The sequence below is a fragment of the Brachyhypopomus gauderio genome, chromosome 3 (assembly GCF_052324685.1).
Source record: "Brachyhypopomus gauderio isolate BG-103 chromosome 3, BGAUD_0.2, whole genome shotgun sequence".
Lineage (NCBI taxonomy): Eukaryota > Metazoa > Chordata > Actinopteri > Gymnotiformes > Hypopomidae > Brachyhypopomus > Brachyhypopomus gauderio.
This window is the reverse complement of record NC_135213.1, coordinates 6334636-6590248: the sequence shown is the minus strand read 5'-3', so window position 1 is coordinate 6590248 and position 255613 is coordinate 6334636. Positions and strand designations below refer to the sequence as shown.

General features: G+C 42.4%; 15 protein-coding genes and 1 long non-coding RNA gene across 32 annotated transcripts; 11 read left to right on the top strand and 5 right to left on the bottom strand.

Moving 5' to 3' along the window:
- Positions 1–13119: 13119 nt before the first annotated feature.
- LOC143510113 (uncharacterized) lies at positions 13120–24342 on the top strand. Of its 3 annotated transcripts, none has more exons than XR_013129910.1 (4): positions 13120–13352; positions 16608–16667; positions 19386–22899; positions 22993–24342. XR_013129910.1 is itself a non-coding variant. In XM_076999140.1 (3 exons), the coding sequence occupies exon 3, from the start codon at positions 19481–19483 to the stop codon at positions 20681–20683; it is 1203 nt and encodes a 400-aa protein (XP_076855255.1). In that variant the 5' UTR covers positions 13120–13352; positions 16608–16667; positions 19386–19480; the 3' UTR covers positions 20684–24342. The 3 variants fall into 3 exon arrangements, 1 of the variants encoding a protein (XP_076855255.1); XR_013129909.1 differs by having other exon boundaries at positions 19386–22889; positions 22993–24341; XM_076999140.1 differs by having other exon boundaries at positions 19386–24342.
- A 4925-nt stretch (positions 24343–29267) lies between these two features.
- htra4 (HtrA serine peptidase 4) lies at positions 29268–37841 on the top strand. Its single transcript, XM_076999139.1, has 9 exons — positions 29268–30024; positions 31015–31114; positions 31540–31744; positions 32811–33005; positions 34228–34260; positions 35114–35228; positions 35344–35401; positions 35960–36055; positions 36770–37841. The coding sequence occupies exons 1-9, from the start codon at positions 29604–29606 to the stop codon at positions 36933–36935; spliced, it is 1389 nt and encodes a 462-aa protein (XP_076855254.1). The 5' UTR covers positions 29268–29603; the 3' UTR covers positions 36936–37841.
- A 713-nt stretch (positions 37842–38554) lies between these two features.
- Positions 38555–40973, bottom strand: tm2d2 (TM2 domain containing 2). The gene is made up of 4 exons (XM_076999144.1): positions 40317–40973; positions 40123–40210; positions 39742–39863; positions 38555–39193 (listed from the first exon to the last, which is right to left on the bottom strand). Exons 1-4 carry the CDS (start codon positions 40667–40669, stop codon positions 38980–38982), a joined length of 777 nt encoding a protein of 258 aa, XP_076855259.1. The 5' UTR covers positions 40670–40973; the 3' UTR covers positions 38555–38979.
- Positions 40974–41161: 188 nt separating this feature from the next.
- On the bottom strand, positions 41162–45951 carry tbx3b (T-box transcription factor 3b). The gene is made up of 7 exons (XM_076999135.1): positions 45339–45951; positions 44813–45080; positions 44307–44453; positions 43745–43821; positions 43526–43653; positions 42803–43320; positions 41162–42612 (listed from the first exon to the last, which is right to left on the bottom strand). The coding sequence occupies exons 1-7, from the start codon at positions 45635–45637 to the stop codon at positions 42361–42363; spliced, it is 1689 nt and encodes a 562-aa protein (XP_076855250.1). The 5' UTR covers positions 45638–45951; the 3' UTR covers positions 41162–42360.
- Positions 42862–43849, top strand: LOC143510119 (uncharacterized). Its single transcript, XR_013129911.1, has 3 exons — positions 42862–42966; positions 43189–43297; positions 43500–43849. It is a non-coding gene; the product is annotated as an uncharacterized LOC143510119 (long non-coding RNA).
- An 11990-nt stretch (positions 45952–57941) lies between the features above and the next one.
- On the top strand, positions 57942–64423 carry lman2lb (lectin, mannose-binding 2-like b). The gene is made up of 9 exons (XM_076999141.1): positions 57942–58144; positions 58832–59165; positions 59880–59998; positions 60174–60291; positions 60440–60522; positions 60952–61113; positions 61596–61710; positions 61815–61931; positions 62076–64423. Exons 2-9 carry the CDS (start codon positions 58961–58963, stop codon positions 62216–62218), a joined length of 1062 nt encoding a protein of 353 aa, XP_076855256.1. The 5' UTR covers positions 57942–58144; positions 58832–58960; the 3' UTR covers positions 62219–64423.
- Positions 64424–69992: 5569 nt separating this feature from the next.
- LOC143510117 (leukocyte surface antigen CD53) lies at positions 69993–74078 on the top strand. Its single transcript, XM_076999145.1, has 8 exons — positions 69993–70146; positions 70934–71011; positions 71282–71470; positions 71714–71788; positions 72486–72590; positions 72691–72807; positions 72926–73009; positions 73260–74078. Exons 2-8 carry the CDS (start codon positions 70955–70957, stop codon positions 73326–73328), a joined length of 696 nt encoding a protein of 231 aa, XP_076855260.1. The 5' UTR covers positions 69993–70146; positions 70934–70954; the 3' UTR covers positions 73329–74078.
- An 8197-nt stretch (positions 74079–82275) lies between these two features.
- LOC143510115 (uncharacterized) lies at positions 82276–84124 on the top strand. Its single transcript, XM_076999143.1, has 3 exons — positions 82276–82411; positions 82746–83690; positions 83860–84124. Exons 2-3 carry the CDS (start codon positions 82747–82749, stop codon positions 83948–83950), a joined length of 1035 nt encoding a protein of 344 aa, XP_076855258.1. The 5' UTR covers positions 82276–82411; position 82746; the 3' UTR covers positions 83951–84124.
- araf (A-Raf proto-oncogene, serine/threonine kinase) lies at positions 84039–94982 on the bottom strand. Of its 2 annotated transcripts, XR_013129901.1 has the most exons (17): positions 94877–94982; positions 93024–93255; positions 92603–92706; positions 91995–92097; positions 91660–91814; positions 91433–91534; positions 91157–91307; positions 90738–90765; positions 90295–90422; positions 89984–90183; positions 89672–89848; positions 89111–89157; positions 88614–88732; positions 88194–88325; positions 87937–88071; positions 85171–87752; positions 84039–85090 (listed from the first exon to the last, which is right to left on the bottom strand). XR_013129901.1 is itself a non-coding variant. In XM_076999132.1 (16 exons), exons 2-16 carry the CDS (start codon positions 93129–93131, stop codon positions 87612–87614), a joined length of 1830 nt encoding a protein of 609 aa, XP_076855247.1. In that variant the 5' UTR covers positions 93132–93255; positions 94877–94982; the 3' UTR covers positions 84039–87611. The 2 variants fall into 2 exon arrangements, 1 of the variants encoding a protein (XP_076855247.1); XM_076999132.1 differs by having other exon boundaries at positions 84039–87752.
- A 5544-nt stretch (positions 94983–100526) lies between these two features.
- Positions 100527–106453, top strand: usp30 (ubiquitin specific peptidase 30). 3 transcript variants are annotated; one of them, XM_076999136.1, is made up of 13 exons: positions 100527–100660; positions 101465–101574; positions 101657–101839; positions 101945–102048; positions 102401–102499; positions 102704–102749; positions 103171–103265; positions 103418–103477; positions 103612–103698; positions 103816–103896; positions 104411–104636; positions 104777–104894; positions 104987–106453. In XM_076999136.1, exons 1-13 carry the CDS (start codon positions 100590–100592, stop codon positions 105240–105242), a joined length of 1536 nt encoding a protein of 511 aa, XP_076855251.1. In that variant the 5' UTR covers positions 100527–100589; the 3' UTR covers positions 105243–106453. The 3 variants fall into 3 exon arrangements, with proteins under 3 accessions (XP_076855251.1, XP_076855253.1, XP_076855252.1); XM_076999138.1 differs by having other exon boundaries at positions 100630–100768; XM_076999137.1 differs by lacking the exon at positions 100527–100660 and adding an exon at positions 100777–100886.
- Positions 106454–106556: 103 nt separating this feature from the next.
- On the top strand, positions 106557–110513 carry pxmp2 (peroxisomal membrane protein 2). The gene is made up of 5 exons (XM_076999146.1): positions 106557–106754; positions 108209–108328; positions 108477–108639; positions 109254–109373; positions 109467–110513. The coding sequence occupies exons 1-5, from the start codon at positions 106645–106647 to the stop codon at positions 109533–109535; spliced, it is 582 nt and encodes a 193-aa protein (XP_076855261.1). The 5' UTR covers positions 106557–106644; the 3' UTR covers positions 109536–110513.
- A 2420-nt stretch (positions 110514–112933) lies between these two features.
- On the top strand, positions 112934–122630 carry LOC143510106 (uncharacterized). 2 transcript variants are annotated; one of them, XM_076999130.1, is made up of 4 exons: positions 112934–113212; positions 116526–116633; positions 117364–117422; positions 119375–122630. In XM_076999130.1, exon 4 carries the CDS (start codon positions 119466–119468, stop codon positions 121395–121397), a length of 1932 nt encoding a protein of 643 aa, XP_076855245.1. In that variant the 5' UTR covers positions 112934–113212; positions 116526–116633; positions 117364–117422; positions 119375–119465; the 3' UTR covers positions 121398–122630. The 2 variants fall into 2 exon arrangements, with proteins under 2 accessions (XP_076855245.1, XP_076855246.1); XM_076999131.1 differs by having other exon boundaries at positions 118032–122630.
- A 12242-nt stretch (positions 122631–134872) lies between these two features.
- LOC143510108 (uncharacterized) lies at positions 134873–156571 on the top strand. 8 transcript variants are annotated; one of them, XR_013129907.1, is made up of 7 exons: positions 134878–135180; positions 146843–147112; positions 154533–154557; positions 154953–155137; positions 155248–155343; positions 155630–155722; positions 156041–156571. XR_013129907.1 is itself a non-coding variant. In XM_076999134.1 (2 exons), the coding sequence occupies exon 2, from the start codon at positions 146845–146847 to the stop codon at positions 148588–148590; it is 1746 nt and encodes a 581-aa protein (XP_076855249.1). In that variant the 5' UTR covers positions 134873–135180; positions 146843–146844; the 3' UTR covers positions 148591–152090. The 8 variants fall into 8 exon arrangements, 1 of the variants encoding a protein (XP_076855249.1); XR_013129902.1 differs by having other exon boundaries at positions 154533–155137; positions 156041–156570; XR_013129904.1 differs by lacking the exons at positions 134878–135180; positions 146843–147112 and adding exons at positions 153126–153679; positions 153904–154012 and having other exon boundaries at positions 154533–155137; positions 156041–156569.
- A 16868-nt stretch (positions 156572–173439) lies between these two features.
- Positions 173440–179251, bottom strand: LOC143509610 (uncharacterized). Its single transcript, XM_076998465.1, has 3 exons — positions 179170–179251; positions 177484–177762; positions 173440–177302 (listed from the first exon to the last, which is right to left on the bottom strand). Exons 1-3 carry the CDS (start codon positions 179249–179251, stop codon positions 176890–176892), a joined length of 774 nt encoding a protein of 257 aa, XP_076854580.1. The 3' UTR covers positions 173440–176889.
- A 25712-nt stretch (positions 179252–204963) lies between these two features.
- Positions 204964–223110, top strand: LOC143510105 (uncharacterized). 4 transcript variants are annotated; one of them, XM_076999127.1, is made up of 4 exons: positions 204964–205264; positions 212853–212904; positions 214030–214101; positions 214475–223110. In XM_076999127.1, the coding sequence occupies exon 4, from the start codon at positions 214570–214572 to the stop codon at positions 216763–216765; it is 2196 nt and encodes a 731-aa protein (XP_076855242.1). In that variant the 5' UTR covers positions 204964–205264; positions 212853–212904; positions 214030–214101; positions 214475–214569; the 3' UTR covers positions 216766–223110. The 4 variants fall into 4 exon arrangements, with proteins under 4 accessions (XP_076855242.1, XP_076855241.1, XP_076855244.1 ...); XM_076999129.1 differs by lacking the exon at positions 204964–205264 and adding an exon at positions 205807–206136; XM_076999126.1 differs by lacking the exon at positions 214030–214101.
- Positions 223111–249987: 26877 nt separating this feature from the next.
- isg15 (ISG15 ubiquitin like modifier) lies at positions 249988–251106 on the bottom strand. The gene is made up of 2 exons (XM_076999125.1): positions 250960–251106; positions 249988–250792 (listed from the first exon to the last, which is right to left on the bottom strand). Exon 2 carries the CDS (start codon positions 250770–250772, stop codon positions 250299–250301), a length of 474 nt encoding a protein of 157 aa, XP_076855240.1. The 5' UTR covers positions 250773–250792; positions 250960–251106; the 3' UTR covers positions 249988–250298.
- Between the last annotated feature and the right edge of the window lie 4507 nt (positions 251107–255613).

Sequence of the window (255613 nt, the reverse complement as noted above, 5' to 3'; positions counted from 1 at the left end):
GAGCACATGCCAGAGGGTCAGAAGCCTCAGGTTTTAGCCAAACCAGGCGTGCTGGCATGAGGTTTTCCTTGTCCTGGAAGAAGACCCCATGCATGTATTGCTTGATGTTTGCATCAAGTAGATAGTAAGATAAAGGCCGAAACCTATGCATCTATCTATCTATATGCTTACCTCCTGTCCAGATGTCACTTATAACGAATGAGGACATGCCAAAGGGTCAGAAGCCTCAGGTTTTGGCCAAACCAGGCGTGCTGGCGTGAGGTTTTCCTCATCCTGGAAGGAGACCCCATGCATGTATTGCTTGATGTTTGCAACAAATAGATAGTAATATAAAGGCAGAAACTTATGTATCTATCTATCTATCTATCTATCTATCTATCTATCTATCTATCTATCTATCTTCCAAACTACCAACCTAACTTCCTACCTACCCCCTATATATCTGCCAACAAACCTACCTACCACTTATTTATCTGCTTACCTCCTGTCCAGATGTGGCTTATAACGAACGAGGACATGCCAAAGAGTCAGAAGCCTCAGGCATTGGCCAAACCAGGTATTCTGTCGTGAGGTTTTCCGTGACCTGGATGGAGACCACATGCATGTATTGCTTGATGTTTGCATCAAGTACATAGGAAGATAAAGGCAGAAACTTATGCAGCTGGGCTTTTATAGAGCCAGTTCGGTGACATCACCACATGCTTTGTGATGTCTCACTCACTCACTCACATCCATCCATCCATCCATCCATCCATCCATCCATCCATCTATCTATCTATCTATCTATCTATCTATCTATCTATCTATCTATTTATCCATCTATCTATCTATCTATCTATCTATCTATCTATCTATCTATCTATCTATCTATCTATCTATCTATCTATCTATCTATATATATGCTTACCTCCTGTCCAGATGTCACTTATAACGAATGAGGACATGCCAAAGGGTCAGAAGCCTTAGGTTTTGGCCAAACCAGGCGTGCTGGCGTGAGGTTTTCCTTGTCCTGGAAGAAGACCCCATGCATGTATTGCTTGATGTTTGCATCAAGTAGATAGTAAGATAAAGGCCGAAACCTATGCATCTATCTATCTATCTATCTATCTATCTATCTATCTATCTATATATATATATATATATATATATATATATATATATATATATATATATATATATATATATATATATATATATATATATATATGCTTACCTCCTGTCCAGATGTCACTTATAACGAATGAGGACATGCCAAAGGGTCAGAAGCCTCAGGTTTTGGCCAAACCAGGTGTGCTGGCGTGAGGTTTTCCTTGTCCTGGAAGGAGACCCCATGCATGTATTGCTTGATGTTTGCATCAAGTAGATAGTAAGATAAAGGCCGAAACCTATGCATCTATCTATCTATCTGCTTACCTCCTGTCCAGATGTCACTTATAACGAATGAGGACATGCCAAAGGGTCTATCTATCTATCTATCTATCTATCTATCTATCTATCTATCTATCTATCTATCTATCCATCTATCTATCTATCTGCTTACCTCCTGTCCAGATGTCACTTATAACGAATGAGGACATGCCAAAGGGTCAGAAACCTCAGGTTTTGGCCAAACCAGGCGTGCTGGCGTGAGGTTTTCCTCGTCCTGGAAGGAGACCCCATGCATGTATTGTTTGATGTTTGCATCAAGTAATAGTAAGATAAAGGCAGAAACATATGCATCTATCGATCTAAATGCTTAACTCCTGTCCAAATGTCACTTATAACGAATGAGGACATGCCAAAGGGTCAGAAGCCTCAGGTTTTGGCCAAACCAGGCGTGCTGGTGTGAGGTTTTCCTTGTCCTGGAAGAAGACCCCATGCATGTATTGCTTGATGTTTGCATCAAGTAGATAGTAAGATAAAGGCCGAAACGTATGCATCTATCTATCTATCTGCTTACCTCCTGTCCAGATGTCACTTATAACGAATGAGGACATGCCAAAGGGTCTATCTATCTATCTATCTATCTATCTATCTATCTATCTATCTATCTATCTATCTGCTTACCTCCTGTCCAGATGTCACTTATAACGAATGAGGACATGCCAAAGGGTCAGAAGCCTCAGGTTTTGGCCAAACCAGGCGTGCTGGCGTGAGGTTTTCCTCATCCTGGAAGGAGACCCCATGCATGTATTGCTTGATGTTTGCAACAAATAGATAGTAAGATAAAGGCAGAAACTTATGCATCTATCTATCTATCTATCTATCTATCTATCTATCTATCTATCTATCTATCTATCTATCTATCTATCTATCTATCTATCTATCTTTCTATCTGCTTACCTTCTGTCCAGATGTCACTTATAACGAATGAGGACATGCCAAAGGGTCAGAAACCTCAGGTTTTGGCAGAAACGTATGCATCTGTCGATCTAAATGCTTAACTCCTGTCCAGATGTCACTTATAACGATTGAGCACATGCCAGAGGGTCAGAAGCCTCAGGTTTTGGCCAAACCAGGCGTGCTGGCGTGAAGTTTTCCTCATCCTGGAAGGAGACCCCATGCATGTATTGCTTGATGTTTGCAACAAATAGATAGTAAGATAAAGGCAGAAACTTATGCATCTATCTATCTATCTATCTATCTATCTATCTATCTATCTATCTATCTATCTATCTATCTATCTATCTATATATATGCTTACCTCCTGTCCAGATGTCACTTATAACGAATGAGGACATGCCAAAGGGTCAGAAGCCTCAGGCATTGGCCAAACCAGGTGTGCTGTCGTGAGGTTTTCCGTGACCTGGATGGAGACCACATGCATGTATTGCTTGATGTTTGCATCAAGTACATAGGAAGATAAAGGCAGAAACTTATGCAGCTGGGCTTTTATAAAGAGCCAGTTCGGTGACATCACCACATGCTTTGTGATGTCTCACTCACTCACTCACATCCATCCATCCATCCATCCATCCATCCATCCATCCATCCATCTATCTATCTATCTATCTATCTATCTATCTATCTATCTATCTATCTATCTATCTAACTTCCTACCTACCCCCAGGAAGTTCCTATCTACCCCTGCAAACCATAGAGGATCACGCCAAGCACCACATCGAACTACTTGCAAATAAAGAGAAGAAGAAAATTCAGAAGCAGAACGACGTCCAACAAGAGGCTATGCTGACCATGGTCCCTTCATAGTGGAAGTGGATGCTGACCATGGTCCCTTCATAGTGGAAGTGGATGCTTCAAATGTTCTGGTAGGCACTATACTATCGCAACGGCTGAAAAAGTACAGCTCATTAAGACCAATAGCCTTCTATTCTATGAAGCTAACCGCAGCTGAGCGCAACTACGGTGTGGGAGACCGTGAGCTGCTGGTAATGCGCGAGGCATTCACTGAGTGGCGTCACTGGCTCAAGGGAGCAAAATACCCTTTGTGGTGATAACAGACCACAAGAACCTCGAGTATATTAAAACCACCAAACACATGAATGCTCGTCAGGCCCGATAGTGACTGTTCTTCTCTAGATTCCAGTTTCAGGTGACGTACCAGCCGGGGGAGAAGAACCTACGCGCTGACGCGCTATCCTGGTCTTTTCCTGGCAGCACAGAATCCACCAGTGACCCTCCTGAGTAGTAGAATTTGAGATTAACCCTATTCTGCAGAAGCGCCCCCTAGTGGGCCCGCCGGCGCAGAGTGATTTCGCAGAGTGATTGCAGCAGCGAATTCTCATCTGAGCTGTCCCCCGCACCGCAGGTACGTGCCCCCCGCACAACGCTCTGCCCTTATGAACTGAACACACACGTCTGTGGGAACTGGACATCCCGGAGCCTCCAAAACAGTTCAGCTGCTAGGAGCCAGATATTGGTGGCCAGGACTGCACCGCGACGTGTTGAAACACTAGCCTCCTCTGTACCCCTGGAACATCTCCTCCTCAGATCAACCCATCATAGAGGAGTGGTGCAAAAGGAGCGAGAGGGTGTGGGAGAACACCCATCGGTGCCTGCGGGAGGCCATCAGACGTTTTAAATGCAAGACGGACCGCAGGAGGAGCGAGGATGGGTTCCGGCCTCCCAGGTGCTGGACCCCTCCCTTATTGCCGCCTTCCACAGGAAACACCCGGATCGTCCTGCTCCGAGAAGGCCAGGGAGACCCCGTGGTAGTCGGTGGGAGAGGCCCTGGGGGGGGGGGGGGGGGGGGGGTTCTCAGCTCACACTCCCTCACAGCACACGCCCCCGAGCACCAAACCACTCCCTCAGTCCCAATCACTGTTCCTTAGCACCTGTTCCTTGTTATGTTGTGTACCTTTTTAAACCCGCAGTTTGCTCTGTCCAGTGCTGCACATTACCCTGATTCGCTGCTCAGCGCTGGACCTGCTCACTACCTCGTGTGCTATTGGGACCCGAGACGCTTAGCTGTACTTTAAAGAGATGGTTTGATATCAATAAGTTATCATTGAATCTAATTAAAACAAAGTTTCTGATATTTGGTAACCGGCAAATCAGGAAGGAATGAAACAAAACTTAGGATAGATGATGTTGAAATTGAAAGAGTGTATGAAAATACATTTTTGGGTGGGATAACTGATCATTAATTATGTTGGAAACCACACATAAATAATGTAAAAACTAAAATGTCCAGAACTATTCCAATACTGTATAAAACCAAACATATTTTAAATCAAAATTCACTATTTATACTGTTCTTTCATAGTTCCATACATGACCTATTGTGTGGAGGTATGGGGAAACACATATAAAACTAATACACGTCCAATTTTCATGCTACAGAAAAAGTAATACGAATTATCAACCAAGCAGAATTTTATAAATCAACCAACAAATTACATGGTCTGAAATTTAATGATTTAGGCGACTTACACATTGCACAGAAAATGTATAGCCTATGGTACAAAACAATTCACTTACTAATTGTATTTAGAGGCTATTTGAAATAAGAGACAATTAATATGAGTATTTGAGTATATATGAGTAAAAATAAGTATGTTTAAAAAAACCAAGCAGAATTTTATGAATCAACCAACAAAGTACATGGTCTGAAATTTAATGATTTAGGCGACTTACACATTGCACAGAAAATATATAGCCTATGGTACAAAACAATTCACTTCCTAACTGTATTCAGAGGCTATTTGAAATTAGAGACAATTAATATGAGTATTTGAGTATATATGAGTAAAAATAAGTATGTTTAAAAAAATATGAGCAAGGACTAATATAAAAATAGGTGTGTATCAGTCAGGGGGTTAACTATGTGGAATAGTGCAGCAAGAAATTGAAAATGTGTAGTTCACTAAGCAAATTTTAATGTACTAGAGTAAGGTAGTGAACTCCTATAAACCTGAACAGTGATTATATATGGAATGTGTGTGTTTTGTTTGTTTGTTTTATTTATTTCTTGACTTTGCTTTGGCATACAGAATGTGAAATAATATAAAAGGGTAGGCAAAATGAGATAAAGCTTCAGTCTATACCTTATCTGTTTAAATTTATTTTGCTGACATTTTTATTAACAGCAAACTGTTGTGTTTTTCTGTTTATATATTTATTCTTTTTGTTTATGTTGTATAACCGAAATAAACTTCTAATTCAATTCTTATTCAATTCACATCGGATTTAGGTAAATATACGTGTTTAAACAGTCTTACCAGGAATGAACTTGTGCCATCTCTGGTCACTATTGTAGTGGACGCAGATGTTTCCACACGGGAATATGACTGATCATCAGATTAGTTGTACGAACCAAATATGAAGTGGGACTGTGTACCACAACTGCAGCCATAGCTAACTAGCTAACTTTGCAGTCTGAAAAGAAACGATAAAATACACTTTCACAACAAACAATTGCTACATCGTAAAAACAACTAACGATACATTTCGAATATTTCTTAGGGCACGAAAATGTCAGTGCGAAAAAATTACTAAATAAATTGTTCGGCTTGATTGGTGAGTTTAATGAAGCTGGATATCCTGATCGCTAATAAACTACTAGTTACCTAATTTAACGACAGCTACATTGACAAGTTACTATCAAAATGTGTAGATAATACAGATATACATGTGTACATATTAATATTGGTTACCTTGTTTGTTTTGAGTGAATGATATTGTTAGATACGTTATAGCGCCACCTAACTAGCGAACTTATCTCGCTAAATCAGGCCACACCACTAGCGTCCATTCTGTTTACAGTAACCAAAGTGTTACCCCGGCAACCACCTCAAGGTCACTGGGCAATACTCACGCGGAATCACTACGTAATCCATTGTTTGTCGCGTGAGAGACGTTCCAGAACCACCCTGGCCGATAACTGAAAACCCGCGAAGTAGAAACTGTACATTTATTCATACATAAATAAATAATAATAATACATAAATTCACAAGTATTCATACACTATATTAAGGCTAAACCCTCCCCAAGTTTTATGCTACATAAACCTTTCTCATTTCCTTAATAACCATTCCCACACTGTTGTGCCTGTAGGGTTTCACCCATTGATCTATATTACTGGATTGGACATCGCCTGTTGCCGCTATAGCTAGCGATGCGCCGCCCTCTGAGCCATTACTATGCATTGAGTCATGTCAGCAAAGCAGTGTAGTTCCTATGTGGGATGTGCATCCATCTGTCACAAAAACAGTCCTAGCGCCCTTATTTCTTATCCGATTTTGATACAATATGGCTTAAATTAAAGGTGAGAATATTGCCGATGTTGTGATATGTAAAACTTCGTATTATCCCAAGAGATAAATTTATAAGCAGTCTGGAAATTTTTCAATTTAGGTAAAATTTTAACAAAACCCTGCATAAAGCCCTTTTCTTTCACCTGGCTAAAACTAAATAACACATGTATGTCATGTTTTTGATATTCAATCATAATTATGGTAAAAAGTTGTAAATAAATAACTTTGATAAGTTTTAATTATGATCACAATTCTGATATTGAAAGTCAAATTTATGAGTTTATCTCTTTATTTGTCAACTCTCCCCGTTACAGCTGTAGTTTTCATAAATTCTTTAAGTGCAATACCTCTTATATATGTTCAAGTATAATATGAGATGGCGTTAGTGTGGAGGAGCATCTTTGAGTACTACATGGCTAAATGTGGGTGTAATTAATTATGAAATTATGATAGAGAAAATAATGAGTTTGAATCTGAAATTTATGACAATTTGTCAGATTTTTTTACCTTCAAGTAGCAGAAAAGAGCTTACACAATTCAGTTTCCCACAAATACATAGATAATTTGATATGACACAAAATATAAAATTTTCAAAATCATTTATTGCAGCCACTTCTCATTGGCTACAGAATTTCATCAACTTTAATAAAATATTTATTATTATTAATATAGTCTGGAAGGTTGAAAATCTGTGGCACTGCTCCTTCTCTAACATGTGACCTCTTCAGTGTACGGTTGATATCAGTGGGCAGTGAGCACTGCATATCCCTGCTGTAGATGACGGTCCTCTCAGACGTCCACACTTTCTGACCCACAATTTGTATAGCTCAGAATTTCTTTGTTTGTTGGGAAATCTGTGTAGAAAAATTGCATTTATAAAAAAAAAACCTGTATTAACCTGGGGTGAGTTTCCAAAAACGTTCTTAGCGCTAAGTACTTCGTAACCTTGTTCTTACGTACGAGGTTAAAAAGTACTTAGCGCTAAGAAGGTTTTGAGAAATTGTTTTAGTTTGTTTTACTATAGTTATAGTTTGTGTGAGAGAGTATCTATGGGACATAATGCCAACTGGACTGAACATCGGTCCCAGTAAAACAAATTTAGACATAATTTTTATGAACATCGTATTTACAACATTATCCTAACATGATAACAATATTAATAACAATACATTGTAATTTGCTGGAACAGAAAAGAGGGTTTTTAAGAGGGTTTACTCGACATAGCTTTATCAAAATCAAGCTAGCATGGACAGTCAACATCCCTCATCTCTGCTATTTTTTTTTTATAAAAATTTTTACTGACCTGTGAAATGTGATACCCTTTGATCTTGTGATATTGTTGTCGTAGTTTTGACAATTTATTGCAAAACATTGAGTCCCTCTTTGGTTTTCCTTGCGTGACTGTCTGGTAGATCTAATTTTTATGTCCATCAATTGATGCTCTTCAATGCACGACTCAATGCATAGTAATGGCACCTGTGCGGCGCATGTTAAGTCACGTGATGTCCAATCCAGTAATATAGATTAATGGTGCAATTGATGGACATGCACAATTGCACAATGGTGCAATTGATGGATAAAATTATTAAAAGAAAAAAGAATTAAAGAAGATAAAATAAAAGGCAATAAAACTGGAATCAGAGACAATAAATAAGAAAATAAGAATAAGTAAAATATAAATAAAATAATTAAAATAGGCTGCGTTTACGGTACCTACACTAACCAAAAGCCAGTTCAAATAAATAAGTTTTTACCTTGGATTTAAAAACATCTCACGTTGTAGCTCTTCTAGTATCTTCAGACAGCTGGTTCCATTTAGAAACTGCATAATAGCTAAATGCTGCCTCTCCTTGCTTAGTTCTTACCGTTGGCAAGACTAACTGATTAGTTAGTGACCTAAGATTTCTGCCTGGCTCATAGCTCTGCATCATGTCAGATAGATACACTGGTCCTACACCATTTAGTGATTTATAGACCAGTAATAACACCTTGAAGTCTATTCTGTATTGTACTGGTAACCAGTGTATCAACTTAAGAATGGGGGTGATGTGGTCACATCTTTTGCTCCTAGTGAGAACACTAGCAGCTGCATTTTGAATCAGCTGTAGCTGTTTGATTGCCTTTTTGGAAGTCCTATTAGGAGGCCATTACAGTAATCAACCCTGTTAGAGACAAAAGCATGAATGAGTTTCTCAAGATCTACTTTTGTCCAGAATTATCTGATCTTATTGATATTCTTAAGAGGATAAAATGCTGACTTAGTTACTGATTTCATGTGATTTCTAAAACTGAGATCAGAATCTATTAATACGCCTAGGATATGTAATGGGTGCGAGAGAATTGAGGATGCGAAGACGAGGTGTGTTCACAAAGCTACGTTTATTAGGCTTGATGCAGGACACGCTCGCGGCGTGTTGAAACAACAGTTAACACAACAGATTTCACATTAAAGACAAGCACCAAACGATACAAACACACACACTACATACACGTAGCCTAACCAGCACCATGTTATTGGCATTATTTTTTCCACGTGGAGTCATGGTGCAGGAGATGTCTGGTCGTGTCTCCACATGTCTGGACGGACCACATGTCTGGACAGACCGTCCTCATCTGGATATATATTTGACTCATGGGGGACGTGGCATAGTTTGTGTCTTGTGCCACTCTCCCTGGAAGATGTTGAGGAGACTGTCAGAGATGGCTCTCGCCTCCCACCGCAAACTTTGACACAAAGACTGTGTGCCAGGCTACTGGATCCCCCCTCCTTCTCTGAGTGAATCACGCCTCTCTCTGCTTGACTGTCTGTGCTTGTATGTGCTATGGGTATTTTTTACATGCACACAGACTGTTGTCCTGTTCGTGAGAATAATCTGTGGTCATATTTTTTTGTCTCCTCCTGGTCTTATCTCTCTATGTTTCTCCCCCATTCTGTGAAGGCGGCGCGCTATGTCGCTGCGGCCGCTCTGGGTTCTCAGTGCTTTAACACTGGGCCCAGGGAAACAGCATTTCATCTTGTACAATGTATGACAAATTCTTTCTGATTCTAAAAATACACTGTTTAGCCTACTATATGTAGACATACATTGTTTACTGTATGCACACAGTAAATCTACATGACAAAGTCTTTTACTGAATGTCAATGGTAGGGTCATGACCTTCTGTGTTACTTCTTATAGCTTTAATCATCTAGAATCAAGAAGTACATGAAGATGTTCCAAACAGTGAATGATTGATGTACATCTTTGTCCTGTTACAACACACTGTCTTACTGGAGTAAACACTACATGTGTGAACACGTCACCATGTCCTGATCCCCTCTTGATTTTCTGATCAGAGTATAGAGCAGCGTAGTTGACCGAGTTGATCCTGCACCTGTAACAGGTAAGAGGAAATAATGCATATTAGTCACACTAAAACAAGTAAAAGAGGAAGTAAATAAGATATTAATTATGTAGACAATTATATATTTTTATTATAATCTTGACAGTAATTTGGATCTGATTTATATCATGTTTCAGTGTAACGGGTCAGACGTGGGTAGAGGGCGGACACAAGTGCTGAGAGAGAACTCGGGAACGAAGCATGACAAAACTGAAACAACACTCAAATGAACACTGGGCGGAACGGGGGATAAAATAAAGACACAAACTAAGGCTGTAGGTTTTTAGCCATTTAAACAACAATTGTTGTACAGTTTCTCTGAACGCGATTTAAGTGTTCAGGTTTCTTTATTTTGAGAGCAGAGAGAACGATAGCAGCAACAACAGTAGAATAGCATTCTTGGTAAAACTGTCCATACACAAAACCATCAGAAGGTGGGAGCATATACAAGGGAACAGAGTACTAACTATTACAACATGTCCCTTTTTAAGTGGTGCTTTAGAGCTCTTCAAACACTTCCAATATGAGCATACAACATATATGCATCCCTTTGAGGGATGCATCTGTCTCGATAATCTCCTGTTAGGCATAGTCATAGTCACATGCAACTTCCTCTGCACTCAGATCAGCGTCTGCTACTTGAACTGCATTAGCAGTTTTTACTGATTTTTTAAGCCTACACACTTTTTTAAAGTGACCCGTTTTTTTTGCAGAAATTGCATTTAACATCTTGAGCTGGACATTTATCATGAACATGAATCTGTCCACCACACCATCTGCATTCCCTGTTTGAGTCACCTGTTGAACTCTTGAACTCACGGTGAGCAGAACGGGGATCAGTCACTGGCTGCGTTTCGGTGAAACGTTGCATTGTTGCATCCACAGACTTTTTACTGTGACTGTTTTTTCTTTAGTGATTAGATTTCGTTTGCATTTGACATTAGTGCAGCCATGAATTAATTTATCCACAATAAGGAAAATCAGAGCCTTCGGGAAAGTCAGCCTGTTTGTGTAGCTCAAGAATGCGACTGTAAAATGCGATAGTATTCTCAACAGTGGTCTGTTTTGCATTGTAAATGTCCTCTCTTGCCTCGCGAAAGTGTGTGTCGAGTGTGTGAGGATTCCATCAAGGCAGTTTAACAGCTCATCTACCGTGGTAACTTTACATTCAGGGTCTTCGGCTTGCTTGGCTTCAACAAGCCATTCAACTTGCGCACCAGCCCATATAAATACACGATTTAGCTTTATCATGTTCCTCGTGGAAGGGGCCATTAACACTTTGTTCGACTTCTTTGCACCACAAACGGTATTGAGTATAAGCATCTCTAGAGTTCCAGTCGACTTGCGCCTGAGGTTTGTAATGCTGTGCCATGCTTTGCTCATTCAGAGATATCTAGCTGGATATTTGGCTTGAAGATACGATAGAGTCTATACATACCCCTTCGAGAAGCACTACACACAAGTTTCCATCAAGTTCTCTCCTCGTACTTGCTGCGTAGCACTGCAATGTCCAAATCTCGGGGTCACCATGTTTCTTTTATTTCTTTTGAGAGACAGAACGAGCAACAACAGTATAACTGCATTCTGAGTAAAACTGCATCAATGCACAAAACCATCAGAAGGTGGCAGCATATACAAGGGAACAGAGAACTATTACAAAATTAAGTAGGGGAATTTATTAATTAAGTTCTTTAAATGTAGCTAGCTAACTACATTTAAATAGCTTCACTACTTAAATCCCGTTCAACATAATGATAAACTGTATAGCACAACTGTTGTTTATGAATCCCTGCATAAAATAATTAATCCAGAAACACTTCCGTTGTGTTGTGGCTGGTGTTGCAGTGTTTCTGAAATGTTGTGCACACGTTGTCATTTTGATGAATTTGCTTTGCGTATTTGTAGCGCGTTTTTCATTGGCATCGCGATGGGCTTTCAGGGCCACCGTACTGGGAGGGAGACATGAGGGGTTTAAAAGGAGGACCTGAACCCAGGTGTTAATAACGGAATACAGGGATCGGAAAAACAGAGAAGGGTATTACTGCAGGCTGGAAAACCTCCAAATGGGAGTGGCATAACTCCAAATGGGCGTGGCATAACTCCAAATGGGAGGGACAACTCTCTAGAAGGCAGGGCGGAACTCGGAGAACTTTGAGAAGTTTGGTGGGTTTTCCGGGACATAGGAATGTGTAAACATGCTGTATTAACGAAACCACAGTTATCCTGATGATACAATAAAACTATTGTTCACTTTTATATTGAGTTAATTCAACACATAGCCCTGCTTTACAGATCGCGATGTCCATTTTACTTACTAAACGCGTCTAATAGTTCGTGGGTTATATCCTGGTTTAATCCGCATCGTAATCAGTACTCTGTTTAGATTTCACGTTAACTGTTTACATGTTTAGTTTTCGACTAAACTTTAAATTTAATTCCTCATCAAATCCGTCAGCACCGCCGGCGGTGGGGGCCGTCTTCGGGAGGAAGGCAGAATACTAATTTTAAATTCATTTTAATTAATTCAGCTCGTGATCAATGGGTATGCATCAGAAACCAATGATTTATATCATTTATGGACATTAGTCAACAAACGCATTGTCATCAACTTTTTGTATAACAAAAACATTTTATTGAGAAATGGTTCTTTATGCCACCCTACCTCTTTCTTCATTGTGCAGACTAGAGACGGTTGTGCCATGCAAGGAGGGACCTATTCTGCAAGGCTGTGTAGTCATTCCCTCTGGAATGTTCTCTCCCATCTCTTTTCATAAATGAACATTTATGGTTTGCATTTAATTTGAATGCAAGGTCCCATTAAGTTTTTGGTTTTACACAAGAACGAACAATTACTATGTGCATGTAGGCATTCTGCATTTGCTGTGCATAACACTATTACTTACATTTAAAATCAAACATTTCATAGCATCAAGAAAATAGGTACACCATTTAAATGTATTTATATTTAATAGTATTGTACGGTTCGCTAAAGCAAAAACATAGGTTTTTTTCTAAATGCTATCCTGATTTAAGTAACTAACTATAGCACAAAAAAATGAACAACTGATCTAAGAGAAGGCCACGCCCATTTGGAGTTAAGGTCGACCTGTTTGGAGTTTAGTCCCTCCTATTTGGAGCTGATCCAACCTGCAGGAATACGTACTTGGACATTACAGACCACAGGTTTCCTTATTCTCAATATCAGCATCGGGCGTTTAGTGGAGTTGCGCCTATTGTCTCCTGTTTGGAAGTGTTGGACTACTGGTTGACCTGTAAGTACTTAACTTAGTAATACGTACGACTAACACCTTTTAACCAAATCTTAACCAGACTATTTTGTTAGTTCCGTTACCTCACGGTTGAATCTCGTGTCTTGACTAAGTTAATGGAAAATTCAATGTGTTAAAGAGTTTTTATAATGGATGATCTAGCGCTAACTAACCCAGCCAGATAACGTAGCTACTTATTTGCTACTATACGAATATAATTATATTTGGTTATTTTGTTTAGTAGCTCAGTGGTTCATGTTACAAAGATAAAAGCTTATATGCTGGTTATATTGTACGGTTTTATTACAGTTGATTTAAAGTACGATTTATTTGATTTTATGCTGTTATAGTGGATGTATTGTAATGTTACATTTGATTTAGTTTGGTTATTCATTGAAGTATTTTTACGTTTAGCAGGGTTCCCACGGGTCCTTGGCCCTGGAAAGTTTTTGAAAACAGGCATAAAAGACAGCCGTCCTTGAATATTTTAGGGGGTTTGAAATTTCACATGTATGAAGACCGCAGTCAATGAATAATAGGGCACAGTTGGTAGGAAGTGTTGTGATTTTGGGTTTATTTTTGCTTAGCAATAGCATTAGCTACAATATACTTTGCTTATTCTTTAAACATAATATAGGAACTAAAATGTAACTACTGCTTTTAGACGTGTCCGAGTTATGAACTCCAAAAAGGGACGTTGCGAAACCATACTGTGGAAAGGGTAAGATTGCAAAAGCAGAAGGTAGAGGCCTGGTTATGCTGACGCTGGGGAAGTATGGATTTACAGCATCCTCATGTATGGCGACCTCTCGCTGAACTGACAGTCCATAGACAGGAACCATATGTCCATCTGTAAGAAATGTTGAGGTTACAGAAATGAAAGAAAAGTATTGTATGCTTGAAGAACAATACCATGTAAGGTATAGAAGAGCTGTGAGTTGGAGGGGTGGAGAAAACAGTATATAATGACTGCTTGTAACCATACTTATTTGAGAATTCTCTGATGCACAGGTAGTGTTCGTGTCTCTGAGATTCTCCCAGAGATATCTCTGTTTTAATAAAGGCCTTTTTGATATTGCTATAATTTTGGTATGGTTGTTCCTGCTATTTCCTTCCCATCAAACGAACACGCTGGGCTAAAATGGTTGATAGAAGTTTAAAGCCCACAACAGAAGTCAATATTTAGAAAAGATTGCTATGAAAAAGATTGTCATGATGTTTTAAATTTCTCATCCTTTTGTTGAAAAATATGATCTGATATGATAGTAGTTGTAAAGATTTTAAGAAAGTCTGCAAAGTGATTCCTTTAGCATTGATTCAATAAATCAAAAATGTAATTTCATATTCAGAGTTGACTGTTTCGATGTCCATGTTAAAAGTGAATGACTGTAACTTTGTTGACTTCAAGTGTAATAACAAGATTATCACTGATGGTATGAGACAAAATATATAATAGAGATTCTTTCAAGAAACATCCTAATACAAATCATAAAACCACAATGGCTTGTCAAATGGCCCATTTCTTTCTTTTGATACCATTTTATTTTATGCAGAAAATTTAAGTTCAGATTTCTCTGATGCCATAAATGTAGTCGTACTTTTAGCAAAATACCACATTCACTACAGTAAGTGGAGTGGTTAAAATTCTTCTTTTCTCTTTATGAATGAAGTAAATTCATATTACTCTTCATTAAGTAGATAAAAACACTTGGAAAATGCAAGAATCATCTCACACCAGATTTCTCTAGAAATCTATAGTCCTAATCTCATTATATGGATTTGCTCCTGTGTTTTATGTATGTACTGTATGTGTGTATTCATACGTGTATTATTATTATTTTTCTACTGTCAACGTGTCATTGTTTTGCCAGCACAAGTTCATTTAAAATTACATTGATTTTACTTTGCAAAAGTTTGGTCATTCTCCTGTAGAGAAATTTGTTTGTTCAGCACTGAAAGCTAGTGTTTCCTGTGTGTAGTTAACGTATGTGTAGCCGCTTTACGTGAATGTCACCTCCTCACAGGTGGATTGCTAAATTGCCAGTCATGTTGAGTGTGAGTGAAGTTTTCATTGAATCAGTACTTAATGTCATGTACATAAAATGTCAGGATGCATGGTTTGAAATGACTTTCAGTCTTTTGAATTTGCATTGTATTAACATCGTTTTTTGATAACATATTCAGGGGTAACAGTAGGTAAATGCTGCCAGGTGCAGTCCTTGAATTTGAGGAAGTTGGTCCTGGAAAGTCATTTAAAGGTCCTTGAATTTGATGTTGACCAAGGTGTGGGAACCCTGGTTTAGGTGAAATCATATAGATGGATATATACAGGTGTACTTTTCCTAAGCACAGTAACATTTGGGAGAAGCTTTGACGCCCCCTCAGGAACTCCTTTAGAAAACGTTTACTGTGTATTGTCTCCCCACTCCCGCATTGAAATGTAATTTATGCCCTTGATTTCTGACTAATTTCCCATTGTTAATATTAATCGGTTTCTCTTTTTGTAAGTATTCATTGCGCGATAGAAAATGATCTCTAAAGGAATCTAGTCTTGTGTAGCACTCCTAAACCAGGTGTTGGTGATTTTTTTTTGTAAATAGTTACCCTGCAAGATCCCATGTCTTTTTCAAATCAGTATTCTTACCATTTATCTATGTTTCAGAGCAAACAAAATAAATGATGGGAATAACATGTATTATTTGAAGCTTGCATGTTAAGCATGTTAATGTTGTCACCCTGAGTTCATGTAGTCTTGGTAAAGGTCGTAGTGATCTGTGGGATCAGCATTTGAGTTTTCAACCCATCTGTCATATTCTCCAGTTGTTTATACATTGTTATTTATCAGTGACAGCCAATATGAGATCAAATATACATTTTACTAAAACATTATGTTGGTGTTTAGGGGAAGCTATGCTTTAGTTCAGGCATGTCCAAAATCCGGACCAGGGGACAATATACCACCTGCCAGTACAGTATAAATTGCCCTTGTACAAAAAAAGCTATTTTATATTTCACCAGAAGATGGCAGCAGATCTTGCCTATACTGTATACTCGAACATTTTTTACAGCTTTTACAGATACACTGTAAAAATGACATGGCATTTAATAAGAAATGGCACAGAGATCTATGTTGAGGAACAGTTCGAATAAAGTAGATGTGTTAGATCTACACCATGTGTGCATGTTTTACTTTTTATATTATTTTTAATAAATGTGAAGTGTGGAAATGTAAAATGATTTTATTCTAATCATTTTCAGCCCAACATAAATGCTGAAGAAGTTGTCTTAACAGTGAGACATTTGAGATCTTCTGAAGAGGTGAGTTATATTTTAAACCTTAACGATGGGGTTAGAGACTGAAAAGTCAGTCGTAAAGGAGTTTTTGTCGTTAAGCGTGACCCTAGATACGCTTTGATTGTAAATACAGTATAGAAAAAACTAATAATGTTCTCGTGCGTGTGCACAGTGTGAGAAAGAGCGATCGCGTTGCCGAGATGAGCTGCGGTGGAGGCTGCGCTGCCTCAACTTATCGTACACAATACTCCACTACACTCCACTGTGCTGCTACTGCTCCTCCGCGCACCGCACGAAAAAAAAAAAAAAGTCGGTCGTAACTCCGTTTGTAAGTTGCGTTTTTCATTTGAAAAATGCTTTAGTTGCATACAAACACAACGTGATTATCAAATGAAAACCGCGACTTAAAAATACAAAATGCGATAGTTGTAAATTCATATGTGACTTTCAAGCAAATGCACAGCAACTTTCTAATACATCACACTACACGTACAAATACATATGTACTAAAATGTCCTTTGTGAATCGTGACTTTTTGCACACTTTTAGCAGTGTGACGGGCAGGGAGTGCGAACAAAAAAGGAAGCGATCACGCCAAGTCTCGGGGAAAAAGGATGGTTTAATTGAAAGTGCACAAACCAAAAACCCGTGACATAGTTCCAAATGAAGGATATAATGACCAGCGGTCAACTGGTACAAAGACAAGACATATATAGGCAAACAAACGACCCTCAGGTGAGACGGCCAGCCGCTGTGGACGGAGGCGACCGGTAGGGGGCCGCCTCACCGTGACAGACCCCCCCACCAAGCCGCACTCCCCTCCACTGGGTGTGTGGCACACAGCGGCTGCACACAAAACATGAAGGGGCAGGAAGGCAGGGACACACCTCCAGCTGTCCGGGAGCTGAAACACAAAACATAGAACATTAATTAGCTCACCTCACTGGGTGGGACCCTGGACCGACTGGGCCATTAACAACACAAAACCACGCCCCGGTCGGTCACAGGGCCCTCACGCCCTAACCGGCCTTAGCCGGTGAGCCCCACAGGTGTGAGGACGAGGAGCTACGGCTCCTTTCTCGTCCCTAGTGTATGTGTGTGTGTGCAGGTTACCTCCCTGAGGCGTGGCTACTTCACCTCTTGGACCTACCTCCCCCAGAGCTGACCCCCGCCTTCTGCTAGGGGTCACCCCAGCCTCCTGGGGAGCCAACCCCTCCCGGGGCCCCTCATCGCAAGGTGGACTCCTCCACCCAACCCAAGAGTGCCAGAGACCGAGGCCCAGAGCACCCCCCGTCGCGGGCTGGGGAGCAGCCCCAAGGGCCTCCTGGTCACCCCGGGCTGGAGGGAGGATCTCCATCTTCAGCAGGAGCTTCTCAGACCGGAGCCCCATGGTCCCCAAACATCCGGGGGGCCCAGCCCACTAGGGAGGGGCTCTTTATGACCGGGCTCCGGTCACCCCACAACATAAGGGGGCTCCTGCCAGGTGGAGACCCCCACAAGGTCCAGGAACACCATGACACCGCCAGGGGGAAGCACCTGCACAGAAAACACACACATAAACACACACACACCCAACCACACACCAACATAAAACACAAACGCGCCCCACCAACGCCCTCCGTGCCATACCCCGTGGCACGGGACCACAGCTGGTTCCCCCCAAACACACATTTAAGGGGAGGAGCATGCGTGGAATTACAAGCAACGTCACATGCACGCGAGGACAAAACACACACGCAAATACTAAACAAACAGAAATTAGTGCGACAACAGCAAACAAACGAGACCAATACATACGTGCTCTACATGTAAACGATGGTGACATGCCGCTCAGAGTCGCAGTCGCTCCCCACATAAAACACACGAGGAGCGAGGCGACGGTGACGAGCTGCGACCACGTCACACACACAAAACACTTAACATATAACAAACGAGCACGCACACAGATCCTCAAGTCCGTTCACCTGGACACACTCATGACACACAACAAGAGAGTTTTCCCAGGCAGACACCCTGGTCCTCGCCGTGCCACACACAAAACAAAAGCATGGCGGAACTCTCCCAACAAACAACGGACATCAAGAGCTTTCCCAGGGCAGACTGCCCTGGTTCTCGCCGTGCCACACACACAAAACACAAAAGCACGGCGGAGCTCTTCACACAAAACACCACGCAGACAAACACTTACCACGAGACATGACCACGAACGAAGGAGAAAGTAAAGGAGACTGGCGGCTTCCGAAAGTGGCTGGTCATTCTGTGACGGGCAGGGAGTGCGAACTAAAAAGGAAGCGATCACGCCAAGTCTCAGGGAAAAAGGATGGTTTAATAGAAAGTGCGCAAACCAAAAACCCGTGACATAGTTCCAAATGAAGGATATAATGACCAGCGGTCAACTGGTACAAAGACAAGACATATATAGGCAAACAAACGACCCTGTGTTGCATTTTGTTGCTTCAGATTCTCTCTCCTCTCCTTACACAGGCTGTTTAGATTAATATACTTTAGAAATGTGTGTATTGTGTACAATTAGGCAAAAGAGGCTGTGTCCCAACTACACCACATTTTCAGTAATTGCTGGCATTGTCTTTTGCCAGGAAACATTTTAGGTCAAATGAAAACTTTTTGCTTTAACCCATGCTTTAGAATGAATGTCTTTAGCATTATGCAGAGCCCAAACGGTTCTTTGTCATGACTGTCATCTTCATCTCACAATGAATTTGCAATGTCTTTTTCCTCTAGGAAATAATGATGTCCACTTTCCTAAACACGTAAACTTTACCTACATAAACAAATCGATCTGCGAGGAGTATTTCAGACTGCTGAAATCAGTAAACATGGAAAAGGAGAAAAGCTACAACTGCTTAGAGTGTGGAAAGAGTTTTACTAAACACAGTCATCTTCAGCAACACCAGCGCATTCACACAGGAGAGAAGCCATATCACTGCTCAGAGTGTGGGAAGAGTTTTACTAAACACAGTCATCTCCAGCAACACCAGCGCATTCACACAGGAGAGAAGCCATATCACTGCTCAGAGTGTGGGAAGAGTTTTACTACACAGAGAAGTCTTCAACTGCACCAGCACATTCACACAGGAGAGAAGCCATATCACTGCTCAGAGTGTGGGAAGAGTTTTACTACACAGAGAAGTCTTCAACTGCACCAGCGCATTCACACAGGAGAGAAGCCATATCACTGCTCAGAGTGTGGAAAGAGTTTTACTAGACAGAGTCATCTTCAACGGCACCAGCGCATTCACACAGGAGAGAAGCCATATCACTGCTCAGAGTGTGGGAAGAGTTTTACTAGACAGAGTCATCTTCAACGGCACCAGCACATTCACACAGGAGAGAAGCCATATCACTGCTCAGAGTGTGGGAAGAGTTTTACTGAACAGAGTAGTCTCAAAAACCACCAGCGCATTCACACAGGAGAGAAGCCATATCACTGCTCAGAGTGTGGAAAGAGTTTTACTGAACAGAGTAGTCTCAAAAACCACCAGCGCATTCACACAGGAGACAAGCCATATCACTGCTCGGAGTGTGGGAAGAGTTTTACTGAACAGAGTAATCTTCGACGGCACCAGCGCATTCACACAGGAGAGAAGCCATATCACTGCTCAGAGTGTGGGCAGACTTTTTCTCATTGGAGTGGTCTTCAACGGCACCAGCACATTCACACAGGAGAGAAGCCATATCCTTGCTCAGAGTGTGGGAAGAGTTTTACTGAACAGAGTAATCTTCAAGTGCACCAGCGCATTCACACAGGAGAGAAGCCATATCACTGCTCGGAGTGTGGGAAGAGTTTTACTCAACAGAGTAATGTTCTAGTGCACCAGCGCAGTCACACAGGAGAGAAGCCATATCACTGCTCGGAGTGTGGGAAGAGTTTTACTCAACAGAGTAATCTTCTAGTACACCAGTGCATTCACACAGCTGAGAAGCCATATGACTGCTTAGAGTGTGGGAAGAGCTTTACTCAACAACGTAGTCTCAAAAAACACCAGCGAAATCATACAGGAGAGAAGCCATATCACTGACTTCCAATACACAACAGACTGCACAAGACCACAAAAGATCACCATAATTTTTACTTTCGCAATAAGTTTCACTATAATATGCACCATCACCTTACAATAACCCACAAAGACTGAACACCAACTATTAAATACCAGAACGAAATTACAAATGAGACACAGCTGAAGGGGAAGTAACACGGGGCGTGACTGAACAGACTAAAAAGTGATACATGACTGACAGGGAGGCGGGGCTAGACATGACACCCTCCTTAAAATCTCAGCATCACCTCTATTCTGTGACCTACAGAAAACATGGACTATACTTGCTTGCAAACATACAAGTTACTGTGTGTTTTGGATTCCTATAAAAATATTAAGCCTGATATTTCAATGTGTTTCAATAATTGTATTAGTTTTTAATATGTGATTAAAGCTGATGTGAAATGTACATAAATGTTTTAACTGGGACTCCATGGAAACCATGGTGGTGTTTTTGACTCTTTTGAAAGTCTGTAAATGCTCTAGAGACAGATTAAAAGCAGACCTTTTAGTGTTTTTTGTCTTTAGTTTGTTACACTTACATCATGCTTGAATGTCTTGAACATATAACAATCGAAACATTACTTGGTAGCAACTAATACACTAAAATTAAACACCACTTTGCATTTATACAGTATGAATTACACTGTATTGTGATTGCCTTATGATACTTGTCAGTCCTGCCTCCCTCCTGTCGGTCATGTCTTCTGTTTGTCTTTTATTTTGAAATTTCCTAGTTGTGTCTGTCTTCACTCCCCTGCCCCCTCGTTATTGCTTTCTGCTGTGTCTTGTTGAGTCCCTTGGTTGGTTAGTGTATTTAAGTCTTGTGTTTAGTCTCTTGTGTTGTCGGTTATTGTAAGTACCTCTTGTTTGTATGCGATTTGGTATCTTGGTCTTTTGTGTCTGTAATACCAGTCTGTATGTACTCCTTATATTTTGTATTCCCTATTAGATGTACTTTGTGTGACTTTGTTTTCTCTAGTGATTTTGCCTGTTGATGTCTTTGCTTTTATTTAGCCTTGTCCACCTAGCTATTTCTGTTAGTGTTGTTTGGTTCATAAGTTAGGTGTTTGATTATTCTTGGTGTATGTTTTGTGCTTTGTGTATTTGTATTAGTTTTGTCATTAAATTCATTGTTCAGTGCGCACTTGCGTTCAGCCCACTCTCCTAGTTGTTACAGAATAACCGACCTACAATGAACGCAGCGGACAGTGGAGTGAGGCATGTTGCTTGCTTGCCTCCTCCCAAAGATGATGAGGACTTTCAGGTACAGCTGGACTATTTTCAGTCACGTTTCATTTTGGACACTGCAGGTAAACCTGTTGCGATGCCCTCTTTAACTGACTCCCCAGACATGTACGATGGAGAGGAGCGTAATGCTGATGCCTTTGTTCTACAATGTAGCCTGTATTTTCAGTTCTTGACATGCCCTATGCCAACGGAAAAGGCTTTGGTGCTCTTTGAGGGCAAGACTACAGGGAAAGGCGCTTCAGTGGGCAAACCTCATCCTTGCGCACCGGACGGAGGAAGCCTGGACTGTGGAGGGGTTTTTCAAACTCTTACAGGCTAGGTTCTCCGGTGTTGCCCCCCAGCCCTACAGCATGTCTGAGACTGTAGGTGCTACTACACCTCTTCCTGGAGTGGTCTTCGCCACCAGTATGGTGGATTCTCCTAAAACTTTTTTGGGGGGGTGCTATGAGTCTATGCGTCGTTTTGTGTGCTTTATGTATTTGTATTAGTTTTGCCATTAATTTGTTCAGTCCGCACTTGCGTTCAGCCCTCTCTCCTAGTTGTTACAATTCTTCCCCTGGCTATATCTCCAATAGCCTACATTTGACTTTGATTCATTCAAAGGAATTGGTCAAATGTTGGAGTACAGATCAGCACACCAGGACGATGTACTTTACACTGCATTCCAAATTATTATGCAAATAATATTTTCCCTGATTTTTCTAAATGGTTGGTGCAAATGACCCAGTATAATAAGTCACCGCCTGTGTATTAATTGAATTTTATTGAACATCTTTATTTTTAAAGAATATACTGAGGTTTGGTCACCCCTCATGAGTTTCTCTCCTTTTATGCCCATAGCAGCCAATGGCACAGTTATTTTTTGCAGCATGAGATGGTGCATCGTCATGCATGAAGATGATTTTGCTCCGGAAGGCATGGTTCTTTTTGTACCAAGGTAGAAAGTGGTCAGTCAGAAACTCTATATACTTTTGCCGAGGTCATTTTCACACCTTCAGGGACCCTAAAGTAGCTTACCAGATCTCTACCCATCATTCCAGCCCAAACATGACTCCACCACCTACTTGCTGACGTCGCAGCCTTGTTGGGACCTGGTGGCTGCCAACAACCAGCTAACCTCACCCAAGGAAGAGGCAGGTCTTGTAATTAGTGAGATTTATTGAAAAGGTAAAACTGAAATAAATCCAAATACACCAGGTAAGTATAAATAATGTCAGGTACGTATCAAACAATAAGGTAAGTATTACAAAATATCTACACAGATAGGTAGGCCAGGTACATAACTAAATGCTACAATTAGCTTAGCTACAGTGCTAATTATGTCTATGGTAATTTACACAAAGGAATTGCTAACATTAGCTGAATCATGCATCATTACTAGTACAATAGCTGCTTTACAGTTTCCACATGAAATGTTCAACTAAACTATTTATTTACTGATTAACTTCTTCCTTTTACAGGTCAATCAACATAAATTTACTTACTGGCAATGCCACACCAAAAGAGAAAGATAACATTTCAGAGGAGCTGAGCTGATGAATATCCTTCACCTTGAACAACTAAAAGAAAATGGCTATACCCCTGAACAGGTGACATCATACCACAATCTTGAGAAATTGCTGTGTCAAAATAAAGTCCCCTTTTCTAAATGTATTCCCCATGGCATCACAGTGGCCATCCACTACTCTATCCATCTGGACCATCCAGGGTTGCATGACACTCATCAGTAAACAAAACTGTTTGGAAATTAGTCTTCATGTATGTCTGGGTCCACTGCAACCGTTTCTGCTTGTGAGCACTGGTTAGGGGGCCAATAGTAGGTTTACGCACCACAAGCCTTTGAAGGATCCTACACCTTGAGGTTTGCAGGACTCCAGAGGCACCAGCAGCTTCAAATACCTGTTTGCTGGTTTGTAATGGCATTTCAGCAGCTGCTCTCCTAATCCGATGAACTTGCCTGGCAGAAACCTTCCTCATTCTGCCTTTATCTGCACAAACCGTCTGTGAATCAGCCACAAATCTCATCACAGTGCTGTGATCACGCTTACGTTTTCATGAAACATCTAATGTTTTCATACCTTGCATTGCACTATTTGATGCTTTTCGGCAGCAGACAGATCTTTTTTTCTTTCCCATGTTGCCTGAAACCTGTGGCCTGCTTAATAATGCTCCAGGGGGATTGGAGCGGGCCCAAGTTTAATGGTCACGGTTTGCTACTGGGTTATGTACATGTGTTTTTATTTAGATTTTTTTTTTTTTTTTTTAAAGAGAAAAATATACCATCTAAAATGGTATTAAAAAACATCTTATGATTTACTTCAATTCTTCCAATATCCTGAGCAAAACTCCCAAAATGAAAACATTTTTGGTCAGAATTTCCAGTGTTCTGAACTGTTTTCTGCAATCATCTATTGGTCTGTGTAGTAGACTGGTGGAAAAATAAACAAGATGTTGAAGTTTATGATTATGTTCATTGATTCATTCATCATTCAAACTTAAATTAATATTTCTCATGTTAAATACTGAAATGCGATAAAAATGCGATTAATTTCGATTAATTAATTACAAAGCTTCCGATTAATTCGATTAATTTTTTTTTCACGTCCCACCCCTAATATATATTTATATATATATATTTTTAGGCCCTCTAAGAGGGCGTAGATGGCCCTGACGGTTCCCCACTGATACATATGTATACATATATACACAGTACAAGCCGCAAGTTTGGACACACCTTCTCATTCAATGTGTTTTCCTTATTTTTTATTTCCATGACTATTTACATTGTAGATTCTCACCGAAGGCATTAAAACTATGAATGAACACCATTTGCTCTGATTACTGCTTTGCACACTCTTGGGATTCTCTAAATGAGCTTCAAGAGGTATTCACCAGAAATGGTTTTCAGGTTTGCCTTATCAGAGTTAATTAGTAGAAACAACCAATGCAAGTTTGCAACTTCTGGCCTGTGCTGTATGTGTGTGTGCTGTTTGCACTAACTGTTTTGAGAAATGCACTGGTTGTGATGCCAATGTAAATCATGATGTGATAAATGTATCAAACTTTAATAGTTCCAGAAAATAGTGCAGTAGAATTACAAGGTAATATAAGGGAACTTCAAACGCAGAATGCGTCTCTTAAACCTCTATTTCTGAAATGTAATCAGGGGAACAGTCTGAGTAAGAATGAGCTCCAGTTTAAACTGAGGGATAGCATTTTGTATAGAGTAAAGGGTGAGGTGGAGCAGTTGGTGGTACATGCCTGAGACAAATAGTGCTTAAAATGGCACATTCTGAGCCATGGGCAGGCCACTTAGGACAGGCTAAGACAATGTCTAGAATTGCAAGCTGTTTTGTTTTTTTTTTTGGCCTAGGGTACATCTGGATGTAGCAGAGTGGTGTAGAACTGAAATGTAGAAATGTCCTGAGTGTCAGTTATCAGCTCCTTAACAGAAAGCGGATAGGGTTCCTATGATTAACATGCCCATCATAGAGGAACCATTTACACGCATAGGGGGGTATGACCACCCCATACCATCCTCAGACCGATGGGCTCGTTGAGGGCTTTAATAAAACACTTAAAAGCATGCTCAAGAAGTTTGTTTCAGAGACTGGTGCAGATTGGGACCAGTGGCTGCCATCCCTAAATCCTAAAAGTAATTTTCTGATGTCATAAGCCACATTACTTAATGTGAAGTTTATACTAGTTCAGTTAAATACTAGGAGTGAAAGAGTAGCTTTGAGATGTTTTCTGTTATTAACCTGCATGAAGACTCCAACAACAGTGATGAAGTGGACGAAGCTTACATGCTTCCCCCACCAAGCACCCAGCACGAGGGCAGAGAGCTGAGTGAAGATGTGGAGGAAGAGAGTGAAGACTCAGAGGATGAGAGTGACTGGATTCCTCGCCAGCACCACCTACCCAGACAGCAGCTCCAGTATCACAAACTCTCCTGATGAGGAGGAACAAGTGAGACTCTTAGGGCGTACTCACACTAGGCACGGTTTGCTCGTTCCGTGCTGGGGCCCGGTTATCCCCCCTCCCCACTCCCCCTCTGGCCTGCACTCACACTGGCTTCATCAACCCGGCCCGAGCACGCTTACGTCATCACAACGGGACATTATTTGGAAAAAAAGCGCGCTCGCACAACACTATGGAGTTCACGATTCTCTTTTTATTGTATTTTTGGAGTTGTTTTGGGAGTGCAGAAACACGGTGCAAGCACAGATTTATCGATAATTTAACACAACGATTGTCTGCTAATCGCTTTGCCGCCATGACTGTTTAAACGTGAGCGTCGCATCACTGACGTCGTGTTTGAGTTCCAGCGAAATGAGCCAATTAGACGAAGCACCAAGCGGGCCCGGGCACGGTTCGCTTCTAGTGTGAGCGCTATCCGTGCCCGGGCCCGCTTGGTGCTTCGTCTTGGTGCTTCGTCCGAGTCCACATGAATCGTGCCCTGGCCCACCTCTTCAAGCGGGCCCGAGCACGGTTAACTGATCCGGGCCTGGGCACGGTTGGAGCGATCACACTAGCCAAACGAACCGTGCTTCGGCAGGGAACCGTGCCCGGGCCCGGATCACAGACCCTAGTGTGAGTACGCCCTTAGTTGACATTCACAACACCCAGGTGTCACGACCCAGGTGACACGACCCAAGCGACGGCCAAGGTCCCCCCAGCCCCTCGACTACATGGTGCCAGAACACGGCAAGGACCACCCTCTGATTGGCATGACCGCTTGGAAGACCGACAGGTGGGGTTTCAGATTTGGGATAACAGGAGACACGAGCACGCCTGGATGGTATCCGATTTATGATACACCACCATCTACAGATGCCTCCTGGCATGGTTCTGCAACGTGGCAGATCAGGGGGGCTCAGCACAGCACCAGGCCTAGAAGCAGACTCATGAAGAAGGCCAAACTTACAGTTCTAGCTCTGCTCCTGCTATGAGACAGAGCAGCGATGCTGAACAGAGCACACTATTGCCAATGTGCAGTTCCTGGATATGCGGCAGTTGAAACACAGACTGTATTTTATAGATGTCATAAAGATGATTTCCTGATAAATTCAACATTACCAGGCTGATCAGAGGGAGAAATGCAGATGGGTTTATATTTGTAATCCAGTTTTTATCCATGTGAAGCACAGTGAGATTAAAAAGGTTCTGGAAGAATCCTCCTGAGATGGAAGTGAGCTTGTTCTGGGCGAGATTTAATTCCTGTAAGGCAGTCAAATCTCTAAACGCTCCATCCTCAACTTCCTTGATCAGATTGTTAGAAACGTTTAAGGTTTGAAGGTTATAAAGGTGTATAAAGTCATTCATCTTGTCATTCACGTTGTAGGAAATGTCTATCACTCTTGCTGTTTGTGGTACGTGTTCAGGCACAACACACATGCCTCTTTTGTAACAGAGCACCTTCATTGTTGGAGATCTTAAAGAGTCTTTGACAATGCAGTCTTTCAGGGAATATCCATTTATCACACTGACAAATGCACAGCTAGACAACACACAGATGACGACTGTGGATTCCGATAAAATAAATTTTGCATTTGTTAAATTCACCATATTGATCAGGTTTATGGTAATTCTAATGTAAATATACTTCTTGTGATAAAGGTCTGTGTAATCAACAAATACTGGTCAGCAGAGCTCGTCAGTGTTTCTTTGACGTCCTAAAAAGTATATATGGGAAAGTCCATTTCACTGGGGTCTTATTTCACAAGTATACAAGTTTACAAGTGTTACGTATTGTGATGTGGGTATAGAGGCAGCAGGTTGCAACTCTTTGCACATTTTATTCTGACATTGTGCATTGAATTAGCTTTTTTCATGAAAATTATCCAATCTCCTTGCCTGCCGAAGAACTCAGAGTTAAGCATTATCTGAAGATCAACGCAAGAGTAAGAGCTTACTTTAAAATCATATTTGTCTAATTATATGTCTTTCTGCTGGGTCCACCTACTCCTGATGTCATGCTGTTGTGCTGTTTTGAGTCAGTTCCCCTTCTGATTGATGCCTTGGATTCTAGATGTTCATTTCTCAGTTATTATTGTTGATGCCCCCCGTCTTGGTTCCTCATAAGGTTTCATCCTCATGCTCTTATAGTTTTCATTTGACAACGTCACTTATTGGCTTGTTCACTAGGGGCTTGGACCCGGAACGGTCTACACAGTTGCTTTGTGACAACGGCTGTTGTAAAATGCACAGAACAATATAAATATATTTGTCTTGACTTAGCTTGTATGGACATTTGTGTATTTTTTATTCTATATGCTTGCAGAAATATTTTGGGCAATGTAGCATCTTGAAGTATATTTTTGCACAGAGCAGGTCTTAATGAGGAAGTCACACTGATGGGTGTGAAGAGGATGATTAGAGACAGCAAGATGCAATGAACAGATCTAAAAACTGCACTGGCAGTACAACTGAGCAAAGCAGCAGTCATACTCAGAACATCTTCTGAACACAATAGTGAATCAGTCGTACTCAGGGCATCTGTGACGACGTGTATATGACAGGAAGCAGACGAACGCAGACTGATGTTAACCACTGAGGTTTATTAGAGAAATACACAATCCAATCTCAGCGTTGATACAGTCCAGAGAGGCAATACTTTGCGGGGAGTGTGGGGGTTCGGCATAGATTAAATACGTGACGTAATAAGAAAAAGGTGTATGTCAAATACTCCGGGGAGGAGGAACAAGTGAGGTGATGCTGTGCATTCTGGGGGCTGTAGTCTCCACCTGCATGGCAGCATCTTCTGAACACAAAGCGAAGCAGGTGTACTCGGGACATCTTCTGAACACAGTAACAGTGAACAACTGTTCAACAGTTGTTCTCTTGTCAGTTCTATGGACTATTCAAACTATTGAAAACTAATGAACTATTGAAAAATATGGCAACATCCCAAAATATACTTAACTTCACAACCAAATCATCCATTTTCATCCAATGAACTAGACACTTTTCCAGACCTTCTAAGTCTCCATGGATTCCTGAACAATATATTAAAACTAACACTTGATGGTGTATATTAACACCAATGGTTCTTAATGGTTCTCTAAATGAACACTAACAGAGTGTCAATGGTTCATTCATATTTATATATATTCATTCATTCATTCATATATATATATATATATATATATATATATATATATATATATATATATATATATATATATATATATATATATATATATATATATATAATGGCACCTGCTCCTCCATGTTTCTTGTTATATTTGTGCCTCTTTTCAAACCTTCATCTTTTCTACAGACTGAACCCTGAGGTGGATACCTGTACGTTTAGGCTCCTCCTTATACGACCTGCGTCTATACCGTGAACATTAAAGAGAGCTGCACTTCAAGAACCTTCACACCTTCCGCTTCACCTCAAGAACCCAGGAGATTAGCGGGCTACCGAACAAAAGTTAATCTGCTTCCTTGGGCTACAATGCGATGTTCCATGTGCTCAATCCGAATATTTAGCAGCGTACCCACATCTTTGGCAGCTGGTAAAGAGGCACCTGATTATTTTCACTTCAAAGATATTACTTACTGCATCTGATATGTTTCAGGTTTAGCTACGTGGTGCATGCTTAATTGAGGTCGTTTATAATAATCTACGTTGGCTAATCTGTAGATTATGTGCAAATTAGTGGTTTGCCTGCTCGTGATCGTGCTGGTTCAGGCACGTCACCTTCGACAGAGACGAACTTCGTGCCCCGATGTGTGCGACCTCTCCCGCTGTCTGTCCAGCTTGGGATCGTGTTATTTCGGTGTCGTCAGGGACGAGTGTAACTGCTGCGCCGTGTGCGCGGCCGGTGAGGGGGACTTTTGCGGGGAGGACGGACACGGGGTGTGCGGCGAGGGCATGGCATGCACACGCGCGGCGGGAACGTCTGGCAGCGCGCGCGGCACATGCGCGTGCACCTCGGCGGAGGAGGCGTGCGGCAGCGATGGAAGAACTTATCCCAGCATCTGCCGTCTGAAGGCGGAGAACAAACGGGCCGAACTAAGCGACACACCCGCAGTTATCCTGATCCAGAAAGGCCCGTGTAATTCTGGTAAGCGTGTGTACATGCAAAAATAACAATAATGCGACTTTGGTGACTTTTCCCAAAAACGTAAGCCTGTAAAATTATTATTAGCTCTGCAATAACTTTGGAAATTTTTATGACATAGTAAATCATACGAAAATATGCTCAGCAACTGTCAGACCGGATTGTTTCTATGGAAGTCATTAATGAGTTAATTAATGTTCTTGGGATTATAAGGTTTTTTCCCGCCCTAATATGACTCCAGAATGTAAGTGTAAGTCACGTGAGCATGATATATGGCCTCAAGTCATGCGGTATCGCCGGTTTTCTCTTCACGTCACCAGTTCTCACTGGAGAATTCACTGATATGAGTCATGACATGACGCTGCCTGTGAGCTAAGCATGTAACTCTCGACCCATTCGTCTGCTCTTGACCTGCTTCTCCTCTGATCTCCTCCTCTGATTTCTACCTTTGATGGATGGGGACTCATCCATCAAACACCTCCAGTACTGCGTATCTACCACAGACCAAGACTCAAAGAGAGATTGCCGCCTGCAGTACCCTCAAGTGCAGCGCTAAGCATCCGAACGGTGTGGGGGCAAACCAGTGGCGGGGCAAGTGCCCCAGGCCTTTAAGCCGTGGTGGATGGCTTTGGGTGCACACGTTGCACATGAACAATACAGTGCAACCCCCAACCACCCGTGAACAAGTCCAGCAAGATGGTGTACTTGGATTTTTAATGTTTATCATCTCAACTTCATGTATTGACCTTGAAAAAAAAAATTTTTTTGGGGTGTTTTAGTGAAACAGGCCACAGTAGTTCCCTACTAGAACAATATGGCATCTTCACATTCTTTGTTAAAAAATTAGGTCAGACTGGTGCGATTATCGATTTATTACTGGTATACAATAAATACAGACTAAAAGAAAAGAATAACAGCTAAAAATTGGGCCTGTTTCCCTGTTAGTGTCCCTGAATCGCTTTGTTCTGACGCACGCTGCGTATCCTGCGACAGGTTCCAGGAACCCCAGCAGCATGCGCTACAAATTCAACTTCATAGCAGACGTGGTGGACAAGATCGCCCCGGCGGTCGTGCACCTGGAGCTGTTTAAACGGTGAGGACCAATCACGGTGCCCGATCTAACACGGTGGAGGAAGACCAGCGAACCCAACACAGTGGGCGCGTTGTCCCAAAAACAGCATAGCAGTGTTTCCCTTTGAACACTCTCGCCGTTGGTGGATCCCAATACCATCTGGGCGGTCCAATCTGTCCAATATTGTGGATCCCAGCCAGTCTTGGTAATCCAGTCTCTCCCAATATGCTTGTTCCCAGTACAGTCTTTACCAACACACTGAGTTAAATCTTAGTGAAGAGCTTCATTAATTGTATGAAAAACTCTTAAAAAGACAGTAAAATATTCAAATACATTTTCAGTGTAATTATTGAACGTTTCCCAGTGAAACTAACATGAAAAATCATGGTTCTGCATCATGATGTAAACTGATTCAGAGTTGTGGAAACACTGCATGTACTGAACAGGCATCCACACAGCGGTCAGGAAGTGGCGGTGTCCAGTGGCTCTGGGTTCATCGTGTCCGAGGATGGCTGGATAGTCACCAACGCCCACGTGCTGTCCAACAAACAGCGCATCAAGGTGGAGCTCAAGAGCGGGACCCATTACGACGCCACCATCCGAGATGTGGACCAGAAGCTAGACATGGCCCTAATCAAGATAGACTCAGAGGTGAGCTGGTCCAGCCACTCCAAAGACTACAAAGACTGACGTCTTGCTGCTTTCTCCCAGACGTCTGTACACTGTAGTGAGGAACGGTCATGTTCATGGGCGCTCTGAGACTAGCCGCATATTGCAGTGTTGACTGCTGAGGGTGAATTTTGCAGTCAACACTGCAAAACACATTTGGTTAATTTCACCATTTGTACTTGTCTCAATTTCTAGTTGTGGTGGTTAATCATGACTGAGCTCACTTGTCCTATTACACTGAACTGGCTATTATACTTTCCTCCAAATCCCAACCTTTCGTATTAGAAGGGAAAATGCAGACCTGATCTGAGATCAGTCCCACACAGCACCTCCAATAACAATAGTAGCAACAGAGCAGTGCAGTGGCATACACCATTGGTCAGCGGTTTCTCAGACTCCTCCCCTTGACAAACTGGGGCAAGTGGCTGCCAGCGGTGACAGCGAGAGCCCCCCAGCAGGGGAAGGAAGGCAGCACAGAGCATCGCGTCATGCCCCAGGGAGGGCAGGTCATAAAGAGAGTGGCGTTCTACCCATGAGGCAGGGGCAGGCACGGGCAGGTTCCCATTCGGGCCGCATACAGCCTGAACTCAAAACCTCTCTGCCGGATGCATGACGGCTACATGGCTACATGCGTAATGGCTAAAGATGGCTGGTGGTTTATGAGGGGATAATATTTCCTGGTTTTGTATCCCTGTAAAAGTAGTAGAAGTGTGCTGTTGTTAAATAATCGACTAGTCTCTTTTTTGTCACGCCTTTTTTTTGTCTACTGTCTCTCAGCTGCCAATAGTCCAATGTGTCAGTCTGTGGTATGTTACAAGTGCATACATTCCTGGTATGTGTAGCATACCTGTCAAATACAACTGATTCTGTTCCTGATTTTGAAACTGCCCCCTCCCACACACACTCAGACATGTCTTCCCATTCCTCTCTCCATAACCCCCCCCCTCAAATTGCCTGCCTTCTCAACCCTCTCTTTGTCTGTCTGTCTGTCCGTCTGTATGTTTCTCTCTCTCTCTCTCTCTCTTTATGTCTCTCTTTCTGGTGGCAGGACCCTCTTCCTGTGCTTTTGTTGGGCCACTCCTCTGACCTGCGTCCAGGTGAGTTTGTGGTTGCTGTGGGCAGCCCCTTCTCCCTGCAGAACACCGTCACCACGGGCATCATCAGCACGACCCAGCGCGGAGGTCGCCAGCTCGGACTGCACAACTCAGACATGGAGTACATCCAGACGGATGCCATCATCAATGTGAGTGCCCAAAATGGTTTTGGCAAAACTCTTCCCTACAACCGCGCTTTCCCACCAATGAAGCATGTTCTGATTGGCTTTGAACAGACCAATCACAAGGCACCAGCAGACCTGATTTAACATTGGCTTCAACATAAAAGCCATTACTAGTGACTGACACATAGAAAATTCAATGACACTCTGCAGTGCTACCAAAACAATGCTAATATTTAACCAAACGATGCTAACATTCCACCACACAATGCTAACAGGACTAACAATTTGGAGTGCTATCATAAACCCATGCTAGCCCTCAAATCAAATCAAATCAAAGTTTATTTGTATAGCGCTTTTCACACCACACGTTGTCACAAAGCGCTTTTCAGGATTTACAAGGTTAACAATACTATGGGTCCAGAACCCTAATGAGCAAGCCAGAGGCAACAGTGGCGAGGAAAAACTCCCTATGATGGTGGGGAATAGGAAGAAACCTTGGGAGAACCAAGACTCAAAAGGGAACCCATCCTCCATTGGGCGGCCCGTTAACACACAAATTACACAAAATGCAGACAAATACACAAGTCACACACAAATCACACAATCAAACTAAGTAAAAGGTAAAAATGAAAGTTCTGGGTTTTGATATTGTCACTGAAAATGTCTGTTGATGAACACCAGGCTTTCATTCCGTGTCGGAGAGATGATGCAGGTATTGTAGGCTCCGACTGCAGCGTTACTCCCCAGGTGAACCTTAATTTATGCCGGCATAATTTAGCCCTCCTTTCCTGTTACATAGTGTCACAAACTGCTCCCCTGGCAGTTCATAACAAACGAGTGGTGTCAGCTGATACTTTGATTTACTTTTACATTAATCTATTGGAGCGTGGTTTTACGAACCAGAAACACACCATACACACATGTAATAGGCTTGGCAGTCCTTGGTACATTTAAAGTCAGAGTTAATCCATGAAGTGACCAATTAAATCCAAGACCCGCCTCCTACATCACAGAGCACAATATACTAGACAACCCATAGGGTCATCATAGTATACTAGACAACCCATAGTCATCACAATATACAAACAACCAGACACATAGGTGTAAAGTATAGGGGTATCCAGGGCACAGAAGCAGGCAGTCCAGTTGATCAAGATGCAGGGAAAGCCCTGAAGCTCCTGCACTCTTTTTTTCCCTTGTGCATCTTCCAAAGAGCATTAATTCAATGTCAATGTCTTTCTTGCAGTACGGCAACTCAGGAGGGCCACTTGTAAACTTGGTAAGATCCTCCATCTTGCCTCCTAAAATTTTCCATTAACTAACTTCCGTTTCCATTGCCTACACTCTCTCTGTCTCTCTCTCTCAGTCTCTCTCTCTTTCTCTCTCTCTCTGTCTCTCTCTCAGTCTCTCTCTCTGTATGTTCTGTCAATAAAAAGCTACTATATCTATGACTACTGTATGTATAAATATTTATATTGAACCTCCTGTCTGGACTATGAAAAAGATTATTAAGGTATTGAATGATAAACACATCAAGGCCAAAGGTAGAACTTTTACTTTATGGGTTTCATGATATGATCTTAAATCCAACACACTCTCCTTGAAACAGAACAGACCAGATGCTAATTGGCTGTGGCAAGCTATTAACGGCATCAAAATGTGACATAACGTCTTTCCACCAGTCTTGGCTTTATGACGGATGTTCTTCATTTTGAAGTGACGAAACACTCATTGTTTAGCTCAGAAGTGCTAATGCTTAATTAGCTATGCTACTCTTATTAAACTTAAATGTCTACAGTTGGGCTACGTCCAGTGTCATAGGTGGAGTGTGAGCAGGAATCATTGGTGGGGACACCAATCATTAGAATGAAGGACACGTCCCTCCGTCAACCCCAAACTACACCTATTGAGACATTCCAAAGCACATGCCTTCACACGTCATTAAAGGCACTGCTGACATAAAGTGTTCATGTAACACTTATTACAATGGACAGAACTTTCCAGAACCTACATCACCCTGTGTAATCTCTGTTAGACATGCTGAAAGACTGTGACCTAGGAAATGCACCCTGCTCTTCAGTGCCCTGTGATCATTTCATTCGACTCTTACACAGCCTGGTTTGTGTTTTAAGGACGGGGATGTCATCGGCATTAACACCTTGAAGGTTACAGCGGGAATATCGTTTGCGATTCCTTCAGACCGGATAAGGCAGTTCCTGGCCGACTCCTATGAGAGGCAGAGAAAAGGTTTGTCCCGCCTTCTGCTTGCATTCAAAAACTTCCCCTCATTGCATAGAAAAGATTATATGTAAATGTATATACCCTGAATATTAAAATTTGTTTTCTTGTGATTGGCCGGCAGGAAAAATGCAAACCAAAAAAAAATATATAGGAGTAAGGATGTTTCAGCTGACGCCATCGTAAGTTTTATATGTGTGTTTGTTTTGTGACATTGCGCAAGACATTTTAACACATGAACACGCCGGTTGCCACTGTGATATTACTTTGCTAAATGTTAAATAGCTGTGGGTATTTATATTTCATTGTAGCATTTTTGCACACTAAAACACATGGTCTCTTTGGTCTTCTATTGTGCTAGACAGTTTTACAAATACTTTTAAAAATACATACAGAAAATCCTGAGACTGCTGAAGTAAACGTGTATGCTGTAAGTTATATGCCGTTTAATTTGTTTGCCAGTAGGTGGCACTGCAGTGCACATTTAGTACAGTCAAAGATTCATGTGAACAGAATCGAACTGTTAAGCATGAGACTGTCAGTGAAATGCCTCGTCTCTCATAAGTCTAGAGCAAATAATGATACCAAGATGTGCAACCAGAGTAAACACATTAAGTCTCTGATGCAAACCTTCACTGGCAAATTCATAGTTTTGACACTACACCACCGTACGTTGATACCACGCTCAGCACACTCGTGACCCCGTGTTCGTACATCCTGCTGTTTTTCTCCTCTCGCAGGTTGATCAGGGAGCTGAGGGAGAGGGAGAGCGATTTCCCAGACGTGAGTGGGGGCGTGTACGTGTACGAGGTGATCCCTGGAACCGCGGCTTCCAGGTAGGAGCGTAGCCTGAGGTCGGGCCTACACCCACACACACCCGCACACAGATTTATGTCCTGCCGCGTGCCCTTGGGCTCCTTTGTCGTGTCTCCCTCCACTCTCAAACATTCCTCCATGGGCGTCTCCTGTAAAGGTCACCTCTCACCTCCCATTGGACAGACTACTTGCGATTAGTTAGGCGGAACTGAACGCAGCGCGCACTCTTGTGTTACGCGTGTATCATTCATGTGTCACGCATGTAGAAGAGTCACGATCTAGTGTCAATCAGACACAGGAGAGATGCTTTAAATATGTAAGAGCTGTCAAGGGTGTTCAATTCAGGCCAAAATGCAAGATTTTTCTATAGGAACACTTGTGCCGCGGTGTCTGATCACTGCTGTGGAACACATGTACCACAGTGTCTGATCACTACTGTGGAACACACGTACCACAGTGTCTGATCACTGCTGTGGAACACATGTACCACAGTGTCTGATCACTGCTGTGGAACACACGTACCACAGTGTCTGATCACTGCTGTGGAACACATGTACCACAGTGTCTGATCACTGCTGTGGAACACACGTACCACAGTGTCTGATCACCGCTGTGGAACACATGTACCACAGTGTCTGATCACCGCTGTGGAACACACGTACCACAGTGTCTGATCACCGCTGTGGAACATGTGAGCCGCAGCAGTTCAAGCCCCGTCTGTTCATCCTCCTCAGTGCTGGCCTGAGGGCTAACGACGTGATCATCAACATCGACGGGCAGCCCGTCCAGACCGCGGACGACGTGAGCCATGCTGTGCAGTCCTCCACGTCGCTCTCCGTGACCGTACGGCGCGCCGATGCAGACGTGACGCTGACCGTCGTCCCCGCCGATCTAGAGTGACGGGACGCACCTGTGCTCCGCCTACTTTCTGTATTAGAAACGGCTGTCTTGCAACTCCACACACACAATCCACTTATGGTGCATTTCCACACGAGCCTGCTTGGCGCAGTACGGTTCGATTCGCGACGGTTTATGAGTGTTTCCATTAGTACCAGTTAGCCGATACCTTCAGGTACTTTTTTCGTACCTACTCGCTCGAGGTTCTAACCGTTCCAAAGCGGAAAACTTCGGTGACGTGGAGGAACGGCATGACACTGATTGGCCAGGGAGTGTCGTCATAGGATGCGTCACAAGAGAGCGACTCCTCTGCTCTCCAAGGTACACGAGTCCTTCCATCGCCATCTCGTCCATTGTTGTACGGTGTTGTGGTCGCATACAAATGATGTCATGACACTACAACCCGCGCGCCAACAGCAACTCCACCCACATTGTGGTGGTCCACCATTGTAATGGAAATACAACATGACCGTACTGCTCCGTTGCGAATCGATCCGTATCGAACCGTACCGCGCCAAGCAGGCCCGTGTGGAAATGCGCCATAAGAGACAATAAAAGCTATGGGGGCCTTTTCTAATGGTACAGTTAAAGACTGCAGATGGCTTCTGCTATGGTCACCACCACACGCTCTCATCACATGACCACAGCAGACACCTGGTAGTGAATGTGTTCACATTACAATTCACATTATTCAATTCAGATTTTTTGCTCAAATCACATTTGCCCATCTTGACAGTTTGTCCATTAATAAGTGGCTGGATGATTAAGAGGTGCTTGGAAACAGATGGGCCACAGTCTTACAGCTGTACACCTAAACAGTTCATTATATATTTATATGGGTGTTATGTGTATATTATAAAGTATCTACAACTGTTTTGTTTTGGGAGTAATGCACCCCTGTGCAGTATGTAAGGCCTTCTATACCATATTCCTTCACAAAATTGTATATAATTTATAAGTTCAAAAGAATTTCTAACATATATCTAATTATAATTTATGCATAATAAAAGAATATATAAGAACAGTATTTATGTTTTGCTATTATAGGTTGTGTGTCCAGTTTGGATAATCTTTCAAATAATGAATATTTGGATGTGTGTGAAGCTGGTAAGTTTCTGCCTCTGGGCCGTGTTAGGAAATACTTAATCAGCTGAGTATGATTACTCATACTTGGTGCAGTCCTAACAGACTTACTACACACAAAGGTATTTAAACACTGCTCAAGTGTGATGTTTGTTCCGGTTTTAGCATGGACATAATTTTGATTTCATAGGTGGGGGACACAAATGGGGGGGGGGGGGGTCCTAGCGCTTAATTTTTCTGCATGGTCCTAGCACTTAATTCGTCGCTATTTAAATATTTGTTTTTTAACCGTAAAAAACTGCACGGGACCAAAACCGGCTTTTGAAAAAGTGGGGGGGGACATGGATTTGTCACTTTTTAAATATTTGGTTTTAACCGTAAAAACTGGGGAGGGGGGACCAAAACCGGCTTTTGAAAAAGTGGGGGGACATAGACATAGCAGCATAGCCAGAATATCCATTGGAAACATGTCCCCACAAAACTGATTCAAATAACAGCTGTATTGTCCAACACCCCCACCCGAAAAGGGAAAGAAATGCTGATTTTAACAAGTTTATTTATTACTTGTGGGCTTTTGTGCCAGCACTTAATCACATAATTTATTTACAACAGGAATATCCTCTTTACACTGTACAAAACAGAACAAAACCAATAACTTACACAATGCCTGTAACAGATTTAGCACATGCAGAAGGCTCTTAGGCAACACAATTTGTCAACACACTACAGAGTCACTGTAAAAAAGCCCAGGACATGCTGAACCAACATTCTCCAACTAACACCAACAATGTGGATTCCAGAATCAGAATCTCCTCCCATTCAAACCACCATTTTGTTTGGGTTGAGTTCCATTTCTAATGTTCTAGAATGTTCCAGAAAGCTCTACTGCCAGCAGCACTAGGTTTGTGCGTGTTGGAGAATGCTACGGCGCGTCCGGACGCAGCTGGGTCCGGCTGCCTGCCGCTCAGTACACGGTGCACCAGTTGCTTCCGTCGCTAGGCGCCAGGCCGCCGGTGATGAGCAGGATCAGGTCCACGAACCACCAGATGCCCAGACCGCCCAGTGTGAGCAGCTTCCCGACCGCCGTGCCCGTGTGGCCCAGACAGAAGCGGTCCACTCCGAAACAGCCCAGGAAGAAGGAGTACAGTAGTGTGGTTATGAAGTAGTGGCCCGTGTACCTGCCATGGGAAAGACCAGGATCACCATCCTTTATTTCAAAGATCATTAGCAGGAGATGACCAGAGTTCTGCACATAAATATATATCTTTGCGTTATACATTCAAATACAAACTTGGGTTTTGTTATACATTAAAGCATTACTGTGTGTTTTGTGTTATATATTAGAATATAACCTTGTGTTTACGTTGAAATACAACTTTGCGTTTCTTTAACTCTGGTAAAGGGTAAATCTATGTCACTGATATACGTTTATGTTTGACTCCTGCACCAAGAAAAATGTAATGTATATTTGGCAGTTGGTGAATAAAGCATCTAAAACATCTGAGTTATATCTGGGTTCAGAGCTTTTACAAGCACCACTCCCAGCGCTTGTAATTTCACAAAAACGTGGTAATAGTCTGCCCTCTAGTGGATGTTATGAAAATGCAACAAAAAAGCCAAAACATTTTTTAAGTTCTTTAAATGCACCTGAATTAATTATGTCGTTTTGAAAAAACTTTATCAAAAGCACAGAAGGGCTGGACGTGCAGAATTGTGCTCTACTTACTTAATGCAGGGCTCGCGCCCTCTAAGGAACTCGCGCGTGCCTGCACATTCGATACCTTCCAAGGCGGAGCACAGCACTTGGGTGTGGTTGACGTCTTTGTACGCCTGACCCTGATTTCCAATCTTGTTAAAGATAAAAAATAAAAACCAAAGAACACGAAAGAAAAAAAATATTGTGCTGGTTAATTTCCAGTGGAAACTGCTGGTGGTTAAGACTAAAATACACAGTTCTGCGGGGCACCTGGTGGAAATCTCAGAACGGGGTCCAGGTTTAGGGGCTTAGAGGTTTAGGGGTTTGGAGGTTTGTGTGGCTATCTCCCCCGTTATGAATGAAAACACGTCCTAACAGGTCTTTAAGACACACACACAACCCAATACTTGCCTTCACACACCCATAGCCCAGCTCCTGGTACGCCGTCAAGTTTCCGTCATGATCCACGGGATCGTGACAGTATATAAACTCCTCGGGCCTAAACAAAAATTGCACGTTGAAGGGTTAAGAAGAAGAAATGACACATCCCCGTTTGGATACCACGACACCCGTTTGGTGCCCATGACGGCTGCTGGGCCACTTACAGGTAGCGGCACAGGACGACTGGAGACGGGGGGCTGTATTCATACTGCTCCGTGTGGTTTGGCTGATCGGTGGGTGTGAAATTATCCGTCGTGTTTTCTTCTGCTTGTTTGGGGTAGTTGGCCGTGGAGGAGACGGCGCCGCCGGTGGTGCTGGTTGGTGTTGTAGCTGCTGCTGTGGTTGTTGTTGTTGTTGTTGTTGTTGTTGTTGTTGTTGCCGTGGTAGTTACTCTGTTTCCGGGTGTCTCGGTTGAGTTTTGGGAGTTGATCCCATGCAGACACTGCAAAAGCAACATGGTCACGAGCAGTAAGAATTGTCCACACAGTAAAATGTAGCTCACGGAGATGTGCGACATGGTGTTGTCCAGTAGTTGTGGTCGAGTGTAAAAATGTCCCCTACATGGACACTAGACCGCGCGCGACGTCGACCTAGTTAGCCTAGCTTCTCAATACCCAACAGTTACCTACAAAACAAACGAGCTATCAAGAGGACTGACGCCCTGTTGTCGACAGATTCCTAGTGCTGACAGTGTGTCATCATATTATTTAGACGCTCGCCTCTCATTCCGTCCAAAACAAACATAAACGTTGACAGCTAAACTGACGCGCTTGCACATTACCGAGACGCCAGTGCGGCGCATATTGATGACGACACGCAGGCGTCGCGGTTCGACTGCACGAGGAGGCGTATTCGTGCACAGCGCTGATCTCCAAATGATCAGATTGTACCACGCACACCGCCTCATCTGTGCCACATACCTGTTAACGCTTTACAAATGATGTAGTCTGTGCCTTCGCTTGCCAATTGAACATATACTTTCCCCCAAAAAAGACATTTAGACCGTAGCTATTTTAATTTTAGTTTTTATTCATTTGTTTGCTTGTTGTTTTAATCATTGTTCATAGACACCATCTCGCTGAGCAGTGTCCAGTAGTTGGCCTCAGTGCTAAATGTTATTCCAGGCAGTGTGGTATAGACGTTAAAGAAAAACGTTCAAGAGAAACAAAAAATCTCGCACACTGGCCAAGTGCATCTGAGAATATACAAGAACGCTGAGTTACACAATAACGTCAACACAAAAGTGACACCTCTTATGACCTCTTTGGTTGGTCTAATGAGAGTTTTTAGACCTCATATCAAATGAATTACAGTATCAGTTAATTTAATTAGAGCTAACAATACAAAATAATAAAATTGGTAGTATGTGGTAAAATTAAAAAGATGTAAAAAATAAATAAAAATGAAAACAGTAATAACTTCCTTTAAAATGTTCACGTTTATGTGGGATAAATTCAGAAAGAACATTATTATTATCATTAGGCCTAATAATAGGCTTCACTGTCATCGTTCTCATCATAATCATCATCATAATATGTGGGTGCAAAGAAACAGTTCGTTGTTTTTCTCTAAAATACGTTTACGATTATGTCCCTTCGGTTTTTATATACTGACCGGTTATTAAACGTTCTTAAATTAATATAACATAAAACACAATAGCACAACTTCAAAATAAGCTTTGAAACTCTGGGTAGGCCTAGTATTAACCAAAATGTCCCGTATGTGCACAGCACTGTCACTGACCAGACTAAACCTGTGGATATTGTCTCAGACCCATTAGATGTATTTTCAAACACAAAACTCATCATTATTATATATTGTGACACGATAATTGTTAACGATTAATTAATTAATGTTAATGAATTTTAGCATTTGTTCATGTGCATACTATTTTACAGTATACAAAGCGATACGTTTTATTGGGCAAGAAACGCTTGAGATGCACAACTGTATACAGTACATATGATTTCTAACAGGAAAAAGCCCAAAAATAGCTTAATTAACCTTAACTGACATTGTATTGCGCTTCCTAATTTCCGTAGTCGACGGCTGAATGGTCGATCATCAAATTAAACTCTTTTCTTTTTTCGTTATCTGAGGTAATACGGATACAATATAAGCCTATTGCTGCAAACAATAGATTTTTCATTTTCATTTTATACCATGCATGGTTGTAGTGCCTCTGTAGATTTCGCTGCTCGTGGGAAGTTAGGTCGGAGATGTCTCTTTAGAGTCGAGGACAAGCGACACTGGGACTGCCACAACTCTGCTACCCTTCGCATCCACCTCAAGTTTAGAGTCATTTGGGTCCGTCCATGCGGAGCGTCTGTCCAGCAGCCTGACCGGGACGGTGTAAGGTCTGCAGCGGGTCGGACAGCTCACAGCAGGTCGGTGGGTCGGCGTAGAAGAGGCAGCGGCTATCATATAGTTGTACGGAAGGAACTGCGAGATGATCAGGCCCTGTGAAAAGCATATAATTTAGTTTTTAAAAATAAAATACAAAATACCAGAAAAAATAATAAAACGTGAGAAGTTCTGATAGAAGAGCTGATACATTTCTCCCCTGTCCACGTTTTAACTCAAACACAATGAACCTGAATGACAGGATTTCTTAAGCAAGAACAACCCAGGAAGGTTGGAGATGACGAACCTGGGCGGTCGGTCCGTGCTGTTGAAAATGCACCGGAAACTCTACCGGTCCCATGAATTCTCGGTGTGAAGCCGCGACGGCACCGGAGTCACCGGCACCGACATGTTCTCTGTCGGCCGGCAGGTTTCTCGACCAGGGACCGATCGGTCCAGTAGTCATGAACGGTACACTTCCCACAAAGTTGAAGTGACTTTGGCTTGGCATAAAACATGCCGGTCCTCTTAGGTTACTCATAAACGGATGTCCTGCAAAGCTGGACGTATCTAAGTGGACGTCGTGCAAAGTTGTTCTGAAAATGTCTGGATCCAGGACGCTGTTATACAAATTTAGGAAACTGTTCTGAATGTCTGTGGCCTTTGATGGGTTTTCCGTTTTGTCCCCGTTAGTGGCGTCGCCCTGGCACCGCTCCTCGGGTTCCTGCTCTCGGCTGGTGGTGGAGATGTCTCTGGGGTCGGCCTCCGACTGATGGGTCCACCTCTTCACTTCACCGTCGCTGTCAGTGTCACTCTCACACGGATCTATAGTGATACACGCCTGTCAATGTTTTCGTTTAGACTATTTTTTGGCTTACATTGTAGTGTTAATTACATATAACCTATTAACATATTGTCAATAATAACATAATTAGCCCATTTAAAAGTCTATTAATAATAAGGAGTATTGGTCTAAGACTTTATTAAATTCTATACGTTTTTAGAAAGCTCATCCTAAATTTGACGTAACCTTTTGGCGTGGATGTTGCTACCGTGGGCACTTGAAGAAAGTCACCGGGAGGGTCCCGTGAGTCGTCCGAGGAACCGCAGTCTGTTTTCTGCTCCGCGTCTTTAACCTTGAGTTGCAACACTGGCTTCCTAATAAACAGTTTCACATCAGACCATCATTTACGTGCGTTTTATAAATGTGGGACAACATCATAAATGCCACAACTGTCCGCTTTCTCACCTTTTTTCTCTCCTTCCGTTTCCCGTGTCACGGAACCCTTTTGCAAACGGATTATTATCAATTTTTAGTTGCGTGATCTGTAAATGTAAGGGATTGTGTATTGAAGGAAATCTCATGCACGGAATAAGTCTATTTATTGAAACAGAATTTTTCATGTCACTCAATCATTAAGAGCCTAAAGATTAAATTAAAGTAATGAAGTGAATGGACTACCACTGTGATCTTATTTACGTGATCGTGGCACTTTCAGAGCCCAAAATATGTTCTGTTAATACCAATTAACAGTGAGAGGGGTGAATAAAAATGCGGGATGTATACCTGCAAATAGCGCACACAGAATAAACGTGAAAAGGTCAAGATAGACCACAGCTAGATTACATCCTTCTTAATATAGGCTAAAGTTTATAAAAGCAAGTATTTTATGGTGAATGTAATTCAGTTTATGAACTCTCTCGGTGTGTGTGTGTGTGTGTGTGTGTGTGTGTGTGTGTGTGTGTGTGTGTGTGTGTGTGTGTATATAAACGGAGAGAAAAAGCCATCATCACCATGGCCATCAAAAAACCTTATCGTTTTGGTAAGCTGTCACGGCGATGAACTCGGTCTCGGGAAACACGCAGGTCTTGAACGTACTGTAGGGGAGTTTGACTACGTCGTTGGCTCGAACGACGTGGAACCTCGGTTGATATTTATGCATAGAGTTCAAAATTGTCTAGAAAAACATGAAGAAGAAAGATCGGTTTTAAAATTAGACATAAAAATCTAAAATTAAATGTTTTTACAATAATATATTTAATTTATCTGCCTCAAAAGTTATAAAAAATATTACAAGGATATTAATAATAATATTAATAGTTCTTATCAATTTACAAAGTGATGAGCTCATTTCAGCTCATTAATCTGAATCAATCGCTACAATATTTATTAGTGAGGCCAATGAAGGCGTTTACCGCTATAGGTAGAATATTAACATTAGATAGGCCACGTTCAGAAGACAAAACCACACAGGTCTGATCATTTTACAGCAATGTGCTGGTCGTAAAGAAGCAGTAGGCAATTTAAGCTACTCACAAATCCGTGTTTGTCAGATATGTTGTTTGTCAATTTCAGTTTATGAAAGTTGACAATCTTGGACATCCACTGCTCCCCGGTTGCGGGGCTGTCCGGATGGATATACATCCGTTTTGGCATCTCGGGATCCGCTTTGCCCGCCACCATCCAGCGTGAGTTGTGGAACTTGTATCTGCAGTTGTCGGCCGCCACGATGTCCATCAGCAGAATGTACCTCGACTTCTTATCGAAACCGGTGCAACGCACCTTGAAGGGTGGAAACATGCGCCTCGAAGAACCAATAACAGGTTTTCATGAGACATGCACTGGGCTTATAAGCTGGAAATACTTGTCACTTTAAAACCCACGCAAGTCAAACAAGGCACGTGGCGTACTGTAGCGGTCGTGCGCCAAAGACGCACATTGGATCAGATAAACACGCCCTAAAACCACCCTCTCCCCCAACGGACACGTTCTGGAAAAGTTTCACTACCAGCTTAAAACAACATGCCATGCCTACGGAGAACTTTGGGATGTCTCAAATTACCTCCCTGATTTGGTGATCACCATTTCGGTGCCTATTTTGTGGAACTGGCCCCACAGCTCCGTGCTTTCCAAGTGAACCACGGGGTCGTCTTCAAACTCGTGGTGCTCTGCGGTGTCCCTGGGCTGGGGATGAGAGGACGGGACCTTCCGTCCCCTCGAGGACATCTCCGTGCTGCTCTCAAGCTGCTCCAGAATGGGCTTCCCGCATCCGACAACCGGTAAAAACGGTGGGCGGTGTCCCAGCATTGCACCGATAGAGAAGTCCGAGGGTTGGACCGGTAAAAACGGGTGAAAAGACATTTTCAACTTTAGAACAGCAAAATCCCGGTTCCAACAACCCAACTATCAGCTCCGATGGTTGTTTTGATGCCTATTCCATTAACGTCTGGTCTTCCCTCAGGGTTATGAGGTTTTGGCGTTGTTTTGCGTTGTTGTCTTCATCATGACTACACTTCTTTAGCAATAAAATCGCGAGTGAGAGAGAGAAACGGCTGCCTGTGTCTGTAAACTTCTATTCCGTGAGCTGCAAGAGTTAAGCACAACACAAAAGATCAAACATCACTTTGTGTCGTGGCAGAAAGGAGCGCCGAAGGTTTCGAACTGTCACCTGTGCCTCTTCGGACATTACGTGGTGCGCGTCCAACTGGAGTTTAAACGGCGCTAAGGCAGGACTTTCTGATTGGCTGGGGGTACGTCTTTAAACCAATCGTATTTCATCAGGGCGTGGTTAGTGAACATTAGCGCGTTTAGTGAATTGAGTGACAGAGGAGAGCTGTGAAGCCTCCTGCTTTAAAGAATAGTGCACAGCGCGCAGCATCAATGGTGCGCATGCAGAGTAAACTAATACCTGCATAGAAGACCCTTTCTCTCTTCTATAGGCATTTTTTTGCTTTGTAAATTACTTTGTCGATTTGTAATGTATGAGGAACTACAGTTTTGCACACATTGGTTACAAAAATAATGAAAAACATGTCAAATTTAAGCCTCTGGTTTTTTTTCCATGTTCATCGACTGAGCTGCAGCATCGAGTGTGTCTGACACACACAGTACATAAAACATAAAACAATGTTGCTCCTACTGCTATTTAGGGAAATAACATCAGGTTCCTCCTCCTCCAACCCTCCCCCAAGACAACCCCCAATCAATCAGTGCCCAGGCATTTAACTACTGGATACCACAACCACGAACATAACCCCCAGTCATAAACACTTGCTGGCGGGGAGCAGTGCCTGAAGCTCTCCTATACACCTTGCCTCCCACAGCCCACTTCACTGATCAAGATCTTCAAATGCTTGGGAATCTGCACGTGGATAAGAATGCATGATCTGAGCTCAACTCTGGTCTCATGTCTGTGCCGTTACAATACGAGAGCCATGGCTTTACTGAGCGCGTGGTGTGGTGTATCTCTGTACAGTGCCATGCAGGGACTGTGTTCTTTTCCACATTTCTTCATTTTTTTTTTATGTATGAATATCATGCTCCATCTGGTAGGACTGTAGGAGAACTTCAAGCTGATGGAGCTCACACACCAAAGGCTGCAAAGAGACCTCGAAGCACACAAAAACGATGCCCACAGAGGGCTTTTAGTGTGACGTAAAAACATTCCCCAGGCCTCTGGGCTGACCTCAGTCCAGTTTTACGCGTATGAAAACTGCACAGGCCAGAAACTGCAGGAACTGGCCTGGGATCAGCTGGGGTGCAGATCCGTGATGGGTGGGTGTGGTGGGCGGAGGCTGAGCTAAGCCCGCAAGCTCCCGGGCTGGGATTAGAACGTGTCGGGTTGCGGCACATTACAGCCCTGGAGCTTGGCAGTGGAGATGGAGGACGGGGTGGGGGACGTGGAGGGGGATGTTGGGGCTGCTTTTTGACTGAGAGCAGCAGGTTCAGGGCACAAAACCCCTTGGCCTGCCCCTGAGATCCCGCCCCTGAGATCCCGCCCCTGAGATCCAGCTCTGCTCCCACACCAGTCACCTCATTCCATTTCAACCCCCCCCCCCCCCTTCAGCCCCCTCCCTCTCCCATGTACAACCTGGCCAAACGCCATGGTAACTGTTGGCAGGGAACGCTGTGGGGCAACCTTTGATCTTTTGCTTTGACAGCAGTGGGCAGGGCCGGGTTAGTTATGGGAGTTTGGGGAATCCCAAACCGGTCACCTCTCGTTTGGGGTCTGTCACCTCGTCATCTCCACACACCACAGAGCTTCAACAATGACACTTATGAAAGATCAGAGGGTCAGCATCGCCTTTTTCTCACTGCTTTTGTGTGTGTGTGTGTGGGTGGGTGTGTGTGTGTGTTTATGGGTGTGTGGGTGTGTGTATGTGGGTGTGTGCATGTGGGTGTGTGGGTGGGTGTGTATGTGGGTGTGTATGTGTGTAAATGGGTATATGGGTGTGTGTGTATATCAGTGTGTGGGTGGGTGTTTGTGGGTATGTCTGTGGGGGGGGTGGGGTCTGTGTGGGTGTGGGTGTTGTATTAAGTGTGAAATGCCTAGTAGCTGATCATTGCGATATCCAAGAGCAGCCTCAGCAGAAAGCGTGTTTAGTTACCCAGCATGCATCACCTCCAGTGCTAGCATGCCCTCGTTTCAGGACAGCTCTGACCTGTCAACCAGAGCTTGTTGTATAAACTCCTTTGATAAGAGATGTACACGCATGCCAATTTCACTTCTTGGACCAAACGCTCCATCAAATGGGACCAGTGCACACAAGATCAAACACTCTTGGGAGAGTTGTGGGGGAAGGCACCAGCCAGTGTGTGTCTCCCATTCGTACCTTTAAACAGTAAAACAGTTATGTACAGTCTTATAGTTAAAACCATAAGGATGTTCAGCAGTGAGCTGATCAGTCATACCATTTGCCACATTTCTGCCATAGATGACAATGTGTGATATTCATGATGTTCACCACCGTCATCACCGACTACGAAATGTCAGTGTTGAACTCAGCAGTGACGCCCACCAGTCGTAACATTCTCGTGAACTTACGTGTCTTCCTTCTGGACACAATGAGCAGTGAATTTCCGATTACTAGACGTCAATATCTACAGATCCATTAACACACTGACGGCCCTCGACATGCAGCACGTGGTAGTGTGTGGTCATCAGTGCAGTGCACAGAAGGACAGCTCTAATCCTCCATCTGTATGACACAGCTGTTTGTAATAAAGCATCCAGAGTGTCCACAGCACCAGAGGAACCCTGTCATGTCATGACACATGCTTGAAACAGAGCTGCTCTATCAACCTCAAAGAATTTACAGACAACACAAAATATGTTCTTCATGCAACTTCAGTCTCAATTGTCTGTACATTCTCTGCATTGAGATTCAGTGAACCAAGCATTCATCACTACAGCTAGTGAATGAGGTGATAGACTCAGATACTTTCCACACAGTGCTGTGACAAAGGCTTTAAGTTGCCCTAATCGTTATAATTGGTCAAACGTTTTATTTCAGGCTAACATCCACCACAGCCCACAGAAGGAACGTCCCATCACCTCATCCACAGTCTTCTCCAAAGCCCCTGTCCAAAGTTACTCAGCCTTTACTCAAGGGTTACTCAAGGGATTCTATGTGCTGCATGCCAGGGAGAACTGCCCCCTTGTAGAAAAGGTTTCTGATTGGTTAATACAGCTGGGCAGTGTTGAAACCTTTAGCTGCTCAATAGGGCCCAGAGTCACAAAGACCATTTTTTAGCTAGCAGGATGTAAAAAAAAAAAAGTGTCAGTATGTTTTTTTCAAGTCACGTACAGCAACTTTAAACCTGTACATCAGACAGGTTTTGAGATTAAAGCATTACAAGAAAGGTTACGTCTCCAGATCAGCATTACAAAAAAACGTACATTTCTAGATAAGAATAGAATGTATTGTAAGTTCTGCGCTTTGCGTAATTCAGTAGTGTCTAGATCACAGTGAGAAGTGCTGCATTGAGAATACTGCACTGTGAATAAGACATTAATCTTGAGGTATTGCTGTGCTGAGAAGCCAGATCTAGAAAAGCACAGAGTATAAGCCTTTAGCTGCACATTCTCTCAGACACCTCCAGTGTGTATTTAGAGGGACTGTGATGAAGAGTCGGCCGCTCACAGGGCTGTGCGAGTCATCCTGTGTGGACTGAGGAGGTGAGAAGAATGCAGTTAAACAGCAGACCTCAGATGGAAATAGAGAAAGAGAGAGAGCAACAGAGGGAGAGAGGGAGGGAGAGAGAATGTTGTCATATTATAACTGTTGTGTTGTGTAGAGAGTAGTCTGGGTGTAGTGAGAAGTCTGGGTGTATTGAGAGGTTCAGGTGTAGTGAGAAGTCCAGGTGTATTGAGAGGTTCATGTGTAGTAAGAGGTCCGGGTGTAGTGAGAGGTCCAGGTGTAGTGCCCACACATGCAGTACCATCACTTTAGAGCACAGGCAATATGGACGTAGAAGAAGCATGTATTGGAGATGACCTTCAAATCACCAGATCTGGTATGTGAGAACAGCAAGACGTCTGTGAACAGGGTCCAGTATGACAGCAGAGTGAGAGATCCGTTAACTGGATCCAGTAAGACAGAACAGTAAGAGTTCCGTTAATGGTCCAATTATGTACTTGGAACGGCATGTTGCTAAAACAGTGAAGACCATGCAGAATAATACACCATCCAAATAGGAATCTTGTGGGAAACACACAATCTCCGCACTTGGACTGAGGAACAACTAACTAAACTAGGTCCGATCATTTCAAACAACTGAATTGTATGTCCTTCTATATTCCTGCTGTGTGTGTGTGTGTGTGTGTGTGTGTGTGTGTGTGTGTGTGTGAGAGAGAGAGAGAGAGAGAGAGAAGAGAAAGAGATTTCATATGCTAATAACCGTGTTATTGTCACATTAATATGTGGTGACATGTTGGGCAAGCACAAATTGGTTTTTTATGAAAGCTTTTAGACCAAGGTGAAAACTATGTCTGCAAAAGCAATAAAGATAAAAGCTCTTTACAGAAGGATACCGCTACACCTTAACATAGTCGACCTTCACACTGAACCAAAACGAATGTTTTTCTAAAGCCAGGCAATTAACAAATTATTGGTACATTATGTTGAGCACTGAAAAAAACATCATGCATTTTTTTGGCTGAAGGTGAGAATAAAACACAGATTTCTGTCGAGACGTCTTAGTGGACCTCGCAACACACTCCACATTGTTCAGCTTCAGCCCTTCGGCATAAAGGAATGCTGGGTAATGTTGGGGCAGCTGTGCTTGAAGGACCAGTAGAGTCTCTTGTTTTTCTTTTGCTGGGGGCCAAACACTGAACGACTCAAAAACACGCATGCATGAAGTTGCATGAAACGTCCTAGCTGTTGTCCTTCAGAGAAGTGCGGTAGTGTGTGTATCAAACGCTCGTACGCCGCTCTTCTGAGGTGATGACATGGTGGCTGGAAGAAATGGTAGTGTTTCCATCCAGGTGCTTCAACAGGAGGCAGAGAAAAGAGGAGTAGGAAGATCCAGCAACCATTTAATATTCAATCAGCCAGCAACAGGCGCTTGGAGTCTCTGGACCTTCCACCTGTAGAACTTACGGTTATTTAAAACTATAAGCTGATGGTTCGGGAAGTGCGGTAGGATAATTATGAAAGATGTTCATTCACAGTCTTGCTTGAATTAAGTTTGGATGGGTGGTTAGGTGGATGGATGGATGGATGGATGGATGGATGGATGGATGGATGGACAGGTGGATGTTCTTCCAATGTGAGAACAACCAGAAACACAGATTAAAACATTGTTATATGTAAACAAGACTACATATAAAGCAGATTAAATCCAGTTTTTTTTTTTAATTATCAAATAATGATCATAAATTGCACAGGCACAACGGTCAGTAAGTACTGATCTTTGTGAGCGGCTGAGGTAGTCTTGTAATACACCAGTTCCATCTCTAGGTGGCACTGATCGTCAGGTCTCCTCTCCTTCCGACAAGACAATATTAGGCAACACACCATGAACATGAAGCGTCTCTTTCAGTCAGGCAGAGAGGCCACACAGCTCTCGTATGACGAACCACTCATGCTGAACAGCCTGTGCGTCTTCTCCCAGGGACGAGGGGCCCCTCAGGAGCCAGTGGGGTGCACGGAAGGGGCCGAGGCCAGAACGGATGAGGTGCAGGGAGGCAATTGGAGGTTGGATGAGAGATTCACACGCAGACATGAGAAATTCCAGATGGTTTCTCCAGCTCTTAGGTGCACCCATTAAGAGCTGAACAAGACCAGAGGACCTTCAGCCAAGCATTTCTCATCAGTGCGGATAACACTGAGGAATGTATGCACACACACACACACGTGTACACAAATGTGTCAAACGAGCATGACTGAAGAATACGATTAATGCATTGCCGCAATAGAATAAACAATAATAATGTCAGACATGCTTTGCTAACATTTTGTGAAAATTAAATGCTATATACGAAAACAATGTTTAGTTAGACATAAAGATATTTAGATAAATTACTACCACGCATTGATAAACGCAGAGGACGGACTGCAAAGAACACTGCAAATGTTTTACAGACAGTCTAGTTATGAATCAGTGGTGTTCCACTCTGTAATATCCTTCATTTCCTTAAGTGACATGCAAAGCAATGTCATTTACAGTAACACAATAGTCACACAGAGGGATCAGTAATGACATCAAAGTGTAGTTTTAACATAGTTTCTGTGCTAAAGAATGCACACTTCCAAGTAACATTTATGAGGATGTTCTGAACACACACACACACACACACACACACACACACACAGCCATTAGTTTGTTTTGGAGGTTTGTAGTTTGCTTGGGCAGCTTCAGCATGCTGTGTATAAAAACAGCAAATAAACTACTGAATATCCTCTCGATCTTAGATTCATAACTTATACACTTCACTTATTGATTATGTATGTGACCTGATAGATTTATTGAACTGCCTGTTTACAGCCGGGGAAATGAAGTTATCCTTCCGGACCTGCAAAGCAGTGAAATGCTACAAGCCCACAGAATTAAAGAGATGAAGATGTCGAAAACCTGTGATGGCGCCACTACTGTGACGGTAGTGTGATCTTCATGATCTTCAGAATTTTTACTGAAGAAAAAAAATGACTCCATTGATCTGGCTGGACTGAACGCTTTGTGGAAGGACGTCTCTGGTTAACGAGAGACATCCAGTCCAGAAAAAAGCGCCAAGACCCCCACAAAGTGATGGTTTTACTGCACTGCGAAATCAATGGAGACTTATCAATAACAAGAGGTGTAAATCACTCGAAGAAGGAGAACAGAAATAGAAAAAACCGGGAAGGAGAGATGGGAAACGGAGAGACACGCGGCACCTCTAAATCAATATTCACACATTAGAACTATTAGGTTATTGAGGGGAGGGAGACATATTGAACACTGATGCTCTGTAGAGGCGTGTCTTTGTGGTTGGGGGGGTTTCACTCTAAAGGCCCGAAGCACTCTACTCCTCATCTACAACAATCTCAGAAGTCTCACATTCTCACATATTGTCGCATTTAAAGACTGGCGCGTTGACTGTAAATATTCAGTAGGCCAACATTCATTGCTGATAGAATGTGATGAACCTGTGGTCTCTTCCTCCATGACATATTGTGAATAATACTTAAATAAATAAGTAGACTGATAAACCCAGACCAGTCATAACAGCCTTGTTAGAGAGGGGAAGTCTCCTAGCTAAGTATATATCTCCTTGAAACATTTAATTCTCAGAATTAACGGCTAATAAACTTCATGAAAGACTTAAAGGATTGAATGAGTGCTTTGTTATGAGAGCACAGATACACTGAAAGGTTCTGCAAACATAAGTCTGATTCGTATTTTAAAAACTCAGTGCTGTGGTGGTACAGTAGAACCTATGGGTGAACTCAACTCCAGTGTGTGTGCAAGTGTGTTCACGCGTGCACACACACATAATTTAAAATTAACCTATTGTTCTTACAATAGAAACATAATACAAACAATAGGTTTCCAGCATTACATGCATAAATCCTAAATACAACAAACCAATATATGGTTATGAATATACAACTGAATTCTTTTTTCTTATTCAAACATGCCTTAATACGTGTGAAATATGAAAGCTGAAAATGTCTCAGAAGGTTTGAGAAACGAGGGTACCTTAGATGAAATGGTCACGATAGATGAAATGTATCACCACTGATCGCAAAACAGATTACAAACTGGTTTGATTGTCATAAGTAACAAGTTTTAGCAAACACGCAATGAAGGTCATTCAGATCTAAGCCTATTGATACCGATGTACTGTAGAGCACCTGAGATTAGAAATCTCAGAAACCTACTTCCCATTAGACTGATCGACACTAACAAGTCCTTTGTTCCTTTTGAGTGGATATATTGCAAATATGCATATATTGTATCCTGTGTGTACAAAGTGTACACCACTGAATTTATAGTTAAACCTATACATCATAAAATCAGCACGATCAATGTGTCTGTTTAATCCCTTAGAATGTTAGTGCAGAATGAGAATGTGAAGCATCATACAGTGATGCACTGTGAGATCAAATGACACTTATGTAAGCCCACAAAGTAACTAAAGACCCATCTCATTTAAAAGAAAGCCTCTTTTATTTACTGTGTGTGTGTGTGTGTATGTGTGTGTGTGTTCATACACTCATTACCTAGATTCACGTGAAAGACTTGAAGGCGAACTGGTGCAGCTTTTAATCACAGCTTTACAGAGTCTGGCAGGCCTTCACTAATCTACCAGAGTAGGTTTTCACTGCACTGAAACGTCAATAGCCTCTTTTTCAACACTGGGAGTTGTTGGGATTAGATGGTGAAAAGTGTGCTCTGTCCCCTGGGTCTAGTTTAGCTTCACTGTGACTTTCCCAAACTACAAGGCCTGCCTTCCCAACTCTCATCATTCACAAATATTAAGATGCTGTCAGTCAAGAGACACAGCGATGGAAATTCTTCTAATCTATTAATTACTGCTCACTGTGAGATTTCATCTCTTCTACAAAGAGCAGGTGGGAATATCATCACACCACAGACTACTGCGCCAATAATATTTCTGTAAAATCTTATGTGGTCATTGTGTTTGATCCAACACCACCAATGAAAAAAATATTCTCATGGAATTCCAGTGAATTCCAGTGTGCACATGAAGACAGTGAGACAGGGGGAGTGTGAGACAGGAGGAGTGTGAGACAGGTCATCAGTGCAGTGCATTCTCAGTCCTTATGCCTCGATGATGGCTCCTGATATTAAAGTCCTCATACATTTCAGCAGCAGGGTCAAACTGTACTGACATCACTGCTGGTGGAATGCTGCCAGGGTCCCTTTCAAAATCAGTTCCCCACCTATTCACACAGCCCCAATGGTTATGGCATGAAAGTCAATACTCCATCTCTTACTCGGATGACTCCGGACTCCAGAAGTCGCCAGCGATTAGCCGCGCTGCACTCGGAGCGGCGCCCACAGCCAGGGTAGAATAAACAAATCAGCTCTAATGTGAACGAGTCACATTGATCAGGGGGAGCTGGAAAAACGGAGGAGATGACGGTGGCTGTAGGGTCCAGGCTCCAGGCTGCAGGGGATAAATCAGAGCTCGGTCAGAGGCCAGAGAGGGCCGCTCCTCCTCACCCCTCCACACACCTCCACACCCCTCCTCGTAGACAGTGCCTCCACATACCTTCACACCCCTCCTCGTCCACAGCACCTCCACACACCACCACACATCTTCTTGTAGACAGCCCCTTCACACCCCTCCTCGTAAACAGCACCTCCACACATCTCCTCGTAGACAGCACCTCCACACACATTCTTGTAGACAGCACGCCACACACCACCACACATCTCCTCGTAGACAGCACCTCCACACCCCTCCTCGTAGACAGCACCTCCACACCCCTCCTCGTAGACAGCACGCCACACAGCTCCACACATCTCCTCGTAGACAGCACGCCACACAGCTCCACACATCTCCTCGTAGACAGCACGCCACACAGCTCCACACATCTCCTCGTAGACAGCACCTCCACACACATTCTTGTAGACAGCACGCCACACACCACCACACCCCTCCTCGTAGACAGCACCTCCACACCCCTCCTCGTAGACAGCACGCCACATAGCTCCACACATCTCCTCGTAGACAGCACGCCACACAGCTCCACACATCTCCTCGTAGATAGCACGCCACACAGCTCCACACATCTCCTTGTAGACAGCACCTCCACACACATTCTTGTAGACAGCACCTCCACACACATTCTTGTAGACAGCACGCAACACACCACCACATATCTCCTCGTAGACAGCACCTCCACACACATCTCCTCGTAGACAGCACCTCCACACACATCTCCTCGTAGACAGCACCTCCACACACCTCCACATAGACAGCACACCACACAGGATGAGTGAGGTTGGAGATCAGGACATCATACTGTTACTATGCTGAGTTATGCTCACTCATCAGTAACACTGTGAATAATAAAAAGGAATAATAAGAAAAAAGAAGTTCATAGTACTAATAGAATGTTTAAAATATAATCCGTTTTCTTTTAATTATTGTATGCTTCTCAAATAATGTCCTCATATATAATCAACTAAACAGCAGTTATGATTAAAATTTGTATTCATTGTGTGGATGGTAGATGCAAAAATCACAATAAGCACACAAGAATAAATAATAAAGACAAGCTGAAGACACGCGAATACTAAACCAGTAGAGATAGTACGAGAAAGCAACCCGCGTGTTGACAGTTAATAATTACACTTAAGTGTTCACCGCTGGTGTGAATCGTTGATTTACGGGGCTTGAAGAAGAGACTCTCGGAGGAGCCCGGGCCAAGTAATTCGCTTTTCAATTAAGTAGAAACGCTCATTTTTTTTCTCTTTCCGTTCCGTCAGCGCAAACTCAGCGGCGGAAGAAAAGGAAAACAGAGGTCGCGCGCCATCATTTATTCCCATCGCTCTTGATCCCTGTATTTATGTCCGAAGGTGTTCTTAATGTCCGCCGTTTGTACTGGGACTCGAGAAGTTTATTGCCACTGTAAGATCCTGTTGATCACGGGCGGCTTGACCCGCCAAGAAAAGCATTAACGTCTCTTCATTATCAAATTACTTACAGGTGCACGGGTGATTGATAGACTAGCGCGCGCTTTATCACGGCGCAGGATTTTACTCGCTACTGGGAAACCTTGTTCTCAAATTATTACTTTACTGGACTCGTTTTTCTTTACTATTTGAAAAGATTTTCATCTGTTAAAAGTGCGCTATATGCACCAACAGGACGAAGCTCGCATTAATTAAAATTGTTGCTGAAATGTTTTGCCTTCAAGAAACCTAAAAGTAAAATGACATAATATATTACACAAATATATTATATATAATATATATTACACAAATATATTATACAGGCAGGTCAACCCAGAGCCGTATAGAGAGTATCTCTCTATAGGGCTCTGGGTCAACCAAGCAGCTGCGCGCGCGCGGAGCTCTAGGTGTCTCGTGGTTTAATGAGGTGAATGTTGATATCAGAGAGCCACACAACTAAATCTAAATCAGAACCTCTTGAGTTTCTAGAACTTTACCCCATGAGTGGATTAAAGTTCATGGACATTTTTTCAAATTCACCCATCTTATTTAGACTATCAAGCATTAATTAGGCTACATTTCAAACGGAACATTTCAGTTTCAGATTTCATTGAAATACAAAGCTTAGTGATAACGTTTCCAGATCTGTTAATCCGTCGATTTCATTGCGACCCTGGATTGACAGATTCCCAATTTTGAGTGTTTTTGAGTGTAACTAATGCAACCTAATGTGCAACTTTTGCAATCCTAACAGACTATATTAGGGAAATTTCTTAAGATTGCAACTTTAAGGTTTTAGACAGACACCTTATGGTAACCATAGCTAAATACATTTTCAGTATTTTTCCAATAACATTAAGACTGAAGACTCAGTGTATCAGGTGTGTGTGTGTGTGTGTGTGTGTGTGTGAGAGAGAGAGAGGAGTTATTTCAATTTTAATAGGGAACTCGAGCCTTAAATATGAAGACGGCAAACATTCCGTAACCACTACAATGAAACTTCTCATAGCCCAAAACTGCCACAGAGTGGATCTATGATTCGTACAGTGTACAGTTCTTACATACATAACCATTAAGAAAGAATCGCCAAATACTGATCCCCGGTTTTCACTCTGTAAGTATATGAAGGTCGTATGACTCTGTGGGGTCTGTGGTAATAATTTTTCACCTGTTCATTGACAGGCAGACAGAAACAGCAGAAAATATGTTAAAATGATAGATCGTGACTCAACAGCACCCTCTACAGTATACAGTGCACATTACAGAGTGAGTGAGGATTTTTCACTAACAATAAAAAAAACTTTCTGAAACGAATTTTACCTAGAAGTAAAGCAAACAGCTACTCGTTGCCAATACATCTATGTTTAAATATGAAAGCCACAATTTCATCCTGCTTCCGTACACCTTTTGTGAGGGAGCAACCCCTATCTCTGAATCCATATAGAAAGCTGGGTGTCGTGGGAAAGTGGGCAGTCACCGTTACCGTTACGGAGGCTCGTCGAGGTCATCTAATATCCGCTCTAACGACCAGCACAACAAAGTTCGTGGGACATAACGGAAAACGGTTACTTGTAATTTGGAAACGTGTAGTTGCGAGCACCAGCATAGCGGCACATTATTTTAGGAGTTATGTGTAATTGTGTATAGAATTACTGCATGAATATATAGGTTTGCAGAGCGGATGTATCACCGCTACAGCGACAATCCACTGGCAATGCAGGAAACTAAGACAAAGTAAGAGATATGATATGATGAGTACAGATATGAGCACATAGTAGCCTAATCTATATATAGTTATTAGGACATAAATGACAGCGTGATATTAGATTGACCCTCTGTATCTCTAAGAAGATTGGTAGGCGTGGTGTCCCAATGACACCATAATAATATAATATAATATAATAATATATCATAATAATATCAATAATCTATGTATCAGTACTTTATTTAGCCTATGTAGGCCTTTAATAAGAGCTTCATCTCTACTCGCCGTATAATAAGTCGAACTAATCCATGAAAAGTAGTAGCTTGTAGGTTCCCACAGCAGATATAAAGTGGACTATATGCAATGAAAGGAGAATGGCCTTAAATATAATTTGAAGTGTGAGCACAAAAACTGTAATAAATGAATGTTTAAAAACGTACAGAATAGTGTAAGATTAAACGGATCTAGTAGGTACAAGATTTAACTAAATCTGAAATACGTGGTTGTTGAATAACTGGTTTCTTCATTACAATAGGTAAACTGCTTGAAGTGATAAGACTGAATTTGAAAATTGAAACTTTTTTACTGGATCGCTTTATTTTAAAAGCTTTAAAATTAATCTGGAAGTCAAAATACAAATGTGCTTTTTATTTGAAATCTGACATGGTGGCTTTTAAAAAGCTTCATTAGTTTATTGGTCCAACATCCATCCCCAGGTACTGGTGGACAACCGTAATTGGCTGGAAATATGATTGACAGCACCAAGGGCAAATAATTAAAGTCCTAGAGCGGAAATGCCCCAATGAGAAACGTGGGAGGAGCTACACAGAAGCAGGAGGAGAAACATGGCGGCTACTATGAACAAGTTGAACAAACATAACGTTATTTTTCAACTAATTAAGAGTTTATCGCATTATTTTTTAAAGAATGCCAGGTTACATTTTCTACTAGTTCTGCTCCTGACGCTGGCCGACCGGAGTGGTGGAAATGACGAATATCAGATGGATGAGTTTCTCAAGAGGGAATACTCGTTGACCAAGCCGTACCAAGGTGGGTATGAGTGGGCTGACGGCCGCCGGCTCGGTACCGGCGGCCCGGGTCGGACCAACCGGAAACTTTGCCACCCGCAGCAGCGTGTTGTAGCCCAGGGAACAGCTACCGTGACTCGGCGGAACCACCGGGTGCTCCTGCATTAGACTGAAATCATTTTGTTTCTCGGCGTTTCAAGTTTGGGTTGGACCGCTGGTGTTGGCTGGTATTGTGTTGAAAGGGTGTGAGCCGGTTTCGCAACTGCTTAGTAGGGATGGGCAGGTTAGACAACGGTCATGTTAGTTAGGTCGTGTTTGGTTTTGGGTCTATAACTATGGGACTTACTCCGTTTATTCACAAAACCCGAGCTCACCAGTTCATGAAGGCCACAGACGAGAACAAGAATCATCTTGTTCACCTCAGAAGTTACTAAAAGTCTTATAAATCACGAAAAGAGTGATTAAGATAGTAACGTAACTATAGTGCTTATGTTTTGACTAGTAACTGACGTTTCAGATAAGTGATTTGTAACCGGTAACACGCAGAGGAAATATGATTTCGCATTGTAGGAAGCGTGGCTAGTTACCTGCGTCCTACAATTCACGCCCACACAAAAATACCTGGCTTATCTAGTCTTCTCCAGAACGGGTGATTCAAATCTCTTGAATTATCTCCACTATTTTGTTGTATTTTTATTTTGCAAAGACTAAGGTGTTTCCTCTGCTTTGTGTGCAGGTCTGGGATTCTCCACCTCCTCTCACTGGGACTTGGTGGGCACTGCTATGATCACACCTGAGCATGTGCGCTTAACCCCGGACCTGCAGAGCCGACTGGGTGCAGTGTGGAGTCGCATAGTGGGTCTTTCTCTCCCTTCGTTTATTATTTCTGCTTGTTGTTGTTATTATTAAGCCACACATGAATTGGCCGTTGTCATCCCTTTCAGTCTAATTGTACCTGGCCATTTAGACAGTTGCACTATGTTTCTACAAATCTGGGTTCCTGGTTCACTGTGTGTGTACATGCATGCAGCCTTGTTATATCAGGGACTGGGAGGTCAGAGTGGAGTTTAAGATCCATGGGCAAGGTAAGAAGAACCTGAATGGAGATGGGATGGCTGTCTGGATCACCAGAGAACGCATGCAAACAGGTACACAAGCGTTAACCCTCTCCTCCCCAGAGCTCCAGAACCTCTTCTGCCAAACCGCACCAATGGTCAAAGAGATTGAAACACAAGTTCTTAGCGAGCCTTAGTAGCATTTTGATTGTTTGTCTGTATTGTTTGTGTTTTGTTTTAGGCCCAGTGTTTGGGAATAAGAATCACTTCACTGGTCTCGGCATATTTGTAGACACGTATCCCAATGAAGACAAACACCACGAGGTATCTGGCACGCTGTCCTGAGCCTTGATCTGCAGAACGCTGAGTACTGTTGGTTAATGTGCATAGACTCTCCTCTCACTCACGTGCCCACGCAGTCAGGAAGTTGCCCTCTAGTGGCTCAAATTCATTTTCAGATTTTATAATTACTGGTAGAAAATTTGTCATAAAAATGTTAAATCTAGGTGCAGATTTTTCACCCTTCCTTTACTTAGCAGTTATGTAATGACAAGCTAGATAACGAGTTACATAAGCTGATAAGTTAACATGTATCAAGCTCTTGTCTCAGACTTAAGTTATGAAATCTGCTTCTGCGGGTCATCTGGACCCTCACAAATCAAATGTGTTGCTTTAGATTAGATTTAGATCATGTTGTGAATTCATCCTATACTTTGTGTGTGTGTGTGTGTGTGTGTGTGTGTGTGAGAGTAGAGAGTATTTCCCTATATCTCGGCGATGGTGGGGAACGGCTCGGTTGCTTATGATCATGATCAGGATGGAAGGAACATGGACCTGGGTGGTTGTGCAGTCTCCGTGCGCAACGTCGAGTTTGACACGTTCATCCTGGTCCGCTACATGAAGAACACATTAACGGTAATCAAACACAAACCGAGAACACGAGATCTAACTCACCCAACCCACCGCCCCTAAACCTGAACAGTCACAGAAAAATTCTAATAACCCCGCGGTCAGAAATTCCTTGCCTTCCACAGCATCTGTTGAATCTGCCCTCCATACACCAGCCAATCAGACATCTGTAATCAGATTTTGAGGGAAGGGCATAATGTAAAGTAAATGGATTTGTAGTGATTCATAGAGGGGCGACAATGTGAGGTTTGTCAACTCTGTTTGCATATGGGGGATTCCACAGACTGTAGTTACACTGCTCTTTCTAAAAGTGAGTTTACATAGAAATCAGTCATACTCCAGCAAAGTCACAATCCCTACACCTATACACTAGTCTCGTACTGAGCTCTGTTTCTGCTTAAGCTTGGCGAGAGGCTAAATAAACCTGGTCCTGGATCAGTAAGAAAGGGGTGTGCCCTGACCCTCACTGCTTGTGGCTCTGCCTTCAGATCATGACGGACGTGGAAGGGAAGCAGGAGTGGAAGGAGTGTCTGGACGTGCCCGGCGTGCACCTGCCCCAGGGCTACTACTTCGGAGTGTCGTCCATCACTGGAGACCTGTCAGGTTTGAAAACGGAGCCCGTTTCTCTCGAGTTTGGTCAACCACGAGGCGACTGCTCCAGACGGCTGACTTTTGTACCAATTGTTGTTTTCGGCAATGTCTCGCAGACAATCACGACCTGATCTCCTTTAAGCTGTACGAGCTGACCGTGGAGCGCACCCCAGAGGAGTTGGAGAACGAGCAGGAGGTGACCATCCCCAGCGTGGACTACCGCGAGCTCCCCGGTAAACGCCACCTGCCTCGTTAGCCTCCACAACCCCGTGCCCCAGCCCTCTCCTCCGAGACCAGAGACGGCTTTGCTTCACCCCGTTACCAGGTTTTCCATGTTCACCGAGGGTTTCCTCTCTGTCTCTCTCTGCCCGTTCCAGTGGAAGTGACGGACGAGGGCATGAGCACTTTTACCCTCCTCTTCCTCTTCCTGTTCTCTGTTGGCGGCCTCGTCATCTTCATCGTGGCAGTGCTCCTCATCTTCCAGCGGTGGAAGGAACGCAGCAGGAAACGCTTCTACTGAGAGAGAAAGGGGGGGGGGGAGTGATGGGGTGGATGGGTGGGGTGGGGGGGGTGTAGTGAGAGACTTGTTTTCAGTCGTTAGGAGGTCAAGTCCTCTCTGCTGCGGCTGACTGAAGGTTCCTCTGGAGTCCAGACTAGTGACACCACAGATGACACCAGCCGTCACTCCCATTCTTGAGTTCTTCAGCTCTCCGTCGGAAGAGAGAGATTGTGTTGGTGTGTGTGTGTGCGTTTGTTGGTGTGTGTGTGTGTGCGTTTGTTGGTGTGTGTGTGTGTGCGTTTGTTGGTGTGTGTGCGTTTGTTGGTGTGTGTGCGTTTGTTGGTGTGTGTGCGTTTGTTGGTGTGTGTGCGTTTGTTGGTGTGTGCGCAGACAGTGGAAGCAGCACTTTGCCTTTCCCCACCCGTCCTCGTTAGCTGAGACGCACGGCCAGAACGCTGTCTTTGCGCTGTTGCCATGACGCACGGCCAGCTTTTTCGCTGTTGCCGTGTGCTGTCACACACAGTGCTGCTTTCTGCCAAAATGTGGGTGTCCCTGTTGAAACTTGAGTTTGTTGTGCTGGACGGGATGAACAGTATTAATAGACTCAGCAGTGCTCACCTCTGCTGGTATCTACATCTTCTTTCACTGGAATACATGTTTTCATATCATTTACTAATCATTTGCCTTTTAAAGAACATGTCAGTTTAATTACGAATACTGGAAAAATCAGTGATATTGGAGATACAGGGCTGGATGAACGTTAACCATTGTCAGGTTTGCGGCCAATAGGATGCCATGCTGGAACGGCTCAAGTGCTCTGCCCAATCAGGATTGTGTGGGTGTATCCAACTGCAGTGACTGACAGCAGCATTGCTATGGCGATGAGCAATGTGGGCGGTGCAGACATGAGTTTTCTACTGGACAGTTCCATAATGGCTCACTGCTAAAGAAAAAGAAAAAAAGTAGGGATGCTAAAATCTCTCCATTGTAAATGTGTGCAGGACACCATGGCTAACTGTGGAAAGAGGGTGAAAGGTAAAGGAATAAAGTTGGTAGTCCATTTTAGGTAGAATGCAGTGACGAAATAGTGTTGCTAAACACAAAGGTCCTTTGGGGGAGAAAATAGTGTTTTTTTGGTTTTTTTTTCTGTAAGTGCACTGAATTATGGGTAACGCATTGGTTTCACGTGTCCCGATATCACCTTTTATTTATTAATTTTTTACATGATTAAGTGCTTGAAAATGACCAATCATGGAAATGCTAGACATCGTGATTTTTGCTGGATGATCTTTGTTCTGCCTTTTGCCTGACGATTTCCTGTCCAGAAGTTTGGTGGTGGTCAGCCGCCTCACTGCTGCCCACGGGTCTGGGAGGGATGCAGGTGCTGTGAGGTTTGGAGAAGGTTGCATAAACGAACAAACTCGTCAGCATTTTTACACACACACACACACACACACACACACACACACACACACACACACACACACACACACGTTTACCTTCATGGCCTTATTGCGATGCTCTACCTGCGCAAGTCACACAAAATCAAACCTGTGTTTGTATTTTTTTTCCTCTGTTTTCTTTTAGAAGAGACAGTGTGGTAGTACTGATGGGGCATGTGCCTCGTGGCTTGGTCTGAATCTGCTGGTTTGGATTTCTGAAAAGTGTCCCTGACATCGGTTATAGATTAAACTGCTGAGATTAGGGATTACGTGAACACATTAATCAATCCGGGAGCGGACCTGCGCCTCCGCTGCATTGTGAAGTCTGCACTAGTCTCTGAAATCTCCAGAAATTATTGGTTAGTTGTTTTGCTGATTGCTGCTGATGTGAGTGAGTTTTTTAGTTTTTCTACAAAGTCGCACAGCGCCTGTCTAACCCGGCTCTGCTGAAACGGCTTGAGAGCATTTATAACCAAATACTACTGTAGGTGTGTAGCTTCAGGTAGCATTTGATTCAGATCAGATCTTGAAATGTGAACAGGCCTTAAATCACTACTGAACACGGGTAGTGTTCACACCTGGTTCAGTCTCAATCCAAGTGTAGATTGTTTGTCAGGTGTGTTTTGTCTATTTTAAGTACCTTGTAAATACAAGAACAGATTTTATGAACTTACTGTTATCAAGTCAGTGCTGTTGGAAGCCGTTTGATCAAAACTGAGAGGAAAATGTAAGGCTGTTCTTTTAAAAACATCAACCATATAAATAAAAGTTTAATTTTATTCAATGAACTAAAATGTGTGGCTTATTGACAACACTATCACAATCCCTCTGATTTCACCGGTGTGATGACGAGAAGAAAAGATTCATAAAAATATACAGTCATAGTGATCCAAAGCAGGTAATTTCCCAAAAGCAGGATATTAAGCTTCAGCCTTAACTGGATGCAAAACCAGCACTTGTGGATACTTCTGGAACACAGATGACCCTACTCTCTTGAAGAACCATATACAGTTTGGTTAAACTTTACAAAGAGAGCCACCTTTTGTGCCCTTTGCTTGGCTATTGATCACAGTGATAGGAGGACAGAGAAAAACTTTGGAGTGGTGTGTTGATGTCCCAAGACTGATCAAATTCTCTGGATCACATTTCAAAAGCCAGTGTGCTTTCATGTTAAGCTATTAGATCAATGCAACCACTGTATTACACTTTTATGTAAGTGTTAAAACTTTTTACAATTTTTAAAATACTTTATACAATTTATGTAAGTATTTACTTGGCGATCCTGTTTGACACATCCCTACTTCACTCACTGTTCATGTGCAGGAGTTCTAGCTGTGTGGAGTATTTGCTATTCTGAAAGTATCTGAAATGTGTGAGGAACCTCGTCACAAGCTCCAGAGTGCAGTGCAGTCATCTTAGAATTCAGAAGATTGCCCTTCCCTGGGCTGTGGCTCATGATGTCATTCCTGGGATCATTATTACGTCTTTGTCTGCCCAGATATGGAAAGTGGTATATATACCATTTGCTTGTGTGTGTGTGGTTGGCCTCCAGAGTTCTTGAAATCCCCAGTTCTCCTTCTGTTCAACTTCCATCACCATGCCACAACCATCCAGGGAAAACCCCAGTTTGGAAAAGTCATCAGTTACACCCCCACCACTATTTTGTTTTTAGAAAGACACTTAACAGAGAGAACATGCAAAGAGGTTCATGAAGTTTGTGAAGACTGAGGTTCATGAAGAAAGAAATTTGTTATGTTTAAATATGTAAAGGTCTCCATTTATGTTCAGTATTTCTGGACTTTTGGGCTGTGAGCTTCATAAAGACTGAGGTTCATGAAGTTTATATCTCTCTGGATCTCGAAAAACACTCCATGGCCATGGACGCTGTTGCACCAGTAGAGACTATGGAAACTTACATCAAACAGGAAGCTCTCCAGAGAAACACCATGACAGGGTAAAAGTTGAGAAAAGAGAGTGCAGGAATACTGAGAATAAATGGAGACATTTACATCTTTAAATTAGGGGTGGGACGCGATTAAAAAAATTAATCGAATTAATCGGAAGCTTTGTAATTAATTAATCGAAATTAATCGCATTTTAATCGCATTTCAGTATTTAACATGAGAAATATTAATTTAAGTTTGAATGATGAATGAATCAATGAACATAATCATAAACTAAACTAAAAAACTATAAACTAAACATCTTGTTTATTTTTCCACCAGTCTACTACACAGACCAATATATGTGTAGTGTGCAGAAAACAGTTCAGAACATTGGAAATTCTGATCAAAAATGTTGTTTAATTTTGGGAGTTTTGCTCAGGATATTGGAAGAGTTGAAGTAAATCAGAAGATGTTTTTTAATAGCATTTTAGCAATTTCTTTAATTTCCCAGGCTTCTGCCACAGGCATCTCCATAGTGCCTAGAAGTGGTCTTCTGCATGCTCAAAGCAAATGACTGGATCTTCATCATCTATAGATTCATCATCTATATGAGCTGTCACACCAAGATAATTCTTGTTGCTAACAGAGGTCCAGTGATCCCCAGTCAGAGCCACATTTGTGGCGCTCTTCACAATAACCTGTTTTACTTCCTATTCCTCATCATACAGCTGCTGGATTTTCTTCGACATTGTCTTTCTGGGGTGAGTTTCCCAAAACGTTCTTAGCGCCAAGTACTTCGTTACCTCATTCTTACGTACGAGGTTAAGAAGTACTTGGCGCTAAGAACGTTTTAGGAAACTCACCCCTGGACGGTAGTTCGTAACTTGCATCAGTTGACGCAATTCGCAGCGCTTCTAGTAAGTCTTTATCTTCGACCACAGGGAGCGGACAACACAAATAATGTGACGCGTCATGTATAAACGTGTGCGGAGTCGCGCGCTACGGCCACTCGCGAAAGTTTAATCCAGTCTTAATGGTCCAATGAAGGTAATTTAAAAACCAGGACATTTCCTCACAGGATGTGAATTACGGACGTTTGGTCACCCTATCGTATTAGGAATACATTTAGCAGCTAAGTTATCTTTACTGACTTGCGCATTAAGCTGGGCGTACACTGCGATTTTTGGCCCATTTTCAGCCGATTTTTCACTCGTTTCGGCTCAATCGCGTGTCGTGCATCGTATAGTTTACACAGGTATACGAGGAGCGATTCACAACTCCCGATCAGAAATCGCAGCGTCGCAAGAATATCAAACGTGTGAAATTCAAATCGCTCCTCGTGAGAGTATCGCACTGTTGAAGCAGCTCCACGAGCCGACTCTCCCTGCGATTTAGTCGTACAGTTTGAGCTGGAGCTGAGTACACGATTTAAAATATCGCACAGTGTACGCCCAGCTTTAGCCGCAACATGTTTTGCGTTGAGGTGGTAACGAAGGGTGGAAGTGCTCCTGTGATAAGCGAACTCCTTCCTACATAAAGTGTAAATAACACTATTTTTGTTTGTAGCCTACTTCCATCTGGTCCATATAATCTGTATGTCTGGAACTCGTTCACTGAGAAACATTCCACGGTGCAAAAGTGTCTCGTCCGTTAAATGCGTTAAAATGCGTTAATTTTTTTAGTGCGTTAATTTTCCTGTAATTAATTAATCGAAATTAACGCGTTAAAGTCCCACCACTACTTTAAATACAACACTTATAAATGAAGACTTCCTTTTTCCAAAATGACTCAATGGCTGCCTCTAAAAAGAACACTGAATAAATCTGTATTTAACTCCTACTGACATGTCTCATGTCTGGCTTTTATACATTAAAAACTCCAGCTGGGTGAACTACTGTAACATCTTCTACCTCAACTTCCCCGTCAAAAACACTGACCAGCCAGCAGTAAAGCACAACGCACTACTGCATATCTCACATTTTTACACTGGTTTCCACTTTGCTACAGAACAGATTGTTACTACTAGTCTTTAAATCACAGGACATCCCTGCTATATATTCCTGACAGTAATATTTACAGGTCAGCTAGAAGAGTCCAGAGTACAAACTAAACGTGAATTAGCAGTGTTTAGCTTGTATGCTACACAACTGCTAATAACTTCCAGAAAACATATAGCTGAATGTGATTAAATTCAGAAGAATTTCTGTTGTCTTGTGCCTATAACTGAGCATGAAGACATTTTTGTGTGTCCAGCTGTCAGTTAAATACTGTGGCTCTGTGCAGGTAATTTCTTTCTCTGGTCACACCTGATATCATTTGATCAACACAGGGTTAGTTGAACTTGGTGTGTGAACCATGTGTAACTAATAAAACCATGCAAATGTGGATGTTTTAAAAAGGCTTGCAGAACACTTTGTAACAGCTTGCGTTGTCAGGTAAGAGATTATCTCTGCGATGTCGCCGCTTGTATATTTTTGGAAGTGAACGTATTGTGCAAGAGATGAGGAAACATCCTCACAAGGTCATGCTGTCTGCTGTGCGTGTGTGCATGTGTGTGTGTGTGTGTGTGTGTGTGTGTGTGTGTGTGTGTGTGTGTGTGTGTGTGTGTGTGTGTGTGCATTCTGAATTGGGGAAGCAAGTGGTGCCCTCAAAAACTTTCCCCAACAGCAAAGCAAACTCTGTGGCTTTGATCTGCCAGTCATTTGTCCATTATGAACCTCTGATAACGCTTTCCTAATGCAGCTTTTCTCTGTGTATTACTTAACTTTAAAGTGAAGGCCGGGACAAGAAACACTAACAGAAATGCTGTCAGAATTCCTAGAACATTAATTTATGGTTTACAACACAGAGATGAACTTCCAAACGTCTTAACATTCTTTACATGGCACACATAGTCTGTGTTTATAGTGTAGGAATGGCACAGATGTATAGTGGTACTAGTGTAGAATTGGCCCAGATGTTTAGTCTGTGTTTATAGTGTAAAACTGGCCCAAATGTTTAGTCTTATGTTTATAGTGGTACTAGTGTAGAATTGGCCCAAATGTTTAGTCTGTGTTTATAGTGTAGAATTGGCCCAGATATATAGTGGTACTAGTGTAGAATTTGCCCAGATGTTTCATCTGTGTTTATAGTGTAGAATTGGCCCAAATGTTTAGTCTGTGTTTATAGTGTAGAATTGGCCCAGATGTTTACATCTGCTACATTTACATCCCCCACAGCCCTTTGTTTGTCTCAGGATGGTTTCAGTTCTTCAGTTTCAGGTTTCTCCCCCTGCCTGTCTATCTGCCCATACTTTGCATCTAGAGTTAAACTGATACACATGAAGAAAGGAGAAGTCAGACTCATACATCTGATCTGTGTTTTAAGTTCGTATCACTTATTCACAGAGAAATCCTTGCAGGAAGTGATATAATTGTTTAAAGAAATTCTTGCTCTACTAATTAATATTTCATGCCTGTTTTTCTGTCTCACACTGTTAATTGGGAAAGTGGACTCTCATAACCTCCATTGCATAACCACCCGATCTGCTCCACCCGATCTGCTCCATCACTCCAACCTTCTCTCCAGCTATGCCCGTGGAATAGCAGGCTGCGGTCCAGACCCTTCGAGGATGGGCTAACTCAAACAACAACCACGCCAACCCCCCAGTCTGTAGAATCAAACCATTCTAACATATGTCTGTTTACTCTGTTACTATACCTAAAGGAAGTGGGACCAAAAACACCTCATTCTGTTCAGCAATGGCGAGAGATGACTGACGCATTCAAAATGAGGTGTGGCAAAGAAAACCCCTAAACTGTTAGGTGGCTTGACCTTTAGCTGTACCCACACAGTAGTCTTATCTATAATTCTATGAAAGTGGTAGAATTACAGATACACTTCCGAAGTAATTAGCAAATACTGTTGTCTTAATTAGAAATAACTAGAAAAATTTATATTTACACTTAAACCAGGCCTAATTCAAAATCTGTTCTCACTATTTGAGTACCACATAATGTCTGTTTCACACTCCTTTTCTGGTACACAGTGGGTGTCAAACCAGCAGCAAACACACTCACGAATACCCCCCCCCCCCTCCAGTGCAACAGCCCTGTGGTGTGTGTGGCTGACACAGCTGACATGGTAATGTATGCACAGCGAGCACGTCACAATTTCTGTCGTTGCTTCTATTGGAAGGAACTCTAAATTTACCGCCCTTAATCTGGTACAGTAGACCGTGCTTTTGTGGTGGACTGACACTGCATACATTTTTTTCTTTTAGTTTTTCCATAGTCCCTCATCTGTCTGTTTTTTTGTCTTCCTCCAAAAATTGTGTGTCATATGCTGCCTGGAGGGGGTGTTGTTGGTGGTTTGTCCTCTTTCACTGACCAGAGATCAGCTGTATTTTTCAGTTGTGATGCATGCAATTCAAATTCGGTTAACAGGGACCTGACCCCAGACCTGTGCAAAAATAGCCATAAAAAGCGGAAGTAGAGCGTAAGTGATGCATGCACTTAAACAATTGCGCAAAGCACAGTGAGTGTGTTGACTGAGCCCATCTTACATCCTGGGTCAGAGGGTCTTCTGGGATTCCTGCCTCATACTGGATTGAAAATTAAGCATATTGGATTATCCCAATAAGGTAAATAAATACCTGAACTGATAGTCTAATTTATTGTTTTTAAAACTCCCAATTGGTCTGAATGTTTATCATCTATTAATAAGGTAGAAATAGGATCTACATTTGAAAGTCAAGCTGTATATATCTGAGATGTTTTAGATGTCACTTAAGTAGTTTAAGAGTTTGTGGTGGGAGAGACGTGTATCTCTGTACATGCTGTGGAACATGAGGCAGATGTGGTAGAACAGAACAGATCCTGGTAGCATAAGTGTGTCTGAATTTGACAGCTTCGACATTACAGAAAGAACAAATCTTAAAAATGAAGTTCAGTAATACTGGGAGGGTTTGAAATGCCCAAAATGGCTTCAGTGAATGTGAACAGGTAGTCTAGCCTTGGTTCATACTGCACATAGCGGATGTCTTTCAATTGAAAAGCAACTGAGGGGGAAAAAGTGATTAAGTTCGTGGATTTATAAAACTAACGCCCAAGGTGTTTCAAGGCGTTTTCCAAGACTTAATTTCACTGTTAATTTCAAAACTAAAACATGAATGCGGCTTCCACCCCATTACACTTAGCTCGCTTCTCGGAACGAGCACAGGAAGTGTGTCATGCGGTTCTGCTGAACATCAGGGGTATGTGAAGACATGACTACTGCCCTGCCACCAGGCCAGCCCCAGCAGGGAAGAAAGAGGAAGTCATGTCTGTGTCTTAAATATTCTGCTCTTAGTCAGCAGCCTGGGTTTCGGAAAGCCCGTCCGTTCAACGTGTCTTGTACGGTTGGTGCTAACGCGGACGATAACCTTGCAGGGCTGAACTACAGGAGGAAGGATGTCGTGCCTCAAGTGCCTGAAATACACAATGTGTGTGGTGAACTTCATCTTCTTTGTACGTATCCAGAATCTCTCTAACACGCACAGACCACAAAATATCTGTAACAATCCTCTATAGTTGTAAGTATCGTGTATCATATCAAAATGTAAAAATGTAATGCTTATTCAACTTCACCTCATGACGTGAGCCTGCAGAAATCTGTATTGGGGTACAGGAAGTTTACCAGGGGTTTGCGGGGGCTGTTGGTTAAGTAACGGCAGGTGTGGGGTACAGGGTGTCTACCTTGTGGCGGTTTTCAATTAAGTAACTGCCATGTTCTTCTAGATCTGTGGCACTGCCATCTTTGGCTTCGGGATCTACCTTAGCATGACGTCCAGGTACGCCTCCTTGATCCCCAGTTTGAAGTCCATGACCTTCGCCAACAGCCTCTTCATCATTGGCATCTTTGTCACCTGCGTGTCCTTCCTGGGGTTCCTGGGGGCCCTCAAAGAAAACCGCTGCCTGCTGATTTCCGTAAGTCCTACGTCCAACATCTCACTCCTCATACTCCACCATGGGGGCCACAAGCACAGACCCTCCGAGACCATAAATGCAGCTTGAAGAACGAGATGTCATCATGGTCTGAGGTTTAACGACGCGCAGGCGTCAGACGTGTCTCTTAGCCTTTGCCTAACCTCAAAATCGACAGTGACCCATCCGCTGTAAAGGAGCAGTGTCTGGGAAAGGCATACTGATATGTGACTTGGTCGTTTTCAGTTCTTCACGTTGCTTTTCCTGTTGATGATGGCTGAGCTGGTGGTAGCTTGCCTCCTCCTGATGTATGAGAGAGAGGTAAGGGACCCACGATAGGATGACAGTCCTACAAAACCAATTCAAAGTCAACCAATGAAATCATGTAAAACAAAAAAAATATATGAATCATCATAAATAATCTTAAAATAGCTAAAGTGTGCTTGATGTATGAAATTAAACTGTAGAATGAGTCTTGTGCCACCAGGATTTAATAGTGAATTATAGTGATTTGTAGTGAATTTTATTTCAATTCAATCAAAGTGAATTTGTAGGTAAGATTTTATCATTGCTGAAGCAAGAATGCAACGCTTCATATTTAGATCATTAAATTCAGATTACGCCTCATCTGAGAACTTGATTATACTCCCGCAGCCCAAAATGTTGGAATTCAATTAGGAAAACTGATTACAGATCATTCATCCGTCTTTGCAGAGTGGCCCACAATTATAGTTAATGATGCAGAAGCAAGGTTTTAAGATATAACAAATAAATGAATCTGTGAATGATTTGGATATGTCAGAAAGCTAATCAAATTTTAAGTGCTTGAAACGAAATCTTATAACTGAATTAAAAAGTTAAAACCTTATATGCAAATTGGGAATATGCCTTCCAGATTCGCGAATTAAATTATTTGTTTAATTATGAAATTAAATCATTCATAATGCAAAATGTGGCGGCACGGTTATTCCCCACGGTTATGTGCCGGATGTAGGAATGTGTTACCCTCATCTTACAGATGAACACGTACGTTGAGAAGGAACTTAAAGCCAGTGTGGACACCGCACGGTACAAAACCTCTAACAGTACAGACTTGCAGGAATGGGACGCCATCCAGCGCACAGTACGTTGAGTGATCACTGCATCATATTCCCAGAAATCTAATCCAAAAAAACGAACATAATGACATGCACTCGAGTATAATCCGTTTTTCTCTGTTGCAGTTTGAGTGCTGTGGTGTGAATAGCTCAAATGACTGGAACGGTAGAGTGCCGGACTCGTGTTGTAAATCATCATCATCACCCTGCAAAATAGAAGAGCCCACATCTTACTGGAAAGATGTACGGCAGCATCCACATTCACATTCCCCTCACCCAGCACCAGTTTCACCAACAGTTTTCAAATAAAGCACCGGGTCGGAATCATTTTAAACACACATAAACCCGCATGTGTTCCCAGGGTTGCTATGATAAACTGAAGACGTGGTTTGACAGTAATCTCCTCAGCACCGGGATAGGCGTCATCTGTGTGTGCAGCATTGAGGTATGTTGACAGAGACATATGGTTACTGAGGTTTGGGTCTTTTGGGAAAAAGCAAATAGACATTACATCATATATGACGGTATATTATAAGCTATCATGAAAGCCGTGGACAACGCACTGTAAGCACTTCTGACACTTCTGACTGCTTTTATTTAGCTGTGCGTTTATCTCACTACTGATTTGGGATCATATGGGGGGGGGGGGGGGTCTTATGGCTTTGGTTCTGGCTCACGCGTCTCTCCTGCTTTAGGTGTTGGGCATGTGCTTCTCAATGACGCTCTTCTGTCACATCAGCAAGTCAGGACTGGGCTACAAGTGACGCGGCCGACGCGACTGACGCGGCCGCCCAGCGCGCGTCAGGAACACCCTTCTTACTTCTTCACTGAAACTATGATTTCCCAACGTTAAACGTGACGAGGTTAAGCGTGTCTTTTCTGGGACAATTTCTGTGTAAATTCGTTTGTCGACAGATAAGATATATTAATAATTAGTGCCTGTGCACGTATAAATGGGTCTGTTGTGTTCACGAGATCTGTTGCATTTGTATATTAAGCTTCAGTTTTACATCGTCTTAATTATAATGCCAGTGTAAATACACATTATATGTGCGGCTATTTCCACGTGAGATTATGTAGTTAATTGTGGAGTAGGGCAGGGTTAGGTTCCGGCGTGTCATCCTGACTGCATCAGTTAAGTGAACTTCCGATTTGAGCTGTAATTATTGAAGTTCATGAATGCACGTTTCATCACTGCTGTGTCATACACGGTTACTGACACTCGGTTCTCTGACGTACAGTAGTGATGATTTTGTTTAATTCCTCAACATATATGCTGTTGTTTTCGGACTAAAATAGAATTTTTGCTCATGTAATTCTGGCCAGCCGGGCTGGTAACTCATATAATATATTCTCATATTTTCATTGACATAGCTCATGTAAAGATAATTCTAATTCTGCTTAACAATATTGTGCTTATTTTTGTGTCCACATTTATATGACCATGAACTCCTGTACATAAATTAATAAATGCTGATTTGCTTATTCCAAAAATAAAGTAAACATGTAGCTCAGCTGTGTCAGGTCCTTACATCACTGTCTTGTCAGCATGTGAATACCTGCAACAAATAAACCAGAGTGAAGAAACTCAAGAACAGGTCTTCACCGAGACTCGAAAGGGAGAGCGGTATTTGACTAACCACTTCTTCTATTGTTTGATATAGAGAACTAGACCAGGGGGCATTTCCACCAAGCGAACTTATGAAAGCGGCGCTTATTTGAGTGAGCCTCGCTTGAGTTAGACAAACAGTAGCGATGTCAAACTCGAAACGCGGAAACGAACTGAATCGATTCATTTGAATCACGGTGTTCCGAAACACATTTTTATGACAAAAAAATTATTTAGGGACACAATATGCTATGGGAAAATATTTCATGTCATTTTTAGGAAAACACATTACTTCTGTTTCTGTTAAGAAAAGGTTGTGGATTTAGGCCCTGGTTGCCCACTAGATGTCACTGTGGCGTGTGATGATTCAAACGTCTCATAAGATCGAATCATTTTCTGAATCAATTGGTTCATTTGATTCGATCTCCCAAAAGCCCCATCACTACCAAACAGTTCACTTCCGTCTAGTTCCGGTCATGCGCGTGCATGCAGTATTTTTAAACAGTCACTAATCGATATTCGAAAAGGCAAGAAAAATGTTGAAAGAGCTGAAGGAGCGAACAGCTTTTTTTGTCTCCAGCTGAACAGGAGCTACTTATACATCTGTACAATGAATATAAAGACATTATTACGAAGAAAGGCAATACATCCAGTATTACTAAAGCCAGAGACGCTGCCTGGCAGAATATTGCAGACAGATTACATGCATGAGCATATAATTTAATCCATGCACTGGCATTCTTAAAGTGTGACAGTAAATTAATAATATTAGTAATTTTCTGATTTGGAACCAACATGAGCGGAGTGAAGAGAACGTGGCAGCAGGTCATACTCCAGAATGGTAAGTGCAGTTCCAGTTGATTAGTCTAATGTGCAGGAAAATATAAAACACTATAATAAATATAAATAATTGAATAAAATATTTTAGCAACCAGAAAGAAAACTGCTACTGCTGCTGCTGGGCCTCCTGTAGCAGCCCTCACTCCTGCAGAAGACCTTGCTTTAGAGCAAAACAGCGGACGCCCCATCATTGTGGGAATCAAAGAAGGAACATCATCTGATCCTGTCTGTCCTCATGATACACAGCCTCATGTTAAAGGCAGGTTCAGTTGTTTCTCAGATTTTACATTTTTGTTCTTACAGGCTACATCGTAGTATTATTATATACTTGATGACTAAAATTTTACAGTGGTGGGGGGTGTGCTGACTCTTTTGGACCCTCCTGTATTTGACAATGATGTGAGTACCATAAACCAGCCTATTTCTTATAGCTGAACCCTGAGGACCGTTAACATTTACGTGTCTTAATTTGTTGTTTGCAGGGGGAGATTGCTGGACCATCCAGGATGGTACAGGAGGATGAGGACACAGTGTCTGCCTGTTCAGAAAGACCAGCTGTAAGGCGTGTATGTCTGAGTATCTGTCTCATGATTTGTGTTTAAAGGAAATGGAAGAACAGAGAGAAGACCCTCAGACATCCACGTCCAGAGCTCACACCTCTGCAAGAGAACAAAAGTGAGTAGTAGTTATTGTCAGGGCTAGCTCCAGGGTCGCTCCACCTGCCACCACTGGGGGGAGACCACGAGCCAGCTCCTGCAGTGAGCGGTGATGAGCAGCAGTTGTCTGTTCCCCTATTTAGGAGCGTTGCACTTCATCACTGCTGAATTGTTTGTAGCCCTTGCTATGAGTATACAGTCTTTCTCATCGGTAACATGTTGTATTTGTTGTATTTGGTGTCTCGCCACCACGTCCGTATCTCCGTTTGGAGCGGTTTCTCTGTATCTGATCTTTCGAGTGTTGTTACTCCTGCGCCACTCACTGGCCTTCCTCAAGTTTTCCTTTACTGTGTTTTCTCTGTCTGGGTTTCAGTTATTTTGGGAAGGTTTTTACCTTATTCACCCCTCGAGTCAGAAAGACAGCTACTTCCCCCGGCGTCCTTGGTTACATTTACATTTATGGCATTTGGCAGACGCCCTTATCCAGAGTGACTTACATTTTTATATCTCATTTTTATACAAGTGAGCAATTGAGGGTTAAGGGCCTTGCACAGGGGCACCTCAGTCATAGCCTCAGGTCTGGAAATTGAACCCACGACCCTCCTGTCACAAGACCAGTTCCCTAACCACCAGGCCATGACTGCCCATGTTAGTTAGTTTCTTCATTGAAGTTATTTGTTTTATCGCATAGTTTTTTTTTTCGCGAGTTATGTTCTCCCTGTTTTTCTTTGTACAGTGTACGGTGTTTTTCTTTTCACTCTTTCCCTGCATCGTTTTGGTGGAGGTTTTACTTTCCCATTTCTTTTGTGCTTTTGCTAGTGGGTTCGTCCAGTTTGTTAATTTTTCTCGATTGGTTGAAACCGAAAATTACATTCTCCAAACTCTTAAGATCATTTTGCACAACTGTCTTACAGATCAGCCCAACAAATGAGTTGTCTTGTAAAAGTGTATCTAAACCCTAAACCCCTTTTTCATTTAAAGAGTCAGTGCCACCAAAATAGTAAAGATTGGCATGCAAATGCGTTGGCCCATTTCTCAAAACAGACTAGACATCCTTTATCAAAATAACCTGGATGGTTCAGCACAACACCATGGTTTGCCTTCAGAAGCCCATATCCTTTCCAGAACAATTCATCCATGTGTCAAACCTCAATTCCCTTCTTGTATGAATAGTTAGTGCTACCAAAATGCATTGTCCATTTGGCATTGTGTGAGCACTTCAAGTCAAAATGGTTAGATGTGTTGTCACTATGGCAAAGGACTAACAGAATACAATGGTGTATAAAACTTAAAAAAAAGGATTTTACAAAGGTTACAGAGGTGGGACCAAGTCAGTGTTTTGCAAGTCTCAAGTAAGTCCAAGTCTTTATCCTCAAGTCCCGAGTCAAGTCTCAAGCAAAGACAGTCAACTCAAGTCAAGTCTCGAGTCAAGACAGGCAACAGTCAAGTCAAGTCCCAAGTCTGAAACTTGGAATTTCAAGTCCTTTCGAGTCTTTTTTTTTTTTTACCAATGTTGCAGGTATATTTTAAATGTAAATAATAGACATGTGTTCTTTTTTAAATCTGTATTCTCCGTGTGGAAAAGCAGAGGACCGGTCTGCGTCAGAAGGACGGAAATGAAATTAATGGGGCGCACTTTATAAATATTAATATGCGTTTTAAAATTTAGATTTGGGGTAAAAAAAATCAAGTCTTTGCAAGTAAACAGGTTCAAGTCCAATTCAAGTCCCAAGTTATTGGTGTAAAAGTCCAAGTCAAGTCTAAGTCTCTGAATATTAATTCAAGTCAAAAGTCTTAATATTGATGACTCGAGTCTGACTCGAGTCCAAGTCATGCGACTCGAGTCCCCACCTCTGTTAATCACACATCAAACTAATAACGCCAAGGAAGTTTAACCCATTTTTATTCACACAAAAATGAACTTGCTAACAATACTGTAGTGTAAAAAGAAAATGTAAACATAATGCCCATTCTATAATACAAGTCCTGTAAATAAAGTGGGGGTGGTTTCACTTCACTAGTCACTCTCCTCACCCTCCCTCACCCACCATCCTCAACCCTCTGGCCATCCACATGCTGCTCTCTGTCTGGCCATAGATTTTTATCTACCTCACAACATATAATCTCCTTTGCAATGCAGCGAGGGTAAAAACAGCGTGCATGTCATATCCACCCCCCTACACTGATTCCCTGTAATGATTCACATGCAGCATCCATTACATGGAGCAGGGATCTCTGGTCTTGTGGATGATGGTCATACACTCTCCATCTCCAAGTGTGGAAAAAAACCTTTGATGGGATTGAGGAAAGCAGAGTAAGGGGGTAGGAACACCATCAGCATTCTTGGAGGGGTAGCAAACCAAGCCCTGATGAGTGGGCTATGGTGGAAATTCACATTGTCCCATACAATGACGTGGTGTGGTAGGTGAGGCCCTACAAGACCTTTCTCATTTTTAGGGATCAAATCAATATAAAGGCAATCCAGGAAAAAGAGGAGCTTCTCTGTATTGTATGGGCCAAGACTGGGGATGTGGGTGGCCACACCATTCTCAGAAATGGCAGCACACACAGTCAGATTGCCCCCTCGCTGGCCTGGGACATCCACTGTGGGCCGTTGGCCAATAACATTACGGCCATGTCTTCGTCCCTTGGTGAGGTTGAAGCCAGCTTCATCCACAAAAACAAAGATGTGAGCAGTCTCATTTGCATCCAATGCCATAATTTGCTACAATATAGTGCAAAAATAAAACCATCCTGTCAGTCCTGTCAGCTGTAACCGACAATTCCATAAGAATGTTCCATGTTCTCCACAACTTCAGTATACTACTAAAAACCTGGGGTACATGTAGCCTTTGTAATAGGTTTATTCAAAGGTCTTGCAGAGGGTATTGGGTAGATATATAAGATAAGTAAACTCGGGAAGCACTAATTGCACTTTCTTTTCTTATCATATGCTATATTCTTCAAAATGATGTCTATAATGATAATTTGGTGACACTTTCTATGAATCCTGTATTTATAATGCTCTGTAATTGCATTTATAAAGCTCTGTGACATATTTATAAAGCCTTATAAGGCTTATCATAAGCCTTTGCAACTGTGATCCACAGTGATACAAATTTTCATAATTTTACGCATTATTTTTAATATGAGTTTGTTAGTGTATATGACAGCTAAAGAAAACTCATTTTCCAAATTCACAACAGCCTTGATCATTTCAGTCAGTTTGATGGCCTAATGGTGCATATACAAGGAATCTTGCAGAGTAATTATTTTGCACACATATTTGCATGTGTGACACACCAAAGTGGATAAGAGACTAAATGAACTCTCAAAAATGTGGTACTGACCATTATCAGTGACTACCAGCACCAAATAAAGGTGCAATGTTTCACATGAAATAACATTACAATTTCTGTTTTCCCACATTCATTATTTGGCCATATCTTTGACAAGATGCACATTAAATAGACATGCATGTATGTTTTGTATGCAGAAATGCAATGAACATAAGCAGAAATCGTTCAGGGTGCTTGTGGGCAGTATATCTTAATTAAATGTATGTAAACATACTTACATTCTCTTCACTGAACTTGACAGAACTTTGGCTTTAAAAGCTGCTTGAATCGTAAAGATGTTGCAGGATGTTTCCAAAAATACATCCGACTTGACTTTAGCTCATCAGAATGGAGTGCTTGATGGACTTTCTGCTGAGAGGTTGTATGCAGAGTATTAGACATACACACCATCAAAACTGTTTTGTATTTTCCATATTTGCTTAGTGAGCTGGACTTGCCTTTATTTCCTCAGTGTTAGTGAGACCCTCCATTCCATCTTTATGCAGAATCATAAGAGTCCTACCAAGAATAAGAGTCATACATTCATAAAAGCCTCAAATGGGAGGCAGAGACATTTTAACTGGAAACAAGAGAAACCCAAACCAAAGTAACCACATACCCGTCAACATTCAGTGGCACTTTTTCTGTAGCCACACATAAAAGGACCCCAGGTAGCCTGGCCACTCACGCCAGCACCGTCTGTGTGTAGCCATTCTTTGCAGGATTCACACTGTACCCTGTTGATATGTGTTACCTCAAGATAGAACATATTATAAAAGCCCAAAATCTACAGCCAGTATTCCTATAGAGAAGAATATGTTTTATAAAGTACCAAACCTCCTGTCCCCAGACTCTGGAAAACACAGACGTTTATATCAGCTGCCATACACTCATGTTGTCATGTTAATGTTGTCATGTTAAACTCCCTGTTAATATAACACATGCCAACAATGCAATAACATGCTGTTACATAATCTTAAATGTGTCAACATTCTGATGTGTGTCATTTAGATGTGAAGTTTTCAGTTTGCCTTTGTATTTCTATACTTTATCAGCTAATCCCAGTCACGCTGTGTGTTTTTTCTCTAACCTGGATTTGGAAATTTGTGATTTGAATACATGCCCTCGATGTTGCTACATGCCTTTGTTTTGAACACCATTTATGATGACAGTAATGGTCTCTCCCCTCATTAAAGTAGATGTTAAACTCATGTACTTGCATTCCACCTACAGCTCGCCTGTTACAGTTCTGTATTAAAAATACTGCCATGTACCTTCACCATCACATCACAACTTAAGGTGGTTGCATGATGTCGATGGAGATATTGTAGCTGAGAAACACTGTGTCTCTTGTCTTCTCTTTTATCCCCCGCACTTCCATTTCAGCTATCTATACAAAAAAACAAAGTGAAAATGTATAGAGGAAAAAAAGCAACACTTGTTTACTTACTGTGCATACAAAAACACCAGTTTTGAGAATCTCTTTTGAGCCACTGTTGTGGATACTGAATGCTCCATTCAGCAAGGTTCAAAGTCTCAAACTGAATCTCAGTCATTATCAAAAAAGAAAGTCTATTTTTCAGATGCAAAGACTGAATACACTTACCATCACCAAAGAGGCATATTCTTCCATTTATACCAACAGCTGCTTTCCCCTTAGACAGACAGACCATTTTTTCAAAGAAGGTTTTGTTCACACGCTGATTGTGCAGGTGAAATACCAGTTGTAGCATGAACATGTAACACATGTTCTTCAGCAGGTAGAGGAAATACAGGGAATTGGCAAGTTCTTTGTTCAGCTGTTCTGCCACTGAGGAATTGAGGAATCCTGTCAGTTCTGGAAGTATTTTGAAGTACTTTGGAGTATTTCTTCTGGTCTCTTCTGGTTCCTTTGGTGGAATCGGTCATAGAAGAATAATCGGCAGGATATTCCTGTAATGGGATGTGGACCCTCATGGCCTTTGCCCACTGCTGCACTCTGTACAGCCCCCCAGTTGGTTTATTCGTTTTATAGAAGGCTTTCCTGATTGTATTGTGAAGAATTGTTGTTTCCAAGTGATCTTCCATCATTGACAGGAACCGCCCAATTGCTGTACTGTTCTAATTTAGGAAAATAGGAAAGGCTTTTAAAAAAATATATAATAAATGAATTTGCATATACAACATTCAATAGTAATAAATGAAGAAAGTACATACTAGTATGGCGTGGTATGACATTAAAGGCACCATATACCTTTATTGCTGTGGTAAGCACTGAACACAGTGGTATAGTCAGCAGGGATTTGTGGTACCCTGTTAAATTTTCCTGAAATCGAACTTGCCTTTGACATATTGGGCAGCATTTCACAGCTACTGTGACTGAAAAAAAATATTAGATTTTTTCTACAAAAAAATTAAATTTAGGTTTTACCCGATTTTAAATTTACAACATTTAGCAGATGTCCAATGTGTGTTATTCCCTACTGATATAGAAGGGGAAACCTACATCTTCTGATTTTGTAGAGCCCACACAGAGGCATTTGTGGTTATCACTGTAGGACCAGACAGGTCAGGTGTTCTAATTAGCGTTAATGGAAAACAGCCGATTAGTATTCGGGTGATTGCGACCTCTGGTGGCGGACTAGGGTGGTGACCTCATGTCTGCACTTTAACAGATTTGATAAAAATAAACACATTTTATTTAGACAAAAATATGTATATTTTGTCGTTATTCAGCCTGATCGTGTAACAGGTTATCCCGGCCAAAGTGTATGTAAATTCACTGTTGTGTCGGCGTTTTGTTCTGCGTCTCTACGTAGTGGAATTGAGCCGCTACGAATATTACGAATAACACTTTGTGAATGTTGTAGGACGATGTGCAAGTGTCTGGATTCAGTTCGTGAATGTCGCGGGACAGTAGCGTGGCACTTGGCGAGCAGCGCGCGGCAGCAGCTCGAGACAGTGGTCGAGCGTCGCGCGGCACTACCAGCTGTACAGCCGGCACACGCAAAACACGACCTAATGGTGATTCCCTGCTCCTTAGGGAAAAGGACTCGACAGAACACGAGTTTTATGTCGACATTATTTAACCCCTGCCCTTGAGAGAAAGCAATATACTTCTAACAGTAACAGAGTTCCACACAGTCCTGAAGCATATTTTAAAATGCCATAGTCGACTATGTTACGTCACAGTATGTGTATATGAAGTCACCGAACCGCACGTATGAAAAGCCCCAGTTGCCTATGCCGTTATCGTTGATTGATAAAGTCAGTGATTGATCTAGTCAGTTAACGGTGCCTGTGCAAATTCGATAAAAAAGACTACGGACAAACAACACAATCTGTACACTTCAAAATACAGACTGCATACCTCTAAGGGATATCCAATTTCTTCATTGGATAATTACAGTTCTCCGATATCAAAGGTAAGCCTAAAATTTTATACCAGGAATAAAAGCAAGGGAATTGATACTTTATGCTGGTTTATTCATTTAAAGAAAGGATCCATGATAGATTAATAAATGTTTTTAAATATATTTATTTTACTAGCCTAGATTAACATATAATTTTTAGATTAAGATATTTAGTGGAATATTGATTCTTATAAATTACATTATGTACTTTTGTGATATTTAAAATCTGTCTATCTTGCATCTTTGTTGTTAAGATTAAGAGAATGGTAAGACAAGTTTAGAGAGATAAACTGGTGTGCATTTATAAACTATTGAAACTCATGTAGATTTGTGTTCTATTTCCCAGTATGTCATCCATCAGCATAATGAGAAATGGCAAAACTACAAAGAACTTCAGTGAAGTGAGGAATGCCACAACACTACCCAGCATCCATCTGGGAGAAAAGGCACATCCTCAACAGGGAGGTGGAAACAGCCACCACTTCCCTGTTATTGCTGAAATCTCACAGGGGAAGAAAAGGGAACCTGAAGTCTCTCCAAACTTGAGAAAGTTTAGCAGGTGTGCTAAACTATTTACCATAGCTGGACAACGTGGTGGCAAGACGACAGGCATATGCCTTGATGCAGGCCAGCGTTGCAGTCAGACTAGGTTCCCTTCTCTGGTTGGAGAGCCAGGCTGCAAGAGCAGTAACAGGAGTGTGAAGGTTGCTCACACTCTAGCAGCTCCAGCCATCTCAGGGCCAGCCGCCATCCACACTAAGGTGTCCTCCAGCCCCAATCCTGGTACAACCCACCAGCATGTCAGGAAGGTCCCTGTAAAGGTGGAGGATAAGGCCAGCGAGGTGTGGAATGAGGAGATATGCCCCAGCTCCTCACTGTACTCCACACCTGAAAAGAGTGAGGTCTGCTACAAAGGGCTGGAGGGCCTCGCCTCAGCGTCCCTGCGCAGCACAAAGCTGGAGGCATCCCAGCGTTGCCGTGATCTGGGCTGTCAGAAGTCGCTGCTCACCAGGAGAGCGGTGTTACACAAGGCAGAGAGCAGAGCCGCCTGCTCGTCTCTGCCTCGCCCGTCCCAGGTGCCTCAGCTCAGCCAGGACCGTGCGTCTCTGGACTGCCAGGCTGATGCCAACACCCACAGGCAGGGCAAAGGCCAGGTTGGCAAGGCAGGCTTGAAGGGACCAGGAGACAAAGGCGTGCCTAAAAGACTTGAAGGAGGACACAGCGTGAAGCTCATCCCTCTGGATGTGTCAAGCCCTCTTCAGTCTGTCTCCTTTATGCCACGCAAGTCCAGGTACAATCACTGCACTCTTTAGCAGAAATACATTGTATAGTGTATATATTTTATACAGTATATTATATACTATATCATATTGCTTCAAGTAAAGCTGTGTTCAGACAATGTCTGGTAAATATGAAAAGAAAAATGACACCTGAAACTATTTGGTTTGTAATTGTAACAGGATCCAGAAGGGACGAGTCATTATTGGATCACGTTATGCTCTACCCGGCAGCTTGTCAACAACTGCATGTATACAGCAGTGGAGGTTCTAGACCATGTCCTCCCAATTACCGAACCCAGAGAGCCACGTGTCTGCAGTCAACCACACACCAGTCTGACACCAACAAAACCTCACACTCGTCATAATTCCACTGTTTTATTTTAAGAATAAAAGACCTGTCTCCTCCATATTTTAAGACCAAATAAAAATAAAAACCCTAAAAAAATACTAAGATTTCTTTTACATTTTTTAAAATAAGTTTGTTCTTTTTGAAGCCATCACACAAAAATAGAAACAAGAACAATTAAAAGTAAATCTTAAAAAAAAGAACTGTACACAGCAGAATACCTTTATTGCAAACAAACTCCCCTCAAACCTCAACTATACACACAAAAATTATTGCAGTTCACCTAAAATATGCAAAACTAATTTAACTAAGTGATCATTCGTCGTGTGTTCTGCCCCCCCTCCAGCAGGGCCCTTCAGCAGGAACTCCAGGGCCACTGAACCGTTGCTTTTACGATGCCCCTTCCAGGAAATTCATGAAGGTTCATGTGCCCTCAACTGAGCATCTGAGCAAGCAAAGAAATGTGGATTGTGATGCAATTTCAACATACTGACTATACAAAAAAAAAAAAAAAAAAAAAAAAAAAAAAACAAACCTCCTCCAATCGGAGGTAGAAACAACCCTGTATATGAAGCAGATGCACCATGACGCCTTTGATCTCCATCCTGTATGCGAGGACTGAAATGCTGCCCCTGACCAATGCTTTATGGAGCCTTTAACATAAGAAAGGCCAGAATCATCCGTTTCTATGAAGCTCTTGGGACATGCAGGGGTGGACCAGTCGTGCGGATGTAGTTTGGGCTGCGTCTTGCGTTTTGCGTCCACCAACCCCCCCCCCACCACGCTGTTGCTGAGTAACCGCACCCACTCCCTCCTACCAAATCGAGGCCGACCGACGTTCAGAAGGCATCGCAATGGCGTCGATGACCGAGCGTTTTAGTGATGTGTTCTTTTAGGTGTGCCCACTCTGTACACAGCACACACCCAGCGCCATGGTAATAATTCCCTCACATCAGTCGATCCACAGCATGTGGATATCAGATAATGAACGTTTGTTGGAATCCTGTTGCTACTGGGCCTAACAGAAGTACCTAGTACCTTCTTCCTACCCAAGAACAGCAGAGACTACACACACACACACACATGCACACACACACACACACACACACACACACACACACACACACACACACACACACACACACACACACACACACACACACACACAAACATACCCCCCAAGGCCCGTCTGTAACAACAGGATAAAGGTGTTCGCCCTCACATTCAGAACACACTCTCATTTCCAAATCTATCACTTATAGTATAAACAATAAATAGTCAAGGAATATGACACAACCACCCAGACCTCTCTGCTGTACACCCTTAAGCTCCCTGCAGACTCTCGCAAAGCCTCCATCTTTCACTAGGTGGCGCCATAATGCCAGAACACTGCTACTACACCAAGGAAAAAGATCCGTGAGGATCTCAACATACCACGAATGGAGACTAAACGATGACAATAACTCACATTCACAACTATAGAATGAAGGAAATCTACCAACGAACAGAGAAGCACGTTTCAGAAACGGCTTTTTATACAGATATTAAAAATGAAACTAGTATTTAAACACGTATAACTCTGAAGCTAAGCATATTCCACCCACTCAAACGACAACTCAATCAGGAAGGAGTACTACAGAGTAAAGGGTAACCAGCCCCTTTGAAATACAAAAGACTCTGCTAAGTGACAACCAAAGTTTATCTCGAAAAAGCTGTCAGTTGCTATAAGTACTTTATAATTTTATATAATATATACACACACACACTCTAAACATCCATTAAATGGAAAGTGAATCTGTAGGTCTGAAGGCCTTAATTATTGATGCTAAAGTGGGTGATGTTGCAGGAGGACACAGAGGGCTGCAGGAGTCTGAAGCGTTCCTTTACTCTGACGGTCTTGTGCTCCGTGATGATATTCTTCACACAGCTCTGACGACACACACCTACACGTGCTCGTCCCGCAACACAGCTCGTGCAGTTTTCTGGCGTTCTTTCTCCTTCTGCTTATATGGCGCCACCTTGTGGTGGAAAGAAAAATCAGCCAAAAGTGCGACTGTTCTACAGGGGGATTTATTATAGAGTGACACAGCGCCTCTCACTTGTGTGTCTCAGGTCTGACCAATCACGGGGCTCTTTCCTGCCACGCGGACCATGGGCTCTGCGTTTTGATTGTGTGTCTCAGGTCTGACCAATCACAGGGCTTTTTCCTGCCGCGCGGACTATGTGCATGTTGCAGACAAGCTGTAGCAGGCACAGTGGATCCTATTTGGGAACTCTGGTTTCTGAAGCAATAGCAAAACACACACCCACAGTCTAGCCTCGCAAGCCTCCTTTGAGAGATCAGGAACCTCAGTGCTAAAATTTAGATTTACAGATCTAGAACAGTCTCAGTGATCTAGGGTATCCAGAGAGATCGCAGTCAACCAACAGACCCGCAGAGTCCAGACCGTAGAAACAGCAGCCTCCAAGCATTATTCAGCACAACCGTCTGGGCTCCTGATCCACCGCCCCCACCCCAGACAGCCGGCTATGCTACGAAAGCTGGTAGCAGTCCTGAACAGGGCGTTATCCTTCACTGGAAGAACAGACGTCTCACAGCAAAGGCAACAATCAATCTACGAGGAATTAAGCCGACGTGCTTCTCCACCACGTTTACCCCTGAAGAAACGCAACATCTAAACGGAAAACCCTCAGAATGGGGGGAAAACAATGGACAAGAAGCAATGCTACATGCTTCACTAAGGAGCGGTGCTCAGTTGCGATGTACAGGACAAGATGACACCAACATACAAAAACCGCTGCACAGGACAGCCAACCCACAGGGATGCTCCAAATCACCCACACCTCCATGGTTCTGGGGCACTAGGGAGGGCCAGGTTTGATCAAGATACAGCAAGGAATTACCATGAACATTTTTTTCGCCTATTTCCAAGGAATTATAATAAAGGAAACGAGGGATCAATCTGTTTTTGGGGCAGGTGGAAAAGAAAGTTCAGACAGGACGTTGCAAAGCCAGACGGCCCTAATATGCCTGTTCCCGATGTGGTGCGGGCCGGACCGAAATTCTGTAGTGTTCGCAGGAGGCGCCCAAGGTTGCTCATGTGTGCGCGCGTGATCAACGGTGCGACGTGGAAGGAGAAGCCGATGACGTCTGCCGAGCTTTAAGGTTTACGCGTAACCATGAAAATGGTGTGATTGTATCACTGAAGAACAAAGTATGTTCTCGCATTCCGCAGTCGTTGAGTGCGCTAGCAAAATGATCATTGTGAGGATGAACCACACACACAGTTCACAGTTCTGACTTTACTATGAGGGAAGGGCGGCACCGCTGACGGGTCCGTCCAGGTGATGAGATGTCCTGGAGAATTCCAGGGCTATGAGGTCCATGAGGATGCAGGCGTGTGCCAGTGGATATATGGAATGCGTCGCTGAAACGTGTGCGTGTATGCGTGTGTGTAGTGACTTCTGAGGTCTCCGGGTTGATGGGAATGTGCTGGAGGAATCAGGAACTGCGCAGAGTCCCAGGGGTGGAAGGTATAGGCCCGGCAGAAGCTTCCGGAAGTGTCTGGGGGGGTGTATGCGGCGATCACAGGGGCAGGAAGCGCGTGGTGTGGAGAAGCAGGGGGTTGAGGTCCTCGGCGTGGACGGCACGGTGCAGGGACGGCTCCGACGCACTCCGCTCGATCTTGGGGAGCAAGTCCTGCACCTGCTCGATGCTTACCAGGATCTGGAGGACACACACACACACACACACGTTACATACAATATGCTAACAAACTCTGTAGAGTGTAGTTTATTAAATCTGAAAGCTGTGACCATGTTGACAGCACATTAAGAGGGCCCGCGTGACCCTCACTTCAGCCCGCGTGACCCTCCCTCATCGTCCCCGGGGAGCTCACGCCCATCCTCACCTGGGGGAAGAGGGGCCGCTCGTCCCGCTTGAACTTGAGACAGTCCACGATCAGCCTCTTCATGGACTTGGGGCAGATACTGTACAGCTTACTGAGGTCTGGAGACAGGTAGCCTCGGCCCACCATGAAAATGATCTGAAGGTCGAAATGAATGAATGAATAAATGTAACAGTAATCAGAAGAGTTGGAATTAAAAAAGGGTGGAAAAAAAGGGTGAAGAGCCATAATCAAAAAGCATGTGTGTGTGTGTGTCTGACCTGGTCGCGATTGTTGATGTTGGAGTAAGGCAGTGTCCCGGACATGAGCTCGAAAAGCACGACTCCGTAGCCGTAAACGTCGGACTGGAAGGTGTAAGGGTTGGCATCTTGCATGCGAATCACCTCCGGCGCCTCCACACACACACACACACACACACACACACACACACACACACACACACACAGCAGAACATTTTTAACACACACACAGGAGAGGGACGCTTACAATCTACTTCTCAGTTTTTCCCTAATTTCACAGGCTCACTGCTGCCCCCTAGTGGTAAAAAAGCAGATGATCAGCAGAGAGATGCATGCACCACACCAGCCTGATGCTTCTCTGCTAGCTTCTCTGGAGACCACGGTTGAGTCACTCTGCGCTTTCTCTCTGCTGTCTAGGGTGGAGTGGGTGTAGGAGCTCACCATCCACAGGATGGAGCCACTGGGCTGCTCCACCTGCTGCGATCCGCTCCAGCGCGACTTCACCGTGGCCAGGCCGAAGTCGCCGATCTTCACCGTCCAGCCCTCGTGGAGGAAGATGTCTGACCAACGCTAAAGGACACTAGGAGTGAGGTGGGGAAGGTGGCGAGGACAGGCCGACAGGGCGGGGCTTAATTACAGCAAGACGATGTAGAGTGAGGGCGTGGCTTAACTGTGCCTCACTTTGCAAACCCAGTCAGTCCCGGGCTATTCAGGTGAAGGTACCAATACCCCAGCACACAAACGTCCAATAGAAGGCGTTCACGCAAGAATATTTAGTTTAATATTCTATATACATACTTCATTTGGTGATGGTAAAGCTAAATAATACAGCCTTCCTTTTGAACTGCGTGTTGATAGCATTCTGGCCAATCGCAACATTTTTTAAGTGTTACATTTTTTGTCCTTATTGGGCAGCCGAAGTTTGATTATAAGGATACTATTGGATTTCAGGTCCCGGTGAATGATGTTTTTGGCATGAAGGTAGCTGTGGAGAGAGAAACAAACCCAGGTCATGTTCCTGAACTGATTATGTTGGTGGTGCTGGAGGTGTAGGCTGTGTTGGGGGACACGGGTGGTGTTGTTGGAGCAGAGGTTATATTACAAAACTGTTACTCTGTCTTTTAATAGCTATCTAAGGTTAAACAGAGCCTTAGACAACCTTAGACAGAACCCAATGTTATACATTAGCTTAATTATGGGTAATTTGATGTTCTAGTATGTTCTTACAGTGCATTATTCATTAAGAAGAGCATATTAATAAGAAAGATCTACAGGTACCGTACAGTAAAGTAACAGGCCTAATTTAACAATGCTGATACCCACGGAAGCAGGAATGGCCTGTTACAACAGAATACTCCACGTATCTTCATGAGGAAAATACTGGGGTGCAGGTGCTGTCAGACGGAGTTAAGCAATGTTGGGTACGTGGGCTGTATTGGGCGGTGGTGTTGTGCTGGGTGGTGTTGGACTGTGTTTGGCGGTGTGGGGGCGGTGCGTACTCCATGCCCTGGGCGGTCTGGCGAGCCACGTCGATGCGGCGCATGGTGTCAAACTTGGTCTCGGTGACGTGCAGGTGGCGGTACAGGCTGCTGCCCTCACACCACTGCGTGATGATGGCGAAGTTTGGCTTCGTCATGAAGCCCATGAAGAGCAGGATGTTGACGTGACGCGTCTTCCTGTACGGCAAGGGAGGAGGGGGACACGAGAGAGGGCGAGCATGACGGAGACGGCATGGAAGAGACAACAGCGACGTTACAGACACCAAACCTGCGGCGGGTCCGGGCCTCCTGGCCGCTAGGGGGCGCACTCACCGCAGCACCTGCATCTCGTTGCGGAAGGCCTGCAGCTGCTCGGGCGTGGGCTCCGTCACCTTCAGGATCTTGATGGCCACGTCGCCGTGCCACTTGCCCTTGTAGACGGTGCCGAAAGACCCGGAGCCGATACGCTTCTGCATGTTGACCTCGCGCCAGTGCACCTCCCAGTAGTAGCTGGAGTCCCGGTAACCGCGGTGCTGGGGGACACGGGGTCAAGGGTCAGCAGGACCACACACACACACACACACACACAGGGCCTTTACTTCTCAGTGCTAGATTTGGGCCCGAGGGGAAAGGAAGCTACGCACCACCCTCTTTTTGTCGTCAGAGCTGGATGGTTTGCGCTCTTTATGGTCCGAAGGCGATTTGGGGGGTTTTCGACCCGGAGAGCCCAGGTGGGGGGGGCTGGTGGAGGGCTTGGGGGAGGGTTCAGGCCCTGGGGGAAACACAACTGCCAATCACATGACGCCAACAAACTCACACGCCAGGGCAAGGGGTTTTGGGAGAAATTAACTCGGAACCACGAGTTACAAGTCAAATCAAATTATTCAAATAATTATAAAATACAATCAAATAATAATTCAGTGTCCAGCAAGAAATTGTAAAGTTCATCTTTTCATCTGTGAAGCCTGAACAGAAATGTAACTCGAGATGTGGTGTGTACAAAAAACGATGCATGTTCTCATGGTGTAATAGCTGGGCACGTGAGGTCAGAGGTCACCTTCTTGGCCAGTGCAAATAATGAACTCACCCATCGTGTTGTTGATTTTTAATGCTTCCTAAATGGGAGGAGGGAAAAAAAGAAAGAATGAATAAAAAGATGGAGGAAATCAAAAGATGGCAGATGGACGATTTCACAGCCTCTGAAGAGCAGCCATCCAAACCGTCAGGCGTGTTCATGCCAGGCGTTGTTCTGGCTGAGTTTTAAAGCTACTATCAGAACATTTTACTTCTAAAACCTACCACCAGGGGGCTCATTTTACGCCGAGCCCCATTGCGTTCTGCTCTAGACAATGGCCTATTCTGAACCCATTCTGCCTATAGTTTCCATCATTGTACCCTAAATTTGATTGGGTCTACTGATTGTAGCTTTAAGCTCCGGACGTGTTTGGATGGATGCGGCGGGTCGGTGTGGTGCGTCTGCGGCCACACGTCTGCTGGGCGTCTGACCTCGATGATCCCGGCAGCGCCCGGACCCAGCGTGCTGACCATGTGCACGTTGGGCGTGGAGGTGGAGCGGTGCCTCTGCAGGGACTGCCCGTCTGCTCCCGGCATGGGGAAATGGAAGGCTGATGGAGGGGGCAGCAGCCCGGTCAGCATCCTGAACACACACACATTTGCGTACAGTGATCAGTGCGCTCAGGACGCATATTGACAGGCTTCCGTATTTCGGTTTAGGGAAATGCTGAAATGTTAAGTAGTAGCTAATCTAAGAAGCATGCGTACCCTGGAGGCTCAGGGGTTATGGGTAGTTCGTCTTGTATGGAGTTGGCGATAGGCATCACTACAGTGGGTATTTGGGGATAGTCTTCTGTAGTGGGTACACACCTGAGAAATGGAAACAGACACGCGCACACACTTTAGCACATTAAAACACACATTAGTACATCAGCAACGCCCCACGTACCACCTCAGATTGGGGGGGGTCATCACCCAGACAACAGGCTACGCACCGTTTGGTCATTGTGTCCATGTCCACACACACCGTGGGTACTTTACTGCTGCAGTGCTGGTGGAACTTGTAGCCGCACGTCTGACACCGGAAGCCGTTGAACAAGAACTTGTGACAGAAGTCGCAGTACGCTAACTTGAAGAAGGTTTTACGAACCTAGAAGGATTTTAAAACAGAAGGAATCACGGTTGACATTTTCCTCAATTTAACCGATCTACACTGCAGAACTGCAGGTGACAGGGAGCTCAGTAATGTAAACATAACGTAATTACAGTTCTCACGATAAGGGGCTTTAGGGTGTGGCCAGCAAGGCCCTGGCAGAGGGGCGGTACTTACGAAGTTGTGCATGGTTAGGGGGACGTCATCCAACACCTCCACCAGAAGCTCCTCCCCCACGAGCGGTGTGATGTCAGTGTTCCATTCTGTGAACCTCTTTCGGCTGAGAACAACAACACCAACCATGCGTAAAACAAAACACCATTCCGTCACAGCATTTTATTAAAGGAACTGTTAGCATTATAGACAACACCACTGGTGTAGTGTTTATTTACACACTGCAGACCAAGACGTGCATACGGCGTGATTTTAGTTGGGTCATTGTTCCATACGTGTTAAAACAGCTCTGGAGCAAAACAGAGGGCATTCCAATTGCAAGCAGGGCGTTGTAAGTGGGAGGCGGGACAGAGGCAGAGGGATGGACAGAGGCGGGTGATTGGGCGGAGGGATGGACAGAGGCGGGTGATTGGGCGGAGGGATGGACAGAGGCGGGTGATTGGGCGGAGGGATGGACAGAGGCGGGTGATTGGGCGGAGGGATGGACAGAGGCAGGTGATTGGGCGGAGGGATGGACAGAGGCGGGTGATTGGGCGGAGGGATGGACAGAGGCGGGTGATTGGGCGGTGGGATGGACAGAGGCGGGTAATTGGGCGGAGGGATGGACTCACCCTTCCAGCAGGCGGAAGACTGCGCAGCACTCCTGGCTCAGGCCACGCACCTTCAGGGCCTTGTCCAGGCTGTCGTGGACCGTCTGCCCCGGCCGCACGTTCACCTGGACGGACACACACACACACACACACACACACACACACACGGTCAAAAGTCGTAACAGACCAGAGCCTGTAACCTTCCTAAAGTAGCACTGAAGTGCAAATGCTAATACAAACACAATCCATTTGCTTCATCTGTTTAGATCAATTTTATGAATCAGCCATAAGAAACAAGCCACTTAAGAGGTTTAAATAGCCTATCGACCATCTTGTTAGGGTTAGGGTTGGTAATCTCAGGTAATACCAAGAGATTATAGACTGCTGACGTAGCACATCGGGACCGGTGCCTGACTAAACATGCCCCCCCCCCCCCACTCACCACCGTGCGCTGCTTGTTGGGGAGGTAGACGCGTATAGTGCCCCCACCTCGGGGCACATCCTCCGGGCTGTTTTCCCCCGACGACGAGCAGGAGGACATGGACGACATTGCGTCTCCACGTCAACGGGAAAGGGCGGGGGCGGGGGGGATGGGAGGCGGAGCTCCGAATGTCAGTCAGCCGCAAGAGAGCGAATCAACCTGTGCACAGCAGAGTGGCGCCCTCACCTGGAGTCTGTGGGCAAACGTACAGCCCTTTAAATTAAATGGACATTGAGGTTGAGGACATGTATGAATCCAAAATGTTTATTGGCTAAGACACACACACAGAGCCCTTTCACTATTTTTGTGAAATCCTTTGTTCTAATACTCAATGGGAAGTCCTAAAATCACATCCTGTATGGAATCAAACACCCCACACCACAGCAGGCCTGATTCCTGCCGGTCTCTGAGACTACACGAGCAGCACGCCAGACGGCAGTCTGCCCATTTCCGACGAAGATTTCTACACCAAGTCCGGGAAGGCTGCCGTTTTGAGAGTGAACTGCACAAATGTTGCCAATCTCAAATTGTGTGAGTCATGCGAGTGCTTTCACAGCCCTGAGAGGCGGAGGACTCCTTCCTCCAAACCCACTGGACACCACCACACCTATGTGGAAACCCAAAATGGGGAAGCATCCCTGCAAAAACAGCATCCCTGCATTGCCCAACACTCCCACAATGTGTGCCCATCCCCACAATATGCACCCTCATTACCGCTACCTGTGGTAGTGCTACCAGAAACAAGTATTTCAAGTTTAACATCGTGTGGCCTTTTGCTGAAGTAAGACATTCTTGGCAACCACACACGATATATATAAGCACTGCTCCGAAACTAATGCAGTCTTTCCTAGTGGTTTGCAAAAGATGAATCAGCAGACTACACAACGCGCGCACACACAAGCTCTCTCTCTCTCTTTCTCGCTCTCTCTTGCAGAAGTGTCAAGATTATTTTCTGTTATACAACCAATCCGTTATGGCAATATTCAACACAGCAATATCAATACTTTTAGCACCAGTTTACTAATCTATCCAGGCTGGCTGCGTTTCTCACCACTGTCTGGGCATGTTTAAATACGTATTATTTATTTAATACTTCTGCACCGTCGCCGGATAAAACAGACCCTGTAGCTTGTTTAGTACCTGGTAGTAACCCGGTACCTGCAGAGCCCCCGCGTGCACTGCCAGGTAGACAGGTGTGCGCAGGAACCGTGATTACCTTCGCACGCGCGGCTCCCCAACGTCCTCTTCTCGCGCAGCAAGGACAAGAGACGCGAGACCCCCGTCAAATTCACCACAGCATCCACGTTAATTCAACCGCAGCCGCCGTTCGCCGACATGCGCCCGTCAACACGACGGGCTGGCCCGCCACACAGCTACGTGGTGCTCGCCAGCCCGCTGAAGTGGACCTGACTGAACCTTCAGCTAACCAGCTAGCACCACGCTAACACCAGCACGGGCCAAACACTCCACAACCCCCGCGGCGCCGGGATATTCCTCCCCACGGAGCGACGTTGGGCACGGCACACAGCCACACACCGACCGCGATTATTCGCGTTTGAATACTGTTGTTTTCATTAAGCCAAACGGGCACAAGGCAGCTGACCTGCTAAATTATCTGAGCTAACTCGGTAGCATCGCTCATGTTAGCAACCCTGTCTACTTTTACAAAAGTACAAACGTCCATCTCAGTCCACAAAACTCTCGATACGTTTTACCCGTCGAAACGCCGTTTTATAGAGAACGCGTCTATGAATTGTGTTAACGTAACGGAGAAAGTTATACTTTTCTATTTTGTTTCTGAAGTAAATACTCACCTGGAGCAGCCATCTTGAATTCTCTCAATCTGAAGTCGGATCAGCAAAGATTTCAGGGAAAGCGGAACACCTACATCTGTGCGCTGATTGGTCTATTTTCACAAACCTGTCTTGTGATTGGTTAATACCGTTGTTACATTGTTACAGCGCTTCACGCAGCAGCGTGTGACGCCCAGGGGACTACTGTTATTCGAGGATTAAAGAAGCCACGACAGTGTAGCACATACTACTACACGATATTACGTTGTTATTATCAAGTCATTAAATCACGTATAGTTATATATACATATATACATACATACATACATACATACACATAGCAGTGTGTGTGTATATATATATCTCAAAAAAAATAAAGGGAACACTCAAATAACACATCCTAGATCTGAATGAATGAAATATTCTCATTGAATACTTTGTTCTGTACAAAGTTGAATGTGCTGACAACAAAATCACACAAAAATCAATGGAAATCAAATTTATTAACCAATGGAGGCCTGGATTTGGAGCCACACACAAAATTAAAGTGGAAAAACACACTACAGGCTGATCCAACTTTGATGTAATGTCCTTAAAACAAGTCAAAATGAGGCTCAGTATTGTGTGTGGCCTCCACGTGCCTGTATGACCTCCCTACAACGCCTGGGCATGCTCCTGATGAGGTGGCGGATGGTCTCCTGAGCGATCTCCTCCAAGACCTGGACTAAAGCATCCGCCAACTCCTGGACAGTCTGTGGTGCAATGTGATTTTGGTGGATGGAGCGAGACATGATGTCCCAGATGTGCTCAATCGGATTCAGGTCTGGGGAACGGGCGGGCCAGTCCATAGCTTCAAAGCCTTCATCTTGCAGGAACTGCTGACAATCCAGCCACATGAAGTCTAGCATTGTCCTGCATTTGGAGGAACCCAGGGCCAACCGCCCCAGCATATGGTCTCACAAGGGGTCTGAGGATCTCATCTCGGTACCTAATGGCAGTCAGGCTACCTCTGGTGAGCACATGGAGGGCTGTGCGGCCCTCCAAAGAAATGCCACCCCACACCATTACTGACCCACTGCCAAACCGGTCATGCTGAAGGATGTTGCAGGCAGCAGATCGCTCTCCACGGCGTCTCCAGACTCTGTCACGTCTTTCACATGTGCTCAGTGTGAACCTGCTTTCATCTGTGAAGAGCACAAGGCGCCAGTGGCGAATTTGCCAATCCTGGTGTTCTCTGGCAATTGCCAAGCGTACTGCATGGTGTTGGGCTGTGAGCACAACCCCCATCTGTGGACATCGGGCCCTCATACCATCCTCATGGAGTCGGTTTCTAACCGTTTGTGCAGACACATGCACATTTGTGGCCTGCTGGAGGTCATTTTGCAGGGCTCTGGCAGTGCTCCTCCTTTTCCTTCTTGCACAAAGGCGGAGGTAGCGGTCCTGCTGCTGGGTTGTTGACCTCCTACGGCCTACTCCACGTCTCCTGGTGTACTGGCCTGTCTCCTTGTAGCGCCTCCAGCCTCTGGACACTACGCTGACAGGCACAGCAAACCTTCTTGCCACAGCTCGCATTGATGTGCCATCCTGGATGAGCTGCACTACCTGAGCCACTTGTGTGGGTTGTAGAGTCCGTCTCATGCTACCACAAGTGTGAAAGGACCACCAACATTCAAAAGTGACCAAAACATCAGCCAGAAAGCATAGGTACTGGGAAGTGGTCTGTGGTCCCCACCTGCAGAACCACTCCTTTATAGGGGGGGGGGGGGGGTCTTGCTAATTGCCTCTTATTTCTACCTGTTGTCTATTCCATTTGCACAACAGCAGGTGAAATTGATTCACAATAAGTGTTGCTTCCTAACTGAACATGTTGGTTTCACAGAAGTGTGGTTGACTTGGAGTTATATTGTGTTGTTTAAGTGTTCCCTTTATTTTTTTGAGCAGTGTATATATATATATATAAACTTTGTGTACTTTACTACAATTTCTTTCTCTCGCTGTCTCTCTCTCTCTCTCTGTCTCTCTCTCTCTCTCTCTCTCTCTCTATATATATATATATATATATATATATATATATATATATATGGATATATGCCAAGGACTACTGAACCATTCTGGTGGACCATGTGAATCCAATGGTTCAAACATTGTATCCTGAAGGCGGTGCCATGTATCAGGATGACAATGCACCAATACACACAGCAAGATTGGTGAAAGATTGGTTTGATGAACATGAAAGTGAAGTTGAACATTTCACATGGCCTGCACTGTCACCAGATCTAAATATTATTGAGCCACTTTGGGGTGTTTTGGAGGAGCGAGTCAGGAAACGTTTTCCTCCAAAAGTATCCACTCACCCATCCAAATCATCAGAGTCAGATGTTCCAATCACTTCTGGCTACAGGTGTATAAAATTAAGCACCTAGGCATTCATACTGTTTTACATACATTTGTGAAAGAAAGGGTCGCTCACAGGAGCTCATTGAATTCCAGTGTTGAATTGTGATAGGATGTCACCTGTGCAACAAATCCAGTCCTGAAATTTCCTTGCTCCTAAATATTCCAGTCAACTGTCAGCTGTATTATGACAAAATGGAAGTGTTTGGAAACGACAGCAAATCAGACACAAAGTGGTAGGACACGTAAACTGATGGAGCGGGGTCAGCGGATGCTGAAGTGCATAGTGCAAAGAGGTTGGCAACTTTCTGCAGTCAATCACTACAGGCATCAAAACTTCATGTGGCCTTCAGGTCAGCTCAAGAACAGTGTGGAGAGCTTCATGAAATGTGTTGCAGCTGCATCCAAGCCGTTCATCACCAAGTGCAATGCGAAGCATCGGATGCAGTGGTGTAAAACACATTGCCACTGGAGCAGTGGATGCATGTTCTCTGGAGTAACAAGTTGCATTTCTCCATCTGGTAATCTGATGGACGAATCTGGGTTTGGCTGTTGCCAGGACAACGGTACTTGTCTGACTGCATTGTGTCAAGTATAAAGTTTGGTTCAATCAGAATTTACCCATTTGTGGGGTGAGAACACACACACACACACACACACACACACACACACACACTAGTGATCTCTAAGAGGCTGTGAAACAGTTGGGGTTCAATATCAATATGCACTATTATTCTGCTGGAAGTAAACATCAGACCACAGATGGCCAACACATAGGATTTGATATGACATAAGAACACAATTAAACAACTAAACAAACATTGGAATAGGACTAATGAAAAAACAACAACAGGGCTGTAGACACACAATGATCAGCAAAGACAAACTAATACACCCAAGCTAACAAGAGGACTAAATGAAGCACACTGACTCCTCGTTGCTGAACTCTGCCAGTTGAGAGAGGTTGGAGCAATATCTGGTATGTACCACTTGCTTCTGAGTTGTGGCCTGGGGCAGTCATGGCCTGGGTGTTAGGGAACTGGTCTTGTGACCGGAGGGTCGTGGGTTCGATTCCCAGACCTGAGGCCATGACTGAGGTGCCCTTGAGCAAGGCACCTAACCCCAACTGCTCCCCAGGTGCCAGGCTAGGGCTGCCCACCGCTCTGGGCATGTGTGATCCAGAACTCCCTAGTAATCACTAGTGTGTGTGTGTGTGTTCTAACTGCACAGATGGGTTAAAAGTGGAGGACAAATTGCGATTGCGGTGTAAAAATCACAATTGACAAAATATGGCACATTTACATCTTGCCCCAGCAGATCAATGGGATTGAGGTCTGGACTTTGACTGGGCCAATCCAGCATGTTAGTCTTTTTTGGTAGTTTGGCTGGAATGCTGTGGGTTGTTGTCTTGTTGCATAAATTGTTTCCATCCCAGCTTCAACTCCCTGACTGATGTGACACGTTGAGAGGAGTGAGATTTAATAAAGGGCATTCCATATTCAAACTAGCAGAGGTCCAATCAGAGAGGGAGTCCGAACATGGTCAAGATGCAAAGACATACTAAGACACAAAAGAACAAACCATAACAAAACACTGATTAATATAAAATATATATTACAAAACACACTAATAAACATGGTGGAAATAGAAAATATTTAAACAATGATCAGCACAGACTAGACAAAACACAGGACTTATACTAGACAAAACACAGATTACACAAAAAACACCTGAACACACCAACGAGGGGCGGGGTTACAAAACACAAGGAGGGAGTAAGACTGACAGATTGCATATGGCTACATAAGCAAAACAGACTTGACAGGTGGGGATGGGGTTAGACATGACAAATGATGGAAGGAGATTCTTATGAAGAATTTGTTGATAGGCCTGAGAATTTATGGTTCTCTGAATAATATGGAGATGTCCAGATCCAGAGGCAGAAAGCAGGTCCAGGCCTTCACATTTTCACCACCATGCTTCACTGTTGGGAGGAGGTTCTTGAATATATGTACTTTATTGATCCCGAAGGAAATTAATTAATTAATCTTCTTTTTATATGCAGTGTTGACTTTTCTCCAAACATGGCACCTGTGATTGTAGCCAAATAATTCAAATTTGGACTCATCTCTGTCCAGAGAATGGACTTCCAGGAAGCCAAGTGCTCCAAGTTCTCTCTGGCAAAGTTTGAGCAGGCAACTTTGTTTTTTCTTGATAGCTGATGCTTCCTTCTAGCAACTCTCCCATTAATGCCATGTCTGTTGATATTGCACCTGATTGTAGACACGTACATTTATTCCAGATGCTGCCAGAGAGGTCTGGAGGTGATGTGTGGGGTTGGCCTTTATTTGAACTATTATATTTCTGGTGCTTCTTGGTGTAAGGTCTGATGGCTGTCCAATTCTCAGCAGAAATGCAATTATGCTGGGTGCCATCCATTTGTAAATGCTTTGTCTTACAGTGGATGGAAGGAGCAGGAATCTTTTGGAGATGGGGTTGTAGTTTTCTCCAGACTGATGGGCTGTCACCACCTTCTTCTTCAGGTCTTCATATGTCTCCTTTCCCTTCGACATTATACTCCCTTTTAATCAGTGTGGCTCAATTCTTTCCCCAAGGGTGTCTCATTTGATTGGTCTGATTAATTACTTGAACACTCAAATGTGTTTTATCTTTACCTAATTAACTTTACCAGTGCAGCTGTGGTATGTTTACTTTTTAAATTCTATGTTCATGTAACATGCTGGCAACTCACACATTTCCCTCAACACTTTATATATATATAATTTGCTATTGACAAAAATCCCCCCCCCACCCCATCACCACAAAATATTGTGTTTGTAACACATTTTATGTCATAATAAATATTGATTGTGGATCTTGTAAGATTGTTTAATATCTATTTATACAAAATTTACAGCGTAGCTATATCTCCATAGAAACATCATTACGCGGCATGACGCCTCCTCTGAGCAGCACAGTCAGAAGAAAAACATGAACACGAGGATTCAAAATTGAGGATTAGTTTTTTCAGACGTCTGCTATCCTGCACCGTTTAGTTTGTAGTTTACGTTGAGGCCAAAATATGGTTACGAATAAAAATATAGTTATGAATTAAAAGAAATATTAAACACCAGTAATCAGTGTTTTTTTTTTTGTCTGACCAAAAAAAGTGTGTTTTTGTGCGACCCGTCGTGGTGTCTGCTGTGCAACACTGTATTTCATGATTTATCACATCAGTCTATGGTTTTCGATGACGTCATCGCCGCGGTCCCTCGGTCACTAATGTCCGACGGAAGACAACCGGGCGGCGTTTGGTTCCGTTTAAAGAGGTTCATGAAACATGCCTTGGCGAAGACAGGAGGCCCCAGATAAGCTTTTCCGAGAGTGTCTCCGCACGGCGCCTTCTGTCAGGTTGGTACCCGTGAATGTCGCGCATGGCACCGAATGCGGCTGTGTTTTTGGACGCTCGTTAGCACGACGCACTCGTGAGAGGTCCGTGTGGATGAAGAGCAGGTGAAGGTACGCGAGTGTTGTCAGCTGGGCTAACGGGCTGTTCGCTAACACCGCTCACTTCGGGTTCTGGGTGGCTCGGACCCATAACTGGGTTTGTGGAGCTAACTCAAATGTTCCTCCTTGGGTCAGTTAATTAGAGAAATGATGGTTGATCTTTGATTAGTTTTAATATTTCAGCTGCTGGAGACTATTGTTAGCCGGCTAGCTGTCTGTTCATAGTGTTTTGTGTAATATTGTTATGGTTTACTATCGGGACAACAGCAAGCTGCATAATGTTGCTGGCAGTTGTAGTTAGCTAGTTGGCCAGCTAGCTGTCTATGTAATATTATGTGTGTAATTAGCTATCTAGGTAATATGATGTGTCTAATTAGCTGTCTAGCCATTTTGAAAATGTAACATGTGAGATTTGCATAGGGTTAGGTTGGCTTGAACCTGTCTTGATTTGGCTGTTCTGACAGGAAGAAAAGTTAAAATTGCCACAGCTGTCTCCTCGCAAGATTTAAGCAATGCTGTTTGACATTCACTTTATATACCTAAGCACGTAGGTAGTTATCAAGATTAGAAGGTATTAGATTAGAAGGTTATCAAGATTAGAGTTTGTGTATATCTCTTTTAGTTTAACAACAGAATAGATTACACAGTTGACCAGATTTGCAGTTTACGACAGCAATTACTGTGAGATAATCTTTGTTTGTGTGGTAGGAATAAAATGCTGAAGAACTGGGGCGTGATTGGCGGCATCGCCGCTGCCATGGCAGCGGGAGTCTACGTGCTCTGGGGTCCAATCACAGACAGGAAGAAGAAGAGGAGAGGTAAAGAGCTCGGCTATGGTCCCCACGTGGGGTTCTGTGTCACGACATAAGTAGGCTAACTGTTTTGTGGCATCCTCTTTAGGCATGGTGCCTGGTCTCCTGAACTTGGGCAACACATGCTTTATGAACTCGCTGTTGCAAGGCCTAGCGTCTTGTCCGTCCTTCATTAAATGGCTGGAGGACTTTACGAATCAGAGCGGCGTTAGCACGGCTAAGCCAGGGATGGACAGACACTTATCTAAAACGCTGCTGGAGCTGCTTAAAGGTACAGCGTGTCTGTCATACTGTCTGCAAGCATCTTGCTGTTCTCTCTTTCTCTCTGGCTGTTGAAGTTCACACGTTTTTGCTCATCTTGCCCACACGGCGTCAGGGCTGTCCAGTCACGAGCCCGTGGAAGACGACGTGCTGGACGCAGGGTGTCTGTTAGAAGCTCTTCGGCTGTACAGATGGCACATCAGTTCTTTTGAGGAGCAGGTGAGTTGGGTTTTCTTCCACAGAAACAGCACTGCACAGACGTGCTGTGATGTGCCTTATGTACATGTTATTGTACATTTTGTAGCCTGCTCTTGGTAAAGTTTTTCCTGCAACCCACCACTTAGTACACAGAATGTCTCAGATAGAGGTCCCACATCGCTTGATATCCCACATGATATTTTGTTATGCATGTGTGCATCGAAATTGCTTTTGGCTCATTCGCGATGTTTATTTTTCTCCAGTGTGATTGAGGTTTGCATGATGGAACATGTGCAGGATGAGTCACGGTGTCTGTGCATGTGACTGAGAGAGTGATGTTTTCATTTATTTTGTATGTAATTCCACTTGTCAGGACGCTCATGAGCTGTTCCACGTCCTCACGTCCTCCCTTGAGGAGGAGCGTGACCGGCAGCCCAGAATCACTCATCTGTTTGACATGGAAACGCTGGAGGTAAAACAACAACAACACCACCACCACACACACACATAATCGCCTTGCTGTATGGTCCCACCAAGGCCTGGCTTTATGCATCTATATGTATGACTTTGTGAAGATAAACAAGTTTGTTGCAACATTACAGTCCTTGGTCTCTTTCAGCAGTACTAATGTCTGGCAGTAATGGGCTGTGCTCCTTTCTGCTTCTTTCATTTGCAGAAGACTGTGGAGAGCAGTGATAAAACCCTTAGCTGCAGGAGTCGAGGTGAGAGCTGCCCTGCTCCGTACCCATGAGTTCTGCACCGCATGCATCTGCGTTAGGTCTTTTTCTCAGCCGACATCTTGATTAAAGGCACAGATCAACATACAGACGCTAACCTAGCTAACAGCAGATGGAGTCTAGCACGCCACAATGCTATTAGCATTTAGCATACTAATCCATGCCTTTAGGTTTTTTGCTGTTTGCATTTAGCATGCTAAAGCATGCCTTTAGGTCTTCTGTTATTACTGTTTAGCATGCTATACCATATCTTTTGCTCTTCTGCCGTTAGCATTTAGCATGCTAAACCAAGCCTTTTTCTTTTCTGCTGTTAGCGTTTAGCATGCTAAACCAAACCTTTTGCTCTCATGCTGTTAGCGTTTAGCATGCTAAACCAAGCCTTTAATTCTGACGCGGCGTTGTCCAGGGCCACTGCACCCCGTGCCCAGCCTGTGGAGAACGCAGCACCCTTTCCACGGACGCCTGACCAGCTACATGGCCTGCAAACGCTGCGAGCGACAGGTAACGTATCGGGTGAATGTTGGTGCAGGGCGCTAGCACTGAGGGGAGGGAGACACCCTGTTGAGGTGGTGCAGAAGTCTCTGTTGACTGAAGCGTTTTTGGTTTTATGAAGCTGCATGCTCATTGCAGGACCTTTATTTCTTTCTTTGTAGAGTCCCGTACGGTACGACTCTTTTGACAGCCTCTCACTGTCCATTCCAGCTGTTCAGTGGGTAAGCAAAACAGTAGGACAGCCACAGTTTTGTAGATTGATCTTCCTGTAAAGTCTTGATGTACGTAGAGATCATACACAAGCAAATTAGCATGACCCTGTCGTCTCCAATGACAATGGCCGTTTGTCCTGTAGGGTCGGCCGGTCACTCTGGATCACTGCCTTCAGCACTTCATCTCCTCTGAGACCATCAAAGAGGTGGAGTGTGAAAACTGCACCAAGGTAGAACTATGGATCTAGGATCATATTACTAACCACATTGCATTTGGTTTGCTGTGAAGAATGTGAAGACATGTATTTAGACATGAAACATCTCTCGTTGTGTGTGTGTGGACACAGAAGCAGACCAGGGACCTGGTGAATGGTCAGCTGCTTGAGAGCCAGAGGACAACTTTCATTAAACAGCTGAAACTTGGGAAGGTGGGCGTGGCCTCTGATTCTGTCTGCACACATCAGATGGGTGTAGTAGGATGGTTCTCCACCATACCAGCATACCAGCTGGCTTACAAGAGATTCAGAGCTCTTGTTTCAGTGCAGTTGCTGTAGACACCAAGTCATACCTTGACTTAGTAAGTTACCTAGATCTGTCCACCTTTTAAAGATCATTGTTGCTTTGATCACTTGTGTGTGTCATATTTGTGGTGCAAAATTATGGAATTCAATCCCTCTATATCTCCGTACATGTACATCAATGGATGTTTTTAAGAGGCACTTAAGAACACATATTTTTGAAATTGCTTTTATGAATTTGTCATTTTAATTTGTTACTTAATTTTATATCTATTTTACTTGAATGTTTTATGTTTTTAAATGGTTTCTTATCTTATTGTAAAGTATCCTTGAGTATCCTGAAAGGCGCTTATAAATAAAAATATATTATTATTATTATATTTGACATCTTTGTTTCTGGGGTGTGTGTGGTGTTCCACTCTAGCTTCCCCAGTGTCTTTGCATCCACCTGCAGAGACTGACCTGGTCCACAGAGGGCGCTCCAATAAAGAGGCAGGAACACGTTCAGTTCTCCGAGTACCTAACCATGGACCGCTACAAGCACCACAGTGTTTCTCAGAGCCTACAGAAGCCTGCCAGGGCCATTAAACCCAGCTGCACTGATTCAGCAGGCGAACCACATGATGGTCAGACCATCTCTAATGGCATCGGTGAGGTGTCAGGAGTCGCCAGGAGTTTGATTTAATTTTGCCGGCATCTCGTACTTTCTATAAGTTGTCACATTAATTTGTGTAAAGCCATGTCTTACATTGTCTTAATGAATGTCAACATTTTCTCTTTTGATTTGTAGATCCAGATCACCGCCTCCACCACCACAACAACAACACGCCCATTACAAACGGGGCCTTGTCTACCTTCATCCAGTCCCCAGGACTCCGTCCTGAGCTCCACCTTGCCTACAACTGCAGGTAAAACACACACTTCAATGAACTATAAGAAGTAAATTGTCTTATTCTGCTGGTATTTGGAGTGAAACTGAACCTGCTTCCGTTCCCAATAGCTCCCCGGACTTCCTGTTCCGGCTGACGGCAGTGCTTGTGCACCACGGCGACACACACTCGGGCCACTTTGTCACGTACCGCCGCGGCCCCTCCCCCTTGCGCAGCCCCTCCCCCTTCACCCCCCAGTGGCTGTGGGTGTCGGACGACGCGGTGCGCAAGGCCAGCCTCCAGGAGGTGCTCTCAGCTAGCGCGTACCTGCTGTTCTATGAGCGTGTGCCTAGCAGACTTGTCCCCTGCGCCGAAGAAGCAATGTAGTGGATATGGCAAGCCCTGCCCCACTGGGATTGGACATGACAGTCCCCGCCCACTCAAGCCCCACCCCCCTACCCCAATCAGTAGATCCAACCAAAACAAGCATAGTCTTGCTACACTGTGGTCATTTCTTACTGAAAGGAAGTGAGTTGGCCGTTTGCAACTAGAGGTAACCTTATTGGGCCTTGTGTGAGCTCACACACCAGATGGGTGTGGCTGCTCTGTAAAGTGGAGGTCTGTCTTAAAGTTGCACAATGGTAAAGGTCTTGTTTGCCTTGTCCTCGTTGAATGCATGGACTAGGAGAACCAAAAAACGATTGATTGGGGCAGAAAAAGCCGTTTTAGAAACAGTGAAACAAGAATGAACAGTTGTGTGCTACTGCTTGCCCGTCCCTGGAACTAAGAGGGCAGTACTCGTCCTGGAAATTCAGACAAACATGGAACCATGGCTACCTAACTGGGGTGTAGTATAAGACCACGGTTGTGCGGTTCTGTGTACGGAGACCCGTGGCCTGGCCGGGTGGTATTTGGACCCAGCATGTCCTGTGGATGAAGAACCAGGCGTGTTGGAGGTGGATCTCCGCAGGGTAGCGTGCAGCACTGGATAACGGGACAGTCGTCGCACTACAGTGCTCAGGACACTACGCCCAGGATGATTGATAGGCCGATGCTGGGTCACTCATCTGCTGTACTGGCAGTTGTAGCAAATAACGGTGTGTGTGTGTGTGTGTGTGTGTTACGGGCAGAGAGAGAGAGAGAGAGAGAGAATGAATGAACACACACCAGTGAGTGAAGGGGAGATTGCTTATATGAATGTCTATGATTCTACACGTACATAGTGTGGTAAGTCCTCAAACATTTGAGTCCTCTGTGCCAATTTCAAGTCTAGATGTACCTAAAGCTAATTACACAACAGGAACCTGTAGTGGTCTCATTTTTAAACCTCTGGGGCGTGTGTAAACTACATACAAACCAAATGTATGTCTTCTGTAACTGCTCTGTCAGGTAGCCGTTTCGACCAAAAAACTACGGCCACTTGCGAGCACGCGCATGTTTAATACTGTGGAAAGAGGGAAAGGTTGACAATGTATGATTTGTATGTTAATCCATTTGCACTGAGAAATATTTTTACGATAACGTATTGACGTGGCTTCGATTGTAAGGGTGACTTTTAAGCTGTTTTCTCACATTTAAATGATAAATAAATTTCTGTATCTATTAAGCCTGTTGTATCGACTCGTCTTATTGACATTGGTGTTCGCATAAAATATCGCGTGTGTGGAACAGGGCGCGTCGGGGGGGCGGGGCGTGGTTAGAGTGACGTAGGTCGCGGTCACGCCCACTCCACCTTTCCCTTTCAGCGGTGTCGAAACGGTGCGGTGTGTCGGGCAGCTGTCAGCCCACGATGCCTGCGCGGAGCCTGCCCGTTCGAGACCCGGCTCTCCTGACGAAGCTGCTGCAGCAGTACCTGCTGCTGTTAAAGAAATACCCGATCAGCACCAAGTCGGTTACGAGGTCAGCTGCCATCATTGCTAAGCTAAGTCTGCTAGCTCGTTGTCCGGTGCCGGTGTTGCGGTTGTGCATCAGTACCGCGACGCTGAAGTGTCAAATGATGTTAAGTGTGCGGTAATGTAGTCGTGTACGGTAACGGCGCCTAATGCTCTGCTCTTGTGTGGATGTTGTAGCCCAGAAAGGCCCGTTCTGATGCCCCCTGAGCTCCGTTAACGTCTTGCGGTGACGTTTTGCGAACTTTTTTACGCAATCGCGTCTCCGTCGTGTTGGCTCGTGCGAGGAAGACCTTTGCTTTCGTTCCTGCTCTTTTAAGCTGCGGGTTTATTTTGTGTGCCTTCTTTTTTTGTTGGTCCAATAAGCTGTTCCCGGGAGGCTCGTCCCACTGAGGAAAAAGTTCAAAAGTGCAGGCCACACTTTTAATCATTTGGCAACACACTGACCCATGGCACCCTACCAAACCACAAAACACGGGCTTTATGTATTAACTGTGATTGACTGCTGTAACGTTTTTAAGCTTCTTCACCAAGTTTATCATTTTTAGTTCTCCTATTTTTGGAGCTTTATAATACACAAATTTATATTTGTGTATTATAATACCTAGGGATGCACCGAAATGAAAATTCCTAGCCGAAACCGAAAACCGAAAATGAGGAAACCAAGGCCGAAAACCGAAACACCGAAATACATTATGCCAATTATTAGTAACATTGGATTTATGGCTAACCTCACTAAAATCAAGGCATTGCTATTCAAAGAATAAATCAACTACAAAATTTGATTTGAAAATATTTATTTAGCACTGACATTATAGTAATGCATATTATAAAATAAAATTAGTGGTGGGCCGTTAACGGCGATACCGCTGACAACGGCCGACCACTAATTAAATTAAACTCGCTTGCAGACCGTTTTTATCTGAGAGGATAAATATATGTATTTTATACGAGTTAAATTTAATTATAACTGACTGGCCTGAAAGATAAATATAAATTCTCTCATAAAAACGTGACGTGAGTTGCAACAACATTAAACAGCTCAGGTAAACACACTTCTGAAAAATGTCGTCTGCTCGGCAAAACATAACGGGGCTCAATGTGCTCTATTAGCCTACGAAATCCCTGCGACAGAGAACGGCTGATCGTCTAAGGCAACGAGTTCCATAATTTTTGGTGTAATGTCCTTTTCCTTGGCGCCATCACTGGAAAACTTTTTTGCTAGCTTTATCCAAATAAGCGCGTGCAGGTGGCGATTTTTGCTTGCGTCATCACAGCACATTGTTTCGGCCGTGTTGTTTCGGTGATGAAAGTATTTCGGCCGAAAACCGAAAATGCAAATTTAAGCCATTTCGGCCGAAAATTTTCGGTGGCCGAATTTTCGGTGCATCCCTAATAATACCTACTGTCTGCCTGTACTGGATGTAAGTGAGTAAGAGAGTGGCCTGTGTGCTCTGTCTGCAGCGGTGTTCTGTCAGCTCTAGGAAACCTCCTCTCTCAGGTTTTGGAATCCAAGAAGCGCCAAGTCGGCCAGCCGGGGAAGGAGCTCGACCTGCACGGGCCCCTCCGCTTTGCAGTGTATGGGTACGCTGATCAGCAATCTTCCACACACTCCCCCCACAGTTTGTCTCCATGGACTGTTTTATTAGACACCTCAGCCTCGTTTCACCATGTGTGTTAAATCTTCCTCTACCCAACCTGATGTGCACAGCCTCTGATCTCACGCTTTCAGGCTCGTGGTCACGGGGCCCGTCAGCCATTACTTCTACCACCTGCTGGAGGCGCTGTTCCCTGCGACGGTGCCCTACACCACGCTGAAGAGGCTGCTCTTGGAGCGCCTCGTGTTCGCGCCCGCCTTCCTCCTCCTCTTCTTCATCGTGATGAATGCTCTGGAGGTAAACTGCTTCCTCATCTTCATCGTGATGCAGGGTGCTTAGATCCTGTGCTGCGTTTCAAATGAGCCAGAGAGAATTATTTTATAATGGTGTAAAAGCCATCGAGGGGGCAGTTAGTGAAACTGGGCAGTTTCTGGTTCAACCCTGGAAGTGGCTGCAGTGGTCCTACGTCTAGACTTTAGTGGTCCATGTACAGGGCCGGCCACCTGTGATTCAGGATTGTTTTGTGTGGAAGATGAGAAGAGTGAGAGGAAGACTCCACTGTGCCACTAGTGTCTGGGGTCCTGTTGTAGACAGGGAAGTTTGGCCGTGTTTGTACTCTGATATACTACTGATCTGATTTACTAAATATCAGGGAATATGAGACAATGTTGGTATGAAATCTCTGTATTTCAGGATTGTCACTGTTCCAGTATCTTTATCTTTAAGCTTATGAGACATTTTGAAATTGGACATTTCTTGCTGACCAACTTTTGTACTCTTTTGTATTTATTTCTTATTCTTTCAACAATGTTTCCACAGAAAGTCTTTAGTACAGGCTTAATGGAGGTGGTGTAGCATTATGCTGTAATGCCCCCTTGTGGCTACTGGAGTGCTTTGTGTGATCGTTGCAGGGTAAGACTATCGCAGACCTTCAGGATAAAGTCAAAACGAGGTATTGGCCGGCGCTGAAGATGAACTGGAAAGTCTGGACCCCCTTTCAGTTCATCAACGTCAATTATGTACCTGTACAGGTGAGTCTGAACCCAGTAAGCTGAGAGGTGCATGTTGAACAGGGTTGTCTTGTTGCCTGTGAGCTGTTTGTCATTCTGACTCTGTCGTTTCAGTTCCGGGTACTGTTTGCCAACATGATCGCCTTGTTCTGGTACGCCTACCTCGCATCGGTCAGGAAATGATGTACTTTAAGATTTAGGGTACACAGATCACTACACAGATCACTAATGAATCTACTTTGTGCCTTTCAAAGACTACTAAATCAGGTTTATTGAATTATTGATATCTAGGGTACATTTTGTAATATGCATTTTTATAGCATCATCCAGGGCAATTTGCAGCAAATATTTGTGTAGTGCCACTGGTTTAATGGTTTATTTTTACAAATTTTCCTGTAATTGCTTTTTGTAATTTAAAATGACCATTGCACTGAGAAGCATAATTTTTTGACCACTAACGCCACGGTTATTCGTTCTACCTGAACTGAATGCAGTATTGTGCAGCATTATTTTGCTCTTCATATTTGTATACTGTGCAACTGTTTGATGGAATTAACTGATTGTAAACAGATTAAAGCAAACTGACTCCAAACCTTTGGAGAGTACAGAAAACTGTACTAGTTCATTTTTCACTATCATCACTATCCAAATCCCTCATTGCTTTGATAGAGTTCTTCTGTCATTGCGCCCTCTAGAGTCCAGAAAGTTTCCAAAACTGTTGATGTTGGCGCAAGTGTCAGGGAGTGGGCATGAAAGTTTAGCTATCATGTCCGTCATTTTTATTTTTAATTAAAAATAGCCTATTTGAATATCTGTGACCTACTTTTAAATACTAAATCTGCAAAGGCTGTCCAGCTAAACCTGACAAAGTGTTCAAAACATCATATTTGGGGTTAATCTTTTATTTTTTTGACATTAATAAAGGATTTGAGCAATTCACTGTCACCAGAATGCCATAGAAACAATTCCAAAAGGAACTAGAAGCGGGTTACAGATCTGACGATAAAAACGAAACAATCTAGATCACTGATTCTTTCCTGAATGGGGCTTGCGTGTGTATTCTATGGCACTTAAAACACCTGATCTGTCCAGACTCTTTATAGCCCCGCTATTACTCTGTACCAGTGGCGTGCACACATAGACATCAGGTGGTGCTAAAGCACCACCAACTCTGCCCTTTATCAACGAAAGTGCCCTTTTGAAACTTCGTTAAAAAAAAAAAAATGTTTTATTATTATCATTTTACTGAGGTCGGTTTGAAATGATCTTTTGAAAACCTGAGCGATTAAAAACAATGCCCTGAAATGCGCCACCACCTCGCACACACCCGACCTCTCTCTTCCTGCAGATGCGCTGCAGTAGCAGTTCAGTTCAGCGAGTGGAAGGAAGCGTCTTCAGCACAGCACGCACGGTCACAGATAGACTTCTTCTCTCATGCCCCACCAGCCAGGTCACATACACATCGTCAAATCTACCGTTTGCCCTCTAAGCCCAATGTGAAATCATTTTCTTGTGTTGTAAAATGTCTCATACAGCACTAAACTACTAAGCATTTTTAGCCGACTGGTCACCTGATAAACTAGTCGCTCTAGCCCAAATCAATGATAGATAACGTGAGGACGACCACATACAAATAATTAAGGTAGAGTTTGCAAATCTATGTGTTAAGCTGAAGGTCTTCTGTTGTATAGGTTTTGATGGGCAACATAAATTAACACATTCGTTTGTGAAAGAAGAAACGGGAAGTTCCCCATTACCTGTGAAAAATGTCCATCTGCAATCATGTAATGACAACACTCAGTAGCCTATAACTCCTTCTCCTACTTTACGGTCTTTTTACTGTCTTAATTGTAGGCCTATATTGATTTACTAATTGCAAAATATATGCAACAAGGCCTGCAGACAGTGAAGGACATGACTGTATATTGGATATGAATTATATCAGTTGGATGCGTGACTTTTTCTCCATTGAAAACTCACGTTTAGAGAATGTGACAAATAAAATCAAATTTCATTCAACATGTGTTTGTAATTTTTTTTATAATGAAGTGTTCCACATGCGCTAAAAAGTGCCCTTCGCCCCCCCCCCCCCCCCACCCGAGCACTTGCCCCCCAAAATGTCTGTGCACGCCACTGCTCTGTAATCCAAGGGGACTCCTGCCTAACCTCGTCCGTCAGTCTGTCCATGACAATTGTGAACAGGAAGGGACTCAGGTCTGATCCCTGATGTAGTCCTACCCCCACTTTAAACCCATCTGTCATTCCTACCGCACATCTCACTGCTGTCACACTGTTCTCATACATATCCTGCACTACCCTCACATACTTTTCTGCTACTCCTGACTTCCTCATACAATACCACAGCTCCTGTCTCAGTACTCTATCATAAGCTTTCTCTAAGTCAACAAACACATAATGTAACTCCTTCTGTCCTTCCCGTTACTTCTCCATTAACACTCTCAAAGCAAACATAGCATCTGTGGTGCACTTAGCTGGCATGAAACCATACTGCTGCTCACATATCTCTACCTCTCCTCTAAGCCTAGCTTCCACTACTCTTTCCCAGATTTCCAGGCTGTGACTGATCAGCTCTATTCCCCTGTAATTACTACAGCTCTGAATGTCGCCCTTATTCTTGAAAATCGGCACCATTATGCTTCGTCTCCACTCCTCAGACATCTTCTGACCTTCCAAGATTCTGTTAAATAACCCAGTCAAAAACTCCACTGCTGTCTCTCCCAAACATTTCCATGCCTCCATTCTCTCATATATTAAGGGCATCCTAAGCAACCTCTTGTCTTTTTGTGGTAGTGAGTTTTAATATTATAATTTCAATTGCTTTTAAACAGTCCATCATAAGAACACCAAACAAGATGTTTTACCCACAGTGCATCCTAAAGAACAACTTACAACTCTAACGTGGGTATTTCTACCTCTTACCTATTTGTGGTGGTGAGTTTTAATATAAGAATTTCAATTGCTTTTAAACGGTGCATCATAAGTCCATAAAACAAATTCTTATATATTAAGGGCATCCTAAGCAACAACCTACAACTCAGATATGGGTATTTCAATCTCTTACCTATTTGTGGTGGTAAGTTTCTGTCTAACAATTTCAATAGCTTTTAAATGGTCCATCATAAGAGCACTAAACAATTTGTTTTACACAAAGTGCACCCTAAATAACAACCTATTACAACTTTTATATGGGTATTTCTACCTCTTACCTATTTGTGGTGGTTAATGTTTGTCTCGAAATTTCAATAGCTTTTAAGTTGTCAATCATAAGAGCACCGAACAATAAAGTGCATTCTAAACAACAACCTTCAACGCTTATATGTGTATTTGTACCTCTTGTCTATTTGTGGTGGTGAGTTTTAGCTCATAAGCGGTGCATCATAAGACCAACAAGTTCTTATATATTAAGGGCATATTAAACATATTTTAATTCATTTTCTCTCTCCCACAACGTTATTCTTTTACAGCTTCAAAAACACGTATAATGCAAATTAGGCGATGACGCCATTTAGCGACTTTTAGGACAGCCAATAGCGACTTTCCTTACTAAGGAGTTGGCAACGCTGCTCTTACAGACAGAGAAGGGACTTGAATCAACGTACGCAGCAGTCGGTGCGTGCGGGAGAGTTAAAAAGTTTTAGTATCAATCTTTTTACACGAGTATTGCTCAAAATTAATACCAGCGTTGGTCTCGATATTTGGATCGATCCGCCCACCTCTACCTACCATCACCATCGGACATTACAGACCACATTTTCCTTATTCTCAATATCAACATCGGGCGTTTAGTGGAGTTGCGCCTATTGTCTCCTGTTTGGAAGTGTTGGACTACTGGTTGACCTGTAAGTACTTAACTTTAGTAATACGTACCACAAACACCTTTTAACCAAATCTTAACCAGACTATTTTGTTAGTTCCGTTACCTCACGGTTGAATCTCGTGTTTTGGCAGTTGTTGGAAAATTCAACGTGTTAAAGTGTTTTTATAATGGATGTTGTAGCGCTAACTAACCCAGCCAGATAACGTACTTATTTGATACTATACGAATATAATTATATTTGGTTCTTTTGTTTAGTAGCTCAGTGGTTCCTGTTACAAAGATAAAAGCTTATATGCTGGTTATATTGTACGGTTTTATTAACAGTAGCTTTAAAGTACGATTTAATTGATTTTATGCTGTTTTAGTGGATGTATTGTAATGTTACATTTGATTTAGTTTGATTATTGTTGGAGAATTATATGTGTAAAAGAATGCTAAGGTATATTTTAACCACAATACTCAAGAATGAAAGCTCATATATTCTAATCAAATCCTTATATATTTTTTGTAATATATATTTTGTAATAAATATGTAATCCTTATATATTTGACTAGCCTTATATTAACCAAATTTCTTATATTAACCACTTTATATTTTGCTTACATTATAGTATTAATCAAATTGCTTATTATCAAAAATGTCTGGGAAAGTGCTTGTGTGCTCTTTCCCATACTCTAAGTGCCTGCCGTTTTCTAAAAACGGGATGTGTAAGATGAGCCTCTGTAAGTCAATTTGACAAGGTCAGCAAGCAAAGACCTCGCTTCCAAATTAAGAGAGGAACAGCTGTATGTTTAACGTATGGAATGTACGTACAGCTCCTTTGTCCCACAGAGAGGGGGGCACGCCTAGGATCATACAAAATGGGGAGAGAAGCAGACTGGTGTCAGAGTTGCACACTGGGAGACACGAATAGGCCTAGGCTGTCACATCTGTGTACTCTCAGAGATCTCTTTATTATTTCTTTATTATTTCTTGTTTGTATTAGCATTAATAAATGATTAAAAGACACAAGACTGGTGACATTCTTTTTGCATCAAACGGACATGCTGCGCTAGGACGGGAGGAGAGAAAGCGCAACATTATTCATTGCAGTATTTTTACGTTTAGCAGGGTTCCCACGGGTCCTTGGCCCTGTAAATTTTTTGAAAATAGGCATAAAAGACAGCCGTCCTTGAAGGTCCTTGAATATTTTAGGGGGTTTGAAATTTCACATGTATGAAGACCGCAGTAAAGGAATAATAGGGCACAGTTGGTAGGAAGTCAATATTTAGAAAAGATTGCTATGAAAAAGATTGTCATATATTGGTCCATTTAAAGTCCTCAGCAGAGTTAACGCAGTTACCTATAAACTCCTTTTACCATCACATTACCGTGTTAACCCTGTCTTCCACGTCTCCTGAAGCCGGTTCACTACAGCCTGTTCACCGTACCCCCTGTGTATGATAAACCTCCTGACCCTCTGAAGATCGACGGTCGTCCGGCATACATCGTCCGAGAGCTCTTGGAGTCCCGACGCCGGCGAGGTGGTCTCCAATATCTGGTGGATTGGGAAGGATATGGGCCCGAGGAACGGGCCTGGATTCCAGCGAGGGATGTCCTCTGCCCCACGATGATCGCTGATTTCCACGCAATGCACCCCAACTTTCCTGCCCCCCGGCGCCGCGGCCGCCCCCCGGCACGTCGTAGAGCGTCAGGTGCCGCTCCTTTGAGGGGGGGTACTGTAAGGAATGCCACATGATCTTCCCTAACCAGCCTCACCTGCCCCTCATTACCACGCCCCCTTTCAGTCACACATATACACCTTCCCCAGCACGTCTCAGTCGCGAAGTATTGCCGACTCATGCCGCGTACTGTTGCGCTTGGTTCCACTTTCACCTTAGCGCAGCATGTTCGTTGATGCAAGAGAAAACATTACCAGTCTTGTCTTTAACCTTTTATTATAAGCAAGTAAAAATACAGAGATCTCTGGAGAGAGAGTATGCAAAACCCTATCTACTCTACCCTATAGCATTGTGCGCAGGTCTCTCTAACTCAGACACTTTTCCTCCTGTCCTATATAGTGTGGTCTGGGTATAAGCCCCCACCTTTGCTACTCAGCGATGGAATCTCCCTATGTCTGATAACTTGTCTGCCTATTGCTCAAAAACTGTTTTTGCATGTTCTCCAAAAGTTGTTTGTCTGACACTTTCAGAATTAGATGAGCCCATCTTATTTCCCTAAATCCTACACCATGTTTTGACAAATTAGCGATCACAAAGGTGAAAGAGGCCCCACGTCTTGGGGTTGTAATCCACTTAACTTTCACTACTTGGGGGTGCACCTAAGTTACAGACGTCAAACACACATACATTTCTTCTCTAGAAGTGAAAGCGATGTTTTCACTTCTTGGTTTGCAAATGTCAAGTGGACCTACAGAGGCTATTTTGAAGCTTTCTCTTTTTTAGCTAACTTTCTCCTGCACGTAGACAAGCATATTCTCAGATACTTTTGATAATAAGTAATTTGATTAACACTGTAATGTAAACAAAATATAAAGGGATTACAATATTGATCTTAAGCAGTATGATTAACTGTAATGCTAATGTATTTTAAATATAATTTCCAACAGTACCAAGCCTTTCTATTATCTGTCTGCTCTCCTGTGTTCTAACCCTCGCTTACGTCCCCGACCTTGTCTCCTGCCTAGTCCCTCTGTACCTCCTGACTTCTGCTCCCCCGGTATGACCCTGGACCGTCCTGACCACGCCAAGAAAACGCTGTTACTTATCCTAGTACTCGTGATTCCCCTGCCTGTTTCTGTGCCAGCGTCTCATTTCAATAAAAGCGGTGTTCTTCCGCATTTGGATCCCTCTCTGCCTGGTCAATTCGTAACATTAAAATACGATTAATTTCGATTAATTAATGTGGGGATGTGCCTTGGGGTAGACATGACTCCACGACGGTATATACTCTGAGAGACCAGGGTTCTCCCCGAAAAGATCAGGCTTGACTCCGAAGCAGACTTCACCCAAGATTTTTAATTAGTGCAACACACGTGTACGTAACCCCATGGATCAGATAAAACATCAGTAAAATTCTGTGCAATAAAAGTTCTGGCAATATGTCGGGGCACACTCGCTACCCCCACGGGAAGTCCTCGGAAGATCTCCTGTTCGCCTTTTAAACGAGTAGCCCCGCCCCCCAACCTTGTTAGCCTCTACCAACATCTTGGAGCGGGACCACATGCGTCGCCTGTTGGAACACCTATGATACTATGAACATGATAGTTTGACATTATTTGTTAAACATCACATTATGTTATGACCTCCTGTCTTTCCCTGTCCTCCTCCTACAGGATCAGTAGGACCCGTCTCCCCCCTTCTACTGCCGACCGTGGGCTCTACCGGCCAACACCAGGGAAGCCCTGGAAGACGGCCCTCCCCCCCTGAGGACAGGACATCTGGTGAGTTATTCCATCTACATGCATGTGTACATACTCTAAAGTGCAGTCCAGGTGATGGGTCAAGTCTCTGACCCCATCACAATTAATTACAAAGCTTCTGATTAATTCGATTAATTTTTAAAATCGCGTCCCACCCCTAATATATATATATATATATATATATATAGGGTGTTATAAAAAATAATAAATGTACTATTTGAAGCTTGCATGTTAATGTTGCCACCCTGGGTGCATGTAGTCTTGGTAAAGGTCGTAGTGATCTGTGGGATCTGCATTTGAGTTTTCAACCCATCTGTCATATTCTCCAGTTGTTTATACATTTAACTAAAGCGTTATGTTGGTGTTTATAGGTAACTATGCTTTAGTGCAGGCATGTCCAAAGTTCGGACCGGGGGACAATATGAGGCCTGCCAGCACATTATAAAATGCCCTTGTACAAAAAAGCTATTTTATATTTCACCAGAAGATGGCAGCAGATCTCGCCTATATTGTAGATCTCAAACACTTTTTACAGCTTTTACAGATACGCTGAACAAATGACTGGGCATTTAATAAGAAATGGCATGGAGATCTATGTTGAGGAACAGTTCGAATAAAGTAGATGTGTTAGATCTACATCACGCGCATGTTTTACTTTACCTGTTTTTATGTCCATATTTTACTTTTTATGTCCATTTTAATAATTGTGAAGTGTGGAATTTTAAACTTATTTTATTCTAATCATTTTCAGTCCAACAAAATGCTGAAGAAGTTGTCTTAACAGTGAGACATTTGAGATTGTCTGAAGAGGTGAGTTATATTTTAAACCTGCGACTGATAAATTTCTCAGTATAATCCATATAAATAAGCAACAGTTTAAAGCACACACACAGCCTACAGGTAGCCTGTAGGCCCAATTGTACCTTTTGGATTTGGATATATAATGCAGCCTTGTTTGTTTTTGGGTCTTTGAACTGGCTCCCAATCTCATTCCACACACACAGGCTGGGTTATACATCCTTTAACACAGTATTAACACAGTATCGCCCAATCTCATTATACACACACCAGCTGGGTTATGGACCCTTCTGAACAGGACAGTAACTCTGCTATGGAGTTATAATGCTGCCAAAACATTGTAAACAAACCGAACATATTCCGCAAATATACTATTTGCCAGCAAACATAACGTGATTTTCAAATGAAAAATGCAACTTACAAATTCAAAACGCTTTAGTTGCATACAAACACAATGTGATTATCAAATGAAAACCATTACTTAAAAATACAAAATGCGATTTCATATGTAACTTTCAAGCAAATGCACAGCAAATTTCTAATACATCACACTACACGTACAAATACGTACGTACAAAAAATGTCCTTTGTGGATCATGTGACATTTTGCACACTTTTTAGGAACGCTTTCTAAAGAGGCCAACATCATTTTTACCTTCAATCTACCTGGAAACGTGGCACATTGAGTAATCATGTGCACAGGTGAATTTTCTGTGATATGTTGGTGCTGCCCATAGATTAATTCTCTGATGTACAATAATTTAAAAGATCAAATCACACTGCTGGAACTCATAAGGAGCTTCAACAGACCAAAGCAGCTCTGCATCACCATGAGAGAGAAAGGAAGGAAAAGAACAACTTTGAAAATAAAGTTGATGAACCCTACAAAATAAAAGTCCCTATAGAATGGCACATAGAGTGGCACTGAACCAGAGAGAGACACGTAATCACAACATAGACAAGTGTTTTCATTTTAGTGAAGTAATGAAGCCTAGCACTGTCTCCTGATGGTATTTACCATGAATGTCTTTAGAATATGGGTTAAAGTTCTCCCTCACCACGAGGGATTTCCGTCATTTGAATTTTTTGGGGGAAAAATCCGTCAAATCATAATAATAAACCACACACCCGCGCTTGCTATCTGTTTTGAGGCCGAAATATGATCCTCTCACTGGCGGTCATCAGCGCTGGATGGATAACGGCGGTGTCATTTGATTGACTTGTGGGTCATCCCGCCTACTGTTCGGACATTATGTAGAAAAGTTACCTCCCTCCTGCCTTAAGTCCAGTTCACAGACTTTTCTTCATTGGCTTTAATACAGTTGGAGAAAAAAGGCGATTTTTTTTTCCATTTAAAATGTCTTAACTTTTTTATTTATAACCAATTTTGTGTTCTGTGTGTATTTAAAGGCTCTATCCAATGGTGTGATTTTAATTGCCATTTTTGGAATTTAAATATTTTTGTAACATACCTTCTTAAAGCAGGTAATCTAATTGCTTATGTTTTTGCGATAGTTAATCTGATAAAAACAAGAGAGCTTCATACCTTTTTAAAACTCACTAGGATTCACTAAATTTGACTTGATCTTTAAATAATTTTCTGGAGGAGGACACCCAGATAACTCCATTATATAAACATTAATGTAAATTTATTGCTCAGGTGTTGCATTTTGTCGCTTCATAGATTCTCTCTTCTCTCGTTATGCTGTTTAGATTAATATACTTTAGAAATGTGTATATTGTGTAGAATTAGGCAAAACAGGCTGTGTCCCAACTACACCACATTTTCAGTAATTGCTGGCATTGTCTTTTGCCAGGAAAAATTTTCAGTCAAATGAACATTTCTTGCTTTAACCCATGCTTTAGAATTAATGTCTTTAGCATTATGCAGAGCCCAAACAGTTCTTTGTCATGATTGTTTCATCTTCATCTCACAATTAATTTGCAATGTCTTTTTCCTCTAGGAATTAATGCTGTCCACTTTCCTAAACACATAAACTACATAAACACATTGATCTATGTGAGGAGTATGTCAGACTGCTGAAAGCAGTAAACATGGAAAAGGAGAAAAGCTACAACTGCGTACAACACAGTCATCTCCAGCAACACCAGCGCATTCACACAGGAGAGAAGCCATATCACTGCTCAGAGTGTGGGAAGAGTTTTTCTCTGCAGAGTAGTCTCAAAAAACACCATCGCATTCACACAGGAGAGAAGCCATATCACTGCTCAGAGTGTGGGAAGAGTTTTACTACTCAGAGTAACCTTCGACTGCACCAGCGGATTCACACAAGAGTGAAGCCATATCACTGCTCAGAGTGTGGAAAGAGTTTTAATCAACAGAGGAGTCTCAAAACACACCAGCGCATTCACACAGGAGAGAAGCCATATCACTGCTCAGAGTGTGGGAAGAGTTTTAATGAACAGAGTAGTCTCAAAAAACACCATCGCATTCACACAGGAGAGAAGCCATATCACTGCTCAGAATGTGGGAAGAGTTTTACTGAACAGAGTAGTCTCAAAAAACACCATCGCATTCACACAGGAGAGAAGCCATATCACTGCTCAGAGTGTGGGAAGAGTTTTACTCAACAGAGTAGTCTCAAAAAACACCATCGCATTCACACAGGAGAGAAGCCATATCACTGCTCAGAGTGTGGGAAGAGTTTTACTCAACAGGGTAATCTTCAAATGCACCAGCGCATTCACACAGGAGAGAAGCCATATCACTGCTCAAAGTGTGGAAAGAGTTTTACTAATCACTTTAATCTCCAGCAACACCAGCACACTCACACAGGGGAGAAGCCATATCACTGCTCAGAGTGTGGGAAGAGTTTTAATCAACAGAGTAGTCTCAAAACACACCAGCGCATTCACACAGGAGAGAAGCCATATCACTGCTCAGAGTGTGGGAAGAGTTTTAATGAACAGAGAAGTCTCAAAACACACCAGCGCATTCACACAGGTGAGAAGCCATATCACTGCTCAGAGTGTGGGACGAGTTTTACTGAACAGAAGAGTCTCAAAACACACCAGCGCATTCACACAGGAGAGAAGCCATATCACTGCTCAGAGTGTGGGAAGAGTTTTAATGAACAGAGTAGTCTCAAAAAACACCATCGCATTCACACAGGAGAGAAGCCATATCACTGCTCAGAGTGTGGGATGAGTTTTACTGAACAGAATAGTCTCAAAACACACCAGCGCATTCACACAGGAGAGAAGCCATATCACTGCTCAGAGTGTGGAAAGAGTTTTACTAAACACAGTCATCTCCAGCAACACCAGCGCATTCACACAGGAGAGAAGCCATATCACTGCTCAGAGTGTGGGAAAGGTTTTACTCAACAGAGTAATCTTCAACAACACCAGCGCATTCACACAGGAGAGAAGCCATATCACTGCTCAGAGTGTGGAAAGAGTTTTAATGAACAGAGTAGTCTCAAAAAACACCATCGCATTCACACAGGAGAGAAGCCATATCACTGCTCAGAGTGTGGGACGAGTTTTACTGAACAGAATAGTCTCAAAACACACCAGCGCATTCACACAGGAGAGAAGCCATATCACTGCTCAGAGTGTGGGAAGAGTTTTTCTCTGCAGAGTAGTCTCAAAAAACACCAGCGCATTCACACAGGAGAGAAGCCATATCACTGCTCAGAGTGTGGGAAGAGTTTTACTAATCAGAGTAACCTTCGACTGCACCAGCGCATTCACACAGGAGTGAAGCCATATCACTGCTCAGAGTGTGGGAAGTGTTTTACTAGACAGAGTCATCTCAACAAACACCGGCGCATTCACACAGGAGAGAAGCCATATCACTGCTCAGAGTGTGGGAAGAGTTTTACTCAACAGAGTAATCTTCAACTGCACCAGTGCATTCACACAGGAGAGAAGCCATATTACTGCTCAGAGTGTGGGAAGAATTTTAGTCAACAGACTAACCTTCAACGGCACCAGTGCATTCACACAGGAGTGAAGCCATAGACAAGGCCAAATTCAAAAAAATTGTCTGCTCTGGAGAATAAACCCCTCCAAATTATCCTCCTCATTGAAGTTGTGGGAGGGACAAATCAAGGACGGTAGCTCAAACGGTTCACCATCCTTAACCTGTTTAATTAAGTCCTCAGACAAGATACGCATTGGAAGATAACCATAATCATCTTCCTGATAATGTCTCCCCTCGTAAGGCTCCCTCGCTGTCCTGTAATGGTGGATTATTCTGCGACGTAGCGGGTGTTGCGCAATCAGGGAGCAGACAGTCTCTGAGGTGATTGGTTTTTTAACAAATGGGTTTTACTTTGAACCTACGGGGTTGCACACAAATTGACAGTAGACACACGAACAGCACGAGCACAATGAGGCATGGTAACACTAACGGAACTAACACGCTAACACAGATATGACCAACTAATCATTAGACATAAAGACAAGACAACAGACTCAACCAGCAACCTGACATATAACAGAACACTAAAACTTAGATAGCAAACAACACAAACGGACATCTACAGAAACGAGAAGCCATGAAAAAACAGAAATATAGAAAGATTAACTGGATCTGACTTCCAATACACAACAGACTTCACAAGACCACAAACGATCAATATAATTTTTACTTTCACAATAAGTTTCACTATAATTTGCACCATCACCTTACAATAACCCACAAAGACTGAACACTTACTATTAAATATCAGAACTAAATTACAAATGAGACACTGCTGAAGGGGAAGTAACACGGGTTACGAATGATGTCAGTTTGTTAATGTAAATGTAGATCGGCACATAGTAATTGGTCTCTTGGTCAAATGATGCATGATAGACATGACAGTACTTCCCCCTCAAAGTGCATACAAATACCTCAACACAGGGGCGTGACTGAACAGACTAAAAAGTGATACATGATTGACAGGGAGGCGGGGCTAGACATGACACCTCCTTAAAATCTCCTTAAAACCTACAGAAAGCATGGACTATATTTACTTGTAAAGTGAACATACAAGTTTCTGTGTTTTGGATTCTTGTGAAAATATTAAGCCTGAAATTTCAATGTGTTTCAATAATTTTATTAGTTTTTAATATGTGATTAAGTTGATGTGAAATGTACATAAATGTTTTAACTGGACTCCATGGAAACCATGGTGGTGTTTTTATCTCTTCTGAAAGTCTGTAAATGCTCTAGAGACAGATTAAAAGCAATACTACACAAACAGACCTTTTAGTGTTTTTTATCTTTAGTTTGTTACACTCACATCACGCTTGAATGTTTTGAACATATAACAATCGAAACATTACTTGGTAGCAACTAATACACTGAAAATAAATACCACTTTGCATTTATATAGTATGAATTACACTGTATTGTGATTGCATTATGATACTTCCCCTGGCTATATCTCCAATAGCCTACATTGACTTTGATCCATTCAAAGGAACTGGATCAAGAAGGACAAAATGAAAATATTGAGTACAGATCAGCACACCAGGACCATGTACTTCACACCGCATTCCAAATTATTATGCAAATAATATTTTTCCCTGATTTTTCTAAATGGTCGATGCAAATGAGCCAGTATAATAAGTCATCACCCATTAGAGTATGAATTTAATTTTATTGAACAAACCTCCCAATTATAACAGTATATTTTTAAAAAATATAAAAAAGCTCAAAAGGGGAAGATGGTGGTCACACCTCATGAGTTTCTCTCCTTTTATGCCCATAGCAGCCAATGACACAGAGGTATTCTTTGCAGGATGAGATGGTGTATTGTCATGCATGAAGATGATTTTGCTCCGGAAGACATGGTTCTACTTTTTGTACCATGGAAGAAAGTGGTCAGTCAGACACTATATACTTTGCCGAGGTCATTTTCACACCTTCAGGGACCCTAAAGGAGCCTACCAGCTTTCTCCCCATCATTCCTGCCCAAAACATAACTCCGCCACCTCCTTGCTGACATCACAGCCTTGTTGGGACCTGGTGTCCATCCACCAACCATCCACTACTCCATCCATCTGGACCATCCAGGGTTGCACGACACTCATCAGTAAACAAAACTGTTTGGAAATTAGTCTTCATGTATGTCTGGGCCCACTGCAATCGTTTCTGCTTTTGAGCTCTGGTTAGGGGGCCCAATAGTAGGTTTACACACCACAAGCCTTTGAAGGATCCTACACTTTGAGGTTCACTGCACTCCAGAGGCACCAGCAGCTTCAAGTTCGAGACTGCTGTGTTATGATCATCACAGAAACCTGGCTTTACCCTGGAATACCCGATGCTAGCGTGCAGCTAACCGGCCGCACCCTGCTACGCTGCGACAGGACTGACGACTCTGGTAAGAGCAGGGGAGGGGGGCTCTGTATTTACGTGAATGAAAACTGGTGCAACAACGGGACAATCATAGATAAGCACTGTTCCCTAGACCTCGAGTACATGTCTGTAAGATGCCGACCCTTTCACCTACCGAGAGAGCTAACTGTAGTGATCATCCTGGCTGTGTATATTCCTCCAGACGCAAATAGAAACACGGCGCCCTCTCTCCTGCTGAACACCATTAATAAACAGCAGCGGGCCCACCTTGATGGCGCTCATATAATTACAGGGGATTTTAATAAGGCCAACCTGAAGACGGCAGCGCTGCTCTTGCAGACAGAGAGGAGATTTTGATGAATCTGCATACGCAGCAAGCAGTCGGTATGTGAGGGAGAGAAAAAAAGCTTGAACATAATTAGTATAATTATTTATCTGTATAAATATGGTTTTGTTTAGTAGCTCAGTTGTTCCTATTTCTCATGATAATCATTCTACCGCAGGTACTCTTGTTGTGGTTGATTCAGGTGCTGCCCTCCTTGGCTTAGATTTATTTCAGGTATTACAAATGAAACTTGATTGTCCAATCAGCGTTGAGGTGCATTCCCTGTAGTTCCCCCCCTTTTTGGGCGATTTTAGTCTGACTGATTGCTCTGGTAGACTCTCGTGTTAATGTATTTTTTTAAGTGTAGGCACTGGAATGCAATGTCTATGGGTTCTGGGAGGGCTTGCACTTACGTGCTTGCTTCAGACGTAACCTAGGGAAAATAACGGCAGCTAGCGATCCGCTCAACATGGCCAGCGTTCCTTCAACTCAGAACAATTCAATCGTTTCTTTAAGAGAAGTGCCATTCTCTTGTTGTAATAATCAAGATAAACTAGCAACTAAGGAATTAGGGCCACCGAGACCAAATTTAAACATCAAACAAGTGAAGTGTCTACAAAGGGAGGAAAAGAATATAACCGGGGATTTTCGCAAAACTGGTATGAAGGGGAAACATGGCTAGCAGGCTGTGAAGTAGCTCGCGCCCTGTTCTGCTTTCCCTGCATTCTGTTCCATCCTTAATGCTGTTGCCCATTTATATTCTAAAATGCAACACCTAAAATAAAATGCTGTCTGAGGAATACAGAAATTATTGTGAGTGGGAAATAATCACTTTATTTAATTAATAGTAAATCTGGCCTCTCTCCATGTTTAAAGTTGTTTGTGAGGGCAAATTGAGAGATGACAATTTTTGTTGACCACAGTTAATTGTTCAGTCATTGTAGAGCTTTAACCAAGATGGTATTTACAAGATATATCGGTGCACAAATACTGTACAGTCTATAATGTAAAGAGAAATATATATTTCTGATTATATTTTCATTGGTTAAGTCACTGTTTTTTATTTACCCACTGAAATGGTCACCTTGGATGTCATCACAACAATCCCCCCCCCCCGAGATATTTGTCATAGGCCGCCACTGAGAGGGGCTACTGTCTTCTCTACAATTGATTTAGCTTCTGCTTACCACCAAATGCCTCTGCATCCTGAGAGTCGTGACATTACTGCATTTATCACTCATGATGGACTTTTTAGTTTCTGTAGGGTCCCATTTGGTTTAGCTTCAGCTCCCTCTGCCTTCAATAAAATGATGTCAATGATTCTTGCAGGTTTGCCAGGTATGCAGGCATATCTGGATGATGTCATCTGCTATGGCACTACACAAGAAGAACATAATGAAAACCTTCAGAGAGTGCTCCAGGCCCTGACTGATGCTGGACTCAAACTAAACATGCACAAATGTTTCGAAGGAAGGACTGCTACCAGACCAGGACAGAGTCATTGCTGTGATTCAGGCCCCAGCTCCACATGACACATCTTCCTTGAGATCTTTCCTTGGCCTTGCATCATGGTATAGTAAGATCATTCCAGATTTTGCAACTGTTAGTGAGCCACTGCGTGCAGTGCACAATCCAGCTTCACTTCGCTTAAAGAGCTGGTAGTTAATAGCCTGGCTTTAGCTCTCTATGACCCAGAGTTACCAACATATGTGATGCTTCAGATTATGGACTGGGTACAGTATTGACTCAAATGCATTCTGATCAAAGTGAGAGATTTGTTGCTTTTGCATCCAGAACACTTTCTTCTGCTGAGTGCAAGTACTCCATGATTGAACGTGAGGCTCTTGCATGCATTTGGGCTGTGGAGAGGTGGAGAACATACCTCTGGGGTCGTCATTTTGTCCTTCTAACAGACCACCATGCACTTACAACTTTGCTCACTTCTAAAGCTTCTGGCCGTGCTGGAATGAGGATTGCCAGATGGTCTGCTCGACTCCTTTGCTTCACGTATGATATTACTTATCGTCCAGGATACCAAAATGTCATTGCTGACTATCTGTCCAGATTACCATTAACCACTACAAATGGGGCAACGGAGGAAACTGGCATGATTGCAACTGTCTTTGTTCTGCCCTTAGTTTACTAGAGGATGGAGCCTACCGTGAGGACTTTTAATTAAGCTAGGACGCTACATCCCGACTCATGTATTAATTGACAGGAGTTTGGCTCGCTGTTGAATTGCGTAAACGCACGCACTCAAGGAGAACAGTACAGTCTTTAAAGAATTGTTGTGTGCCATTTCTCTTCCAGAGTTCACTTCTGCAAGTGAAATATGTTCAGAACTATCTCTACTGCGTAACCAAATCCAAAAACGTTGGCCCAAATGCAAAGTCTGCCTGAGAACCTTGCTCCATACTTTCAAGTATGACACAAATTGTCAGTCCATGGTTCACTGATAATGAGGGGGCCAGATTGAGTTGTTGTCCCTGTTTTACTACGTACTAGAGTGGTTGACTTAGCACATGAGGCACACCAAGGCATAGTCCACACCAAACAAAGGCTGTGTGAACTGTTCTGGTGGCCACAACTGGACAAACTGGTACATTCTGTGATTTCCTCCTGTGTGGACTGCCAATATAGTGATAAGGTAACCAAAACCGCCCCTGCTCCACTTATACCAGTTGAAATGCCTAGAGCTCCATGGGAAAAGGTTGGAGTAGACATTACGGGTCCATTTGAAGCTGTTACATGGGACTGCCGTTATGCTATTGTACTCACAGACTACTACAGTAAATGGCCTGAGGTTGCATTTGCCTCTGCTGTCACTACGGATGTCATCACCCGCTTTTTAGCAACTGTGTTCAGTAGGGAAGGTAATCCAATGTATCTCGTCTCAGACAATGGTTGTCAGTTTACTTTGCATGCATTCAGTAAATTTCTGAAGGAGAGAGAGATACAACACCTGAGGTCCAGTGTATACTATCCTCAAGCCAATGGTGCTGTGGAGAGATTCAACAGAGTACTTAAGGAGTGCTTACAGACATGTCAGAGAAGTCACAGTTCCTGGAAAGAAGCAGTAACAGAGTTCTTGCACAACTACTGAGCCACCCCATTCGAACTACTGAGGAACAGAAAGATGTGCACCAAATTAAACATACTCCCAAAACCCATGCCTAAAACAAAAAGAGGGTGATATTTTGCAAAATAAAATGAAGGAATACACAGACAAGAAAAGGGGAGCTAAAACATCATCATTCAAAGTGGGAGACACTGTTTGTGTCCGCAGACCGGAACATGTTCACAATGGATCTTCAAGATTCACAGAACCAAGAACTGTCGTGAAGAAAGTGGGACAAAATACATTCTCACTAAGCGACGGACACAAGTGGAATGCTTCAAAACTTGCACACTTCCCAACACAAGCCTTACTTGGTTCCGAACAAACTAAGGACTTCATGTAAGTATTTTTCTGCTTTTATAACTACATAAAGCTAAAATATATCTTCTTTTAAAGCTAATGCAGAAGATTCTGAGACCAGTATCACATATTTACCGACTACAGTAATTCATACTGAAACCATCTTCATGTTAAGATTACATTTAGGTGCGATCACACCATTTTTCTTGTACTTAGGAAAAGTACAGCCATATATACACTGTAAAAACAAAATCCTGATTTTATGGAAAATAACTGTAAAATTTTAATGTAGTTTAACATTTTTTCTAATTGTATACAAAACTTTGTGAAATTACAAACATTATTTGTAATTTGACAAAACATATTTTATTTTAAATATTTGATTATAATTACAAGTTACATCCATTTCTCTTTTTTTACAGAAAAAATATAGTATTATTTATATGGTATTTTTCTACTTTCTAAAATTATATACAGATTTATGTACAATTATAGCAATTATCTGCAATTAAACATTTGGTTAATTATATAAAGGTTTATGTCTGTAAGAACAAAAAAGTTTTTTTCTGTTATTTTACTCAAAATCTTATTAACTTGTATTATCTAATGTCTTTTGGCGATGTGTTTAGTTGTTTGGTACTGCTGGTTTAAACATGATTTTCAATGTCAGAAATGAATGGGATTTTCGTAGTATTAGCTTACATGTAGCAATACTGTGCTATATACATGTAGCGTATTTTGATTGTTTAGCGTCCTCCTAATTCAGAGGATCCATTGATGTTCAGGAGAAAAATGTACACAAAACAAAACATATAGGGTCCGGACGTATTAATTTGCAACAGAACATGATGGTAATTGATTTGAAGAAAAAAATCATTTCTGCAATTGAAAATCATGCTTATGCTCATTTTTATGATGACTACAGAATGAGGCGTGACTTCCTAATTTCATATCTAAAGTATGTAACTGTAGTGATGGCTGTAGGAGATTTATGTTGATTGTTCCAATTGATGTCGGTTCTCATTTTAGTTCTTGTGCAGTCAATGGCAATAGAAAATGGCAGTTTGTTTGGGTGCTGGACTTTTAAAAGAAACATGATGTGAGCTCAACCTGTTGCTTTAACCTTTAGTACCTACTGTCTGCCTGTACTGGATGTAAGGGCGTACTCACACTAGGGTCTGTGATCCGGGCCCGGGCACGGTTCCCTGCCGAAGCACGGTTCATTTGGCTAGTGTGATCGCTCCAACCGTGTCCGGGCCCGGCCCAGTTAAGAATTTTTCAGCACTTAAGTCCAAAATTCCACTCTAAGAAGTTTGATAAATACAGAGCCCCGATTTACTAAATATCAGGGAATATGAGACAATGTTGGTATTAAATCTCTGTATTTCAGGATTGTCACTGTTCCAGTATCTTTATCTTTAAGCTTATGAGACATTTCGAAATTGGACATTTCTTGCTAACCAACTTTTGTAAGTAAGTAAATAAGTAAGTAAGCTTTATTTATAAAGCGCTTTTCACAGACAATAGTCACAAAGCGCTGTACATATAGCACAACAGATAATAAAATATAATACAATAGTGAAATAAGATGATAAAAATAAAGACAAATAAAATAAGATAAAATAAGACAATATAATAATCTTTGATATATACATGATATATATATATATATATATATATATATGCACATAAACATACATATACGCACATGCATACATCCGCATATATACTAGCAGATGGCCTGTTTAAAGAGAAAAGTTTTTAACTCTTTTTTAAAGGAATCAACAGAGTCTGCTAACCGGAGGTGTAAAGGGAGGCTGTTCCAGAGCCTGGGTGCTATAGATTGAAAAGCTCTGTCCCCCTTGGTCTTTAATCGAGTCCGGGGAACAGCCAATAGACTTTGGTTCTGTGAGCGGAGACAGCGAGATGGTGAATATTTAGTAAGGAGCTGTGTGATGTATACAGGAGCCTGGCCATTTAACGCTCTATATGTATAAACAAGAATTTTAAAATTAATTCTAAAATTTACTGGGAGCCAGTGCAATGAATATAAGATCGGGGTTATGTGAGCTCGTTTGCTAGTGCGTGTTAATAATCTTGCTGCTGCATTTTGTATCGCTTGGAGCCGAGAGAGAGATGATTTGATAAGCCATACAAAAGTGCATTGCAGTAGTCCAAGCGAGAAGATACAAAGGCATGTATAATGTTTTCCAGATCAACTATGGAAACCATATGACGTATTTTGGAAATGTTTTTTAAGTGAAAGAAGCAAGAACGTGACATGGATTTTATATGAGTATCAAATGACTGGTCAAATATTACACCAAGATTTCGGATGTTTGGCTGCGGGACAGGAAGAGACAAGTATCTGACTGATTTTTGAATGTAAATCAGGAGGTGCAATAATCATAGTCTCCGTTTTGTCTGCATTTAAAACAAGACAGTTACTAGATAGCCACTCACTGATCTGAGTTAAACACTGGAGTAGGGTGGACAGCCTATCCATTTGCTGGGGCTTAAAAGACATGTACAACTGTGTAACAAACAGAGCTGAGCAGGTGGGACGCATATGCAGATATGGAGTTTTAATCAAAGCAACTAACACAAAAACACATACTATTACAAAGACCTGAGGTGACAAGAACGGCTAAACACAAAGAGCATGTACAACAAAAAATCATAAACAACAAACCAGAACTTACAACCAGAACATATCTCTCACAACTTACTACTGATGACATACAACTTACAACATTCAATAACCCACAACCACCAGGACCAAACACAGGACTTAAATACAGCAACTAAACAAGGAACACAACAAGACACACCTGAAGGTGATAACGAGGAGCAGGGAACATGGCAGGGGTGTGAAACCAGAGACAACTAGGAAATGTCAAAATAAAAGACACGCAAACACAGAGAACAAAACAAAAGTCAAGACTGACAAGGGGGGAGACAGGAACACATGACAAACTGAATGTCATCTGCGTATAAATGATAGGAAACAATTTTAAAAGACTGGATGATGCCTGCTAATGGAAACATATAAAAGGCAAATAAAAGAGGTCCCAGAACTGATCCCTGTGGGACCCCACATCCCAAGGGAGCACTGGTGGAACAGAACCTACTAGATTGAACAAACCAGTCAAGTGCTGTGCCAGAGATACCAGCCACAACATTAAGCCTATCCAGCAAGATGCTATGATCAATGGTATCAAAGGCTGCGGTAAGGTCAAGTAAAATGATGACAGAGCAATTCCCTGCATCAGAGGCCATTAAAATATAAACTTTCAAAAGCGCAGATTCAGTACTATTTACGAAACCCTGACTAAAATGGATCCAAAATTTGTAAATTAGATAATACAGTTCTAAATTGATTTTCTACTATTTTTTCCATCAGCTTACTAATAAATGGCAGTTTAGAGATTGGCCGATAGTTACTGATGCAGCTGGTATCAAGGTTAGGTTTCTTTAAAAGGGGAGTAACCACAGCATGTTTCAAAGACCATGGAACCTGGCCCTGAGTCAGTGAGCTATTTATTATTGTCAATAATGAGGGTCCTATAGTGATAAGGGTACCAATCAAGACAGAATGGGGTAAGAATTCCTGAGGATAAGATGAGGGTTTCATCTTGCCAATTACATTCACTAAATCATTTAGAGTAATAGGGGAAAATGAATTAAAAGATTCAGAACAAGGGGGACCATGTGCCTGAGGAGGCACATTTAGTGAGATCTTGGGTCTCAGGATATTTATCTTGTTTATAAAATAATTTTTGTACTCTTTTGTATTTATTTCTTATTCTTTCAAAAATGTTTCCACAGAAAGTCTTTAGTACAGGCTTAATGGAGGTGGTATAGCATTATGCTGTAATGCCCCCTTGTGGCTACTGGAGTGCTTTGCGTGATCGTTGCAGGGTAAGACTATCGCAGACCTTCAGGATAAAGTCAAAACGAGGTATTGGCCGGCGCTGAAGATGAACTGGAAAGTCTGGACCCCCTTTCAGTTCATCAACGTCAATTATGTACCTGTACAGGTGAGTCTGAACCCAGTAAGCTGAGAGGTGCATGTTGAACAGGGTTGTCTTGTTGCCTGTTAGCTGTTTGTCATTCTGACTCTGTCGTTGCAGTACGTGTGGGTACTGTTTGCCCACATAATTGCCTTGTTCTGGTACGCCTACCTCACATCGGTCAGGAAATGATGTACTTTAAGATTTAGGGTACACTGATCACTACACAGATCACTAATGAATCTACTTTGTGCCTTTCAAAGACTACTAAATCAGGTTTATTGAATTATTGATATCTGTACATTTTGTAATATGCATTTTTATATTATCATCCAGGGCAATTTGCAGCAAATATTTGTGTAGTGCCACTGGTTTAATGTTTTATTTTTACAAATTTTCCTGTAATTACTTTTTGTAATTTAAAATGACCATTGCACTGAGAAGGATAATTTTTTGACCACTAACGCCACAGTTGTTCGTTCTACCTGAACTGAATGCAGTATTGTGCAGCATTATTTTGCTCTTCATATTTGCATACTGTGCAACTGTTTAATGGAATTAACTGATTGTAAACAGATTAAAGCAAACTGACTCCAAACCTTTGGAGAGTACAGAAAACTGTACTAGTTCATTTTTCACTATCATCACTATCCAAATCCCTCATTGCTTTGATAGAGTTCTTCTGTCATTGCGCCCTCTAGAGTCCAGAAAGTTTCCAAAACTGTTGATGTTGGCGCAAGTGTCAGGGAGTGGGCATGAAAGTTTAGCTATCATGTCCGTCATTTTTATTTTTAATTAAAAATAGCCTATTTGAATATCTGTGACCTACTTTTAAATACTAAATCTGCAAAGGCTGTCCAACTAAACCTGACAAAGAGTTCAAAACATATTTGGGGTTAGTATTTTATTCTTTTTGACATTAATAAAGGATTTGAGCAATTCACTGTCACCAGAATGCCATAGAAACAATTCCAAAAGGAACTAGAAGCGGGTTACAGATCTGACGATAAAAACGAAACAATCTAGATCACTGATTCTTTCCTGAATGGGGCTTGCGTGTGTATTCTATGGCACTTAAAACACCTGATCCGTCCAGACTCTGTATAGCCCCGCGGCAGAGATCCCCATGCGATCAGACATTGGTTACTGTAAGGTTATTTTGTCTTTTTGTTTTTCTTTTTTGTTGTTCATGAGTTTACAGTATATACAGTATGTGTTGCTGTAGTGTTCATGCAAAACCAACAAAAAAACCTTCCCCTTGTAATTGTGTTTTACTTTATGGTGTAAATGTACTGAATATGCAGAAATAACCTCAATATTTGTGAATATTCATGTATATATGAGACCTCTGACAGACCTTCACAACAGACTACAAACTTTTTGCCATCCACCCCACCCTGCCTTCACTCTCTTCTTTACCTCTCTTTCACTTCCTCCATTACTCTGTACCCTCGACCCTAAGTAGGTAAACTCATCAACCTTCACCAAATCAACTCCTTGTAACTGGACCTGTCCACCGTCTGCCCTCTTATTCACACACATGTACTCTGTTTTACTCCTGCTCACTTTCATTCCTCTCCAAAGCATATCTCCATCTTTCCAAGCTCACCTCCACCTGCTCCCTACTCTCAGTACAGATCACAATGCCATCAGCAAACATCATAGTCCAAGGGGACTCCTGCCTAACCTCGTCCGTCAGTCTGTCCATGACAATTGCGAACAGGATGGGACTCAAGGCTGATCCCTGATGTAGTCCTACCCCCACTTTAAACCCATCTGTCGTTCCTACCGCACATCTCACTGCTGTCACACTGTTCTCATACATATCCTGCACCACCCTCACATACTTTTCTGCTACTCCTGACTTCCTCATACAATACCACAGCTCCTGTCTCGGTACTCTATCATAAGCTTTTTCTAAATCAACAAACACACAATGTAACTCTTGTCCTTCCCTATACTTCTCCATTAACACTCTCAAAGCAAACATAGCATCTGTGGTGCACTTAGCTGGCATGAAACCATACTGCTGCTCACAGATCTCTACCTCTCCTCTAAGCCTAGCTTCCACTACTCTTTCCCAGATTTCCAGGCTGTGACTGATCAACTCTATTCCCCTGTAATTACTACAGCTCTGAATGTCGCCCTTATTCTTGAAAATCGGCACCATTATGCTTCGTCTCCACTCCTCAGACATCTTCTGACCTTCCAAGATTCTGTTAAATAACCCAGTCAAAAACTCCACTGCTGTCTCTCCCAAACATTTCCATGCCTCCATTCTCTCATATATTAAGGGCATCCTAAGTAACCTCTTGTCTATTTGTGGTAGTGAGTTTTAATCTTATAATTTCATTAGCTTTTAAACGGTCCATCATAAGAACACCAAACAAGTTGTTTTACCCACAATGCATCCTAAAGAACAACCTACAACTCTAACGTGGGTATTTCTACCTCTTACCTATTTGTGGGGGGTGAGTTTTAATATATGAATTTCAATAGCTTTTAAACGGTGCATCACAAGGCCATACAACAAGATATTATATATTAAGGGCATCCTAAGCAACAACCTACAACTTGGATATGGGTATTTCTACCTCTTGTCTATTTGTGGTGGTGAATTTTAATCTAAGAATTTCATTAGCTTTTAAATGGTCCATCGTAAGAGCACTAAACAAGTTGTATTACACAAAGTGCACCCTAAAGAACAACCTACAACTCTAACGTGGGTATTTCCACCTCTTACCTATTTGTGGGAGTGAGTTTTAATATATGAATTTCATCATAAGTACATAAAACAAGTTTGTATATATTAAGGGTATCCTAAGCAACAGATATGGGTATTTCTATCTCTTACCTATTTGTGGTGGTGAGTTTCTTTCTAATAATTTCAATAGCTTTTAAACGGTCCATCATAAGAGCACCAATCAATTTTATTATACAAAGTACATCCTATACAACAACCTACAACTCAGATATGGGTATTTCTGTCTCTTACCTATTTGTGGTCGTGAGTTTTAATCTACGAATTTCAATAGCTTTTAAACGGTCCATCATAAGAGCACCGAACAAGTTGTATTACATAAAGTGCATCCTAAACAACAACCTACAACGCTTAGCCTATATGTGTAATTCTACCTCTTGTCTATTTGTGGTGGTGAGTTTTTATCTTATAATTTCAATAGCTTATAAACGGTGCATCATAAGACCATAAAACAAGTTATTATATATTAAGGGCATCTTAAACATATTTAGGGTATTTACATTTATTTTTTCTCTCCCACAACGTAATTCTTTTACAGCTTCAAAAACACGTATGATGCAAATTAGGCGATGACGCCATTTTGTGACTTTTAGGACAGCCAATAGCGACTTTCCTTACTGAGGCGTTGGCAACGCTGCTCTTACAGACAGAAGAGACTTTGATGAATTCACGTACGCAGCAGTCGGTGCGTGCGGGAGAGTTAAAACGATTGAGTATCAATCTTTTAAAAATATTGAGTATCAATCTTTTTACACGAGTATTCCTCAAAATCAATGCCAGCGTTGGTATCGATGTTTGGATCTATCAGCACACCTCTACCTATCATCAACATCGGACATTACAGACCACAGGTTTCCTTATTCTCAATATCAACATCGCGCGTTTAGTGGAGTTGCGCCTATTGTCTCCTGTTTGGAGGTGTTGGACTACTGGTTGACCTGTAAGTACTTAGTAATACGTACCACTAACACCTTTTAACCAAATCTTAACCAGACTATTTTGTTCGTTCCGTTACCTCACGGTTGAATCTCGTGTCTTGACTAAGTTGGTGGAAAATTCAATGTGTTAAAGTGTTTTTATAATGGATGTTGTAGCGCTAACTAACCCAGCCAGATAACGTAGCTACTTATTTGATACTATACGAATATAATTATATTTGGTTATTTTGTTTAGTAACTCAGTGGTTCCTGTTACAAAGATAAAAGCTTATGTTGCGCTTTGGTCTCCTCCCTAGCGCAGCATGTTCGTTTTAACCTTTTATTACAACCAAGTTAAAATACAGAGATCTCTGGAGAGTACACAACAAATGCCTAAACTACTCTACTCTGTGGTATTCGTATGGTTTTGTGTGTAGGTCTGAAAACAGACTGTTTTCACCTCTTCTTTATAGTAGAAGGGGGAGTATCGCCCCCACCCTTTCTGATCTGTGATTGAATCTCCCAATGTCTGAAAACTTGTCTGCGTGTTTCTCAAAATAGATTACATGTCACTCACTCTGCCCCCCGTGAACTTGATCTGACCTTTCTACTGTTTTGCACTTGTACTCTGCCTTCGTCTCACCGATGCTGACGACCTGTTTTCAACTTAAAACATATTCCAGACATCCCAAGTCTTGTTTTTTTTTTTTTTTTTGGGGGGGGGGGTTACCTCCCTGAAATCAACTTTTGCAACTTGGGATGTCTGATATTATGTCTGATATTCTTTGAACTTGCACAGGTGTTAACACATTCTGTGGAACATCCTGTTAATCTCTCTTGCAGAGAGCGCAGAAATATGCTGCTTAACTCTTGTAATGCACCCTCCATATTTATGAATATACTTTTGTAGCTTAATGCACCTTATGCTGCATTCATATCTAACTTTAATATCAAGTTTACTGGTAAGCAAAATACATTGTTGCTAATGTTACTGCTAAGCAAAAATCCATATCTCAACATATGCTAGTTATATTGTACATTTTAACGTTTAGGTGAAATCTCACACACACATACATACATACATACACACACACATTCTCTCCTCCTGCGTGTTAGGTTGATTGATCACTCTAAATTGCCCGTAGGTGTGAGTGCGTGCGTGCGTGTGTGTTGGCCATGTGGTGGACTGGCGACCTGCCCATGGTGTACCCTGCCTTCGCCCGGAGATGCTGGGATTGGCTCCAGCCCCCCCCCCCCCCCCCCCCCCCCCCCATATATGGATGGGGAGATATATATATATATATATATATATGTGTGTGTGTGTATATATATATATGTGTGTGTGTGTGTGTGTGTGTGTGTGTGTGTGTGTGTATGTATATATATATATATATTAGTCATGTATATGTAGCCTGGTGGTTAGGGAACTGGTCTTGTGACCGGAGGGTCGTGGGTTCGATTCCCAGACCTGAGGCCATGACTGAGGTGCCCCTGAGCAAGGCCCTTAACCCTCAATGGTTAGGTCTGGATAAGGGCGTCTGCCAAATGCCATAAATGAAAATTATATATATTAGGGGTGGGCATAGATTAATTTTTTTAATCTAGATTAATCTCACTGAAATCTTGAAATTAATCTAGATTAAAATGGCTCATTCCGAATATGCGTGCTACCCAAGTAATGACTAAAAGTCAGTTTTTGAGATAGGGTTTCTTAATACAGAGGGTGCATTAGACCAGGGGCTCATCTCCTGTTTCCAAAATGCATCAATGACTGCTTGAGAAAGCTGTTCTACTTTGATACTTGAAGAAAAAAAACATGCTCAATAAAATGTAGGCTACTCGTGTTCAATGGTTTATTCAGTTAAACATGAATTTGTAAGCCTACATACTGTACATTAAAAGGGGTTGATAACATGTTTATTCAGTTAAACATGAATTTGTAAGCCTACATACTGTACATTAAAAGGGGTTGATAACATGTTTATTCAGTTAAACATGAATTTGTAAGCCTACATACTGTACATTAAAGGGGGTTGATAACATGTTTATTCAGCTAAACATGAGATTTGAAATGTAAGCCAACATTTAGTACATTTAACCTGTTTTCGGCGGCGGCGACTCTTCCCCTGGGCTGCATCAGTATATCTTCAAGCGTAGACTGAAGACTCACCTGTTTGTTGAGTTCTTACCAGAGCACTAACTCTGATAAGCTGATACCACTTGCCGTTGTTGTTAAATTGTATGTCTGTCTAAGGTTATTTGTGCTTCTTGACAAATGTCTAACTTGCAAAACACTAGGTAATGATACTGACTCCTGTAGTTTAGTAGTAGTTTGACTCAATGGTGTCTTGAATTCTGGCCTATCTGTACTATTTCCTAGGATGTATTGTGATCAGAAGCAAAGCACTTTGTAAGTCGCTCTGGATAAGAGAGTCTGCTAAATGCCGTAAATGTAAATGTAAATCAGTGCTTGACACAGCGTCAGCAGCATTAGCAAACTGGTGCTTTGCGTTTAAATGGTACTTCAGACTGGTAGAACTCCTACAATAAACTAATTCCGCGTTGCATAAGCTGCAAACAACTTTAGTCTTGTCAATGTCTCCATTAGGAAGATTCTTAAAAATGAATTTTCCATTAAGCAAACCTGGTGACTTCGTGGCTGCATCCATGTAAGCACACGTGCGATTTGTAATTCACAGGTTTGAAAACTCGTTCTCGCCCCTACTCTGCAATTTGGTTAGTAATACAGCCAAACTAAACTATCAAGGTGAAAGTCACAGGGTTGCCAACTTTTCAAGATCACTTGGAGTGAGATTTGAGATTTGAACCTGGAGGGGGTGGCGAGTGTAAATTGTTAACGAACTAGTAACTCGTTGAATCATAGATATGGATCAGAGGTAAATAAACTAGATTTTTTTTTCCGGCGTGAGAAATCGGATGTGTGGCGTGACAGCGTGTGAAGACAGTCAAATGCATGTGTCTCACGCTCAATGCGTGAGAGTTGGCAACACTGAAGTCATCATAGTTTGCTTACCTATTTTGACCCAGTTCCCAACCCAACTTTAAGAATAGATCAACGGCGATAATTTTTATATATTCCATGTTAATGTTGTCACCCTGAGTGCATGCAGAGGCGGTCTTTGCATAGAGGCGTGGCTAGGCAACTACCATGGGCCCCTCCCACTGCACATTGGTATTTATCAGTGACAGTCAATATGAGATCAAATATACATTTAACTAAAGCGTTATGTTGGTGTTTATAGGAAACTATGCTTTAGTGCAGGCATGTCCAAAGTTAGGACCGGAGGACAATATGCGGCCTGCCAGCAAAGTATAAAATGCCCTTGTACAAAAAAGCTATTTTATATTTCACCAGAAGATGGCAGCAGATCTCGCCTATACTGTAGCTCTCAAACACTTTTTACAGCTTTTACAGATACGCTGTAAAAATGACATGGCATTTAATAAGAAATGGCACGGAGATCTATGTTGAGGAACAGTTTGAATAAAGTAGATGTGTTAGATCTACATCACGTGCATGTTTTTTTTTTTTTACCTGTTTTTATGTGCATATTTTACTTTTTATGTCCATTTTAATAATTGTGAAGTGTGGAATTTTAAACTTATTTTATTTAATAATTTTCAGTCCAACAGAAATGTTGAAGTTGTCCCTAGCGTAAATTCCAGGCTTTTTCGTCACCCTTGGGGTCTGGCTGGGTGTGGTGGACCCATTGCATTTTTTGTTAAAATAATCAGATTTAGCCCAATTGTAAAATAAACAATACATATGTTAAATTAGTTTGCTCTCTTATTTATTTATTAGTTACTTTTTTATTAAAATGTAACACAATAAGGAAATGAATCATAAATCATGCTGGCTGACAGGCTGGTCCTATGGCTAGCTGCTCACGAGCTGGTGCTAACGGAGCTGGCTGCTGCTCATCCTCCTTTTCATTATCACTATCAGACTCTGATATTTCAGAAATGTGATCCTGAAATTTCTTCTTCTGAATCACCATCAACATCCTCTGTCTCTTCCAATATCAGCTGTAAGGCAGTCTGAACTGAGAATCGCTTTGCCATATTTTATAGCATTTTTAGCAATTATAGCATTATGTCCCCATGATTGGGTGAAACACACACACAGTGGGGGGGTGTACGGGGGGGTCAGTGGACCCTGGACCCTGTATGTAATACACATGTGAAGGGGGATGTACGGGGGGGGGGGGGGTGTCAGTGGACCCTGGACCCTGTATGTAATACACATGTAAAGGGGGGGGGGTCAGTGGACCCTGGACCCTAAATGTATTACAAATGTTAAGGGGGGTGTATGGGGGGGTCCAGTGGACCCTGGACCCTGTATGTAATACACATGTGAAGGGGGTGTACGGGGGGGGGGGGGGTCAGTGGACCCTGGACCCTGTATGTAATACACATGTGAAGGGGGGTGTACGGGAGGGGGGTGGTCAGTGGACCCTGGACCCTGTATGTAATACACATGTGAAGGGGGGTGTACGGGGGGGGTGGTCAGTGGACCCGGTACCCTGTATGTAATACAAATGTGAAGGGGGGTGTACGGGGGGGGTCAGTGGACCCTGTACCCTGTATGTAATACAAATGTGAAGGGGGGTGTACGGTGGGGTGGTCAGTGGATCCTGTATGTAATACACATGTGAAGGGGGGTGTACGGGGGGGTTGGTCAGTGGACCCCAGGGCCGGAGTGGCACTCTTTGTCAGCCCGGGAGTTTCATGCCCAAATCCGGCCCAAAATTATTTTCCCCTCCCATTCGGCCCAACAAGTCTCAAAGAGTAATGCTGAAGGTGGTCAAGGTCCTCCTTCATAACGATGACCAAAAGATGGAGACTTACGCAGTACTCGATGACGGGTCCGAAAGGAGTATCGTCCTTCCTCAGGTGGTGCAACAGCTCAACCTCGTCAGCCATCCAGAGACTCTACCATTGCAGACTGTGCACCAGAGCGTTAAGCAACTTAACGGAGCATCAGTCTCCTTGGAAGTGTCATCACCACTGCGACCATACGAGAAGCACCTGATATCCCACGCCTTCACTGCTGAAGGGTTGGCTCTTGCTGAACACACTTATCCAGTCGGTGTGCTGCAGCAGAAATACAAACATCTCAGGGACCTTCCCTTATGCCCGGTGAACCGCGTACAACCACTGCTCCTAATTGGGTCTGATATGCCCCACCTGATCACTCCGGTCCAACCAGTGCATGCAGGACCACCAGGCGGACCTGTCGCTATTTGCACTAAGCTGGGTTGGTCTCTTCAAGGGCCAGTCGATACTGTTCATCTCTCACCTGGGGTCCAACAATGCCTGCACATCACCACAGCCTCAGCTTCCAGCGAGCTTCTCAGGAACGTGGAACGCCTTTGGCAAATGGATACCTTGCCCTACAGTGAGAAAGTTGTCGCTCGTTCAAAGGAAGACCAACGCGCTCTTACTCTGCTCCAGACAGCCACCACTCGAGTGATAGTAGCTGATGTTCCACGCTATGCCACTTCCCTTCTTCGCCGTACGACAGACATGGTTCTCTGGGCTCCTGCCGAAGCAGTACTTCCCAGGCTTCGCAGCATAGAGTGGAAGCTGGCTAAGAACCCTACACAAGCCAAGTCATACTATGCTGAAATCCAGAAACGGGAGGCATCAGGATATGTAGTAAAGGTCTCACCAGAAAAAGCCAGTCAGTCACCAGAGTCGTGGTTTATACCACATCACATGGTCCATCACAATGGAAAGGACAGGGTCGTTTTCGACTGCTCCTTCCAATACCGGGGGCAGTCGCTGAATGAGCTCCTGTTGCCTGGACCAACCCTAGGGCCTTCACTACTAGGTGTCCTCCTGAGATTCCGTCAGTACTCGGTCGCTGTGAGCGGAGACATAAAGGCGATGTTCCATCAGATCCGTTTGCAGCCCATTGACACATCAGTGCTGAGGTTCATCTGGAGGCAACCTTGGGCCTCCAATGGAACTGCCTCACTGACTTGCTAGGCTTCAAGCACCGTCCAGTAGACCACCTTGAGCCTACCCTGAGGAACATCTACAGAGCCCTAGCAAGTCAGTATGATCCACTGGGTTTTATTAATCCTTTCCTCACTAGAGCTAAGGTGATCATCCAGGACATCTGGAGGCAAAACATTGGTTGGGATGATCTTATTGAACCTCAGTCTCTGAGAGAACAGTGGACAGATTGGGTGAAAGAGCTTCCCGATCTCATCCACCTCCAATTCCCACGGACCTATGCACGTGCCGACGAGCCAACTGCATCCAGGGAGCTTCACATCTTCGGCGATGCATCAGAGAAAGCATATGGTTCAGTGGCCTACCTACGCACCGTCGATGACCAAGGTTATGTCTACACCTCCTTTGTGCTAGCCAGATCAAGAGTGGCACCAAAGAAACGCATTAGTATGCCACGTCTGGAACTTAGCGCTGCACTCACTGGTGCCCAGCTTGCCAAGCTTATCCAGACAGAGCTGACCATACCCATTCATCAGACGTTCCTCTGGTCAGACTCCACTACGGTGCTCCAATGGCTGAGGTCAGAGTTGTTCCGTTACAAGGTCTTTGTTGGCACACGTATCTCAGAGATTCAAACTCTAACTGAGGTAGACAGCTGGAGGTATGTGGACTCGGCAAGGAATCCGGCAGATGACATAACTCAAGGTTTGAAGCTCTCAGACATGGCGCATCCACACCGATGGATTAATGGTCCAGATTTCCTCCGTCAACCTCCAGATCAGTGGCCGGCTATGACCGCAACAGCAGATAATGAACCTGATTCTGTCGTACCGACAAAGGTGGACTTTCGGAGTTCAACATCTGAGGCTCGGAGCCCAGCTCTACCTGATCCGGCACAGTTCCGCACATGGAAAGAGCTAGTCCAGACTACTGTCACATCCCTTCATGGGGCGGCAGCCTCCGGTGATTGCCAGACTGCAAATGCTGCAACCTACATCCTGGCTGAGAAGTTAATCCTGGCCCAGGCCCAGCAGGACTCTTTCCCTGGGGAGTTAAAGGCGCTCAAGGCCAGTCGACCTGTTTCAGCTGACAGTCGTCTAATCACACTCTCACCCGAATATGATGAAGCCACAGGATTACTTCGCGTTGGGGGTAGGCTGCGGCGTGCGGAGGATCTGGAAGAAGATGCTATCCATCCGATTATTCTGTACCCAGCACACCAGATCACTAAACTGCTGATCCAGGACTACGATGACATGCTTCTCCATCCGGGACCCGAACGGGTGTTGGCCGAGATGCGACGGCTGTACTGGGTCCTGCGTGCACGGGAAGCGATACGGAAGCATCAGCGCAGCTGTAGGGGGTGTCAGCTCTGGTGCGCCAAGCCAGATGTTCCCAAGATGGCGGATCTTCCACTCTGCAGGTTACGCATCTACAAACCGCCATTTTACTCCACGGGAGTGGACTGTTTCGGCCCATTCATTGTGAAGATCGGCCGCAGGACTGAGAAGCGATGGGGGATTGTATACAAATGCTTAACTACTAGGTGCGTCCACCTCGACCTTCTAGAAAGTCTTGATACGGACGCCTTCCTGCTGTCCATGCGCAGATTTATAGCCAGGCGCGGCACTCCGTTTGAATTCCTATGTGATAACGGTACCAACTTCGTTGGGGGAGAACGGGAATTATGGGAGGCCTTTGATGCCATGGCTCCTGAGCTGCGAGATCAGTTAGCGAAACAGAAGATCTCCTTCCAGTTCAACCCACCAAGTGCCCCGCATTTCGGTGGGGCTTGGGAGCGAGAAGTTTGGTCTGTCAAAACTGCGCTCAGAGTCATCCTCCGAGATCAATCAGTACCGGAGTCGGTCCTGTACACTGTTCTCGTTGAAGTGGAAGGAATTCTAAATGCTAAACCACTCGGTTATGTCTCAGCTGACGCTGCTGATCCTGACCCAGTTACACCGCATGTGCTACTTATGGGACGTCGTGATTCCTCATTGCCACAGGCCCTGTATGACTCAAGCAGAATTCTGGGGACACAATGATGGAAGCATAGTCAGGTGCTAGCAGACAAATTCTGTTCAACCTTCATCCGGCGGTACCTGCCAAGCCTACAGGGACGATCTAAGTGGCAGACCAATGGAGGCCAGCTGGCCGTGGACCAGGTCGTTCTAATAGTTGATCCACAGCTCCCACGAGCTCTCTGGCCAGTAGGCAAGGTGGTCAAAATCCATCCTGGGGCAGAAGGGAACATCAGAACAGCCACTATCCGAGTTAAGGAGAAGACCTACGTCCGTCCTGTCGCCCGGCTCATCCAACTGCCCAGATTCAGTGACTCTGAGGATGGTACTAACTGATGGGCTTTCTTTGGGACTTCAAATGTCCTGTTAGAAAGCGCAACGGGTAAAAAACCATCTCCTAGGCAACGGTGGTAATGCAGTCCGAACGGGTCGGGAAAACTGCTGTTACACACTGACAAGCGGCAGAGCAACTAGTGAGTGAACCAAAGCTGCCTGGACTTTCCGTGGGTTTTTTCCATATTTCCTGTGTGCGTTCTTGAGGGAATGTGATTTCTACCTTCTGATGATTGTTGCGGTTTGTGTTGAACTGAATTATATTCGCAGGTCGAGTTGACTCGCGTTAGTTTAGTAGCATTGCAGCTAACCTGAAACAGTGAACTATTGTTGTTATGTATATCTTTTAATGTTATGCTGTTAAGTAATTTCTCCATCACTCATATTATTTCTCTGTTACTGTATTGTACTTAAGTGGTGTTTTGTATTTAGAAAAGGAATCTTACTGGCAAACTTCTGCCCATATTTATTTATTAATGTTTAAGCGTAATTGCTGGATAAGATTCTGATTATAACTTCTAATACATTGTACTGTTTCTGTATATTTTCAGACCACACACACACGTCACACGTTACCACACACATACACACACCCACGCACTTCCACACACTTTACAATTGATGTCAAGAGCATCATCTATTAAAAGAAAAAAAGGAGATCTCTCTGTCTCAGCGTGTTGATTCTTTAACTGGAATCAGAGTCCATGATTCACCGCCTCAGCCAGCAATCCTTCCCTTTGAGTTTTTGCCCCGCATCTCAAACACTGATTTTAAAAAATGGGTCCCACAGACCCATAGACCATATAAGGGTGAGACATTTGAGATCTTCTGAAGAGGTGAGTTATATTTTAAACATGCGACTGATAAATTTCTCAGTATAATCCAGATAAATAAGCAACAGTTTAAAGCACACACACAGCCTACAGGTAGCCTGTAGGCCCAGTTGTACCTTTTGGATTTGGATACATAATGCAGCCTTGTTTGTTTTTTGGGTCTTTGAACAGGCTTCCAATCTCATTACACACACAGGCTGGGTTATACATCCTTTAACACAGTATTAACACAGTATCTCCCAATCTCATTATACACACAGAGGCTGGGTTATACATCCTTTAACACAGTATTAACACAGTATCTCCCAATCTCATTATACACATACCGGCTGGGTTATAGACCCTTCTGAACAGGACAGTAACTCTGCTATGGAGTTATAATGCTGCCAAAACATTGTAAACAAACAGAACATATTCCGCAAATATACTATTTGCCAGCAAACATAACGTGATTTTCAAATGAAAAACGCAACTTACAAATTCAAAACGCTTTAGTTGCATACAAACACAATGTGATTATCAAATGAAAACCATGACTTAAAAATACAAAATGCGATAGTTTTAAATTCATATGTGACTTTCAAGCAAATGCACAGCAACTTTCTAATACATCACACTACACATACAAATACGTACGTACAAAAAATGTCCTTTGTGGATCATGTGACTTTTTGCACACTTTTTAGGAGCGCTTTCTAAAGAGGCCAACATCATTTTTACCGATGGAACAAACTCCCGCTTTCTTTAATTGGCCGTATTGCATCTGTTAAAATGAACATTCTCCCCAGAGTCAACTATCTTTTTGCTATGACACCTGTTAATCCACCCTTGGGCTGGTTTTCCTCTTTGAATACAGCAGTAAACTCATTCTACTGGAAAGGTAAAAAACCCCGTATCAAATTAACCACCCTTCAAAAACCAAAACAATATGGTGGGCTAGATGCTCCAAACTTTTACCATGTTTTCTCACACCAGTTACAGTTTATTCGTCAATGGACCAATAACTCAAATCCTACTTGGCTTGACATAGAACAAACCATTTGCAAAGATCTTATATTTTTTATAGACAAATCAATCAGAACCCATGAATGCTTCCAATACAACACAATAAACACTACTCTCTGCCTGGTGGAAAGCAAATGCAATCCTCAACTTTCAACTCACTCCGTGTAAATCCACCCCTATCTGGCATAACCCTATGTTTACTATTAACAATAAACCCATCATCTTTGCAACATGGAAAAAGAGAGGAATAACCAGCCTAGGGGACCTCTTTAGTGATGGCTCTCTCAAGACCTTCGACCTTCTGAAACAGACATATAACCTACCACCAAACAAAAAACCACCGGAGACTGGCGGTGACGTCACTCCCTGGATAGGTACTTTCCCTTTGCTCGTGGGGTTCCCACTTTGCCCAGCCCAGCCAGAGATCTCATCCCCCGGGTAGCGTCCTCGAAGATCAGTCACCGCCTTTCCGGGGTGCCTCTCGCTGACCCTTGTTCGTGACTCCAAACATAGACAAATGTTTTCATTTTAGTCAAGTAATGAAGCCTAGCACTGTCTCCTGATGGTCTTTACCATGAATGTCTTTAGAACATGGGTTAAAGTTCTCCGTCACAACAAGGGATTTCCATCATTTGAATTTTTTGAGGGAAAAATCTGTCAAATCATAATAATAAACCACACACCCGCGTTTGCTATCTGTTTTGAGGCTGAAATATGATCCTCTCACTGGCGGTCATCAGCGCTGGATGGATGACTGCGGTGTCATTTGATTGACTTGCGGGTCATCCCACCTTCTGTTCTGACATTATGTAGAAAAGTTACCTCCCTCCTGCCTTAAGTCCAGTTCACAGACTTTTCTTCATTAGCTTCAATACAGTTGGAGAGAATTTTTTTCCCCATTTAAAATGTCTTAACTTTTTTATTCATAACCAATTTTGTGTTCTGTGTGTATTTAAAGGCTCTATCCAATGGTGTGATTTAAATTGCCATTTTTGGAATTTAAATATTTTTGTAACATACCTTCTTAAAGCAGGTAATCTAATTGCTTATGTTTTTGCGATAGTTAATCTGATAAAAACAAGAGAGCTTCATACCTTTTTAAAACTCACCAGGATTCACTAAATTTGACTTGATCTTTAAATAATTTTCTGGAGGAGGACCCCCAGATAACTCTATTATATAAACATTTATGTACATTTATTGCTCAGGTGTTGCATTTTGTTGCTTCAAAGGTTCTCTCTTCTCTCCTTACACAGGCTGTTTAGATTAATATACTTTGTAGATGTGTTTATTGTATAGAATTAGGCAAAAGAGGCTGTGTTCCAACTACACCACATTTTCACTAATTGCTGCTTGTCTTTTGCCAGGAAAAATTTTCAGTCAATTGAAAATGTCTTGCTTTAACCCATGTTTTAAAATGAATGTCTTTAGCATTATGCAGAGCCCAAACAATTCTTTGTCATGATTTTCATCTTCATCTCACAATTAATTTGCTATTTTTTTTCCTCTAGGAATGAATGCTGTCCACTTTCCTAAACACGTAAACTTTACCTACATAAACACATTTATCTGTGAGGAGTCTGTCAGACTGCTGGAATCAGTGAACATGGAAAAGGAGAAAAGCTACAACTGCTCAGAGTGTGGAAAGAGTTTTACTAAACACAGTAATCTCCAGCAACACCAGCGCATTCACACAGGGGAGAAGCCATATCACTGCTCAGAGTGTGGGAAGAGTTTTACTCAACAGAGTAGTCTCAACGGACACCAGCGCATTCACACAGGTGAGAAGCCATATCATTGCTCAGAGTGTGGGAACAGTTTTAATACACAGACTAGTCTAAAAAAACACCAGCGCATTCACACAGGAGAGAAGCCATATCACTGCTCAGAGTGTGGGAAGAGTTTTACTCAACAGAGTAGTCTCAAAAAACACCAGCGCATTCACACAGGAGTGAAGCCATATCACTGCTCAGAGTGTGGGAAGAGTTTTAGTCAACAGAGTAGTCTCAACGAACACCAGCGCATTCACACAGGAGAGAAGCCATATCACTGCTCAGAGTGTGGGAAGAGTTACCCTACACCGACTAGTCTAAAAAAACACCATCGCATTCACACAGGAGAGAAGCCATATCACTGCTCAGAGTGTTGGAAGAGTTTTACTCAACAGAGTAATCTTGAATGTCACCAGCGCATTCACACAGGAGAGAAGCCATATTACTGCTCAGAGTGTGGGAAGAGTTTTAATCAACAGAGTAATCTCAAAAAACACCATCACATTCACTCAGGAGAGAAGCCATATCACTGCTCGGAGTGTGGGAAGAGTTATCCTACACAGACTAGTCTCAAAAAACACCATCGCATTCACACAGGAGAGAAGCCATATCACTGCTCAGAGTGCTGGAAGAGTTTTACTCAACAGAGTAGTCTTCAACGGCACTTGCGCATTCACACAGGAAAGAAGCCATATCACTGCTCAGTGTGTGGGAAGAGTTTTACTGAACAGAATAGTCTCAAAAAACACCAGCGCATTCACACAGGAGAGAAGCCATATTACTGCTCAGAGTGTGGGAAGAGTTTTACTGAACAGAATAGTCTCAAAACACACCAGCGCATTCACACAGGAGAGAAGCCATATCACTGCTCAGTGTGTGGGAAGAGTTTTAATGAACATAATAGTCTCAAAAAACACCAGCGCATTCACACAGGAGAGAAGCCATATTACTGCTCAGAGTGTGGGAAGAGTTTTACTGAACAGAATAGTCTCAAAACACACCAGCGCATTCACACAGGAGAGAAGCCATATCACTGCTCAGAGTGTGGGAAGAGTTTTACTCATCGGAGTAGTCTCAAAAAACACCAGCGGATTCACACAGGAGTGAAGCCATATCACTGCTCAGAGTGTGGGATGAGTTTTACTACTCCGAGTCATCTTCAACATCACCAGCGCATTCACACAGGAGAGAAGCTATATCACTGCTCAGAGTGTGGGAAGAGTTTTACTAGACAGAGTAGTCTTCAACGGCACCAGCGCATTCACACAGGAGAGAAGCCATATCACTGCTCAGAGTGTGGGAAGAGTTTTACTCAACAGAGTAGTCTTCAAAGGCATCAGCGCATTCACACAGGAAAGAAACTGGTCAAATGTTGGAGTACAGATCAGCACACCAGGACGATGTACTTCACACCGTCTGTCCAGATTACCATTAACCACAACAAATGGGGCAACGGAGGAACCTGGCATGATTACATCTGTCTTTAAAGAGTCGTTGTGTTCCATTTCTCTTCCAGCGTTCACTTCTGCAAGTGAAATATGTTCAGAACTATCTCTACTGCATAACCAAATCCAAAAAGGCTGGCCCAAATGCAAACAAAGTCTGCCAGAGAACCTTGCTCCATACTTTCAAGTACGACACAAATTGTCAGTCCATGGTTCACTGATAATGAGGGGGCCAGACCGAGTTGTTGTCCCTGTTTCACTACATACTAGAGTCCGCACCAAACAAAGGCTGCGTGAACTGTTCTGAAGCTGACTGTCTGTCCAGATTACCATTAACCACTACAAATGGGGCAACGGAGGAAACTGGCATGATTGCAACTGTCTTTGTTCTGCCCTTAGTTTACTAGAGGATGGAGCCTACCGTGAGGACTTTTAATTTGACACATTGTCTTTCCTTTGCAAGGCGGGAAGAGATGCAGTTTGGGAAAAAATATTGCCAATAATGCAGATTTTCAACGTTCCTGTTGTTGGTCATAGCCAATCTTCCAGTGTCTTGTTTATGCCACCGAATGCATCGTCTATGTAGTTAATTCTGCACAGATTTTTGATTAATTCTTCATGAGAGTTTGTAGTGTTATTTATGTAAGTTAATACCTTTATGATCAAACGCGTTTTCCCTCACAGACTACTACAGTAAATGGCCTGAGGTTGTTTTTGCCTCTGCTGTCACTACGGACGTCATCACCCACTTTTTAGCAACTGTGTTCAGTAGGGAAGGTAATCCAATGTATCTCGTCTCAATGGTTGTCAGTTTACTTTGCATGCATTAAGTAAATTTCTGAAGGAGAGAGAGATACAACACGTGAGGTCCAGTGTATACTATCCTCAAGGCAATGGTGCTGGGGAGAGATTCAACAGAGTACTTAAGGAGTGCTTACAGACGTGAGAGAGAAGTCACAGTTCATGGAAAGAAGCGGTAACGGAGTTCTTGCACAACTACCAAGCCACCCCATTCAAACTACTGAGGAACAGAAAGATGCGCCCCAAAATTAAACATACTCCCAAAACCCATGCCCAAATCAAAAAGAGGGTGATACAAAAGCTAAAACATCATCATTCAAAGTGGGAGACACTGTTTGTGTCCGCAGACTGGAACACGTTCACAATGGATCTTCAATATTCACAGAACCAAGAACTGTCGTGAAGAAAGTGGGACAAAATACATTCTCACTAAGCGACAGACGCAAGTGGAATGCTTCAAAACTTGCACACTTTCCAACACAAGTCTTACTTGGTTCCGAACAAACTAAGGACACCATGTTTGATAGTTACGCTCACTGAAAACACTAATGAATCTGCTGACACACTTAGAAGGAGTCAGAGGTCTAGAAATGCTCTAAGATGGTTAAACAGTTATGTGAGATAAACAAACATTAATGTAAACCATTACTGTTTGGTTGTTAAGTGTTCATAAGAGCAGTAAAGAAGTAGTACTGTTCTGCAGAGGTACAGTACAAAATGTTTGATTGAATTACAAGGTTAACAACTGGGATGATACATTTGACTGCCAAACTGCTTATTATAAGATTGTCATTCATTTAATTTACAGATGCTGCCTTGGATAATGCAAACTAATGTTTTATGTTGCTTTTGATTCTTTAAATGCTAGTTGTATATTATACAGTTTTATTACAGTAGCTTTTAATGTACGATTTATTTGATTTTATGCTGTTGATAAATTGTAATGATTTGTACATGTACATTCTTTTTGATTTGGTGGAATAAGTGTCCATAGCTTGTTTTGTTTAAAGACTAGCATCATAGTGTAACGGTTGGGTGTAGGAAGCAGGCACCACAACAGATACGGTGAACATATAACGTTTATTTAGACACGGACGTAGAAGCTCCGGGCAGAGCGCGAGCAGCACACACACACGCTCACGCTGACACGTAGCTTTAGACAAAGACGAGCACAAGACACTGCGCGAACCAGATGTGTGGACTCGAGTCACATGACTTGGACTCGAGTCCAACTCGAGTCACTATACTGATGACTTGTGACTTGACTCGACAACATCACTGAAGACTTGCGACTTGACTTAGACTTTACCTTTACTGACTTGGACTTGGAATCGGACTTGAGCTTTAAGACTTGAAAAGACTTGAAATCCTTATTTTAACATAATAAATAAGTAATATAGAATCACATAACTGGATCATTTTGTATTAAATGGTGCCATAAAATTTGAACTGCTCAGCTCAGTTTATCCGTAACCAATCGGGCGGGGGGGTTGCAGCAGCAGCGTTGAATTTGTGCGGAGAGGACAAGCAACATGCTCCCAAAAGTCATCCTGTTCAATTATAAAGATTATGGTGTTGTGAATAAATCAAAATCAAAAATCAAATCAAATATATTTGTATAGCGAATTTCACAACACATGTTCACAAAGCGCTTTACAGGATTTACAAGGTTAACAATACTATGGGTCCAAATCCCTAATGAGCAAGCCAAAGGCGACAGTGGCAAGGAAAAAACTCCCTAGATGGTGGGGAATAGGAAGAAACCTTGGGAGGACCAAGACTTAACACAAATTACACAAAACACAAATTATACAGACGAATATACAAGTTACAAACAAATCACACAATCAGGCTAAGTATAAGGTAACTAGAATGAAAGTTCTGGGTGATGATATTGTCAATGTTAATGTCTTGTTATGAACGCCAGGTTTTCATTCCGTGTCGGAGCGATGATACTGGTATTGTAGGCTCCAACTGCAGTGTTACTCCCCAAGTGAACCTCGGAGAAGAAAGATATGTGATGTGGTAAATATGTAACAGATTATTCAAAGGCTAAACTAAACAGATATGTCTTTAGTCGAGTTTTAAACATTGAGACTGTGTCTGAGTCCTGAATAAAGGCAGTAAGATTATTCCACAGTTGTGGAGCTTTAAAAGAAAAGGCTCTTCCACCTGCTGTGATCTTTTTGATCCTAGGAACAGTTAATAACCCTGCGTCCTCTGAACAAAGTGAACATGCTGGGTTGTAATGATCAATAAGATCATTAAGATAAGATACTCTGGAGCTAAGCCATGCAGTGTTTTATATGTTAAAAGTATTTTATAGTCAATACGGAATCTAACTGGCAGCCAATGTAATGACGATAGTACAGGACTAATGTGATCAAATTTTTTAGTTTTTGTTAAAACTTGCGCTGCTGCGTTCTGAACTAGCTGGATAATAAAAGAACTGTGACCTGCAAAACGTGGAGTCAGGATAAGAGATGGAGATGCAACCACTTCAAACTTTGTGCAGCCTCAAATGTCGAACAAACAAAAGCATATCTCTACTATGTATATTTCACATAATGCTATAACGGTTAGCTAGCTAGCTGGGATGTGATAACTCAAAAGTTGGAAATTTACTTTTACAGGGGTCCACATGAGCATCTTGACTTGTGTTCGCACCAATGATAATTCGAAAGCGGGGACTGGGGGAGGATGGGGGACGGACGGATGGACGAAAGTCACTGAGGGAGGCGGGGGTATTGGGGGGTGGATGAGAACTCTCACTGTGGCGAACGGAGGAGGGGGGGGTGGGTAGGTGACGACGACAATTGCGATGATATCTCACTCAAGCGCCTAACGTTAGTCGTAGTCAGAATTTAAATAATTTAAGCCTTCTCAGTAGTTTTGGGTCCGCAATGGAGAGAGATAAGAATAGAAGGACTATGTTACTGTTTAAAAAAAAGACCATTTAAAAAAGACCATTTTCAAATTATTTAATTACCTATTTGCACTACTTGTTTCTATTAAGTAAAATAGCACTGTTTGAACTGCTTGTATGTTGTAAGTTCTGTTATAATAAATGCAAACTTTAAAAATGTTTATGATTAATGTCAGTTTAATATACTACTAATCAGTGGGGAACCGTCAGGGCCCTCTACGCCCTCTCTGAGGGCCTAAAATATTCTTAAAACATTATATATATAATTATCCAATTTTATTTTATCTACTTACAGTTTTACAATCGACATCTAAACAATTACAAAAATATAAGCAAATAAAATATTCAACCGTGTCTATTCAATCTGTGTTGGAAGGTGAGGGGTTAAGTGGAAGCCTGTGAGCCTGTGTCTCTCCCTATCAGGACTGTGATGCCCGCTGTTCGTTTACAGAGGGCCAGGCAGTTATAATTCAGCGCAATACCAGTTTCAAATGACAGTAAAATTGACCAATCATATCTTCGCTCTTAGTGGGCGGGCTTAACTGTATGATAATTTCCGCCCGCTGTGGCGACGCTAGCTGTCGTTAGCCTACCGCCGCTAGCTGGTTTCGATTTAACACAGTTTCGATTCGGCCCTTTGACGTCCTCATTTACATATTCCGCCTGCAAGAACCACGGGGCTGTGAAACCTTATTTTGTTTGGAAACTTATTTTGCTTAACAAGTTATCTAGTACAAATGTTATTTGAATGCGTTTCTAAAGCTATACTGTCGTCTCGGTTTTTCCTTTATTCTTTAGTGCAGTTTATTAGGAGAGGAAAAAAAAAATTCGGGGGGGGGGGGGGGGGGAGAAAGAGAGTGTGTAGCGGGCTCAGGTTTAATGGTCACGGTTCGCTACTGCTACTAATCAACTGCATGAATTGTGTTAAATATTGAAATTACATTACATCTGTTGACTTGACTAGGACTTGAAGTTTAAGACTTGGGACTTGACTCGAGACTTGATTGTATTGACTTGGGACTTGACTCGAGACTTGATTGTGAAGACTTGAGACTTACTTGTTACTTGCAAATTAGTGACTTGTTCCCATGTCTGGCGCGAACGCACATTAAATAGGTGATTTACACGTACCCTCGTGATCTCGAGACAAGGCACAGGTGCGACCACGAACACGCTCACAAACAACTCACACCCACAGAAGTACAAACATGGACATAGCGACAGGCAGACAACGTAACGGCACGCCTACAGGGAAGGGTCCGGAGCTGTGACCGTGACAGAACCCTCCACCAGGAGCTTGCTACTCCCGGAGCATCCCGCGCAGCTGGAAAGCCCCGAACCAACACCAACGGGCAGGTCCGGAGCCGCCGGGATCACGAACCGCCGAGAGCCGTCACCCCGATGGTGGGAACTGCCGCAAATAGCTCTAGCACACCCTCCCTGCACTGTAAACCTGGATTTGGTTTTAATAAATTATTTTAGTAATCATTAATTATTATTTCATGTTTTGTAAAAATATTTTGCCATTACTAAATAAAACTAGTTGTAATCATTAATGAGCTGAAATAGGCATTGCAATGATCATGTTAAGTAAAGATAACTGAATATGTTAAGTTTATGATTGTTAGGGGTGGGGCCTGTTTGAATCTGACCACTGCACAGTGCACGTGAAGAGTTGTTCATCTGGTTGTGCAGAAGAAGTTTGAAGAACGGTTATCACCCCGCTGCACCTCAAATGTATGAGTTTTGAAATCAGTGTTTCTTCAAATGAGTATATGCAAAGTTGTCAGCTTTCAGTGCATGTAACTTATTTATTTAACGCTAATATATTCTTATCGGTTCATATAGCGCTAGAACATGTGTCTGGCATTCCTGTCCGATCATAGTTTAACCATAACAGCGTTGAAATATGTGTTCTGATGGTTCGGAGTTAATTTTAGCTAGTCTGCTTCCTTGTTAACGCTACGTTTTTAAGTCTAATGCTAGCTCAGTTGGATATTGTAATATTGTTAACGTGGCTACTGATTCAAATGGTTATTGTTTGCTATAGTTTCTACCTGCAATGTATTCTCAAAGGAAAGGAACACATCTTTAGTTTTTGGACATTAAAACAGGCCGGGCACCACGAGCCTTACCCCAAATTGAACCGCGTTGTCGAGATCTTTGTCATTAGCAGAGGCTGATAAAGGTTTTTTGCCGTGGAGTTCACAAAATAGAACTGCAACTATTGATCTACGTTCTCTCTGGTTTTATACAGATTCTTGTGCAGATGCAATGGAAGTGTAAGTATTGTGATTTTATATGTGAAAAAGGGGTTACCTATTAAAACATTACCGGTTAAAACATGGGAGCTACAGTAGAACTGTGAATTTCCTTGCTTACACCAAGAATGTCTGTGCACATTTAATTCCATTAATGCACTTAAGGTCCACTTATCTAAGATTCACCAGAAAACCCAGGATGCACAACTGTGTAAAACTGCCAAGATAACTCATTTTTCAGTTATGTGATTTTTCTGCACCCTGTTCAGAAGCAGTTTTTTTTACTCACCTGCACAGTACACATTTAAAAGTCAATCACAGAGTCCATATAAAGAATGTAACTTCCATACTAATGTTTATTCCACATTCTTGTCCACACCTATCCATATCCTATCTATCCACTTAACTATCCTGAGGGATTTGGGCAGTCAAGCCTTGAGGATGCCCGATTGAGGAAATGCAGAAGAGAACACCAGATAAACAATTTATAATACAGAAGATGGATGTGACATTTGCATTCAGAAGAAAAGAGGTGGTGGAGTCTGAACCTCCCATAAGCAAGATGGTGGAATGCTGGCCTGCTCTTTTCATGGAAGTTCAGGTATGTATAAACAATATATGTCTAGCCTTTCAAAAATAATTTCATGTGATCTCTGGATATCCTAATCATCTTTTCTAAAGCCACAGTATTAAGTGAATTGTATTTTTCAGGTGTACATGGAGTTCAGCAGGATTGTGGGAAAGAACCTCAAGCAGGAGGTGAATCCATTGATCGACACAGTCTTCGTCTCACTGAGATATTTTAATGTAAGTGAGGAAAAATTGGGCAAATTGGGTTTTGTCACAGCTATCAAAGCAGACCAAGGTTTGTCTTGCATTGCAATTTGTGCAGTGTGTGTTTGTGCGTGTTTGTGCATGTGTGTGTGTGTGTGTTTGTATTTGTTTGTTTGTGTGTGTTTGTGTGTATGCGTGTATGTATGTATGTATCAATCATAATATTCTGAATTATTGCTTGGTTGGTTCATCTTTCTTATTTACCAAAATTTTTTTCATTCTACCTGTCTAATTGTGTTGTCATTTTACTCACCAATAGACCAAACAGCCAACTGACATTCGGACACTGGTGCTCAGAGGGCTTCCTATTATCCTTGGGGACAGTCCTGCAGATTTCTACAAAGAGTGCCCTGTAAATAACCTCTTACCTTCTCAGAGAGTATCAAATAACAATGTAATCTTGATCTTTCTATCACAGTCAAATCATAGTTCCTATCTTTGACAAACCATGATTAAACATCATCCATGTCTCCCAGCTCATTGACCTTGTAAGCTCAAGGAAAACGTATCGTCTTTTTCCAATCTCTTGAAAAAATAATTTTGGTTTATCTGCTTCCTTAATCTAATTCAGCACCTTCCCTCTCATGACTCTCATGTGTCGACTATATTGCTTTATATTATGGATAGTAAACCAATGAAAAATGTAATAATTGTGCTTTTATGTTGTTAGGATTCTGATGACTCATTCCGCCACCTTGACATTGCTTTGTTGATCCCAGCCTCCCACCTCAGTCCATCCTCACTAACGATGATCATTGAGGGAGAAGTTGTGATGGACAACATTGAAGACCTGCCAAAAGCAATGTGCATTTTGTTTGGACTTACATATGCACTGCATCTTAACTATCCCAAATCAATGAGGAACACGTTCCAGTTCATACAACAGGTACTTTTCTCACTAGGCCATAGTGAACTAAAACCCAGATTACAGACTCTGAAAAACCAGCTTTCACTGTGAAGAATTGCTATCCCAAGTCTAATGTGAGAAGGCAACGCTGTTTGTTTTTGCCATTGCTTTGTTTTCCACATCAACATTGTGTCTCTGTTCGTTGTATTTATATGACCCATCTAGCACCTTCAAACCTTGAAAATACAACCCAATGTTTAAACCGGAAAATTAATGTTGTTGTGCAATAGTTTTCCAATAAAACATTGGGACATTGAAAAGTATTGTTTAATTTATTTACAATTTCATTGAAACGATATAAAAGCTAAATTACAAACGTTATGGTATTCAAAATTATTTAGTAATTATTGTTATATATTTTTATATTGTTAAAATTGTATGTGAACTAGAGTAAAGATTTGTCCATTGCATCCACTTAAGATTCTATGCTAATACAACTTAACTTCTTTAGTTTATCTTTGTGCAAAATCTTAAGTAATTTAAGGCAACAGGTTTCCACGCAATTTTCTAGTAAAGTCAACTTTAGTTATAAAGTAAAGACCACTAATGAAAACTTGATTTGTCAATTGCATCCACTTAACAGTCTATGCTAATACAACTTAACTTCTTTAGTTATAATTGTATGTGAACTAGAGTAAAGACCACTAATGAAAACTTGATTTGTCCATTGCATCCACTTAAGAGTCTATGCTAATACAACTTAACTTCTTTAGTTTATCTTTGTGCAAAAACTAAAGTAATTTAAGGCAACGGGTTTCCATGCAATTTTCTAGTAAAGTCAACTAATCACGGTTAAGAGTGGGAAGACGGGAGAGAACATTAAACAACGGCACAAGCACAAACACGCACATCGGAACATTGAACACAAAGGGCACAAAAGGGAACAGGGGGTTTGGGAGAAACATGGGGGCTGACACACAAACAGGGACAGGCAGCCATGACATTGGTTGGGCTGCCTGCCAGAGCGCTAGCGGTGGCGCTATCCCTCCAGGGAAGACAGGCGGAATGGACGGAGCAGGCGGTACAGGCGGCGGAGTCCCTTCAGCCCTCGGTGCGCCCTTGGACCTCTCACCCGGGTGTCTCCCCTGAGGAGCCTTGAACTTCCTCTTGGGTGCCACCGGAGCCGAGACTCGGCGCCGCGTGCCGGCGGGCCTCCATGACGTCTCCAAAGGCGCACGGGACCCCCACCTTGGACCATTGGCCGCGCCGAATCCCTCTCGCGCACCCGGGATCACCAACGCTTTCTCCTTCGTGGTCTCCATTGGCTCCTCATCCGCTTCACTCCGACCCAGTGACATGGACTCCTCTGAGGCCGGGCAGTGTGACCAGCTCATCCTGCTCCCCACTGACGGGGCACGAGAGCCCTCATCGCCTCACGGACACCCCTTCTCCCTCTTCACGGTCTCCTCCGAGCCAACCGAGGTGCATTCCTCTACTTTGCTCCCGCTGTAAGCCCCAGAGGGGTTCAAACAAAGTGGACTGACGTCCACTCCCTCCCCGTAATATACAGTGGGAGCCGAGAAGACGGAAGGGGGAGGGCTGGCGCTTTCCCTCTCCCCGTAACACGCCGTCGACTCGGAGTACAGGGACGGAGGGGGAGTGACGTTCTCCCCCTCTCCGTAATACACCATGGACTTGGAGTACAGGGACGGAGTGGGGCTGGTCTCCTTCTCCTCGTCCGACGTCTGGGGAGCCGCTGACGTGGGGGAAGGGCAGCTGGCTTCGCCCTCGCTCTCCTCGTCAGAACACGCGGGGGGGGGGGGGGGGGGGACTCTCTTCCTCTCCGGAGTCCTCACTCCCGAACTCATATTTGGGAGGAGTGAGGGCAGAGGCGCCTACACCCACCACTAGGGGCTCACTGGTCTCCTCCTCCTCCGGGAATACCAGGAGCGGTGCTCTCCTATCTTCCAATACGCTGCTCTCCACAGCAACGGGTGGCAGCTGTAGAGACGCGGGAGGGTGCTTTTCCTTCCGTACGTGTACCGCGGATTGGCGGAAGCTTTTTGCCGCGCAGAGCATATACGCACAGACGGGGTCCTGCTGCATAGTCTGCTCGGTGACGGGGGCTTCGCGGCACCGGACCGGGGAAGAGCCGCGGTGAAGCCGACTCTTTCTCTTCCCCTTTGGTGCACGGGTTGCGTATCCTGGCATGCTTCTCTTTTTTAGGCTCGTCTTTCTGTAACGGTCGGGTGTAGGAGGCAGGCACCATGACGGAGTGCGGAGCGCGAGCAGCACACACACACGCTCATGCTGACACGTAGCTTTAGACAAAGACGAGCACAAGACACTGCGAACGCACATTAAATAGGTGATTTACATGTACCCTCGTGATCTCGAGACAAGGCACAGGTGCGACCACGAACACGCTCACAAATAACCCACACCCACGGAAGTACAAACATGGACATAGCGACAGGCAGACAACGTAACGGCACGCCCACAGGGAAGGGTCCGGAGCTGTGACCGTGACACATATAACATATTTCTGAAGAATAGTGGTTTGATTTATTTTGGTTATTCATGTAAGTATTTTTCTGCTTTTATAACTACATAAAGCTAAAATATATCTTATTTTAAAGCTAATGCAGAAGATTCTGAGGCAGTATCACATATTTACCGACTACAGTAATTCATACTGAAACCATCTTCATGTTAAGATTACATTTAGGTGCGATCACGCAATTTTTCTTGTACTTAGGAAAAGTACAGCCATATATACACTGTAAAAACAAAATCCTAATTTTATGGAAAATAACTAAATTTTAAATGTAGTTTAACATTTTTTTCCCAATTGTATACAAAACTTTGTAAAATTACAGACATTACTTGTAATTTGACAAAATATCTTTTAAGTATTATGATTATAATTACAAGTTACATGCATTTCTTTTTTCATTTATATGGTATTTTTATACTTTCTACAATTATATACAGATTTATGTACAATTATAGCAATTATCTGCAATTAAACATTTGGTTGATCATATAAAGGTTTATGTCTGTAAGAACAAAAAAGTTTTTTTCTGTTATTTTAATCACTTTTGGCAATGTGTTTAGTTGTTTGGCACTGCTGGTTTAAACATGATTTTCAATGTCAGAAATGAATGGGGTTTTCGTAGTTGTCACGTCCAGCCCCTCCCTCCTTCCTGGTCCCGCCTAGCTCCCGCTCCCATTCGTCTCTCCGTCTGTCTGTCACGCCCTCGTCGTTAGTCCCGCACACCTGAGTCTTGTTTCACCGTCTTGTCTCTGTGTATAAAAACCCCCTAGTGTTGTTCTCCGTTGTCGGTCATTCCCTGTACGTAAGTTCCTCATTGTTCCTCGGTTGTGCCTTGTGATCTGTTCATGCCTTTGCCCTTGTACCCTCTCTGTTTCGTTACTAGTCTTCGAATGTTGATTTGGTTTCCCCCCTGTGTTCCGTGCTTGTGTTTACTTCGTGCATGTTCCTCGTCTTAGGTATCTCTTGTAGTTTATATTTCTTTGTCTGTTTAGTTCATAGTCTACGCTATTGTTATCCCAGCATCATTGCTCCCCTCGTTGTATACCTCCCCTTACGTATGTTTCATAGTTCTCGGTCCGTTGTGGTTTTTGCGTTTACATTTTTCCTGTAGTTTAGCTTACCCGTGTAGTTAGTGTCCTCTCCCTATCGTTCAGCTTAGCTCCCTCTGTTTTCTGTGTTTTGTCGTGTTTTTACTCTCTCCATTAAAACCCCTTTAAATTCTGCGTCATGCCTGCCCGTCACAAACGTTACAGTAGTATTAGCTTACATGTAGCAATACTCGTATTTTGATTGTTTAGCGTCCTCCTAATTCAGAGGATCCATTGATGTACAGGAGAAAAATGTACACAAAACAAAACATAGGGTCCGGATGTATTAATTTGCCACAGAACATGATTGTAATTGATTTGAAGAAAAAAAAAAATTTCTGCAATTGAAAATCATGCTTATGCTCATTTTATGATGACTACAGAATGAGGTGTGACTTTCTAATGTCAGTTCAGACATTAGACTTTTACATTGGCATATCTAAAGTATGTAACTGTAGTGATGGCTGTAGGAGATTTCTGTTGATTGATTGTTCCATCTCTATTGATGTCAGTTTTCATTTTAGTTCTTGTGCAGTCAATGGCAATAGAAAATGGCAGTTTGTTTGGGTGCTGGACTTTTAAAAGAAACATGATGTGAGCTCAACCTGTTGCTTTAACCTTTTAATACCTACTGTCTGCCTGTACTGGATGTAAGTGAGTAAGAGAGTGGCCTGTGTGCTCTGTCTGCAGCGGTGTTCTGTCAGCTCTAGGAAACCTCCTCTCTCAGGTTTTGGAATCCAAGAAGCGCCAAGTCGGCCAGCCGGGGAAGGAGCTCGACCTGCACGGGCCCCTCCGCTTTGCAGTGTATGGGTACGCTGATCAGCAATCTTCCACACACTCCCCCCACAGTTTGTTTCCATGGACTGTTTTATTAGACACCTCAGCCTCGTTTCACCATGTTAAACCACAACAGTTTACTTCAGTAAGGGCAACTGTGTATGTTAATTATGAAGGTCAGGGGTGTGATGTATCTGTTTACTTTCTGTCTGTTTGATTTAAACACCCATCTGGACTGGTTGCATTGCACACCGCCTGTCAGATGTACAAGCCTGATTTCCCAGAAGCTCTTCCTCTCCCCGACCTGATGTGCACAGCCTCTGATCTCACGCTTTCAGGCTCGTGGTCACAGGGCCCGTCAGCCATTACTTCTACCACCTGCTGGAGGCGCTGTTCCCTGCAACGGTGCCCTACACCACGCTGAAGAGGCTGCTCTTGGAGCGCCTCGTGTTCGCGCCACGTTATTCTTTTACAGCAGGGGTGGGCAATTAATTTTTACAAGGGGCCACATGAGAAACCTGAATTGTGTCAGAGGGCCACACAAACGATAACTTGCGCGAGCGTCCGCGTGCCAAAATGATGTAATCGTGGTGGCTCCGCCCACCTCGCGCGAACTTGCGGCGGAGGCATTTAAACTTGCTGCGTCACATTAGTGATCGGCAAAACAGTTCTTTTAGATGAACTGAATCATTAGAATCAGTTCACTAAAAAGATTCGTTCAATAGATTCGTTCACCGGGGGGGCGATTAACTAATTGAATCATAGATGTGGATCAGAGGTAAATAAACTAGATTTTTTTTCTCGGCGTGAGAACTCTGATGTGTGGCATGTGAGCGTGTGAAGACAGTCAAATGCGTGTGTCTCACGCTCATTGCGTGACAGTTGGCAACCCTGCAGATAGCTATTTGTTGTGAAATGAAGTAATTACAAGTGCAAGCATTTTCAAGTACTTTAGCCTAAATTCCAGCACTTTCAAACCTGGAAGACAATGCAACATTAAAATTCATCAGGTAAATGTTCATTTCCCTGTTTTTGAGGGAAAATATACATATCCATTTATAAATACAAATATACATTTATACATATAGTTTTGGACAACACTGTAAAGAATGTGACGTGTCAAATTTAAACGCCTCCGCCATTGTGTGCGGAGTTGCGCTATGATCACTTGCGAAAGTATCCAGCCTTAACTGATACACGGCTGAACGGTTCATGTTTCAGTTTAGTTCATGGCGTCATGGACCAGGAGACGAGAGTGTTGTAGGAAATGTATGAATAAAAAAATTGCAACTAAATTTTGGGTTTATAAAATATAAATTATTATAAAATATAAATTACATTACAAATACAGTAATCCTGTCTATCGCATTCTGGAGATTCCAGAACTACCTGCAATAACTGAAAATAGAAACGTTATTTAAGTATTTATACACTATATTAGGGCTTTATAAACCCTCCCCACACCTTTACATAAACATTTCCCATTCCCTTAATAACCATCCCCACACTGTTCTGTGCTTGTCCAGCGAGCAACCAGTCGTGTTGTATACAATCTCATGTAAGCGAGTAGCGTCTCAGGCAAGCGATGCTGGTTCTCGTTTCCGAGAGTAAATATGCACTATTTACTGTAATTCGTACTATTTTATTATTTATAACATTCCTTATTAATTGTTAGAATTAATACTTATAATATATTTTTATACATTTTGGGATTTTGTCATGTAAAAAATCATAAAATATATATTTTTTGCGCCGATCGAATTCCGCAGACAACTGGCGAAAAAGTGATGACCCGCAAATTATTTTTCCCATTAATATATTGTAAAAACCTGAGAGTGAATTCACAAAAGCTGAAGCACGAACTGGTGCAGGATCACTAACATAATACAAAAAATAAGTATTAACTAACCTACAAAGTGCAAAATAAATATTAAATTAAGAGCAACATTAAGATAAAAACTGTACATTCAGATGAAAATATCAACTTAAATGTGCAATCAAAAAGAAAATGTGAGTGAGTGGCAGCGCAAACGTGAATCACTATGGAGCTATTTTAGTGTCACCAGAACCTGAACCTGAAATCATTATTACTTGAAAAAAATCCTTGCAGGTATGCAAAAATTCGAGTTAATTGGCGGTTTTCACGCCAAATTTGGCTACTTTAAAAATCCAACTATTTTTTTTGGGCTACTTTTGAGTTGGGCCACTGTGGGAGTTACATGTCAACACAAAGAATCGATCGCGATATAATACTTAAGTATTAAGTATTATACTTACTACCGGCCGCCTCCGTCCACAGCGGCTGTTGTTGTTGTTTGGTGACATGTGCGTCCCTCAGGTGGGCGGAGCCCGTGATCCGTCTCACCTGAGGGTCATTTGTTTGCCTATATATTTATTTAATTTATATATATGTCTTGTCTTTGTACCAGTTGACCGCTGGTCATTATATCCTTAATTTGGATCTATTGCACGGGTTTTGGTTTGCACACTTTCTATTAAACCATCCTTTTTCCCTGAGACTTGGCGTGATCGCTTCCTTTTTAGTTCGCACACCCTGCCCGTCACACTAGGGTAGTATATTTATCTGAATACACCGAAGATCAATTTAAATATGAATTCAAATTAGTGTACTTATATGAAGTACACTGAAGTACTGCTGAGATAAAATGTACTTGCAATTATTGCATTTGTAATATATATATATATATATAATATTTTAATATTTGCACTTAAAATAATTCAGCAAAATTTTTTAAGTAGTATACTTTCTCTGAATACACCAAATATCAATTTTCCACGTTTAGAGAATGTTACAAATAAAAGTCAAATTTCATTCAACATGTGCTTGTAATTTTTTTTTATAATGAAGTGCGCTAAAAAGTGCCCCCCCGCCTGCCCGAGCACTTGCCCGCCAAAATGTCTGTGCACGCCACTGCTAGAGACACTTCTTTTTTCCCCTTCTTTTCGAAATCGAACATTAACGCGATATACCGCCTCACAAACACTACCGATACTAGCGAGACAGCGCGTGGAATAGCGCGCGAGCCGATACAACGTCGATGTAGTGAGTAGAGAAGAATGAGGAGCAGTGAGGAAGAAAAGCGTCGCTCCCAACGAAAAGAGTGAAATGAAACCAGTGCAAAGAAACTTGCAAGGAAAAGCATGTAGTCGATGTGGCACACAGCATCCTCCCAAAAAATGCCCAGCGTATGGTAAAACATGTAATAATTGCAAAAAAAATGAACCATTATGCAAGGCAGTGCAAAAGTCAGGCACAACAGAGCCAAGTGCATACAGTGGATGAGAGTGATTCTGAAGAATTCTATGTGGATGTAGTAACTGAAGTAAATGCAGACAAGAAAGATTGGATACTGAACCTAAAAGTGAATGACACTAACATCAGGATGAAATTAGACACAGGAACTCAAGCAAATGTTCTCAGAGACTGTGTTTAATAAAATCAGACCCAGACCTAAATTACATTCAACAAAAGTGAAAGTGAGTGGTTATTCTGGAGCATCAATACCTGTGAAAGTTAAATGCATGGTCAAAGTGACACACAAAGGCAAAATGCATACACTGGTGTTCATAGTAGCAGCGGGGAAAGTGCAGACCATATTAGGATTAACTGCTTGTGAGAGACTGAATGTGGTGAAAAGAGTGCTAGCGGTGGAAAATGCAAATACAGAGTATGACGAACTGATGGAAGAGTACAAGGATCTGTTTCAGGGGCTAGGCTGTCTTCCTGGAGAGCACACAATCCAAATTGACAAGACAGTGCCACCAGTCATCAATCCATGCCGAAAAGTGCCATTTGCTATTTAAAAGCCCATGAAAGAAGAATTGGACAGGATGGAAAGGCTGGGAGTGATCGAGAGAATTGATGAACCAACTGACTGGGTGAGTTCTCTGGTCATTGTGAACAAAAAGAATGGCAAGCCTAGAGTGTGTATGGATCCAAGAAATTTGAACAGAGCTATAAAGCGTGAACATTTCAAACTACCCACAAGAGAAGAAATAATGTCACAGTTCGCCAATGCAAAGTACTTTAGCAAATTAGATGCTTCTTCTGGATTTTGGCCAGATTGTATTGTCCAACTCAAATTGGACAATACAAGCTCAAAATTGTGCACGTTTAACAGTCCTTTTGGCAGATACCGATTCTTGAGACTACCCTTTGGCATAGCCTCAGTGCCTGAAGTGTACCATAAGACAATTCATATGATCTATGAGCATCTGGAAGGTGTAGACACATCCATGGACGACATAATCGTATGGGGAAGTACAAAAGCTGAGCATGACAACAGACTGAAAAGTGTCCTAGAAGCAACAAGAAAATCAAACCTGAGATTGAACAAAGAGAAATGCCAGCTGGGCGTGAAACAACTGACATTTGTTGGAGATATACTGAGCAGTGAGGGAGTAAGGCCTGATCCCAGAAAAGTGACAGCAATAGAAAACATGCCAAGGCCACAATGTAAGAAAGATGTGCAGAGATTCAATGGAATGGTAAACTATATGGGAAAGTTTATACCCAATCTCTCTGAACGCATGGCACCGTTGAGACAACTAACGGATAAGAAAACAGAATGGGAGTGGAGTCATGAACATGAAAAAGCACGGAAAGACCTGAAGACACAGCTTACACTTGAACCGGTATGGGAGATTCTATGATCCAGCTAAGCCTATTAAGATCTCATCCGATGCATCACAAAGCGGATTAGGAGCTGTTCTTCTGCAGCTGTTTGAGGAATGGCAACCCATTGCATATGCATCACGCTCAATGACGGATGCGGAGACGCGTTAGGCACAAATTGAAAAAGAGCTGTTGAGCATAACTTATGCATGCGAGAGATTTCACCAGTTCGTGTCAGGACAGGAAATAAGTGTGGAAACTGATCATAAACCCTTGATCGCACTGTTTCAAAAACCACTCAATGACTGTCCACTGAGAATCCAGAGAATGATGATTTGCCTTCAACGCTACTCGCTGACAGTGACGTATACACCAGGGAAGCTGATGTACACAGCCGACACTTTATCAAGAGCAGTTGACCCAAAGGAACAGGTGAGCAGTAACATAAATGATGATGTGAATGCTTATGTAAACATGATTACAAGTGCCTTACCTGTTTCTGATGTAAAGATGGAACTTTGAAAAAATTACTTCAAATCATCAAAGATGGATGGCCCAACACAAAGCAAGATTGTTCACCTGATATAACAGAATACTGGAATTGCAGACCAGAGTGGTCTGTAGTTGATGACATCATCTACAAGGGCAGCAAGATCGTCATTCCAAAGAATCTACGACATGACATGCTCAAGAAGATTCATGCAGGGCATCTTGGAATTGAAAAGTGTCGTAAAAGAGCTCGTGAGGTGATGTATTGGCCACGGATAAATCATGACATCGCAAATGAAGTGTCATTGTTCAACATGTCTGAGATATCACTCAAGCAATCCAGCTGAACCACTCAAACCGCACACAGTGCCCAACAGACCATATCAAAAAGTAGGTGCCGACCTGTTTGAATGTGCAGGAAAAGACTACATTGTTGTGACAGATTACTATTCCTTGTATCCAGAGGTTAGTAGACTAAATACTACAACAGCAGAGGCAGTAATAACAGCCATGAAAGCCATCTTTGCGAGACATGGTGTGCCAAGTGAGGTCTTCTCAGATAATGGACCACAATTTTCCAGTGAGAGCTTCAAATGCTTTGCTGAGGAATGGAATTTTGTACACACAACATCGAGTCCACATTACCTACAGTCAAATGGCCTAGCTGAAAAATCCGTTCAGACTGTGAAGAGACTGCTGTATAAAGCCAAGGACAGTGGAACAGACTACTACCAAAGCCTGCTTGTGTACCGCACAACACCACTGGAGTGTGGTATGTCACCTGCAAGACTCCTCATGGGACGCACACTGAGATCAAACCTGCCTATTCAGGAAAAGCTACTGAAAACAAAGGAGGGAGGAAAGGTGAAGAGGTACAAAGAACAGCAGAAAGCAAAGCAAAAGTTCTACTATGACAGAGGAACACAGAAATTACCTGAACTTCAGACTGGCCACATAGTGAGACTCAAAGACAAAACCAACACATGGACACAGAAAGCAACTGTGCTGAAAAAAATCCAACCAAGGTCATACAACATTCAGACAGAAGATGGCGCAGTGCTAAGAAGGAATCGCCGTGACATCCTTGGGCCAGCCAAAGCAGATCAGTCTGATGAAGCAGTCGGGCAACATCAGCATTCAGAGAATTCATCATCTGAGGTAACGGATCCTGATCCAAGTCCAGATCCTGCTCCGAGTCCAAGACGACTTCTCAAGAGATCTTCACGGACTATAAGACCACCAGAGAGACTGATTGAACAGATTTAGTATAGTAGTTTATAATAAAGCTTTACATAGTTTGAAGGATTTTCTGATTAAAGTAAATACATTACGATAGAGTAACAGTTAGGTTAAAATAAGTTCATAAGCTTTAAATGTGCATGAGCTATCATAAAAAAAAAAAAGTATATTACTTTTATTTAAAAAAAAGGGGAGATGTAATGATATGACCATACTGAGTTGTGTAATTCCCTACGAGTTAGGTAGGGTTGTTATGGTTACGAACTCCGATGAACCACCGCGATTACGTCATTTTCGCCGCGCGGACCCTCGCGACGTGTCAAGTATAAACCAGGCTTAAACCAGGCTTAAACCTAGCTTTAAAGCACTTCTACGGCACTTTCAAGGTCCATTTCAATATTTCCCAGCTGACTCAGGTTCTCTCTAAGCTCGGTTTCTGGAACGGAAAACCCTGAGTTTCCGTTAACTCTGAGTTTACCCGGTTTCGTCACTGAATCCCCTTTCTTGCATACCCTCTGTTCAGTCTATTTGTTGTGAATCGAAATAGTTACAATTTCAAACATGTTCAAGTACTTTAGCCTAAATTCCAGCACTTTTCAAACCTGGAACACAATGCACAATTAAAATTTGTCACGTAAATGTTTCGCCGTTGGCGGAGGTTCGCGCGAGGTGTGCGGAGTCACGCGCTACGTTCACTCATGAAAGTATAAATTCTATGGCAGGCCCTTTAACATATAATGGGCTTAACCCCACTTACTTTACAGATATCTGTAACTACATTACAGATATCTGTATATTTAATTTAAGATATCTCTAATTATATTTTAACTAGGCAAAATGTATGGCAAGCCGTTTTAGCTTTTATTCCTTTTTTTCTTGATATCAGGAATTAAATTAATACATGTGAAAATACAATTTCCACTAGTACAAATTTAATTATTGATATCATAAATTACCTTCATTCAAGTAAGAATTCATTTTTCACTAGTAAAAATGTTATTTCTACTAGTAAGAATTTAATTATTACATGTACAAATTATATTTTTGATATCAACAATATAAATTTTACTAGTGAAAATTACATTTTTGATATCAAGAATAGTATTCTTACTAGTAGAAATTAAATTCTTAGTAGTAAAAATGTTATTCCTACATGTAAAAATTTAATTTCTACTAGTAAAAATTGAATTATTACATGTTCTAATGTTAATTAGCTTGATTTGCATGTGGATACAAAGGCGGATCTAGTTAATATTGCACTTTTCTTAAAGAGACCACATCAAGTATTGTCTAGTTTTCAAAAAAAAAAAAGTAGAGCTTGCTTTTTTCTTCATGGTGTCATGCACACAAGATTACTCCTTACTTTAAGTGTGGGCTTAAACTCTTGTAAATTCAGCCAATTTAGGTTTATCACAGATTATGAGGAGAGTCAGACTACTTCATAGGGAAATGTAATGGAGGCTTGCGTGGAGGTTGCCAGACAACTTGCTACAAGTAGAAAAATCAAAAGCTCTGTTGTCTTAAGCATCAAAAATGACCCGCCACCACATTTAACTGAAGAGACTGCATATAACCCCTTATTGATCTTTTTTCAACATGAAGTTTGATTACTCTTCCTACAGTGTCTCGAAGATTGGACAAAGTGAAGAAAACCTTTGTTAATATTTTCATGAAAGCTGTACAACTCCAGGTTACAAAGATTTTTTTTGGGTCATTTTTGAGCCACCAGTCTCATATTCAGGTTCACACACGCGCGCACACACACACACACACACACACACACACACACACACACACACAGTCTTGTGCCAGTTCACATGAGTTCAAAGTTCAGTTCATACTAATGAAAACGAACTACAGTGAGTGCCCACATAACGATGGGGTTAGAGACTGAAAAGTCCGTCGTAAAGCAGTTTTCATTGTTAAGCGTGACCCTAGATCAACGATCTGCCCTTTATCAACGAAAGTGCCCTTTTAAAACTTCATAATAATAATTATTATTATCATCATTTTACTGAGGTCGGTTTGAAATGATTTTTTGAAAACCTGAGCGATTAAAAACAATGCCCTGTAATGAGCCCCCACCTCGCACACACCCGACCTCTCTCTTCCTTTAACACCAGATGCGCTGCAGCAGCAGTTCAATTCAGCGAGGTGAAGGAAGCATCTTCAGCACAGCACACACGGTCACAGATAGACTTCTTCTCCCGTGCCCCACAAGCCAGGTCACATACACATCAAGTCAAATCGTACCGTTTGCCCTCTAAGCCCAACGTGAAATCATTTTCTTGTGCTGTAAAATGTCTCATACAGCACCAAACTACTAAGCATTTTTAACCGACTGGTCACCTGATAATCTAGTCGCTCTATCCCAAATCAATAGATAACGTGAGGACCACATACAAATAATTAAGGTAGAGTTTGCAAATCTATGTGTTAAGCTGAACGTTTTCTGTTGTATAGGTTTTGTTAGGCAACATAGATTAACACATTCGTTTGTGAAAGAATAAACGGGAAGTTCCCCATTCCCTATGAAAAATGCCCATCTGCATTCGTGTAATGACAACACTCAGTAGCCTATAACTCCTTCTTGTACTTTTTGGTCTTTTTACTGTCTTAATTGTAGGCATATATTGATTTACTAATTGCAAAATATATGCAACAAGGCCTGCAGACAGTGGAGGGTAAACAGAAGTTAACTGAAGGACTTAAAAATGACTGTATATAGTTAATATTGGATATGGATTTTATCAGTTGGTGGTGTGACTTTTTTTCCATTGAAAACTCACGTTTAGAGAATGTTACAAATAAAAGTCAAATTTCGTTCAACATGTGCTTGTAATTTTTTAAATAATGAAGTGTTCCACGTGCGCTAAAAAGTGCACGTGGAAATGGTTCAGAAGGGCAAGTTGAGTTTTGAGGTTTGCCTGGCCCAGGACCTTACAGGTATACAACAGGCCTCTGAGCTTGCCCCTCTGAACCATTTCACCTGTGCGCTTTACTCAATATGCCATGTTTCCTGTTAGATTTGAGACATAAAATGATGTTGCAACAAGGCCTGCAGACAGTGGAGGGTAAACAGAAGTTAACTGAAGGACTTAAAAATGACTGTATATAGTTAATATTGGATATGGATTTTATCAGTTGGTGGTGTGACTTTTTTTCCATTGAAAACTCACGTTTAGAGAATGTTACAAATAAAAGTCAAATTTCGTTCAACATGTGCTTGTAATTTTTTAAATAATGAAGTGTTCCACGTGCGCTAAAAAGTGCACGTGGAAATGGTTCAGAAGGGCAAGTTGAGTTTTGAGGTTTGCCTGGCCCAGGACCTTACAGGTATACAACAGGCCTCTGAGCTTGCCCCTCGAACCATTTCACCTGTGCGCTTTACTCAATATGCCATGTTTCCTGTTAGATTTGAGACATAAAATGATGTTGGGCCAGGCCAAAATGAGGTTTCTCTTACAGATAGTAACCCTTTACGTATGATGCATGTGTTGCTTGTCTGGCCCAACGCATTATAGGCATACAGCAGGCCTCTAAACTTGCCCCTCTGAATCATTTCAGTGCGCTTTCTGTGCGCTTACCTACTCAATATGCTGTGTTTCCAGATAGATTTGAGGTATAAAATTATGTTGGATCAGGATAAAATCACGTTCCTCTCTTAAGGAGTGACCTGTTCTTCATGATGCATTTGTTATTTCTCTGGCCCACCATCAATAAGGCCTTCAATAAGCCTCTGAACCTGCCCCTTCAAATTTGTTCACCTATATGCCCACTGCTCAATATGCCATGTTGTGTGCTGGTATTTCTTCTTCCAATTAATTTGTGTTCTAGATCAGCATTTCTGTGTTTTTAGTTTTCAAATCTAAGAATATGTTTCCTTACGTTAGAAATGCTGAAGAATTCAATCATCATGTACAAATCGCATACAATTGGAACGACTTGAAATAGAAACCATTTTACATAAGGAATGCTTTCATTATATATATATTTTTTCTACATTCACAAAATCAGTATGGGAAACAATAACATCTTAAATGTTTGCTCCTATGCTCATTTGTTTAATCTATCTCTTTTAAACAAAGTGCGCAGCAAACACGCATCGTGAACACAACCTTTTTGAATAAGTAACCAACTTCAGCCGCCGAATAAGGAGCTGCGAATAAGTAACCAAATGAATCTCGGCAACGCGATCGCTCTTTCTCACGCTGTACGCACGAGAACATTGTTCGTTTTCCATACTGTATTTATGATCAAAGCGTATCTAAATCTAGGGTCACGCTTAACGACGAAAGCTGCTTTACGACGGACATTTCAGTCTCTAAATCCGTCGTTAAGCGGGGACTCATTGTACATTTAACTGAACTGGGGTGAGTTTCCCAAAACGTTCTTAGCGCTAAGTACTTCGTAACCTTGTTCTTACGTATGAGGTTAAGAAGTACTTAGCGCTAAGAACGTTTTGGGAAACTCACCCCTGATCAGTTTCTGAACGATGCCTGACAGTTCAGAGTTCATGCCTGTAAGGTCTTTCGGCTGGTGTTGTGTTAAATTCGTTTATCCGCGCATAAAGACGCTACAGATTATATTGTCGATTTATGTTTCTAAGCATAAATAAGAGCTAGACTTTAATTATCCATCACAGCAAACGTCACCACATTATCTATGTCCAAAGCCACACTGGCTCAAGTGTGTTAATTATTTTAAATAAAATACACACTGGCTATACGAAGTTCACCTCTGACCACGACTTTGCAGTATTATAGCAGTATTATGTCTAAATATCTAGTTAGGACAAAACTAGAGTGCTCAATGAACTAAGTTAAAATCACTGTAACTCCGGAATATCATGTGTAGCGTTTTTATGCGTGTGCAAACGAGGGGACTCAGAATTCGGCACAACACGTTCGTTTGAAAAAAATTCTCCGTCGTGCCTGCTGCTTGCATGAGTTAAATGAAAATGAGCACTTTCTTCTTTGACCAGAGACCGTATATATACACCAGGCATCAAACATAAATATGGCTTTGCAATGTTGTCCGAAACGATATGTGGTAGTATAAAGAAACACCCCTCAAAAAAAGGGGAATGAACATTTACCTGACGCATTTTGATGTTGCTTTGTGTTTCAGGTTTGAAAAGTGCTGGAATTTAGGCTAAAGTGCATTAAAATGTTGAAATTACGTTGTAATTCCAGGACGAAACATGAGAGAACGTGAAGACGTTAAGATTGAGCATTTTGAAAATAAACAACCATTAAATAATGTGATAAAAAGCGAATTATTTCGAGTATATGTATTAATATTTAACTTAATTATGTTTATCGTGTTGGAAAATATTGAAATGGACCTTGAAAGTGCCGTACAAGTGCTTTAATTCCACCTTGTTTAGGTGTATGAACCCTGCAAACATGACTTTGTCGATCGCGCTGATTCGAGAGGTGCACGACCTCGCGCCGCGACAGCGCGCGAGGCCCTCGCGCACGGGCGGAGCCACAGCGATTACGTCAGCGATTACGACGCTCGCGGCGCGTCGAGTATAAACCAGGCTTAAGTGGTCTGCTATTGATGATGGTCATCACTTCATAAAGGAAAGTTCTTAGGGATGAGCTATCAAGCCTTTGCGCTGACTGGTCAAGAATGGCAGTGAGAACACTCCTTATGGTTATCCTTATGTGGCTTGCCGATGGAGGATTCATTAGAAACTCGCATCCTAAGGCCTTCACCTTTTCTTCACCCATTCCTCGCATAAGTTCTGCAAACTCTCGCCTTGCACCAATGAAATTGGATCCTTGGTCACTTCTAAGTTGACGAACATTTCCTCTTATGGCAATGAACGCTCTTAGGGCATTGATGAACGCATCGGAGGTCATGTCATCAAGCATTTCAATGTGTATACCTCTTGAAAACAAACAGGTGAGTAAAAGTCCATATCTTTTAATATTCTTTCTCCCTTCTTTTATATGTATAGGACCAAAGCAGTCCATGCCGGTGTACGTGAACGGAGGAGTTGTTTCCATTCTGTCTTCCGGTAAGTTGCCCATTCTCTGGTCTTCGGTATGTCTTCTGTATTTTCGACACTTGACACATTTGAAAATGTGCGACGATACTACACTGCTGCATCCTAGGATCCACCATCCGTTAGCTCGCAGCTCATTGACTGTCATTCCACGTCCCTTGTGGTATACTCGCTTGTGAAAGTGCTTGACAAGTAAACTGGATATGTGATCACCCTTTGGCAGTATTGCTGGATGCTTCACATGTGGATGTAACGAGGCTTGACTTAGACGTCCCCCTACTCTCAGGATCCCTTCTTCATCCAAAAATGGACTTAACTTATACAGCTTACAGTTCTTGGACTTGGAGATAAACTTGTTTGCTTTCAAACTCTTTATCAATCAATCAATCAATCAAAGTTTATTTGTATAGCGCTTTTCACAACACATGTTGTCACAAAGCGCCTTACAGGATTTAAAAGGTTAACAATACTACGGGTCCAGAACCCTAATGAGCAAGCCAAGGGCGACAGTGGCGAGGAAAAACTCCCTAAGATAGTGGGGAATAGGAAGAAACCTCGGGAGAACCAAGACTCAAAAGGGAACCCATCCTCCATTGGGCGGCCCGTTAACACATAGATTACACAAAATACAGACAAATACACAAGTCACACACAAATCACACAATCAGACTAAGTAAAGGTAAAAATGAAAGTTCTGGGTTATGATATTGTCACTGTAAATGTCTGTTGATGAACGCCAGGCTTTCATTCCGTGTCGGAGCAGCGATGCTGGTATTGTAGGCTCCGACTGCAATGTTACTCTCCAGGTGAACCTCGGAGAAAAGATACGAGATGTAGTAAATATGTAACAGATTAATCAAAGGCCAAACTAAACAGATGAGTCTTTAATCGAGTTTTAAACATTGAGACTGTGTCTGAGTCCCGAATAGAGGCAGGAAGATTATTCCACAATTGTGGAGCTTTAAAAGAAATGGCTCTTCCACCTGCTGTGATCTTTTTGATCCTAGGAACAGTTAATAACCCTGCGTCCTGCGAGCGAAGTGAACGCGCTGGGTTATATTGTTCAATAAGTTCACTAAGATAGTCTGGAGCTAAGCCATGCAGCGTTTTATATGTTAATAAAAGTATTTTATAGTCAATACGGAATCTAATTGGCAGCCAGTGTAATGACGATAGTACGGGACTAATGTGATCAAACTTTTTAGTTTTTGTTAAAACTCGTGCTGCTGCGTTCTGAACCAGCTGGAGTTTGTTTATCGATTTACCAGAACATCCAGCTAGGAGACTGTTGCAATAATCTAAACGAGAGGATATGAATGCATGGATTAGTTTTTCTGCATCACTAATATTTAATATGTTTCTAATTTTGGCAATGTTGCGCAAATGAAAGAACGCTACCCTAGTTATATTATTAATATGTGTATCGAACGAGAGATCTGGGTCTATTGTGACGCCCAAGTTCTTTACCTCTGCGCTGGGGGTTATAGTAAAAGAATGTAGATTCAATGCTGCATTATGTATCTTGTCTCTCGCGGCCCTAGACCCAACTATTATCAATTCTGTTTTATCGGCATTTAGTGCTAGAAAGTTACATGCCATCCAATGTTTTATCTCTTCTACACATTTCTCAATCTTACTGTTTGCGCCTAAATCATCGGGTTTTGCCGATAAATATAGCTGAGTGTCGTCTGCGTAGGAATGGAAACTGATGTCATGCTTATGCATAATTTCGCCTAAGGGTAACATGTACAGTGTGAATAGAAGTGGTCCTAGGACTGTCCCTTGTGGGACACCATATTTAACCTGCACAGATTTAGAGGTTTTATTATTAACACTTACACATTGGAAGCGGTCAGTTAAATATGATCTAAACCAGGAGAGTGCGACTCCTTTAATACCTACTGTGTTTTCTAGTCTATCCAGCAAAATGTTGTGGTCTACAGTATCAAAAGCTGCACTAAGATCCAACAGTATAAGGAACGAGACGAGCCCATTATCGGCCGATATTAGTAGATCATTCACTACCCTGAGTAAAGCTGTTTCAGTGCTGTGGTTTGGTCTAAATCCTGATTGGAACTTTTCATGGATACTATTTGATTGGAGATAGTGGTTTAACTGATTGGAAACTGCTTTTTCTAAAATGTTAGAGATAAATGGGAGATTAGAAATGGGTCTATAGTTGGCTAAGATCTGCGGATCGAGATTCTGTTTTTTAATCAAGGGTCTAATTACGGCGCATTTTAATTGTTTGGGCATGTAACCTAGGTTAAGGGAGGAGTTAATCATATTAAGTAAGGGCCCTGCAGTGGCTGGGAGTAGGTCTTTAAATAGGCGGGTTGGAACTGGGTCAAATATACATGATGTAGGCTTAGACGAATTAATCAATGTTGTGAGCTCTTTTTGCGATATAGGATTGAAGATATTTAGCTCAGTAATATTTTTGGATGCATAGTTACTAATAGCTGAACTACTGGGGTTGGATTGGAGGTTAGGCTGCGATGTATTATGACTCTGTAGTCGGATATTATCTATTTTATTATTGAAAAAGTTTAAAAATTCATCGCTAGTGTGTGTAAGTGCTGTGTTAGAACTAGTGTCGTTGATATTTCTTGTTAGTTTAGATACCGTCGCGAAGAGAAATCTAGGGTTATTCTTGTTGTTTTCTATTAGTGTCGAATAGTATGCGGCTCTAGCTTGTTTATATTTGACTATGGCGTCTTTCCATGTGATTCTAAACACTTCTAGTGAGGTGGATTTCCATTTTCGCTCCGCTGCTCGAGCTGCCTGTTTTAGAAGACGAGTGTGTTCGTCATACCATGGTGATAGCTTTTTCTCCCTAATTAATTTTGTTTTAATTGGAGCTACACTGTCTAAGGTATTGCTGAGTGTGGAATAAAACTGTTGTGTTGCCTGTTCCAATTCATTGGGCTGCAGTGGCATAGTGTTCGGTAGCTCTGGCAGTAAGTTTATAAATGTTGCTGCAGTGTCGGATGTAATAGTGCGCGTGGTTTTTGTATGGCGCATCTGATGTACATTGTATAAAGTCATTTCATATATTAGTAAGAAATGATCTGAAATGGCGTCATTTTGGGGGATGACTGCCAGATGTTCTATGTTTAATCCGTAAGTAAGTATTAAGTCTAAGGTGTGTTTACAGCGGTGGGTAGGCCCTGTCACATTTTGGGCTATACCTACTGAATCTAGTATGGAGTCGAACGCAATTTTCAGTGGGTCTGATTCATTTTCATAATGAATGTTGAAATCACCCACAATTACAAATCTCTCGATGGTTAAGACTAGTTCCGAAAGAAACTCAGCAAATTCCTGAAGAAATTCTGAGTAGGGACCCGGCGGTCGATAGATGGTCACTAATTTAAGCTTTGTTTTATTGCCTATAAGATTATTGCCTATTTCACCTATCAAAGCCTCGAATGAGTTAATAGAGGTGGTTGGTTTTACAGTAAAACCTATGTCTGTGTCATATATTGTGGCTACTCCACCTCCACGCCCTGTGATACGGGGCTGATGAACATAACTGTATCCAGGAGGAGCTGCTTCATTAAAACTTACATATTCGCCTACTCTAGCCCATGTTTCTGTTAAATAGAGTGCATTTAGTCTGTTATCTGAGATTATTTCGTTTACTATCACAGCTTTTGATGCAAGCGATCTAATGTTTAAAAGTCCTAGCCTTAGCTTAATATTGCTGCTCACTTCATGTTGATTATTTAATTTAATTTTAATTAGATTTTTAAAACATATCGCCCTGTTATTCTTATACCTGCCACGGCTAACAGACACAGTCTCAATGGTTTGGTAGTTAGGGAAGTAAGTTCTACTTAGCTGATTTGCGTGGTTTGTTGTGGCTGGTCAGGCCCGACGTAGCACGTCCTCGATGTTCCTGGAGAGGACTGCCGAGCCTAGGCGACTGGGGTGAAGTCCATCTCGGCGGTAGAGTGATGGACGCTCTCGGAAACTCTCCCAGTTGTCGACGTAATCCACGCCGGCGCTGCTACAGGTGTCCCGGAGCCAGCTGTGGAGACAGAAAAGACGACTGTATGACTCGCACCCTCGCCGGAACGTTGGAAGCGGACCGGAGACAACAAGCCTGGCCGACGTCTTCTTCCGCGCGGTGTCCAGAAGCGAGCGGTAGTGCTCCTTCAGGATCTCGCTGCGCCGGGCGAAGGTGTCGACAGCCCCCACGTGAAGGACGACGGTGCCGAAGTCGTCTCGCTGCTTCAGCGCCGAGGGAAGCCGCCTGGCCACGTCCAGGACACGAGCGCCTGGAAAACATGACACAGTGGGGGTTCTTTTAGCGCCTGGCAGGTGAATCTTTACGTGTCGTGTTATCGAGTAACCGATAACAAGGATACCGCCCTTATTCTTCTTCTTCGGTGCCGGCGCTGGTGAGGGTGGTGTCGGACGCAGGGGTGAGGGCGAGGCGGAGGACCTGAAGCTGAGCACCTCGAACGGATTCGCAGAGGAGAAGTCCGGCTGAGGTAGGGGTGACGACGCCGGCTGCCTTCCGCGTCCTCGCTGGCGCTCCCAGCCTGGTGCCCGGGTCAAGATGGCGGTCGCGCTGAGCCGCCGTGACGAGGGAGTGGAGACGGCCGAGTAGGCAGCGTCGCGGGCGGCCTCGAGCCTGGTCTTCTCCTGGGTGAGCTCCGCTTGCTTCTCCAGAAGACGCTGGATCTGCCGACCCAACTTGTCCAGCTCCGAGCCGAGCTTTACGAGAGCCCGTTCCTCCGCGGTAGCCATGAAAAACAGGGGAGACAAAACAGAGAGAGAAAGAAAGAAACAGGGGGAGAAAACAGAGGGAGAAAAAAGAGATCTCATCTGGAAACGCTTCTTCTTGAACTAACTTGACTATAGCAATTTCTGCTTCTTTCCTTTCTTCTAAACTCGTACTTTCATTGGTTCTTTGTTTTCCACTCTTCTGTTCTTTAACTCGTTGTCTCAATCTGGCCACTGCTTGCACTACTCTAGACCAGTCAGAGAACTTCTCAAGGCGGTCCAATAATTATCTGTCCTCCTTTGCCTTGGTGCTGAAGACACATGCCTTTCGGAGTTCAGGGTCATCATCTTTAACTTCTTCCGCCTTCCACTCTCTGTCAGGCAATTCCCTTTGCCAGAGAAACTGTGGTCCAGTGAGCCAACTGGAGGTCTTAAGTTGTTCTGCGGTTAGTCCTCGAGATGCGTAATCGGCCAGATTTTTTTCAGACGCGACGTAGGCCCATTGTTCAGGCTTCGTGCTGGTCTTGATTCTTTGGATTCGATTTGCTACGAACACTTGAAACCTCCTGGCATCATTATTTATGTAGCCGAGAACGACCGTGGAATCAGTCCAAAAGTATTCTTGCAAATCTTGAATTTCTAATTCGTTGCGGAGAATGTCACTTGTTCGAACAGCAACTACTGCTGCAGTGAGCTCCAATCTTGGTATTGTTGTCACCTTGGTTGGTGTGACTCTTGATTTTCCCATCATGAGAGAGCAATGAACTTCATCAGACTCACTAATAACTCGCAGGTAAGAGCATTCACCGTATCCAGAGACGCTTGCATCAGAAAAATGGTGAAGCTCATACCGCTTGATTTTGTGGAAAGTTGAGGGTAAGTAGCATCTTTTAATTTCCATTTCAGACAGCTTGGGAAGGTCTCTAATCCAGGACTCCCATTGAGGTCTCAGGCTTTCTGGAAGTTCACTGTCCCAGCCAATTTTTTCTCTGCATATTTGCTGGAGAACTTGCCTTCCAAGAAGTACGAAAGGTGCTATGAATCCTAATGGATCGTACACAGAGGCAACTGTAGAGAGCACGCCTCTTCTTGTGAGTGGATTGGTTTTCACTTGTACTCTGAACTTGAATGAATCGGAGGTGATGCACCACTCTACGCCGAGCACTCTTTCCATATGAGGTAAGCTTAAGGTCATGTCTTGATCCTTGACAGTGGCATGTTCTTCTTCTGGGATGGATGCCATCACATTCTCATCATTAGAGACAAACTTGTGGAGCCTTAACTTTCCAGAGGAACAAAGTTCCCTTGTTTCCTTGACTAGCTGAATGGCCTCCTTCTCAGTGTTAACACTTGCCAGACCATCATCTACATAGAAATTCCTCTGAATGAAACGTATGGTGTCTTTGCTGTATTGACCTTGCCCTTTTGCTGCCAGATGTTTCAGGCCGAAGTTGGCGCAGCCAGGAGACGAAGCCGCTCCAAACAGATGGACTTTCATTCTGTAGGTTGAGGGTGTAGTTTCCAGATTGCCGTACTCCCACCATAGGAATCGTAAGTAATCCTGGTCTTCTTTTTTAACGTGAAACTGGTGAAACATTCTTTCAATGTCACAAGTTACAGCGATAAAGCCTTTTCGGAATCTACACAGGACTCCCACCAACGTGTTTGTCAGATCGGGCCCAGTAAGCAGATGGTTATTGAGAGAGGTTTCTTGAAACTTAGCAGAACAATCGAATACTACTCGTATTTTCCCTGCTTTCTGCGGATGGTAAACACCATGGTGTGGGATATACCATACAGGGCTGTTATCGATATCTTGCTTGGGTACTTTCTCTGCATCGCCACGTGAGATTATGTCGTCCATAAAGTTTACGTAGTCTTTGAAATATGTTTCGTTCTTGCTTAGTCTCCTTCGAAGACAATTTAGACGGTGTATTGCACACAAGTAATTGTTTGGTAGTTTTGGTCTTTCCCCTTTGAACGGTAATGGCATTTCATAATGACCATCATCCTTTTGCTTGATGTTTTCTTTCATCTTTAACAGAAACTTGAGATCGTCTTGAGACACAGAATCCTCTTCTCCCGCTCTTTCTGAGAAGTCTGATTCAAGAACCTTTAAGATGTCTGAAGGAGTCATTTCTTTGATTTTGGATCTGTTCACATAGTGCACTTCTGTTTTTAGGTTGCTGCAAGGCTCGATGTATGGAGTCACTTGCTTCACCACTACGCGATGACTGATCCCGATTGCATCTCCATATTCTACAAGGGGGTTTCTACAGCCAACTATACTCCACCCCAGATCTGTGCGCTGTGCATAAGGCTCATTTTCTTTGCCGGAGACAACTTCTCGTGGAAGTAAGGCTTGCGAGCAATTGTAGCCGATGAGCAGACCTACTTCACAGTCTTGTAAAGGTGCCACATCTTCTTGGAGGTGTTCTAGGTGAGGCCAAGCTTTGGCAGTTTCACCAGTTGGGATGTGAGTTTGGTTGACTGGAATAAAGTCACGTGTGTAGGCTGGTGGCAAGGAGATCTTCTTGCTGGAGTAAAAACCACGGACTTGTAGGTCTTTCATTCGTTGGGAGCTCACTACTGTGGTTGAGGTCATAGTAGAGAGCTTCAACTTGACTTGTTCTTTGTCAGCTTCTAAAGCATCAGCTACTTCTCTCAGGACAAAGGTTGTGTCGCTTTGAGAGTCCAACAGAGCATATACCAGTACCTCCTGTGCTGGCTGCTTGACTGAAGACAGCCAAACAGGAAGTACAGCAGACGTCTGTGTATTAGCTTCTTCAAGTATTACTCTGTTTGAAATAGCAACTGTGGCCGTATCTTTAAGTTGCGTTTCTTGATGCTTTTCTTTATTCTTTTCTTGACTTGAACTTGACCTTTCATGACTTGAATTACGTTTAACTTGTGGTCGTCTTTGTTGTTCCTTGTCTCTGTCTTCATGCAAACAAGTAGGGTGCCTTTTGTTGCAGGTGTCACAAACACTCCTACTGTTGCAACTCTTCGAGACATGACCTGACTTGAGGCATCCAAAGCACAGCCTTTCAGTTTGGACAAACCTTATTCTGTCCGCGATTGTCTTCTCTAGGAACTTTCTGCATTTGTGCAAAATATGCCCAGTCATCTTGCAGAAAATGCATGTCTTCACAGTTTCTTCATTAGAACTTGTTGTTAGTGTCTTTGCTTTGACATTTTGATGTCTTTGTGGCTTTAGTTTCTCAGTTTCACCTTGCTTTAGTGATTGCAAGGATGTCACTGGGTTACAGGCGATTTTCGCTTCTCTGGTGAGGAATTCAACAAACTGACTAGAGGAAGGGAACTTGTTACTTTTTTCTTCAATTTCAATGACTTTCCTACTCCATCTCGCAATAAGCCAATCTGGTAACTTTGACAGAATTTTTCTGTTTTCATTGCAGTCATCTAAGATCTCCAATGCCTTAATGTGGACCATGGCAGCCTCACAACTGTGAAGAAAGTCGACAAACTCTCTGAGGTCGAAGCAGTCTTTAGCACCAATCTTTGGCCACGTTTGGAGTTTGTCTCTGTATGCCTTTGCAACTGTGAATGGATTTCCGTATCTTTCCTCCAAGATCTCCCATGCTGAAGCATAAGCAGATTTAGTTCCAAGCAGAAAGTATCCTTCAAGTGCGTTCTTAGCTTGACCACCTACATATCTACGGAGGTAGTATATCTTCTCTTTGTCTTGAATATTTTTTTGATCAATAAGTGTTTCGAAGGAGAGCTTCCAATCACTGTACTTCAGTGGATCCCCACTGAATACTGATGGTTCAGGAACTGGGATTCTGTTAGCACTTAAAGCATCTGCTAAGACTTTGACTATCTCAGGTGTGCTTTGATTTGTGGAGGTTATCACAGCTTGAGGGGCAGGAAACATTGGCGGGGTTAATTGCCTTGTGGGGCCCAACTCGTGAGTTAGGGTGTCCCTTTTATTGGGATGTCCTTTATTTCCATCCGATTCCTGATCATACACTTGCATTCTTGCCCGCGCAGAAGTTAGTTCCTTCACTATCTCCAAATGCTGTATTCTTCTCCGTTTGTCCTCCAAAGTCCTTTGTAGAGCGTTGTGCTCTTCCTCAAGTTTAGCTTTCATTTCAGCTTTCTCTTCTTCTCTCTTTATTCTCCTCCTCATCTCCTCAGCTTCTTGTTCTAGCAGACATTTCATGGCAGCTGCCTCTTGAGCAGCAAGCTTCCTTTTAGCTTCTGCTTCTAGATGCTGTATTTCCAGTTGTTCTCTTTCTTGTTCTTTTAACACTTCCAGGACAGCTTGGCTTGCAGCAGCATCAGCAGCAGCTTCTTGGCATTTCACAGAAGACTTTCTTGAGTATTCTGAGGCATCTTTAGGGATAGAGGAGACAGAACATAATTCACTCTTGCTTGAGTTCCAAAGAGAGCTGGCATCTGGCCATTCTTGTTGTTCTCCCTCTAAAACGTTTCCACTCAGATGGCACGATGTTCTGGATACAATGAAACTTGAAATCTCTACACACCGGTCAACTGTGCGGCGTGTGTCTTGGTCTGGAGCTATGATTCCACGTAGCGCTTCATAAACATGCTGGAGGTCAGCACAGAGGCCTCTAACATCACCCATGATATCATTCAGGACATTTTCAGATAAGGGCTCTGAGGACTGTGACAATTGCTTCTTGGCTAATTTTGCTTGTATTCGCCATTTTTGATAGATGTAGTTGAATCGTTGCTGGAGTGCCTTGATTTTATTATCTTGCATTTCTTTGGCCTTCTCTGTTAGTGTGCGAATTCGTTCACCACGTCTTGGATGTGGCACTTCGTTTTGCCGCTCTTCTTCTTGTGGCACATCAGCAGCATCTTCCATTTGATCTTCTGAAGGGTCTTTATTTTCACTGTCCCTAACATTGTCCCTTACCCTGGGTGTGGTCTTACTTAACTCTGCCATTATCAATGAATTGCCTTTTAATGGAATGTCTGAGTGTGAATTGTAAATAAATCTGGTGTGTAAATAAATCTCTGCATGAATTACTAGGTCCCTTAATGTGCAAGTATCTCTTATGACTGTGAATGCCTTATAGGTGAGTTTGTTTACTCAAAAATAATGTCATAAGCTAATAACTAAAACTAGCAAGAAAGAAGTATCACTTCAAATATCATTTAAATGTGTGTTTCTGAAATGTGTATATCTGTTTAAACAGAAATTATCATGAACTATAATTATCAATATTTTAAAACTCAAAATTCACCTTGAAAATGTAAATAAACCTCTGTACCTTTGATATACATATTATTAACCAAAATTGCATATAGTAAATAACCTTCAGTTGTTATCAAAACACACACTTTAAATTGGAACTTTAAATATAGTGGGAAATTTCACCCTTCAGCTTAAATCTTTAAACTAAGCTTATAGCAGCTTTAATGGCAAGACTTAGTTCACCTTAACTTAGCAAGTAAGTTGCATTCATCGCCCACATAGCAGTGTTAAGCATTCACAGGAATCCCTTAAGCAACTTTCATAAAGCCCTCTTCTTAGCTCACTCTTATCAGTGTCCAAGTACTTAATGGCTTTGATTTGAAGCTGTTGCTCGTGCGGTACGTTGACGTGCGCGATTTTCACTCATCTGCTTGTCCGGATGAACACTCGCTGCGCCGGCGCGACCGCGTTGAGATTAGCTGGCTCGTCGTCTTCTGTATCGACCACTTGCGTCGATAGACAGTTCAAGTTTTCACTGTGACTCCCTCCCGATGCACAAGCAGACACAAGTGGTTTTCTTTAACGGGTTTTACTGAAGTCTTCTCCACATCAAACCGTGAAAACTAATACACAGTATTAGACATAGAAACACCACGTTAGCTAGGTAGCATACATGATAGCAAATAATGTAAAAGGAAAATAACGTACAAACTTCACAAAATACCTTGTTGGCTGCATGCTAGGGAAGGAAATCGTCTTGGAGTCTTCTTAATTTCGTATGTACCAATAAACATTAATTTACCTTCTTACAAAGATAGTTTATGGCTGATCTTTAACTTAATATGAGCATCTCTTTACACGCCCTGCACCTGACGGCGCCAGCTAGCAAAAGCCAAAAACTCATTTTTACGCTTTTCGAACGTAAACGGCGTCTCGGCGGAAGTGACAAAATAAGAGACAAAATAGTTAACAAAAATAGAATCAAATAAGAATACAGAAGATTACTCAAAAATACATTGACTTGGAAATCACATGTAAACATGTAATCTTTATAGTAGCTACAGTAACAGTGATCGCAGTTTGCTTTTTAATTCTTTGACAATCCATCATTTTTTATGGCAAATTTTGGCATACTTAGCTCTGTGTTTGGTTGCAAAATGCCGATGTATATTGTACTCCGACAACCGCCACTGCTTCATACCCGTTTTTCTCCTTGAAGCGCAAACATCGCTTCTTCATCTTCCTTGAAACATCCTTCTATCTGCATCGATGTTTCTCTTCCTGGACATTTTGGGATCATTATTTGTATTTCTCAATTACACTTATTGGGAAAATTGCATCGATATGGAAACACTGCAGTGCCAAGATGCCGTCACTTCGCGGGTAACATAATTGTATGAAATGTAGTTTTTGCTCACTTTTACTACTTTTTTTTTTTTTGACAGACACGGCGGGCCACATTTGGCCCGCGGGCCTTGAGTTTGACACCTGTGCTCTAGATGTGATGTAATCCTACACATTGTGATTTGCTTTTGCACATTCGCAGACACACACAGTGGAATACAATGACATTCAGTCGATTGCATTTCAAGGTGGCTTCTGGCACAAATTCAGCATTTCTTTCTTTAAATACAAATCCACACACACTGGAGCTTTTACTTTTCATTGTGGCATGTTTTCATCACATCAGTGTTTAAATCAATCTCGTGATCATTACATTTAAAGGAGACATTTATCTCCGTATGGTGAAAAGCAATACCTCTGTGCCGTGATTACATTTCGAGCTGTATTATATTCAATTCTGGCACAAATTCAGCGTTTTGGTTTTGAATGCAAATTCTTGTGTATTGTTTTTCAATAAAGAGATTAAGTGCATTGAAATGTAATGTAATAGTGCTTTTGCATTTAATTTTGGCACGTATTTTGCATGTTTGTATGGAAAAGCAATGCATTTTGTGGATTGCATTTCCATTTTTGCCTAGTAGGGATTACTTTTCAACAGTGGTGGATAAAGTACACCAATTATGTACTTGAGTAAAAGTACAGTTACCTTGCATTGAATATTACTCAAGTAAAAGTAAAAGTATTCACCTCAATTTTTTTACTTGAGTAGAAGTACAAAAGTATCTGCCTTCAAAAATACTTAAGTACTAAGTAAAAACCTTTTTTTTCTTAGCGTCACATCAAAACCCCTAGGCCTACTCGATCAACAGGTGAACAGGAAACAGTGCCTTACATTTGCCTAGCAAACACAAAATACACAAAACTAGCCTATATTATCCTCACGACATTCATTTCCAAACTTTATCCATATTAATAATTCACACTAGAAAGGTAGACAAGTGGACAAACCGTTTAATATGAAAACTAAATTCACCACCAAACAGAACAATAATTTCGAACCGGCCACTTCAGTCCTAGGAGGTTCTATGTTGTCCACCACATGGCGGGACAGGGAAGCTAGAAGCTACTGAACTCATACTATTAAACTTGGCCGAATAATTAATATAATAATAATCAGGGTTACCAACTCTCACGCAATGAGCGTGAGACACACGCATTGACTGTCTTTACCAGAGACCGTCTTCACTCGCTCACACGGCATACATCCGATTTCTCACACTGAAAAAAAATCTAGCTTATTTATCTCCGATCTACATCTATGATTCAATGAGTTACTAGTTCGCTCTGGCGCCAACCACTGGCGATCGATCAATCGCGATATAATGCTTAATTTGTGTCCAACAATTTACACTCGCCGCCACCCCACCAACATTTTACACACATGCTGCCGCCCCGCCCCCCAACACTGATAATAATAATTTTAATAATAATTTTAATTATTTTGCTTCGCTCATATTTGCTTGCCTTCACCTCCCTCATAGGAATGAATTGCGAAGTTCGCTTCGCTTGGTCAAATTCGCGTGTCCCTGGCTTTAACGTTTGATGTGGGAGTCTCCTGTGTTAAACTGGCGCTTAGCATCTCCACAGATTGCAATTTGGATACTAGCACACTCCTTTGGATAAAAACATCTATTAAATGTAGTGTATTTCAATGTGGTATATAAACCTACTCATCTACACTCACAGAAATATTTAACCCTAACTTTTAAGATTTATGTAATTTTATTACATGACAAATTCCCATTTACTTATATATATATATATATATATATACTGGTTATTCTTTAACCAGTGTGCCCAGGTCTTCGTTGAGGTAGATGCTCAGACAACTCAGCACACAATCACGCCTCACATTGATGTCTTCATTCTGAGAAAACAAACACATATGATTCATGCTTGTTAGTGTCAGAGACTCACTAAAACACAGGTGCTGAGGCTAACAAAGTCACTGACATCTCCCTAGTTGACCACCCCATCACCTTGTTTTACCCCAGGAAAGTGGCATCACGAAAAAGAGGCTTACGCGTGCGTCAGAGTCTATAAAACACTCCAACAAAGTGATTTGAATCACAGAAATGCCATATTGTGCATTCACACCACAGAATTTCGTCAAAATGTAATGAGTTTGCACCTACCAAAACACCTCCATGGCATGGAGTTCTCAAGTTCACCTTTAAATAGGCAATCAATGCCTAACTTATTACAAAATGAATATGCTAAATGTTGTGGACAAAGAGAATGCTTTCCGGCTTGCTTTGCAATTGATATAACTAGTCATTTTAACAGGCATGAAAACCAACCGCAATGGGTTAGTTTAATCCAGTATCAAACCGTATTACCGAACTAGATAAGATGTCGTGAAAAAGCTAGCTTGTTAGCTGTGATGCTAGCATGTGCTGGTATTGTCTTGTCCAGCAACATGACTGACACAAAACTGCTTAAAATAATCAAGAACTATACAAATACATTTATATTGATGTGATGTGATATAAACTGCACGATTAGGATACATTTGAAAAATAAAACATAGGATGTCTCGGATTGCTTACCGTCGCATGGACGACTGCTCCCCACATGAACCTGCCTGCTGGAGACCCGCAGAAGAGCGGTGCATTTAATTTCTCATAACTTCAATGAAAACCAGTCACATAAATTTTATATAACAGAATATTGTTTGTTTCACAACTGTAATTATTTAAACTGTGTAGGTATAAATTAACTAATTATATTCAATAAATTTAAGAATTGATTAGATTATGTAGATAATAATTAATTTTAAGGCATAAATATAAAATATATGAGTTTTTAAATAAAATCAAATAGATGTAAATGCATAAAACTTACCTCTGCCATGAATCATTTCTGTGAGTGTAATGGCGAACTTACTTCGATGTGTTTTTTCAAGTTTGATGGCAAGTTCATAAATGATGACAGCGATGTGTTCTTCGGAATGCAGAGGAGGAATACGAATCATTTTTCTTTTCGAGGAATTCAAACAATTTGGCTAAATAAGGCCAGGGGTGTTGGGGGAAGCCATCTGTTGCAGCCATGTCAGATCATCAGCCATTTAGCGTACAAATCTTAATCTCTTACTGAGCGCTGATTGGTTATATAACACTTTGACCTGTTGGTATTTTATTAAGCGTTGATTTAAAAATGAAAAAGGAACGAGATGTTTCTGTAAACATAACGAAGTGAAAAGTAAAAATTTTCGCTTTGAAATGTAGTGAAGTAAAAGTATAAAGTCTTACCAAATAAAAGTACTTGAGTAAAGTACAGATACATGGAAATGTTACTTAAGTACAGTAACGAATCACATTTACTTAGTTACTGTCCACCACTGCTTTTCAATTTGGCACTGTTTCTTCTCCATAGTTTGCAGGGTTCTGTTGGGAATTTTCTTCTCCGACCCAGACGGGCCCCAACACCGCCCCGATGAACCGACTGGTTTTTGACTGAGTGGTCCAAGCAAAGTCTTGACAACAAAAGTTCTTTTAAAATGATTTATATAGAATATAATTGAATGCAATATAATAGAAGTATTCGTGGTACAAACTCTTCAGTGCACTGGTGCTAGTTGCCTAGGAATCTACCTAACCCAAGTGGATCTCAGCAGTGTCCAAGCGAAAAGCCTCTCGTGCTGGGCGATGTCCTTTCTTTCATACTCTCTGTCCATAAGTTTCGAATTGTTAAGTTTCGATAACTCCCCAATCCTGGCTGCTCGCCATGGAAATTCACCTGCTCCTCTTCTCCCAGCCTGTGTGCCTGGTTATCTAAAAACTGCTTGCTACACATCCTGCACTGAATAGGCCCCTTCTGTTCTCCTCAAGGCCACTGAGGCCTCCTTACTCCTGCTTTCCCACAGTCTTCCTGAAAAACACTAAATTGACACATCTAGTTATTAGCCTTTAATTTTCTTTTTTCCAACATTCCCCCTTTTAGACCAAAACATTGGTCTAACTCTAGTCTAATACTAAAATCTATCTAGCCCAGTGCACTTATTAAAAGAAAGACAATCATAAAAATCCCTAAATGTGTATACATTCATAGTGTGACTATGTCAGTTAGTACAACGTCTATGTGTTCTTTTATGTGATTGGTGGGTTCTGGATCACTCCCCAGTCGTGGGCCGAGACCTTTCAGACTATTTGGAGATGCCCCCCTTCATCTCCCACGGTCTCGTGACTTGACGTTGTCCCCGAGACCCAGGTCCCGCCTGGTGGGAGATCACCTCGACCCGTTCTATTAATGTGCCCATGTGTCATGCATATTACTTTTAAGCTAGTGAATCAGCTTTCATGTGCTGTTGGTTGTGCTCTAATGTGTGGTGCGTCTTCATTCTTCATCAGTCGCAGACGCTGCCAATACCTACAAAGCAAGCATAATTAATCAAAAACAACAAGTTTTTCACACAGAATCGTCTTCTTCAGATGATATGTCATCATCATCCTCCACCATCAGTGGCATGGTGTATGGTGGTGGGTTCTTTGCGTCCCCCTTCTCAATCGCAGCTGTGATCAACCTTTGGGTGAGAGATCTGATACATGGTATACAACAACATCCACAAATAACAACAATTGCAATGAACACTGCTACTGACATAAACAAGGACATGATCAGTGCCTTCCATTTCCCAAACACCTTCGTGAACCACTCCTCCATGGGGTTACTGATACCTGAGGCCTCCTGCATCTCCTTAGATAAAGCCTTCAGTTCGACCAGAGCTCTGGTCACCTGACCCGTCCGGTGCGGTGTTATTGGGAATGAAGGTACAACAGTTGTCGCCAAACATGAAACATACACCCCCTTTTTCCGCCAGGAGCATATCTAGAGCCATTCTGTTTTGTACGGCCATCAGTGAGGTAGCTCTCAGTTGTTCGCTCAGCCCCTCTATTGCGTCTCTCGTTAGGTTGGTTAATCTCAGCACATTGTAATGGACAAAGTTGATCCTATCTACATTCTTGTTCGGTGTTACTGGAAACAAGGCTGATATAATTGGAATGTTCTCAAAGCCCGTAGCTATTTGATCAACTAGCTTGTATTCATTGGGAACCCCCCGAGGCACTCCTATGGAGTCAATGTATGTTGGTGACCCTATGGACAAATCAAAGGCATCACGCTTCTTTCTCCCTTGGGCTGTAGCAGGCTGCGGTGTGATTTCCCTCAGCCCTATCATTGTTATTGGTGTGATTAGTCTAACCATAGCACAGATTCCTTTAACTTTTCCTGGTATTAATGCCAACAGAGTGTGTCCTCCGCAGTACCACCAGATCCCTGCCCGGGCTACTCTCCCTATCCCCGGGACCTTCGTTGTGGCGTTGCACCAATCTGGTTCAATTTCTCCCACACTCATGATTGCGTCTTTCTCGGTCAAGTTAAAACATTGGTACTGTCCTTTAAGTTTTACTGGCACGAAAGGAGCGTTACCTCCTTCCAAATTTTTGACATATGGAAAAATACTGTCCAGGCTGGAACAATTTGAGGTCGCAATACTTTTCACCTTAGTTAAATTCAACATACACTGATATCCTACTGGGTCTGTTTCAGGATTCAGTGGGGCTGGTGAGGTAACCCATTTTCTCTACTGTTTTGTTCTAGCCATGACAACCACAAATTCGAGCCGCTGTAACCGGTTGCTAATTCTATTAACTGCTGGGACGATAATTTAGTGAAATCTGTGGTTAGAGTGAACTTGTCTGCTGAATCCTCCACCTCTTTTATTTTTGCCTCAGGTTTTGCTGGGCTGAGTGGCTTGGGTTTGGCTAAATAGCTGAGTTTAATTATTCCCCATATGTCACGTCCTGATTGTTCCACCCCCAGGGTGAAGTACAACGGTCTGTTATTACCCCATATCTGCCCATTCCATTTGACAGAAAAAGTTACTGGATTTTGGGACACGTGATAATCTCGCTGAAACGACACATCGACCCACCATTTGCTCAAAGAGGTCGTGGACGGGTTACCTTTCTTATCTCCTAATGTCGGTTTCCATCTCCCCGAGTACTTTATCACCGACCCCCAACCAGGACACCAGTCTGCACTGTAGAAACTCCCCCTTCCATGACAGCCCGCATTAACTTGATTGGTCCAACATATGTACAAATCACATCCTCTGTATGAGGCATTGGTTCCCCCGCAGTCCACTACCTCACATAAGTCAAAAGTCCAGCTCGAGGCTGTACCATCTCTATAACTCAATTCCACACCTCCGTATGTCCGTACACACCGGTCCTTGGACTGTCCTACTGGCCTGGTTCCAGCTTCTCTTGGTTTTCTTACTTTAAAATCTATTTTCTCTGGTTTGGTCGCGTTTACTAGTGGGTTAGGGCTGTGGATCTCATCGGGCCTCACCTCTTTGCAGACAGTGTGATTGTCGTCCCACTGACACAAAGTTACGTTCACGTTATTGGGTTGTTTCTGATTTCCTACACTAAATATCACCACCGCTCCTATTATCACCGCGGCTAGAAATGTTCCCCCCCATAGCCAAGTCCATGTTCTCAAAGTTAATCTCCCTACTCTAACATATTGTTGGTACTGAGCCTCATCTGGACGTCCCACACGTCCCGACAACATGTCTCTTATTTCCCACAGTTCCATCCTAGGATGGAAGATGATGCACCACCACCTTGGTACCGGTTGGTTTAAGTAAAGTTTTAATGATTGGTTTCACAGTCCTCCAGTCTAATCCGTCTAGTCCACAACCCAGCTTCGGTATGGCTAGAGTGTTAATGTTCAATGATATTAACAATGTGGCCAGGTGTTGTATGCTTGAAATCAGATCTCCTAATTCTGGCTTCTCCCTGTAATATCTTTTGGTCACTAAATGGAATATGATGTGTGTCTGTGTGGTTTGTGTGGCACACTTGCCTATGGGCACCTTGGCTATACCTGTAGTGCCAAACGCTTGTCTGATCTGCAGAGCCACTCCAGCTCCCAGGTTCAGGTCCGCGCTCACACAGTGTGCTATAGCCTCACAGTCAGTCTCCAACAGGTCTCCTTCACCTTCCTCCCACCAGTCCTCGGCTGTGATGTATTCTCTGTAAAAAGCTACACTGGGGTCGGTACTCACCACTAACTCCTTCCCTGGGGCTTCTCCTGTCTCCTCCAGGTGTGTCTTGATCTCTCCTGTGGTTCTTGTTGATTCTTTTGCTGCAACACAGTGTGAAATGTGGTACCAAGTCTTACCTTTGTCTTTCCTCACTTTCACTGAGTGCTCGTTGGCACCTTCGACCTCCCACGGGCCTGTCCACCGTGGCTCGTTCCACTTCCTCTTGTGCACCTTGATCCTTACCCAATCCCCTGGCTTCACCTTCACCTTGGGTGATTCCAGGTCTTCTTCTCCTTTTTCCTGTTGAACAGACTTATTGATTTCACAAAGCAACTTGGTTAATTCTCTCATGTACTCTGACATCTCCTGTTCCTGGATTTCCAAAGCTGGTCCCTCAATCCTCGGTCGAGGGCACCCTGGCATGGGTCGTCCTGTCATGAGCTGGTGTGGTGAGAGATTGTATTCTCCCGTGGGGGTCGCTCTCATGGACATCAACACTAGTGGCAGCGCCTGAACCCAGTCCATGTCTCCTGCTGCGCACACTTTGGCCAGTTTAGTCTTAATGGTCTGGTTGGCTCTTTCCACCAACCCCTGTGACTGTGGGTGGTAGACAGTGCCAAACTTGTGGGTTAGGCCCAGCTTTTGTTCTACTTCTGCCAAGTGTTTGTTATCAAAGTGGGACCCATTGTCACTCCTAATCACTTTCGGTAGGCCGTACCTGGGAATCAACTCATTTTGCAACCATTTTATGACTGATTTTGAATCTTCCTTTTTGGTGGGTATAGCTTCTACCCACTTGGTGAATCTGTCTACCATGACCAGCAGGTACCTGTACCCCCTTACCCTGTTGTCTGGCCCCATGTCTGTGTAATCGATCACAATCTCCTCAAATGGCCCCGCGGGCACTGGGTATCCTCCAATTCTCACCCGGTATGGTTTCTTCACATTGTATGACTGACAGATATCGCATTCGCTCACGTATTGCTTCACATGGTCTCTGAGGTATGGATGCCACCATAAACATTCTAATTTGGTCACCATGGCCGACACTCCGGAGTGAGTAGGCCCATGTGCTTCGCATAGTATCAATTTCATCTTCTCTAAGGGCAAAACTACTCTCCCTTCTGGACTCCTCCAGAGTCCTTTAGTGACTGTGGCTCCCCGGTCTATCCACAATTGCTTCTCATAGACCGTGGCCTGTTCTTGGATCTGTGCCAGGTGGCTCTCTGTCAACTCAGGCATGTTATGAGTTTCCAGCAACAACAAGCTCTGTGGGTTGTACCCTCCAGCAGCTTTGGCTGCTCTGTCAGCAGCTTCATTACCTCTAGAAACAAAACTGTCATTACCCTGATGTCCTCTTACCTTTATCACAGCCACTTCTTTGGGTAACATGATAGCTTCACTCAACTCATGTACTGCTCTCAAATGTTTGATTGGCTGTCCCGTGGCGTTAGTGTACCCATTATCCATCCACCTGACTAGTTCATGGTGGATGACCCCGTGCACGTATGCTGAATCTGTGTAAATGTTCACAATCTGACCTGACGCATGTTCCAGTGCTCTAGTGAGTGCGACCATTTCTGCCAGCTGAGCTGAAGCTGGTTGTGGAACCACTCCTGATTCCACCTCCTCCCACTCTTCCCCACATGCTTGTACCACAGCGTAAGAGGCCTTCAGTTCGTTACCTTGTCTCCAACAACTCCCATCTGAACAGAGTTCCCATGCTCCTGGTTTAGTAATTCTGACCTTGTGCAGTTCTGGTCTGAGCTGAATGTATCTTTCTGTGGCGTCAGCGCAGTCATGTGGTGTCGCATCTTCGGCTACTTCAATGTTATCAGTCAGATTCACAAGTTTTGACGCAGTGTTGTACGTGATGTGTGGCTGTGTGAGTATGGCTTTTATCTTGTTCTGTCGTGCTCTTGACAAAGAAAAGGCTTGTGAGTTTATGAACGCCATTACTCCGTGATTGGTGCTGACTATTAGTGGGTGACACATTACCAAGTGTGCTGTCTTCTCTATCGCTGTGGTGAGTCCTGCCATGTATGTTGTGCATGGTCCTGTTCCTATCACTGGTTGATCTAATTTGGAACTGTGAAAAAATAAAATGTTCCTTCCTTCACTCTCCCCCTTCTGAAAGAGACAAGCATGAACATGATTGTCTCTTACAGAAACATTTAAATGAAAAGGTTGTGTGTAGTCTGGTGCTGCTAATTCAGTAGCGCTAGCAAGTGCTTGTTTCAGAGTTATAAAATCCCTCTCTGCCTCAACCGTCCAGTCAAGCTCGACCTTCCCGTTACTCAGACCTTTTGACACTGCGAGTTTTCTGAGGCTGTGAGCTAAATCACTGTAGTTAGGTATGTAGTTGCGGCAGTAGCCTGTCAGGCCTAAAAATGACATCATTTGGGACACTGTATTGGGCTTTGGAAATGACAGTATTGACTGTCTCTGATTTGGAGTCAGGGTGTGACCTTTGTGTGAGATGTTTCTCCCCAGAAAGGTGACCATCGGCCTGGCCACCTGGAGTTTTGACTTGTTCACTTTGTAACCTAATTCAGCTAACAAGGTTAGAATGGTTATGGTGTCTCTAAGGCACTTATCAGGTGAAGTACTAGCTATTAACAAATCGTCCACGAACTGTATTAGTACGGTGTTAGAGTCAATCAAATCATTGTCAGTTAATCTAGACAGATCTTTCAACAGACATTGATTAAAGATGCCTGGTGAGTCTTTGTAGCCTTGAGGTAGCCTGTTGTATGTGTACTGTTGACCTTTGCAGGTAAACGCAAAAATGTCTTTCACATTCTCATCAATTGGTATAGAAAAGAAAGCATTAGCTAAATCTATGCATGAAAAGCTGCAGTGTTCAGTCGTTAGGTTCTGCAAAGATCGATAGGGGTCAGGTACTGGTATGTTCTCAGTTACAGTGACATCATTAATGCGCCTCAAATCATGCACCATACGATACTCATCTTTTCCAGGTTTTTTAACAGGTAGTATGGGCGTGTTCCACGGTGACGTCGTGGGTTTCAGAACTCCAACTTTGATTAAATCTGCAATGGTGTCTGTAATACCTGCCATGGCTTCTGGCTTGATTCGGTACTGTGGCTGATGAACGACTGTTTCTCCTGGCTTTAACCTAATAGGAGCCATGTGGTGTGATGCACATCCTACATCTACCTTTGTCGTGGTCCACAAGTTGGCTGGGACCGTCTCTAGTTCTTCTTTGGCCTGGGGGTGATCCAACAGTGCTCTGCCGTGTGTGGCTGTCAGGGGCTGGTTACAGAAGTACGCCAAGTCACTGGTGTCACATGCGACTCTCCAGTACTTACCATCCGACGTACCCTCTACCCCTGGCAGACAGGTTGGGCGAAACTGTTCCTTCATGGCAGTGGCCAGCATGGGGCCCAGCTCACGAGGTTCGTGTCCAGCCGAGACCAACAGCGAGACATGTGGTAGTGAATCCTGCTGGTCCGGGTTTCTCCAGTACGTCATCTGTTCTCCTGTTAACACAACTAGTGCAGCCACACCTTCAGGTCCAAAAATCATTGATTCACAATTTATATTTCGTAATTGACCTTCAATGTTATTCCACAGCTGTCCATAAACCCCATCCTCCCCTCTGATGTAATTAAAAGTGCAGTGTGTGCTGTCTATTGGTGGGGTCATACTCTGAAGTGACAGGAACCATGGTTTCCATAAATTAAACGTGTAAAGCAAATTTTTTGCAGTTGCTTGTTCCTCAGGATGTTGTAATGTGGCCCAGTAAATGTGAGCTGGGCCGTCTGCTGCATGTTGATTAAGTATTCTGAGGCGCTCATCGTGGTTGGTGACAGAGACAGCTAATTTACCTTCACTCGGTGTGCATTCAATAATGGCTGAAAATTGACACAACAAATCTCTACCTAACAAATTAATTGGGCACTGTTCTGAAAACAAAAATGTGTGCTCGACCTGTGGGCCTGAGCCCACTGACACCTTCAAGGGCACAGTCAGTGGCTGCAGTGTAGTTTTTCCCAGAAATCCAGTAGTGGATAGTGACATCTTCGACAAGTAGCCTTTCCACTTTCTGTCTGTTAAGACTGACGTGGTGGCTCCCGTGTCGACTAAGAACTCCACTGGCTCCCCCTCCACCAATAGACATACAACTGGTTCACTGCATGTGGGGGAACTGGACATCGGGCAGCTTCATTGGCCACCAGGTGGCGCTGGCATGTATTGCATGCCAGGAGGCACAACCTGTTGTCCTTGTGTGAGTGCGGGTTTCTGCTGGTAATTTACATTTTGGGGTTGCTGGTACTGTATTGGCTGTTGATACTGTACTGGTTGTTGCTGCTGTATTGGCTGTTGCTGCTGATACTGCATTGGCTGCTGGTACTGCATTGGCTGCTGCTGCTGCGTCATCGGACAATCTCTTGCCCAGTGGCCCATCTGGCCACAACTAAAACAGCCGTTGCTTTGTGTGGTTTGGAAGTTCCCTACTCTGCCTCCCCTGAACCTACCTTTGGCTCTGCCTCTGCCTCGGTATGGGCCTGCCTGGGCGTAGTAACTGGGCTGTTGTGGCACCGCCCAGCTGTTGACCTGTTGTGGCATAACATAAGGTTGCATCATGGGTTGTATGGGTTGCATCACTGGTTGCGCGGGTGGCTGTACGGCCGCTACCTGTACTGGAGTGTCTTCCTTTGACACTAATTGCTTTTTAGGCTTTGAATTGTCCTTCTCCCTCAACAATTTGAGTAATGCATCCTTCATTAACTTATCAGTGTTTTCGCCCTTCTCTGCCTCACGCTTCATATGGTGTGTAATTACAGCTTCCCATTCACCTTCTTCCTTTTGATCCAGCGCGACCACATCTTTTAGTTTCGTTTGCACTCCCTCAGATAAACTCGCCACGACCGCTGCTCTGTACATAGCCCGCACTGGGATTGATTTATCATGCCTAACGCCGGTTTTAGCTTGCCAGATTTCTTTGCACCTATCTAAGTACGACATCGGGTCTTCATCTTCTTTAGGTTTAACCCCTGATAAGGCTGCCGTGTCAAACGTGTCCTGATTCTGCAATCTCAGCTGTCCCCACAAAGCACTTCTTATTCTACCGAACGGAGCCTCATCGGCCAGATGCTCTGTTCCAGCCGCCTTCTCGGCTGTAGACAACATACTTAAAACTCCCATGGCTTTAAACAATGTTCTTATGTCTCCCAAACCCAACATGTCCCCAGCCGTGTACTGTTCAAATTTAGACAAGAAATACTGAATGCCCTTTTTAGGATTGGGTAATTTATCTATCATAGTGTGCAAATCTCTGTGTGTCCACGGAGCGTATGTGTGTGCGTAACTGCTCCCTGGCACTGCCATTATCGGATAATGGCCACCAGGGGTCGACATGTTCTTGGCTTTTGATCGCGTGACTACACCGTGCCTGTCATAGTAGGCGGGCACTCTCACCCATTCCTCGGATTCAGACAGGTTAATACATTCATCTCCCACCTCGCTCTCCTCTGAAGAGGGAGTTTTCACTCGTCTGTTCGCCCCACCCTCGTCATTCTCCGCTTCCCATTCTAAATTTTCACCAGTCACAATCAATGTATCTCTACAGTCAGGTGCGCCTCTATTTCTCCTTTTATCATCCGCAGCGCATTTCTTTTGCTGTCTCGCACGCTCTTTTTCCAACTTAGCCTCTTCCTGCCTGATGGCTTTCTCCACATCACAGACCACTTTCTCTGCTCTGTTCAACGTCTGTTCGAACCGGGTGGGGGCACTCAGACTCAAACTCTCATCCATTCGCTGTTCAATTCTTTGCAATGCATTATTTATCTCTGTTTCTCCAGCTTTCTCGCGATCACGGTCTTCGAGCATCGCTAGTCTACTCTCTATTTTTATCCATAGCCACATCACTGACAACCTCCATTACCACTTGTCTCCCCTCATCACATTCACGCTCTCTCACTGATTTTGGACGTGCAGAAGCCCCGTCCACATCAACGTCACTCATTTCACTCACAGACACAGGCGCCATCAGCGCTGCACGCGGACATTGAGGAGCACTGGGTTCACACGCTTTTTCTGCATAGGGAGGGGGCACAGGGAGTTCTGTCTTTTTGGTTTCAACTCGTTCTTTATCATTAATCTTCTGACAAATTTTCCGAAATGTTCTCACATACGACAAATAAGTTTCAGCTTCTTCCAGCTGGATTTTACGCTTTTGCTTAGTTAGGGCTCCGCTAGCCTCTAATCTTTTTTTCTCTTTATTAACCTGTGTGACCCAATGCTTCTCGATCTGCTCCCAATCAACCTGAGACACACCACGGTCGTCCGGGTCTGGCCACAACCCTTCGGATCGCATCTTCTCAAAACATTTTTTCACATACATCACCGTGTCAGACCTCATTCTCGGCACAGCACGTTTCTCCATAGTATCAACCAAATAATCCTCCAAACCCTTAATATTATCCATGATATAACTCCGATTTTTAAACTACTTCCAAATTACTTTTGCTTCGATTCAGTAAATTTTAAAACTTTTTCGTTGTACTCACTAGCACTTTAATACCCCCAAATTAATTCAGTAAACTTTATCACTTTATCGTCGTGTTAGCAAGCGCTTTAATTCGCCAGCGCGCACCCCAAGGGCAGACAGACACAAGTTAATATCTCCACACTCCAAACAACTCCGGCTCAACACAGCTCGCGCGAGTTTCACTTCCAGCACTTAAATCGTACGTTTACGGAGCGTCATAAACCAAATTATAATTTCATGCATGAAAATATATAATAATTTTTGTTTTACACTTTAACCTCTTATGAAATGTTTCTCTTGTGCTTGTGTACACAATGATGAACGTCTTTCTTGGGGGCTCATGCAATTTACTCAGGGGTTCAAATGTCCTCACATAAGAGGCTCATGGATTTATGGGCGTGGGTTTGTAAGTCCCCCAATGAAAGGCTCTCAAGTTTTATTATAGCACGTATGCTCAAACAATTTATACAGGTCTTTATTCAACATAAAACCACACGGTACATGAAAACCAACCCAACACTGCAATTTTGCAAACACGCATACACAGATACAGCTGTAGTTTCACCAATCACGCACGCAATTTCAACAAAACACACGGGGGCCCCCCAAAACCGGCTTCATTTAACCGTGACCGAGCGCGTCCTCCACCGTTCCCTTTTTTTTTTTTTTTTTAGAACAATAGTTCCCTTTTTTTGAACGTGGGCTACCTACTCGTCACCTGAGCGCGTCCTCCACCGTTCTTTTTTTAGAACCAAAGTTCTTTTTAAGAACGTGGGCTACCTGCTCTTTCTCTGGGCACGTCCTCCACCGTTCTCTTTTAGAACCAAGGTTCTTTTTAGAACGTGGGCTGCCTACTTTCTCTGAGCGCGTCCTCCACCGTTCTCTTTTAGAACCGATGGGCTGCCTACTCTTTAACCGTTTACTGCAGTTACAGGGTGTCCTCCTCCCGACTTTATGAGTCGTAGGGCAATCCTCCTGTCTATATATCGAGTTTGTAACACGTATACAATTTCAATACTAAATTTACAGAGAGTATTTCGCCTCGACCATTTAGTGACTGAACTTTAATTTAGCCTATGACGTAGTAACATCAGCCAATAGGAGAGAATGGCTCCTTACCTTTTTTCAGACCGCGCGGTTTAGTTCAGTCACCTCACGGACGGATTGACCTCCTCTCTTGTCCTAATTGCAGAATTCGACTCCAGCCAAAAACCATCCTCTGCTACCAATTTGTTGGGAATTTTCTTCTCCGACCCAGACGGGCCCCAACACCGCCCCGATGAACCGACTGGTTTTTGACTGAGTGGTCCAAGCAAAGTCTTGACAACAAAAGTTCTTTTAAAATGATTTATATAGAATATAATTGAATGCAATATAATAGAAGTATTCGTGGTACAAACTCTTCAGTGCACTGGTGCTAGTTGCCTAGGAATCTACCTAACCCAAGTGGATCTCAGCAGTGTCCAAGCGAAAAGCCTCTCGTGCTGGGCGATGTCCTTTCTTTCATACTCTCTGTCCATAAGTTTCGAATTGTTAAGTTTCGATAACTCCCCAATCTTGGCTGCTCGCCATGGAAATTCACCTGCTCCTCTTCTCCCAGCCTGTGTGCCTGGTTATCTAAAAACTGCTTGCTACACATCCTGCACTGAATAGGCCCCTTCTGTTCTCCTCAAGGCCACTGAGGCCTCCTTACTCCTGCTTTCCCACAGTCTTCCTGAAAAACACTAAATTGACACATCTAGTTATTAGCCTTTAATTTTCTTTTTTCCAACAGTTCATACACCTTTATAAGGTGGAATTCAAGCACTTGTATGTCACTTTCAAGGTCCATTTCAATATTTCCCAGCACGTTAAACATAATCAGGGATGCCAACTCTCACACATTGAGCGTGAGACACACGCATTTGACTGTTTTCACATGCTCTCACGCCATACTTCCGATATCTCACGCCGAAAAAAAAAATCAAGTTTATTTACTTCTGATCTATATCCATCAACCACTGGCGATCGATCGATCGTGATATAGTACTTAATTTGTGTCCATTTTACTCTTTATTCACATTATTTAATGGTTGTTTATTTTCAAAACGCCCAATCTTAACATCTTCACGTTCTCTCATGTTTCATCCTGGAATTACAAGAGGCTTGTATTTGTTAACATAATACAAGAGAACTGTTCAGTCAGTCAGTTGTGAAATGAAGTGGTACATTTTCAAGTACTTTAGCCTAAATTCCAGCACTTTTCAAACCTTTATTACTTTATTCATTTAATGTACAGGACATGTTTTCTTTAAAGGAAGTTTGTTTTTATCTGTTTGCTTGTTGAAAAATGTTTTCACTTGAAATTACTAACAGATCCATAAGAAAATATTAGTTTATATTATTTAATGCTTAAATGAATAAAGCATGTTAGGTCTTGGTTCAATAGGCTATGTGCAGTCATTTCAATATGTTTTAATAAACATTGAACCAGTTCGGCCCTCGGCTTGTAGCAAATTTGTTTTTTTGGCCCTCTGTGTATTTGACTTTGACATCCCTGATATAAAGCATGTGTTGCTGTAGTGTTCATGCAAAACCAACAAAAAAACCTTCCCCTTGTAATTGTGTTTTACTTTATGGTGTAAATGTACTGAATATGCAGAAATAACCTCAATATTTGTGAATATTCATGTATATATGAGACCTCTGACTAGGGTTGCAGCGGTAACCGGTTTCACGGTATATCACGGTATTAAAATGCACGTTTATCATACCGTGTGCGTTTGCTTACAGGGGTGATAGTGGGAAAAATTCCTGAGCCTGGCCTGAACTTTTTCTGAGCGGGGGGGGGGGGGGCGGTTGGAGTGTTCGTGTACCATATTTAGAATATTTTATAATTAATCTTTTAATTAATTCATAATAAATAAGTCAGGTAATCATTATAGTGAAATAAAAAACTAATTTCTATTAATATTCTGAGAAAATGCTGTAACCTAAAGATTTAGATTAGACACAATATGTTAAAAACAGGCATAATTAATTATTTATTCATTACTGTTAGTAAATTATAGGATACCAGACAACTCAAAGAAATTATGCAAATAAAGTTTAAAAGAATTACAAGTATTATGATTATAGTTAGTTTTTACATATAAAATTTAATAAATTTAATAAATATTTTGTGTTGGTTTATTAGGACATACATTTTGTGCTTTTGTTCATGTATTACACCTTACGCCGTAAGGCGGCCAGGATAAACCAGATCGTCTGACCACCTGTACCGGCTCAAAAAAACACTCTTATATTTCTGATAAAAATGTAACTTAATCAGAATAAAGATAAAATACTTAAGTTATCTTGCATCTACCTCTGAAGCTCTTCCGATGTCTGAAATACAGGCGGTCCCCGGGTTACGACGTTGATCCGTCGTAAATCGATTTTCGGTGTAAATCGGAACATACGTACATGTATGTACGTAAATAACGTACTATACGCAGTTATCCTATCCTAAAGCTAGCCTTTTGGCAAATCCATAGCTGCGTTTAACTAATCCTGACGCCACCCACACCAAACACCAAGTTCCGTTTACGACGCAGAACCATTTAGGTCCAAACAAGGCTTTATACAGTAAATGGGAGATGTGTAGTAACCACGAAAAATCGTAACTTGGGAACCTCGTAAGGATCATATTTCGGCCTCAAAACAGATAGCATGCGCGCCCGTGTGGTTTATCATTATGATTTGACGGATTTTTCCCCCCCTCAATTTTTTTTTTCTCGCGGACATGTCGGTACGCCGGAATTCCGGCGTGGCGCCTGAAAACTATCAGGCCTGTGCTTATTACCGGTAAAAAGCAAGCCAGCGGAGAAACTGACCCGCGCATGCGCAACTCCGCTCCGGTTCATATGGCGTCAATATAGGACCTAATGTTTTGAGAATCAAAAAACAGAATCCATAACCAAGAAATTACAATTTGTAATTGAGAAAACTGTCGTTAATATTGAGAGTTTAAAAAGCTGGTTTGTAAACACAATATTTGTTTTCAATAGTCTATTTTGAGTTTAATATTCTTGAAGAATCCGTTTTCGTTTTCGTTGCGCCTTTTCTCGCTTATGCTTCTCTCAGTCTCGCTCTCGCCTCCAGAAGTTTCTCGCTTTTGACTTTTGGACCTGTTTTTACGGGTGGGCGGGATTTACACAGTCATTGGCTGATGGAGTTAAGCCCCGCCCACCCATGCCATTCTACACACACACACACGATTACAATATACAACAGGGTAGCCGTAACTCCAAACAATCTACTTCAGTCTATCTACTGTGGGTTACTAAAATAGATAATCGTTAAAAATAGCTGATATGAGAAAACATAAACACACATCTTGCCGGTGTTGTGCCGAATTCCGACTCAAACTAAGAATTACGAGAACAGTAACACACTTGATATACCGAAGTTCACCTCCGACTACGTGACCTCGCCATATTTGTTCCACGTCGTTACAGACAACCGTGCATCTTATATATCTTAATGACAACCTGACTTATTTAATTTTTAATAAAATAAAATATAAAATAGACAATTATTACCTAAATATATCTTATTATGTAGCTAGGACAAACCTAGAGTGCTCAGTGAAATAAGTTATAATCACAGTACTCCCGTTAATCAGGGTGGGTTCGAGTACTGTGATTATAACTTATTTCACTGTCATTAAGATAAGTCGCGCGCTACGGTCACTAGTGAAAAGAAGAAACCTAGCTTTTTATGGTCCTTGCTTTCACTGGATGTGAAAGACGCCATTAATTGACATGCGTTCATTTTCAAATTCTAACGTGCCTATTTTTCATATGTTAAAACCAGACTCGGTGTGAAAGCCTTAAAATAGAAATCTCTATTGTGATGATGTCAGAAATAAATCCTCTTTCTGCAGTATCTGGTTATATTCTAACTTGGCAGTACAACGGACGTTTACAACAGTTGTTGATCAGATATTAAATAATTTAAACTTAAATAATTGTACTGAAATCCATGATTTAGGTTTCTCTAATTTTGCAGTATTTATATAAACATGTTTACAGCTAAATTTTTTTTAAAGGAGACATTTTGTATACAATAGTTGCAGGTTTCTACAATAAATAGTTAATTGAACAAAAAAAAAAAAACTTGTTGTAATTTCTTTAAGGGTCAGTGTATCTTTTAATAATATACAAACTAACTGTGATACCGTGATAACCGTGATACCACGGTATTTTCTGAGACGGTTATCATACCGTGAAAATCTCATACCGTTGCAACCCTACCTCTGACAGACCTTCACAACAGACTACAAACATTATGCCATCCACCCCACCCTGCCTGCACTCTTTCACTTCTGCCATTACTCTGTACCCTCGACCCTAAGTAGGTAAACTCGTCAACCTTCACCAAATCAACTCCTTGTAATTGAACCTGTCCACCGTCTGTCCTCTCATTCACACACATGTACTCTGTTTTACTCCTGCTCACTTTCATTCCCCTGCTCTCCAAAGCATATCTCCATCTTTCCAAGCTCACCTCTACCTGCTCCCTACTCTCACTACAGATCACAATGTCATCAGCAAACATCATAGTCCAAGGAGACTCCTGCCTAACCTTATCCATCAGTCTGTCCATGACAATTGCGAACAGGAAGGGACTCAGGGCTGATCCCTGATGTAGTCCTACCCCCACTTTAAACCCGTCTGTCGTTCCTACCGCACATCTCACTGCTGTCACACTGTTCTCATACATATCCTGCACCACCCTCACATACTTTTCTGCTACTCCTGACTTCCTCATACAATACCACAGCTCCTGTCTCGGTACTCTATCATAAGCTTTCTCTAAGTCAACAAACACACAATGTAACTCCTTCTGTCCTTCCCTATACTTCTCCATTAACACTCAAAGCAAACATAGCATCTGTGGTGCACTTAGCTGGCATGAAACCATACTGCTGCTCACAGATCTCTACCTCTCCTCTAAGCCTAGCTTCCACTACTCTTTCCCAGATTTTCAGGCTGTGACTGATCAACTTTATTCCCCTGTAATTACTACAGCTCTAAACGTCGCCCTTATTCTTGAAAATCTGCACCATTATGCTTCGTCTCCACTCCTCGGGCATCTTCTGAACTTCCAAGATTCTGTTAAATAACCCAGTCAAAAACTCCACTGCTGTCTCTCCCAAACATTTCCATGCCTCCATTCTCTCATATATTAAGGGCATCCTAAGCAACCTCTTGTCTATTTGTGGTAGTGAGTTTTAATCTTATAATTTCATTAGCTTTTAAACGGTCCATGATAAGAACACCAAACAAGTTGCTTTACCCACAATGCATCCTAAAGAACAACCTACAACTCTAACGTGGGTCTTTCTACCTCTTACCTATTTGTGGGGGTGAGTTTTAATATATGAATTTCAATAGCTTTTAAATGGTGCATCATAAGTCCATAGAACAAGTTCTTATATATTAAGGGCATCCTAAGCAACAACCTACAACTCGGATATGGGTATTTCTACCTCTTGTCTATTTGTGGTGGTGAATTTTAATCTAAGAATTTCAATAGCTTTTAAACGGTGCATCATAAGTCCATACAACAAGTTTGTATATATTAAGGGCACCCTAAATAACAACCTACAACTTTTATATGGCTATTTCTACCTCTTACCTATTTGTGGTGGTTAATGTTTGTCTCGAAATTTCAATAGCTTTTAAACGGTCAATCATAAGAGCACCGAACAAGTTATAAAGTGCATCCTAAACAACAACCTACAACGCTTGTGTATTTGTACCTCTTGTCTATTTGTGGTGGTGAGTTTTTATCTTATAATTTCAAAAAGTTTATAAACGGTGCATCATAAGACCATAAAACAAGTTATTATATATTAAGGGCATCATAAACATATTTAGGGTATTTTTTATCATTTTTTTCTCTCCCACAACGTTATTCTTTTACAGCTTCAAAAACACGTATGATGCAAATTAGGCGATGACGCCATTTTGTGACTTTTAGGACAGCCAATAGCGACTTTCCTTACTGAGGAGTTGGCAACGCTGATCTTACAGACAGAAGAGACTTTGATGTACCACGTACGCAGCAGTCGGTGCGTGCGGGAGAGTTAAAACGATTGAATATAAATATTTTAAAAAGATTGAGTATCAATCTTTTTACACGAGTATTGCTCAAACTCAATACCAGCGTTGGTATCGATATTTGGATCTATCAGCACACCTCTACCTACCATCACCATCGGACATTACAGACCACAGGTTTCCTTATTCTCAATATCAGCATCGGGCGTTTAGTGGAGTTGCGCCTATTGTCTCCTGTTTGGAAGTGTTGGACTACTGGTTGACCTGTAAGTACTTAACTTAGTAATACGTACCACAAACACCTTTTACCCAAATCTTAACCACACTATTTTGTTAGTTCCGTTACCTCACTGTTGAATCTCGTGTCTTGACTAAGTTGGTGGAAAATTCAATGTGTTAAAGTGTTTTTATAATGGATGTTGTAGCGCTAACTAACCCAGCCAGATAACGTAGCTACTTATTTGATACTATACGAATATAATTCTGTTTGGTTCTTTTGTTTAGTAACTCAGTGGTTCCTGTTACAAAGATAAAAGCTTATGTTGCGCTTTGGTCTCCTCCCTAGCGCAGCATGTTCGTTGATGCAAAAGTAAAAAATCTCCAGTCTTTTGTCTTTTAACCTTTTATTACAACCAAGTTAAAATACAGAGATCTCTGGAGAGTACACTACAAACGCCTAAACTACTCTACTCTGTAGGTGTAACTCAATTCAGGGGCTGCAGCCCACGAAATGCGCATTTGTAGGCCGGTTACGTCACTGCGCCGCGACGAGGCTGTCCCAAATAGTATACGGCGCGAGACTCTCACAGGCTGTTTCTCAATTCAGGGGCTGCAGCCCACGAAGTGCGCATTTGTAGGCCGGTTACGTCACTGCGCCGCGACGAGGCTGTCCCAATTCGTGGACTCCTTCTTATGCGGCCGACGAATGTAGCCTTCAAAACCCCGAAAACGAAGGATGCATCTGAGTATCCTTCGCGTCCCACCATATCCCAGGATTCATTGCTCTATGAACAATAAACAGGCGGAGTCTAGTGTACGGGCCGAAGAATTCGTTTTTAAATGTCGGTATTTTTTAAATATGGACATTTATACTGCAATGAGATGCTAAATAACATGCCAGTTATTAATGATATTGCAGGTAAACATGTGCTTTGAGTATTTACTAAACGTTTATACGTAAAATTAACGTAAAAGTAACGTTTATAAAAATACATTGAATTTTGTTATGAAGTTATACTTCCCGTCAAACGTGAATACATGTTCAACGCATTTTCTTTTAGGCATTTGTGGGTGATGTGATATTTGTCGGACAGCTCGCTAACACGTATGTAACGTATGAAACGGGGCAGAGCGTGGTCACGCAAACATACGTCTTGCGAAGACTAGACTGTCTCATTTAACAGCCGTGAGATGCAGCCTACCCTGCCTTCGAAGTGTGTGGCCACCGTGGGCTGCGGTCTACGCGGTCTACGTAGGCTGCAGCCCCTGAATTGAGAAACAGCCATGGCTCTCTCATCCTGGCTGCACCGCGCTGGTGAAGTTCCGTTATAGTATCGCGTAATTTGATAGGAATTTCAAAATAAAAGTAATAAACGAGAAGCTTAAAATTGTATTATATATATATATATATATATATATATATATATATATATATATATATATATATATATATATATATATATATATATAAGCACATTTACCGTTTCTACATAAATAACTACATATACTAGTTATACCTTCACTCTTTGTGTTTACGAAACATCCCATATGGCATTATAAGGATGTTTGCAAAGGATTTGAAAACTTCATTGCACATTAAACTTAATGTTTTGCAGATAAAATTCAGGTAGAAATACATGAAAACACAAACAAAAGATTTCCATTTAGAACTTTATTTTTGGAAAAGCCCCATGGCTTACCCTCTTTAAACACTGTTCAATTTACAGTTGATTGGTATTCACAAGTTGTCAAGCACCTCTGCCATAAAATGGTGCATGTCTTGCACAGATTCAAAGCCAAACACGAAAGGGTCCATTACATCACTTTGCTCGTCCTCATAATGCCAGGCTTCTGTCCAAACAATAAAATATTACACAACTATAATAGGTTAACCCATTATAGACGAAATTTTTATTTTATTTATTTTATTTTATTAAAATTAGATGAGACAAGCAGACTGATAGTAGTTATATATATATAAATGATCAAGCAGCATTACTAAATTAATTAAATTAATATACATCTCCTTCCACTGTTATTATCTATTTACTTTCACAGTATCACACATTGCAGAATTTAGGATGTACATTGTTCCCATGCGAAGTTTACAATGCAGATAACTTAACAGGCTATTCTTAAAAGTTTTCCTCTCCATAAAGTAACTTTATGAACATATACACTGCCAATACAAGACTAGAATGTAAGATTCGTTTGTGTACAAAAACGAGGTATTTCAACTTGCACTAAACGCTGGCGTCGGCCATTGTTTTGCACACAAACGAGCATGCGCGATATCAGGAACGCGTTTATGCCATGGCCAGGCAGCCATGCACAAGCAGCCACGGGGAGGTGGTCTCTTTTCTCGAGCCGTACCCTCCTCAATTCGTGGGCTCCTTCTTATGCGGCCGACGAATGTAGCCTTCAAAACCCCGAAAATGAAGGATGAATCTGAGTATCCTTCGCGTCCCACCATATCCCAGGATTCATTGCTCTATGAACAATAAACAGGCGGAGTCTAGTGTACGGGCCGAATAATTCGTTTTTAAATGTCGGTATTTTTAAAATATGGACATTTAGGGCGTACTCACACTAGGCTCTGTGATCCGGGCACGGTTGTCTGCCGAAGCACGGTTCGTTTGGCTAGTGTGAGCGCTCCAACCGTGCCCGGGCCTGGATCAGTTAACCGTGCTCGGGCCCGCTTGGTGCCTCGTCTGATTGGTTCATTTCGCTGGAACTCAAACATGACATCAGTGATGCGACGCTCACGTTAAACAGTCATAGCGGCAAAGCGATTAGCAGACAATCGTTGTGTTAAATTATCGATAAATCTGTGCTTGGGCCGTGTTTCTGCACTCCCAAAACGACTCCAAAAATACAATAAAAAGAGAATCGTGAACTCCATAGTGTTGTGCGAGCGCGCTTTTTTTCCAAATAAAGCGGCGTTGTGATGACGTAAGCGTGCTCGGGCCGGGTTGCTGAAGCGAGTGTGAGTGCAGGCCAGAGGGGGAGTGGGGAGGGGGGATAACCGGGCCCCAGCACGGAACCAGCAAACCGTGCCTAGTGTGAGTACGCCCTTATACTGCAGTGAGATGCTAAATAACATGCCAGTTATTAATGATATTGCAGGTAAACATGTGCTTTGAGTATTTACTAAAGAGTAACGTTTATAAAAATACATAGAATTTTGTTATGAAGTTATACTTCCCGCCAAACATGTGAATACATGTTCAACGCATTTTCTTTTAGGCATTTGTGGGTGATGTGATATTTGTCGGACAGCTTGCTAACACGTATGTAACGGGGCAGAGTGTGGTCACGCAAACATACGTCTTGCGAAGACTAGACTGTCTCATTTAACAGCCGTGAGATGCAGCCTACCCAGCCTTCGAAGTGTGTGGCTACCGTGGGCTGCGGTCTACGCGATCTACGTAGGCTGCAGCCCCTGAATTGAGATGCAGCCTGTGTTATTCGTATGTCTTTGTGTGTAGGTCTGAAAACAGACTGTTTTCACCTCTTCTTTAGTATCGCCCCCACCCTTTCTGATCTGTGATTGAATTGTCTGCGTGTTTCTCAAAATAGATTGTCAGTCACTCTGCCCCCCGTGAACTTGATCTGACCTTTCTACTGTTTTGCTATATATATATATATATATATATATATATATATATATATATATATATATATATATATATAATGTCATGGCCTGATGGTTAGGGAACTGGTCTTGTGACCGGAGGGTCGTGGGTTTGATTCCCAGACCTGAGGCCATGACTGAGGAGCCCCTGAGCAAGGCCCTTAACCCTCAATTGCTCACTTGTATAAAAAATGAGATTAAAATGTAAGTCACTCTGGATAAGGGTGTCTGCCAAATGCCGTAAATGAAAATGAAAAAAAAAAAAAATATATATATATATATATATATATATATATATATATATATATATATATATATATAAGGGGTGGGCATAGATTAATTTTTTAACTCTAGATTAATCTCACTGAAATCTTGAAATTAATCTATATTAAAATGACTCATATGCGTGCTACCCAAGTAATGACTAAAATTTTTTGAGATAGGGTTCAGGGTTTCCCCCAGGATTTCCTTGAAGGTGCGGTGGCAGGACCCCCCGGTTGGGAACCGATAATTTATATCACGATATAACACAATTACACATGTTTCCAGTTATTTTCTTTATTTCCAACACATTCAGTGGCACATCTGGCAGGCTGGCTCAGAGCATTTAATCCTCCTGGATTTTTTAAAGAACAGTTCTAAGGCCTTCTGGCATAGGAACTCAAGGACTGAAGGTCCATTAATACTGATGCGCATGCACGCAGCCAGGTGCTCCCCCTGTAGCCTGTTTCTCAGGTCTGTTTTCACCTATTATGAATACATACATGAAGGCTTCATCAATGAAATGCCCAATGTTACGGAGTGTGTATTTTATTATAAAAAATTAAAGTGATACCCTATTCATCGTAGAGAAATCTCTCTCACAATTAACACTTCCAAAATCGGAATCGAATCGTGAGATAGTAAACGATTCCCACCCCTAGTGGGAATCGTTTACTATCTCTCGATTCGATTCCGATTTTGGGGGCCACAATTCAATTCAAAAATCGATTTTTCGATTCAAAACGATTTTCGATTCAAAAAATGATTTGATTTATAAAAATGTCTGCTTCAGTCTATAAAATCTGCATGATCTACTACAGTCTGCTTTGCAAGACAGAACGACAAATACAGAAAATTAAGTGTCTTTCACATTTAATTAACAAAAATTAAGTGCTTTGGTAAAATAAAATGGTTTTTGTTGTTACCAAAATTCTTGAGCTTCATTTTGCGAGCTGTCAGGGCTGGCTCGGATGCAGTTCCCCCAGCCGTCGCTAGGGGCACCAGAGTCAGTCCCAGACTAAACTGACGTAACCGTACGTTCTCAGCCAGTCTCTGCTTTCTCTGTGATTGCTTATCGTTTAATGGTGTCTTGCCACCTCTGTTATGCTTTCTCTTTACTTTTTCAAGTATCTCCTGCGTCGCTTCCTGACCCATCTCAAGTTTTCCCAATCCTGTATGTCTTCCAATCCGTTTTGCCTTTGTTTTTGGGAAGGGATTTATTTTGCTGCAGCGTTTTTTGCCAGTTACTTCTGCTGGTGTCCTTGGTTTCGTTTTCGCGTTGCATTTATCCGCGTTGTTTTTTAGTTACTGTTGTTTTGTTTCTTTCTCCCGGCTCACTACGGTTGAGTGTTATTTTTCACGCGTTGTATTTTCCGTAGGGATGCACCAAAATGAAAATTCTTAGCCGAAACCGAAAACCAAAAATTAGGAAACCAAGGACGAAAGCCGAAAACCGAAACACCGAAATAGCCTACATTATGCCAATTATTAGTAACATTGGATTTATGGCTAACCTCACTAAAATCAAGGCATTGCTATTCAAAGAATAAATCAACTACAAAATTTGATTTGAAAATATTTATTTAGCACTGACATTACAGTAATACATATTATAAAATAAAATTAGTGGTGGGCCGTTAACGACGATAACGCTGACAACGGCCGACCACTAATTAAATTTAACTCGCTTGCAGACCGTTTTTATCTGAGAGGATAAATATATGTATTTTATACGAGTTAAATTTAATTATAACTGACTGGCCTGAAAGATAAATATAAATTCTATCATAAAAACGTGACGTGAGTTGCAACAACATTAAACAGCTCAGGTAAACACGCTTCTGAGAAATGTCGTCTGCTCGGCAAAACATAACGGGGCTCAATGTGCTCTATTAGCCTACGAAATCCCTACGACAGAGAACGGCTGATCGTCTAAGGCAGCGAGTTCCATAATTTTTGGTGTAATGTCCTTTGCCTTGGCGCCATCACTGGAAAACTTTTTTGCTAGCTTTATCCAAATAAGCGCGTGCAGGTGGCGATTTTTGCTTGCGTCATCACAGCACATTGTTTCAGCCGTGTTGTTTCGGTGATGAAAGTAAATTTTCGGTGGCCGAATTTTCGGTGCATCCCTAATTTTCCGCATTGGTTTTTTGTTTCTATTTACTCCGTGCCCTCACGGTTTTGCTTTCTATTCTCTTGCGCATTGAGTCTTCCGTGTTGTTTTGTTTGTTCGTTCTGGGTCGCTGTGCGCGTTTCCCTCTCGCTAATACATTTGACGAATGTCAAACGTCTTGCTCTTGCAAGCCGGCACTTGGGTCCATCCTTCTCTATATTATTTCTCACCCTTCTCTATATTAACGCTCTCGTGCTCACCGCATTACACAAGCCTTGCACACGAGCTACATTGTGTCCAGTTCGGTCTTCCCCGGCATTCGGTAAAAACCAAAATGAACCCATATTTTGGCCTTAAATGAAGACCAGACAGGTTGACGAAAGTTGCGTGTGCGAGTGTCAATTGCTAAGCGGGAAGACCGCTAGCAACCGCGGACAATCTATAATAGTAGCAAAAACATAAACGATGCAGCGCTTTGGTGCATGGCGCTATAGTGAGCTATTTTTAAAACAAACCCGCGGGCGACTCATGACGTGGGTGACCCCTGATTTATTCAATATTGACGGCAGCCTAACTTTTTGATTGACAGCTAATTGAGCAATAGAACACGAGAGGGAGTGTGTTATCGTGAATATATGTAGGCTACATGCCGTTACTTGACAACGCGTCTGCGGAGTGATGCAGAGAACGAGAATACCGTGCTGTTACACACATATCTGCAGGGTTAGAACACTTCTCAACCAGTCGGATTGTGAACTAACTGTTGTATAATTGGCGAATAATCATTTAGTGTTAAAAGGGGAGGGACAACTGTGAATTTTGATTGGACATAAATTTAAGTAGATTTCTCGATGGGACCAATTAGGTTTACAAATTTATATGTAATTCATTGGCCCTTTGGCGAGCTACTCGGAAAGGGGTGGCGAGCTACTGGTAGCTCGCGAGCGACGTGTTGGAGACCCCTGGTTTACAGGCTCAGTCCTCGGCCCGGTCTAACTCATTCATGTATTTACAGGATCAGTCTGCGGCCGCGCTGAGCAGGTTAGTCTGACTAGAGCGGGGGAGGTAATAACACCATTAAACAGCAGCGTGACTACGGATCGGGGCCGCAGTGCGCGGCAGTGGCTCCTCCACGGGCCGAGTTAAACCACTGGCGGCCCACTAACCCATCGGCCCACCGGGGAAATCCCCGGTAGCAATGTATGCCAGTCCGTCCCTGGCGTTATGTTGGTGTTTATAGGTAACTATGCTTTAGTGCAGGTATGTCCAAAGTTCGGACTGGTGGACAATATGCGGCCTGCCAGCAAAATATAAAATGCCCTTGTACAAAAAAGCTATTTTATATTTCACCAGAAGATGGCAGCAGATCTTGCCTATACTGTAGATCTCAAACACTTTTTACAGCTTTTACAAATACGCTGTAAAAATGACATGGCATTTAATAAGAAATGGCACGGAGATCTATGTTGAGGAACAGTTCGAATAAAGTAGATGTGTTAGATCTACATCACGTGCATGTTTTACTTTACTTGTTTTTATGTGCATATTTTACTTTTATGTCCATTTTAATAATTGTGAAGTGTGGAATTTTAAACTTATTTTATTCTAATCATTTTCAATCCAACAGAAATGTTGAAGAAGTTGTCTTAACAGTGAGACATTTGAGATCTTCTGAAGAGGTGAGTTATATTTTAAACATGTGACTGATAAATTTCTCAGTATAATCCATATAAATATGCAACAGTTTAAAGCACACACACAGCCTACAGGTACCTGTAGGCCCATTTGTACCTTTTGGATTTGCATACATGATGCAGCCTAGGTTGTTTTTGGGTCTTTGAACAGGCTCCCAATCTCATTACACACACAGGCTGGGTTATACATCCTTTTACACAGTATTAACACAGTATCTCCCAATCTCATTATACCCACATAGACAGAGTTATAGACCCTTCTGAACAGGACAGTAACTCTGCTATGGAGTATAATGCTGCCAAAACATTGTAAACAAACAGAACATATTCCTTCAATCTACCTGGAAACATGGCACAATGAGTAATCATGTGCACAGGTGAATTTTCTGTGATATGTTGGTGCTGCCCATAGATTAATTCTCTGATGCACAATAATTTAAAAGATCAAATCACACTGCTGGAATTCATAAGGAGCTTCAACAGACCAAAGCAGCTCTGCAGCACCATGATAGAGAAAGGAAGGAAAAGAACAACTTTGAAAATAAAGTTGATGAGCCCTACAAAATAAAAGTCCCTGTAGACTGGCACATAGAGTGGCACTGAACCAAACAGAGAGAGACATGTATCACAACATAGACAAATGTCTTCATTTTAGTGAAGTAATGAAGCCTAGCACTGTCTCCTGATGGTATTTACCATGAATGTCTTTAGAACATGGGTTAAAGTTCTCAGTCACCACGAGGGATTTCCGTCATTTGAATTTTTTGGGGGAAAAATCTGTCAAATCATAATAATAAACCACACACCCGCACTTGCTATCTGTTTTGAGGCTGAAATATGATCCTCTCACTGGCGCTCATCAGTGCTGGATGGATGATGGCGGTGTCATTTGATTGACTTGCGGGTCATCCCGCCTACTGTTCTGACATTATGTAGAAAAGTTACCTCCCTCCTGCCTTAAGTCCAGTTCACAGGCTTTTCTTCATTAGCTTTAATACAGTTGGAGAAAAAATGCGCATTTTCTTCCATTTAAAATGTCAACTTTTTAAGTTAACTTTTTTTTATTTATAACCAATTTTAACGTGGATGGTGTTCTGTTTGTATTTAAAGGCTCTATCCAATGGTGTGATTTAAATGGCCATTTTTGGAATAAACATTTTTTGTAACACCTACTTAAAGCAGGTAATGTAACTGCTTATGTTTTTGCGATAGTGAATCTGATAAAAACAAAAGAGCTTCATACCTTTTTAAAACTCACCAGGATTCACTAAATTTGACTTCATCTTTAAATAATTTTCTGGAGGAGGACCCCCAGATAATTTTGTGTTTATTGTATAGAATTAGGCAAAAGAGGCTGTGTCCCAACTACACCACATTTTCAGTAATTGCTGGTATTGTCTTTTGCCAGGAAAAATTTTCAGTCAATTGAAAATTTCTTGCTTTAACCCATGCTTTAGAATGAATGTCTTTAGCATTATGCAGAGCCCAAACAATTCTTTGTCATGATTGTTTCATCTTCATCTCACAATTAATTTGCAATTTCTTTTTCCTCTAGGAATTAATGCTGTCCACTTTCCTAAACACGTAAACTTTACCTACATAAACACATTTATCTGTGAGGAGTATGTCAGACTGCTGAAATCAGTGAACATGGAAAAGGAGAAATGCTACAACTGCTCAGAGTGTGGAAAGAGTTTTACTAAACACAGTCATCTCCAGCAACACCAGCGCATTCACACAGGAGAGAAGCCTTATCACTGCTCAGAGTGTGGGAAGAGTTTTACTCAGCAGAGTAGTCTCAATGGACACCATCGCATTCACTCGGGAGAGAAGCCATATCACTGCTCAGTGTGTGGGAAGAGTTTGACTACACAGAGGAGTCTTCAATGTCACCAGCGCATTCACACAGGAGAGAAGCCGTATCACTGCTCAGAGTGTGGGAAGAGTTTTACTAATCAGAGTAACCTTCGACTGCACCAGCGCATTCACACAGGAGAGAAGCCTTATCACTGTTCAGTGTGTGGGAAGAGTTTTACTCAAAAGATTCATGTTCAACAGCACCATCGCATTCACACGGGAGAGAAGCCATATCACTGTTCAGTGTGTGGGAAGAGTTTTACTACACAGAGTAGTCTTCGATGTCACCAGCGCATTCACACGGGAGAGAAGCCATATCACTGTTCAGTGTGTGGGAAGAGTTTTACTACACAGACTGATCTTCAACTGCACCTGCGCATTCACACAGGAGAGAAGCCATATCACTGTTCAGAGTGTGGGAAGAGTTTTACTACACAGAGTAGTCTTCAATGTCACCAGCGCATTCACACAGGAGAGAAGCCATATCACTGCTCAGAGTGTGGGAAGAGTTTTACTAAACACAGTCATCTCCAGCAACACCAGCGCATTCACACAGGAGAGAAGCCATATCACTGCTCAGAGTGTGGGAAGAGTTTTATTCAACAGAATAGTCTCAAACAACACCAGCGCTTTCACACTGGAGAGAAGCCATATCACTGCTCAGAGTGTGGGAAGAGTTATCCTACACAGACTAGTCTCAAAAATCACCAGCGCATTCACACAGGAGAGAAGCCATATCACTGCTTAGAGTGTGGGAAGAGTTATCCTACACAGACTAGTCTCAAAAATCACCAGCGCATTCACACAGGAGAGAAGCCATATCACTGCTCAGAGTGTGGGAAGAGTTATCCTACACAGACTAGTCTCAAAAATCACCAGCGCATTCACACAGGAGAGAAGCCATATCACTGCTCAGAGTGTGGTAAGAGTTATCCTATACAGGCTAGTCTCAAATATCACCAGCGCATTCACACAGGCGAGAAGCCATATCGTTGCTCAGAGTGTGGGAAGAGTTTTAGCAGTCAGAGTAATCTCCAATGTCACCATCGCATTCACTCAGGAGAGAAGCCATATCACTGCTCAGAGTGTGGGAAGAGTTTTAGCAGTCAGAGTAATCTCCAATGTCACCAGCGCATTCACACAGGAGAGAAGCCATATCACTGCTCAGAGTGTGGGACGAGTTTTACTCTACAGGGTCTTCTTCAACGGCACCTGCTCATTCACACAGGAAAGAAGCCATATCACTGCTCAGAGTGTGGGAAGAGTTTTACTAGACAGACTAGTCTCAAAAGTCACCAGCGCATTCACACAGGAGAGAAGCCATATCACTGCTCAGAGTGTGGGAAGAGTTTTACTACACAGACTAGTCTCAAAAGTCACCAGCGCATTCACACAGGAGAGAAGCCATATCACTGCTCAGAGTGTGGGAAGAGTTTTACTACACAGACTAGTCTCAAAAGTCACCAGCGCATTCACACAGGAGAGAAGCCATATCACTGCTCAGAGTGTGGGAAGAGTTTTAGCAGTCAGAGTAATCTCCAATGTCACCATCGCATTCACTCAGGAAAGAAGCCACATCACTGCTCAGAGTGTGGGAAGAGTTTTACTAGACAGACTGGTCTCAAAAATCACCAGCACATTCACACAGGGGAGAAGCCATATCACTGCTCAGAGTGTGGGAAGAGTTTTACTACACAGACTAGTCTCAAAAGTCACCAGCGCATTCACACAGGAGAGAAGCCATATCACTGCTCAGAGTGTGGGAAGAGTTTTACTACACAGACTAGTCTCAAAAGTCACCAGCGCATTCACACAGGAGAGAAGCCATATCACTGCTCAGAGTGTGGGAAGAGTTTTACTACACAGAGTCATCTTCAACGGCACCTGCTCATTCACACAGGAAAGAAGCCACATCACTGCTCAGAGTGTGGGAAGAGTTTTACTAGACAGTGTAGTCTTCAAAGGCACCAGCGCATTCACACAAGATAGAAACTGGTCAAATGTTGGAGTACAGATCAGCACACCAGGACGATGTACTTCACACCGCGTTCTAATTTATTATGCAAATTATATTTTTCCCTGATTTTTCTAAATGGTCGATGCAAATGAGCCAGTATAATAAGTCATCACCCATTAGAGAATGAATTGAATTTTATTGAACAAACCTCCCAATTATAACAGTATGTTCTTCAAAAATATAAAACAGCTCAAAAGGGGAAGATGGTGGTCACACCTCATGAGTTTCTCTCCTTTTATGCCCATAACCGCCAATGACACAGAGGTATTCTTTGCAGCATGAGATGATGCATTGTCATTAGGGGTGGGAATCGTTTACTATCTCACGATTCGATTCCGATTTTGGGGGCCACAATTCAATTCAAAATCGATTTTCGATTCAAAAAACGATTTGATTTATAAAAATTTCTGCTTAAGTCTATAAAATCTGCATGATCTACTACAGTCTGCTTTGCAAGACAGAATGACAAATACAGAAAATAAAGTGTCTCACATTTAATTAACAAATATAATGTGGTAAAATAAAATGCTTTTTGTATTTACCAAAATTCTTGAGCTTCATTTTACAAGCTGTCAGGGCTGGCTCGGATGCTGTTCCCCCAGCCGTGGCTAGGGGCACCAGAGTCAGTCCCAGACTAAACCGGCGTAACCGTACATTCTCAGCCAGTCTCTGCTTTCTCTGTGGTTGCTTCTCGTTTGAAGGTGTCTCGCCACCTCTCTGTTATGCTTTCTCTTTACTTATTCGAGTATCTCCTGCGTCGCTTCCTGACTCATCTCAAGTTTTCCCAATCCTACATTTCTTCCTATCCGTTTTGCCTTTATTTTTGGGAAGGGTTTTATTTTGCTGCGGTGTCCTTGGTTTCGTTTTCGCGTTGCATTTATCCGCGCTGTTTTTTAGTTACTGTTGTTTTGTTTCTTCCTCCCGTCTCACTGCGGTTAACTGTTATTTTTCCCGGGTTGTATTTTGCGCGTTGTTTTTTGTTTCTATTTGCTCCATGCCCTCACGGTTTTGGTTTCTATTCTCTTGCGCGTTGAGTTTCCCGTGTTGTTTTGTTTGTTTGTTCTGGGTCGCTGTGCGCGTTTCCCTCTCACTAATACATGTGACGAGTGTCAAACGTCTTGCTTTTGCGAGCCGGCACTCGTGTCCACCCTTCTCTATATTATTTCACTCGTGTCCACCCTTCTCTATATTATTTCACTCGTGTCCACCCTTCTCTATATTATTTCACGCTGTGTGTACGTTCCCGTGCTCACCGCGTTACACACACCTTGCACAAGAGCTACATTGTGTCAAGTTCGGTCTTCCCTGGCATTCGTAAATACCAAAATGAACCCATATTTTTGCCTTAAATGAAGACGGAACAGGTTGAATATCTCTTTCCTCCATCTGTTTTGAAATCTTTCCGCACACGAGAGTGTCCCAGAACCTGCTACGTAAAGTCTCGCGTAATTTTGTAATTACGTAACGCGACTTAGAATCGATTTTGGGCCATTTAAAATCGATTCTGAATCGTAGTAAATGAGAATCGATTTTTGATATATGAATTAGGGGTGACCTGCAATAGTCGCTGATTCGACTATAGTCGACTATACCCCCTAGTCGACTATGAATGTCATAGTCGAATGTACCATTCTAACTGCATGGGGGTGCCCAAGGACGCTGCTACGCATTAGTTGTTACATTAAATGTCTTTGTTTTCGTTATATGTAGCCTTTTGTCAAATAAAATCATCCTAATTTCTGTTAATAAATATTTTTAAATGATGTGTGCGCATTAACAATAGGCATCTTCCTTACTACACATTAATAAATCACACCCTGCAGTTGCACAATCCAAACGAGCGGAGCTGAACACGCTACAGGATCAGCGTTCGCCGAGATTATAATGTCTACTAAAAAAACTTCAAAAGTATTTTGAAAAAGATAAAGATGAATCAAATAAAGTAAAGTGCAAGTTATGTCATCAACGTCTTTTATTTCGCACGACACCAACCAACATGGCATACCATTTAAAACGCATAAGGCGAAAAAAACAGTTCAGCCGTTTGTCGTCTCGTCGCGGTGCGTCTCGGCAAGTAATCCTATAAACATTTTTTGTTGTTGTTTGCTTTTAAACCCTGTTACTTGAACCTTTCCTTATAATTTGTTTGCTGTTGTGTGGAAATGTTTTATATATATTTTCAGGCAGGCATATTTTATTTAAAATATTTTTGACATTTTGCACAGTGCCTGTCTGACAGTTCGATATGCGCACACGGTTAATGTTCTCTAACGTTTCATTAAAAAATAAATAAGTAATAAATAAAAGCTGAATAAAGCCAACCTACCATGTTTATTCATTTATCTGAGTGTTTTAGGTTTTTACTTTGAAGTGGAAAAAAGTCCTGAATGAGAAAGGGATCCCGTTTAAGGTGCTCTTAAAAAAAAACCCCTGATTCGACTATTAGTCGACTAAAGGGAAAATCTGACGAATCAGATTCGACTATGAAAATCCTTAGTTGAATACACCCCTAATATGAATCGATTTTTTGGCACACCTCTAATTGTCATGCATGAAGATTATTTTGCTCTGGAAGGCATGGTTCTTCTTTTTGTACCATGGTAGAAAGTGGTCAGTCAGAAACTCTATATACTTTGCTGAGGTCATTTTCACACCGTCAGGGACCCTAAAGGAGCCTACCAGCTCTCTCCCCATCATTCCGGCCCAAAACATGACTCCACCACCTCCTTGCTGACGTCGCAGCCTTGTTGGGACCTGGTGGCCATCCACCAACCATCCAGTACTCCATCCATCTGGTGACATCATACCACAATCTGAGAAATTGCTATGTCAAAATAAAAGCCTCCTATTCTAAATATATTCCCCATGGCATCACAGTGGCCATCCACCAACCATCCACTACTCTATCCATCTGGACCATCCAGGGTTGCACGACACTCATCAGTAAACAAGACTGTTTGGAAATTGGTCTTCATGTATGTCCTGGCCCACTGCAACCGTTTCTGCTTGTGAGCACTTGTTAGGTGGCCCAATAGTAGGTTTACGCACCACAAGCCTTTGAAGGATCCTACACCTTGAGGTTTGCTGCACTCCAGAGGCACCAGCAGCTTCAAGTTCGAGACTGCTGTGTTATGATCATCACAGAAACCTGGCTTCACTCTGGAATACCCGATGCTAGCGTGCAGCTAACCGGCCGCACCCTGCTACGCTGGGACAGGACTGACGACTCTGGTAAGAGCAGGGGAGGGGGGCTCTGTATTTACGTGAATGAAAACTGGTGCAACAACGGGACAATCATAGATAAGCACTGTTCCCTAGACCTCGAGTACATGTTTTTAAGATGCCGACCCTTTCACCTACCGAGAGAGCTAACTGTAGTGATCATCCTGGCTGTGTATTAGGGGTGGGAATCGTTTACTATCTCATGATTCGATTCCAATTTTGGGGGCCACAATTCAATTCAAAAATCGATTTTCGATTCAAAACGATTTTCGATTAAAAAAACCATTTGATTTATAAAAATGTCTTCTTCAGTCTATAAAATCTGCATGATCTACTACAGTCTGCTTTGCAAAACAGAACGACAAATACAGAAAATTAAGTGTCTTTCACATTTAATTAACAAAAATTAAGTGCTTTGGTAAAATAAAATGGTTTTTGTTGTTACCAAAATTCTTGAGCTTCATTTTGCGAGCTGTCAGGGCTGGCTCGGATGCAGTTCCCCCAGCCGTCGCTAGGGGCACCAGAGTCAGTCCCAGACTAAACCGACGTAACCGTACGTTCTCAGCCAGTCTGTGATTGCTTATCGTTTAATGGTGTCTCGCCACCTCTCTCTGTTATGCTTTCTCTTTACTTATTCGAGTATCTCATGCGTCGCTTCCTGACCCATCTCAAGTTTTCCCAATCCTGTATGTCGTCCTATCCGTTTTGCCTTTATTTTTGGGAAGGGTTTTATTTTGCTGCAGCGTTTTTTGCCAGTTACTTCTGCTGGTGTCCTTGGTTTCGTTTTCGTGTTGCATTTATCCACGCTGTTTTTTAGTTATTGTTGTTTTGTTTCTTCCTCCCGTCTCACTACGGTTGAGTGTTATTTTTCACGCGTTGTATTTTCCGCATTGGTTTTTTGTTTCTATTTGCTCCATGCCCTCATGGTTTTGCTTTCTATTCTCTTGCGCATTGAGTCTTCCGTGTTGTTTTGTTTGTTTGTTCTGGGTCGCTGTGCGCGTTTCCCTCTCGCTAATACATTTGACGAGTGTCAAACGTCTTGCTCTTGCGAGCCGGCACTTGGGTCCATCCTTCTCTATATTATTTCTCACCCTTCTCTATATTAACGCTCCCGTGCTCACCGCGTTACACAAGCCTTGCACACGAGCTACATTGTGTCCAGTTCGGTCTTCCCCGGCATTCGGTATAAACCAAAATGAACCCATATTTTTGCCTTAAATGAAGACCGGACAGGTTGAATATCTCTTTCCTCCATGTGTTTTGAACCTTTTCCGTGCATGAGTGTGTCCCAGAACATGCAGTGTAAAGTCTCGCGGAATTTTGTAATTACGTAACGTGAGACTTCACCACGACTTAGAATCGATTTTGGGACATTTAAAATCGATTCTGAATCGTAGTGAATGAGAATCGATTTTTGATATATGAATCGATTTTTTGGCACACCTCTACTGTGTATATTCCTCCAGATGCAAATAGAAACATTGCGCCCTCTCTCCTGCTGAACACCATTAATAAACAGCAGCGGGCCACCTTGATGGCGCTCATATAATTACAGGGGATTTTAATAAGGCCAACCTGAAGACGGCAGCGCTGCTCTTACAGACAGAGGAGATTTTGATGAATCTGCGTACGCAGCAAGCAGTCGGTGTGTGAGGGAGAGAAAAAAAAGCTTGAACATAATTATTATAATTATTTATCGATATAAATATGGTTTTGTTTAGTAGATCAGTTGTTCCTATTTCTCATGATAATCATTCTACCACAGGTACTGTTGTTGTGGTTGATTCAGGTGCTGCCCTCCTTGGCTTAGATTTATTTCAGGCATTACAAATGAAACTTGAAGGACGAAAAATCACTACTACTAATTTTCCTCCTACCTCTTCTGCTCAACCAGCTGCTCCAAAGTCGGTGCTAGAAAATGCTGCTTCAGAAATGTCAGTTCAGGAAATAGGGTGTGCTAAAAACTTCATTCACAAAGTGCATGTGCTACCAAATGCTGTTCCAGTACAACAAAAAGGAGACTTCCCTTCGCAGTGAGACAAGCTGTTTCAGAGGAGCTCAAGAACGTCCAGGATAAGAGCATTTTTTTACGTATTGAAGCTTCTCCTTGGGTTTCTCCAATAGTTGTGACACACAAAATAACTGGTGGAAATCCACGCATGTGTGTAGATTTAAGGGAGCCAAACACAGCCATTGTTGCTGATTGCCATCCATTACCACACATGGATTAACTGTTCTTAAATTTAAGAGTGGCCATGAGCGGTTTGTTAATTAGGGCGATTGGGCGATGCACCACGAAAGGATGAAAAGGAAGTTTTTTTTTCTCTCACATTCTATCACGGCATTTAACTAGCTATGACTGTTCTGGGCAGTTTCTCTTGCCTCTGGAATCCATTGTCCAATCAGCATTGAGATGCCCTGTTGTACCACCCCTTTTTGGGCGATTTTAGTCTGACTGAAAATCGCCCTGATTGCTCCGGTAGACTCTCATCTTAATGTATTTTTGTTAAGTGTAGGCACTGCAATGCAATGTCTATGGGTTCTGGGAGGGCTTGCACTTACGTGCTTGCTTCAGACGTAACCTAGGGAAAATAACGGCAGCTAGCGATCTGCTCAACATGGCCAGAGTTCCTTCAGCTCGGAACAATTCAATCGTTCTGAGTTGAAGGAAGTGCCATTCTGTCGTCGTAATAATCAAGATAAACTACCAACTAAGAAATTAGGCCCACCGAGACCAAATTTAAACATCAAACAAGTGAAGTGTCCACAAAGGGAGGAAAATAATATAACTGGGGATTTTCGCGAAACTGGTATGAACGGAAAACATGGCTAGCAGGCTGTGAAGTAGCTCGGACCCTGTTCTACTTTCCCTGCATTCTGTTCCATCCTTAATGCTGTTGCCCATTTATATTCTAAAATGCAACACCTAAAATAAAATGCTGTCTGAGGAATACAGAAATTATTGTGAGTGGGAAAGATTCACTTTATTTAATTAATAGTAAATCTGGCCTCTCTCCATGTTTAAAGTTGTTTGTGAGGGCAAATTGAGAGATGACAATTTTTGTTGACCACAGTTAATTGTTCAGTCATTGTAGAGCTTTAACCAAGATGATATTTACAAGATATATGCACAAATACTGTACAGTCTATAATGTAAAGAGAAATATATGTTTCTGATTATATTTTCATTGGTTAAGTCACTGTTTTTCATTTACCCACTGAAATTGTCACCTTGGATGTCATCACAACAATCGCCCCCCCCCCCCCCCCCTCCCCCCCGAGATATTTGTCAGAGGCCGCCACTGAGAGGGGCTACTGTCTTCTCTACAATTGATTTAGCTTCTGCTTACCACCAAATGCCTCTGCATCCTGACAGTCGTGACATTACTGCATTTATCACTCATGATGGACTTTTTAGTTTCTGTAGGGTCGCATTTGGTTTAGCTTCGGCTCCCTCTGCCTTCCAAAAAATGATGTCAATGATTTTTGCAGGTTTGCCAGGAATAATCCAGATATGCCTGCATGTCATCTGCTATGGCACTACACAATAAGAACACGATGAAAACCTTATGCTATTGTACTCACAGACTACTACAGTAAATGGCATGAGGTTGCATTTGCCTCTGCTGTCACTACGGACATCACCCGCTTCCCTGTGTTCAGTAGGGAAGGTAATCCAATGTATCTCGTCTCAGACAATGGTTGTCAGTTTACTTTGCATGCATTCAGTACATTTTTGAAGGAGAGAGAGATACAACACCTGAGGTCCAGTGTATACTATCCTCAAGCCAATGGTGCTGTGGAGAGATTCAACAGAGTACTTAAGGAGTGCTTACAGACATGTGAGTGAAGTCACAGTTCGTGGAAAGAAGTGGTAACGGAGTTCTTGCACAACTACCGAGTTACACCTCATGCAACTACCGAGCCACCCCATTCGAACTACTGAGGAACAGAAAGATGCGCACGAAATTAAACATACTCCCAAAACGCATGCCTAAATAAAAAAGAGGGTGATACAAAAGCAAAATAAAATGAAGGAATACACAGACAAGAAAAGGGGAGATAAAACATGATCATCCAACATTCAAATTTGAAAATGACTGCAAATTTTAAATGTAGTTTAACATTTTTTCCAATTGTATACAAAACTTTGTAAAATTACAGAACAGAAGGACAGTTTATCCAGTGTCAGTGACTATTTACAGTTAGTCCGTGTCACTGACCGTTTACCCAGTGTTTTTACAGTTTAAAAAAAGTTTTAAATGTTCTTGTAACGTTGGGCGCAAGGCGATGGACGAGACAGAATCCTTTGCACTTTCCAAATTGTTACGTTTATTACATTTACTGAAGCGCAGACAGCGCACATAAAACACGTTTAGATAGAACGTGTGACTCAAACAACGATGAGCACAGGACGCTGCGCGAGCGCAAATTAAATAGACAAACCGCATCAACCCCACGTGATTACGAGACGAGCCACAGGTGAGGATTATCACAAGACGCACCCGCACCCACGGAGATACACCGACGTAGACGATTAGACGCAGACGACGTTAACACGCCCAAAACGGAGGGGTCAGGGATCGTAACGTGAGAGTTCTGTTCTTATATTCTCACTTTAAAGAAAAATACACGTTTACATTTTATACTTTCAGTTTATTAAGTGTGAGCACTTTTAAAATAAAAATGCATTTGGTAGCAACAGCTTTTGGGTGAATTTTTAATTATTTCAATCATAATAATAATGCACTGGCTAGTGTCCCAGTAGGAGCCCACTGTTGCAGATATAGACACATCAAAGATGTCCTCTGTTTATTGTCCTGGATTACCTTTCTTGAAGGTAGATTTATGACCACCAGTCTTCCAGCCATCAGTAACTACCAACTACCAGTAACCAGTAACTATTTGCTGATTAATATCAATATAATACTAGTTTTAACATGTTGCTTCTGTACACAGTCAGGAAATACATTTTTAATAACACTAAACCCCGAATTGGATCGAATCGATTAAATCGAAAAAAATCGATTCTTAATCTTCAGAATCTGAATCGGATCGATTCTTGGAATTTGAATCAATACCCAGCCCTACTCGTTACCGAAAAAAGTGGTAAGATTAGAGTAACGCGTTACTGACATCACTGATTTTTGATGTCAAAGTATGTAACTGTAGTGATGGAGATTCTGTTGATTGTTCCATCTCTATTAATGTCAGTTTTCATTTTAGTTCTGCAGTCAATGGCAATAGAAAATGGCAGTTTGTTTGGGTGCTGGACTTTTAAATGAAACATGATGTGAGCTCAACCTGTTGCTTTAACCATAATTGGTTAACCTGACTGTCATTCAGGAAACTGGCCAATGACAACTGTTTGCGCCTCTCAGGTCATGTTTGAAAATTTCAGTGGGTGTGCTGACTAGTGATGGGAATTTCGGCTCTTTTTAGGGAGCCGGATCTTTTGACTCAGCTCCTCATAAAGAGTCGGCTCTTTCGGCTCCCAAATGGCTCTTTGTTTTGCCACTTATTTCCAGTGGTAAAGAACAATGTTACCTACATTTTACATGACTATATATGCACAAAAGAGTGCAAAAAAGGTTCAAAAATATATGCTGTGGCTGTGACGGGCGGGGGTGAGCAACGAAAAGGAAGCGATCACGCCAAGTCTCAGGGAAAAATGATGGTTTAATAGAAAGTGTGCAAACCTAAAACCCGTGCACTATCTCCAAATTAAGGATATAATGACCAGCGGTCAACTGGTACAAAGACAAGACATATATAGGCAAACAAACGACCCTCAGGTGAGATGGATCACGGGCTCCGCCCACCTGAAGGACGCACATGACGTCACCAAACAACAACAACAACAGCCGCTGTGGACGGAGGCGGCCGGTAGGGGGCCGCCTCACCGTGACAGTGGCCAATTGTTTTCATGCTTGCCTTGTAATAACTCACTGATTGCACTCACACATTCAATTGTATCAATAAATTATTTTTTATTTAAACACTTTATTAAAGCATAACTTGTGAACCATGGACGACAAAAGGTAAGTTAAAAAATACAAAATGACTCACTAAATTAAATAATCATCCATTTCTGGGTAATAAACAAAAAAAAAACTTTTTTGCAAAACAAGAAGTGCAAAACAGCAGTGCAAAAAAAAAAGTGCAAAACAGCAAATATGTAAACTTTTCAACTATTTTTGGAAGGCAGATTGGCATTCAGAAAGACCAGGTGGCGCAGCTTGGAGGGGTTGATCTGGTTTCTTCTCTCTGTCAATATCTGCCCAGTTTTGGAAAATATTCTTTCGGAGAGTACTGATGTTGCTACAATGCACAGTCGCCCTGCCATCACCTTGACTAGTCGTGGGTAAACTGAGGCCTTTGAATGCCACCAGCTCAGTGGGTCTTCTGTTCCTGCAATAAGAGGCTCCTCAAGGTATGACCGTACTTCCAGCATTGCATCTACTGAGTGAACTCTTCTTGCACTGTCCTCCGTGGCTCTTGCATCGAATAGTGTCCAGACGGCAGATGTCTGTTGCGCCACTTCCGCCCTTGCTCCTCCTTCTCCTTCTGGTTGTCCTGGTTGGAAAGTGCTAAATGAAGTGGATCTAGTTGCTGCTGCTGTTATTCTCTGCAGTGCCTCATCTCTATCATCATTAAAGGCCAGCCTTTTGAACCTTGGGTCCAGTACAGTGGTTTCAGAGAGAACAATGTTGTACTCCATTCTGTGAAACATTCTGTCCATAGCTGTGCAGAGTGCAGCGACCATCTCAATGACACTCTCATTAGTTGCTTGTGTTTGGTGGTAGGCAGTTATTTTTTGCAGACCCCTGCACAGTAGAAGCATTTTGGAGGCAGTCACATAACTGAAAAAGAAACAAAAAAGATACAAAACAATAACTTGTTTTATTTTTTATTATAAACTTATTCAGCAAGTATTATTACTAAATCTACTAATCTGGTACTACATTTGTTGGTATTGCATCGTATGATTTCTTATGACACAGCCTAATAAAAATAATATTGCCAATATAATTTGACATTTACAATTGTTAAATGTTTATTTAACATTATGTTTATTAAATGTTTATTATTATATGATATTGCCAATTTATTCCAGTTCAGTATTCAACATTTATGTCCAATTTTGTATGTAATCACACCACAAAATATACACACTAAAGTATATATTAATAATAATATACCTCTTAGAGCTGAGCTCCACAGTGACTTGCTCAAAGGGTTCCAAAATCGTGCACATCTTTTGGAGAACTTCCCATTCTTCTTGTCTGATTGTGTCAACTGGGGCACTCAAGACGGCCAGGGTCGAGATGACAGCATCTTTGCTCTCCAGAAGTCGTCTCAGCATATAAAAGGTTGAATTCCACCTTGTTATGCAGTCTTGTTTGAGTCTTAGTTCAGGTCAACCTATCTGGTGCTGTGTGGATTTAAGCTTTTCTGTGGCTATTGTGCTCTTGTGGAAGTATTCAACAATAACTTTCACTTTATCTATAGTTGGCTTCATCACCTTGAGGGCCTCTCTGACGATGAGGTTGATGGTGTGAGCAAGGCAAGGGTGATTAGTCTAATGGCGTTTGTTATGTTTGATGCATTGTCAGTAACACAGCAAACAACTTTGCTTTCAATGTCCCACTGATTTGCTACTATTCTCAGTTCATCTGCCAAGTTTTCAGAAGTGTGTCTGTCACTTAGCTCAAAGCAGTCCAAAAGGCATGCCACCATTTTGTAATCTTCAATGAAGTGACATGTCATGGACATGAATGATCTAGTAGTTTCTTGTAGTGCTGAATATTCCCTTTCGTAGTGTGGGAACAATTTTTTGGGAGTTTCTGCTTGGCAGTACATATACTGTATTGAGAGCTTCAGTGTAATCTTTAAATCCCCTCTCCTCTACAACTGAAAAGGGTTGGAAGTCTTGCATTATCATTATGGCCAACCTTTCCATAAATTTTGTTCTGTCTTGCTGGTGTCAATGTATTTGTCACAAAGTGGTTCATAGAACTCTGTGTTGCTGTTCGTTGACGTGTACCTGATGGCCCGGGTGTTGAAGAGGCAGTAGCAAAAAAAGGCATGCTAGCTTGCCTTTCTTCCAGCTGAACTGTGGGATGTTTCGATCTCAAATGTCTGTGAAGGTTGTTAGTGGATCCTGCTAGAAGAGGTATTTTGTTTTTGCAAATACGACATTCTGCCTGTCACGTCCAGCCCCTCCCTCCTCCCTGGTCCCGCCTAGCTCCCCGCTCCCATTTGTTCCTCCGTCTGTCTGTCAAGCCCTCCTCGTTAGCACACCCACACCTGAGTCTCGTTTCACTGTCCAGTTCTGTGTATATAAACCCCCTAGTGTGTCACTCCCGTGTCGGTTGTTGCGTTTGCGTTTGTGTGCTCTCTGTCCCTGTTCCTCTTTATGCCTTTCTTATCTGCATCCAGTAGCCTGAGCCTTCCCTTCTCTTCTCTTCTACCTCATGGTTTTGGGTTTGTTCTGGTTTGTCTTCCCTGGTTTGGTCTTGTCTCCCGTTGTTTAATTGTTCAGTTACTCGTTCCCACTCTCCTCCTTCTGTTACCTTCCCATAGGTTCAGTTCTTAGTAGTGTCCCCCCTATTCTTAGATTCGGTTGTATGCCATTTTGTTTGTCTCTGTATTCACTTGTTTAGTTTGTCCTTATCCTACGTGTGTTATACATAGCCTCCAGCGGCGGTGTTTCATGCGTCTGTTTATTAGTCTGTGCTTTAGTGTTATGTTCTTGTTCTATGTAATCAAGTTTGCGCTTTAGAGTTTGTGCATTGTTGAGGTTTGTTGTGGCATGTTTGTACTCTGTTGGCTAGTTGTTTTCATAGGTTCTCTGTTTTGTTTTTTCGCATGTTCCCCTTGATTTATTTACCACTTTGCCTCGTTGCTTTCCTTTGTGTGGTTCCTTACCTGTGTTGTCTAATAAATCACAATCATTCCTGCAATTGCGTCACACCCGTCCCCGTGAATCGTAACACTGCCGTTGCGTTATCATGGCTTTTGAAATGCTGCCAAATACTGCTTCTTTTCCTTTCTGACATTTTTCTTCCTCTACCTATTCACTCTCCCGTTTGTCATGTGCTAGCAATGTGTTGCCAACTCCTCAGTAAGGAAAGTCGCTATTGGTTGTCCTAAAAGTCACTAAATGACCTCATCACCTAATTTGCATAATACATTTGAAGCTGTAAAGCACATATGAATGAATGAATGTTTCAATTTATATAGCGCCTTATCTAGATACCCAAGGCGCTTTACAATTGTTAACACAGCTACGTCACAGACAACCAATCACACACAGGCGAGAAGCCGCAGCCAATTGCGCACAGCGTACTCTCTACCAGGATCCACAGCCCCCTGGGGGACTGAATGGGGTGCAGGAAGGGGAGAGAGGACATACCCTAGTGGCAGAGCATCATCCACCACTGGGCACACAAGCACACACACTCAGACAACAACTTGTTTGTCATATGTCAAAGTCAAGGCCATATGATTATCTATGGCCCCCTGGATGATATTTAATTACTACCGCAGGCCACAGCCGCCCGCTGGTGTTTTGCACGCACAAACATTACATTCCCCACAATGCAACGGTAGCCCGCAAAGTCACTGCAGTGCACACAAGCGGTGAGGATCCGCGCATTTATCTATATTATAATATACAGTGGGGAAAATAAGTATTTAGTCAGTCACCAATTGTGCAAGTTCTCTTACTTAAAAAGATGAGAGAGGCCGGTAATTGACATCATAGGTAGACCTCAACTATGAGACACAAAATGTGAAAAAAAAATTGAGAAAATCATTTTGTCTGACTTTTAAAGAATTTATTTGCAAATAATGGTAGAAAATAAGTATTTGGTCAATAACAAAAGTTCATCTCAATACTTTGTTGTATATCCTCTGTTGGCAATGACAGAGGTCAAACGTTTTCTGTAAGTCTTCACAAGGTTGGCACACACTGTTGCTGGTATGTTGGCCCATTCCTCCATGCAGATCTCCTCATGTTTCATCTTCATTGCCTTTGCTGATGGAAGGAGGTTTGCACCCAAAATCTCACAATACATGGCCCCATTCATTCTTTCATGTACACGGACCAGTCGTCCTGGTCCCTTTGCAGAGAAACAGCCCCAAAGCATGATGTTGCCACCCCCATGCTTCACAGTTGGTATGGTGTTCTTTGGATGCAACTCAGCATTCACTGTCTTCCAAACACGACGAGTTGTGTTTTTACCAAATAGTTCTACTTTGGTTTCATCCATATGTGACCATATGACATTCTCCCAGTACTCTTCTGGAACATCCAAATGCTCTCTGGCAAACTTCAGACGTGCCTGGCTTAAGCAGGGGGACACGTCTGGCACTGCAAGATCGGAGTCCCTGGCGTCGTAGTGTGTTGCTGATGGTAGCCTTTGTAACGTTGGTCCCAGCTTTCTGCAGGTCATTCACTAGATCCCCCCTTGTGGTTCTGGGATTTTTCCTCACCGTTCTTGTGATCATTTTGACCCCACGGGCTGAGATCTTGCGTGGAGCCCCAGATCGAGGGAGATTAGTAGTGGTCTTGTAGGTCTTCCATTTTCTGATTATTGCTCCCACAGAAGATTTCTTCACACCAAGCTGCTTGCCTATTGCAGATTCAGTCTTCCCAGCCTACAATTCGGTTTCTGGTGTCCTCCGACAGCTCTTTCGTCTTCATCATAGTGGAGTTTGGAGTGTGACTGTTTGAGGTTGTGGGCAGGTGTCTTTTATACTGTTAACGACTTCAAATAGGTGCCATTAATACAGGTAATGAGTGGGGGAAAGAGGAGCCTCTTAAAAAAGAAGTTACAGGTCTGTGACAGCCAGAAATCTTGCTTGTTTGTAGGTGACCAAATACTTATTTTCCACCATTATTTGCAAATAAATTCTTTAAAAGTCAGACAAAATGATTTTCTAAATTTTTTTTCACATTTTGTCTCTCATAGTTGAGGTCTACCTATGATGTCAATTACAGGCCTCTCTCATCTTTTTAAGTGGGAGAACTTGCACAATTGGTGACTGACTAAATACTTATTTTCCCCACTGTATATTATATATTATAATATATATTATATATATAATATAGATCAATGGGTCCACGCGGCGAAAATTATGTAATCGCAGTAAAAAAAAAGTTACCGGACGTTACCGGGGCACAAATTAAGTATTATATCGCTCGTCAGTGGTTGGCACCAGAGCGAACTAGTTAATCAATCATTGTGTCATACATATTGATCAGATGTAAATAAACTAGATTTTTTTTTCAGCGTGAGATATCGGAAGTGTGAGAGCGTGTCAAAACGGTCAAATGCGTGTGTCTCACGCTCAATGCGTGAGAGTTGGCAACCCTGCGTTGTGTTATAGTAGTTTTGGTTTCAAACATGTTTTAACCAGTTTATTTTAATCTGTTCATGGTGTTTTTATCACATTATTTCTCATGTTTCGTCCTGGAATTACAAGAGGCTCGTATTTGTATTGTGAACTGTTCAGTCAGATAGCTATTTGTTGTGAAACGAAGTAGTTACAATTTCAAGCATTTTCAAGTACTTTAACCTAAATTCCAGCACTTTTTAAACCTTTATTACTTTATTCATTTAATGTACAGGACGTTTTCTTTGAAGGAAATTTGTTTTTATCTGTTTGCTTGTTGAAAAATGTTTTCACTTGAAATTACTGACAGATCCATAAGAAAGTATTGCTTTATTCATTTAAGCATTAAATAATAAACACTGTGTTAGGTCTTGGTTCAATAGGCTATGTGCAATCATTTCAATATGTTTTAATAAACATTTAACCAGTCTGGCCCTCGGCTTATAGCAAATTTGGTTTTTTGGCCCTCTGTGTATTTGACTTTGACATCCCTGCTGTAAAGGAATAACGTTGGGAGAGAAGAAAATGAGTAAAAACACCCTAAATATGTTAGAACTACAAATGAACAACATCTGTTGCCTTTGAAATAGACAGTCAATTCTCAAAAGAACTACATGACTTTAATGCTTTGTATACATAATTTTTACGTAAATTACAGTTTTTTTTTTTGCTGTGTTGTTAAATGTTAGTATAAGAGTAGCAGTTAGCAGGAACTAGTTGGCATAGAAATCAACCTTACAATACAGACAGTATGCCCGTAAATCATCTCCAATACACGGCTTCAACCAGCCTTTAAATTCAGGACTCGATTCCCACTCTTTCCTGTATTTTTGAGAATAGAGTTTAGAGTGAGACATGATGAGCAAGTTAGCTAGATGTTAAGCTTTCACATAGACGCACACACTGTGGAGAGTTAGAAAATGTTTAACAAGTCTAACCCAGCACCTTTAACAGCTCCTCTATTAACTCTTTACCACATTGCTTCCTTCTTCAGTTTCCACCATTTGGTCTTCTTTTCTGGTTTGATGTTTTTCCTCTTCTTCACAACAACAGTCATTCTACACACCACCATACGATGCTGTTTGGCCACGCTCTCTCCTGTCACAATCTTACAGTCCCCAATCTCTGTCGGGTTTCGTCTTCTACACAGAATGTAGTCTACTTTTGTACTCCTCCCTCCACTCTCATAGGTCACCCTATGTTCCTTTTTGGAAATAAGTGTTGACTACAGCCATTTCCATCCTCTTGGCAGAATCCACCACTATCTGTCCTTCCTGGTTCCTTTCCTTGACACCAAACCTACCCATTGCTTCCTCATCTCCTCCTTCACCATGTCCATTTAGGTCTGTTACAATCACCACTCTCTCCTCACTGGGAATACTTTCTATCACTTCATTTAGATCCTTCCAAAACTTCCTTTTTTTCCTCTTCCTCACATCCAACCTGTGGAGCATTACCACTGGCAACATTCAACATTAGACCTTCTACTTCTATCTTCAGACACATCACCCTATCTACACTTATTTCACCTCTACTACGTTCTTTGCTAACTCCTCTTTCAAGACTAGTATGTGCACACAATATCAAAGCACTAGTATGAGTAATACTAATTCACTACTTATCTTGATAAACAGATATGTTTTCTGGTTATGTATACAAACATTTGTATGACTTTTAAATGGTCCCATGATGAGCTTATGTGCAGTCACTTTGAAAGTTGTTCCACTTTAAGCAATCACAAACTCCAATAAAAGCCTGGGGGGTATTCCAAGAAGCGGGGTTAACAAACTCTAAACTTAACCCTGAACTCGGAGTTGTCTTACCCCGATCTGACATACTCAGAGTTTTCGGTTCCAAAACGGCGGATCGGAGTTAAAGTAATCAGGGTCGCTCAACTCTGAGTAGGTTGACCCAGACAGAAGTGCGTTCACGTGTAACTATGAAAGGCATTCTTAATGGAACGCAGATAAATAGGATTTATCATGGACTTAAACGCGAAAATCAGCCGAACATCGTATTTCACACCACTGTAGCTTGAAGTATTAATGACTGCGTATGCAGAATATTTAGATATTATTAAACGTAAATGTAATACTGCGGTAGCTGCTAGAGAAAGGCAGTCAACATGTCAAAAAATTGCCAACAGAGTTAATGCGTGAGTGAAAATGATATTTTTATATTTAGCAGAAGGGTGCGATTATATTATTATTTTCTCCACCTTTATAATACTGTATTGAGTTTTTAAATATTTCTTTATTGAACACTTACTAATTCCAGGTCTAATCTAAGTGGTGTGAAACACACATGGCATCAGATAAAAATGAAGTATAAGAATATTGTACAAAGTGGTATGGCTGTACATAACTATATCTTATTCTTAAAATATATTATAAAATATATTTATTTACAGGAAAAATGAAATAATGAAACATAACAGTGAATTTGACTGTAATGTATATTAAAAGGTTACAGGGTGGATGGTGGGGTGGGTGGTGGTGCATGATTTAATGTGGAAAGCAGTGATTGCAGATGGAGTCTCTGACAACTCCACCATCTCTGTTGTCACCCACATGCATGTAAGGTTCCTCGTCTGTGGGCATGTCAGAGATGGTAGGCTGTCGCTCTTCCTGGATGGTTGCAATGTTGTGTAATATCACATATGCCATTATTATGTGGCACGCCCTATCAGGGGTTACTCTGAGCCCCTTCAGGCACTGGAACCTGGCCTCAAGGAGTCCTAGGGTCATTTAAATTCTTGCCCTGGTTTTGCTGTGGGCCTGATTGTAGCGGGACTGTGGTCCAGGTGCAGGATCTGAATAGGGAGTCATAAGGTAGGCCTATAGGACAGGCAGGGATACCCTCTGTCTCCATGAAGGAGGCCGTCATGTCCTATAATCACACTAGGGTTTGCAATGATTTAACTATTACACTGCATGTGAACAACTAGCAAAACTACCACAGGCCTACTCTGTTCAGATTTGTTGTACAGTGTGGAATCATACACGGATCCTGGCCATCTGGCTTCAACATTTGTGACGAGGTGGGAAGCGTCACATATTATCTTGATGGGAAGAACGGTCAGTTACAATAGCTACGTTATTTTTGTTACCATTAAAGATAAGTATTCATTAAGGATTATTAAAGGTTAGTACCTGTACATTAATGCTATGGATAAATTTTCATGTTCTAATGGTGCTGGAATAGGTAGCATATGTAGGTTCCATCAATACACAGGGTACCCGCGGGTCCTTAAAAAGTCTTAAAATGTCTTAAATTTAGTTTTCCATATTCAAGGCCTAAAAATGTCTTAAAATGTCTGGAATTTTATGAGGGGAGGCATTAAATTATTATAAGTGTGTGTTGTTCAGTTGTTCTGGCGCGATGTGAACTTTGCCAAATCTAGCGCTAGGACCATGCAGAAAATAACCGCTCCAGGGTCCTAGTGCTAGATTCCTAGCGTTGGAGTTTACGGCCTCAACAACGTCAACAATTTTCGTTCGCCAACCCCGTCAACGATGTGGAACACACCTGCATCCCCAGTAATAGTATTACTTTTTCTTGTGAGAGGTATTAAAAAGGTCTTAAGTCATTGAATTTGAGATTTAAAAATGTGCAGATACCCTGATACAGCCAATCACTCTAGGAAGTCCTTAAAATGTAAATGGAATGAAGTTCGTTATATATTGCCTCTCCTTTGCTTAATTTCTTTATTGTCCGTGTGAATTAAAGACAAACCAATGATGCTGTGGAATTCCTCTTTGATGTCCATAACTGACTTAAGCACAGGAAACACCACAAAACCGGGCACTAGTCATTTTAATGCCGGACATAGTTTTCAGACAGACCGACATACATACATACATACATCTCCTACACAATAAAGAAAACTTCCACTAGCAAAAAACGAAGACCGATATATAACAATCTGGAGAGAATTTAGGGCTGATCCGCGATGTGTAATATTTGAAATGTTATTATAATAATAAAGTTATTGATGTAAGTAATGGATTGTGCTGAAAACGATAACGTTAAAAAAATAATCCGAAAATGATAGTAGGCCTATGTCTATTCGGGGTTTTATAAGGCGTTCCCGACGAAGAACTCAGCGAATAAACTGAGTTTCAATATCCACATGATCTTCGAGGAAAGGACACGTCATGATGACGTGTTTGTAACTCTGGGTCAGGTCCAAGTTAACCTGCCAGCGAGCAGGTTAGCTTCAGAGCATAAGTTGCTATAGTAACTGACTCCGGTTCTCTCTAAGCTCGGTTTCTGGAACGGAAAACCTGGAGTTTCCGTGAATTCTGAGTTAACTTACCCGGGTTTTCTTGCTTAACCCGCTTCTTGGAACACCCCCCTGGTCAGAAATGGATGGGTTTACTTTAGAAACTGAATAATGGGGCAAGAACTCTACAGCTGCAAGCCCTGTAAAAATGTAGGTACAAGTCAAAACCATACACAGCTGCCAAAATCAGGCCCAATTCTGACCAACATGCCTCATATCTTTCTGGATGTCAAACAAAACTGTCTGATATTTGGGGTTATTGTGGTTTCAGCATTGTTTTGCATTTTATGTTACAATGTTATGCATTCTAAATTGATTAGAAAAGTGCACACGATGTCCCAGAATTACTATATATCCTACAGGTTAAAACAGAAACATTTGATTTTCTCTTTTCACAGATGCGGCAGTGGGCACTGGTTTAATGATGCCTAACAAGATCATTGAGAGAAACTGCCATAATGTTCAAAACCTGGAGTTATGGAATTTTCTTCCTTCTGGACATGTCCTAATAGGACATCTTTTTGGATAAAGTTAATGATGACCTGTTATGTAGTGACAGCTAACAGTGAGTGAACTGGGACTGAACACAACAAGTGCACAGCGATAATGAAGTGATGTTGTTCTACGAGATATTTGATGTGATCGTTTCATATAGCTAGGCGCAATTATTAAAATAATTTCATCACCCTTACCATCTTACTGTTACTGTTGAAAATTCCTTAAACAACTGTGTATGATCTGTAACGATTATTGCAGTATTAGATTCTGTGATTGGCCTTTGTGCTTTGTATTAGCCAATTAAAAGTTCTCGTTGTAGAGGCATATTCAGTGTAGCTAAATTTTTCAAGTTGTTGATTTTCTACTGGGTGTGTAAATGAAACAAAGAAACATTTTCCCTAGCAATCCTAATCTGAATCTTTTTTGTGATTCAAATTTTAGTTTATTTCAACAAAGGGTACAACAACAAATGGAACATTGCCCAAGATAAGCCCTATAGTTGTTCTTCACAGTATATCACGGAAGTAGTGACAACTAAGTGATACTACCTTATTGACAAAAGTGATGTTACCATATAAATAATATACACATTTATAATTCAGTAATCAATGGAGTAATGTATATAAAAAGGAAATAAAATAAAGGAGCAGAAAACGAGCGGAATTAAGCTCGCTAGGTTCTCATCAGTTTTAACAAGTCTTTTTCTGTTTTAGTCCAGGATGCAATTGTTTTTGGTTTAGCCCCGTTGACTTTGGCTGTGGTGCACTCCAAGAGGGTGATATCGTGTAGATACGTGATCCAGAGAGTGTGTGGAGGAGTGGAGGGTTCAATCCACATTTTGAGTATTGTCTTTTTAGCTGCTGTGAGAGCAGCCAGGAGAATCCTTTTCTGGTGGGGAGATAGCATGTCCGTAGAGTCATCTAATAGCAGAAATATCTTTGGATCCTTTTGAATGGGCTGTCCTAAAATTTTGGAGAGGGTATCCTGAATATAAGACCAGAAAGCATCCACAGTCGGGCATGTCCAAAACATATGTACATAGGTGCCAAGTTCCATTGAATCGCATAGGTGACAGTATGGACTCTGTCTGATCTTAAATTTGTACAGTAGACTGGGAGTAAAATAAGCTCTGTGGATAGACCTAAAATGGATCAATTGGTGACCTGGATTCTTGGAGGTGTTAAAGCAGTTCTTCCATACTGTGTCCCAATTGGGTTGGACACCAAGCGCCCCTTCCCAAAATGTAGGTGTTGTTGGATTTAAGTACGTTTGCTTAAGAAGTGTTGTATATATCGTAGCCACCATGCCTTTCGATGTGACAGTATCATCTATCCATTTCTGTAAAGGATGTGGGCATAACTGGACGGACCATGGGACGCCGTAGGTTCTTAGGGCCGATCTTAATCTTAAGTATAGGAAGAAGGAAAACCCAGGCAAGTTAAACTCTTTTTGAAGATCCTGAAATGATTTTAAACCTTTCTCATTAAAAATATCCTTCAGAGTATGTATACCTTGTTCAGACCAAATTTTGTATACAAAGGGTTTATTATCAGTGTTAAGGTTGCTATTATGCCAAAGAGGTGTATTCTCAGTGTAGGTAAAGGGACCACCCATAATTGATTCTGCTTCCTTCCAAATTTGAATGGAGTGGGTAACTATGGCACCAAATGTCCTAATTGTTTGTTTCGGAATCTTGGCATAGGGTAGGTCCTGCAGTCTGAGCGGTTGGGTAATATTAACTTCCAAGTCACGCCAGGATACTGGGGAATCTGCATTGGCCCATATCTTCAATGGTCTGACTTGAAACACCAAATAGTATAGCCTAAAATCTGGAAGGGACAGTCCTCCATCACGTTTAAGACGGTGTAAGTTTCTGAGCCGAATTCTAGGTCTTTTTGTATTCCAAATAAATTTACTCACTGCCGAATTAAGTTCCTTAAAATAGCCAGTAGGGGGGGCTATTGGCAATATAGAGAAGAGAAAATTTAGCCTGGGAAGGACATTCATTTTAATGGTTGCTATTCTGCCGTGCATAGCCAAACATAGGGGGGACCATCTGCTGAGATCATTTTTAATATTCTTTAAAAGAGAGGAGTAGTTATATCGGGATATTTGATCCAATGTGGGAAATATTGAAATACCCAGATATGTAAACTGTGTGACTACCGGAATTTGAAAGGAGATATAATCTGGGGTTGGTACCTCACTTTCTTTAAGGGGTAATAGTAGAGATTTATTCCAATTAATTTTGTAACCTGAGAGAGAACCAAATTTTTCAAAAAGTTTTAGACACTCTTGGGCAGAGACTGTAGTGTTTGAAATATAGAGTAGGATGTCATCTGCGTATAATGAAATTTTATGGGAAGTATTCCTACATATTATGGGATAAATCGAAGAATTTAATCTGACTGCTTGAGCCAGTGGTTCCAGAGATAAATTAAATAGGTATGGAGATAATGGACATCCTTGACGAGTGCCTCTGCCGAGGTTAAAGGATGCTGATTGCAGAAGGCCAGTTAAGATACGTGCAGAGGAATTACTGTATATTGTCTTAATCATTTTCAGAAAGTAAGGCCCGAAACCAAAATTTTCCAGCACTGCCCAAAGATAGTCCCATTCGACTCTGTCAAATGCTTTCTCTGCGTCGAGAGAGAGAATTGATGTCGAAGGCATGTATGAGTCAGACTGTTCAATGATATGAAGCAACCGTCTCATATTATCTGAAGCAAATCTGCCCTTAAGGAAACCAGTTTGGTCATAGCTGATCAGATCTCCTATACAATTATCGAGCCTGGAAGACAGAACTTTGGCAAACAGTTTGGAGTCGGTGGAAATAAGGCTGATTGGTCTATAGCTGGAACAGTCCAAAGGATCCCTTCCTTTCTTCAGTATCAGAGTTATTAAGGATGTATTTTGATCTCTATGGAGAGAGCCTTGTTCTATAGCAAAGTTGAGGGAGTTTAGAACGAGATGACCAATGATGTCCCACAAGGCCCGTAGTAGTTCAGGGGGAATGCCATCCAGACCAGGAGCTTTGTTGGAATTCAGCAGGTCTAATGCTGATTTTAATTCGTTCATTGATATGGCACGGTCCAAGAGATCACGCTGATCGGTACTAAGTTTAGGAAGTTGCAGTTTATCTAGGAAGCTTTGAGATTTCGCATAGTTCGCTTGAACTTCTGAGGTGTATAGTTGTTGATAGAATGATTCAAATATTTCATTTATCTTATTGGGGTGGGTATAAATTATTCCATTATCTCTGATAGCGTGTATATAGGATCTCTGTTCATTATGTTTTAGTCGTAAGGCCAGCAGTTTACTTGGTCGCTCTCCATTAAAGTAATATGTTTGTTTAGTACGATGCATGATAAATTCTGCTCTTTTTGAGAATATACTTTTTAATTCTGATTTTAGGGCATTTAATTCTTTAGCTTTCTCTGAATTGTATTGATCCTTTTGTTCCTGTTCCAGCACACCAATCAAGCTCTCCAGTTCCTTTGTACGACCCTTTCTATTTTTGTTCTGCGCGGAGGAGAAGGCTATGCATTTTCCCCTAATGTGGCATTTGGTTGCTTCCCATAATGATTGAGGATCACGCGCCGAATCATTATTGAACTGCAAAAACTCCACAAGTGAGTTACGTAGGAGAGGTAGAAAATTTGGGTCTTGTAGTAGGGAGGTGTTAAACCTCCATCGGTTAGGTTTGCTCAGTGCTGGTGTAGGAAGAAGCATTGAAGATAAAGGAGAGTGATCTGACAAAAGGATAGGTAAGATATTTGTCTCTTCAAAGAACGGAATAAGTAGGGGTGAAATAAAAAAGTAATCTATTCGGGAGTAACTTCTGTGACGATTGGAAAAGAAGGTATAATTTTTAACTCCGTTATTATTTAAACGCCAGATATCAGATATATTGACCTCTTTTAGAAAGTGATTTAAAGCGTTTGAAGGTAAAGTATCCGCTGGCGATAACTGCGACTTATCCCACACCGGGTTACAAACAGCGTTGAAGTCTCCCCCTATTATAAGGTGGCGATCCCCAAAACCTAAGATGATTTGAGTTAAATTAGGCAGAAATGTGGGGTCGTGTTCATTTGGGGCGTAAACTGACATTAGAGCATATTTTGTACTGTTCCAAGTACCTAGAACATACGTAATACGACCTTCGTTATCACCCCCAGTAAAGTCTATAGAGAATTGTAATTTCCTCGCAAAAACTATTAAGACCCCTTTAGTTTTGTTAGCTGCTGAAGATGATGCTACAACCTTAAAATTCTTGTTTTGAAAACGGTGTATATCTATGGATTTTAAGTGAGTTTCCTGTATAAGAGCAACTGATGCCCCAATATGTCTAAGATAATCCAGGCATTTAACACGTTTGATGGGACCGTTTAGTCCATTAACGTTCCACGTTATGATCTTAATCGCCATAGTGCAACCCTATTAACTCCACAGAAAGTAAACGCGGTAAAAGTTCTCCATCGACTTACTAGAATAATTATAAGAAAAGAATATGGAAAGGTAGCATCAATCAGCTTATGTAGGCAATCCTGGGCATACAACACAAAAATAGTAAGATGAAATACATAAATAGAAAAAAATAACGTGAACATTAAGGCAGTATGCAGGGAGTTAGAACAAGCTCTCCTTTCTGCCTTGAAAACAAAAGCGTGTGGATACGTGGCCGGCACAACAGTAGATCGCCCCTGTCAGCCACCCCGCCCGGTTACCATGTTAGGCATGTAAACCTTCTTAAGGATGATCAAACCTAAAAGCAGTTATGCATCCATTCTGTCTTCAACCGTCGTGTTGGCGTTGGGGGGAGAGGATGAATTTTCCGCTGCAAACCGCTCGATATCCGTGGGGTCCTTGAAAAAGGAGGTTTTCCCTTTATAGAGAACTTTCACCACAGCCGGATAAAGCATAAACGAGGATATGCCGATCTCCGTGAGCTTTTTCCTAGCCAGGGCCATTGTTTTTCTCTTGTTGGCCGTAAAAGTGCTGTAGTCTGGAAAGAACTGGATCTGTTTACCCGCGTGTCGTATCGGCCCTGCGGTGCGAGCGCCCTTGAGTATGGCATTGCGGTCTCGGTATCGAAGCACCTTGAAAATGAAAGTCCGCGGTCCTGTTTTCGCCCGGTCCGCGTTATAAATGCGGTGAGCTCTTTCCACCTCCACCACTGACCCATCCAGAGAGGGTATCCATTTGGATAGTTGTTTTTCGATAAATCCCACTGGATCGTCCCCCTCTTCGCCCTCTTTAAGACCAATAATACGGATATTGGACTGGCGGTTTTTATCTTCCTGACTCGCCATCTTGGCTTGCAGGGCCTCCATCTCGCACCGCAGATCCATAGATTCTTTCTTAGCCTTTCTGATCGCTAGCTGCATGTTTTCGAAGTTATTGTTCATAGTTTTAATCTCCTTTTCGAACGTATCTATTTTTGCGGATACGAGACTAAACTGCTCCTTGAACATGTCTCGGACGCTATCAAGGTGTAGCCGCAGCTCCTCAGCTACTACCGCACGGAGTTTCATTTCGTCGGCAGAGACATCTTTGGAGCGCTTTTTGTCTGGAGACGACGACATCAGTTGTCGCTTAGCCATAAATGGGACGCCGTAGTTGTTACAGAATTCTCAACTTGAGGTTAGGTCTACATTAAAGGATGAATTATATCAAGCCAGGCGGGAGCTACTGAGCTAGGCGGCCATTTCTGTCAGAGGTCACGTGATCTCTCCAATCTGAATCTTTTAATTGGCACATGCTGCTACAGTCCATACTACACAATAAACTGAGAATGATATAGGATAACTAGTGCTGTTAGTTCACATTATTGTTTATATTTTATAATCCCATTTAATATAAATTTTTTCAACTACGAGAACATTGTAAAAATCCATAGTATGTTACCGTTACATGTTACCGTTTTTTTACGTCTTTTTTTTTTTTTTTTTTTTTAACAGTGCACTGATGTCACATTTTGTAGTTGACACCATTTCTACAATTTTTAGCACTCTGGATCTGGATTTTGGGTGGCAGACACAGGGTTGCCAACTCTCACGCATTGAGCATGAGACACATGCATTTGACCGTCTTCACATGCACGCTCTCACTCCACACTTCCGATTTCTCACGCCGGAAAAAAAATCAAGTTTATTTACCTCTGATCCATATCTATGATTCAATGAGTTACTAGTTCGATCGATCGATCAACTTACGTTTGCCACTCAGTCTGGCCCGCACCCAATCAGCACTCTCCTTGAGTCGACACGTCACAGTACGGAGAGAGACGCCACATGTGTATTGAAATGTCCGAGAGGAAGAAAAGTACAGAAATCCCTCGTTTATCAAGGTTATGCACTATTTACTGTAATCCGTACTATTTTATTATTTTAACATTCCTTTATTATGTAAAAATTCATAAAATATATATTTTTCTGCCGATCGAATGAGTGCAGCCGCACAAGCTGAAGCGTGAAGTGGCGAGGGATCACTGTGTATATATAATATATATAATTAAGACATTGAGATAATAACCTAGTACATTTGTAAAAGTGTTATAGATAACATTAAATTAAGCTTTAATTATCCCACAACAGGGAAATTTATAGAATTAAAGCAACAGTCAAGTGCACAAAGTGGATAAGGATTGAAAGATATGAGAGGTGGACTAGAAAAAATATTATGAACAATTAAACTTCAAGGAATATTTACACAGCCATACAAGTATGAAATTTATAGAGACTTTAAACATACAGAGGTAAAAAAAAATGTTTTACTGTTTATTTAAGAAAAAAACAATTGCAATGAGGAAGAAAATGTCTTTTTTCCCTATGAACAAGAAAGAAAGAAATAGAAAAGATATCTAGTGAGGGAATAATTTTTATTCATTTTTGTATTTTTTGTGTATTCTACCAGGGGCGGACTGGCATACATTACTATGTATACTATGTACTATGTATATGTACTATGTATACTATAGTATACTATGTATACTATGTATGTATGTATACATAGTATACTATGAGAGCCGATGGGTTACTGGGCCGCCAGACGCATTAACTCAGCTCGTGGAGGAGCCATTGCCGCGCACTGCGGCCCGGCCCGTAGTCACTCTGCTGTTTAACGGTGTTATTACCTCCCCCCCACTCCAGTCAGACAAACCTGCTCAGCGCGGCCGAGGACTGAGCCTGTAAATACATGAACGAGTTGGACTGGGCCGCAGACTGGGCCAGCTGATGCGTGCTGACGGTATGCAGCGGAGATCAGGAAAAAAAACCCACTTGTCCCAGAAAATCCGGGCCGGACTATGAAAACATACAGCAGCTGTGTCACTTAATAATACAAGTAGTCACAAACTGCTAATACTAATGCCACATTAATTATATCTTCCTGTTTGTATCCCATGAGTGACAAGTCAAGAGAGAGACGCCAGTTGCACACTGGCACTGCTGAGGGTCTAACTCATCATGTGATCCCTCCGCGACCAGTGATGGCTAAGTTACCTTGAAAAAGTAATCCGATTACTGATTACAGATTACTCCTTTTAGAAGTAACTTAGTTACGTTACTGATTACTTGATTTTAAAAGTAACTACGTTAGATTACAAGTTACTTTAATAGTTACATTCAGCAGCAAAATAAATTTTTCCAATACTCACTTTATTGGAAGTGCATTTTTAACAGTAACAATGTATTGAAGCAGGTTCGGCAACCGAGGCAGAAACTGCTTAATCCAAAAATCCAGAGGAGGGAAACTTTATTGATATCGCTCTCCGTCGCCGAGTCGCCAGCATCGCGTCGCGTGGGGGCGTGTCCAACATCACGCCGGCATGCAGCACGTGACAGATATGCAAATCACGTTTTTAAAGCAGGACGCAGTATTTATGTTAATCTATTGATTACAGGACACACGATTATAAAGGAGTGCGTGTATAAAACATAGTGTGTGTATAAAACACATATAGTATATAAACCTAAAATGTTTATGTATTTTTTTTACTTTTTACCCCAGACCCGAAGATCAAACAGGAATTTAAAAAATCATAACCAATAATCGGGTATACGCTAATTTATTGCAGATGTTTTTTAACAAATGAACAGTATTCCCTCCAAAAATAAACATTTTGTATTGTAAATAAACAGGGACACATCGTAAAGTGCGGGACATCCAGAGACAGCCACTATTAATCTCTCCTCCATTTTGCAATCGGAGCAAATAATCAGTAGGAACCAAAGTCAGAGGTGCGGTTTCGGAGGAGGGTGCAAACATACTTTCTGATTGGTAGTCGCCGCCGCGCGTCACTGCTCATTTGCATAAAGTTGAGCCAAGCTCAACTTGTTCGCGTCGCTCGAATCGCTCACTTCGCGTTGCGCCGCGCCGCGTCGCTGGGTGTCGCTCACTCTCATTGAAAATGAATGACTTCCGGTGCACAGCGTTCACACCGAAAGCGATAAAATCGCTCTCCGTCGCCGAGTCGCCAGCATCGCGTCGCGTTGGGGCGTGTCCAACATCACGCCTGCATGCAGCACGTGACAGATATGCAAATCATGTTTTTAAAGCAGGACGCAGTATTTATTTTAATCTATTGATTACAGGACACACGATTATAAAGGAGTGCGTGTATAAAACATAGTGTGTGTATAAAACACATATAGTATATAAACCTAAAATGTTTATGTATTTTTTTACTTTTTACCCCAGATCCGAAGATCAAACAGGAATTTAAAAAATCATAACCAATAATCGGGTATACGCTAATTTATTGCAGATGTTTTTTAACAAATGAACAGTATTCCCTCCAAAAATAAACATTTTGTACTGTAAATAAACAGGGACACATCGTAAAGTGCGGGACATCCAGAGACAGCCACTATTAATCTCTCCTCCATTTTGCAATCGGAACAAATAATCAGTAGGAACCAAAGTCAGAGGTGCGGTTTCGGAGGAGGGTGCAAACATACTTTCTGATTGGTAGTCGCCGCCGCGCGTCACTGCTCATTTGCATAAAGTTGAGCCGAGCTGAACTTGATCGCGTCGCTCAGATCGCTCACTTCGCGTCGCGCCGCGTCGCGTCGCTGGGTGTCGCTCACTCTCATTGAAAATGAATGACTTCCGGTCGCCGTGTCGCTCTCGTCGCTTTCGGTGTGAACGCACAACGCTGGCGCGCGCCGTCGCCACCCCCCCCAGTGTCACTTAAAGGGCAAGACTCGCCGTGAGGAGTAGTAGTCGCTACAGTATCCAAGTATGTCTCGCTGCAGCCTGCAGGAAGGCGGAGTTGGACATCCAACCCCGCCCACATCCAACTCCACCCTCTAATGCGCTATCGTGCGCCAACCCACTACTTCTCCATTCGAGAAGAACTGTGGCACTTGAAAATATGCATAATAACTCACAAGTGTTCAAGAGACACGTCGTTGCGCTTAATTTACACATACCTCGTTTACTTTGTGTATCGTTCCACGTATGTTATTCATTATTTTTATTTATTGGGTGGCGAACGTAAAATGTTGACGGGGGGATGTAAAATGGACACAAATTAAGTATTATATCGCGATCGATCGATCGCCGGTGGTTGGCGTCAGAGCGAACTAGTAACTCATTGAATCATATATGTGGATCTGAGGTAAATAAACTAGATTTTTTTCGGCATGAGAAATCTGATGTGTGGCGTGAGAGCGTGTGAAGACGGTCAAATGCGTGTGTCTCACGCTCAATGCGTGAGAGTTGGCAACTCTGCTACTATAAGTACACAATTAAAATGGTAATGTTTACTGATAATGTTGGTGATAGAGAAGGGGTATGTTGGTAATGGAGAAGGGGTGTAATCAGGGTTTAATTTGAGCCGGAACAGGATCCGGGAACTCTATCATTTTGAAGGGTGCGTTCCGGGAACTGTCTGCCTCGATCCGGTAACTTTCAAGCCTACTAATTATAAGTTATGAAGAAATCTGTCTGCGTTGAACCAATTAATTGAACAAATAATTCTATAAAAGACATTTTAAACACAAGATCCACATTCCTAAATCACAATAAGAGCTCTCATTTTTAGCGATGCCTTTCCGTGTCTCCCCTATAAAGCTAGGGGATAAAGCACACATCCATTATACTTTCGTGAGTGACCGTAGCGCGCTACTCCGCACACCTCGCGCACGTCACATTCTTTGCAGTGTCCTCCTGAAACGATATGTGGTAGTATAAAGAAACACCCCTCAAACACAGGGGAAGGAACATTTACCTGACCAATTTTAATGTTGCTTTGTGTTTCAGATTTGAAAAGTGCTGGAATTTAGGCTAAAGTACTTGAAAATGCACTTAAAATGCACTTCTGCACTTAAAACACTTATAAAACACACGTAAATAATTAAAAAGTAATTTATATATATACGAATTGGCTTGTTATTTTGACATTTGTGCGCCTAAGCGTTGCGTTTTGTGTGCGATCCGGTGACATTGTTGGCCTCAGTGACCCTGTGTCTCATGCCGCTGTTTGCGTTCCGGCATCGTTTGATTTACAAATTAAGCACTGGGTGTAATAGTAATGTTGGTGTTTAGTGTACTCAAGCAGCCCAGCCCACTTTCGCAAATGGCGATACACCTGAGCAACTCTAGTGATATGGCAGTGTTGTAGAGACCAAGAGTGGCACGACGAACACTATTCTGACTAATGGCTAAGCACATTATGATGTTGCCACCACGCACCCCAGGGACACTGACGACGGCTCAGTGTCTTATCATGTGCCTTTCCCTGTGCCTTGTTTTAGTAAAGTTGTGTGATGGAAATTTGATGATTTCCATTTATGACAGGCTTTCTTAGTATACATTTAACACAGTTAGGGATAGGTGTTAGAGATCTTTTACATATACGTGTGTTGATCAGGGCACTGAAGCCATTCTCGTGACTTCAGTAGGCCTCAGATGTGTGTGTGTGTGTGTTCTCTGGCCTCAGTTGAGGCCTAATCTGATGTTCCTCTGGTGTTCCTAAACTGACCTCGCTGGAGACGCCAAATCTCTGCTTGGAAGGGACTACGGCGACACTCAGTCTGTCGTTACATCACGAGGATGCTGAGCGTGGAGGGGACATGCGTCATATGCATCTGTCAAATCAGTGTTAATTATTTCATGTATTGTCCAATCACATATGGTTGATCACCTCGTGTTCACCTCGTGGGCACCGTGTGTATTGATGATTAAACATATAAAAGATGAGAGTTCGGAATGGGGAATTAGCTCTCTCTTGCAGACGCCTTGTGTGTATGTAATTAACATGTGAGTGTTTTTCTTGGCATCTGTTAAACTAATTAAAATCTGGAAGTTCTGTTTACTGGGAGCAAAAACAGTCCAAGTTTCGAACGTAACATGGGCGTGGCTTCGGATTTGAGAAGAGGGTGGAGTTGGATGTGGGCGGGGTTGGATGTCCAACTCCGCCTTCCTGCAGGCTGTAGCGAGAGGCTTCTCACAGTATCTCCTGACATTACGTTTGTGTAGCTGCGCGGTATTATTTGTAAATTTATTTGTGAACGTAATACAAGCGAACTGTTCAGTCAAACAGCTTGTGAAACGAAATATCATTACAATTTCAAGCATTTTAAAGTAGGCTACGTTAGTCAAAATTCCAGCACTTTTCAAACGTGGAACACAAAGCAACATTAAAATTCATCAGGTAAATGTTCCTTCCACTGTTTTTGAGGGGTGTTTCTTTATACTACCACATATCGTTTCGGGAGGACACTGCAAAAAATGACTTGTAAAATGTGCTCGCGCTTTCACAGGGTCGCGCGCAGCGTGCGGAGTCGAGTGCTACGCAAAAGTACGCACTGACGCAAAAGTAGAACTGAGCCAAGAAGAAAGATAAAATATATATTTTTACTAAGGAAAATAAAAATAGTAACGCACAGTTATTTGGATAAGTAACTTTAATCTGATTACTGGACTGGAAATAGTAGCGCGTTATATTACTCGTTACCGAAAAAAGTGGTAAAATTAGAGTAACGCGTTACTGACATCACTGTCCGCGACACAGTTGACACTACTGAAACGTGAAAAAATAGGTCCGCATTGCCGTAAAGATGGAGCAGTCTAAGCCAGGGTCTAAAAAAACTATGAATTGTAAAGGTGGCACTGAAAAGCTGAGAGAGAAGAAAAGAAAAGCTGCAGAGGTTACTCACTGAGTGAACAATGTAGGTTTCAGTAGGTTTTCATGCACTGTTTCAGTTGTTTTTCCCCTGTATTTTGTCAGGGTCAAGTTGTTAAGTTTGTTAGTTATTTTATTATGCCACTATGGCTTTGTGATCATATTATTGCTGGAAATAATATAGTAATATTGTCCATTTGACAATAAAAGCTGCCATATACACTACGTGCCATGTATAGATTATATAGATTAGACAGTATAAATACACACACACACACACACATATATATAGAGAAAGAGAGAGAGTGAGCCAGTCTGTCAGGAACTCCCGGGCCACTTTTTCTCCCCAGTCTGCCCCTGAACACAGTTGTTCACATAAGACACAACATTAAAAACTGAAAGCTATGTGTTTCTTTTGGAAAACACTGCCATGTAACTGCTACACTCACCTACCAAAATCCATACCCAGTTCTCACACGTTACAACACTTCTAGCTAATTTTTACAAATCTTTAGACATCAAAGCCTAATCCCTATAAAGAGGCCACACGTTGCAAATCTTGATGTGCACATCAATGGAGTCCAATACGTCATAGGGATGACGATGAAGAGTACGAGAATGAGGAAGAGGATAAGCAACCATAATTGATGAGATCAGAGCCACTCTGGTTGACCATGTGATCAAGCATGCATTGGGTTTTCTGGAGGCAAAGGGTTCAACCTTATCTGTGCTGCTACACTGTAGCATCATCCAGACATTTCAAAATGAGAATAGATAAGTAAACCTATCCTCTATACATACTACGTAGTGTAATAGATTACCCCTTGCTGGGTAGCTATTCACCTCAGAACAGAAAGAGACCATCATCAATATGGTCAGAGCAAACAACTGCATACGTTTCCGACAACTACAACAGCACATCATTACTGACAATGTCACCATCAGCAACATCCATTCAGTGAGTCTATCAGAACCTCAATATTTCCAAATATTCATGTATATGTGAGACCTCTGACAGACCTTCACAGCAGACTACAAACTAAACACTCAAACACATGGTAGTAGTGTTTTCCATTTGTCACTTCAGTGTGTAGTCACATATATGCAAGGCTAATCATCTGGTATTTGTGTGTATAGCGTTTAGATGCAGTTATATGGTTTTGGCAAGAGTTGCAAGAGTTTTGGTTGAAGTGTGTGCTTTTTCCCTGAAGTGTGAGATGTTTTGCCTGTTGTGTGTGTACATGGACGTAATTTTGATTTCAAAAGTGGGGGGGACATGGATTCGTCGCTATTTAAATATTTGGTTTTAACCGTAAAAACTGGGGGGGACCAAAACCGGCTTTTGAAAATGCCCCCCCCCCCCCCCCCCCCCCCCAAAAAAAAATTACGTCCGTGTTTGTGTAGCATTGGTTACTGTGTGTTAAGGTTCGACAAGAGACATAGTTTCAGATATTGGGTTTTATCGTCTGCAAAAAACTGTAATACGCCTTCCCCCATGCACACACGCATTCCTCTGCCATCAGAAAATTATGATTCGTCTGAGACTCGAACTGGCAAGTGCGTGTCTATAGGTTCATATGAACAGAGAACACTGTTCTTAACAAACCGAACAGATTAATCCCTCTGAGACTGATTTAATGAAAAACTGATACTAAGTTTAATTAAAAGGTTTATTAGGAATCTTGAGGAAACATCATATGTTAACAGTCGCAAAAAATTTAACAATTTCACAGTAATTGGCAGCATGGCATATGATGAGAAAGTAGCACGTATCCAGTCACATGTCACATCCAGCGCAGTACTTTTATCCTTTTTTTAACTCTTGGAATGATTTGTTCACTTACAACTTTTAACTTTGATAATGACAGCCAGGCAACACATGTCCATTATACTAACTATTAATGCTTAAACAATGTTAAAGTGAAAGAAATGAACATAAATATAAAGACCAACACCGACTGGATCCGTTAACCTCCGCGGAGTCGGAGGGTCATGAAAATGGTGCTTTCGAGTGTGATGTTGTAATCCTTCAGTGTCTTGCCAGATTCCAGCTGTCTGCCCTCGAAGATCAGCCTCTGTTGGTCCACCGGCGTCCTCTCCTTATTGAAGATCTTCCTCTGCAGCCCATCCACGGTCTCGTCGTCAGTGACTTCGTAAGTGTGTGTCTGGCCCTTCTCATTCCTGACGAACACCTGGAAAGGAGCGGGTCTCGACAGAATCAGCAGCGACACACTGGACCCCGAGCTCAGGCCGTAATCACTGACGGTTTTGGCGTCGTTGTCCAGGTGGATGGTGTGTCCGTTGCTGACACAAAGCTTCTGGCGCGAGGGTGGCACCTCGAAGAGCTGCGCAATGAGTTGTTTGAGTTGACGGACCGTCGTGCTCGCGTTCACCGTTACAGCCCGGGGCTCTCCGGTCAGACCTTTGATAACAAGCTCCATCCTCCAGATGTGTTCAGGCTCTATTGGTAAAACGAAGTTAAAAGACAAGATTGACGAACAAAGTAAGATAACGTTACACTATCAACCGACATGTCTTGACATGTCACAGATGTACCTAAAAGTTGTGATCAAAAGTAACGATGCTTTAATATGCTCGCAGTCGACAAGTGAAAGAAATACGTTTTACATTTGAAAGCGTGATTTCCTGCGTATGTCCCGAGTATGATGTTGCGTTGTGCTGCTAATCTGTCAGTCACCACTTCTCGACGTGCCAGGCTATACAGACAACAGTCCTGTAGATGAATTCTTATTTATATGACCGGCGAAGGGAGGAACACGTGACGGTACCGAAGAATCACACGCTCCGCCCCACTAATAAGATTCGGTTTCCAAATATCGCTTGCTTTCGGTTTCCATTCTTGTATAACCTTACAGCGCAATAATGTTTTGTTTATGTTTTTCTTGAAATGTAACAGGGAGCTGGCTGTAAGCCAAACATAACAGTTTAGCAATCGTGTTTATTTGAATATGAACTTTTAACTTTTTTTTACTTATTCTGCAGGCTGTTCAGCTAAACCTGACGTAGAATTCAAAACATCATATTTGGGGTTAACTTTTGATTCTTTTGGACAGTAATCGTGGACTTGAGCAGTTTGCTATCAAAAGAACGACACAGACAATGATACAAAAGGAAACAGAACCAGATTCCAGACCTGACGATAAACCAAACTAAACAATATCACACATTCCTTCTGGGCTGTGGGGGTGTGTATCTGCATTCTATGGCAATTAATAAACACGTGACCCCGTGTTTTCTGAGCTGGGACCTGTGGACCTCTAAGCATTGCTGTTTTCAATGTAAGGGTGCTTCAAGGTCACAATGCTTCAAAGTAGCAGTTATTTTGATTCACTTTATAACTTTATCACTTTATAAACATGCTCACCTCACAGTTCACCTTACCACAGCAAATGTAGCTGATTCCACCAGGTCCCAGTGCATGTGTGGAACAGCTTGTTGGAGTTACTTTAGTTGAGGGGGAACAACAGATCTGTGTACCAACACCCCCGTGCAACTCTTACACAAAGCACAACGCGTCTGTGACTTTGGAAGTGTTTGTCTGGCCCTTCTTGTTCCTGACAAACACCTGGGAAGGATCCGGTCTCGACACACTGGACCATGGGCTCAAGCCAAAATCACTGACAGTTTTGCCGTTGTTGTCCATGTGGATTTCATGTCCATGGAGTTCATTGAGTGTGTCGTTCACACACACTGTAAGGGAATTTGAGATTTACAGTCTGTGACCCTCAGTCAGAACACTCTGACATTCTGTTCATCCCCTTATCTGTGTGTCTGCTCCTCAGCTAGAATCTCTCCACCCCCCCCTCTGTATCCCTGTACTTTTCCACTTCCCCTACATCCAGTCTACTGTACCTCCCCTCCTGATAAGGAGGACACCAACATATGTTTTATTATTATTACCCAATTATGTTGACACATCTTCTTCATTCTGTATTTAACTACATGTATTAAACTCTGAAACTCTTTCTTGACACTCATGTGTTGCTAATCTGTTCTGGCCAGCTACGGATCACTGAGGGTTGAACAAATTTATAATCCTGTCTATGAACCCAGAAGGCTATGATCTACGTCTGATCTTGAGACGATTTCAGAAACCTTAACACATTCACTATTACAGTCCACAGCTCTTTCACTCAGACATTTGATAATAGTTTCCATCATCATCAGTGTATGCACTGTGTGTGTACAGTGAAGTCACTTATAAGGATGAAGAACCCAGCACAATGCTAATTACCAGTAAAATAAAGCAAATTACTAAATCAGAACAGTTCACGGACGTAGTTTTGGGGGGGGACGGGGGGGGACATGTCCCCCCCACTTTTTCAAAAGCCGGTTTTGGTCCCCCCCAGTTTTTACAGTTAAAACCAAATATTTAAGTAGCGACGAAGTCATGTCCCCCCCACTTTTTAACGGTTAAAAAAACAATATCCAAATAGCGACAAATCTAGCACTAGGATCATGCAGCTCCGAGCTCCCCCCCCCCCCCCCCCCCCCGCTCAACAATTTTTGTTCACAGCGCTCAACAATTTTCATTCAAACCCCCCCCCGCTCAACAATTTTTGTTCACAGCGCTCAACAATTTTCATTCAAACCCCCCCCCCCCCCCCCCCCCCGCTCAACAGTTCGCCACCCCAGGTTGTGTCCCCCCCACTTATGAAATCAAAACTACGTCCATGGAACAGTTTACTAGAACACGTTTAAAAGAAAATTTTACAGTAAGGGCGTTTGTTTAGACTAGTAAAGTATTGCTGATCAGGGTACATTTAAACTTAGAAAAGAAAGTATAGTGAACGTATGGGTACAACTATTAAAAAATTAAAAAACAAATGTAGCCTACAAAAACAAACTATACAGTACTGTCATGTTTAACAGAGTGACGCGAATAAGATCAAAATATTGTTTTGAGCCTCCACGTAGACGAGGCTACGAAATCAGTTTCACAACGTGAAACCGTGAAGAACACCTTGTTAGACCGACACTGACATTTTTAAATGAGTTATTACGTGACAGTGCGTCAAGGAGGACAGCTGGAGATAACAACACTCGCAATTAAGATCGCTTTCGGTTTTCATTCTGGTCGTAACCTTTTTCCGCAGTGCAAAGAAAACTACGATTGATCAGGCGGGTCCTGCCAGGGGTGAGTGCATAACGTGTCCTCCTGAGTTCTCGCTGACAGAGGCAGGGGTCTCTCTGTTCTAACGACATTTCAGTACTTTTTGTCCTATTAATGCAGGCATCCACAAATCAGCATTTCACTGAGAGTGAGAAAGTTGTAATTTATTCTTTGTATTTTCACAGGCAAGCAGGGGAAAGGACTGATTGTGGTTATAACTGATTATAACCAGTGGCCAGTGGCGTAGCACCAAATGCTGTGCCACTAAGGCTAGAGACAGGGCGGAGATTATTAATCTATAATCCCATCAGGGGATTCCCCCCGCAGTGCGTCTCGTGCATGACCCACCCATACTCCAGTGGGGATCATACCTGTCAACTCTCCCGTTTTGGCTGGGAAATTACCGTATTAATATTTTCCCGTAAATTTCTCGTATTATAATATAATAATTTTTTTAGAGCATTCAAGTGCCTCTCCAAAATGAATTATGTCGCTAGCCTTGCGAGAATGTCAACCTGAAGTAGCCCGAATGTCAGTTCTCGCGAGATCAGTGCTGACAGCGGGAACAACAAACCCGAAACACAAATAAGAGATGGATAAATGTAACGAGAGAGAAGACGGTCCTACCAAAAAAGTGAAGACTTTGTGTAAAATATAAGGGGACCTGGTCCTTGGTTGGGCTGGTGGGAATGCTCGCAGCAACCAGCGGAAATTTACCTTATTTTTAAATCAAAGACTTGACAGGTACCCTATGGTGGTGATGACGAGGGAAATCCTCGAAATTGTGTTTCTGCTGAATGAAACCTCTAAATGTGGATCTTCACTGCTAAGATGAAAAATTTCATCCCACTCTGCTGTTGTGCAGGTGTCGAATCAGCCGAGGCGTTTTCTGCACTTCATCTACTCGTTTTGTATTTTGTGATTACATTTGAAAAGAATTTCCCGCTGGGATCAATAAAGTAGGCTATCTATCTATCTGTCTGAAGGAAGCATGTTGTACATATGTCCAAAGTACCGTTGTGTTCTTCCTAGTACCAAAACAAATCCGCAAAAGCGCGCGCGGTTATTTTGGTGGATCCACACCTGCGGAAGGAGAGCAGGGGAGGAACTGCACCACTCATGACATTTGTTTGTTTACTTAATAACTTTCGATTTCGAGAGTGACTCGGTATAAAACTGAGTAGTGATGTGACAGAGGCAAGTGATGTGATGTGCACGATTGGAACCGGCTCCACAATGGGAGCCGTTTTAGGCTCCCTACTCTCCCCTCCCCCTCCATCTTCTCCTTGCGCGTCTTGCTCTTCTTCTACCAGTGCCCTCAGTCGGTGCCTTTAGCGTCTCCACTGCCCGCGTGTCAAGCGTGTGCTCCACACATCTGACCAATCACACGCAGCTTTCAGTTAATAATGTGGTGGGAAAACACTGAAAAAAAAGTTTTATCTCCACTTTTTTTAAATCTCAAAACTGGTGTTGTTCACATTTTTTATTTACATTTATGGCATTTTGGCAGACGCTCTTATCCAGAGCGACATTTTAATCTCATTTTTATACAAGTGAGCAATTGAGGGTTAAGGGCCTTGCTCAGGGGCACCTCAGTCATGGCATCAGGCCTGGGGATCTAACCCACGACCCTCCGGTCACAAGACCAGTTCCCTAACCACCAGGCCATGACTTATCCTTCATAATTTTATACTTTAATTTAAAAGCACTGTATTTGATATTTGTATTGGGACACCTTTTTTTTTGTTATGAAGCTGCTTTAATACTTTTTCGTATTGTGGTGGGTGATTGTATTTATAACTGTTTAATTTAAGTTATTTTTGTGGAAGTGGTGCTATTTTGTGATAATTTAATAGTTGGTTATAATAAAAGTTTTATATATAATGCATTGTTATGCAGCATTTTTACTCTTCACAAGTGCTTAACAAGGTCAATAATGAAACCAAATGTTATAAAATTAGGTTTAAGCTATTAATTAATTAATAATGTAAAATATATATGGGGAGTCGTTTGGGAGCCGAAAAGAGCCGGCTCTCCTCAGTAAGAAGAGCCATTAGAGCCGCATCTCAAAATAGAGCCGAAAATCCCATCATGAGTGACCTGCGTCACACATTGATGAATGTAGGAATACTATTTAAAGAACTATTT

Excerpts from the sequence above, each read along its gene's own strand:
- LOC143510113 (XM_076999140.1), top strand. The coding sequence starts at position 19,481 with ATGGAAAAGGAGAAAAGCTACAACTGCTTAGAGTGTGGAAAGAGTTTT.
- htra4 (XM_076999139.1), top strand. The coding sequence starts at position 29,604 with ATGTGCAAATTAGTGGTTTGCCTGCTCGTGATCGTGCTGGTTCAGGCA. Across the intron at positions 30,025-31,014 it reads GAAAGGCCCGTGTAATTCTG|GTTCCAGGAACCCCAGCAGC; the intron begins GTAAGCGTGTGT and ends ATCCTGCGACAG. Across the intron at positions 34,261-35,113 it reads GAGGGCCACTTGTAAACTTG|GACGGGGATGTCATCGGCAT; the intron begins GTAAGATCCTCC and ends TTGTGTTTTAAG.
- tm2d2 (XM_076999144.1), bottom strand. The coding sequence starts at position 40,669 with ATGTCGCACATCTCCGTGAGCTACATTTTACTGTGTGGACAATTCTTA. Across the intron at positions 40,211-40,316 it reads GTCGTCCTGTGCCGCTACCT|GCCCGAGGAGTTTATATACT; the intron begins GTAAGTGGCCCA and ends ATTTTTGTTTAG. Across the intron at positions 39,864-40,122 it reads TGGGCTATGGGTGTGTGAAG|ATTGGAAATCAGGGTCAGGC; the intron begins GCAAGTATTGGG and ends ATCTTTAACAAG.
- tbx3b (XM_076999135.1), bottom strand. The coding sequence starts at position 45,637 with ATGTCTTTTCACCCGTTTTTACCGGTCCAACCCTCGGACTTCTCTATC. Across the intron at positions 45,081-45,338 it reads GTGATCACCAAATCAGGGAG|GCGCATGTTTCCACCCTTCA; the intron begins GTAATTTGAGAC and ends TGGTTCTTCGAG. Across the intron at positions 43,321-43,525 it reads AGCAACATCCACGCCAAAAG|ATCCGTGTGAGAGTGACACT; the intron begins GTTACGTCAAAT and ends GTATCACTATAG.
- lman2lb (XM_076999141.1), top strand. The coding sequence starts at position 58,961 with ATGGCGGCTACTATGAACAAGTTGAACAAACATAACGTTATTTTTCAA. Across the intron at positions 60,523-60,951 it reads ATGAAGACAAACACCACGAG|AGAGTATTTCCCTATATCTC; the intron begins GTATCTGGCACG and ends GTGTGAGAGTAG. Across the intron at positions 61,711-61,814 it reads CATCACTGGAGACCTGTCAG|ACAATCACGACCTGATCTCC; the intron begins GTTTGAAAACGG and ends AATGTCTCGCAG.
- LOC143510117 (XM_076999145.1), top strand. The coding sequence starts at position 70,955 with ATGTCGTGCCTCAAGTGCCTGAAATACACAATGTGTGTGGTGAACTTC. Across the intron at positions 71,471-71,713 it reads ACCGCTGCCTGCTGATTTCC|TTCTTCACGTTGCTTTTCCT; the intron begins GTAAGTCCTACG and ends GGTCGTTTTCAG. Across the intron at positions 72,808-72,925 it reads CCACATCTTACTGGAAAGAT|GGTTGCTATGATAAACTGAA; the intron begins GTACGGCAGCAT and ends ATGTGTTCCCAG.
- LOC143510115 (XM_076999143.1), top strand. The coding sequence starts at position 82,747 with ATGTCATCCATCAGCATAATGAGAAATGGCAAAACTACAAAGAACTTC. Across the intron at positions 83,691-83,859 it reads TTTATGCCACGCAAGTCCAG|GATCCAGAAGGGACGAGTCA; the intron begins GTACAATCACTG and ends TAATTGTAACAG.
- araf (XM_076999132.1), bottom strand. The coding sequence starts at position 93,131 with ATGTCGTCCATGTCCTCCTGCTCGTCGTCGGGGGAAAACAGCCCGGAG. Across the intron at positions 89,849-89,983 it reads AACGAGATGCAGGTGCTGCG|GAAGACGCGTCACGTCAACA; the intron begins GTGAGTGCGCCC and ends CTTGCCGTACAG. Across the intron at positions 89,158-89,671 it reads CAGACCGCCCAGGGCATGGA|CTACCTTCATGCCAAAAACA; the intron begins GTACGCACCGCC and ends CTCTCTCCACAG.
- usp30 (XM_076999136.1), top strand. The coding sequence starts at position 100,590 with ATGCCTTGGCGAAGACAGGAGGCCCCAGATAAGCTTTTCCGAGAGTGT. Across the intron at positions 100,661-101,464 it reads CGCACGGCGCCTTCTGTCAG|GAATAAAATGCTGAAGAACT; the intron begins GTTGGTACCCGT and ends TTTGTGTGGTAG. Across the intron at positions 101,840-101,944 it reads GCTGCTGGAGCTGCTTAAAG|GGCTGTCCAGTCACGAGCCC; the intron begins GTACAGCGTGTC and ends ACACGGCGTCAG.
- pxmp2 (XM_076999146.1), top strand. The coding sequence starts at position 106,645 with ATGCCTGCGCGGAGCCTGCCCGTTCGAGACCCGGCTCTCCTGACGAAG. Across the intron at positions 106,755-108,208 it reads AGCACCAAGTCGGTTACGAG|CGGTGTTCTGTCAGCTCTAG; the intron begins GTCAGCTGCCAT and ends CTCTGTCTGCAG. Across the intron at positions 109,374-109,466 it reads TCAATTATGTACCTGTACAG|TTCCGGGTACTGTTTGCCAA; the intron begins GTGAGTCTGAAC and ends CTGTCGTTTCAG.
- LOC143510106 (XM_076999130.1), top strand. The coding sequence starts at position 119,466 with ATGGAAAAGGAGAAAAGCTACAACTGCGTACAACACAGTCATCTCCAG.
- LOC143510108 (XM_076999134.1), top strand. The coding sequence starts at position 146,845 with ATGAATGCTGTCCACTTTCCTAAACACGTAAACTTTACCTACATAAAC.
- LOC143509610 (XM_076998465.1), bottom strand. The coding sequence starts at position 179,251 with ATGAAAGTCCATCTGTTTGGAGCGGCTTCGTCTCCTGGCTGCGCCAAC. Across the intron at positions 177,763-179,169 it reads TCTGGCAGCAAAAGGGCAAG|GAACGGGCTCTCGTAAAGCT; the intron begins GTCAATACAGCA and ends GCTACCGCGGAG. Across the intron at positions 177,303-177,483 it reads CCTCTGCGAATCCGTTCGAG|GCGCTCGTGTCCTGGACGTG; the intron begins GTGCTCAGCTTC and ends CATGTTTTCCAG.
- LOC143510105 (XM_076999126.1), top strand. The coding sequence starts at position 214,570 with ATGGAAAAGGAGAAATGCTACAACTGCTCAGAGTGTGGAAAGAGTTTT.
- isg15 (XM_076999125.1), bottom strand. The coding sequence starts at position 250,772 with ATGGAGCTTGTTATCAAAGGTCTGACCGGAGAGCCCCGGGCTGTAACG.